Genomic DNA, 288,358 nt, shown 5'->3' on the forward strand with positions numbered 1-288,358 from the left:
CTAGAACCTAAGAAAACATCACTATAGGTCCCTTTCTTTCCTATAAGAGTAGAAATGCGTAGAAAAAGGATCAGTCATCAGTGTTCCTTTCCAATGTCTAATTTAATGTATGCCACCTCCATGTACTTGTTCCCAAAGTTTTCAAAAACAGTGAGTGCAACATGATGCCAAGGTCAGTGGTTTACAAAATACGGTTTCCCCTGATTAGCATCACCACCGTACCTGGACACTTGGAAATGCAAATTCTGGGGCCTGACCCCCAGACCAACTAACTGAATCTGAAACTCTGGGGAGGTGGGGTCCCAGCAAGGTTTTAACAAGCCCTTCAGGTGATGCCCATATCTACTGACCTTAGAAAACACTATCAGAGGGACTTTGTCTCTCCCTTTTGCAGGCCTCCTTATCTGGCCTTAGTGATAATGGACTACGTTCTTTACTAATTAGTATCTAAACGGGAATTTATACCAGAGAGCTAACAATCGGATTCTCTTCTCAAACACAGAACGTATCATCAGCTCTTCAACAGAATTGGGGAAATATTTCTTGGCTTAGATATTTTGTGTTTGCCAATAACACTCTGATTTGACATCAATACTATGTTCCCTGGATCTTGCTTGTGGTATAAGGTGCTTATCCCTTTGGGGACTGCTATGGTCTGCTTCAGTGGCGATCCATAAATTCAATGGGATTCTTTTCACAGTTTGATTTCTCATTGAGTGGAGCTCCCAGTTTGTCCTTGCACTGCCCATGTAAAATATAAACATTTAAACAGTGGAATAAGTTATTGAGGGACATTTTTGGTTACTACTCTGGGCAATTTTCAGGAATGCTCTCTGAAGGCACTATTCACCATTTTTTTCTGACAGTATGTCTCTAGTGTATTATTCATAAATATTTGATTCACTTGCAGGCTAGGAATCTCCTAGTAGATGATATAAGATGCCATGTTTTTGTACCAACCAGTTGGATCATCCCTCATAGAAACTAGCGTACACCCTTCCAGTGATACAGTGTAGTCAGCTCCAACTCAATATACCACAAAGCCCCGTGGCAGACAGGCAAGGCTTGTTGATTCAGGTAGGGTTAGTTTTGTTATGACAGTTGAAGTTATGCATCATTATGCATTTCCTGTCTAGTTTTAAGAGTGAGTCCATACTTACTCACCTAAGTAACTTTACGGCCTGACAATTTGCAGGTAAGTAGTTCATCAATGTATACTTTTCTGCTGTAAAGGACAAGCATCAGCCATGTATTTATATCAGGTCTATACGACAGGGTCTACCTATACCCAGTTATTTTGGCTGCGACTAATACTCAGTTGAGTCACTCCAAGAAAAAACATTGAAATAGAACGTAAGAATCCATTTTCCAATGTCTTAGCTAGGATGTCACATTTATTGCATCATTCAAAAACTTGTGCGAAAATTCCTTTCAACTGTGAACTTGGGGTCTAGGAGTCCCCGTTGATATAGAGTTCATGAAGCCAGCCTTTGAGAACTGAATTATGTTCCAGGTGTTGATCATAGAGCTGAAGGGACACTGTGAGGAAGCATCCCCTGGGACCACTTGGAGGTGAGATGGGTTTGGCAGTACCCCAGACACACACTTGGGGGCAGGTGCTTCGAAGTCTGAGGATGCTGACCGTGGATGACTGCTGTGTATGATATTCCTTTCAAGTGAGCACCGTGTAGACAGTCTTCTCATGAGAATTTAGCTCCCACACAGCTCCTGGCATTCAGATAAAACTTCATTCCTTGGAAACTTCTGGGCCTCGACTTTACTCGTGTATGTTCTCCAAGCTTAGGGCTCCCAGCATTCAGGCTTTCCTCCATGCTTTTCCTTTATTCCCAGACTACTTTGGCATCCTATATAAACTCCTTTTTTGCCCCTTTATACAAAACTCTCTTCTCTCCTTTTGTCTCTTTTTGGACAATAAGGTGGATCCTGTTTATTTGTTCAAACTTGAACCCCAATTATTACTAACAACAAAACTGCCTCCTCCACTCCACTAGAGGGCAGTGAAAGCTCAATCTTCCTAAAGACCATTGCTTGGTATCCTGTGGCTAGTCATGGGGCTCTCAGGTGGCTTTAAGCAGATGTCTTGGGTTTTAAAATGGGTGAGGAAGAGGGTGTTCAGAAGTAAGAACCATATGCAATATAAACTTCCGTTTTATTTGGAGAAATACTTTATTCCTGAAATCTAGCCAATAGGCTTTTCTACTTCAACCAGTGTATGAATAAAGGAAGCTATGGATGGCCTGAGTGTGCTATGAAAGGATTTTGAGTACATTGTATGAAAACTTCAGCCAGTGTGCTACTTAGAAACTGGCTGGAGCACCTTCCCAGACCACAGTCACTTCTAAAAGACGCGCTCTCTGTGACAACACTGGCTGCTGAGCTGTCGCGTGTGTAACAAACGGTCCCTTGACTCCAGGCTGACCAGTCAACAGTGATCTCTGTGGCCTGACTTGAAAAGATGACTCAGGCCTGTCCAATTCCTGCTTCTGTAAACTTAAATTTGGAATAAGAAACACATTAAATATTTTCCAGTTACTCGTCAGAGTTTAAGGTGAAAGTTATGATACAGAGGAAAGGCCCAGGGAAGCCATGATGGGCAAACAGAAGTTCCAAGGACGGGGGAGATAGGGATGCAGCTGATGTGGTGTCGAGAAGCAGATGGAATCTGGGGAGGGAGGAGAAAACAGGAGAAATGGGTGATCGGAGTTTCCCATGGGTTTCCACTTCCTGTATATGCATATCTTTATATAACAAGACATGTACTCTCAACCAGTTTTGATTTTAAGAATTCAGCTGCATTTTGATGTATTTGAAATAGTCGCTTGAGCCTTTTTTGGGTCTTTCTATACCAGGTTCCTCTTGTTCCTCATATATTCACAACCTTACCAGAGCCCTTCCCTCAATAATTAGAGCTAAAATATTTTGAAGTCCCCTTTCTTACTGCTGCCGACAGTACCACCTTCCCAGCATTCTGATGATGGATGGCCATTGCCGAATCGTCTTTCTGTAGAAATCTGAAAGACTCTTTTTGCCAGAGAGATAGAGAATTTGGTTGATTTTTTCCAAGATGATCCCCTTAACTGGTGATTCCCCTACTGGGAATCTCTTAGTTCCTTTTCCTCTTTGCTTCTGGCTCCTGGAATGGTCTTCGTTGCTTTTTTTTTTTTTTTTTTAATATTGAAATTGTTTTAATTGAAATATATTTGACGTATAACATTGTGTAAATATAAGGTATACAGTGTGTCAATTTGATGCATTTATATATTATAATATGTCTTCTATAGTGACAATTTACGCTTCTATTGTATTACATAATTATCAGGTCTTTTTAGTGATTAGAATAATTAAGATCTAGGGGTCTTCTCTTTAAGGCTGGCTTTCTCTGAGAAGTCCATCAGCAATCTGTCTTTTCAGGTCTTTCCTGAACTAGCCAAGTGTTATAGGCTCTTGTTTCACCCCCACTTATTTCCAGAGGAAGAGAGATTAACTTATTGTTCCTGCAAGTTCAAGATTAACACGATATACCCTCTTCCTTAACTTTGAATATACTAGCAAAGCTCCGGATAGAATCTTCCCCTGGACATTCTTTTTATTTGTCACCTGTGCCCTTCAAACGACTTTGACCTCCTGTAAGGAGAAACCATAGACCGTCTGTACTCAGATGTATGTCATAACTTCTCCATATCCTTTATCCTAGGAGCCTGGCCCACAAGAGTCAATCTTCCTCTATGAATAGAGATCTTACTAGAGATCTTAAAGTAAAATACCATTGTAATTCACCACACGATTCTATTCTTCTTGGCCCTGATTATATTGTATCTGTCATATCTGCCTTTTAGGATTCCTTTCATTGAACACCGGGATAGAGTCATATGTTGTGTATTTGGCCCCTTTTATTTTGTCCAGATTCACCCTATAGAATCAGCGGTATGAGATGAAAAATAGGGTTCTAACTGCTGGAGTGTGCCACGGTGAAAATATGAGGACACTCATATTGAGATACAGAATAGTTTATATGATAAGCAAAGCTTCAAGTCAGGAGTCAATGGAGAAAGGGCCAGTAATTTGAAATAAATTAATTTGAATTTAGAGAAGCAAATGATCTTTGGACCAAATGCCAATCTGCAGTATGGGATTTCCTTCTTATTTTATAAGAATGCTACCTGCACTATTTTAATAGCTCCTTAAATGATTTATCGCATTCACTTTCTTGTCCCATGATCCCCTTACCACCACAATGTGATGTTTTTTTACCAAAATAGAGAGGACATCAAGTCAGTTCCATTTTTAGAAACCTGCAGGGGCTTTCCATTGTTAAGCAAGACCATCACACACATCTAAGGTCATTTTAAGCGTCTAGATTGATCCATCCTCTAGATTGTGTCCACTAGTTCTTTTTAAAATGCAAACCTCGCCTTATACTAACAACTTAAGTTAACCCTTTAATGACTGCCAGCACCTACTGAGTAGTGAAGCTGAGGCCAATATGAGTGAGTAAACTGTTCACAACTGATACCGCCTGAGGGTCCCCTAACAAAGAAGTTTGGCCATGTCTCTGTTTTTCATGATGACCCTTTGTCTGGAATATTTTTCCTTTTCTCTTTGGATAATTTCTTTTCATTCCTCAATACCTAGGATGGTATTGACTCCACACTATGTTTTCTTTATTACTTTGATGTGCCAAAATGATGTGTATCTCCCTCCCCAAAATTGAAATTTTGAAATTTCTTATCTTTGTGTCCCCAGCAGAGCTTTGTGTCCAGCGTATTATATGCTTCACTGAAGGACTTGTGCTGGAGACAGAGAGAAAAGAGAGTGTTTAGCTGTCAGCCCTTTCAGAGATTAACTCAGCTGCAGAAAGCCACCTTGGCCAAAGTCATGTCTCTTTCAGGGTTCCTCATTCAATGAATATTTAATAAAGGGCATAGAGGTCTGGCTATTTGCTTCAATTTGGGACAACTCTAAAGGCCAGTCTAGCTTTAGAGCCTCCTGTAGAATTGCCCAAGCTTGTTGTTGGACATGCAATGCTCCTTGACTTTTCTCTCAACCTTATCCGTCTTCCTTGCCCTCCCTTTCTCAGGTGTTGATATCAAGGCGCTGCCTCATGATCTATAGGAAACATTTCATCTCAGACTCTACTTACTGAGGAATTCACCTGGAGCTGGTGTCGGGAGTGATCTAAGGAAGCAGGAAATACCTAGGATCATTTGCCATCTGACTAGTAATAGAACCCCAACACTGGTAGTTGGTGGGCACAGATAGCCTCTGGCACAAAGTTATAGTCTAATATCTTTTAAAACTTCCACCAGTGTGAATTGGAATGGTATACTAGTATAGTCGTAGACGGAAATAAATGCATTAGCTGGTGCATTTTGTCAATAGTTCGAGAAATATGGGGAAAACAGATAATTATAAGGTCAGTGAAACTGAATGGCTCTTTCTAAGTTTAATTGACTCTCTAGAAAATGATAACAAGCTGAGAGTGATTAATCACTAATTGAAAGCTAATACGAAAGTCAGAGGGCCATTTTGGTAGCATACATAAAAGCTCTCATTTCCTGTAGAAGAAAGACAGAGAACACTGAAAGCCAGACTAGAGCCTTAATCATTAGAATAAGTGAGCTAAAGGAAAGTTTCAACTCTCAAACAGAGAAGGTCTGCTATGAAGTTCAGAGCCTAATTGGGAAATAATGGCATCCTAACATTGCGATAGGAACATCGGCATTAATGCTCCGATGAAATATTGGATCCCTACATCCATCTAGTATCTTGGAGTCAATATAAGTGACCCACCACTCCCTATCAAACGCTCGATCTCCCCACTTTCTTCAAGACAATGCAGTGTCTCTTCTACAACAGACATTTGCCCCTTCTCTTAGCTGTACCCCCACCTTCCCTTTTAGCCACTGTGTCTGTTACTAGTGTTAAGTAGCAGAATAGCCCAGAAAGGGACCTTTGAGCCTGAGAAAAAAGGAGAGTATATCCTAAAGAAGCTTCAAGATCTAGAAGCTAGAGAGTACACATGGGAAGTGGGTTTTTGGAGTGTTTGATCAAGGGAGCTAGAAGATGAAGACTGATAAGGGAGAGTTTATGATTTGGGAACATTTTCCCAAGATATTGGATTTAACACTATGAAAAAAACCCCAGAAAGATGGTGCAAACTCTCTATTAGGATGGCTCCCGGACACATGACAAAACTTCTGTACTAAATGAAGTTGATTGTTAGAATTGCCACAGGAACTGGTGTAAGAAGGGTTTAAAATATTCGGGGAAGTGGGTTGGAAAAATGGAAATACTATGCACAACTTCAAGACCCTACAGGTGATTACCAATGCCTGGGTGATAGACATTTTACCATGATCATGGAGTAATCTAGTAAGGAAGGCACCAGGGACGCAGAAACTTAGTGGCAGTTCTCGCATGACTGTAGGAAAGCCTGATACACAGCCAGGGTCACTTTCAGAAATGGGAATGATGAAACCCCAAACACAGAAACCAGGTAGTAGCACTTCAATATCAGAAGCCACAGAAGATGCAATTATTATGAGTGACAAGATCAGAGGGTCAGACATGGGCCCTGACCCGCAGAGAGTTGTGGAGATGGTCAATAGAACATGGAGTCCCTAAGGGAGAAACAGATGGTTCTACTACTCAATTTATGCATAACCAGAAGGTGAAGGTTGTCCCAGTAAAAGCAATGATCCCTTGCTGTATTACATTTTTATTGCTCTTGTAAAGAATTAACACAAACGTAGAGGTTTAAAACAACACAAATTCATTATTTCACAGTTCTGTAGGTCTGAACTCTGGGTATAGCGAGGCTCAGCTAGGTCTTTTGCTCAGAGTCTCACAAGACCCAAATCAAGAGATTGACAGGTCTGCATTCCTTTCTAGAGGCTCTGGGGATCTGTTTCCAAGCTCGTTCAGGTCATTGGCCAAATCCAGTCGTTCGTGGTTATGGGACTGAGGTTGTCATTTGTTTGCTGACTGTCAGCTGGGATCACTCGTAGCTCCTTAAGGCCTCTCTCTTATTCCTTCACGTGGGTTCCTACACCTCAGAGCCAGCGGCAGTTCATTGAATCCTTATTCCATTCGGAATCTCTTACACTCCCCTTTTTCTGCATCTTTCTTTCCTTCTTCATACACATCTCTGTGACTCTGTCTGAGGATATTCTCTGCTTGAAGGGGCTCCTGTGATTACATTGGGGGTGCCCAGATAATCCAAGATAACCTCCTGATTTTGAAGTCCAGCTCCATAACTTAATTACATTGGTAATGTCCCTTTTGCCATTGAACATAACACATTCACAAGTTCTAGGAGTTAGGATGTAGAACTTGGGGGTTCATTCTATTTTTCACACTTGCCCAATTTCTATATCCAAACCAATTTTCAGACCCGATCCTATTGACTGAAGAAGGGGTGGTTCCCAGAAGGAAACATCTTGCAGTACCTTGACAAATGAACATGGTAAAGATTTTCCCCATCTGTTCCCAAAGGTAACTATGGCTATTTACTCCAGTGACTGTGCACTGGGAAAAGGGCAATGCTCATACACTTGGACATATCAATCATGGTCCTCCTAGTTGAGTGTGGGCCTATGGGGTCAGGGCATGAATGGAGTTCTGGCCAACATCTAGCCCACAGTGGATCTATTGAGAACATAGATACATAGGTGGTTATTTTCTCACTCTCTGAATGTATAATTGGGATAGATGTACATCAAGTCCTGGTCCTGTGGGGTACGAGCTATCATAGTAGGAAAGGCCAAGGAGAACCCTCTGAAATTTTCCCTCTCCAAGACTATAAATAAAAAATAACATATCTCTAGGCAAAGGGTGGCTACAGAGCCTCAGCCAACAGCTCAAAAATTGTTTGATAAGTAACAAGCACAAATTTCCACATATCATTAAATCAGAACAGGGTGATGCACTGTAGGTTAAAAAAGTAGGAGTAGCTCTCTTAGAGCACTGGAAAATCCTGTGGAAGGTACTGCTGAAGCTCCAGCTTCCCTGTGTGTAGAACCCACAGGATGCCCTAATAACCAGCCTGCACCCAAAATCTCAGTGTCTACCTCCCAGACAAACCAACCTGCTACATACATTCTAGCTACTCAGCCAATGCTGTTGACGTGCACATAACTCAGATTCCTTCGTAATGTGGTGCTAGAATGCTCTGCACTGAGCGTTATGCTCTACCCCTCAAGATGCATTCCTCCTAGATCAGTTTAAACAATCAGGGCTAGTCCCCTGGGCTGACTAGAGGCCAGCGCTTTTACTACCTTCACAATGTATTCTGAATCCAGTCACTTCTGATCTTCACCACTATCACCCTTCTCCAAGCCACAGTTTTTTATCTGTATTTCTGCCCTATCCTCTGATCTTTGCTTCTGCATTTGCCTTTATAATTGATTCTCTGCAAGCAGAGCGATCTTTTTTTCAAAATGTAAATCAGATCACACCACTCTTCTCTTCAAAATCATTCAATACCTCCCTTAGAACAAAAACAGCATCCTTACCAAAGCCTATAAGACACTTCATGATCTGTCTTACTTGCTAACTTTCTAGTTCAGTTCCTTACATTCTCTATTTTTTTTTACTCTGTTCTAGCCACTTTGCCTTCCACAGAGTTTCTTGAACATGCCAAGCTCATTCCTGGCTCAGAGCTTTGGATTTGTTCTTCTCTCTGTATAGAAACAGATTTCCTCAGATATTCACATGGTTTCCTCCTTCAGTTCACTCAGGTGTTTGCCTAAAAGTCATGTCCTCAGAGATTCCTTTTCCCACCCAACCTGAAATTCCCCCTTTAGAATAAACGTGTTCTTTCTTCTCTCTGACTCTACTCTGTTTCTGTTCGTAGAAGTTGTCAAAATCTGACATTATATGTTTTTGATAATTTGTGTACTTTTGGTTTCCCCAACTGGAATATAAACTCTGCGAGGAGAAGGGTTTCATTTAGTTTAATGCTATAGTATTTAAAAACACCCAGAACAGTGCTTGGCAACATTAGATGGGCTCCCTAAGTATTTGTTAAGGAAATAAGCTGTCAGCAAGCGGTCCAAATTTGGTCAATGACACATGAGGGGAACTATATTACCTGTCTTCTGAGGAAGGTTCATCATTCCTAAGATAGACCCATAGGAAGAGACAAGAGTCTCTCTTCTTCCCCTAGATGCTGTTAAAAACGTGAGACTGTCCACAGTAGCTAAATTGTGGAAGGAGCTGAGATGCCCTTCAACAGATGACTGAATTAAGAAGATGTGGTCCATATATACAATGGAACATTACTCAGCCATCAGAAAGAACGATTACCCAACATTTGCAGCAACATGGACGGGACTGGAGGAGATAATGCTAAGTGAAATAAGTCAAGCAGAGAAAGACAATTACCATATGGTTTCACTCATTTATGGAACATAAGAAATAGCAGGGAGATCGGTAGGAGAAGGAAGGGAAGAATGAAGGGGGAGTAAACAGAAGGGAGAATGAACCACGAGAGACTATGGACTCTGGGAAACAAACTGAGGGCTTCAGAGGGGAGGGGGGTGGGGGACTGGGATAGGCCGGTGATGGGTATTAAGGAGGGCACGTATTGCATGGAGCACTCGGTGTTATACGCAAACAATGAATCATGGAGCACTACATCAAAAACTAAGGATGTACTGTATGGTGACTAACATAACATAATAAAAAATTATTATTCAAAAAAAAAAACAAAAAACGTGAGACTGAGACTTGCCTCAGGTATCTTTGAATCAGCCCAATGAAGAAACCTATGCAACGACCAAAGGATGTGAAAAAATAAAAAGAACTTGGGTCCTTAGTAATCTCAGTGAACTGCTGACTTAACTCTATTGAAGCCATCCATCCCTGCTAGGGGTGTGTAATTGCATAACTGCTTATGCCGTGTTCTTAAGGATAGCATTCCATTCATGATTTCACTTCTCACAGCCAAGAGTTATCTAGCTGATACATGCACATTTTCTAGCCCTTCCTACAACACGATTCCATACACCTGACTCTTCAGATACATTAAGACTCCAGCTGTCCAGCTAACTGCTCATCTTTGCTTTTGCTCAGCTATTTTTCCAATCCCTGGCTTCTACACATGTAAAATTCTACTCAGCCTTAACACTTCCTCTTATATGGTCTAACTCAAAAGTTTCCTTCCCTTTTATGCTTTCCCTCACTGATGCATTACAATCACTCTGCAATAACCTTATAACTCATAGCTTAATTTCTTCCTGGTTCCTGTTAATTCAAGCTTCATGCTACAATTATTTCTCTCCATTCTTACCTTCATTCATTCAGTTAGCCATTGATACATTCACCAATTTTTATCAAGCATTTATGGCCAGACTTCAGCTGTATATCAGTAAATAAAACATGCAAAATTTCTGCTCTAATAGAGCCTATATTCTTGGTGAGGATGAGAATATTAATTTAATAATAAATTAATTAAATAGTACATCATAGAATACATAGTTCGAGGAAAAATAACACAACAGTGGGGTGGATATGTAATAACAGGGTACATATGGGGAGGTTCCAATTTTCGAAAGGGATAATTCATAGAAGTGGTTCAGGGGGGAATTTCAGCTCATTTGCAAGGTGACACAGGAGCAAAAACTTAAATGAGTTGAAGCAGTGAGCCATCTACCTAGGACAGAAGTACCCTCATGAGTTTGAGAAATACCAAGAAACCTTTATGCCAAGAGCAAAATGAGTACAGTAGTAAAATAAAGAACATATCTTCAGCACCTCACCCTGTCCCGAGAACCCAGCACAGTCACTCAACTACTGAACTTTTGGTAAGTGATTGCTGAAAGGGTATTTTGTTTTGTATCAGCTAGTTGCTTTCATTGATTGAATTAAAGATCATTTGCATCACGAATTAAAACAGCCTTCATTTAACTTTAATAGCATGTAGTATGGGTCAGATTTTTTTTAGCTTCTTTCTTTCTTTCTTTCTTTCTTTCTTTCTTTCTTTCTTTCTTTCTTTCTTCTTTCTTTCTTTCTTTCTTTCTTCTTTCTTTCTTTCTTTCTTCTTTCTTTTTTTAACCATTCAGGGAAATTTCCTAAGATAATTACAGGCCCAGTGTTTAGACATGCATACTTTAGTATTAATTTATCCAACCTCAGCATTAGCCCCAGATGTCAGATGCATCATCTTGAGGCTAGCAGATAACACAATCATACTTAGAGGTAACATAAGCCAAGTTGCAAGATGAGTGATCCAAAGAGATACTCCCTTTGCTGATGCTTTGAATTTTGCCCTTGTTCTGGACTGACACGCTGCTGTTCATATTAAAGATTTAGTCCACTCCAGGTCCATGGTAACATTAGTCATCAAGCGTGCACTTTGGTATAAGCCCGTGTCAGCTTCTACTGAGTCACCATATCATGGTCATTGCTCTTGTCCACTCTGTTCCAATAGCATCACTCTAGGCATCTGGCCAAGAACTAGATTATCTTTTATCATTGCCTCAGAGAGCCCTTTATCATTCCCATTGCCTATTGTGAGGAGTGGAACAGAGCTACCTGCCAAGATATGTCTCCAGGACTATTCCATTCCACCCAAGACAATCCAGGCCTAGGTGATTAAGACTGCATCATTAGTCTGGGCATCTGTACTTAAGCATCATTTCCTGTAGGTCAGGGTCATCTCAATCCATCAAGGATAGTCTAATCATATTTTGGCCCAAAGTGTTTGGATCCTTTTTCATGGTTTTCTATGAATATGTATATACCTCATATGGATATTACACTCCCCCCCCTTTTTTTTTCAGGAAAAATGGCTGCATGATTGCTTTACATCCTTATAATTATGAAATAATTCAAGAAAATCTTCTCAAAACCAAAATCTGTTTCGAGGTATTTTGTTCTCACCAAGCTAAACAGAGAAGCTAGACACATTTAAATGGCAGCCACTCTAGTTAAATCACTCTAATTAAAAAGGTTTCTTTTGTATATTTCCCATTTCTATATATATTCTAATTAAAAGTGTTTAAAAACTAATTCATAGAAAATATGTGTTGATTACCGTAATTGGTAAGCTTGTCAAGAAGAAAACAGAAAAATATATATTTGAAAGAAGTTGTATGACTGATTATATTTGTAAGAAGTTGTATGCATTATTATGAAGAAACTAAATCATAACCATATTTAAGATTGTTATGTCTATAAAGTTAAGCTCAGAAGTGCCACTTGTGATTGTCAGGGCCCCAGGACAGGACTGGCCAATAAAACTTCGTGTTAAAGTCACTCTGTCTGGGGCGCCTGGGTGGCTCAGTCGTTGGGAGTCTGCCTTCGGCTTAGGGCGTGATCCTGGCATTCTGGGATTGAGCCCCACATTGGGCTCATATGCTGGGAGCCTGCTTCTTCCTCTCCCACTCTTCCTGCCTGTGTTCCCTCTCTTGCTGGCTGTCTTTCTTTCTGTCAAATGGATAAATAAAATCTTAAAAAAAAAAGTCACTCTGTCTGGATAAGCATACTGGTTTTATCTTCAGATACATTATGCTGGTTGCAGGAAAGTTTATCACAATGAGATATAAATTCTATAGCTTGTTTTAACTTTTTAGCCAAACTCTCTAAATATAGATGACTGATAAATCTAGATATAGACATAGATGATATGCTGAGATATATGCGCATATATATTTGTGCATTCTCTCAACATTTATTGAATACTTAACTATAGGCTAGATGGCGTTCTAAGGTACAGGGGTTGTGTTTGTGAACAAGACAAAGCCCATTCCCTCACAGAGCTTCTATTCTACTCAGAAAGAGAGACAATCAATGTATAAACAAATAATGTAAAAATGATGAATGGGAAGGATGTTACTTAGTTAAGATGGTCAGAGAAGTACTGTAAGGAGGTAACACTTGAATTCAGACCTAAATGTTGAAAAGGATTCAGTCATGTGGATGATTCCAGAAAGAATGATTTCAAAATGGAAAAAGTGATACAGAATGCAGTTATAGGTAATCATTGCATTGAGGAAGCTTCGAATGCTTTCAAATTCTTTAAGTAAATATACAGAGTCATATTTAACCTTAGCTCCATCTTTCAAGAAAAATGTATCCTCGGTTATGATTATAAAATTCTGCATAGAACCTATCGCTGTCACTTTCCACTGTGGTTTCGTAGCAGCTACTATTTTGGATGTTCGGATGATCCAACTGCTACCCTCCATGGCCTCCACAGACCATGTGACACAGCTCTGGCCAACAGAATATCCAAAAAAAAAAAAAAGAAAGAAAGAAAAAAAGAAAAAAAGCAAACTGAATGGGGCTTCCTAGAAGCCTTTTGCTTTTCTGAGTAAATGGCTTTTCCTCTTCCTCATTTGCAGTTATAGATATCTATGAGATGAGGAATATGAAAAAAAGCCAAGTGAATCCTAGAGACTCTGGATCCTACCAAGCTGAGGAACCATCACCATTAGTGGTCAATGTCCAGAATTCATATTATGTGTAAACAAATAAATCTTATTCAAACTATTATTATTTGCATGTTCTCTTACTTTGAGCTGAAGCATTCCTAACTGATAATAAGCACATATTGTGCTCTGACCTTGATCATATTCTTGATTTCTTCTATTTATTCTTCCTTGCCATGGCCTCACTTCAATCAAACAATTTCTTCTTCAGTGACGGGGAACTAAAATCTTGGAGAAAATATTTAACTTCATGCTTTTTATGCATACTCAGATTTGATGCTTTATTCTGTTTTGTTATCCATGATTTTAAAAACTGTACTTGTTAAAACACTTCTTTTGTGTTTATTTCTACAAAGAAAAAATAAGCATCATGATTATTTTGGATGTATTTTTTAATAGATGTAGCATTGATTAATGCTTAGAACTGAAACATACAAATTATCATCTTTCAAAATTTTATGGATTATAAAATCAGAGCTGGGAAAACCCTTCTCTAGAGTTCATGAAGTGATGCTTTAGATAGGGTTTCTCATGTCTCTTGAGACGATTCTGCTTTCACACAAATTGTTCAAGAAAGATGACTGAGTCTAGAAAGGGAAGAAGGAGGTGAGTCATTCTTTCTATCTCTTGCTTTAGTGTTCCCAAAGCATTGACTTTCTTATATTTTTTTATATTTACATTTGAAAATAAAGCCAAATAACCAATTACGTTAACACACATTCACTTTATCTGTTAAATTATTTTTGAAAGATTTGAAAAAATTCCCAGTTTTATCAAATTTAATTATTTTATATGTCTTCTACTTGGAAATTATTGTTAATAAAGGTTACTAAAACCAAATATTTTAAACATATTTCTGTATTCTAAGCTTGTTAGATAAAGTAAGAGGAGACCCAATGGTGAGAGCCTAATGCATTGGTGAGTAGAAATCCTAAGGTCAGCCTCTTTATTTTTTTTTTTTTAAGCAACCTCAGACAAATGGCTTCACCCTTTTAAACTTGTGTTAAACATGATCATTTGATTTGTCTTCTACCACATATACTCACTCAATTAATTATTTATTTTGAATTTAGAGGAACACAGTGCCAGCTGCTATAGAAAAAAATTAGAGATATATATTTGTACATATTTATTTATTTTATATTTATATGTATCGTCACTTCTTTTGGGCATTTTACAATCTAGTTGAGTGAATAAGTAAGTATATGAAAGACAGTCTATGCTATGTTTCCTGAGTGGTACTTACCAAAATAACTATAGGAAATCATAAAGATCTCTTCCAGATAGGGGATCAGGAAAAATTTCACGGAAGAGTTATGTTTTGAGCTTTAGCCTTGATGTTTTTGAGAGCCTTGGGAGCATGGATTCTAGAGTAAGACTTTTTCTGTTCAATTCAGCTCATTTGGAATGTATGCCTATTTATTTGCCCACATAACGATACCTATTTTGTAGGGCTGATGAATGATTTGAAGAATTTCATATATGGAAAGTCTTAGAACAGTGTGCTTTATGTTGTAGGTGCTTAAAAATGTTAACTATCATTTTAGCAGGAGGAGAGGTATGAGAGGTATGGTGAGCATTCTAAACAAAAGAAACTATGAGAGTAGATATCATTAGGAAGACTCAGTTGACCTATTGTGTTAGTTTCCTAGGGCAGCTGCAATTCATTTCACAAACTAGGTGGCTTATAATAAGAAACACTTATTTTTTTCATAGTCCTGGAGGCCATAAGTCTGATATCAAGGTGTCAGTAGGGTCACATTCCAACCACAGGCTTTAGGGGAAAATCCTTCCTTCCTTCTTCCAGGTTCTGGTGGCTCCTGGTGTTTCCTGGCTTATGTAACTCCAATCTCCACCTCCATCTTCACATGACTTTCTCCCATGTCTTCTCCCTGTCTCTTCTCTTAATGGGACACTTGTTGTTGGATTTAGGGCCACTCTAATCCAGGATGACCTTATCTTGAGATCCTTAATTACATATGCAAAGACCCCTTTTCCAAATAATTTCGCTTTCACAGATTCCAAGTAGACATATATTTTAGGGGGTCACCATTCAGCCAAATATACCTATTTATAGAAATTTGAAAATACATACAGGGGAGTTTTAGGATAGAGTTAGAAAAATAAGAAGTAGATTTCAATAACTGGACACAAGGTTAATAATTTTATAGACATTAGAAGTCTATTGAAAACTTGAGGGACAAGGTGAGGGCTGCAATTTGGAAAGATTAATCTGGTGGCAGAGTGCAAAATTTGCTGAATAGCGAAGAAATGTATGTAAGGAAGCTCACAGTGAAGTTAAAACTTGGTCCACGATCATGATGCTGGAAATTAGAGAAATATCTTGAGGCAAAAATTGGTTTTGAGTGGTTAATATGGGAAAACGGAAGGGATCCTCTCAGATTTAAGTGTTAGTTATTCAGAGAATGCTGGCAGCATTTTCAGAAGTAGGATTAAGCCTAGAGAGGGAGCTATGGTGAGGAGAAAGTGATTCACATTTTTGCGGGGCATATTGAATTTGTGTTGGGGATTCAGGACTCTAACCCAGAAAAGAATGACTTGAGATAGAGATTTGAGAGTCATATTATAATTATGATTCATGAAACGATGAGATTAGATAACGTTCCTCAGAAAGTTTATAGCCAAAGGCTTTGAGAGACTTGTTCAGAGGTAGTCCTTAAAATGCCATATATGGTAATGTTATTTGGGAACCTGGCTGACAAAAGAGAGAAATGGTAATTTAAGTCTTACTCAACCATTCTGCCAAAACTTATCCATAGAAGATAAGACAAATATAACAACTTGCCTCCCTATTCCATCTTTATTAGGCAAATGGCCTAACTTCAATCAGCTTTGTTTCTGGGCTATAATGACTCCAGTGACTATGGTATCTGGTCATCTCAGCAAAGGCTCAGCAAAAGCATCCTGTCAACATTTTGGGTCATTTCAATCCATCATCTTGATAAAGGTCAAGACTGGCCAAAAAAAAAAAAAAAATGTTTTTCTGTTCTCTCCACCAACATACTTGCTTTCTCTTTCTTGCAGATCGAAAATATTGATTTGCTATACTAATATGACAGCTGATATAAACTTTAGAACATCTTTCAGTATTAATAGCATGGGGATATGCTTTGCCAATGGAGTATTACTTCTTTTATTAAAGAAAATCCACTCTTCTATTTACTACATTGTTGTCAAGAGCTGTATCAGAGATTTTAAAAAGTATATAATCTATATAGAGGAAAGACATCAGTAAATAATAAAAAACAAATAAATAATATTTAGTACATTACTAACTAAAATAATGTCATTGCGTTGGCAGAAGAGGGGACAAGAAAGTTGAAGGAAGTCTGACAAAAAGAGATAGAGATGCAAGAAAATCTGCAGGATGGACCCTTAGCAGGCGCATAGGCACAAAGGACTGTCTCCACATCAGCGTTTCTCAAATTGTGATTTTTTTTTAGGCCGCTAGGGCTTGATAAAAAAGTAGATATCTGGACCCTAATTCTGAGGATTGTTATTCTTTTTCTGAGGAATTCCTATGTGCTCGGCCACTGTGGACACATTACTCTAAAAACCCTTTAGGAGAAGCCAGTGAGGAAAGAACCCTTGGCTAGCCAACGGCCAGGAGTGGCCTGAAATAGGCAGTTAGAGCCCGGCTGCCTCTCCTGCCCTCAGGTCACTCTCCACTGAGGAGTGGCTCCGCCTGACCGGAAGCAGAATCTCCTCTCAAGCTGCAGTCACCCCTAAAAAAGGTTAAATGAGCTTTACCTGCAAAGCCAACCAACGGACCCTAGTAAGGCTCTCCAATCCCCCACGGCTCAGCTGAAGTCTGAAACTCCCCCAGTCGATGAAATTCTTTAACCCTTGCAGAGCACGAAGAAAGAGGCAACTGCTTCAAACGCACGTCTTCTTGGTGGGCAGCCAACTGCTGTCGAAGCATGAATTAGATTGTGTGTTGTGTGAAATAAAGAAAAATAAGCTTATATTTTGATAGAGGGGATTAGTACAGAGACCCGGAGGACAACAGATGACTAACTTCGTATAATAGGGAAAAAATGGGCATTCGAGAGAGACATGGGTTCCACTTTAGAATTATATGATGTAGAAAAGATGTTGATTCTTCCGCACTCTCTGGTTCCCATCCTATGAAGTGGAGATTTTCATCACCACTATCAGGCTTGATGCAAGGCTTAAATGCAACAGTGTCATCCTGGCATACTCTACGTGTCTAATAAAAAATATTTCTTTTTTCTTTCCTGGATTTGAGAAATGTTTTGTCCTTAAAAGGGGACCAATGATGCAGATTACTATGTAATCACACTTTAAAGTCTCCACATTTTGCTCAGGATGTGCCATGCAAATGCAACATGGCAAACGGCAGGTGGAGAGGAGGTGACTGAGGCGTTATAACCTACTCCCACGCACGAGCGTCACGACCTGGTTCTTGTGTGTCACCCAGCAGGACATATGGGATAGCCAATTTTAGAATGAAGGTCCTGACTCAAACATTTAACTTTTTTTTTTTTAAATTTATTTTTAAGTAGGCTCCCTGCCCAGAGTGAGGTTCGAACTCATGACCCTGAGATCAAGAGTCACGTGCTCTACCGACTGAGCCAGCCAGGTGCCCCCTGACTCAAGCATTTTAAAGCCTAGTCTCGCCATTTTTTTTTTTTTTAATTCCTGTCCCACTAACTTTTTGATCCTTTGACTTTTAAATCATGCTTCTCATCTAGGATATCAGACCAGGTGACTTTTTCTATACCAGGTTCACTGAATTCCTTGTCCCCTTCCCTCAGTTTTACAACTACTATCTCCATTCTCATGGTTAGAGGAGGTGTATTGATTTCAAATGGAATGCTTTACAAACCAAAGTTCCCACAATTCTGTGAAAAATGGAATCTTTTTTTTTTTTTTTTAAGATTTTATTTATTTATTTGACAGAAAGAGAGACAGCCAGCGAGAGAGGGAACACACGCAGGGGGAGTGGGAGAGGAAGAAGCAGGCTCCCAGCAGAGCAGGGAGCCTGATGCGGGGCTCGATCCTAGGATCCTGGGATCACACTCTGAGCCGGAGGCAGACACTTAACGACTGAGCCACCCAGGCGCCCCTGAAAAATGGAATCTTGACAACAAATGAGTTGGGGTTTTTTCCCTTAGATTTTGAAAGCCTGAACTATTTGTCTCACATGTTTTATGATTTACTTTTAATAAGGCTGGGTTTATGGGAAGAAAGTTTTGATCCAGAGGTATCTCCATAAACTGGTTGAGATGCCCAGCTTTTGCCTTTGCCCCCAGCCAAATGCAGTATTTGAAATAAAATGTTTTAACCACTGGCGGTCATTAAATCCAATAAAAGTTTTAAAAGGGTTTAGTTGTTTGTGAATATAATACATCAAAATGTCCAAAATATATTTAAGAGTGTTTTCTCGAGTTGTTCTTGTATGTAGTTGGCCATAATTTAAAATGAATTTAATGGTCAACCACTGGACAACTTAGCTATAAAGAAGAAGGCATAGTGCCGTGAGAGTTTATAATAGGGAACCCTGATCTACTTGTGGGAGTTTTATAAGCCCTCTCAAGAAAGTGTTGATTGAATGGAAATCTGAAATATGGGTCAACTCATATATGGGGTTGGGAGTTTCTGTAGAGAAAAAGGAACGTGGATCTAGTCCTGAGGTGGGAAGGGACATAGTACATGCTAATTGATCTGACAGAAGTCAGACAGAGGAATAATAACAGCGTTGGCCAGGAAAAGATAGGCAAGAAGAACCAGCATTTGCAGCCTTGTAAGGCACAATATACATTGTGATCTTTCTCTTAAGAGCAAGGGGAAGCCACTGAAAGGTTTTAAGCAGGAAGTAGATGTGATCATATTTTTACATAAAAAAATGCTACCCTATGGTACTGAAAGAAGATTGATTGGAAAGGCAAAAGGAAATAGAGAGAGACTAGGCAGGGAATCTTTGCAGGGTCCATGAGGTAGCATCAAGGGTAGAGGTGAGGGGAGTCCTGAGTGAGATTATAGGGGTAGTGAAAAGATTCATGCTTTGGACGCTGAGAAGTGAGTGACTTTAAGATACATTTATAATATAATTTGACTTGAAAATTTATTGGAGGAGTGCGAGATAGAGATTTCAATGATAACACTCGAGTTTGGCTGCTAGCTTGCTCATCGGATGGATGGATGGATGGATGGATGGATGGATGGATGGATGGATGGATTGACAGACAGATGGATGGATAAGGGCTTTGACTCTGGTATACACATGAGGATATATAGCTCAATGATACATAGGTAGATAGGTTTTGCATTTGGGTAGTATTAATCCAAACTTGCTAGGAGAAAGAAACATAGTATAAGTTTGTTTAGGTGAACTTTGTACCCTAGGATCAGGAATCCTCTCTTCTGGGGCGCCTGGGTGACACAGCGGTTAGGCATCTGCCTTCGGCTCAGGGCGTGATCCCGGCGTTATGGGATCGAGCCCCACATCAGGCTCCTCCGCTACGAGCTTGCTTCTTCCTCTCCCACTCCCCCTGCTTGTGTTCCCTCTCTCTCTGGCTGTCTCTATCTCTGTCGAATAAATAAATAAAATCTTTAAAAAAAAAAAAAAAGGAATCCTCTCTTCTGGTCATGAGGAGCTGACATTCACTTCAGCAACTGCAAGATGATATAAAAATTATAATATGGTTAAATCATATGTGTCTGCCTGTTGTGGTTCTTACCAACCACAATATCTATGACCAGCTGTTCCTTTTACCCATCAGTCTCAACCAAATACATTCAAAGTTCAAACCAACACTATCAGTGAGGCAGGATAAGAAAATGATTAGCATATGGATTTTAGGACACGTGTTATTGATGTACAAATCCCTGTTTTGACATTAGGACCTTGGACAATTTATATACTTCTTTGTATGGCAGTTTTCTGTCAAAACTTTTAAAAATAGTATAATGAAACTCACTTCATTGAGTTGTTGAGAGAAATAAATGAGCTAATACACGTAAAGTGCTTAAGAAAATGCCTTACATTAATGCTACTGGCCTCTACTCTTCTACTCAGTGTTGTGGTGACCATATTAACAGTCTTATACATGATATTAAGATCTAGACCATAGAGGTATTTTCTTAGAATATATCCAGCTACACTAAGCAGGGCTGAAGGAGGACAAAGTGTCAGAGTAGAAATTATGATTTCCATTTTTGGCATATTTATTTTTAGCCAACTGTGAGGTATCCAAGTGAATATTTTGAGACATCTGTGAGGTATATTGTTTGGCATTTGGAGGAGATCTGGGAAAGAGATAGAAATTAATGATAACAATACAGAGGGAAAAGGAAACCACCAATGTGGACGAACTCACTCCTGGGAGAAGTAAGCAGTGATGTTGCACTTTGAGTTTCCTAGGAAACAGGCTCTATAGTGACAATTAGCTGATTGGCAGTTTATTAGAGAGAACTCTTAGGATCAAAAAAGTATGAAAGAAAAAGAGTCCAGAATGGACATTGTGAGAAATTGGACTACGACGAAATATAAAAGGTCTCAGGTCACATCACAGGGATGCTAAAACCAGAACAGAATTTCAGAATTGTCCAAAAGTAAGGAAAGTTTTCAGGCCTTTGTAGTCCTGTGTTGGTCAGTCATTAAATGAAGTCTCTTCCAACACCTGAGGGCTCTCCATGCATCCCTCACAGCTGGGACATTGGGGCTATCATGCTGGATTTGGAAAGCAAGTGACAGCATCTACGACAAGTGAAAGAAAAAGGTGTTAAGACCAACCCCTGATGATTTCCAACTTTTAAAAATCCAGGAGGTAAAGATAATCCAGGAAAGTAGAATTAGAAAGGAGGGTAGACCAGATAAGTAATCTGTCATTAGTAAATATATTTCAGTGAACAGTGAACAAAACAATTTCTACCTTCAAAAAATTCACACTCTAGGGCAGTATTCCCCCAAATGTGGTATGGACCCGAGGAATTAGAATCAGTAGTGCACTTCTACTTTTCTTTTTCTCCCTCAAAATAGATCTTATTTTTTTTAACAGAAAAATTGGGAAGATCATATAGAAAAATCCCTTTATACCCCTCATATATTTTCCCCTATTGTTAATATCTTACATTAATACAGTATGTTTGTTACAACAGATGAACCAATGTTGACACACTATATTAACTTTAAAGTCTATACTTCATCAGATTCCTTTAATTTCTTCCTCAAGTCTTTTATCTGTTCCAGAATCCTGCATTAAACATAATTGTTACATCTCCTTAGCCACCTCTTGGCTATGAATGGTCCTCAGATTTTCTCTTTCAATGACTTTTACAATTTTGAGGAACACTGGTAAAGTCCCATAAACTATATACAGTATGAAGTACTATATACAATGCACTGACAATGGCACACTTGAAATTTATCTGATGTTGTTCTCACAAATAAACTGAGGTTACAGGTTTAGGAGAAGACAATGAAAGAGAGTGATTTCAATTTACATCACATATCAAGGATACATACTGTCAACGTGACTTAATGACTGTTGATGTTGACCTTGATCACCTGGCTAAGGTAGTTTTACCAGCTCTCTTCATAAAATTACTTTTCCCCCTTTTCCATGCTGTACTCATTGGAAGGAAGTTACTATGCTCACACCAATGTAAACACATACCGCCATTAGGCCAGAGTATCTACATAAGTTATTTGGAATTTTTATGCATGGAAGATTTGTCTGTTCTCTCTTGTTTTAATACTTTATTCAATCATTTATTTATATCAGTGTAAACTCGTGGATATTTATTTTATACTCTGGGTCATAATCTAATGCTCCTTTATGATGTTTGTTCGAAGTATCTCAGCGTGGTCTTTGGGACCTCTTTCAGTTGTCTTCCATGTCCCTTTGATACTCTCATCAAAGTGGGTTTTATTGTTGGTTCTTTTTTAACATTTTCTTACTTTCTGGCACTATGAGATGCTCTGAGGTTACCTTTTTTGCCCCAGGCGAAGAAGCCACCAGTTCTCTGAGGAGCCATGTTTCCTTTTATTGGAGAATAGCATCAGACACCAAGATCTCTGTGCTAGGTGTGCTCGTTGCTTCCAGGGCGTCATTTCTTTTAGGTACACTCAGGCTGACAGAACAAGAAAATATATGTTTATGTGAACCTGTGTGTATACACATATCCGTAAGTATTTTAAGTATTTTAATATGTATTTAAAATTATTAAGCTAAATAAACAAGCTGATTATGAGTTCTTACTATTATCTCTAACTCTATTCCATCACCACATGAATCATTCTAGTCTCTTCACCTTGCTTACCTGTAAATTTCTACTCCAATAGTGAGAATCGTGGCTCCTACCATCCACCATCCATTTATTTAATTGTTCAACTCAAATAAACATATGTAGTGGTATCAGAATTGTTAACGTGTACCCCCTCCACACGCATGTTTGGAACAAGCTTCTCAGCTGCTTCTTGTACAGATCAGACTGTTAGCCACGTTGAATAAATAATTTCTGAATCTAATTATATGCACTTTTTTCTTCCTTTATAAGATTAAAAATTGTCTTCTTAAAAGGATCATAATTTTGCATTTTTTTGTATTTTAAATATTTAATACTAAGCATTAAAATTAAATGTAGTCTATATTAACTTTAACTTTGAAACCAATCAATAATAAAAGGGAGGTAAATAGCCATAGCAACAATCACAATAATAATTTTTTTCTGCATTTCATCTCTTTTTGTTAATAACAAGTAATAGATTTCTCATTTTGAGTGTAATTAGGTGATATTATCCACCTCTGCAGAATCTCCTTATTAATAGAAGTAAATGTAATTCATTAGGAAATATAAAAAAGTGAGCAGTTCACTGCCTAATGGAAGAAATACTTGAGTCAATCTTCAGGATTTAGCTAGCAGTGACCTACATAAACTAGCTTAAGGGGAAAAACAGGCTGAGGTGGTTTAGATTAGGGCTGGCCCATGGGAACCCAAGGGAAGAAGCAGGCAAATGCTGACCTGAGGGACTTGAATGCCATGTTGATTTTTGTTCTCACATCTCTGTTCTTCTCTGTGTACGTTCTTTACTTTTCTCTCTCACCTGTCTGGTTCATATGTTTCATAAAAGATGGTTATTATATGCTTCCTGAACTTATGCTTTAGTGGTTCAGCCATCCAAAACAACAATCTCTTCCACGTGCACATTCTCAGTCAGGAACTGAGTGGCCTCTAATTGAATCCACCAAGGCTGTAAGCAACAGGGGTGTACTGAACAACATGGATGCCAAAGCTATCCCTGTGAAGGAACCAGGGTAGAGAAATGATGGCTGTGACTGGGCAGTATTTCCAAAAGTGTCCTCTACAAAGCTTAATAAGACATTGAACATGGAATTGTGTTCATCAATAAAGTAACACCTCTACCTGAATCGAAATGATTTGCTGATTTCTTCTTTCTGAAGGTTAATAGGTCTATTGCTTGAACCACTTCTCTGGTATATTATTTTGCCCAATATCTTTTTTTTAATGTTTTTTATTATATTTTCTGTAACAAATTCATTCATTCTTGATTAGTCATATCCAAGGTCACCCTCTCCACAGTCACTGAGTTGCTATTCCCAAACATCTATCTGGGAGTGAGAATTGTTGCTCTCAGAGTTCCCATAAACTAAAAAATTGCCCAGTGTGATTCCTCATTATGTGCCTTATCCCAAAGGATAAACTCCCCAGCCTTCCCATGCTTCTCAAAGCTCACATTTTCTACTCCCGGAATACTTACTGATCATAAAGTTGCCATTATGCTAATACCTTGCAGATTCAGAGAGCCCAACTAAACTCAGTGAGTATCTAAAAAGAATGAAATAAAGGTCAACACAGACACAGCACAATACCTATGCAAATACGCCTTTAGAATTACTTTTCCCACTCGAGGCAATGTTTCGTAATTGAATCCCTCAAGTGAGAGAAGAATTAACCTGAGTGGTTTACAAGTTAAAGTATACCCTTTAAGAGTTACTGCAATGTGAGGAACACATATACTTTTCCACAAGATGATTTAAAAAAAAAAAAAAAAACCACACAACAACTATCAAAAGAGTGGAAACTTACCTTCCTATCTCCCACTTGACTTAAAAAAGAATTGAGTGCTATAGAAGTTATATAATGTGTTCTTATATGCCTAAAAAAAAAGACATCTCTTCACTTTTCACCACCATTCCTTTCTTTAATTTCTGGAGTTTACCCAGTTTCCAGTCAAGTAAGACAGCATACTTACTAACAGACAACACAGCTGCATTGTTAAACCGTAAATGCCCGGTTTCTTGATGGCAGGTACGCAGTGCACAGTAATACATTCATAAAGAGCATGTTGGCTCTAGAAGGTTTTATTGCTGAGTCTTCAAGTCGCTAACATTTTTTGAGCCCATGGATACCGTTAAGACTTGTCCATTTAATGTCAATTAATCAATTAATTTGACTATTTTTAAGGACAGTGCTCTCTAAGGATGATGCTCTCTCGAAATTAACACTAGGCTAATACATAAATATATGTTCACTAAAGCTGGAACAACTTAAAACCAACTAGACACTTCCTGGAGAGGGAGGGAGAAAGAAAGATAAAGGGTGGGGAGGATGGGATTAGACAATTTCATTTCTGAAATAACAGCAGGTAAAAATCTGGATAGTGGCACATGGAGTATGTTGCTTACATCCATTTTTAAGTCTGAGTACAGTGAACCAAATGGATGGACAGTTTTGCTGGCAGCAAATACAGAGGCCTCAAGGCAACAAGTATAATTTAAATAGAAGGTACTAGGGGAACATAGTAATAATTAAACATGGGCACTAGCCTTAAGAATGTTACAATGATACCAAAAGTAATGTCAACTTCTTTAATACTAGTTAAATTGAGCGAATTTTACATTTTTTTAAAATATGGGGACCAAAATATGATGTATGCATTGGCACCGACAACCATGACAAGAGAAAAATTTAAGACTAGCATATTAAGAAAAATAAAGATTAAAATGTATTTCTAACTGTATTTATAGGGTTCCTGAGCATTAACGAAAGGGAAGGTGATGAAAAGTGGGGGAATCTCTATTTTTGGTATATATGAATTCATTATGTAATTCCTGCAGCACTGAAATTTTAAAATTTGCATATAGTGTCACTTGCCAGAAGCAGATATTTTATGCATAACCACAGATGGAAGCTGTTAGCTGGAGTTTTGTCTTTAGTTTATCATCATTAGATATTAATTGGAATGGATCAGTGCCTACCTGCAGGCTTTTACAAGAAGAAGAAAAGGGTAAAGTTAATCAGTTCACAGATCACAGTTCAACCGGGTATAAGGAGAACATCACAAGTCATGGGAAATATTCGGCATATACTCAAAATTAAATTGGCTATACTTGATTAATTGCATAGTGTTTAAAAAGAAAATCTGATGCTCTGAGAACCCAAATCAGGAATATGGAAGAGATGAGAGTTCACCATCCTCTTGTACTGGTTCTGGAATAATCCTGGTGAAAACCTACCAAAATGGAGTCAAGAGAGAACATTGGCCCAACATTTCAAAAATAAGCTCCTTCCTTCTGAATTTTAGCAATCTTGGGAATGCTTGTAATAATGAAATTCACAAATATCCTTTATTAAGGTGCTGTTCACATTACAGTATATAATAGGTGTATTCGTTTTATTACCAAGACAGAGAACATAATCTTATTTTAAAGACTGCTCTATGTCTCAGTTTTTATCTTCAGAGTGTTCGGCATTCCATTTATTATCTTATATTTAAACCACTGCAGTGTAATGGAAAGGAGATTTAAGGACAAAAAAAATTAAAAAAGAAAGAAAGTTAGGACACAACTAGTGGGGAAGGAGGACGTATTACTATTTTTTGTCTCCTGGTTTTATATACTATCGTGGAGAGATTTGCTGCAGGAAGTCTGCATTCTGACCTCATAGTTTCTTCACTCTGCACTATTCAGATGTTAAATTCTGTACTTCACATGGTTCTTAGGAGGATCAAATAAGACCATAAACTCTGAAGCGCCACTCATCCTACACATTAAAAATCATTTCTCAAGCCTTCTGTGAGAGTGGGAGAAGAGAGGGAAGAGAAAAATATATTCAGAATGAAGAGATGTGTTCCAGAAAGGAGAAGTGACATAAAGAAGAGAAGCCTCACACAGCCTTCGTCATCAAATTGCCATTTTCTGCAATTGCTTTCTTTGTTCTTCTTCTGGCAAAGTTTGGCATTGGTGGTCCAAACTCCATTTATTCATCTCCTTGAAGGTGGGTGTGGGTAAATGTAGTTCTTAAGGAGAGAAGGGGCAGAGAAGTGCGATTGACATATGTAGGCAGTCCCTCTGGTAAAATCTGGCAAATGGAAAGTTTTGACAATTCTCTACGCCTCTCAAATACCAGTTCCTTGGTAGAGTAATAGTCCTTTTTATACGGTAAAATTGATAGTCATGCAGTAGTTTCCCAAGCTTAAGTTTTTGAACATTGGCTTTATTAAAGGAACCAAGGAGTATCAAGTGTGTTCTTAGTATTTCTAGTCAGTGAGTGAGAAAGAGAGACTAAAGAAGTTTAGTACTATCTTTCCCCGAAGAATTTGCAATTTTTTAGGAAATAAGACATGCAAACGATAACAAAGTGAATGTCGCATAAAGCTATATATGTTATTTTCCAAGCACCATAGTATATGGTAGCAGCTAGGAAACACCATTGGAAATCAGAAAGGAAAGGGTAAAGTAAGGCAACGTGCTCTGTAGTAGCTTACAACTTTTAAAGCAGGGGAGGAAATTAGAAATGATCTATGCAAACCCTTGTTTTTGCACAAAGAGACTCTAAGCTTATAATGTGCTTTAGTTAGACGTGAAGCCGGAACTGGAACACCAATTTTCAGTACCCTAGGCACCTTTTATTAAGCAAAACTTCACCTTGGCAGGGAAGGATGGGCATGGTTCAGGAGATGACCAGAGGAACCAGTATTTCAGGCCATCAATTGAATAAACTACCAAATGAACAGTTTTAGGATCCGATTCTATTGTATTGTATCAATGGCTCTGTCACACAAGTAGCTTTACTGGTTTTGAGGATTTATTATATAAACAAATAACTTTAACAACAAATAAATATCTACTGGATTAAAAACATGTAGATAATTTACCCATGCAAAGAAACCTATTTTATACTTTTGTCTTTTACAAGTCTAGAAGAGTAGATGACAGAAACATTAGCCTTTCAATCCATTTTTTTTAAGATTTCATTTATTTATTTGAGAGAGAGATAGAGCACAAAAAAGGGAGAGGGAGAAGCAGGCTCCCCATTGGGCTGGGAGCCTGATGTGGGGCTCGATCTGAGGACTCTGGGATCATGAGCTGACCCGAAGGCAGATGCTCAACCAACTGAGCCACCCAGGTGCCCCCAATCAATATTTTTGGCTGAGAAACAATGATTGTGAGTTACAGTAGTCCCTCCTTTACCATGGTTTCACTTTGTGCTGTTTGAGTCACCTGGGTCAGTGAGGTCCTGAAGCCCATGAACTTCCTGACGTAGCGTCAGAAGGTCACCACTAGCCTAACGCTAGGTTAACAATGGTTACATCATTCACCTCATCTAATCTCCTCATGCAGGCATTTTATCATCTCACATCATCACAAGAAGCGTGAATACAGTACAATAAGATATTTTTAGAGAGAGACCACATTCACATAACTTATTACAGTATACTGTTACAATTGCTCTATTAGTGGTTTATTATTCATTATTATTGTTAATCTCTGTGCCTAGTTTGTAAATAAAACTTTATCATAAGGATGTATATTTAGGACAAACCATAGTATAGATAGGGTTCCGTACTATCTGCGGTTTTAGGCACCCAGGGGGGGCTTGGATGACGAGAGACTACTGAGTGTGCTTGGAGAGTGACTTTCCAATGCTCAGACCACCACGAATTCATTGTGCAACCTTGATACCGTCATCTGAGAAGGAGAGGTAGAAAATCTCAAATTCCCTTCCTAAGGCATCATTCCAAATTTATAAAGGAAAATCGGTTTGAGTGATGGAGAAACATCATTTGTGAACTGGTGTTTGAAGAAAGGGCAGTGTAATAAAGTCTTAAATGCTTTATATCTACTTGCAAACTAGTTTTTTCCTTTGATTTCTAATTGTTTAAATTCTTACCATGATTTTGATCCCGTTTTCATTAATTTTCTATTGATTCAGAAAACATTAATCTCGCACATACTCTGCATCAAACACAGTGCTAGGTGCTGGAAATAAGGAGATGAGAGGCAGCCCTTTCCCGAAATAAAGACATAATTAAGGTATGAGAAATAAGGCATCTTTTAGGATCTGTTATATCCCAGGCACGTAAGTAGTTTAAATGCTATTTAAGTCAATTCTCATAAAAATCTATAAATTATTATCCATTTATAAGAGAGGAACTGAAACCATATGTGGTCTAGAGTAAAACAAAAAATTAGACAAAAGAATGTAGGACATATAATACAAGTAGAAAATGACTTTATATTTTAAAAAAGCATCTTTGAAATGGTCGTCTTTATTCTCCCGTCTTATGTTGAATTTAAACTTATGAAATGTACAAATGCAATTTAAACTTAAAAAAAATTCTCTGAAAATGGTTTACATACTGAAACATTTGCATTTAAATAAATTATCTGAAAATAAATAAGTGCATTTTACTTAGTCCCCCAAATGTTTTTGGAAAGACTTCTGCATGGGGCACTGAGTAAGCTTTTACAGTGCAGTGGATAAATGTAAACGATTCATTTATATATTTAAAAAACACAAAGGAAAACAGAATTACTGCGAGTTTAATTAGCACACAAGCTGTTTAGCCTTTGGTTCTGTGTTCTGACTGGCAAACTCTTAGTCATCCTTAAAGACTTATCTCAAATGCCCCACCTATTCGATTGTCAACACATTTTATTATGAGTCATATTGCTCTGCTAGATTTGAAACAAACAAGATGAAGAGATAAGGTCCTTGACCTCAAGACGTTACCGATCTATTAACAAAAACCATATCAAAGAAATACTTGAGATATAATGCAAAAGTTGCTTAGTCTATGTACCAGTCAGAGGAAAAAAGCCACTTTTGGTTATCCAAATATGAGATTTAATACAAGGAAATAGAAGCTTAAAATTTTATTGGGAGGATGCTCCCCTTCGAAGGACTTCTGCAGAGAGCTTGGTTAGCAAAGGCTTGCAGCTGCCAGCCCTGTCAGGCTCTGTTTCAGTAGCAAGCCTCCCACCCCAACCCGGACCGTGGTCAGGCCACGCCCGGAGCAGCCACAGCCGATGATTGAACCAAGAGTGGCTATAAAACTGAGCCATTTTAACAGAATGGAAAACAACCTTTTTTTTTTTTTAAAAAAAGATTTTCTTTATTTATTTGAGAGAGAGAGCATGGCGGGGGGGGGGGGGCGGTGGTGCAGGGGGCGAGGCAGACTCCCTGCTGAGCAGGCATCCAGATGCAGGACCGCACCTGGGACTCCAGGATCATGACCTGAGCTGAAGGCAGACGTTTCACCAACTGAGCCACCCAGGGGCCCGTAAAACAGTTGTAATGGTCAGTAATCCCTCCGGATCTCCCTGTGGGATTAGCTAAAACTGTTTCAGGTCTGCCTGGAAGTTTGGCTTCCTTTTTGCCCCCTGTAGGGCTCCCTCTCTCGGCCTCGCACTGTGGACCCTTGATAAACATCTTGCATGCCAAATAGGGTCTCAGAGTCTTATTCTGGAAAACCCCTACCTGGATAAAAGTACCGGGGGAATCCGAAGTCAGAAAAGTTCCCGTGGAAGATCTCAGTGGGCAACACCAAAGCCTGCTTTCTCTGTCTTCAACTTCCCATTGAAAGGGTTCTGACCAAAGTTATTAATGACTTCCTTGTGGCTAAAACCAGTGCGCTTCTGTTCTCTATATAACCTATAGGAATGGACTCCCTGTGCTCAAACTCCTTTATCCCTTGTCTGGTTGGTAAACACAAACTCCGTCTCAAATCCCAACTACGGCACTGATTTCACTGTGAGACTCAGGGCACGATAGTCAGTCTCTCTGTACCTCAGTCTCTCTGGTCTGTAAAATGCTGCTAACTGCTGTATCTATTTCACAAGGCTGCTGTGATGATTAAATGTTTAGAATAGTGCCTGCCACATAATCATTCCTGTATCTGTGCCTTCCATGGGTCTCCTTTTATGTGATTTTATCTGTGTCTCCTTCTACCTCTCTGACAGTTCCTCCTGAGTCTATTCCCGTTTTGCCCCCAATCCCTTCTTAAACCGTGATGCTATCTTGACTCCTTTTTTTTTGTATTCAGGAACATTTGAGGAAGAAAACTGTGAAACAATTATAATAAAAAGTTGGAGAAATATTTTAGCACAACTTCCAATAAATATTTTAATCTTCCCAATTTTTGTTTGCTCATGTGCAGCTAACAAAACACACGTAGCAAAATCTCTGGGTATAGATGGTATGGTCTGTGCTTGTCTTGCTCCGACAGTCTTTCATGGCACCTGTGCAAAAAAAAATAGTTATTTACTAAAGGATTAGAGGAATGTAAATTATAGTTTAAAAAGAGGTAATAGGGACACCTGGGTGGCTCAGTCGGTCAAGTGTCTGTCTTCTGCTCAGGTCATGATCCCAGAGCCCTAGGATCATGTCCCACCTGGGGCTCCTTGCTCAGCGGGGAGCCTGCTTCTCCCTCTGCCTGCTACTCCCCCTGCTTGTGCTCTCTTTCTCTCTCTCTGACAAATAAATAAACAAAATCTTTAAAGAAATTAAAAAAAATAAAAATAAAAAGGTAGTAAATAGCTTAGAAAAAAACGTTTTCACTGGAATTCAATTTAAAAAAAAAAAAGCTTGCTAAACCCTTAAAAATTAGTCACTTGCAAAATTCCATCATGTCACACAGTGAGTCTCTGAATACTTGAGGAAGCCATCAATTAACAGTATTACTAAGATAATGAATTTGAATATAATTTTATTTATTGAAAATCACTATCAGGTTAATCTTTACGTGATGATTTCAATGAAAAGCAGTGTTGCGAGCATCCACTTCATGTGTCTTTGACCTTTATAGTATGGACTCGAGCCATGGAATTTCTTTCTTTGTCCCAAACTTGATAGTTCTAAAGTCAAGGTTTTGCTTCAATACACATATAACACTTTGAGGGTAAAATATTATCATCTTGGAAATCATTTTATAATTTTAATTGCATATATTATTACTCAGTTTAGACTGGAGTGTTCCATCTTAATTTAATTTCTGAATTTCAGATGACTGCCACGATAATAAGGACGCGGGGAAGGAGAATTGTGGGCAGTCCCAAGGTTACAGGATTTCAAGTTTCTGTTTAGCTGGTTCCCTATGTTTGATGAAATCAGCTCTCGATACTGCTCATTTTTGGGTGCCTCTGATCTACAAAGTGGAGGGATTTAGACATATTTAGAAGTCGGTTTTATTTTGTGTACCGAAAAGCAGGGTGGTATTGCTAAAGGGAAGCAGTAACAGGAAGATAACAGCATTTCATCTTTTGTGTCATTTTGGTAAGTATTGTTCTAGAACCCAAAGTTTGCTTCATTCTAAAAAGTGATAATTATAATTCATTCCTCATGCATACACTTAACACTTAAATTTACTAATGATACAGTACATCACATTCCAAGTTGAATTCCACAGTTCTCTTGTTTGAGTGCATAAGACTGCAAGTAATTTTTGAGTGTCCAATCAATCACTTTACGTATATTTATACTTCCCTCACCATATAGAGTCTTTTGAGAATAAACCTTAGATCATAAACAAAACAAAAATCACAGAGGCTGTGACCGAAAATGCAAAGTGAAATGGGGAGTTGAGAAATTATTTGGTGAATCCAATCCCCATAAATATACAGATAGTAATCAACCTACCCTCTTGCCCTCTGACCCTTCACCACCCTCCTCCCAGCCTCGCCCCAAACTATCTCATCGCCACATTCATTCTTCTTGTGTGATAATAATGCATTGATATCTACTAAGCTCTTAGACTGTAATAAAAACGTCTGTGTAAAAATACTCGGCATGTTTTGTTTCGTCTAATCCTTTGAATAACCCTGGTAGGTAGTATTTTACAACTGGAAAGCACTTTCAGAGATTTGAAGTATCTGAATTAAGGGCACGGAGGTACTAAACAGCAGAGCTAGGATTCAACTTGGGTGGGTGTCTGTTTCATCTTTCAGGGGTTGACCATCAACCTATAAGGCAACCCTGAAGACTCAGAACTCAAACCAAACAAGTTAGATCAAATATCTAACTCAAAACTTCACAGCCTTAAAGAATGCATAGTTTCCTTCTATCGAGCACTTGGAGGCATCATCCGTATGAGCGTGGTTAATTGTAGCCCAAATTATATTCATGTCACTGGTGATTTTGCTAAATATTTTTAAGTACCAAAATAATTTCTCATTGCACAATTATATTACATCAGATAGCAAGAAAAATCTTTGGCTTACCTTTGGGATATAGTGCATGTTTCATCTCAATCTTGTATCTTTAAATTTCATCACATCTCCAAAGTATATAATAAAGTTTATTCTGAGAAAAAAAACTCATATACCTCAGATGTGGTCAAGACTCACGTGTGTGTGTGTGTGTGCATATGTGTACATACACACACATACACTGCATGCATGTAATGTGCACATTTATGAACCTATGTATTGCATATGTACATATGGATCATATTTCCTCTAAGAAATATTTTTAATCAAAAGAGCATTAAAAAAATTAAAAATTAGAAAGTCAATACCATCTACCACAGTCCTGGGCATTGAAATAGAGGAAAATAAATTCTAAAAAATGAAATTAAAAGAAAGATGTTGTCACCATGAATTTAAGTGAACATCACTTGTCTCTATCTGCAGATATCAAGTGATACTTTTTTGTTTTGCATTTATAGTGAAGCAGAATAATTACCAAAACTCTTGTAAGTGTACACAGTAAAGAAATTTTGGTTGCAAAAGAATCCTCTCATTTTATATTTGGCTTTTACAATCTCATGGTATTTTAATTCTGATTGTCAGTCTGGATATTCTCCTTAAAAAAGAAAAGAAAATGAAAATCTTAGCACCTCATAATAAATTACTGAAAAGTGATTTCTCTTTTCTTTTTTGCTTTAAAGACTATTGTGCTCAAAAAGGTTTTCATGTAAACAGGAAAAATTGACTCCTTTCTCTCTCTCTTACTCCCTCCCTACATTCCTTTTAATAATACTAGCTTGTTTGCCGTGAACCAACACTGTCCCCAATAACGTCCTTGGTTTGGGCACCAGGGCGTTGTGGAGTGAAGGAACACGTGTCATTGCGCTTCCTACCGTCCTTGACAACACTGCTTCCTGAGCTCTGGGGTCAGCTTTTAGTTGGAAGTGGAATTGATTCAATACTACTTTCAGTTATTACGAGATCATAGATTATTTCTGCTACAGCAAAGTTGTTGGTTTGGTTTGGTTTGGCCTTGAAGGCAAATGGGGACAAAGCTTCTCAATGCCGATGATTCATTTTGGGACATTTGGGCATAACTTACAAAAACCGAGCTCCTCAAGCCGCTCCATATGGCAAGGGAGCGGTGGCATCCTCCCCCTTAACGACCACTGTTTGTTACGGCCAAGAACCAAATAGTGTCCCCTAGATGGAATACAATGTGTTCTTTATAAGACATTTAATGTTGGGAGGGCTTTCTTAGGAGCGACTCTGTCCGGAGAAAATCAGGAAGCTTCGCTAGGAAGAAGGCAGGGCGGGAGGTGACGGGCACTTGCCTTCCAGTCTGAAACAGAGTCATTTCTGCACGTCGTAGGAACATGAAGACAATTGGCAGTCCTTTTGAAGAAAATGCCAGGGCTCCAGTAAGAGGAGGCTTGCCGAAAAAGATTAAGGTGCAATAAAGAGATACGTGATGGCTCTTGCAGAACTTTGTACTGTGACTCATCGGCAACCTTTTGCAAAATTTAATGTGGCAAAAGTACTGCATTATTATGATGTACCATGTGGTATCCCGATTTGTCATCTTCGCCTGACATATCTTTTATTGAGGGGTACAAGAAGAAACCCCACATTGGCTGAGGAAAAATTTTCTACTTACATCCCACACGGAGATTTAAAAATATATTCCTAGAATTTGGCATTTACAGGAACATGTTTCACTTTAGTCGTTCTGAAAGGAGATAGCTTTTTTACCCTTTGAGTGTTAAAATCTCTAACCCTAATACATCACCACTAGAGGGCCATTGAAACTCACCTTAATTTGGTAAATGGGGGGTTGCAGGGAGCGGTAAACAAGCATTTGAATTTACTCTGCATCTTTATCTTCCGATAGTGTGGACGGGTTTGTTATTTAAAATTATATTTTGACTTCTTTGCCTTGTCATTTTATTTATTGTTTTGGAATTCCATAAAATATCATGTTCTTTTTTTTTTTTTTTTTCAAGTACTGAGTCAGGTCTAAATTAGAATCTTTTCTACCAGAGATAAAATTATTACATTGGAAGACTATTGCATCCCAAGCCCCATAATTTTCCCATATATTTATTTAAATTATTTTACAACATAGTTGTTATGATGACATTTGGTGTGTGAAGTTCAACAGGAAAAATATAAAAATGTGCGCAGTGTCACAGTGCTTGGAGAAAGGCATCACATTCTTCTCTGCGTAAGGGGTGCAGTAATTTCCACAGCATAACTCTATAGTTGAGAATGCTGTGAAGTTCTTTTGGCATGAGACTAATGTAAACTTTATACAGACAAATATAAACAGATCTCAAGCAAAATGTCTGTTTAAAGTGATGAGTAGTAAGTGTCTTCATACATTTATTATTCCACTAGTTCTAATTCTAATACAGCTCACTTTGAAAAACATAAGCATGGCATTTCTGTTTTTGTGGACTAATAGTTATTAATAATACTGTACAGAGATGAATGATAAATAATTCTCTAATGTAAACTTTGCAACTAAACTCAGTGTTTCAACATTGGGAAATATCATTCCTTTTTCTTGAGCATAACTAATATGTCAGACATGACTCTGACATGAAAGACCCAGATTACTGTCTGGGTTCTATCAAATTCTACTTGGTTTGATTTTCACCTGAATACCTGGGTCAAGTAAAGTAATAGTAGCCTGACTTGTGGGCATGCTTAAAGTGAATAAATGGAATGAGGAAAGAAATATCTACTGCTGTATATATTTTTTTCTTGCAGTTTTCTTCTTTGATTTCTGCAAGGATTAATTATACATTATCCCATCATCCTTTACCCTTATTTCAGTGTTACTGCCACTTTGCAGAAGGTTATTTGTTTATCTGCTAGCTCCTCCTATAGACCCATGAGCCTCTAAAAGGAGCAGACAGTATGTTATTAATCTCTCAATCTCTGTAGCCACCTATGGTACGGTCTCTAACTAGGTAATATTAATTAGACTTCTTTCAGTGACGGTAAACTTGAGACTAATGCTATAGACTATTTTTCCTCCCAGTGTCCTGGAAGGATGCCTGTTTTCAAGTCACCCAGAAATGTCCCTTCTCAGGTGGAGAGCAGACCACCTATCCATCAGCTGCTGGCGGTCCCAGCCCCAGTAATGGCGGGGCAGGGCTGCTTCTGGCTGAGGGCAGGTATGTCTTTCCTACTGCCTTTCTTCACCCTGATTACTAAAGAAAACTTAAAGGGCCTTACATTGGACTCAGGAGCTCCCACTTGTGTATAGATATTTGCTATTCTTAGCACATGGTTTATAACCTAAATCCAAAAACACAGCTAATTTGTAGTAACCTTATGATGTGTAATGTGCTCTTGTGTCGCACAGAACACGTCCTAATTTCTCTTCACTATGTCGTAATAGTGAAGTTAATAGGAACTAACGCTTACTGAGAGGTGCTGTGTGTCAGGAGCTCTTGGAAGCCCTTTATGCATGCTTTCACTCATTTAATACCTTGCTAAAATGGGGCAAGATGCCCATTATTTACCTGGAAACTCGAGGTGTGTGTATGTCCTTGTCTAGCGTTAGGGACAGAGTGAATATAAAGCACCCGTCACCATTAGACTTCCTACTGGCGACCGTTTCCCTTTTCCATTAATAAAACTCTTCTCGTTCAGTGACGACTTCCAACATTCGCTGCTTCGACCACTGTGCGAGCACTTGCATCGAGCTAGGAACTCCGCTGGCTGTTTTATGGGAAGCATCTCAGTTCAATTTTACCATAACCCCGTGTGGTTGCTAGCATTTTCTCCATTTAATTCTCTGGGAAAGTGAGGCAGAAAAAGATGACATCATGTGGCTATTGAAAATAATCATATTGGGATTAAAATCCAGAAGCAATCTGATACAGAAGACTGTTGTGTTCCTCACTTCTGCGTGACATTGGTTCCTAAATCCAGAAAGACACAGTTTACCACTGATTGTGACTTCTCATTTTTGGTGTGCTTCCATAAGTGACTTCTGGACCAGGTTTCTATACTAACTTTTCACTTAGATTCTATCGCATTATTACTTTGTCACTCTGTTTTATGGCAATGTAAAAGAATTCTTTCTTTCTCCCAAATAAGATGATCAGACTTGGTTGGGAGGGCAGGACACATTAGGGTTCCTCCCTCTGCATTGGCTGCCTCGTCTGCCGTGTGTAGTCAAGTGTATTCTCTCTTCCTCATAAGGCTATGAGAATAAAATGAAAAACAAAACAAAACAAAAAAACTTGAAAAGTTAGGAAATAATGCCAAATAATTATGACCAGGTAATATCAGGTTAAAATGATGAGATTTAGAATACCTTTAAGTCTTATTCACAGAAAGTCCACAGTCTCTATCATGATGGTCATAATATTTTTAATGTGGGGTTGCTGTTGCAATACAACTAAAAAATCAATCCTGTTAATGATCTATGAATTAAGATAGATTTTACATGATGATGGTTTTTAATTGAGAATGTTTCTTTAACGGAATTAAGACCTGTATAAACTATGTTGACTTCCAAGCAGTTCTTTGAAAAACATGAGCTTTCTCTGAGTCACTCTGATAAAAAAGCAAGTAGCCCTTATAAACCATTGTATACAATTTGATTTAGAATAGCCACTTAAATTTAGTACATAAAAAGAACTGAACATTGTACATATATATTAGGTCATATACATATTTGTTATGGTCCTAATTATTATGTATGAGAATTTGAATATTGGCCTTTCATGTGTTATGTAAAATAAGAATGCTTCTGGTCTGTTGTTCAACGTTGGTTGTCTTGGAATGTTACAAGATTATTTTGTGAAATGTAATTTGTGTAAAAAGGCAACTTATTTGTGGGCCACATGCATCCAGGAAAAAGTAAAAGCAGTGAAGCATTAGGGTTAAGAGTGAGAATTCTGATCTCAAAACCCAGATGTTTCAAATCCCAGCTCTGTCACTTAAGACTCCTCTTGCAATGAGAAAATTACTTAAACTCGGTCTGCCTCAATTGCCTTATTTTAAAAATGAAGGGCTCCTGTGTAGCTCAGTCAGTTAAGTGTCTGCTTTCAGCTCAGGTCATGATCCCAGGGTCCTGGGATCGAGTCCTGCATTGGGCTCCCTGCTCAGCGCTGAGTCTGCTTCTCCCTCTATTCTTCCCCCCTTGCTCGTGATCTCTGTCTCACTCTCTCTCTCAAATAAATAAATAAATAAAATCTTTAAATGAAAATAATAACTATACTTATCATAGTTACTTTATTAAAACTTTTTTTATACTTTGAGATCATTGTAGATTTACACATAGTTGCAAGAAATAATACACAGAGATCTCATGTACTCTCTACTCAGTTTTCTCCAACGGGAACACCTTATAAAACCTAGTACAGAAGTTCCCCTTGTCCACGGTTTCACTTCCCACAGTTTCAGCTACCCACTGCCAACCTCAGTCCAGAAGTGGATGACCGTCCTTCTGATACAGCCTCAGAAGGTCAGTCATAGCCTAACGCTACGTCACAATGCCTGTGTCACTCACCTTGCTTCATCTCGTCCCCTCGGCATTTTATCATCTCGCATCATCACAAGAGGAAGAGTGAGTACAGTACAATAAGGTATTTTAAGAGAGACCATATTTACCTAATTTGTATTATAGCATATCATTATAATATTTCTATTTCATTATTAGTGCTTGTTGTTCACCACTTACGGAGCCTAAACCATAAATGGAACTTTATCATAGGTAGGTATGCATAGGAAAAAACTGAAGTACGTACAGAGTTCCGTCCTATCTGAGGTTCCAGGCACCCCCTGTGGATAGGGGGGACTACTGTATACTCTCACAACCAGGATATTGTACAGCGAAGATGCAGAATATTCTCATCGGGGTCCCTCATGTTACACTTGTATATCCACATTCATTCGCCTCCCACCTACGCACCTTTCTTGATCCCTGCCGATCACTAGACTGTTCCTCATTTCTGTAATTTTCTCATTTCAAAAATGGTACGTAAATAAAATCGTGCAGTATGTTACTTTTGGGGATTGATATTTCTTTTTTTTTTTTTTTAAGATTTTATTTATTTATTTGACAGAGATAGAGACAGCCAGCGAGAGAGGGAACACAAGCAGGGGGAGTGGGAGAGGAAGAAGCAGGCTCATAGCGGAGGAGCCTGATGTGGGGCTCGATCCCAGAACGCCGGGATCACGCCCTGAGCTGAAGGCAGACGCTTAACCGCCGTGCCACCCAGGCGCCCCATGGGATTGATATTTCTTTTTCCCCACTCAACATAATTCCCTGGCAATCTGGGTAGCTGGTAGTACTTACTAGTTTTCATTGTTTAGTAGCATTCTCTGGTACAGGTACACTACAGTTTAACCATTACACCCATTGAAAGATGTCTGCATCATTCATAATCCATTTTGAGATCCATGTGTTTTTCTATTTCCTTTGAGAGTTCCTTTATGATCCATGGATTAATTAGAAATGTGTTGTTTGCTTTCAAAGAATTTAGAAGCTTCCCTATTTTCTTTAGGTTGTTAATTTCTTTGACGCCATTGTGTTTGAAAGATGCATTCTGTAAGATTTCAGCTTTTCATGTTTGGTGAGGATTGTTCTGTGGCTCAGTATACGGTCTATCTTGGTGTATTGGGCAGGCACTTGAAAAGATGAGCTCCCTACTTCCTGCTTATGTGTAAGTCCAACTCTGGATATCAAAAATAAAACATTAATATATCCTGTCAAAACTTCTCAATTTATTTTATTTCCTCTAATTTCAGTGGTTGGATGGTAGAAAAAGAATTAAAACGCCCAGAAAATAAAGACACATAAACACACACCATAGGTATAAATCTATACATATATGTATATATGGCAGACATTATTAGCTAAGAAATTCAAGTCACAAACTCACTTCCTTCAACAGCTATTTATAAAGTGTCAGTCCATTAGCTGGGCGAATGAGACAGGCATTAATCAAAGAGTCCTGGTAGTGAGTGTAGAAAGCTGAGGTATATCCTCAGATGGATGGGAACTCAGTTCCAAGAAAACCTGCAACAGAGAAATCTCCCTTCGTTGAGGAAATATCTGAAGAATATGGAAGAGACACATTCTGGTGTAAGTAACTTTACAAGGAGAAATTTGTTTCATTTCGAGCTGGTTCTCAGAGTGGGCACAAAATATGTTATCATACGGGACAATAAGGTGACTTCAAGGGGAGACGAAGAGACCACTTTGATAACAAAGCATTAAAACCCTTTTTGGGGTTTATTTCAGCTGCTGCTGGCCTGATTCCCTCACATAAATCTCCAGTAAGCACTTCCTTCCTGTTTCTCCAGTTTGGCCAAGTGTTTGCTCACATCCTTATGGAGAGCTTTTTCTCCAGAGCACTCTTCAGAGGGCTTTAATATCTCATGAGTATTTCCTCTGTATTCTTCTTTTATTAACTCCCTTCTTCTTCAGAAATTGAAAAAGGTCGAGTGTTTCTAAATTTTATGAAGTTCATGTGATTTGTTTCCTGGGTGTGTGTGTATGTGTGTTGGTGGAGTGATGTTTATCACAGAAGACAAAACAACCGTGTTGTATATGGTATGTTTATTGGAAGGGGGATAGGAAATATGATGAGAAGTTATAATCAGAAGAGAAGAAAAGAAATGAGCACAAATATAGATCATTAAATTCAACCTCTGCTGTTCTCATATTTCTCTTTCCACAATCTGTTCTCACTATCTTTTCTCACCAAGAATGTATTAGATATATTCATAAGTCTTCCTCAAGCAGTGTTTTCTTGAAATGTTCTTCCTTTCAAAAACCAGAATGATTTATCTTGGTTTAAGACCTTTGATGTCAAATTGCAGCTTTCCTTGAAAGGTGAAAGGAGTTTTCTTCTCAACTTCCATCTTTGCTTGTTTACAACATCTCAAGACATTTGTTTGGATTTGAAACTTTACAGGCTTAGTCTTATGAGAGATATTATTTTTTTATTTGTTCCACATTCTATCTCTACCGCTCCTCCCCCAACACCCCCATTTAGATCGAGTAAATTAAATTGGCTCAGTTATTTTTGACTTATGAGACAGCAAAAAACATATTCTTCCTCCTCTTAAAAATCTCTCGAAGCTTTATTTGTACTGGTTTAACTCAAAAGTAGATTTAAACTTCACACTCGGCAGTATTGTAAGAGGAAAGAAAAGTGAAGCCAAATTAAAAAAAAAAAAAACTACGAAAAACTTATACAATCTAAAGCTTCAAACACGACAAGCATTTTGTTCTGATTTTTTGTTATCCAAATACACTATGTATATTTTCATGTAAAAGTACAGGTACACTAGGAGACTATTATAACTGCACTTATTTTGATTGAATAAAATAATCATTGACTATCTGCCACATAGAATATGCCCCCAAACCAGAAGAAAAAAATAGAGATGAGTAAGCTTCAGTCCGTGCTACCAAAAGCCTCTCAAACTGGAGTACAGGGTTGTAACAGTACACGGCGTGGGTATGAACAACAGGGCGTGGCGGCTCAGAGGAGAAACGGGTCGTCATCAGCCCGAAATTCCACCACAGCCATCGTATTCCAAGCAGCCCTCGTGGACAGTTCGGACCGAAGCAATCACCTCCTGATTCAGCACGCTCATTGCACTCGGATTTCCCTTTACTCCATTTGTCCAAGTGCTCAGATTGTTTTTTGTTTTTTGTTTTTTAATGTAGATGTAATCATATCACTCCCTTGCCTCAAACTCTGTCGTTGTTTCTGGTCCAGACTCCTCGCTCTACCTCCCAAGTTCCCACAGGATCCACCACCTGCCACCCTCGCCTTCCGTTCCTAAATCACGCTAAGTCCCTTCCTGCCTTTGATTCTACGCCCTTGCTTCTCCCTGAACCTGGAATCTTTTCTCCAAACACTTGCCTTGACTTGCTGCTTCACATAATTCGCATCATAGGTCAAACACACATACGATGTGCGGAGAACAGCGCCTGGCCGCAGAAATATTATACACAGGCTTTGCTGCCGGTGTCACCAAGGCTCACGGAAACCTCTCATCATTTTGTTTTAATCAGACTTTACTTGGTGTTATCTCATTTACACTTCATAATATATAACACATGAGCTCTTAAAATTATTATTATTATTATTATTTGTCTGCTTGTTATCTATCTCCCCTTATTAGTTTCTAATCTCCATGGGGCGAAGATTCTGTCAGTTTTGCTTTTAGTTGTATTTCTTAGACCTAGAACACTGCCTGGTATATTGTGGTCACTTAACAAAACTACGCCACGCCAAATTTTTGAATAAAAAAATTACGAAAGCTTTATTATTTCAGCTCATTTAAAAATAAGGAGTCCTCCTCATACAAAGAGCTTGTGTATGCTGCTTTTGTTTTGGGTCTAAAACTATTTTTGTGTTGGGAGTGGGAATGGATGGTAGAGATAGATTTGAGGGCACAGATGATGCGATGTCGCTGTGAAAACCCCTGCTGACTCACAGATTCTATCCCAATGTCCTTCCCAGTCCCCAGTCCCCAGTCTACCACTAGGGTTATATATCTCTGGGAACTGAAAATTTGGGGAGAGTTTAGTTTAATTCTCTTCTTCCCAGCTTTATTGAGATACAAAAAATTGTACATATTAAACATGACAGTTTGGTGTTTTGATAAAAGTATTCTTTGTGTAACGATTACCACAACCAAGCTAATTAACATATCACTTCACATAGTTAACAATTTTGTTTTGTGGTGAGAACACCTAAGATCGCCTCATAGCTGTCAAGTGCACAGTACATTGTTATTAACTGCAGTCATCGTGCTTTACATTCACTCTCTAGAACTTACTCATTTTATTTATTTTATTATTTTTTAGAACTTACTCCTTCTATAACAGAGTTAGTGCCCCTAGTCAGCATCTCTCCATTTCCCCCACCCCTACCGTCCTTGGCAACTACTAGTCTCTGTTTAACCAAGTTCCACATTCTGTATTTCACATAGAAGCGGTATTACGCAGTATCTGTCTATCTGTGTCTAGCTTATTCACTTAGCATCACATTTTCTTTATCTAGTCATCCATTGCTCGTTTCCATATCTTGGCTGTTGTGAATAATACTTCAGTGAATACAAGAGTGTAGGGATCCTTTTGAGATACTGATTTCATTTCCTTTGCATATATACCCAGAAGTGGCGTTGGAGGATCAGATGGTTGCTGCATTTTTAATTTGTCGAGGGAAATCCATCCTGTTTTCCAGAGTGGCTCTACTAATTTACATTTTTTTTGACAGTGTTCGCTTTTCTCCACATCCTCACCAACACTTGTTATCTTTTCATTTGGACAATAATCATTCTAACAGATGGAAGGCGTAGAGGTTTTGATTTGCCTTCCGCCGATGATTAATGATGTCGAGCACCTTCTCATATACCTGCTGGCCATTGGTAAGTTGCCCATCTTTTAATTGGGTTATTTGCTTTGCTGTTATTGAATTGAGTTCCTTATGTATTTTTATGTTATTAGATATATGGTTTGAAAATATTTTCTCCTATTCTGTATATTGCCTTTTCTTTTTCTTTTAATTTCTTTGGCTGTGTAGAAACTTCTTGGTTTTATATAGTCCTACTTGAAATTTTTGCTTTCATTGCCTATGCATTTGGTGCCATATTCAAAAAAATCTTTGTCAATACCAATGTCAAGAAGTTTATTTCCTGTATTTTCTTCTAAGAGTTTTACAGTTTAAGGTCTAATATTCAAGTCTTTAATTCTTTCGAGTTTATTTTTGTGTGTGGTGAAAGATAAGAGTTCAATTTCATTCTTTTGTATGTGAATATCATGTTTTCCCAGCACCATTTATTGAAAAAAACCTCTTTTCCCAAGTGTGTATTCTTGGCACTCTTGTGAAAGGTTAATTAAACATATATACTTGGGTTTGTTTCTGGGCTATTTTCTTCCATTCGTCTGTGAATCTATTTTTACGACTGTCCCATTTTATTTTGATTACTATAGCTTCTTAATGTAGTTTAAAATCAGGAAGGTGTGATACCTCCAGCTTTATTGTTCTTTCTCAAGATTACTTTGGCCATTTCAGGGTCTTTCGTGGTTCCATACAAAATTGTAGGATTTAGTTTTACTATTTCTATGAAAAATGCGGTTGGAATTTGATAGGGATTGTATTAAATCTGTAGATCACTTTAGGGTGTATGAACACCTTAACAATATTAACTCTTCCAATCCATAAGCATGGACTGTCTTTCCATTTATTTGTATCTTCTTCAATTTATTTCATCAGTGTCTTATAGTTTTCAGTGTACAGACCCTTTACCTTCTTGGTTTAATTCATCCTTAAGTATTTTATTTTTATTTGATGATATTGTAAATAGGATTGTTTTCTTAACTTCTCTTTCTGATAGATCATTGTTAGTGTATGAAAACAACTGATTTTTGTATGTTGATTCTACATCCTTCAACTCTACTGAATTTGCTTATTAGCTCAAGCCATTTTTTGGTGGAGTCCTTAGGATTTTCTGTATAAGATTGTGTCATCAGCAAACAGACAATTTTTCTTTTTCCTTTCCAATTTGGATGTCTTTGATTTGTTTTTCTTGCCTAATTCCTCTGGCTAGGACTTCCAGGACTGTGTTGAATAGAAGCAACATCTTAGTCTTGTTCCTGATCTTGCAGAAAAATCTGTCAGCTTGTCACTGTCGAGTATGATCTTAGCTGTTGATTTGCCCATACACGGTCTTTAGTATGTTAGGTACATTCCTTCCATGCTCATTTGTTGAGAGTTTTTACCAAGAACTGATGTTGAATTTTGTCAAATGCATTTTCTGCATTTACAGAGATGATCATATGCTTTTTCATTCAATTAATGTGGTATATCAAGTTTATTATTTGAAAATATTGAATCATCCTTGCACATGATCACATGATCATGTGATATGAACATTTAATGTTCTCTTGATTTTGATTTGCTCGTATTTTATTGAAAATTTTTGCTTCTTTGTTTATTACGGATATTGGCTTATAATTTTCTTTACCGATAGCATCCTTATCTGGTTTTGGCATCAGGATAATTCTGACCAGCTCACATGAGTTTGGAAGTGTTCATTCTTCTTTGATTTTTTGGAAGAATTTGAGAAGGATTGACATTAACTATTATTTCAATGTTTGGTAGAACTAATCAGTGAATCTATCTGGTCCTAGGCTCTTGTTTTGGGGAGTTTTTCATTAGTAATTCAATCTCCTTACTCATTATTGATCTGTTCAGTCTTTCTACCTCTTTATGATTCATGATTTAGTCTTATTAAGTTGTATGTTGGAATTTATCCATTTCTTCTAAGTTATCCAATTAATTTGTGGATAATGGTTCATGGTAGTCTTTTCTGAACTTGAGTAGTTTGCAGTAAAAGCCACAATGTTATTTCCAGTCCCTAGAACTGTGATAAAATAATTTGCTGTTGTTTAAACCATGAGCCTGTATATATGATATGATGATAGCCCAAGTATGTTAATATAATTCTAAAGGCTATTTTGCTGGGTATAGATTTCTGGGTGGAAAGATTTTTTTTCTTTTTTTCTTCAGCACTTTAATCGTGTTTTGATGTTTCTTTGCCTCTATAATTTTATAGTTTCTGATGAGGAATCATCAGTCATTCAAATTGTTGCTGCTCTGTATATAATGTTACAATTTTCAATGGCTACTTTGAAAAATTTCTCTTTTTAAAAATTTTTGAGGAACCTTCATACTATTTTCCACAGTAGCTGTGCAAATTTACATTCCTACCAATAGTGCATGAGGGTTCCTGTTTCTCTACATCTTCACCAACAATTATTTCTTGTCTTTTTTATTTTAGCCATTCTGATAAGTATGAGGTGATAGCTCCATGTAGTTTGGATTTGCATTTCCCTGTTGATGAGTGATGTTGAGCATCTTTTCATGTGTCTGTTGGCCATCCGTCTGTCTTTGGGAAAATATCTACTTAGGTCCTCTGCTGACTTTTTTTGGGGGGGGGGAGCTATTTAAATTCAAGTTAGTTAACATATAGAGTATTATTAGTTTCAGGGGTAGAATTTAGTGATTCATCAGTTGCATATAACACCCAGTGCTCATTACACCAAGAGCCCACCTTAACGTCCATCACCCAATTATGCCTTCCCCCCACCCACCTTCCCTCCAGCAACCCTCAGTTGGTTTCCCTCCAGCAATCTTCAGTTCACTCATATGTGGAATTTAAGAAATGAACATAGGGGAAAGGAAACCAAAGCACTGAGCATGGGGGGAGACATGGGGCTTCATCTCAAAACTCTGAGACCACTACCTGAGCTGAAACCAAGAGCCGGTCACTTAACCAACTGTGCCACCCAGGCACCCCAGTTGTTGACTACTTTTAGATTACAGTGTGAATATTATATTGTGGATTCTGTTATATTTTTGCAAAGAGTACTTATTTTTTGTTTGTTTGTTTGTTTTGGTAGGCAATTGACTTGGTATGATTCAAACTGTAAACTATTTTTGGGGAAACAGCTCAATTTTTAGTCAGTTCTTTTATCTTAAGTTGGAATTTGTTCTTATATTTGTTAAAAGTCAACTAGAGGTTTTTGCAGTTTGTTTATGTAATTCTGGGCTCTCTCTTTCTGCCTATCTAATTTTCAAATCTTATCCTTTCACCCCCTACTTTCCAGCAGGCCAGTTTGTCTGAACTACGTCCTTCAATCCAGAGAGACTATGGTTTTAATTGGAATTTTAGCTGTCCTGTTTGACACTCATTTCATGAAACTTGACTAACCTCAGGCTAAAAACCACTAGAACAAGAAATTCACTTTTCTTCCAAGTTTTGACTCTCCACAATCTTCTGTCAGGATTTTTTATTTCGATTTTTTGTTTTATTTATTTTTTTTAAGATTTTATTTATTTACTTGAGAGAGTGCGCAAGAGTGAGAGAGAACACAGAGGGAGAGAGAGAGCAGAGAGAAGCAGACTCTCCACTGAGCAGAGACCCCAACATGGGGCTCAATCTCAGGACCCTGGGATCATGGCCTGAGCCGAAGCAGACACTTACCGACTGAGCCATCCAGGTGCCCCTTGATTTTTTTATTTTAGTTTGTTTATTTGTTTGTTTTTTTTCCCCCAGTGTTTATAGTAATCTTTGAGACCACTGATTCAGTAGAATCTTACTCTGCCATACCAGAAATATAAATCCACTCCCCCATTTTTACATATTCCCACCACTATTTGAACATTTCATACGTTTCTGCCATGGTAAGATGTTCCGTGCTTGTCTCGTACTTTCTTTGTCCCAGATCCTAAATCAAACATTTCTCCAAAGAATGCTAGTTCTTTTAAGTGGGGAATGGTATTTAGTAGCCAAGATTTGGGAGCTAGATGTGCTCATGGCTATTGGAGTATCACTGATCCCAGGCCTTTTCAGTGGACATAGATAGAATATATATATATATATTCTCTCTCTCTCTCTCTCTCTCTCTCTCTCTCTCTCTATATATATATATATATATATATATAAAAGAATCATGACTTCACTTTGATACTCGACACCTGTTATGGTCTGAAGTGTATGTTTGTCAAATTTATATGTTGAAGTTCTATTTCCCAGTACTTTGGAATAAGACTGTATTTGGAGATAAGGCTTTTAAAAAGAGAATTAAGCAAAATGAGGTCATATGGGTCGCCCTAACTCAATCTACTGAGGTCCTTAGAAGAAGAGGAAATTAAGACATAGATATGCCACAGACTGACGGGTGCCCATGATGTGAGGACACGATGAAAAGGCAGCTATCTGCAAGCCAAGGAAGGAAACCTCAGAACAAAACAAATCTGCCTACATCTTAACCTTGATCTTGACTTTCTAGCCTCTGGAACTGTGAGAAAATAAATTTGTATTGGTACGACATCCATAGCCTTATTGTTGTTATGGCAGCCCTAGCAGACTAATATAACAAAAGGAATTCTAGCCTAACACGACGGGGTTTATTCTAGTTTTCACTCCATCGAATTCGTTCCTTCCTTCTCTGACATCTCTGACAAAGATGGCTAACATCATCTTTGCTTGTTTGTTTGCTCATTTATTTATTTATCTCATCAAGCCACCCGTATGTAACTTCTACTTCCACTTCCACCTCCTCTTTTGCACAAATGACCTCCTATCTCTGCTTGGGCTCTGTCACTGTGCCCTGACACATAGCCCCACGTGGGCATAGTCAAACTCCTACTCAGACCATGACGGTCCAGTCCACATGGATACCCTCCTCACCATGCTGAGACTCTCACACTCAACACCCAGCAGCCCTCATCTGGGGAGGCCTTCTGAAGTCACCTGGGCTCTGACATCCCATTGTAGGCCACCGAGAGTCTCCTCAGTATACCCCTTCCATCACTAGCTTAGACATCAACCATGCTCTGCCCCACTTAATGTCTTTAAACATTAATTTTTCTGGAGGAAAGCAGAACAGGTAGAGAAGGAAAAGAATAAGAGAAATTGATACCTTTTCCTTTAAATGATACTCAACTGAACTGCTTTTTATTAGCATTCACAGTTCCAAACAAAGTTCTATATTTTATACAAAAAAAAAGGTAGCTTGGCATTTTGTGATAAAAGGAAAACAAGTGTGGTTTTATTAAATTAAAATATAGCAATTTAAGGAAGTCTAATAAAATATTGCTCAGCAGGTGTCAGTCAGGGGCTATAAAATAACATTCAGAGCCTATACTTAACAGATTGTATCAAGGATAGTGTACATAGGACCAGACAGAATCTTCAAACAGTAGTGCTTTGCTTCTCCTTATTTTCTTATATAAAACCTTTCTCTTATTCAGTCAGAAATACCCACATTGCTTAGCAGAGAAGTAGAATTATTATAGTAGGGATGAAAAAATGAATAGTCAATACTCTTTGATTTCTAAAATATGCTTTTGAGACTCAAGAGATGGCCTGAGGAAAGAACATAAATTTTGTATCATAACAATACCATTGGAAGGAAATGAGAAGGAAGATGTAACCACCTCACTCCTTATTCCTGGAAGATGATCAGCTGGGCTAGGAGGTTAGGGATTGGAGTGAGCCGTGAGAGTGACACATAATGTTACAGAATGCCAGAGCAGGGGCCAGGTGGAGAGGAGCAAAGTAGCATCAGCACCGCTTGGTGCTATGAGGGGCTGTGCTGCAAACGCAGAGGTGCTAAGCCAGGGCCTGTAGAGGTATTGTTACCAGAAGTCACATGGGCTGTTGGGCTCTTTCTGTCCTCTTTCTAGGTGTGGGTCTTCTACTGAAAACTGCCTTGGGGAATGCTCAACAGATGGACATCCTTCTATGCCTGAGATTTTGCCAAACTTCTTCGAACTGCCCCGTAGAGACAGTCTATTATATTTTCAATCAGCTAGGGCAAAAGCTTCAAAAATCAGTGGGTTGAAATCTTGATGCAGAGAGCTGTTGGGGGAATAGAAAGTAAAGCCTCAGGGTTTGCTCTTGACTTGAACTGTATAATGTTAAAGTCCACCTCTAACCCACACTAATTCTCTCACATCCTGGTAGAAGTCTAAGATATGTTATTTTGAATATCTCTATCTATCCATCTTTAAACCAGTCACTTTAGCCTTCTTGAATATTACAATTTCTGTATTTATAAAGTGAAAGTAATAATATCTACCTACAGGGGCAATTGTTAGGAATAAATGAAATAACCTTTGTAGCCAACCTGGCGTACAGCTAGTCCTTAATAAAGACTAATATTTTTATTATGAAAAAAATTAGAGTGATTCATACTATCTCGAAAGTGACCCTATTCAAAAGGCAATTAATAGCTAAGGCCATACTTTTCTACGACCATCCTTAGAACATTTATATTGAATTCATTCTTTATTCATTCATTTATTCATCAGATATTTACCATGACTGCGTGCCGGACACTGTGGAATCAAGTCAAACAAGATTCCGGTGCTATGGGTGTTACAATATAGCAGCAGAACTGACATAAAACAATGAATCAGCAATCATTTTAATTACAGCTGTGAAAAGTGTTGCAAAAGAGATAGACAAGGCTTTCAGCATCCTGCCTGGGCCCTTGCTTCATTCCCTCTCATGGCCTTTAACTTTTCTTTAAGGAGTTTGACTCCCTGGCTGAAGAGCATAGATGGAAAGACTCTACGTGGAGACAACAGAAGGAAGCAGTTGAATCCAGGTTTCCACTTGTCTCTGGCAAGGTGAGAGCATTTTAGCAGAGCCATCATACACCTTGCGATCAGACCTGACGCTAACTGCATGTGTGTCCACAGTCAATGTCTTGTGGCACCACATGACGCAGCCAGGCCTGATTAGAGTCCTGCCCCAGTTAGTGAGGTGTGACAAAACGGTGATAGTGGCCGCGGTGCCACTGAGGTCTGGGCGAGTGTGTAAGGCAGCGAGATATAATAAGACGTATTTGGAATGCCACTAAGGGTAAGACTTGTATCTAGTTCATTTTTCTTAAATTACAGGTCACATTTATAGACCTGATAGGAAAAATAAATACATACACGATGAAGGCAATTTCTATGAGTGAGAGATTTGCTTTACTGGAAGGCGCCGAGGAGATAGTTCGTGGGGACCAGGCTACTGCTGTAACTTTCTTTGACATGAAGGAAGACGCATGTTAAATATGGAGTCGTTTGTTTTGTTTTTTATCATTGAACAGCCTTGTTATGTTTCCGGCAGAGGTCACCTTCGAGTACATACTGTCAAACAGAAAGTCTAGGAAGCACGCATGTTGATACGGGGCGGACGCTCTTCCACTGGCTCGGCGTAGTACTTGACCCGCTGACTCAGATAACGTTCTTGCTGACAGGCCTGCAGGAGACACATATTGCATCACACACACCAAAGTGTCAAAAGTGTAACTGCCCCACACTTAGGCACGACATTCTAAGCTTCACACTTGGGTTCACCGGGTTCTCTTTTTACCACGGTGTTCCACGTTCCACAGGGTTCCTCCTCCAGCTATAGGTTCCGGAGACAGGGACTCAGCATAGTGACAAACAAGGACATCAGGAGTCAGAAGGACTAACCTGGTGATCTAGAACAGCTTTCCACCAGCTGTGTGCCTTTGGGAAAGTGACTGCAACCCTTGTATCTATGGTTTCCTCCACTGTAAAATGAGAACAATACAGGTCTCACAGGGCTGGGGTGTAAGTGACTTTTTCTACATGCACCTGCTTTGTTGAAAGAAAGTAACAAGCACTTCTTTTTCCATATCCCAAAGTTCTTTCCCCTGTATTCTTGCACATAATACGTTAGCAGCGCTTTCAGAAAGTCAGTCTGAAATATAATTGCCTATTTTAATAAATAGCAATTTTGTAATAATTTTTCCCTTTGCTTCTGAATGCTCATCTTGATGGCTTGGCTTGCTTTTTAATTGTGTGGATGTCTGTTAAGGTGAGGGAAGAGCATTTCGCTTTTGAAAATGAAACTCAGTTCTTTCCAAGCTATTCAGCAGTTTAAAAATCCATTTCAGTATTCACTAAGCAAAATAAGAAGAATCAAATGCTTCCGGCACTTCATTAGGGTGCCACAGAATCAAGCTCGCAGAATGACAGTTGGTTTAGAGCCATTTTGGCACTAAGGTCTTACCATAGATTTTAGATTATAAGAAGCAGCAAAGTTGACAGCATGCGGAAGTATTTATTCATTATCATTTCTAGCAGAAAATTTGGGTTATTTATTTATAAGACACAGAATATGAACTGCTTAGTTTACTGCTAACCTTAAAGTCCTAATGTGTAATAATTACACAGACTTGAAAGAGTTAAAGGTATAAATTCATCTTCTTAAATTACTGTATTTATGAAGTGAGGAGTATGGTGAAAGTTCACTATGATTTTACTTAAAATATCAATTTTGCTAGACCTGGGTTAAGATAACTTTTAAAGAAATAGCAATTCAATCATTTGTAGGTATTTTTATGTATATAAAGTGCTTAGTAGTTGATATTAATAATTTTTTATTATACTCTAAAAAGAGAAACATAAATGTTCCCTCAAATAATACATTTTATACTCACTAAGGATAAGGATATATGTTGTATTTCAGTAAACTTCTACAAGCAATCAAAGACAGGATGTTCTTAAAAATGAAAGCATAATTATGATTGCTGGATATTATTATATTCAAGTTTTTCTGAGAAAGGGAAAAATGAAATGTCAGTTATACGACTTGATATGTTTTATTTTAATATTAAAGAAAAGAGAAAAATAAAAGATAAATGTCAATGATACTCCGAATTTCCAGATAGGGTTTATAAAAAGATCAAATCTGTTTGTAAAATTCCTTATTAATATTTATCTTATTCAATAATATGTTTAAGGAAACAAGATACTCCGATGTAAAATAATTAAATCACTCTAGGAATATTTGTATTAAGAATTTTACTCCTTTTGTCCACTTATTGTGCTGTGCTCATTGAATATTTATTTTCTTTGTGCAGAAGAGGTTAAGGGGATCGAGTTCCAAAGGGTTTGAATTAGAAGTAATCCAGGGGCTACCATTGGGACAAAATGTTACTTGGAACATTAGGAGAAGAGTCATTACCATAAATAAATTATCTCCGATCTGGGTATCAAGTTCAATTCCTGTGATGAAACAGATGGTTTTTCCAACTTGCCACACTGTCCTTCCTTTTTATTTCTTTTCAGCTCCAAGAATGTGTTTGATTTGTGGAGAATCTAGGAGCAAAGACATTTATACAAAATTGTTTGCAGTACCTTAGTTGCTAAAAGCCTGACAGAAACCATTTGCTAGGGAAGAAAAGAATCTTCAAAGTAACCAGTAATCTCGGTTTTGTTCAAACACTCCAACTTCTCTGGACTGTGTAAAATATTGAAAAGAAGCAAGAAAAAAAAAAAAGAAAGAAAGAAAGAAAAGAAAAGAAAAAGAAAAAAGAAAGAAAGAAAGAAAAAAGACAACTATGCATGGCAGATACCAAAATACACTTCATATTTCATTTCAACTTAAATCTCCTAATCTGATGTGGAAATTTTCTTCTGTTCCATATTTTTTCCTGAACATTAAATACTAGTACATTAAGGTTAAAAACAGAGAATGTTAGGCTCCTGTCCTAAAACCAGTATTTGTATATACACAGCTAAGTAAAATTTTAAAATTTATAATGTGGTCTCCTCTATGGCTCAACTAATTTAAAAAAACGCATGTATAAAAACATATTGAGCATCTACTCTTTATAAGATACTGCATTTTAGTTCATAAAGTATGATACCTTAAAAGAAAAGCATTTTTACCCCCTCAGGAGGTAAGAATCTATTTCAAGGAGAAGATGAGACATAAGTTCATGCAGAATTAAAAAGAATGTAATAGGTAAAACACACATAGCACAAAGATTTGCATGATTGAATTGATAATTACTCTGAGCCCAAGGAGCAGCCCCCAGGCTCCCGAGTATTTCAATCAGGCCTGAGTGTTTAACCCTGTTTAGCAATCAAGCTAAGCGCCTCAGTCACATTCCCATTTGTCCTAGTCTAAACAAGGGATCCTGCCTCTTGCCCCGTATTCCCAGGGACCTCTCCAGATTGGAGCTCAATCTTTCATAAAGAGAAGGAAAAGCCCTTCTCTTAAACCCATACCACTCTATCCTTTTGAACTCTAAATCTGTAATCAGTGAGCTTCTTTAAATGCTTAGTCTCTTTCCTGATTGTTCCCTTCACATCTGTGTTTTTATTGAAACTGAGCTGTCCCCTGAGGAAACTGCTTCTCTTCAAATGGAATCAAAGCTGTTTTTCTTTTCTTGCTCATAGCATGTTCCGCAGGGCCAGTAAGGGAAGTGGACATCCTCCTTGCTCTACACTGACAGTTTCCAAACATAACAACGTCTTCCTCTGCAAACACCTTGCTCCTCTCAAGCACCGACTGTCAGGTCACACCTCCCCCTCCGTCCGCTCAGTGCTTTGTCTCCCAATCTCTTGCCGAGCCCTCCAGTCCTTCAGGCTTTCGCTTTCATCCATTGACCCACTGCGTAGTTATTCCCACCTGTCTTCACTTCCTGCTCTGTCGGGCAGGGACTGGACACTCCACGGTGACAGGATGGCAGCAATAGCTCATTTTACCGAGGACTTGCTGAGCGACAGGCACGCTGTTCAAACCGTTTTCCATACTTGGCATTTACTCACCACAACCTCATAAGATATGGTCTATTATTACTGCATTTCACAAATAAAGTAACCCAAGGTGATGAATGAATGAATGAATGAATGAATGAAGTAATGCGTTCATGTGCGTCTGTACATACGTAGGTACGTGTTTTTGCATGTGACCCTCACTTCCCTTACCTGCCTCCCTCTCACCATGGCTCTGCGCATGCACAAGCCTGACATTGGAGTAGCCCGGCCATGTGAATCCTCACTGTACCCCAACAGGTGAGCATTGCTGGGGTAAATAATACAACTAGTCAGACTGATTTCACTTTCAATTCATTTTCTCAAGTGGGCAATCAAGACTGATGACAAGCCTACTCTGTTTTTCTTCAGGGCTCACTTCCCACTCTGCAAGACAACTATGTCATCTCTCACCCCTCCCTCCCCACACTTCTCTCGCACCTAATTACTTCACTTCAAACATCACTTAGAAGTAAGATGCCATCCAGAAAGGAAAACTCCCTTATGTGCATTCACATAAATCTATCGAGATACCTGTCCTCGGGACCTCTCCTGACAATGATGGACCCTTTATTTACTTTTTATCACAGGCTGGACTTTGCACTTCTGAGTCGAATCCCAGCCCCTGTCAGCTTCTCAAAGATTTTACTCCCTTCTCCCTCTGGAATCATTAACATTTCATTAAATTGAAAATACCATTAATTGTAGGCGGCACCGTTGTTTTATGTACACTTATTCTCTCTAGTTGTGGTAACATAGACATAACTAGAACTGACCATTTTAACCTTGTTAAGCGCGGTTCAGTAGTGTTGGGTACATTCACACTGTTTTGCAACCACCACCAGCCTCCATCTTTAGAACTACTTTCATCTCTCTAGACTGAAACAATAACTCTCCATTCTTCCTTTCCTGCTGACCCTGGCAACCACCATTCTCCCTTCAGTCTTTATGGATTTGACAATATAAGTACTTCATTTAAGTGAAATCATGCAATATTTGCCCTTTTGTGATTGGCTTGTTTCATTTAGGGTAATGTCTCCTAGGTTCATCCACATCGTAGTATGTGTCAAAATGTCCTTCCTTTTTAAAGACTGAATATATTTCATTGCAAGTTTGGACCGCATTTTCTTTATTCATTCATTTTTGATGGATACTTGGGTTGATTCCACCTTTGATTACTATAAATAATGCTGCTATGAATGTGGGTGTACAAATACCTGTGCAAATCTCTGTTTTCGGTTCTTTTGGGAACATACCCAGAAGTGGAATTGCTGGACCATATAGTAATTCCATGTTTAATTTTTTGAGGAACAACCATGTCATTTTCCACCTCACCTGCACCACTTTATGTATCTGCCAATACATGGCATTCTGATCTCTGTATAGCCTTGCCAACACTTGCTGTTTTCTTCTCTTTTTAATAATTGCCTATGTGTAATTTTTTTAAAAGAAAAAAAATATATCCTATGATAAGAAATCTAATTAGAAAACCTCCAAATGCTGAGACATCAAAGGCCTTCATCTTTAATGTAAGGACATGTGACAAGAAAGGCCCACTAGGTAGAAAGGGACAGTAATGGCATGAAACAATCTCCAACTTTACATAGAATGGAAAGAAGGAGACAGTGGAAACAAGAAAACAAAACACTAGCTTAGACCTGAACACAAGCCAGTCCTCAAGCAGGTTACCAGTCTGAAATCAAGCTGTCAGCGAGATTCAAAGACCACATGTGGAAAATTTAGCTTGAAGAAGATTTTGGTGAAAATTGTGTCAAGATGACTCACAGATGCTAATATAAATCCTTTATACTTCAATTAATGGATTATAAGATGTCCCAAGCTCAAAATGATTAAAATGTAATAAAACCTGTATTTTAGAATTAAAGAAATGTGGTATTTATATTTAAATTAACATGGAATGCATATTTATATTAAAATCATTCCCAGTTAACATAAAAACATATTGAATGTCCTCCACCTTAAAAAATAATAAACCTGAACCTCTATTTCCCTCAGTTATCAGCCAATTTTTTTATCACCTCTGTTGATAAATTTCTTCAGAAGTAATATTGCCAAGGCTATATTACCATTACCATTCACTCTTTATTTCATCTTGTTTTCTTTCTTTTTTAATAACATAAATAATATATAGGTCCATATCCATTGTATAAGGTGCAGACGGTATATAAAGATACAGTGTTCAAGTATCCTCCAATGCCTTCTTCCAGTTTCTCTTCTATACATACACATTTTCTATATATATGTATATAATGTATATTATATACATATATTATATATAGATATTATAGATTATATGTAAATATATAATATATATCTCAGATATGTGTATATATACATATATATACTTTTTATTTTACATATTATCATCTTTTTATTTGTTCACTTAAGAATATGTCTTGAGCAACTATCGACATCAATACCTTTCAATCTACTGCTGTGTTTTTGACCACCTGGTTTTACAGCATAGATAAACATTTCCACTATTGACAGAAATTTAAGTCATTTTCAATTTTCATGATTTCAATGCTGCCAAGAACAAATTCCTAGAAGTAGAATTGCTGGCTCTAAATGGTATGTGCATTTTATATTTGACAGACATCAGTAAATGGCTCTACAAAAAAAATAATACTTTCATGATTTGCGCTCTGAACAAAAGCTCGATAGACTACTTACTCATCTACCACATCACTAACATGGCTCTTGTTAAGATCCCGTCTCTGCAAGTTGCCAAATCCACAAGTACTATCCTAGTCTCCTTTTCCTTAGTACCTCTGCCATCTTTACTACAGCTGATTGCTTCCTCCCCGCTGAAACAACTCAGGGCTAGATTTCTAACAAAGTATGTGGAGAAAACCCAGCAAAAGTGTTCCCCGAATTCCCTTTCAGCTCTAGCCAGGACTGGATTTCATGGCCACTTTTGCTGCAAGAAAGACTGGAAAATTGGGTAACAGGATTTCTGTGTTGGTTTAGATGAATTACAATCCATATCTTTTTATGTCTTTACTTAAATGGATGTGGAACACTTAATTAAGGTAACTGAAATAATTTTACCAACCAGTGGCTATCGATGAGGGGTCAATATTGTAACGTAAGCAGAGGAAAATTATATAAAATTGCCAAATGATATAATATTGTGCATGTGTTATAAAAGTTACGCTGATTTAATGCTTGGAAGCCTGGGTTTGGTCTTCGTTCGGTCAGTAAGCTTCTGAGATTTTCATCTGTTAAACGAAGCTGACTGTGCCTACTTTGAACACTTCTCAAGGGTGCTGCAAGAATAAAAATTGATGTGAAGTCACTTTCAAACACTAAAGTATCATACGAATTGGCTTTTATTACCAATATTTTAACTTTTGTTTTGTTGATGGAGAACACAAGTATTGTACATAAGCAAAAACAAGTGTCTTCCTAGCATACTCATTTCCTCAAATCTGGATTTCTTCCGAAATAAAGAAGCTACATTTTAATTTGATCTTTGTAAACCCTAAGTGTCATTGCTCTCTCCTACATGTGCCGTTGTCTTTTCTTCTACGTGGCTTAAGTAGAAAAAAATGAGAGAGAGAGAAAAAAAAAGCACAGGTAGGGATCTTTAACCTCTCATTTATTTATCTTTTATTTTGACAGAAAAGTCCCCTCGATTAAAAAAAAAAAAAAAAAAGGTCAGTTCCGAGGTTACGGAGTAAGAAGAAAGTTCCAAGGTTATTCCTGGCCCCAGCAACAAGCCAGAAAAGGAGAGACACGGAAGAACTGAAAAGAGAAAGAGTACAGCCTGCTTCCTGTGTCCTTCGTGATGAGTGAATGGTGACTGTAGGGAGCCAGGACATACTGCGAGTCACCTGGGAAGGTTAGAGAAGCAGAAGTCCAGACTCTTCATGCAACCACACTCCCAAGTTTCTGTGAGAGTTTTGAGCAAACAGCTCTCTGCATCAGCAGATGTCTACTTATAGTATTGTTTTTGTATTTGCAGAACATTTTTCTATTATTAAAGAGTTGCTAGAATACAAGGTCACTTTCATGGTGAGGGTTAAGAGGGGCAAATGACAGGGGTCTCAGTCATCCGCAGAAACTTTGAGAAATATGCAGAGAGAGTAGGGCAAGTACAGACGGCTTGATTATTTACTGGGTTCAGAGCCTGTCAACAGGAACTCAGGTGACTTGGAAAAAATTCTTTCTGCTGCGGGATGTTGAAAACCGCTGATAAAAAGCAAATGGATTCCAGTGATGGTGTTGCTTGCTACATAAATGATCGCTGGTGAGACTAGACCCAGATGCCGAAGAAAATCAGTGAAGAAATCAAGTTTCATCTTAAAGAATCAGCCTTATCCTTGTTAGCGATTATGTTTCACACAAATTCAAAAGATCTAACATACGCAGACAAAAATGGGTTTCAGTGGGTCAGTCTTTTAACCCTTCTAGACAGGCATGAGGTATTATTGGTATTTTAGTTCGGGAAGATTATATTTATAATTTGGAGGAAGATGACTACTATAGAGGTAGATATCTTCCCCACGATGATACTCCAACCTATATACCTGTTGATCCACTCAGATCCATGTTGCTCACACCCATAGCTGATATTTTATGTCACTCGTTGAATTGATCCCCCTCCACCGCTTTTCCCATCCCACCCCCCTGACCCATAAGAATGGGTCCCAAGATTGAGTCAGACCTGTGAATACTGTATATTGGAGAATCCACTTGCCATCATTGCAATTAGCATCTGCTAAACAAGTTGCTAGGCTGCAAACATTGCCAATCAAGATTTTGATAAGTTCCATGAAGGCGGGGTTAAGTCCTGTCTTGTTAGCCACATTATTCCCTCCTGCAACATATCAGCTGCTTAATGAATGATGGAAAGAATGCATCACACTGACAGCAAACATGATGCGTTTCTGATGACCTTTTCCGCCCACATATGTGTGTGAGAGATGGATTCAGTATCATTTGTATATTACACATCAGGAACAGTCTTGGTTAAATAGGATTACATGGCTTACTCAGAGAACACAGCTGACAAGTAAAACATTGTTTCTGTGGAGGAATGTGCTTTTAACAATTGGTCTGCAAATGAACTTTTAGAACACAAACCATCTGTATGTTGGGGCCTGTCTTTAAATGTATTTATTGAGTCATTTTTTCCCCATTTCAAATTTTTTGCCTCACAGGAGGTGTCTTAACATGTTGCTTTGAGCTTTTCCTTTCCTCTTGTTCCTTTTTCCCTTTAAAAATGAATCCTCTGAAGGTCTTGGCCACGTGTCAATGCTGTATTCACAAGGATTAAGGATCAGCAGGGCTGCCGCGCAACAATCCAGAAATTGAGTACATCCTGTGGATTGGCAGCACGTTGCCTGCTATTGTGAGGGACGCACTGGTGTTCCAGTAAAGGCATGTTAAATTTAGCAGCTGTCTTGTATTTGTCACTGGGGACGGGGTGGAGGCGGTTGGCTGTAATCGAGATTCATTTGTGAGTTTTATTTGAAAGTTTACTTTAAAAGATTCATCTAACAGGAACATGTTCCACATATTCTCAGTTTCTATAAATTGTGATAACTTTGTAACAACAATGTGTACACACACACACACACACACACACACACACACACACACACAGGGACGCACATGCATGTACAGTACAACCGGTATTCTCGATGGTTAACGTATCCTTTGTTGTAAATATTCTGTTTAATTCCATGTAAACTCTCAGGCCACTCGAAGAGGACCTATGGAGGCCATCAGTCTGGTTATTTTCGTTCATAATCTGGGTCTGTTTATAACAGAAATGTATCATTTTGGAAGGAAGTGGAAGAAGGTAGCAAAGGAACTAGCAGTGAATCATGTGTTGTGGGGATATGCGGAGTGTTGGTTTTTTATGTTGTTTTTGGTTTTGTTTTTCCTAATAGACATTCACGCAGATGGATAATGACAGCAAAACTCATCTATTCTATATTCTTTCCTCATCCCGTCCATAGTCTAATTAAGTTAACTATGACAGAATCAGGGAAACTTCAAAATGGAAGAAGTCTTGGAAATCATCTGGATCAAGCACCTATTTTACAACAAAGAACATCCGAGGTACAAAGAAAGGATGAACAAAGTAGAATGAGGCAATGGTGGTATAAGTGAGACTGGGACGCTTGACTTCCAGTCTAGTGCTTATTTTACTACCTTACGTTAATTTTTCGTTATACTCATAGGCATCTAGCTCTGAGACTTGAGTCCTTATACTCTTTCTATTCTATCTACTCTATCTGTTCTACCGATGCATAGGGAGTATTTCCAGAATTGGAATTAATATAATGTAATGTAATGTAATGTAATGTAATGTAACATAATAAATCCCTTGCCAAGTTTCCAAAGACGTGGAAAAAGATTTCAACACAGAACATAATCCTCTTAGTGTTTAACCCTTTGGCATTCAATCCTATATACAGAGTGAGGAAGGACAGACAGCATGGTAAAAAGGGAAGTGCAAACCCATAGCTCTAACAAACAAGCCAAGTATTAAGCCTGCGTTCTACTCTGTGCACAATAGAGTTGAAAAGGTATTTATGAAACATAATAATAGAAACTTCTGCTTTAGTCTAATCCTCAGCTCTTTTGATAGGGTACTGGAGAAGTCTAATGTGAATGACCTCCACCTTTAGGTTTGAAATGGGGAAGTGAATGGGCAAAGCTGGTGGTGTGGAGTTAATGCCCTCCACACATGTAAATGTCACAAATCTAATTTATCTACTAATAAAAATCATTTAGAATAATAGCTCCTCTCTTAAAATACATCTGATTCTAAAGAAGTCTTTTCATTGATTAAACATTTCTCTCTTTGGGGTAAAATTTTTAAACCACATAATCCACCTGCAATGAGATAAAATAATCAGTATTCAAATAAATGCAAAAAACATGTGCTAATTATGAAGTCCTGAGAACCAAAGAGGAATAAGGGACACCCCTTGTCCCTGTGAGACACACGCACGTGATTTTCCTGTCCCATCTGTCGTATCTGAAGTACTATTTACTTTGGATTTGTCTTTGAATCTATTCTAAAAGTAACTCACTTTTTAAAAAAACTTAGTTTAATTCTAACCAATAATGCCTCTCAAGTCATGGGTTTCAAGTGCACATTTTATTTTTTCTGTCATATATTAAAACACACACACACAACTATTTATATAAAATAGAACATTAATGGATGCCTCTTCTGGACTCACTCATATACCACAAGCTGCACAGATAGTGTTTAGGGAAACATGCTTTGTGAGGCACAAACCTATGAACAAATGCTGTGTTTCCTTTATTACACAACATCATTGAAAGAAACGCTTTCTAATTGGTATAGTAACATCATTCAGGGGGACAAAGAAAAACATTACCACATCAATTATATGCGTGAAGTGTAAGATGTAAATTCAAACACTTCTAAACGAAAAAAGAATGTATTTTTAGAATCGGTGAGATAAGGTGATGGAAAAATGCATGGGCCAGTTATAGTAATATCGCCAAAAAGGAAATTAATTCTTTCAAAAGCTAGCATTTCAATTTTAAAGAAAAGTAGAAAGAAGAAAAAATAAGTTTAAAATGGGAAATACGTAGTACAGGGAAATCCTACATGATATCTTGAACTGAGGAATTTGAAAAGGCAAGAGAGCAGCTAGAGAGTACTAGGTATGGATACGAATGTTCCAGAATGTTGGAAAGTTGAAAAGGAAGTTTTATATAGGACCTTGTAGGCTTGGATCCAAGAGCCAGTGATGAAAATCGTTGACTGTATCACTACTGACACTAGCCCTTTAGAATTGCTGAAGTTTGTCCTATAATTTATTCAACTGGGGATCTGCGGGGCTCTGGCTACATTTCTAGCAAAGGGAGAAAAAAATGTTCTTGCTCTGAAAATGAGTTTAAGCTTTTTTTTTGTAGCTGATTTCATTTTATTATTATTATTTCTAATGGTTGAAGTATTTATGTCAATGACATCAAAGTTACGTAGAACAGTTAGGTCTGAATATGGTCCCAGATTATGAAATATCTAAGGAAAAATATTCAAGAGATCACCCATCATCCTTAAAATTCTATAGCTGAGTCAAACCCTTGTATAAATAACCACGTCACCCAGAGAAATTCTTTGTTGTTGTTGTGTTGTTTTTGTATTTGCATTTTAAGATTTTCCATTTAAAAAAATAATTTAGATGGTGAAAACAGAAAATACAAAGTGTTTTCCCTAGCTGAGAATACCAGCAGTCCTTAAGCTAGTGAACATTAGAAAAGCCAAACACTTTTAAAGTAATTTTTTGTAAAACTAACTAAATCAGAAGTTCAACGATCATAGCTATAAAAATAGATTCTTGTTGCAGTCTTAAACTTGAGTCAAGCCATTATTATTAGTTCCTAAGTCCAATACATTTATATAAAGGTCTAATTTATTTTACAGAATTGCAATTCGGAATCATCCTTACTTCCATGTAGAAAAATACTTAGCAATTGTTTTGAAAGGAAAATGTGATATGATGAAATTCAATAACCACGTGGGTTGTGATACTGAAATACATACCATTCTGACTTTCAAAGACTGTATGGCCTATCTTTCATTCATGTTACTCTGTCTAAGAAAGTGTTAATTATGTGATGCATGAAGACATTTAAAAAGATTTGCTCGTTTGGCACTTGCCATAAGTGGCATTAGTAAATTGTTGTTTGTTAATCTGGGCTACTTCCCACCGCTAGGATGCATATTATTCCAGCTGAGGTAGGACTTGATTTGGTTGAAAAAAGGTCATAAAAGATATACCGTTAGAATCACAAAGCATAAATACGAAATACCAAGTGAAACGTAATTGATTTGAAAATTTCTCTTATAAAAATAATTTAGAATAATCTTAACAAAATCAATAGCATAAACTATGGGAAGAAAAATCATTTAAGAGAAGGTTATTTATTTATTTTTTCTTATGTTCAAGATTATTTAATGATGATTTCTTTTAATCAGATTTTTTTCTCTGATTCATAAAGATAAATCTAAGGGTGAAATCCTTGGATTATGAAAGAGATTGTTAAAAGAACATTTAGATTTCAACTACTTGAGTATTAAAAGATCAAGACTAAATAGTTACTACTTTTTGTCTGGTTAGTGGCAAAAATGTTCATCTGGTTAGTCTTTGGTCAACTTGGTCTTCATCTTTATTATGCATCATAATTAAGTCATTTTGGTCTCAGTCTTAGGAAAATAACATTGATTTTGTACACTTCACAGTCATAAGAAGGCCCCCTTTCTCCTTGATACATCCATGTTCACTGATGCATTTTTAATTTTATTATTTATTTATTTATTTATTTATTTATTTATTTTAGTTTGTGATCTGTTTTCTTCCTCACTGTGGCATGGAATAATGCATTATATTTCTAATATGTGTTTACAAGATTGTGGTTGATTTTCACTCATATGCAAAAGGCAGTATAAATGGAGCTAAATAGGACTGGGAAGAAGTAAGCTGTTGAAAGCATATAGTCACAAGAATTTGTATGCAAGACTGTTTCATTTATCCCCATCAATTTGCAGTGCAAATAAGAACGTGCAACCCAGTTAACCGTACCATGAATATTCATGCCAGATTGTCTGTATTTAGAATCCAAAGAACTATGAGCATGTTTTCACATAATGTTGTATTAACATATGTTTGTCTATATAATTTTATTTTTCTTTGAATAAAAATAAAATAAATAAGTGAATACATTACCAGACTGCAAGATAGGAAGAGTAACAGGCCTTTGGCAGAGGGTCTGTAGTTGTCAAACCTGGATGATGATCAGAATCACCTCCAAAGCATTAAAAATAAGAACTCCTACTTGAACCCAGTGCGGGGTAACTACGGACAGTAGTGATTTTTCTGCTGCAGCTGCCTCTTCCCAGCATGTGTAAAATAGCCCCCAAATTCTGAGAAGGTAAACGATGCTCCCTTTTCTCCATCAGCAAAACTGCTTTCGGGTTCCGGAATCTCACCATCCTTGTTGATTTCTCTTGACTGGTAAGTCACAGCGTCGGAACACGATTGTCCCAGCAGGTTGTCCACGCTAAGCGGGTAAGAGGCACACGTGCCGTGATGGAGAGCACTCACGGCTGATATACTGCTAATATTTGAGCAACTTTCCAAATTTTATATGTGAAGAAAAAGGCATAACTTTGTTTTATATAAACTCTGCACATTTTAAACTCCGTCTACGATGATCCTTTAATTGGCTTCATGAAAATGTTAAATGTTTCAAGTTACCGAGAAAAATAACAGTCCAGGGATATTCATCAGAAAATAAGATTAAGTATGAGGACTCTTGGAAATCAGTGATATGGAAATCATAATATGATTAAACTGAGTGGAAGCATTACAAGTGAAAAGAATCAGATGCAAAAGTTGTCATTCTTTATTTACGTAACAGCTAGAAAAAAGTGAAATGTGTGACTCACATCAGAGCAATAGTTTCCAGGGACTGTGGTAGAAGCAGAGGATTCACAACCAAGGGCCACGAGGGGATGTTTTTGAGGGTGATGGAAATATTCTGTATTGTGATTGTTGTGGTGGTCAGATGATTATACACAGCTGTCGAAACTAATTGGAAGGCACACCAAATATGGTGAATTTTGGTAAATGTTCAATGTATGTAAAATCTATCTCAGTACACCTGACTTGAAAAACAAAAAGAATGACTCAGAGAAGGAAAAAAAGGTGAATTGCTGTGGAACCACATTCATAACACACAGTTGTACATTTCTCTACTGTTAGCCAACGCATTCGAAGAGGTCACCAGCAGGGATACAAAGCTGCGGCAGGGTCGGGAATTGGAGATGATTCCTGTATGTGTCACAGTTTAAGATCGAGTCCAAGTCTTGAACAGAACTTCATCTGGAGGACTGTGGTAAGAATAAACATGTTGGATTGCATTCTAGAACAATTCGTGGATAGCTGTGGAACTCAATGGCTCCTGTTCCTGGGGCTCAGTCAGTGAGAGCTGCTGTTTCACTGACCTCCTGGCCGTCCTATATTAAAATAAAACGTAGGGGGTAGTAATGAAAGCAGGGATGCCTCACGAAGCATTTTTGATGTGTTAGCTATTTATGGCATATATTGGAGTTGACATCTTCAGCATTTCTCAGCCTAGATTTTTCTCATCTATAAAATTAGGGCACTAAAATCCACCTTGCAGAGTCGTCTAGTAAGTGGCATCATGCGCGTGGAAACATTTTGTCGATGGTAATCTGAAAGCTGCCCTTAATGGGAGTCCTGGAGGCATGACACTATGTTCCACATTAGTAACGGCCAGATGATTGCGCTAGTTTTCAATACTGTTAAGGTGCTGAAAAGAATCTAGTGAATCATAAAAATGAGTCAAGAGATGGAGAAGAGGCTCTATTGAAGAAAGGTTAAAGTGGTGGGAGAGAGTTGATCTGAAAGGAAAAAGTAACTGGAATCAGGCGCATCGATGTTTTCATGCGAGAGTGGAGGTCAGCTGTTAGTCATCACCCGAGTCATCAACCACATGGAGGAGGCACACATTTACAAATTACAGAAAACACTAGAGAGTTCCAGCAAGCCTCGAAACTTCTTGAATCAATGGCAACTGCATCCCGGAACAACCTTCAAGAGGAAGTTTACTTTCTGGGAAGTTAGAGAAACTATCAGTGAAATGATTCTGAATTCACGTTCACAGCGCCTGGGTATGCCAGGTCACTTGACGAGGTGGCATCTACCTGTCTGCATTGCCAGGGAGCTCAGACGTTATGTTTATTTACTAAAGGTAACTACGCAGGGCTGGCTGAGGGCTCAAGCTCGGCCCCATTTTTCAAGGTTATTTCCCTGGTCTGGTGTGTGGACTACTTCAGTCCGAATCACTCAACTAACTTGTTACAAATCACAAATATCTGGACACCACCATGCCAGCAATATTTAGATTCTTTTGAGAATTGGACACAGAATCTAAATTTAATAAGTACCCAAGGTGATTCTGATGCACAACCAAGACTGAGAACTGCTGTTTTAAACAAATAACCTAAAATCTGAGTCACTGCTCTATTCCTATGCAATTCCATGTGTTAAGCTTGTGTCATATTTTCCAGAGTTCCCTAGTTCTTACCTGCTTTAATTAGTCTCTATAATATTTTAATTGGTAATTAATATTTTCAACCATCTTTATAAGCAATTATTAAATTTTGCTTATTTGTCATTTGGCTTTTTACTTGTCCAGTTATCAGGGAGCAAACATATAATCTCTCTCCGCATCCCACCAGCTGACACACATGCCCTTTTCTATACGTATCACAGCTGCTTGGCCTTTCTAAAGGCAATGGGAAAAAAGGGCATTGGTAAAAATAAATATTTAAAAACTGCATGAGAAAATCAGTAAAAGGACATTCAGCTATTTTTTTCTTAAGTAAGATTACAGGTAGGACATAGGGGATTTTTATGGCAGTGGAAATTTCCTAAATGATACTGTAATGGTGGACACATATCATTATGCATTTGTTAAAAACTCATAGAATATACTACCCAAAGAGTGAACCCTAATATAAATTATGAACTTTAGTTAATAATAATGTATCAACATTTGCTCATCAATTGTAACAAATGTACCCCACTAATCAAGATAATGGATAAGGGGCGCCAGGACAGCTCAGTTGGTTAAGCGGCTGCCTTCGAAGCCCTCAGGTCATGATCTCAGGGTCCTGGGACTGAGCCCTACATCAGTCTCCCTGCTCGGTGGGGAGCCTGCTTCTCCCTCTCCCTCTGCCTGCTGCTCCCCCTGCTTGTGCTCTCTCTCTGTCAAATAAATAAATAAAGTTAAAAAAAAAAGATAATGGGAAAAAGAGGAACTGGGTGGAGAGAAGAGATACAGGTATCCCCTGCTTTTCTATACTTGGCTTTTATGAAAGACTTACATTAGTGCTTGTTTTCACTAATTGAAAGAAATCTGAAGAGGATATTACCTTTTATTTTAAAAAAGCAAAGAATGAAAATAGTATTCCCTGTTTGTTTTGCAATGAGCCATTATAGAGAGACGGCACACACCCTGGACGGTGAGTGTGGCTCCTTCCCTCGGAGCCACACTCGGATCTCGGCATCAAGCCACCGTAGGTTTAAAGCGTCTGCGAGCATCTGTGCTTTATCTCGATTTATTTTGTCCACCCATTAGTGAGATGTGTGCTTCGATACCAGAAAAGCCTAAGAGAGGTTATTTTCTGGATCTGGGAATGCTCCAAAATTTTTCCCATATACATTAAAGGTAATCGCTTCTTCGCTTTACATCATTTTGGCTTACAAAGGTCATAGGAACGCTCGACTTTGAGATAGTGGGGGAAATCTGTATCTGATCACCGTACAGTTTGCCCCGTGTCCTCCTTTCCTCTCATATAGATCCAAGAAGAATTGATTTTTCAATCTGTTCAGTTTTTTCCTTGTTGTTAGAACTGGCAATTTCTAAGCTCCTTATATATGGAGCCAGAAACTGGAAGTGTGAGTTGCATATTTTTGCTAACATAATTCTAAGACTAATTTACAAAAATAATTGAAATAAAAAAAATAGAAGCCCTGTGGGTTTGTGACAAAAATTATGACTCTTATTTTTAGGTTCAAATATACTATCTTGTTTAAAATTTTAGTCTGCATTAATACACATTTTTTTCTTTGATATCAAAAAGCCAAGAATTAAAAAAATAAAATTTGGTTGAAATAAATATCTCAGGCTTAAATGAATGCATACGTCTATTAAAAGAAAACATCAAGCCAAAGGGAATGAGACCATCCTCTTCTCTAAGACTCATGAGAAAATAAGGCTTGGTGATTTTTACTTCTGATTTAATATATTTGTGAAAAGGAGACCCATAAAAATGGTTGTCGATGGAAGGTATTCTAGAAAGCTGGGTTCTGGTGACACACCAGTGCTGTTGTTGTTACATTCTGCCTGTTCTATCGGTGCCTTGAGATCCATTCTGTAACATTTAGGCTGACTTTTGCGGAAAGTTTCCCCTCACTCTGTGCATTATGTTTCCCACTTCTCTTTTATATTCTATCATTACACCCACACATAGTTTCCTCCAAATCCCTGCTCCTGTGGAGCTTATTTTCTGGAGGGAGAAGACTGGCATCGAATAACATCAAATGGAGAAGGAATCTAGACCACATAATAGAGTCAAATAGTGGAAAGTGCAACGGACTAGAAGCAAGCAAAGGGATAGATAGTGTGTGTGAGTGGGTAGTCAGTTCTGAAAGGGGTTCAGTAATGCCTCATTTAAATGACATTTGAGAAAAGACCTAAAATATGTGAGGGAGCAAGCCCTGCAGATCTATATGTGGGGGAGAGAGTTCTAGACTAGGGGAAGATAAAGTCCTAAGACCTTAAGGCTATGGTATGATGTTCCAGGAAGAGCTGGAATGGAGCCGTGAAGGGCAGAGTGGAATGAAGTAAGAGAGGTAGTAGGGAGGATTTACTGAGCGGCCAAGTTTGCAGTAGAGGTTACCCACAGGTAAGGATTATAGCCAAAACTGAAAGCACTGGAAATAAAGAAGAAAGAAAATATATGTTACTTATTACGTAATTCTAGATACCAGAAATACTTGTGGGCACTTCTTTTCCTGCTAGATTCTTATGTCGTTTGAATATAGGTACTTACTCCTATACATGCTTAATTCTTGTAACAATTAGTATATTTGCTTGCAAAGAATAAGCACCACATGCAAATTCTGTTGAGTAAATGAATGCCTGATTGGGTGAACTGACTGAATGAGATGTAAATACATAAAAACACAAACAGACCGTCTTAAGCAGAGTGGGAATCTGCTGGCTTGCTTGGTTGAGAATTCTAGGATCTGAGCTGGCTTCTGACACTGTAAGAGCACCAGGGCCTCTCCTTCTCCTACCATCTCTGTTGTCTTCCCTGTGTTAGCATTATTTAGTCTTTATGTAGTAAAAGTTCACTGTAAATAGCTCTAACCTACATAATTTTGGATGCAATACTACAAAGAAATTAGGGAGAAAGAGAGAAAGAGAAGAAATTGATTCTCCCTTCCATCAGTTAAGACAGTCTTGAGCATGATTCACATTGTCCCGATCTGGGTGAACTAATCATGACAGCCAGGGAGAAGGGGTACACTGATTGGCTAATTGGTCAACTAGAATCTACTTCTAGAGCTAATTCCCCAAGAAAATTCCATTCCAATTTTATGACAAGAAAGAATAAATCTAGAGCAATAAAAGCAGATGTTTACTAAAAAGTAGAATTATCTTAAATCTGTAGATCTCAATTTTATCTCCCATGCAGGGCCAGATACTGTGAAGTCACAAATGCCAGGCTGGTCTTCCAAAGTAGTTTTAACATGAATTCTACTCATAGGTCAGCATAGCCCAGTGGTTAATAGAAAGCGATTATCATTAATAATATAATAATATGCATAAAGATAATAGTTTAAAATAACACTTGGAATAGTTTTTTTTTTTTTCCAATTTCAGGAGCAAGTATATAATCTATTAAAGAATGTAGTTTTTAGGATTTGACTGTAGCCCTGTCTCCTCTGGATTATTCTGCCCATTTTATATGATCTGTTTTTGGACTTCCGAGTAACATTTAATTAAAATCTTAATTTGTTATTGATACCTTAGGGGATGGATTATGCCCTATGTTTTATCTTTCCGTTGTTGGGCTAAAAAGTACCCCAAAATTCAGTGGCTTAAATAACAAACACTGATTATCTCACTGTACATGTCTGTCAAAAACCTGAGTTTGCCCTTGCTGGGGACCTCGGGCTCAGCTCAGGCTTTCCTATGGTTCAAGGTCTCTCAGGCTGCAATCTAGATGTTGGCTGGGGCTGTGATCGGTCATCTCAACACAAGCTGTGGGAGGAATTTGCATCCAAACTTATTCACAGGGCTGTTGGCAGACCTCAGGTCCTAAACTGACCATAGACATCAGTTCCTTGCCCACTGCCTTGCAACAGAGCAGCTCACAACATGGTAGCTGGCTTTCCCCAGAGGGAGGTCTCTGAGAGAAAGTGAGTAAGAGATGGTGCCTAAGATGGAAGCCAGAATCTCTTTGTCGCTTAGTCTTGGAAGTATTGTCCCATGGCTTTCACACTCTTCTAGTTGTGAGAATCTCACAAGGTTCAACCTGCATTCAAGAGACAGGGACTAACAGAGACATGAATACGAGGAAGCAGGAACCATTGCTGGCTACCTCAAGGCTTCCTACCACAATCTGGGCGTCTCCTCTATCTACAAAGTCATGAAGAGAAGGAGGTCCCCAACAGATAATTGTTAACTGACAAGTACTTCTTTAAAATTAATGATCTCTCCAAAGAGAAAAGAAGTATTTTATAAGAATTTAGTCTTTCCAACAATTTAATTTTAGGAAAAGGCATACTTACCTTCAAAAGAGTTTTTGGATTATTTAGTATATTAGGACATTGACATATTTTGACATATCTCCAGGGAGTAAAGTATAATCTGGATGCATGACAAGCAAAATTAGGTGATACTTCCTTTTAACAAGATTATGCTAATAGGATTTTGTTCTTTGAAGATGAATACTCTGATTTGAAATGCTTTAGTATATTTGTTCTTCTCTTTAGGTTTATTTTATCCTTAAATTTTCTAACTTTCGTAAAGCTTACACAAATATCATTGGCATTTACTTTGAGATTCTCTAGAATTCCTGGAAAATACACTCTCTGAATTTTTACTTTACATTAGAAGTATAATCTGTAGAGAAAAAATGGCTCAGTGTATACAAAATTAGAACTAGCCCGAGTATATTCTCAAATAATAAATTTCTCAATTTGCTAGATAATGAAAAAGGTCATGAGACCAGACTGTTTCTTTTTCTGATTTATTTTCCTGCTTCAATGTTCAGCAAGATTGAGAAGAAAAAACACAAGCTTTGGTGCAAGGAGTTGATAAATACTGATTTTAAGTGTGATGTTGGGCAGTAACTCTGAGTCCCTATGTGTAAATCAGAAATAAACACGGCTTACATAGTTGTAAAACCTGGATGAGATAAGACATATAAAATGCTTTGTAAATTGTCAAATAATATAGAAATAGAATGTATTACTACTAGGCAACCAAAAGACATGAAAACATAGATGGAAAATGCTCTCTAATGCCTTGATACTGCCTTTAATAAAGTAGGATTTCTGGGTTGTAATACCAATTTTTACCATTTATTAAACGCCTTCCCTCTATCAATTTCTGTGATAAACATAGGAAATATAAAGATGAAAAACACACAAGCATTGAAAGTTTATGGATGAAAATTGTAGTACAACTAGACATTTAATAAAATTGGGGAAAGTGTCAACAGCCTAATACTAGATTGATTCATTAAGTCTTTAGTTAATAATCGTACCCAAATCTTGTTGTAGGCAAATATAACCTCTTCCCCAATCAATTCTGAGGGTAATGACCTGAGAAAGAATGTCTTTAAATTGCTTCATTTTGTAGGTTTCATTGCCGGATGTAATAAATGTTTTCAGATGCAGTAGCAATTTTACTTGAAACTCTTTGGGAATTCTCTGTAGACATGTGAATTTGTGGCTATTGAGGGTATTGAAATTTTGACTCCATATTGACTTAAAATTATTTCTTCCCAACTGTGCTCAACAAAAGACAGTATTTCCTCACTCATTAAACACCTGACTTTTGTAGTTGTTTGAATGGATGCTTCCTCAAGGAGAAAATACTAACCTAACCATTTACCTAAAAAATAACAATGAATCCATTATAAAAGTTGATCTTCATATCTATCAACCTATATTATTCTGGGCAACAACCTATTAAATCAAAATGGTTTACCTAAACTAACCTCTATTTCTTTCTCATAGTGTGTGAGGCCTGTAGTTTTTCTGTGGCTCTGCTGTAGGTCTGTGGGTTGACTGGAGGTCTGCCCCGCTTGACGTTTTTTTCCTTTCAATCTAAGCTGAAGGAACAGCTTCTATCTGGGATATTCTATTCTTGTGGCAGAAGGCAAAGCAAAAGGAAGACCAAGCTGAACTAATCCATTTAGATTAAAGCTTTTGTTCATTCATGGCATGTTGTCATATCCACTCAAAAGCCATTGACCAAAGTAAGTCACACAGACAAAGTTGATACATCAGGGTGGAAAAGAAAGAATGTATTTTCACAAGAATAAAATCTACAACAGACCTCTATAGTAGAGAGAGCAGACATTGTGTTCTTATTTAAAGATATACACTTGAAATGTATCACTTAAGGGTCAGTATGACTTTGTGGTTGAGAACATGAGAAGTGAGTCAAACAGATTTAAACCTGATTCCTGGCTGTGCCACTTACTAGCTGTTTAGTCTTTGGCATTGGCCTCTTCATCTGTAAAATGGGAATAATAATCCATATTTCAGAATAATTATCAATATGTGAGAAGATAAAGTTTATGAAGAACCCAGCACTGTCTAAAATATAGCAGTCACCTTGTAAATGCCACCTTTACTTTAACTGAGATAAACTTCCTAAGTCACTTGGCGAGTAAGTGGGAAGAGCTATAATAAAATAGAACTGATGTTTCAGCCTCGTGTTCTTTCAGAGTGCTTACGTGTCTCCATGTTAAGTGGCCCTTCTCAAATAATAGTTTACTCATAAGTCTGAGTCTGATCAGTACTAAATGGGGATTTCAAAAGCATTATGCAAAAATAGTTCTAAGGAGGTATGAGAAATTTGTATTGGAGTACACCTTATTTCATAAAACATGGATAAACAAGAATGTTCTGTTACAGTTACAGCTGGTTTTTTTGAGAAAGTAATTATATACCCCCACAACATCATGAATCACTTGATAAATTGCCATATTATTTCTTTTAAGTAAACTGGTTTTAAGACAAGTAAACCACTTGACAGCTTTTCTTCTCTTTCCCTAACTGGTAAGCCTTTATTAGTATTCTGATCAACTCCCTGGAGACTTGCCTAAGCACACTAGATGTTTTCCTTTTTTGAATTTGAACATTGAATAAATTTGTCTTTTACCTTGACTTTCATTAAATAAATGTGATTTTATTGAAAAAGGGGTGTTTTTAAGTAACCGAGTCATGTTTCTCATGAAAAATAATTTTATAATATAAATTACACAAATCATTTACCTAGCGTTACATTATTAATTTTTTTTTAAGATTTTATTTATTCACTTGACAGAGACAGAGACAGCCAGCGAGAGAGGGAACACAAGCAGGGGGAGTGGGAGAGGAAGAAGCAGGCTCATAGCGGAGGAGCCTGATGTGGGGCTCGATCCCATAATGCTGGGATCACGCCCTGAGCCGAAGGCAGACGCTTAACCACTGTGCCACCCAGGCGCCCCACATTATTACTTTTTTATATAACAGAGGATAAATACACTGATTTGCAGGCAAATTCAATGGCACAAAGCCCAAACAAAGGTATAATTAAAACAAAATCCAATAAATTGTTAGAAAAAAACTAGTATGAATAATGCTTACTGTAATTAAAGAGCTTTATCAGGTTATAAAATCATTTTCGAAATCAATAACTTTCTGATTTAGGATGAATGTCTGAAATGCCAAAGGAATCAAGTAAAGAATAACAGAATGCAGAAGCTTTTTATTTTTCGGTGACATGGAGCGAATTCACAGGGCTGCTGCTGGTCAGCATGGTGCCGCTGCATGAGTTAGCTAGAGCCTTCCGTCCCATAGAGGCACTGCAAGGCACACAGCCTGGCGACCAGAGAGGTCACCGTATTTCTATCTCAGTCTCCCTCTTGGGCACATGCTGTGGTGTGGGATACAAACTGTGCGCATGGACGGGGTGCCCCAAATGCTCAAAAGCACGGTATTGATGCGGTAAATAATCATTGTCTGGTCTTGAGCAAATCTTGACAATTTTCAGTCATTCCAAATTATAATCCTAACAGTTTAAATTTAAAGTCATCAGAGATGATGTTTATTCTAGGCATGACATTACTTAGCCAGTAAATAAACACAAATAAGGAGTGGAAATAGTTTTTTGTTTGTTTTTTGTTTTGCTTTGTTTTGTTTTTGTTTTAATGCTCGTGGCCATAAGAACCCTATTTGGAACTCATAAGTTGTTTAAGTTTAATGGGTTGAACTTACATATTTAGGGAAGTCATAGATGATTTATATTTGTTAAGCCCTTATTTTAGCCAAACACTGTTTGAGGCGTTTTACGTGAATTAAAAATTTTCCTCAGATTAAGGTAGGTATTCCTGTTGTTGCAGTTTTCCGGATATGCAGCGTAGGGAAAGGAAGCACGTGAGTTGCCCAAGAGAACATGCCTAATAAAAGAGAAGGATTCTATAGATATTTAAAGGACAATTTAAAAAGTTGACCTTGATTTCCCTTCATGTGACTAGGAAGATCTTTTAAGGGACGTAGCCCATTATTTATATTAAAGCTTCCACAAATGCAATTGCTTATTATTAGTCCATCATCCATTCAGTCATTCATTTATTTAAAATATATTTATTAAGCACCTACTATGTGCCAGTCACTGTTCTAGACACCGAGGATAGAACTACAACTCCCTGAACCTCATATAGCTTAGTAGGAAAGGAATGTCGTTACAGGAGCTGCTGCTCCTTCTCTTCCTCCGCCTCCTTTTTCCTCTTCCTCCTCTTCTTCTCCTTCTCCCTCTTCTTCATCTTCTTCTTCTCCTGCTGCTGCTGCTGTTTCTGCTGCTTCTGCTCATTTGCTTCTTTTTGGTACATTTAATGTTCTCTATGTAGTTATTTATATGCCTGGAAAGCATATTTCCTTAGGTCATTTAACTTTCTATAAAATACTGCAGGGTTAGAAAATGTGAAACGAATGTTATTTTCATACTGATGCACTGGGCTTTTTATCCACTCACCTTGTATTATGTCTGATCCTGTGGAGTCTTTCAAATCTTGACTTGGAAGTTCACTTTGTATGCTACCGTGATTGGTAAAAATCAACACACTGTAACGCTAGGCAAAATGGATATTGACATAAAAGAGAAATGTTTTAAAGGAACAATTTAAATTCCTGTGATGCCATGCAGTTTCCCATAGTTTTACCTTCTGAATGAATGCATAGGTTGGTGAGACAAAAGAGTGGGTGATTTTTTGGTGGACAGAATCCCGACAGCTTCAAACATTGAGAACATGAATGCAAAATGGGAAGTGAACAACAATAGTAAAAGATATTTACTGAACATCTAAAACGGCATTCTTATTACAAACAGCTCATGAATTGTATATCATGAGTGAGGAATAGAGCCATTAGCAACTAACCTGACCAGTATTTAAAGTTTACTAAAAGTTTTGTTTCTATTACCTCCTGTCAACCTGTCCTCAGTAAAACTGCAAAGGGTAGAACATTACAAGCAATGGGGGGAAAAAGGATTAAGGCTCATCAGTAGGATTGTACTGAGAAGTGGGAGAAGAAAGAAGCAACAATCAAAATCATGACTACCTGGAAGACAGCTTGGAATCATTAGGTGTAGAAGAAAACAACTTTTCATAGCTCAGTGACTCCTGCGGGCGTTATCATCTGACATTCTAAGATGGTAAGTTCAAATGACCCATTGTGCACTCTGTCTACATATTCAAGAAAGTGAGTATTGTAAACTTCTAATATCAACACAGATGTAACCAATGTTCTGTGACATTAGTTTAACATTATTTAATATAGATTATAAAATGAAAGTTAGGCTTTTTAAAAATGAAAAACAGATCTGGGAGTTTTATATTTCATGCCTTGATAATAATTTAACACACATTTCTTTCTCTTTTTTTTTAAGATTTTTATTTGAAGGAGAGAGAGAGCATGAGCCAGGGGAGCGGCAGGGAGAGAGAGAATCCCAAGCAGACTCCCTGCCCAGTGTGGAGCCCACTCTGGGCTCAATTCCATAAACCCAAGATCATGACTCGAGCCAAAACCAAAAGTTGGTCCCTCAACCAACTGAGCCACCCACTTGCCCCATTAACATGCATTTCTAAAAGTATGACTCTCTCTCTAGGGGCACCTGTGTGGCTCAGATGGTTAAGCGTCTGCCTTGGCTCAGGTCCTGATCTCCAGGTCCTGGGATAAAGCCCCATGTCGGGCCCCCAGTTCAGTGGGGAGTCTGCTTCTCCCCCTCCCTCTGCCTTTCCCCTTGCTTGTGCTCTCTCTGTCTCTCAAATGAATAAATAAAATCTTTAAAAAAATAAAAATAAATAAAAGTATGACTCTCTGCCAAGGCTAACAATGCCCTCAGACGGCAGCTGCTTTCATGTTAATGTAAGTTCATTATACTTTGATAAATTGGTAACGTAATTCCTGATTGGAGAAGAGAAAACAATATCGTGTAGACAGCAGACTATTATATGCTCATTCAAACAAATGGACAATATTGGGTATCTTACAGACCTGTTTGATATCCTAAGTGGATAACCAAAGTTTTTGAGATGAGACCACTGGTTATCATTTAACCAATCAAAACCAGTATCAAATATTAACATTCAGAAAGAGAACTATGGTATAAGATAATTAGATAGGATTTTTTATATATCAGAGTTCAGTGAACATCTACTAAATATAAATGTGATTTAAAGGTGTTTGGAATATAGACAAATGTCAAACTATTCTATATTTTATCCCACAATGTATTTTCTCAGGGTAAAGACTTTGTAATACTAGTATGTGAATTTAAAACTTTTTACAGTCAGAGTCTCCTTACCCAACAATAAACAAATGGATGAAAACTTTGAACATTAAAATTGTTAGTACCTGATTTTACATGTATTTTACATTGGATTATTACTGTGAAATGTCTGGTTTGGATTTTTAATACTTGATGTGGCTACTTATAATCACACACACACACACACACACCCTTCATCACTAGCACACTACATGTCTACCTTGCCATTTTATTCTATTATTAAACATGTTATTTTGGAACAATTACTTGGACATTTGAATAAAGACAGAAAATGAGTATTTGATCCCATTGGAGACATTAGCACTGTATATAGCTAAGAAACAATGTAATTATAATTACCCAAAAGATTCTTAAGCATATAAATACATAGCATTACCATTTTTATAACTATCCTATTATTAAAAATATATAGGGCTATTTTTGCAAAAAGTGTATCTGTGGGTACTTCCTCTTTGTTTCATGAATTGTCACTTCTTAAAAAAGAGGATGAAAATTCAACAATGTTTTAATCATTCGTTATGCTAACCAAAATGTTAAAGATATTTCTATTTAGTGGTAAATTTTGCTTGAAGAATTGGCAAAACTTGCATTTTCTAAAAATATTTTAGAGATTTGCCAATATATATAATGATACCTGGAGGCAATATAAACATAATAATACTAACTCCATAATAGACAAGGTAGTCTTTTCAACAATTATGTAGGAATAAACATATAAACCATGCTACCTTGTTCAAAGTTAGCATTTCCTAACAAAGGCTTTTTTGATTATTAATAAGTTGGGTTTGTACTTTACCTTAACCTTTACACAAGAACTGGCTCTATTATTAGTTACAGTTAATGAAAAGCCGACATCATTCCCACGTGCCTCCCATACTTCTCTAACTGGATTGTCCCTTACGTTCTTTAATTAGGTAGTTCCTTGAATTTCCGTCACTAAAGGCATTTCTTTGGATTGAGGAATTATTTGAAGCCTTCCGTTAAAACCAACAAAAGTCCAATCAAATTCCAGGAAGTATTTTAGAAACATAGAAGCTCATGTAAAAAATATATATGAAAAGCAAAATTGAGTTAGAACAGCTAATACAATTTTTTAAAAAAAGATAAATGAAGTTGGAAGGATTCATCTGATTTCAGGCTTACCATAAGGCTACAGTAATCAAGACAGTGTGGTATTGGCCTAATAGCCAAATGGATCAATGCAGCAGAAGATAGAGTACTGAATTTATATGGTCATAATAGAAAGTTATTCATAATTTATATGGTCAATTTAACTTCTTGGAAATCTGTATGCAAATAAGTAAACCCTAACTCTTACTTCATAACACATAAAATGAAACTGAAGATATAGCATAGGCTTAAATCTAGGAGATAAAACTACAAAACTTCTAGAAGGAACAAGAAAAAAATATTTGTGACCTTGGGCTAGGCAAAGATTTCTTAGATAGAACACAAAAAGCTAAACCATAAGGGAAAAAATAGATAAATGTGATTTCATCAAAATTAAATCTTCTGCTCTTGGAAAGTACTGCTAAGAGAATAAAGAGGCAAGCCACAGACCCTGAGAAAATATTTGCAAAAAAATAGCCTATCTCCTATATATGGTAAAAAAAAAAAAAAAAAAAAAAAAGTGACTCTGAAAAATATAGGGACTTTTAAATTTATTTTTTCTTTATTATTGAGGTATTGTTGCCATAAAATGTTATATTAGTTTCAGGTGTGCAACATGGTGACTCCACAATTGTGTGCATTGTGCAATAGTGAGTGTAGTTACCATCTGTCCCCATACAATGTTATTGCAGCACTATTGACTATATTCCCCATGCTGTGCTTTTATCTCTGTAACTAATTTATTTTATAACTGGACATTTGTACCTTTTGATCCCTTCACCTACCTCCCCAACCACCTCCTCTCTGGCAACCACCAGTGTGTTCTCTGAATTTGAGAGTTTGTTTGGTTTTTATTGTTGTTTGTTTCGTTTTTTAGATTCCACATGTAAGTGAAATCATATGGCATTTGTCGTTCTCTGACTTATTTCACTTAGCACGATACCCTCTAGGTCCATCCAGATTGTCACAAATGACCAGATTGAATTCTTTTTTTATGGCTGAGTAATATGCCCCATCTCCTTTATGTAGCCATCTATTGATGAACACATGGGCTGCTTCCATATCCTGGCTATTGTAAATAATGCTGCAATGAGCATAGGGTATGCCTGTCTTTTCAAATTAGTGTTTTCATTTTCTTTGGGTAAATATCCAATAGTTGGATCATTGGATCATAGGGTATTTCTATTTTTAATTTTTTGAGAAACCTTCATATAATTTTCCACAGTGGCTGCTCCAGTTAACATTCCCACCAACAGGGCATGAGGATTCCCTTTTCTCCAAGTCCTCACTACCACTTGTTATTTCTTGTCTTTTTAATGTTAGTCATTCGAGGGGCACCTGAGTGTCTTAGTCAGTTAAGCATCTGCCTTTGGCTCAGGTCATGATCCGGGGGTCCTGGGATTGAGAGCCCCACATCCAGCTCCTTGCTCAGTGGGGAGTCTCTTTCTCCCTCTCCCTCTGCTCCTCCCCCTGCTCATGCTCTCTATCTATCAAATAAATAAATAAAATACTAAAAAAAAATAGTAGCCATTCTGACTAATGTGGTTTTGATTTGCATTTTTCTGATGACTAGTGATTTGAGCATCTTTTCACGTGTCTGTTGGACATTTGTATACATTCTTTGAAAAAAAAAGTCTACTTAGGTCCTATGCCCATATTTTAATCTGATTGTTTATTTTTTTGGTGTTTAGTTGTATAAGTTCTTTATATATTTTGGATATTAGCCCTTTATCAGATATATCATTTGCAAATATCTGTTCCCATTCAGGAGGTTGCCTTTTTGTTTTGTTGATTGTTTCCTTTGCTCTGCAAAAGAAAATATAGTAAGTTTTAAATTTTGACAATAAGAAGACAAAAAATACAACTGAAAATGGGCAGAAATATATCAACAGGCAATTCCTCAGAGAAGATATATGGATTGTAAATGGCAAGAAAAGATGGTCAATATCACTAGTCATTAGTAAAATAAGAATAGATAAAAGCACAAAGAGAGACTCTTACGTGCACATTTGAAAGGCTGGAACAAATGACCAAGCAAGCAAACTGTGTGACAATAACAAGGGTTGGGAAGGACGTGGGGCAACTAGATGCTCATACATTACTAAAGGAAATCCAAAATGACACAGCCAGTTTATATATAAACTGCCAAAGAGCAGTTTGGCAATTCCTTGTGAAGGTATAAACATACTTAAAATGTAGCCCAATTCAGGGGTTTATCCAAGAGAAATACATTCACACAAGTACTTGCATTAATGTTCACAGCAAGTTGGTTTTCCTAACAGCCAAATACAAGAAGGGACACCAAATTCCATTCCTTGATAATGGCTAAATAAATAATGGTACATCTATACAATGGAATACCATTTAGCAATGAGAAGGAGTGAATACTGACATAGTCAACAAAATGGATGAATGCTAAAAACATCATGCTAAGTCAAACACGAAAATTTATATATAACATGATTCCATTATAAGATGCTGAGAAACGATGAAACTACAGGGATGGAAAACAGATTAATGGTTGCCAGGGGCTGAAGTGGGGAGAGGGGGTGACTGAACAGGAACCCACAGAAACTTTTCAGGGTCATGGACATTTTATATTTTGATTTGGTGACAGTTGAACAATTATATGCGACTGTCAAAATTCATCCAACTGTATACTTTAAAAGGTTGACTTTTATCATATGTGTGATATACCTTAATAACCCAGATTAATAAAGAGAGAAAATAAATCTTCCCATCTGATTCTATTTCACCCCCCATATTGTATTACTCCCCAAACATTGGGGATCTATGAGACTGGTGTTTCTCAGAGCAGTAGAGGCAGACACCAACTTGAGTACAATATAGGACACATTTGAAAGGGGAAAATATGTTCCATGTAACAAAATAACTATAAATACATCAAAAACGTAGATAAAGAAACTATTCTCAAGACATGATAAGAGGTCAAGAAGTCACTAATCCTAAAATGAGGTGGGAAAACGTTCAATATCGCACAAAGTTAGGGTACTGGGAAATTGATTGTGTGATAAAACTGCAGGTCATCCGGTCAAGATTAAACTGAAAGTTATAAAAAAAAACAACAGTAGTAAGTAGACAAAATACGCAATCATTGTTTTTTGTTTGTTGTTGTTGTCTTTTGTTTTTTTACCTGCTAGCTCTCACCAAGCAGAAGTAAAGGTTTGGGAGACAGTGGATCACACAAAAGTATGACTTGATGTGAAAGGTGGGTCCAGAAGTACTTGGAGGTGGGAACTCAGTTGCCTCAAAGAAGTTCCGCTTTGCCAGGAAAGAGCACAGGTATATGCAGGCACATGGGGGAAGCACTCACTGACTTCAGTTCACATTTTCATGCTTTCTTACGTAGTCATTACTACAGGTGCACGTTAAAGTAAAAACTCACTGTAGAGGACCTATTAATTTAGATGCAGCGTGTTGCGTCCTGGTTTCGATTTCAAATCCACTTGTTCACGGCTTAACTAAGTTGCTTTGACCTAAGGGTGAATTTGCTTACACTGGAGGCCATCTCAGGACGACGTCATCAAAATTGTTGTGCTACAGAGTGCTTACGAATGTGAACAAATACAGGAGCGACGATGACATAATGGGCATTTAAACTTTAAATGCCATGAATTTGTGAGGGCTTAACCAAGAGTGTTCAATCTGGATAAAGCTACTCTTTGCTGATCTAAGTAGCTCTCCGAAGACCTTGGCACATTGGCTCTCTCTATGGCAAGGCTACTCTTTGCCGGCAGTGATGCAAACCACGCAGCAGCCCCATGAAGGAGATTATCTTGCCGCCATCATTAGTGCCTTCGTTCCGCTAGCACCCTGCTCTAGCAACAAGGGATTTTCGATTCATGCTGGCAGCTGGATGGATGTCAGCTCTTGGTTAGCTAAGCCAACCCTTCTGCAAACCAATTCAGGGAAAGGTACACCCCAACTAAATTTGAAGTTTATTTCTTTCATCTTCCCTTTTCCTGGGATAATAGTGTAATTGATCTATCATTGGTTTGGAGTATGTTCTATCTTTCTCAGCTTATTAAGAGACATTATCTTGTATACGATTGGCTTGTGAGATATTATTTTTATGAATTATAATTCCAGCAGTCAACCTATGTTAAATAAATTATTGGCAAAGACAATCTCAGTCCCTGAGCACAACTTGCTGCAAATAAGACACAGTGTATCTATCTGTATTTCTGTAGCTATGTATCTGTAGAAAAAGGTATATAATACCGCAGTTTTAATGTAAACTGCTACATTTCAGGAGTTATTGTTATTCCATAACGTCTAAGGTTTGACTTTGTAAAAACAAACAACAGCAAAGAAAAACCTAGGATAATTATTGCCAAGGTATAAAGGACTATCTCATGTTTACAATATATTATCTGTTCTCACACTTCCTCAAGTATTATGTTAAAAAAATAAAGTTTCATGTATTGTATTTCAATAATTAGAAATATCTTGTGTGAGATAGACACCCCAATTAAATAATTGGATAATAATGTACTAAAATTTCATAGTCAGTATTAAATTCTGGATAACCTAGAATAAAGGTTGTTTTCCTTTCTCAATAAATCAGACTTTGAGTCATCTTATTAGTTTAGCTGACATATTTTCAACTAAAATATTTTTCAGTTGACTGTTCAGTTATTTTCAACAATTACTTTAGTAGCTCAGGACTTAACAGAAGCACATTAACTACTTGTTCCCATGAACATCTTCACATGCAGTATAGTTAATTTTAAAACAAACAAATAAAAATAACTGAGTTAGGTTTTTTTTAACTAAAATATTACATCAGGGCTGGGTTTCCAACGCTTTATATCAAGAAGTTGTATTTCTATTCTAAAACTGCTAAAAAAGAGTCGGGTTATAGGTAAAAGAAGTCCCATGAGCTCAGCTTTTTCAGTACTAAGATAAATCAATAAGCCCAGAATCAGGATCAGACCAGTATGCCAAGGTCAGAAATACTAAAACAAAGCTGGAATAGGGGAGAAAATAGCAAAAGTAGAAATAAGCTCCAAAGGTTTACTAAAAGGAGCAGGTAAAGCACAGCATGTTTAGTTTCAAACTGAACTTGGACTCCAATCTGACCCTGACTATAAAGTTAATTCCCGTATTTTCAGCCTGACTGCCTCCTAACTGAACTTTAATATATTTGATCTTTTCTTCTCGTCTCCTGCCCTCCTGTTCTCCTTCCTTCCTTTCTCCCTCCCCCCTTTCCTTCTTTCTTTCCTTCCTTCCTTCCTTCCTTCCTTCCTTCCTTCCTTCCTTCCTTCCGTTTTCTTTCTCCCTTTCTTTCTAAGCCTTATTCAACAATTGTTCAATGAACACTTACTGTGTGCTATGAAATTTACTAGATGTGTGTAAGTATTTATTTTCAGTTATTTTAATATTAATGATGCATAATTTTATTTAATATTTAAAATGTTACTTAGTGGGCCACCTGGGTGGCTCAGTAGGCTAAGCACCGACTCTTGGTTTTGGCTCAGGTCATGATCTCATGGGCCATGGGATTGAGCCCCGTGTGGGGCTCCCCTCTCAGCAGGGAGTCTGCGTGAAGATTCTGTCTCTTTGCCCCTCTCCCCACTATGCACGCAAGTGCATGCATTCTCTCTCTATCTCTCTAAAATAAATAAATAAAGCTTTAAAAAAAATAAAATGTTACTTAGTAACAAAGAACTCTTTTTCTCCTCTTTTCTTCCTTTCCTTCCCTCCCTCCCTTCCTTCCTTCCTTCCTTCCTTCCTTCCTTCCTTCCTTCCTTCCTTCCCTCTCTCTTTCCCACCTCAGTGCTATAAGAAACTAAAAACAAAACAAAACAAAAAAACCGAAGAGGCAATTTGTGCATACCACAAATTCTCCTGACACTAATAAGAGTCAAGGCTTTGAAGATCCAGGCTATTAAGGGCTTGATTCAGTTTTCATAGGTCTTGAAAGTTAATTTTGAGGGCTTTTAAGAAAAAGACTATAAGGGGCACCTGGGTAGCTTAGTCTGTTAAGCCTCCAACTTGATTTCAACTCAGGTTGTGATCTCAGGGGTGAGACTGAGCACCATGTTGGGCTCCTTGCTTAGCAGGGAGTCCGCTTAAGATTCTCTCTCTCTCCCTCTGCCCTTCCCCTGCCCACTTGCACTCTCTCTCTCTAAAAAAAAATTAAAAAGAGAAAGAAAAAGAATACAAAATTATGAGCTTAAAATGACATGTGCTACTTTGTGTCCCTTTATCTTTTGGTTGTTTACTTTTTGATCATCTTTTTCACATAAGAATGATTTTATGATATCATTATCTATAGCGATTCATTCCTATACGGAAGTTGGGCAAAGAGGACTTTTTTTATAATTGATAATTTAGAAAAGTTTCATCTCAATTCTGTTGACTGACCTGTGGGACCATGCTAGCAAGAATGTAACTATACATAGATATGCTGCAAACCCCATAAGTAAACTGTACTCCACCAAACTTCACTCCCCTTAACCAGATCTCCAAACTACCCTCCCTTCCCCCAGTGCCTCTCTACCCATGCTTCCCACCCCACTCCTACATCCCACACTAGAAGAGAATCTACCTAGAAGTCAGAAAGGAAAGGATGGCTGTCTAACTAATTGTGGTTAAATTCCCTTGTAAATTTTACCAAAACATATGACTTTCTGGTGAACAAATTGCTAGGGTCTTTCCAGAGATTGGAAGGGGCTTTTGCAAAAGTGGAGTTCTGAGGCTTAAACATGTATACCTGCCTTTGATGCTAGTACCAGCCCTTCCTATATCCCTCAGATACACATATTAACACACACATACCCTGGGATTAACTGGTGTGCTTTTTTTTTTTTTTTTTTTGCATTTGACATGAAATTCTATGAGTTTTAACACACGCATAGCTTCATGTAACTACTACCACAATCAGGATACATGATTGTTCCTTTACTCCATGATTTACATTAGATCCCGAGAACTTGCTCATCTGTAACTAGAAGTTTATCCCTTGGACCAATGTCTCCTCATCCCCAAGATCCCTACATCCTAGCCCCTGGCAACCACCCATCTACCCTTATATCTATGAGTTCAGCTTTTTTAGATTCCACATACAAATAACTGAAATCATACAGAATTTGTCTTATTTATTTATGTATTTGTTTATTTCACTTAGCATAATGCCCTCAAGTTTCATCCATGTCTTTGCAAATGGCGTATATGGATGCCCTCCATCAGGTGAAGGAGGTTCCACTTTATTTCCAGGGTGCTGAGTTTTTGGTTTTGGTTTTTATAACTGGATATTGAATTTTGTTAAATGCCTTCCTTGTGTCAGTTGATAAGATCATATTTTTTCCTTTAGTCTGTGAATAGGGTGAATTACATTGAATACTTTTTCACATATTGAACCAATCTTGTATTTTCAAGATAAATTGCTCTTGATTGTGGTGCATTATTCCTTTTATATGTTCCTGGGTTTGATGTTAGTGTTATGTTGAAAATTATTTGAATCTATGTTCACAAGGAATATTTGTCTGTGGTTGTCCGTTTTCATGCTATCTTTGTAGAGTTTTGATATCAAGATAATTCTGACCTCATAAAGTGAGTTGTATTGACTCTTATTCTATTATTTAGAAGAGATTATATAGCATTGGTGTTATTTCAGTAAAGCTATCTGGAGCTACAAACCATGTTTTTCAGAAGGTTTTGAATTATAAATTAAATTTATTTAATTATTTTGTAACTATTCAGCTTATCTCTTTCTTCATGGGTGAATTTTCACACCTTGAGACTTTCAAAGAATTGCCTTATTGGTTTTGTTGTATTTATGTGTTTAAGTTCTTCATATTTTTGTTTTTCATTAATTATCTGTAAGGTCTGTGGTGATATATTCCTCTTTCATTTCTACTATTGGTGGTTTGTGTCTTTTCCATCTTTTCTTTGTCAGTCTAGTTAAAAATTTATCAATTTTTTTGAATTTGGAAACAAATATATAGAATATATATTACAAAGAATATAAAATTTGCTATGTACTTTTACGGTGAATGCATATATTCATTATATATATTTGTATTTGTACAGATAGATATATGCACATTTAATATAGATAGTTTGTAGATGGATATGACTGGGGCAAAACATGAATAATTGGAATCTGATCCTTGTACTAATTTTGTAACTTTTCCTTAAATTTGAAATCATTATAAAGATAAAAAGTAACAAAATAAGTCAACAAGTAGAAACACTAAATATGGAAAAGCAAGAGGAGGGGAATCAGACTGCTATGCAATCACCGGAGCACTTTAGATTTTACGGAGGAACCGTAGAGGGTGGGATTGATTCAGCTCTGCTTTGTGACCCTTACGTCCAATGCTAGATGCTAATTAATATTAATTAAAGTCTACATAGAAAAATTTAAATTAAAAAATTAAACTGCTGAGTATATTTCCAAAAGAAGGGGAAGCCGACTGTGTGTTTTGCTTGTGTGAGACTCTGCAAGTCTCTTCTCGCTTTGTCGTGTTTGGCAGTTTGTCCGTCTGCCATTGCTTAGGTCAGTGAGGGTCAAGGCCACCATATCTACTTTCGGAAATGAAGGTGGGATATCTGGCCATAGTCCTTATTCTAATTCTACCATTCCACCATTCTAAATTGCATTCTAGCAAGGTGGTATCGTGTTATAATACCTTCAGTAAGGTACAGAGTTTGCCAGGTTCCCATGTCCTTACTTGAAATACGAAAAACATTTACCTAACTGACACTGGCCACTTTAATGCAGTTGAATGAATCTCTCTTTGCCTTTTCTCTGTCTCTGTTTGTCTCTATGCCTGTCTCTGACCCTCTCCCTCTCATCTCTCCCTGTATCTGCAATATGTTTACTATATACTATAGCATACATATGGATTATACAAATATTCTGTTTTCTTAAGGAATCAATCAGTGACTTCTATGATGCAACTATTACCTAGGTTGCTAAACATATAGTCTAACTATCTGTTTAATCATAACTCGATGTATCAATGAAAAGTGTTGCATTTTAAAAGTTCACCTGTGCACTAAAAGAGAAATGGGATGTTTGTTTTTAGCAAATATATTACCAACACCAATAATTTCTACTAGTTTCAAATATATAAGTTTTTTTTTAAATACCTGATTTAAAGGACTGTACTGTATCGACCAATTCTACTAAACATGTAATTTTGTTCAGATTCTTTCACATGCTCCCTACATAGAGCAACCCAATGTATTTACTGGAGAGCCTTCTCCTGAACTCAGAAATGACCTCAGGTACTATTCTACATTGATTATCAACCTATGTATACTGGTATGCATAAAAATTTAAACTCATAATGATTGACTTTGATTACCAAATATCGAAGTTCAATTTAGACAACACGAAAAGATACATGATCACACACTGAGAATACAGCAGCGGGGTTAATGTTAAAAGTAGTAAAAAGTGATGTGGGCACTGTCGCTGCTTATAGCTGTCGCTGGAGATTAACTTTTGTACGTGATCAAATTGGCCAAGATACAGAACATATGAGAGGAAGTCTAAATAACTCATTAAAAAAATCTCATTTGAAGCTTTTTTTTTCATAATAAATGCATATGTGTCTTGTCAAAAAAGAGACTAATTAGTTTTGAGCCATTGCTTTAAAGATATCAGGCCTCCTTTCAGGGGTGGGAGAAGAATGACGGTGAGAGTTTTCTCTTACATCTCATAGGCAAATAAATGTATTATAATGGTGAGGATTAATGTCTTCTTGTCATCGAAGCTCAGAAAATTAACCATGTCTATCTAGAAATCAATGAACTGGAATATTTTGGTAAGTGACACTGTATCCCACATGTGAATGTCCTTTATTTATAAAATAGGTGATGCCTTCCAAAAATTCATTTTTATGTTTAGGAAGCACTGACTTGTGCTCTTTAAAAATACTACTTGCATCAAGCTTAATGACAGTGACACTTCACATATGGAAGAATAAACAAAATATCTCAGCAGATTTTTCTTCCCCCTAATGCTATATAAGCAGTTTTTCCACTTGTTAAAAACTGTTTTGTCCTCCTAAAGTTTACTTGTCGGAAACAATAAAAAACAAAGAAGAATTCTATACTTTAAATTATGCTAGCCTTAGGCAAAATATATTTTAAAGCCTACTGCTTCCTTCTTTCCTATTTTTAAAGGTTACTGGCAATATGAAGATACATTAAAAAGCCACTTTAATAATATTGCAGAAATTGGAGTAGAAGATGCATAAGGCAGTAATGTGTATATTAAGTCAAATTTGTAAACCAAGGGAGATGTTATTTATTTTTTGCATAAACATTAATAATAAAGTATGTGTACGCTGTAAATAAAATAGTTTTATTTAAGACATGAACAGGGTATTTAATTTTAGCTGTAAGTCCTTTCTCAATAGAAGTTTGAACAGAAATTCAATAAAAATAAATTATCAATCAGTAGTATAATAACACTGAGAAAAAGATTCCATCTGGCAATATTCTGGTGAGCTTTATTGATTATCAAATTCAACTTTCTTAAAGGCCGTTTGGGAGTAACTTATGGGAACAGTACCTAATGAGTTATAAGAAATGGTCCATCAGTGCAAACTATGGTACAATTTGTGGGAATATCATATAGCAGTAACGATGAAAATTTAATACATCTGAGAAAAAGGCCTGTATTTTGTGGCAATTTAAGTTGTTTACTGGATTTATGAGAATATTTTTAGAAGAATACAACAATATTTTTACTTTTTATCATTATTTTAATGTATAATAATACAATAATAATTTCTCTTACTTTATTTAAAATAAACATACTAAGTCTATCTAATACAAAATATTGTATATTTTAAAATATATCTTACTTTTGAATAGTAACAGTAGTTGTCCTCTAAGTACATGGTTTTCCAATTTTTTTTCAGACATTATTAACATTGTCTAGAACTTAAAACCTACGCATGTTATAAATCATGATCCTATTTGGCTTTATAAAGTTATAATTTGACAATAAACTGATGTGACTCAGGAAACTGACAATTTACTTAATGTACCAGAGGAAAGATAATGGCACCCTGAGAACTAGTTTAATAGTGAAGGCCTCTGGGAAGGCTGAGAGCCATTTATCTTGTGTAGAAAATGCTGTGTGCTTCCATAGGGTAGCAACAGAGAGAGGCAGAAGTGGAGGAAGTGGAGAAATATATTGGATGTAAGAGCAACTGTGAGAGAGGGAAGGATCTTTAGAATGATATTCTTTTCTCCAGCAAAACCTAAATGTGCTCAGACTATGATCTTCAGGTTTCTGTATAATCAAAGAAAGAAGTCAACACACAGTTGAAAATGCCTGCTGACCACCCAGTGCCTTTGACAGCTCGGCCCTCATTATTTCATTCTCTGTTCCCAGGTGAGATCCTGGAAGTAAGGGAAGTTGAATGAAGTGAGCCCAGTACCTATAAACGAAGCCACTACAGGAGGTACGTTTCACTAGAGGTACAGGTGCTGTTGGGATCGAGACAGTGCATGGTATCAAGAGTAAAGCTAAGCAGAGGATAAACTCATAATCTTGATAAGCAAAAAACATAATCCCAGTGATACTGTAAGAAAAGAAAAAGTGCCTCACACAGATATAAGGACCTGGAATGCAAAGCTGGAAGACTGACTAAATCACACAAATAGGAGGGCAGCTTCAGAACATCCAAGAATTTCAACTTCTCTTTAAAAAATTGTGACCATGACATTTGGGCTTGTTTAAGGAGCCAGGAAAGATGTAAATTACACCAAAATTCTTTAACTTTGTCAGGCCTGAGATCTTCGTGTGTATAGGAATGTTTTGAAATGGGAACTTTCTCCAGGCTTAGTTCTTTCCCAGCATGGAAAGCAGCAGAACTGACTAGAGTGTCGGTATGAATCCCAAAGCACCTCAAGGTTGTTCTCAATCCCCTAGTCCATGGTCATAGAGATTGAATGCTGGTTTTATGGATAGTGTCCATTGACATAGTATTTGTTCTGGCTCTTTTCGGAAAGGGCTGACTGAGACATGGAGAGTTTTGGGAAAATAATAAAGAATAATCCCAATGACTGAGAAATAAGGCATTCTGGATGAAGAGTTTTCAGTGACCTTTTTTTCCCTTTTAATTCAAATTCAGCTTTGATCAAATAGAGAGAAAAGTTGGAAAAGTTGTGTTGACTACAGAAGACATAAAAGGAAATGAACATGGATAAACATCACACTGGTATAGTCTATAAAACTAAGCTGTAAGAGTTCTTGTGTTATTCGCGTATTCTAGGATTTAACTAAAACAGTCTCTCTGGCCATTGATCTGTGGGTGTCCAGGGTATATTTAGATGACAGAAGTTCCTAATGTTATTTTCCAAATCAAATGCGAACTGAAAACATGGGCTGTATTTTAAGTGCCTGGGCTGATAGAGAAGGAACATTTTTAAATAAACAGAAACATCTTTACAAGAACAAATGAAAGGTTGATAAGAGAGTAATTACACCACTTCAGTGAAGGCATTTGTTTACTTAAGAGTATGGTAGAAGACAGTTCTAACAAAATATATGCTTGGTTTATCTTGAAGTATTCAGGTTTACAAGTAAATGTTAGCAGTATTTCAATCTACTGGGATGTCTTTGCCCCAGGAGTGTGTATCACAGGTGTTTGTATACTATTAGCTAATAAATGTCATTAATATCTGGACCAGATAGTGTTCTAGGAACTGTGTAGATAGCAATGAACTAGTCAAAGTCCATTCTATTCAGAAAATCGAAATTCGCAGGTCTGATGGAAGACCATCAATAGTCAGTGTAGACTAAATTTTGGAACTTAGCCTTGTGTCCTGCCAGGGTGGTTTTTACCAGCTTGCCAGTCAATAGGATGACTCTCTTTGCTCTCTCTCTCCACTATGGCTTTACTTCTGAATATCTCTGAATCTTGCCCAGATGTTGAGGAACAGAGGACTTGCCTTACTGTTGGTCTTTGGATTATCAAAGTCAGTTGTAGGTGTGGTTATACGATCATAAAGTTCTCAGACTGAAAAATTTGGTTGAATGGGTCTGCCTCTGTTTTGCCAAAATTAGATGTGGGACGAGGTATCTACTCTTTGATTTGGATTTTAATGTATATATTATAAATTACTGAAGTTCTTGAAGAAAGCAGCCTAAATTCTTTGGCAAGAATTACAAGTCTGGCTCTGCATTAGCTGTTCTAGGATTATGGTGGTCCAAATGTATTATTCGGTGTCCCAGGACCACCCAAAGTAGTATCTGGTGTCTCAAAATTGGTTTTGATAGTCAATAGCCCTCACTACCACATGGGTTAATTTACCTTAACCAGAACTAAATACCTGCAAAAGCTGGTATAGGGATTTAAGAAGTGGACACCTGGGTCACAATGTGGTAAATAGATTTTCCTGCTGTTTGGGAAAATCTATTTTGATGGTTTAAAACCAAGGGTTGGGGAAAGCCATTACTGAGGCAGAAGTAAGTAGGGTTGTGGTGGATGGAAGGCTGGGAAATGACAAAAGACTAGACATTTCAGTAACCGTTTCTGATACAGTTATTGAGGAGCTCAGGATAGAGAGATGGAGCATGAGAGGGGTTGACAACATTCATGGAGCCCAAGAATCATTGAATATCCTTGAATGCTCTAGAGTTTTTAAACTGGGCTGCCGATATCAAGTTCATGCCTTGGTTAAGTAGGAATTTCTCCTATTAACTTTTAGGACACACTAGTACACTTTTCTTGGGCTAGGCAGCAACAATGGCACCTACCCAGATCAGGGCTTGATGAGAGATTAACCAAGTACATTCAAATGAAACTTCCATTCAGGAGATTATATATGCATCCAATCGTTACTCCTAAATTGGAGCAGGGACGATTTTCTCAGGAGGCACCTATAATCTCTCAGAGGGTGCCTCAGGAAATGTTTCTACCGTGTTCATAATTGAATTTTAGTGAGAAATAAAGTGACTACCTATTGATATAAGTGATATATTTTTAACTTTTAAGGACATATTATTGGAATAAAGGAACATGAAGAAATAATTTTTAAAAATTTAAATCTCATAATCATCCTTTTTAATTCAAGTTATGGGCTAGTGCGTTCTACCTTTGTAGCTAAATGAGGGATACATGTAGTATTTTGAGAAGCTGGGGTGTGAGCATAGTACGCTGGTGTTTACAGGAGAGCATAGTCCATAAAAAGCCTCCATTAGTGTGTTGCCTTCATTGCCCTGTAATTATCCATTTAAGTGTTTATTTGTTGTCCACTTTTCAACAACTGTAAGACATCTTGCAATTAAGGCACATATTTTAATATCTTAATCATTTTATGGACTAATATCAGCCTAGCTCCTTCCTATTCTCTTTCCTAAGTGGGCAATCAATACTTCTTATTAAACGCATCAGAGTGTGACTCAGCTTAACTTACTGGTACACGACCTGGTGAAACTTCACATGCCGATAGTTCACTCACACTGTAGAAAAATTTTCAGGTGAAAATAAGCAAGCTCTTCATTCTTAAATTTGACAAGGCAAACCTACGTATTTCAGGCAAATTTCATATGTAGTTATGTCTTTAAATGTTCTAATAAATGACACAGATGGAAAGAAACCAGTCACAGGAGCTACATATTGGAAGTCAAACGAGGTGCAGAAATGTTAAGGTCCAGCTTGAAAGAAGATGATGAGGTGTACGTAATGTACAGGATATGGTTAGATATGTAAATGAAGTGGGGTAATGAGTTATATTAAAGGAGAAGTAATTGGAGCACTATATAGAAGAATTGTAATGAGATGCCTAAGCCTTAGAAAAGTTAGATTTTAGGAAAGAAAACGGCAGCCAGACATAAGGAGCACATTTTGATCCTTGTCATCTTACGTAACCCCTGGGAAAGGCTCTTCCCACCCTCATAGCCCCAAGCATGCTCCCCGCTCTGCCCCCAGAAAATTACTTTATGATATTCTTGCTTTGGAAAATTGCTTATATTTCTGTAATAGCACCCCAGTAGAATAAGGTGATTTGGTCAAGAGGGGGCTGATGTGATTGAATTAATTAAAACTGCACTTTGACTAAGGTAATTCTGTGTGGATTTTTTTTTTTTTTTTTGCATTTAAATGACAAATGGATCCAAAGGTCATGGCCATTACCGAAAACAAAATAAAACAGCAAGCTCTATTCTATTGAGTCAAATTAATGCTGAGACTTTTATCTTAACAAAAAGTACTTTAAAAGATTCCAGTAGCAAAACTTATAATGATGAGACACGAATTAGTTCAATAGAGTATTTAAATCTAATTTATCAACTTTGAAACTGTAATATTTTTAATTTGGAAAATAAGCAAATTTACAGAGTAAGCACTGTTTCCAATTCTCTTTTTCAGCTAGCTTTAAGTAAATAAAAATAACATCCTTACATGTATAATAAATATATGTTTAATACTACATAAGGGAGGCAAAACTCTATCTCTGCCCATCTAAGGTTTTCAACTGGGACTCTTACACAAAAAGACGATTAACAAGAGAAAAACAAATGACTTATTAATCTGTCCAGTGCACATCGCGTGGCAGAAACCTAAACCAAAAGTAAGTTAAGTGGTAACTTAGAATCCCAGTTTATATAGCATCTTCAACAAAGAACAATACATTTGTAGAGGAATGACAGGACAGAGGAAAGCACGTGTAAGCTTCCAGGGGCAGCAAACTATGGCAAGGTAAATATATGGGGGGAAAGTGATGGAATAAGACTTGTTTTCAGACTCCCTTGGTGCCATCTCTGGGATGCTAGTCTGCAGCTAAAGGAGAGACCTGGGGAGATGTGTGCCTGGCTTTTAGGCAGAAAAGGGGGAGCTTTTTCTGCCTTTGCTGCTTCTGAATTGTCTTCAACTTAAAATGACTTTTATGTCAAAGAAGCATATTTTGGGGTGACATATTCTGGTTTCTTTCAACTAAGAAAAGAAGAAAAGACAACTAAAAAGAGGGAAATGAAAACCACATTCAATTTCAACAAAGAAAATCTCTGTTAAAACTTTGGCGTATATCTTTAACTTGATACAAGTTCATTTCCTGAATATTTGTAATATTAACTCCATTGCACTGCTCTATTGAATGAATCATATTCTTTGAAATGCTTGGAGGCAAAGGCTTTGGTGTCAGAAAGAAGTTCAAATCTTGAAGTAGTTATGTAGCTTCAGATTATGACTTGGTTTTGCGGCTGTTGTCATTTGCATGTTAGTTTATTTCCTGTGAGGCAGATCGAAATGCGTTTTTATTAAAAATTTGATTTGATATTGCAATTTTTCATTCTAGAATTTCCATTTGGTACTTTCATTATACTTTCTATTTTTCAGCTGAGATTTTCTGTCATTTCATTCATTATGAGTGTATTTCTTTAAATCTAGTTCAGCATAATCAAAATAAATGCTTTAAAGTCCTTGTCTGATAATTTCAACATCTGTAGCAACTTGGGGTTGTCTCCGTTGATTATTTTAGATCTTGAGAATGGGATACATTTTCTTGGTCACTAATATGTCAAGTAGTTTTAGATTGAACACTAATCATTTTAAATGTTATATTGTGGAGACTCTGGATCCTGTTAGATTATTTTCAAGACTGTTGAATTTTTTTTTTAAAGGAGAAAATTAATTTGGTTTGATTCAAGCTACAAACTGACTCTTGGGTGGCAGCTTAAGCCACAGTTCGGTTCTTCCTTCTCCCCAGGTCATAGCTAGGCTTTTTTTTTTTTTTTTTTCCGACTGCCTCATGCTTAGGTGGCTCAAGGTTTAGCCAAAGTGTTAGAAAGAATTTATACAAAGAATCTGGGGCATCTCCTCTCTGAATTTCTTTTTTTCCTTTACTCCCCAATGGATGTGTTTTTTCTGAAATCCTTTTCTTCTTCCAACCAGAAAGAATGACTTATCAGAGTTTTAGCCACAGCTGAGACAGCAGGACTTCCTACCCTTAGGCTAAACTTAGAAAACACACACACACACACACACACACACACACACACACACACAGAGAGAGAGAGAGAGAGAGAGAGAGAGAGAGAGAAAACTCACACTTTGTTTGTGTTTCCTCCTTCCAAGTGTCAAATCTCCTTTAGAATTTGCCTGATGTTCTTCGTTCACCAGAATCTTCAAGTATTTATTTTGATGTTTCTTTTCTCATCAGAGTTTATAACTATTATCTGTGATAGTGTCAGTTGGTTAAGAATTTGCTAGCCTATATAAAAAGATACATATCTTTTATCTGTCAGGGAGAGAGAGAGAGGTGGAGGGAGGGAGGGAGAGAGAGAGAGAGATCTGGGCTGGTTATTATGAATTGTATGTTGTTTAAAGACTGCTTTCCTAGAAAATGTATAATTGAAGATGCTAAGAGTATCAGATACTCAAAACCTATCAAGAAAATATATGCATTACTAAATACTCATTGGTGCCTTAGAGATCCCTAATGATACAGCAAACTCTAGAGAGGGGGAGAGAGGGAGAGAGAGAAGGAAAGAAAAAATACAGTGTTAAGCTATAGTGAGTGGCCACAGTTTGGTTTAAAAATCTGGTTCCTTGGGCACTGGAAAATGAACTGTTCCAGCAATTGCTGATAACTTGCCCAAAATGGTCCATGTGACAAACTGTAGCTAGCCGCCAAGATGGATATTGGAATGGTCAAGCTTCTTCTTAACTGTATTCAGCCTTTATGGTGGATCAGCAAATTCCATATGATTTCACCATGCTCCCCAGTTGCAAACACTGTGAAATGGGCCATCAGACCCCCTTCTGGTCTAACTCTCATTGGAGGAGTCCCAAATGTGATTTCCTTCTCTCAAAGGCAACTGGCCCAGGGGATCCGGCTGGCGCAGGCCCAGTCTGGCTAATTAATCCCTGAGGGAATCAGTGAAGCTCTGCTCTGGCTACTCTAAATATTTGAATGTCATCAGGAAAAGTCTTATTCTTTTTTCCCTTCTCTTTTACCTTTTCTTCTTAGATGACTTCATCCATTCCCACAACCCTGTTACCTCCATATGCTAATGACTACCAAATTTATATCAGTAACCCTCATTTCTCCCAAGAGTTCCAAATTGGAACACCCCACTGCCTAATTTACATCTATTTTAAATGTCTCACAGATATCTCAAATTTAACATGTCAAAAATCAAACTCTTAATTTCTACCTCCCTCCTCCTCAAACCTTCATCTTCTCCAAACTTTCTCTAATGAGTTGTTCAAGTCAAAGACCTAGACTAGTCTCATTCTAATTTTAAAAACTTCTAGAAATCTATAGGAAAAAAGACAACCCATTGGACAATGAGGAAAAGAATATGAACAGATAGTTCACAGAACAAATATATGGAAACATATCAAAATTTACTTATATTAAGAGAAACACGCTTATTTTAAGATATCACTTGTCACATATCCAGTGGAAAAATTTTCCAAAAATCTGAAAATTACCATGACTGTGAAGTCAGCACACAAATAATGGGGCATCTCTGAAGGAGGTAAATATCTGGAAGTATCTACCAAAATTACAGATGTGTTTGTCCTTTAACCCAGAAGTCCTACCTCATGTAATCTAAACAACAAATAGGGTATTCTCTCTCTCTCTCTTTTTTAAAGATTTTATTTATTTATTTGACAGAGAGATAGCGAGAGAGGGAACACAAGCAGGGGGAGTGGGAGAGGAAGAAGCAGGCTCCCAGCGGAGGAGCCTGATGCAGGGCTGGATCCCAGGACCCTGGGATCATGACCTGAGCCGAAGGCAGACGCTTAACGACTGAGCCACCCAGGTGCCCACAAATAGGTTATTCTAATATACAAACACAGTTGTTGTGTGTGGGTGCAGCTTTCTTCAGCACCTGATTAGAAACAATGTAAATATCCAGCATTAAGGATCTGGTTAAAGAAACGTTTATCTTTTATCCTGCAGAGAAAAACACAGTTAAACAATTAGAAAATTTCTAAGTACAGATGGAGAACATTTTTTAGGATATTTTTGTAAAGAGAAAGAAAAAAAAGAGTACATAACCATGTATATGTTATGCCCATATATAAGACAGGAAGGTGATATGTATAAATACATTTGCTTTTATTAACTTAAAAACTGAAAGAATAAATGAAAACTAATAAAAATGGTGAAATGAGGTGGAGGAACAGAGAGGGGAGTGAGGTTTCTTGGTATATATCTTTAAAACAATTTTGTCTTTCAGTCATAGGATACATTAACTGATCATAAACTTTACATAAATTAATAAAACTCAACAGAATAATAGAAAAAAAGTAGCAATACATCAGAATCCAGAAGAGCTCATCTAGGAATCATTTAACATTAGAAATCCAATCTCATCTAATTCTCAATATTAATGTTTTAGGGAGAAAATTTATATTATCATTGTCAAAGTTTCAAAAATAAAGAACGGTGTGTTAGAACTTGATATTCATTTTCAAAATACATCTCTTATCATTTTCTCTTCTATATTATCCCAAGATTTCACATAGTATGGTTTTCCAACTCCCATACATTAATAGTAAAACACCCAGTACTTGAATGAAAACCATACTTGTTGATTTAGCGAAGTTAGTACTGAAAAGTAACAGGTCATTAGTAGCTATGTATAAGAATCTCTGAATAGCCTCTGATTAGTCATTTTCTTAATAAATGCTTTGATTATATTAAGAGATGTAAAAGTGACTGACCATGTGTTAGAAATCTTAGAAATTATAGAACAGATGCTAAAGAACAGAAGATAGGTCTTATACAACAATGAATGACCCTGCATAAGAATAAATAGGAGGGCTTGTTAAAACACCAATTCCTGGCCTTGCCCTCAAAGATTCTGATTCAGTGGCCCTGGAGTGGGGCCTGCCATTTGTGTTTCTAATGTAGTGTCAGGTGATCTGCTGATGACTGTCAGAGAATATTTTGAGACGGACTGAACGAGATCATGGCACTAAGATAAAACTCTACAAAGATGAATAGAGGACATTGGGAAAAGAGAAGACGAATTACAAGTGATAGAGAAATTTATGGGGTGCCTTGGTGGTTCAGTCAGTGAAGCATCTGCCTTCCGCTCAGGTCATGATCTCAGGATCTGGGATGGAGCCCGTGTCAGGGTCCTCACTCAGCAGGGAGTCTGCTTCTCCCTCTCTCTCTGCCCCTCCCCTCTGCTCATGTGTGCTCTCTCTCTCTCTGATAAATAAAATCTTTAAAAAAAGATAGAGAAAATTGTTAACTGGGTGCAGATACCTCGGACTTCACGATCTATATTACAGCAACCCAAAGGTAGTTGGAGATCTCTTAAATTACCATGTACATTTTAACTTCCTGAATCTTGGCACATTATATACTTCTCCAGGTGATAGGACATTTTCTATCTGCCAAAATTATGAAAGACAATTTGAATGTGTCTTGAGTTTATTCTGTGGAGACTGGGGACTCATCAAAGAATTGTAAGTAGAAGAACACTACGTGTAGGAAAGAAAACTCTTCCCTCTGCCTTCCCAGGCTCTGACTGGCATAAGACAGATTGATAGAAGAAACACACACACATTTTATTTAATAATTTCACTTGCACATGAGAATCTTCAAAAGGAAAATGAAAACCCAAAGAAGCCTTTAGGCCCCTGAAGTTATATATCTGTTTGAACAACGGATGATAACGTTTGGAAATGTGACAAGTCAAAAGGACTTGAGCTAAAGGAAGTAAGTTGTGGGGCAGTGACTGGGAGATATATTGGGGTGGGGGGCAACCCATGAACTCTAAGGGTCATTTTAAAAGGTTTGTTTGTACAGGTCCATTCCAGTGTCAACTCCCAGTCTCTGGTGATAAACATGTTCTTCCCTTCCTGGTACAAGGAGGGCACCTTACTCATGGGAAATTTTATGACCTGCTTTTAGGTAGAGAAGAGGAGGTCAGAAAGCCCTTCCTGCATCTGCTGTTTCTCAAGTAGCTTCGGCTCAAAATAATCGACATGCCAAAGTAGTACATTTTGGAGTGGCGTGCTCTTGAACCCTTCACATGATAACACTGTATTTTATTTGGGTCAGTATGACAGCACTGTGGAAGACGGATTGCTAAATTTAAGTCAGAAAAGGCACTTAAAAATCACACATGATAGACCACACTTTAGTGGTCGATTAATTTTTAACAAATGTGTCAAGGTAATTTATTATGGAAAAAAATTATCGTTTCAGAAAATGAGGCTAGACCACTTTTTAGATTTCTGTGTGGTGAAAAAAAATGAGCCCAGACCCTGACTTAACACCACATACAGAAATTAACTTGAAGGAGACTATAGACCTAATATAAGACCCCAACCTATTAAATCTTTAAAAGAAAACATGGTAGAAAATATTTGTGCTATTTCGTAGGGCACCAATTTCTTAAACAGGACATTAAAAAGCACAAACTGTAAGAGAAGACATTAGATAAGATGGACTTTATTAAGATTAAAAGAGTGTAAGATTAAAAACTTACACTCTTCAGAAGATACAGTTAAAGTGAAAATGCATGACAGAGATTACAAAAAAATGTAAAAGTAAATAAAATACATATTTGACAGATGGTTTGCATCCAGAATATATTTTAAAGGAACCTCATACAACAAAACAAACAACTCATTTAAAACAGGGCAAATGATTTGAATAAGCACTTTACCAAGAAGATGTCTGAATGGCCAATAAGCTCCCGAAAAGATACTGAAGATCACTAGTCATCAGGGTTATGCAAACTGACACCACAATGAGATCTACTCCCCACCCATAAGAATTGCTACAGTCAAAACAAAAAAAAAGTTAACAAGGACACACGGGAGATAATGCAGAGCATTTAAAACTTGCATTCTTGGTAAAATACCAAGCATACAGCCACTTTGGAAAATAATTTGGTAGTTTCTTTTTTTCTTTTTTTTCTACTATGATATGTTTCTTTCAAAGTTAAACATAAACTTTCCATATGACTTAGGCACACTCTCGGTATTTTCCCAGCAGGAATGAAAACATATGCCCACATAAAGACTTGTATGCAAATGTTAATAGCAGGATTGTGAATGACAGCCAAAACTGGAAAAAAAAAAATCAGTCCTACAGCTGATAAATGAAGAAAATGTGCAAATAGCTATACTATGGAATACTTCTTTGTAATTGTATGGAGTTATAAGGGGTTTATCAAGGGAAAAAAAAATACAACCACACAAGCTAGTAAGACACAGCAAGCTTTACCGAGTGGCTTTTAGACAGGGTTGCCAGAGAAGAAAGTCCTTCACAGGAGGAGACTGTTCCTGAGGTTTACAACAAAGGGGCTACCATCCAGGAGGGGAGGAGTGCGAGGACCTATAAGGAACAGGGGGGTTAGAGAGGAGACTTATGTGTCTAGTGGATATGTTTCAGCACCACAGTGGGGTGTATCTAAATCAGTGATCAGTCACCTCTAAATGGCAATAGCAGCTCTGGTTTTTATAACCATAAGGCTCTATCTTAGTAATGATCAGCAGATACTCAGTGTAATTTCTCAAGGGATGGAAAGCAAGCAAATCCTAAATTCCTAAAAAATTTGTTTGTCTATTTTTGACACAATTGGATGTGTAAAATTTGAGTTTGGTGCCAGCAGACTACCGAGTTAATATATTTCAGGCTTCTGTGAAGAAACAAACTTAGGGTCCAGCAAACTTAGGGTCCATCTTTGGTTCATTTATATAATGGTAACAAGAAGGGGGAAATAGTAATACATTCAACATCAGGCACAAATCTCAGAAACATCATTATAAGTAAAATAAGTTAAATGCAAAAGAATATGTACCAGTTGATTCTGTTTACGTGAAATAATAGAAAAGATGAAACTAACAGCAGAAAACATAGCTGTGGTGCCCAAGTCCAGAAGGGGAGGACAGCCAGTAACGGAGAGAGAGAACTTTAGAGAGCGAGAGGGCTGATCTTCATGCTGATCATGGCGGTGCTTACACAATTGTATGGCGTCACCATACTCATAAACCTCCATTTAAGTAGAAGAGTCTTCTTGTTTGTAAATAAAGAAATAAAAATTATTAATGATGAAGTTGATTTTAAATAAGAATTATAACTCTAGCAGAAACATGAATTAAAATTCATTTTTGGTCATTTTCCTATTTTGACCTTTTCCCGTGGCAAGAATTGCTAGGCATAGGAGAGACAGATATTTTTATTGACTCGTGCCCCAAGAGAAAGCAGGTTCTTCAAAAGGGGGTGTGAGACAGGTAAGGTTCAAAAAGGTAGACGGGAAAAGTACTTTGATAGGTTATTTATAGGAAAGTTTCCCTCATTCAGGCCTGATAACAGGTACTCTGGGTAAGCAGCAAAACTAGTCATTTCTGGGGGGGTGCACATTGCGCTTTGATGGATCGCCTCTGAATGAGCAGCACAACATACCTCAGATTAAACAATGGATTAAGTGGGAAGTTGTACAACACCAGAAAGAAAGTTCTTAGTTTAAACCCACACCTGAACCTTATGATGGAACAGTTTACTTCTTATTGTTCCCCTCTGCATTTTGAGGCAGCTGGGAGGGGGGATGATACTGATCACTGATGCTTTTAAAATCCTTTGCATTGTCTTTGGAATGCAACCTTTAGTCCAATTTGCTTATTTAAGAAATTGGGTTCTATTAAAATTAGGAGGCTACATGTTTTTAAAAATCAAGAGCAACCGTGATCTCTTCTTACCCAGAAACTTTACCCACAGCTCCTTCTACGCACTCTCAGCTCTACTTTAACACAGAGTGAGCCTGGCTTAGGTTTTCCAAAATTTCTCTGGAGCACGAACTTGTTAAAATGTGTGGTTCAAGGAGCATCATCAGAGACAAACAAAATAAGACTTCATATAATCTGAGATAAGAACACAACTAGTAATTATGTTCCATAGGCTTACTGCATTTCTAATCCATTTTAGAAGTTATTCTAAAAGAACGGATAATTGTGTGCAGAACGAAGCAACTATGAAAACTTAAAAATATTTTTTGAAGGTATGTGGTACACAGAGTATTCAAAAAAGTATAAAATTTATTCTTTTAAAGGCTTACTCTTACATTGAAAAATTGAGTCTTATCTGAAAGGATATATTTCATATTATTTTGAATTTCTTCTTTCTCTACTGTGAATTAAAGATGGATAGTTCACCTTATTTCATGGTAGACATCTTAATTTCCATAAATGATAGATAATATAAACTATAAGGTCACTTTATATTTTGCTATTCATGAAGTCAGGAGATCTGGGTTCTCGTCTAGTTTTATATCATCTCAAGTTAGTCTCTTTAGCTCTGAAAACCAATGCCCTCATATCTAAAATGAGACAAATGATATCAGCTCTGTCTGCCTCATGGTGAGGTTATGAATATCAAGTGCCTTTGAGAGGGCTTTCAACGCTGTAAAGCCATCTATAAACAGCAGTGCTTAGCTCCAAAGTGCAATAACAGTAAACATACCATACCGGCTCATTTTTATTCATTCATGTATTCAATAATTCAATCCTTTTTCTTTTCCCCTACTAAATAAATACTGAGTATCTTCTGTGTCCCAGGGATTATCCTATGTGCTGGAGATGAAGACATGTAAAGGACACAGAGTTTATCCTTCAGGCACCCAAAGTCCATCTAGGGTGGGAGACAGACACCTAAGCAACTTATCAAAATGCAAAGTCATAATTGCCATACTAGACATAATAACAGAATGCTGAAAAAAAAAAAACAGGAGTCCAATAACTCTGCCCGAGAGAAATGTTTCATAACAAAAATAATTAGAGGTGAATTTTGGTAGATAGATGCAATTAGAACTTTGATTTTTGGTGAAAGAATATGGGTAAAAATTAAGACTCAGGTTAGAGTCTGAGGGTAGAAGGTCTGGGAAACCATTTGCACGGAGGTTTTGCATGAAGCATGTGTACTTTAGTCAAGATTGCTACAAAGACTCTAACCTGGGTAAATCAGTAACAGTCATCAATAACAGACCTCTGAATGGTTTAGATTAATGAATTCACATAATTTTATGCTTTTAGAAGATGATTGACAGCCAGCCCCACCCTAGCAGCCGTAGGAAATAGCACTCTGCGGCTACTGCAATGATAAACATATGTGTGGTTCATCAAGAGGGATTTTCATGCTTAATTGCAAAGGCTTACAAAAACCCCAACCAAATCTGAGAATTGATAGGGGTAAAGGGGTAAAGACCAAGTGTAAGTATAAGTATAAAGACCAAGTGTAAGTATAAAACTTCCTGAATGATGGAAGTGAAGGGATTTAGACCATGCCAAAATACACCTCTTTAGCATTTTGATTATTTTGAGTTGAATATGCTTGAGAAACAGCAGATGCAGGAAGGGCTCTCTGACCTAACTTTTTCAATCTAACAGCAGGTCATAAAATTTCCCATGAGAAAGGTGCCCTCTCTGTATCAGGAAGAGAAAAATAATCTTATCACCAGAGACTGGGAGTCAAATGGACCTGTGCAAACAAACTTACTAAAATAACCCCATCATTCATTAATTCTACCCCACCCCATATATTTCCTAGTCACTGAACCACAATTTACTGCCCCTCCCTCAAGCCCTTTTGTCTTGTCACATTCCCATGACTTATTGTTCTTTGTGTTAAAAGGTACACAAGTACAGACATTTGAGTTTTTTTGGGTCTTCATTTTCCCTCTGAAGACTTGTGTACACATAAAAACAAACAAACAAATTTTAAAATGTGTATGTTTTCTTTCCTATTAATCTGTCTTATGCCATTTTAATTCTTAGGCCAGCCACAGAAGCTAAGAAGGTAAATGCAAGTTTTCCTTCCCTCAGAGGAGTGTGGTCAGTAGTCTACAGACTTCCTGAAGTTGTCCAAATGCAGTAGACTATGGAAGTGCTTCGCAATCTACTCCTTCTTCCAGACTTAGACCAAAGTGGGGAAATAACGGTTTTATTTTCTGAGGTATTAGCATTTCTGAACTCAAATGTTCTCAGTTCTGAACGATCTTAACCAAGCAAAGTGATCTGAGCACTCATGTGTGATAAAGATCTTAGATTTTACTTTACAAGCAATGAGGACATTTGCAGAAAAAAAAAAGTGACAGCTAAATTAAGTTTTTGCTAATGCTTATTCTGGCAGCATCAAGGTCAAAAGATAGAAACGGGGGTGAGGCTGAAGTTGACGGGAGAAAGGGAGAACAGTTCAAAGTAGCTTACTGACTTTGAAGTGAGATCACCCGTGGAGGGAGGGGTGGAGATGTTGGTAAAAGAGTGATCTGATCATGAGAAAAGACTGTCCTTAGAAGTACTTCTAAACAGGATGTGATGAGACTGGAGTGGAGAAGGGTCAAGAGGAGGAGTTAAAGATTCTGGTTTTGGAATCTGAGCAGTTAACAGTACCATTAACTGAGATAGCCGTATAAACCCGGCGGGGGGAGGGGGGGTATGGCAGGGAAGATAGAGTCATTTGAATATGTTCGTTTTCAAGGCATTTGTGGGATATTCAAGTTCAGATGCCAACGTGATCGTTATAAATATGATTCTGACGCTCAAGAGAAAGATGTAACTGGAAATACGTATTTGCAAACGTCAGCTTTGTTCAGGGCGTGTAAAAAAATGGAATGATTTTAAAAAGACTATTTTAATTGATAGGGGACAGCGGTAACAGCTAGCCTGAAGATGAGACACCAACAGAGGATTCTGAAGAAGAAATTTACAGAAAAAAAGGAAAGTAGTGAGAGAATTAATAAAAAGAGAGTTTTAGGAAGGAGGAGAGGGGAAATGGGTGCAAATAAAGAACCGCATGTTCCAGTAATATTGGTAGATGAAAAAAATGAAAAAGATTTCCAAAGTACAAAAATCAAGGACACTGTTAACCTTAACATAATACTTTGGTATTGTAGTTGAAGCAATTCAAGTTTTAATTGGCTCCGTAGTCAATAGATGCTGAGAAAGAGTACAGAAGATGTGCATCCATGTTTCAGAAGGTTTACTTCCAAATTATAGAATAAAAAAGATGGTAGCTTGAAAGGGAAGTGGACTAAAGGGAAAAGGACTTTTGTAATTGATTAATCAATTATGAATTGATTTTATTTATGAAGGGGAGTATATTGGTGATAATATAAGACATCATGTCTGAATTCCAGATCCAATTTTTCTATTGCTGAACGAGGCAGTATGTAATAGTTAACAACATGATTTTAGAGTTAGGCATCTTGTGTTCAAATATCACTTAACTACTTTGTACCTTAATTCATTTATTTATACAGTGAAAAAAATGGTTATTCCTATCTCATAGGTTTGTTGTGGCTGGCACATCATGAGTATTTAATGTGTGTTAATTATTTCGTTATTAGATTATTATTGCAGATTTTTTTTTAGGTAAGCATAGAATACTTTTAAAGAATATACATGTGTTTATGAAGTAAGAATTGGGCTCCAAATCAATTCCTGGTCAAGATTTTATGCAAATGCCAATACTGTTCTCTTTCTGCATGAGAGAATTGCTTTTTCTACAATTAGTGAAAGCCTATTAGAACATAGAATTGTTAATCAAACCTTCTTTAGTGCCAGAAACAAGTTTTATCCATGTTAATACCAGAATATCACTGGGGATCGAGATCTTTTCTCAATGATACAGACATGCTCTAGGCATAGGGTACTTACCCTCAAGAAGAATGACTATTCCTCCAGTTTGAGGTCCTTGCATGAGTTTGCTGTCCCAAATCTAGTTACTCGGATATATTTTCATTTAAAATGGAAAAACTGTAGTAGATAATCAATTTAAAAAAAAGAGTAATGATGGCCCAAATCCCAGCATCCTTAATCAGGTACCTATAAAGTAGAGCATACTGGTTAAACATGGAGGTTCTATAATCAAACTTATTAGCTCAGATTTGGCTCTAACTACAGATAGAAAATGGTGTATGACAAGAGAGTTGAGTAGAAGATATTTTCTCAAGTAGTTTTAGGTGATCTGATACATATTTTCTTTCCCAGGGGCCTATCCTGATCCTACTTAGCACTGTTTTAAAGGCAAGTATATAATTTTAATTAGGAGAAGACACAAGACATATATTGCTATGGCTGTTGAAAGCAAGGTGAAACAGAGATAATAAGGTGATGTAGAAAAGACCTATTTCAATAAGAAAGAGAAGGGATAGAAGATGGAGAAGGAGAAAAAGTAGAGAAGGAGGAGAAGTGGGAAAGGGGGCTGAGGAGAAGCAAGTGGAGAGGAGGATGAGAATGAGAGAGCAGGGGAGAAGGAAAGCAGTGATGCCACCATATCACTGCCCAAAGACAGTGGCTACGTGAAGAACACATGTTCAAGCCTGCATTCCTAAGAACATATCCTAGCACCATAGTCCAAGTTAATGTGCCTGTTGACTCCAGTTTGTTCTCACTCACACACATACCCCTTTTTCTTGGTGATTGAGTGGGGGCCAAGAGAAACCTCAAATAACACACTGGGAATGAAGCAGCTATAAACAAAAGAGTAGTTCAATCTAAGTGGAAGGTAAAAATCTATAAAATGAAGAGAGATTAAAAATAACATAAAAAATATGGTATGGTATGGAAAGAAAGAAGGAGACTCCCTTCATAGTTAAAAGAAGAGAGTCTTGATGCATACATGAGTATTAAGAAGCTGACCTTTTCAGGCTCCAATCTCTGAAAAATGTGAGGCATCCTTCTCTACTGTGGGTGAAAGGGCCTGATTCACAAAAGATTCCTAACTGCAACAAACCTTGGAGAATCCCAGGGGTAGAGTGATGTAAAAGGATTGCTGACAGCATTGCAAAATGGGCTGAGATAATGGGAATCACAGGGCTCCTACATTTCTCACTAACTCTTCATTTCTTCAGAAGAAGAGAAGAAGCCCAACCATCTTTGGAAATTCAGTGCCTAGCATATTGCAGTGATGAAAGTAGAATGCATGTGAGAACATTTTGGAAATTATCACATTTTAGTATCAGTTCAGTTTCCATTATATTTTTAAACTACATCTGTATGTTTATAAACTGTCTCCAATTTTTAAAACAGGTATGAAGGAGCAATGGGAATGTTTTAAAAAAAAGAAATTGTTGGAAGTAATAAACTATTTTTATTATTACATTTTAAATTTTTTCTTATAAGTATAAAGTCCTTTTTATTAATTTAAACATGTAAGTGATGAACTAAATAACTCCATATGCTCATAAAATTATCCTGTGTGATATATTAAATGGTATATTATAATTTGCATATAATTAAAAACTTATTAAGTGACTGAACATCACACAGGAGAAAAATTCAAAATTTAAAAAAACAAAGAAAATTACATATTTTATTAGTAAATTTCCTCCACAGTGGCAAGCAGATATCAAAACACTCTTTTATTTATTTATTTTTTAAAGATTTATTTATTGGAGGGAGAGACACAGCACGCAAGTAGGGGTAGGGGCAAAGGGAGAGGGAGAGAATCCTCAAGCAGACTCTGAGCCGAGCGCAGAGCCCAATGCAGGGCTCGATATCATGATCCAGGGATCATGACCCGAGCTGAAATCAAGAGTTGGACGCTCAACCAACTGAGCCACCCAGGCGCCCCAGAACACTCACTTTTAGAGAAAGGGACTATGAATGAACACAAATTTCCTAAGTCCACATGAAACTTTTTCTAATTAATTATACCTGCAAATACATATTTCATGTGGCAGATTTTGTACATAGCTTTCCCCCAATCCCCAGGATAACACGGGAGGAGAAATTCTTTCACATGCTACAAGTCAGTTTCCTCCTTTTTCTGAGTGATTATTTTGGATGGGGGTGGGAAGTGAAGAGGAGTTAGCAGTGGCAAGGGACAGAAGTTGAAGAAGGGGTAGGAAAAAAATACCCCTCACCAACTAGTATTATGTTAAAATCAAGTTTCATTCTGCTCTGTCTCAATCCAGTTATGCTGTGTTATTGTGCCAGAAAGCATTAAACTAAAATAGGACTTTAATTATTTTCTTATTATTCACATCACTAAAAAATGTGCCAAGGCTGCTAATATTTAATTTAATAGTTTAAGTTCTGATAATTGATAACCTGTCCCCTTAATGAAAAGCATATTTTCAGCTGCTCTGGAAATGTCAAAGCCAAAAGCTAGAAGCAATCAGGATTGCAACTACTTTCCAAGCCAGAAATCCTTAAGGTCTTCATGTCCTTTCTCTATAGACTTTTTTTTTTTTTTTTGTCTTGTTTTAAGAAAAAGTGGAATGAACACTAACCTCTAATCTTGACAGAATTAGCATGGAAGCTAAGTTCCTGTTCTCTTCACTCCACTCTGTTTTTAAAGACAGAGTAGAGGGAAAAGAAACATATTCTCTCATTTTAAGCTATCGGGAAGGAAAAAAGCAAAAGTATTTTTTACCTGTTTAGGTTCTTTGGCCGGTCTAAAAATCAAATTAACATAAGACAGATTAAATAGAGAAAAACAAATTTAATTATGCACCATACAAGGGCTATATAAGAATACGAGACCCAAGGAGAAGTTGGACAATTGAGGCTTATACGCCATCTTTAGCTGAGGAATGGGAGAGGGGCTGGGGCTTCAAAAGGGAGGAGGGTGATTCATAGGGCAGTAAGAAGAGCAGACATTTGGTAATTAGATGTTTGCCCAGCCTTACATATAGGTCATTCAGATAAAAAAGTTATCCTGTGGTAATAGCTCTCCTTCTGAGCCAGGCCCTCTACCTAAATGATTTTAGGTAGTTTAAGGGAAAGGTAATAATTTTTCTTGAATCTTCTGGGTCTCGATTGCCTTCAGGTCAAAATAGTCTACATGCCAGTGATACATTTTGGGGAAACTTGTTGTGAACCCCTTCAAAATTCAAAAGTCAGTTATAATTAAGCTTGTAGCATAAAGTATGTGGAATACATCATTTCTCACAGAAAAAATTTTATTTGCTCCTTCAATTTGAAGTGCAATTTATTCTTGAGGTGCTGGATATGGTTTTATATAAAATGCTACCTATGATATTATGAAAATTAATAATAGGAAATCTTACTGAAATGGAATCAGGAGGTTTTGTCAGGGGGATCTCTGATGCCCGGTCACTTGTAGTCCAGTTGCAGACTGAACAAGAAGAGATGGACTTGACTTTTATACAGACTTGACCTTGCATGTGGATACCCAGCTGGAGGAAGAGATGCTTCCCTTACCTCCCCAGGCAACAGTTGAACCAATGAAAAGCCACCCTACCTCAAACCTCCTATTCTAACAGACTTTTAGTTTATGACAGCCTTCCCAATTTACCTCTTTCCTCCTTATGTTTGTCCTGGATTGCAAATCTTTTTATTCCTGAATAAACCACCGTTTGCTGGTGAAATAACTGGTAGTTTTTATTTTTAAGGTTAACAATATAGATTTTAGAAAATAATACTTTTGTGGTGCAATATTTAACACATTGTCTGAAATATTTTATTGATTAAGTAATGCAATCCCTGTTCCTGTTAGCGTTCTTTATGGTGAGAGGAAGAATAACTCTAGGTTACTTAGACTTGAAGTAAAGATTCATTAGAAGAGCGGATGGTAGTCTGGGTAGCATAGAAAAATCTCATTAATGGAAAACCAAGTGTCAGAAAGATATGAACTAGGACAGCTCTATGGGGTCAGGTAGCAGGAAATAAGGAAGAGTCTGCTTAAGTCACCATCCTCATCCCCATTTCTTTTTCTTTTTGTTCTGTTTCTTTTTTCTTTTTTTTAAAGATTTTATTTATTTATTTGACAGAGAGAGACAGCCAGCGAGAGAGGGAACACAAGCAGAGGGAGTGGGAGAGGAAGAACCAGGCTCCTAGCGGAGAAGCCTGATGTGGGGCTCGATCCCAGAACACCGGGATCACGCCCTGAGCCGAAGGCAGACGCTTAACGACTGCGCCACCCAGGTGCCCCTGTTTCTTTTTTCTTTTTAACCAAGCCTGTTTCATTTTGTTTGCAGTTATTTTCTTTGAAAATCATATTATTGGGGTGGAAAATTTTTTTACTCATCCTTTCTCAGTTCTTTAGCTGATCTGACAATCAAATTAACATAAAACAGAGTAATAGGAGAAAAACTTAATTTTGTATGTATGTGTGCCCCACATACATGAGAGGTTCGAAGGCAGAAAGGTAAAATGACGTATATGTGCCATTCTGAACTAAAGAATGAAATAGGTACCTGGAACTTCAAAAGAAGAAAGGGCACATCACAGGGCAAGAGGAAGATGAGCAGATGTTTGGGAATTAGATGTTTGCCCTGCCCTTCAGAAGAGTCACTCAGATAAAGTTTATCTCTGCTAATAAGTCTTATTCTGGAAAAGACCCCAATTTAGATTCTTCTAGGTAGTTAAGGGAGGGGGAAAATTTTTCTCTTGAGCTGAGAGGATCTTGATTACCTTCAGCTGAAATTAGTTCACATACCAAAGTAGCACATTTTGGGGAAACTTGTTCTGAATCCTTTCAATATCAATGAGGAATAAAAACATAATTTTTCAATTTGGTCTCTTCACATCATACTAAAAATATAATCTTATTCTAGTTTAAATTAAATTCCAGTTGAAAGCTATACCTGGGAGGGAAGAACAAAAGGCATAGACATGCTAGATAGTACTTCATACAAATAATGGATAGAAGGGAGTATAGGGGAGGAAAAATAATTTTCCCTCTACCCTTCTAGGTTCTTGGCTATGACTCCCCTGTAATTTTTAAAGACAGACTAAAAGGAGAAAAACAAACAGAACTTTAATAACATGTATACTTCCTGTACTTATGGGAGATATCCAAGAAAACTCAAAGTAGCTCAGCATCATCTTAAATAAGACTTTCATGGCCAATAGACACATGAAAAGATGCTCAACATCACTCATCAGCAGGGAAATACAAATCAAAACTACAATGAGATACCACCTCACACCTGTCAGAATGGATAAAAATAACAACTCAAGAAACAACAGGTGTTGGTGAGGATGCACAGAAAGGGGAACCCTCTTAACTGTCAGTGGGAATGCAAACTGATGCAGCCACTCTGGAAGACAGTATGGAGTTTCCTCCAAAAGCTAAAAATAGAACTACCCTACCACCCAGCAATTGCACTACTAGGTATTTACCCAAAGGACACAAAAATACTAATTCTAAGGGATACATGCACCCTGATGTTTATAGCAGCATTATCAACATTAGCCAAACTCTGGAGACAGCCCAAATGTCCATCAACTGATGACTGGAAAAGGAGTTGTGGTATCCCATTTCATATATAGAATAGTACTCAATCATGAAAGAGAATGTAACCTTGCCATTTTAAACAACATGGAGCCAGAGAGTAGTGCATTAAGCAAAATAAGTCAGAGAAAGAAAGATACATATGATCCCACTCATATGTAGAATTTAGGAAACAAAACAAATGAACATAGGGAGTAAAAAAAGAGGAAAACCAAGAAACTGACTCTTAACTATGGAGAACAAACTGAGGGTTGCAGAGGGGAGGTAGGCGGGGGATGGGTTAAACAGGTGATGGGGATTAAGGAAGGCACTCGTGATGAGCACTGGGTGTTGTATGTAAGTATTGAATTACCAAATTCTACACCTGAAACTAATATCCACTGTATGTTCACTAACTGGAATTTAAATAAAAACTTGAAGACAAATAAATAATTAAATACCATCTTCAGCTACTGACAAAAGAAAGATACTGAGGGTGCGGACTGTCAGTTGTGCTAAATTATCAGGCAAAGCAGAGTAAACAAGGTTATGATTGATATGCAGATTTAAGCCCCTGTCTTCTCCATTTAGGTTTCTAGGGATTTAATCCTATTTCCCTGCTGGTACAGAAAAGGAAACACAAATCACTCTTACAACTAGGTAAATTCTGTGTTTTCAGAAGGTTTCAGAAATTCTCCCACATCCGTTGTGCTAAAAAAAAAAAAAAAAGTTCAAATTAATCCTTATGCCAAAGAGGCATATTTTGGGATAGTATTTTCTGCTCCTTTTGAGGAGTAAACATTTCTAATTTTGTCTAAGAACAGAAAACTGTCAAACAGGATTTATCAGACAAATAAGAAATGAAGCACGATAACCACCTGTGTGTGGCGATTTTTTGAGAGAAATGTTCTGTCTTGCAAAAACATTCTTCTTTTTAGGTTTGGTACACAGGAGACAAATTAAAAACTTCCTTTGACACTTCTGACTAGTCAGTATCTGTGATAGTAATACAAGCTAAATAAAAGTAAGGGACTGCTATCTGGTTGCCGTACTCACATAATGCCTCCTAAAATACCGTTGACTCTAAAATATTTGAAGTTTATTATAAAGATAGTTAGAAAATTACATTTTTCTTTTCTGGTGAAATACATAAGTTCAAGCAATGTGCATTTTGAAGTGAGTTTATGTTAAAGTAATTTTATTTGTTTAGCACATAAGCAGATGTGCCTTCAATTGTGAGACTCTGGCTCTTCCTATAAAAGAGGTAATATGGAAAAGTGAAAAGTGAACACATCTTGGTGTTGGGAAATTTGGTTAAGACTCAGTTTTGCTCTGTAACCCTAAGCATTGAACCCATGTCTTTCTGCCTCCTAAAAATCTGAGTATCCTAACTCTCCATAAGATGTAATACACTTTATAACTGTGTCATACATTCTGATGATCACTCTGACAATTTCAAAGTGAAAATCCATTGGGGTATTAAAGCAATAGCAAGGGTTCTAAAGGACAAGAGCTAATTTCCCCTATAAGCCTGAACTTAACGGAAATAAAACAAGCACCATTTTTCAGTCACTTTGCAAACCTCTTGTACCTAAGCCCTCTCTTTCTTCTTCATAAAGCATTAGCATGTAAGGTTGCTCTCCTTCCTTTTTTCTGCTATGAGAAGTATCTTTGGGAATGAATGCTTAATGTTTTATGAGATAAGAAAAAATTTAAAATAGTAACATTGCTGACAAGAATTTTCAAATTAATAGGCTTGCTCAGGATGTTTTTATTAAGGAGTGATTAGCTGAAAAATCAAATTATATTTATGCCTATCCATCGGTCTCAATGCATATGCATAGTAAAATGATTTGGGAAAAGGAATAAACCAAAATATTGGCAAGCACTAGGATTTGTGGATTTTGACTTTCATCTTTACGCCTTTCTACATTTCCAGATTGCCTGTAAGTACTACTTTTATTAATAGTAAAGACTTCTACAAGACTAGAACCTGACATGTAAGAGAAAAAGAGTCTGGGTGTTTCTAGTGGAATGTTTTGATAAATTAGTAGGCCTTAAAATGCCCCCGAGGGTCTAAAACCCCATTCCTGGTTTTAGAAAGATGAATTTTTGAAAGGTCAAGACAGTAAGGGAATTCTTTCAAGCATAGAAGGAAATAATTTCTGTATAAGCAGATATAAAAATAAAAATCGGGTGAGTAGAAAACAAAGTTCTCTTCCTGTTATTGTATTTAGAATATATTTTGGTCTTTAGGTCATCTAATATTAGTATCTTCTGGTATTATTTGTTTGGTGATACAGTTTTATGATTTTCTCCAATTCGGCTCTATTTTTTTTTTTCCTGTGTAACTTCTTTTAAAGATAGAAAATTACATTAACATACTTGCAAAATAATGTTAGTTTAAAACCAGTAATGGAATAATTTTAAAGTACACACTAACTCTTCCACTGCCCTTGGAATTAGGCAAAATGTCTTCATATATCATACAAGGATTCATTGTAATTGATTCTTTAAAAATTCTTTTCAGATGGCAAGATGTGCCGTTTGGACAAACAAAAAGATCAAAGGTTTACAAAGTAACACAAGCTAGATTTTAGATCCAAGAATGCCAACTAATAAACTTCCAACAATTTTTTAAAAAACATATTCTAGACAATTGGTTCTTGCCATAGAGTCAGTTCTTTCTTCCCTCCCTCCTACCTCCCTTCCTCCCTTTCTTCCTTCCTTCCAAAATCAAGCAAAAAAAAAAGCTGAAGCAGCTGTGTCTCCATATGTAAAAGAGAGTCCTACTGTTGCTTGGGTTAAAATGGGGGCTGCCTTCCTGTCTCTCGGTTCCTGCTTTTCCTACCCATGCTGGAAATAAGGGGCCCAATGAGAAAATTCATTTTGTAAGCTAAGATTTATCACAGCTTCCTAGTGTTATACACATAGTTTGTGTTTTGTCTTTGGTGTGCGTGTGGTTGGGAAGCAGCAACTGAGAAAGGGAAGCAGCTAGTCAGGCTATAACCTTCACATTTGCCCCACTCGTTAGTTATTCTAAACTCTCCATGTCGTACTAATAGACTTCAAAAATGCTACTTGGTAAATTAGCAATACCTGATAGAACGGGGTCCATCAGCAAAATCTCATTCTGTTACTCTTACAGCAAATAAATTAATAAACAAATTAGTTAATTTAAGGGCAAATTCTCATTTCAGGGAGAGGTTTTTGCTGAAACTCTGTTAATTTGGCAATTAACAAACTGGGCAGACAATGACTTTCAGCTGAAATTGACAGGAATTTAAGTATATTTTAAAAAATGCAAAAACATTGGAACTAGTTTTCACCCTATGGAAAACACCTGGGGATGGGGTGGGATGTGCTCAAGTATCACTAAATTAAATATTATTATAATTTGAAACTTGGTCCCAAAGTAAAAAAAAAAAAAAAAAAAAAAAAAAAAATTAGAGCTGCCATGTAGGTGGGGCTCAACAAAAATGGGAATAATCCCAGTATTATTCTGTAAGAGCCCATTTATTGTCACTCCTTCCTGAGGACTGAGCCAGTGGCATTAGGCTTAATGTCCAGAAAGATCATGGACTTCATTTAGAAATAAGCTTTCTAATGTAAAGCTCCATGCTTTACATCAAATACCAGGGATGTACTGTATGGTGACTAACATAATATAATAAAAAAATATTATGATAAAAAAAGGAATTAAAAAATCAAAAAAATTTTAAATAAAATAAGATAAAATAAGATACATAAAGGAAGCTAAAAAAAGAAATAAGCTTTCTATTGCAATGTGAAATTTTAAATATTTAAATGATATAGAGGGTCTGTATAAAGCCCTTTTGGGGGGACCTCTGTAATTTGTAGCATTTGTGTAAATACTTATTAACAACCACCAACCCTCACTATTCCACCCTAAGAAACCAATTACACCAGCACCTTCTCGTTTCTTGGAAAACAAAAGTGTATTTGTTTTTTGTTTTTTAAGATTGGAATGGTTGGAGGACATGTTTCTTTTTCGTAAGGAGAACACTAAAAAGAAATTGTATTAAAAGTGGCGTTGATATGAGAACTACTTTTTTTAAATGGACTACTTAAGGGAAAAAAATTATTGATGCTCTTGTTTGAACACCAGTTTCACAAATGAGGGATAAAGATCCCATTTAATGGTATTCCTGGAGAAGTTTTATTATTCAAGCCCCCAAAGTCCAAATGCATGCCTAACATTAAGGGAAATGGTTGTTCTGTGTTTTCTGTGCATTCAAACGTCTCAATTATAATCAAACAGAAAGATGCACTAACTTTATCCATTTTTACTTAAAATTTCTCTTTCCATATTTTACATCCAGTAATCAGCATAGCATATGTTCAGAGAATACTGCAATAAATGATAAATGTCCACATTATATTCATGGGTTTTTTTTTGTTTTGTTTTGTTTTGTTTTTTCCCAATGAGATTTGATCCTATTTCTAGTTTTGACCAGTTACATCGGCCTGGTCATTTTTTATATGGATAATAGACTCTTACTGCCAAAAATATTAAATCAGTCTTTATTCCCGTGCAGGTTTATTCACTTCATAAAACCAGTATAAGCATTATTAGGAGACACCTTCAAAATTTTTCACATGAAAAGGTAAGTTTACTCTTGAACAGCCATGTGCTTGCTTACCATTTACAGAAATAATCTCAGTAAATTCTCTTGAGATTTTATTCACTTGAGAAAGGGCTTTTTAAAGGCTCTGCACTTTGAGGCAAAACAATTGGCATTGTCCATTAGGCCTAGATAAATGTTTGTACTTTATAGCAGTTTCCTAGCATTCTCTTTTGAAACAATGCCTCATCTCAAAAATCAACATCGTACTCAATGATGCTTCTATTTTTGTTTTCCTTGATCAGTACCAGGGGAAGAAGACTATAATGGGCCCTTCAGAAAGCCTGTTCAGGGTGACATGGAACCCAAGAGAAAGCTAATCATCTAACGATTTCAAGGCACTTTAAATTCTTGCCACCCAGTTCACTTCTGTAAACAATCGGTGCATGATGAGTGCCCAAAGGGCTGAAGCACTTGACTGCACATTCTGCTATATTTACAAGAATAAAGCTGTTCACATGTACGAACCATGTGAGTAGAGAATGGCCCCCTGCTTTTGCCACAGCTCAGCTCAAAAAACAAGAGAAATGAAGCAATGTAAAACAGGTTATAAATATGAGCATATGTGCTAGTTTGATTTTCTTTTAATATGAGATATCTAAAAGAAAAATATGCAACTGTGCTGAATAAGGACATATTTTGAAATACATATATAAATGCATACACACACACACACACACAAAATGGGGATTTGGAATTAATATTTAATTGGAAAGAAATGGGTATTAAAATCATTTCACTTTCATGAAAGCAGGTTCATACAGGGAAAATCACAAAGATTAAATAGGAAAGCACTGAAAATAAAATACATTTTTACCTAATAGCATGGTAACTTGGAGGCTGAAAATTCTTCAAATAAAAAGTTATTTATGCAAATTTTGTTTTCTTCCCTAAACTTTTATTAATATTTAAAACTTGCATTTGTTGGTTTTTCACTGATACAACATTTCAAAATAGAATTACCAGTTTCATAGTTTTCTTTTCCTTGAACCAAAATAAAATCCCTTAACAAAAAGTCTTTTGGTAGTGAATCACTAGCAATGAATAGCTCAAGGCCTTGGTTAAAGAACCTCAATAATACCAAAAAGCAGAAGAGGATATGAAAGGAAAGAAAATCTGGACTAAGTATGGTCTAAAAAATTAATTTAAGACATTCTTTTTTCCTCTTGCTTTTTCCAACAAAGTAATAACAGTTGGGAGTCTTTCACGCAGAATTGGCCTCAAGCATTCCATGAAATACGGAGAATTTAGAGACAGCGAATTGAAGCAGAAATTGTTTCAAAGACCTCAACCTACACTGTCTTCAATATGCAAGTAGAAGACTTTAAATATGGGATTAGGAAAGTCTGTTTTTTTGGGGGGGAGAGATGGAATCCCATGTAATTACTCAGACTTAGGACAGAAAATGCACTTTAGAATTATGAAATCTAAAATACTTCACCTTTTATTCCAAGGCAAAAATTGAACATATCATTGTGGTAAAAATCATATTATCATTAATGGAATCTCTATTAATGTGACCGTTAGTAATGGTCATTTTTTAATATGTATGTATTCATTTAAAAAATTACAATTTTTAATTTTACCATTCATCTGGACAAAGGAATTATATTAAAAGATACCATTTTATATTGTACTAAAGCTACATACTTTATATATAAATATATAAATATGAGTTACAAATAAATACAAATATAATATATTTACACTCCAAATCATGTATGACACCACACACATTATGTGTGTGCATATATATATTATATATGTACTATGCATGTGTGTGCATAAATACACACATTATACATGCTTATATATTATGTATGTTATGTATATATATATAGATTATATAAATCTATTATATATAGGGTTTACTAATAGATACCAACTTCTTTCAGATTAAGACACACAAAAATGATTTTTTCATATAATGGCACGACATAAAAGAAAGAACTAAGGCAATCATGAAAATCCATTAATAAGACTAGTCATAACTTAAGGTTAAAAGTAAGATGTCAAGAGCCTCAAACCTAGAATACATATATATCATTCTTTTAAAGGGTGTTCAGGATCTGTTATGCCCTACCATCTGTCCCTGGATCTAATTATTTCATTTTGCTTATATGTAAAGATGATGTAAAAATAATAAGTAAAAGTTTAGGATAGAACTAAGATTGTTATTAAATTATCAAATGTAAAATAATTTTTGCAGTCCACCAAATATTCATATTTCCAAAATTCCCAGTAATAATAATAGCAAACATGACATTTGTTATGTGTTGGGCATAAACTTATACTAACTTATTACTCACAATGACCTATGAGATTTTACAATTGACATCAATAAGTTTCCACCTGGGACACCTGGGTGGCTCAGTAGGTTAAGCACCTGCCTTGAGCTCAGGTCATGATCTCAGGGTCCTGGGATAGAGCCTGTATTGGGCTCCCTGCTCAGAGTGGAGTCTGCTTCTCTCTGTGCCCAACCCCCCTCCCCTGCTCGTGCTCTCGCTCTCTCAAATAAATAAATAAAATCTTTAAATAATAATAATAATTTCCACTCCTTTCAAACTTGATTGGCTCCTGCTGGGAGACATAGTATGGAGTGGAGTTTGTCATTATTGAGCAATGTCCACCCTCTTCCCAAGGAAAACAATTCCCAGGTGCTCCTCATTCATATTGACTTAATTTTCTTTAATTATAATTTTAAATAAATATGGTCACATGCTAGGTAGAAGGGAATAATATATAGGTATAAGCTCTTTATGTTGACAAGACCAATAACACTATAAAGCCAAAAAGGCTCTCAAGTTAAAACTGAGCAAATCAATTATCAAAGTTTTCTTGTTCCTTTTGTACAATGGATAGTTTTTTAAATCTAAAAATTACTGTTTTGACAGGTCCCAAAATGTAATAGGAAAAAATTTAAGTTATTACTTTATGAAAAATTCTTGAATGTTTTTTGAAACAAATAAAAATAGTACACACGAATGTTTTTGTGATAACAAATCACTTTCTTATTTTATTAAATAAATAAAGAAATGGCTATGTTGCACTGTATAAATGTCTTCCTATCAGGCTTAGAAGCCACCACTAGACTGAAACTACTTGGTGAGGTCCTTAATGACCCCAGATTGCTAATCCAATGGTCAGTTGTTAGTCCTGACCATATTTAACAATCAGCAGCATCTGTCACAGTTGATTACTGCCTTTCTTGAAATACATTTGTTACTTGGTTTTCAGCGTACTATACCCTTCTGGTTTTTCCTCCCATCTCTCCTGCTAGTCTTTTTCACTGTCCTTGGTTGATTTCTCCTGATTTTTTCTGACCTCTTATAGTTAGAGCTCTAGGGATTAGTCCCATCTATACTCTTTCCTATGTATACCCACAATTCAGAATTTTCTTCCATATTCATACCATCCTGTATAGCCTCAAGCCTTCTCTTATTTGAATAGTTGCAACAGTCTCCTGACTCATTCCTTCTTATCTTGACCTTTACTATTTATTTTGATGGTGCAGCCAGAGTGAGTTGTTTCCAAATATGCAACACTTTAATCCTCTGCTCAGAGTGCATCAATGGCTCCTATCACACTCAGAATGAAACCTAATCCTTATGATAGCCTCCAGATGCCCCCCCCCAATCTGTCCTACTGCTTTGACCTTACTTATTCTGCCCCAGCACATTGATTTCCTTGCTATTCCTTGAGCACAGCAGGTACCCTGCAGCTCTGCCTCTCCTCCTTAGATTGCCTCTGCCTGGATTGTTCTTTTCCCAGATGATCTTAAGGCTCACCCTGTTCTACTTTGTTTACTCTTATTAGTTCTTAGATTAAATATCACCTTCTTAATGAGGTCTTCGCTGACCACCCTCTTTTAAATTGTAACCACATAACCCCATGCATCTCCTCCCCAGGTCCTGCTTTCTTTTTTTTCACCATCACTGACCACCATTCTCCATCCCATGCATTTTAATTACTTACTATTTAGTGTTTGTCTTCCCTCACCAAAATGCACACTCCGTGAGGAAGGTATTTCCATGTGCTTAATTTCTCCTTTATCTCAAGTGCCTAACAGAGTGACCAGCATATTCTGATCAATAAATATTTTGGAAAATAGTGAATGCAAAATAATTCACTTTACTACAGTGTTAGGGATGGGCCAATTGTTGCTTCTCTCATTAGAACATGTTGAACTCATGGCAGCCATACGTATTCACTCAAATGGAATTCTCAAACTCACGAGAATAGATCTACAAACTTTTAAACAGGGGAAACACTAGCATACAGATTAATGGCATGGACTTTGGATTCTACAGACTAGGTTCAAATCCTGGTTCTGACACGTACTGGGTCTGGATCATCTGGCAGTTCACATAACCTCTCTAAGCCTCAATTTTCTCCAATGCAAAATGGATGTGAAAATCTCCTATTATTGCCGTGAGGGTTAAATGAGGCAAGTCATTTGACTATGTAATTATTTATTATTTAATCATAATTTTATGTTTAGTTTTAATATTATTATTGTAAGACCTCTATGACTGGGATCTTGTGTTCCTGGATGGAAACGGAGACTGTGATTACTTAATTTGGAGCAAGCCTGGCTGATCCAAGAGAAACTCAAACCTGTAATAGCCCAGTAGCTTCTCTAACCTTTTGAACAATCGTCCTCCACTGGAAAAGTGATGTTACACACTAATTGTAATTCTGTTCCTGCTAAGAGACCATGAGGTGGAAGGAGGCTTCAGATAGAAAGGATCATTTCAGTTTCATAATTGGATGTTCAGTCAGTGCAGTGACTTTTTCAATGAATGCTTCTGAAAACATGATGTCTAATACAGCTCCATGGACACGACTCTTAATTCATATTAATGTGTAAGAAATACTTAATTACCATGTCAAGTTTGAAAGAAACCTCAAGTTTACATTTGTTTTTCCTTTGCAATTGCTTTGTTGTTACTACCGATTGACATGGGTCTAAGGCTTAGCAAATAGAGCCTGGGGACTCTGTTTTTCTTTTCAGTTTTATTGATGTATAAGTCACAAATAAAAATTGTAACATATTTAAAGTATGCAATGTGATTATTTGATATACATTGTGAAAAGATTTCCCCCTTGAAGTTAACACACTCATCACCTCACATATTTGCTTTATGTGTGTGTGTGTGTGCGCGCGCGCGCACGAAAACAATTTCTACTCTCAGCAAATTTCCATTACACAATATAGTGTTACCAACTTAGTGGCCAAGGTATAAATTGGATCATCATCCTATTCATCTTATAACAAAGTTTGTACCCTATTGTTGGAGGAGGTCATCAAGAGGATATGACTGCTGGTTGACTCAAGAGCTAGACCGAGGCAACAGGAAGCCCCTACCCCCTCCCTTGTCCTTGGAATGGACATTCTGCTCACCATTCCCACGGTGGGAGCCATTTTCAAGGACATAGCCTTGAGGGAGCACATGTGTTGTTGAGACTACCTGGACAGTATATGTGACCAAACCCAATTAAAGCTTCTATATAAACTTTTAAGATTCTGGCAGGCAGCTGCAGAGATCGACTCATCTTACAGTCACCAAGACAAGCCTCAGATGTACGTGAAGTTCCTTTAGTCACTAGACCTGCCACCCACCAATCTGCAGTGGTCTGCCTCTTTGCCCTCTCCTTGCCCTCCATACATAGGGGCCATTTTCAGTTTTTGCCTGGACAACTTCTTGAGGCTGCAAACCACCTTTTGCTAGCCTCTACCTATTTCCCCCACTTCCCAGTCCCTGGCAAACACTTTTCTACTTTCTGTTTCTATGAGTTCAACTTTTTTTTTTTTTTTTTTAAAGATTCCACATTTAAGTGATGCCATGCATATATCTGTCTTTCTCTGTCTGGTTTATTTTTCTTACCAACATACCCTCCAGGTTAATTCATGAATTTCAAATGACAGAATTTCCTTTTTTTTTCAAGATTAAATAGTATTTCATATTTTTTTATCCTTTTTTCCAACCATGGACACTGAGGTTGTTTCCATACCTTGCTATTGTGAATAATGCTGCAATGGACATGGGAATACAGGTATCTCTTTGAGATAATAGTTTCATCGGAGATTCTGTTAAACGAAGACTTCCCTAACTTCTTTGTCTGTGCCTAAAAATATTGACCTTAAATTAAGCAGGATAACCACATTTATCAATTTATTTAATCAAGAATACCTGGATGTAGTACCGAAAGACAATATATTTCCATTTAAATAATTTTCTTCTGAAAACATCAATAATAGAAGATTGAACATAAAAATTACACAATGAAATATCACTGATTTGGAAACTTCCTTGACCCACCTATAGATCCTGAGAGATGGCATTATTGAAGCTGGAAATTCTATTTTCCTCTAATTTGATTTTATTAGTGAGTCATGCCTGAGACAGTCAGCATTTATGACACAAAATTAAACTATTATGAATAAACAACTCATCATCATTACCCAGCATATGGAAGAATTCAAAGTCAAAAATTTTACCAGAGTATTTTACAATATGCAATTCTTAAGTCATTTACTCCTCTAGAATTCACAAATTAATTCACTTTTTTTAAATCTCCCAAACAAAAATGGGCTTTTTTTTTTTAATTTCAATTTTCCTTTACTTCTAAAGCAAGATTTGGCTAACTTGCTATATTATTTCCCTCACCTCAGTTCAAAATGAGATGGTCCTCCTAATGAAATCACTCTCCCCCGCCCTTTTCCACCATTGGATCATACTTTACTGCAAGGGTGTACGGACTGTGGCCCTCATTTACTTATTGTAGTCTATGAATAAGTATTTCCATAACTTCAGTTGCCTTTCAATTCTATTTTCAGACACAGAATTTCTCAGTTCAGTTCTACTATAAGGCATTCATTGAACACTTATGTGCGAGGCACCGTATTACATACAGAGACAGCCAAAAGGAAATTTTATAAATCGTATATACATATTTATAACATCTTCATTGCCCATAGGATCTGAGGTATGTTACAAAATTCATATATAATATAAAAGGATAAAAGAAGCTTTTAAATTCTCTTTGAAGTAATATAAATATAAAAATGATTTTAGAAAATTGCAATAGGAAGCAGAAAAATACAACTAAAAAATTCATGATGCCCTTAAGATTTTTGGGATTACAGTTTTTCTAAATATTGGGGCCAAAACTGAAAAAAATTCCTTTAGTTATCTGTCTTGATAGAAAAAAAATATATATATAATATACTATACATATATATACATATATATGTATATATATATATATATCCATTTCCCTGAGGAGTTTTTTAACATTTGGAATTTTCAAACATACTAGATATTTGAGAATTATGGTTTGTTTTCAGGATGAGTGCCTGGAAGGTTAATATTCTGTTTTTTTAAATTTTTTTTATTCTGTGTTTCTAATTAAGAACATATCCATGAGCTTTAGTATTTGGTCCGACACTGAGTTAGATTAAGGGTGTTTTATAATAAAGGAATGATTGGTGGCCTCACTCATACCTCCTTGGAGGTGGGACTACGAAGATAACGAGCCCGCAGTGAAATGGGAGAAAAATGTAATTCAGTACAGCAGTACGTCAGTCCAACCACACCTGAAAAGAATACCTCCAAACTGGATTTATTTATTGAACAACCATCACCGAATACCTCCTATGTATCGGGCACAGAGGATGCAAAGATAAAATAAAACACTCCCTGCTTCCAGCAAACACAGCATTGTGCTCCCTTTTGAAAGCCTCTGCTCCCAACAGCTGTCCCAGGAATAACAGAACAGAGAAATATGACTCATAACGACTCCCACAAGGGGTGATTTTTCTCCTGCAACTTTTACAAAGAAAAGCAAAATCAAAAATCACGTGGACTGTCTTTACTCTATTTTAATTTAGAAAAACTGCCATAAACAATTTTTAAAATCATTATTGCTTGTCTACAATGATACTTATACAACTAAATCTCCTATTCATTACAGTACATCTCTGGCTCATGAAATCTGAAATTCGAGTGAATAGGGCTTGGAATGCCACTCCCAAAAGGTCACCGGCTGTTGATTTGATTGTTGAGTGCTTAAAGTAGTATGCATTATATATGTCCCACTAATAATAAAAACCTTTGATAAATGAAGCATTTCTTTATTCTTATGAACAAAGAATACTTTCCTCTGTAAGGAAAAATCTCATTAGTACTTCAAAGATCATAAGCTAGTAACTTGATCAAACTGTCCCCGGAAGATAAAGTGTCAAATATATAAATGCTATTCATCTGTGAACACCTTTGTTTTCTCCCTTTGAAAAAATAGATTCTCATAATTTTCTCTGACAGGGAATAAAAACAGAACACCGTGAAAAACACCATTCATTTAATGAGTTTTTTTCTTATTGGAAACCCCAGTGTCTCGGAGTTCTGCTGACGTTTGTGCCTTTTGATTTAATGGGGCAGCTTTGTCTTTGGGGCAGCTTGCTCTGACACAGAACCACTTTATATTTGCCTAATTAGAATTCAGAAGGCAATGAGAGGTTGGAGATCCCTTACACTGCTTGCCAAAATCTCCCTTTCATGGCTATAATTCAAATTCTTTAATTCAGTGAGAATTTTAGCTAGAATCTTCCAAATCAGACAAATCATGACATAGCAACCAAGAGCACACCGTTTTGAAACTTAAAGTGTTGGCCAATAATATATATATAACAATGTAATATATATATAACCATGTAAAATTGGCTGGAGGAAAAAAAATTCAAATAGATGTTCACTTGAACCTCTTACAGAGGATCAACTGAAGAATCACTAATGATAAAAATTGCCTAGTCTTTTAAAATAATTTGTAACAAAAGGCACATCTAAATCAGTATAGTCAAGGTCCCTGTTGGATGCCACTTTGTCTAAGGCTTTTATTTTTCTCACCCCCTCCACTGGTACTGTTCCTGGATCACACCCAAGACATCTGCTCAGCTGTGCTCTAGTCTTTAAATATGATGAGGCTGCGAATAGTGGGCCAGAATGCTTAGTGCTGGGACTGGGCTGTATAATAGAGTCCAGTCTGGCTTACCCTGCCCCTTCTGCTCATTTGCTAAGCAGATGGTCAGGATTAGGGGCACATCTGTGACCATGAAAGAAATGTGTTTTCAGTGCAACCCCAACTGGCCCAAATAGGGAATGAACCCCTGGTTCTTGCCTTGTTTAGCTCTTACTTTAACAAAACAAGATAATTGGTCCAGGTGCTAAGTCAATAAATTTAGGGAATACTAATTTTGCCCAAGAAGAAAATAATCAGGTTCAGGATGGTATTTTGTTGTGGCAATATTTATTCAGGTCAACATCTTACAAAGAAAAAGCTAAACATTTAAAAAGCAAAGGACAAAAGACAAGTGAGGTCATACAAAAAGGACTTAACTGCTTTAGGCAGTTATGTGGAATGGTGAAGAAAGGAGAGACGCTGTTTGGAAGTCTAGAGGAAGCTCCACACTGATATTAAATCTAGATAGTCACCATAACCATAATGTTGAAATTATCCTAAGGGCATACACATTATTCAATTTAATCCTCACAATATTCTCCAGAGGTGATATCTCTATCTACATTTTACTGGCTGAGGAATCTGGGATTCAGAGAAGTTGACTCTTTGAAGATAACAAGTATCTCCAAGATGAACATTGTTAAGAATTGAAGAGTATGAAACAAAGAGAGATAAAGTAAAGCCAGCAATTTAAAAAGAATAGTATTATTGAAGTGCCAACATTGTAAAAGAATTAAAGAAGAAAAGGCAAGAAAGTATGAGAGTATATTATAAAAGAAGAAGTTGCAGAAGATTTGAGGTGGGTGGGGGCGCCTGGGTGGCTCAGTCTGTTGAGTGTCTGCCTTCTGCTCAGGTCATGATCCCAGGGTCCCCCCTAAGCAGGGAGCCCACTTCTCTCTCTCCACCCCCCCCCCCCCGCTGCTCCTGCTCTCTCTCACATGCACTCTCTCCCTCACTCTCTCAAATAAATAAATAAAATCTTTAAAAAAAAAAAGATACGAGGTGGGTTTGGAACAGGTGGGCCTGTTCTGCCAAACATTTACATTTATTTACGTGTCTCTGCACAGGAGTGACATGTTGGTGTTGATGTCTATGGGTGAAAATGTGCAGGGCACCTTCTGCATGTAGGGAACATATGCTAAAGCAGCTGGTTCTGAAATTAGTGACAGTAAGGGTGGCATTTTGTTGTCTAACAATGATAAAAGCAACAAGAGGCAAAGCCTCAAGATGCTGGATAAGAATAGCCTGATTAAGAATCAAACTATTGTTGACATTTGGACAATATTTCAATCTGGGTAAAAGGTAGAAATGGATGTTCACACCAGAAATATTTATATACAGATTAAGCTAAAGATCCTAATAAATTTCATAATTTAGACTAAATTAATGTTATAGAGGTCTATGTAAATAATATGCATACCTATATATACATAACATTATTTTATCTATTATACCAGTTATATAATACATATACATAGCTATATGTACAATTAGCTATCTTATAAATGGAATAAATATACATGTAAAGTTAATAGTTATACGTCACTTATGTATAATTATTAACCATATTATAGTTATTCATTTATATAGTTTTACATGTTGTATATCATATATACTATTTATGATATGATTACCCATTGTAGTTTCTATGTTCTCTTTACCATCTTTTTAGGAGATCAAGAGGAAAATTATGATATTACTCGCCTTTAATTACTCAATGTAAATAGGACTGTATTATTACGCTATTACTCTCCATCTCTCCTACTACACAGATCCATGTGGTCTGGAATTCTGAGTATTTTTATGTCCTATTGATCTTCCATACCTAGCACTGAGGTGCAAATATTATTGAATCTGTAATTATAAAAAAAAAAAGACCCAACAATAAAATACCTAAAACTAAAGAATTGGAGAAGCATGATAACAAAATAGTGTCAATTCCTGCTTAACAGTTATTGAGAACTAATACACTAAGAATTGATTGGAAGAAACTTAGCATCAGCAAAGGGGAAAAAAATACTTAGAATAGCAAGTTGAAAGTTTGACATAAATTTTTAAACAACACAGTCCTTTTGATTACAATTAGGCCCTCACCTGACAGATGTTGAACTTGTGTGTAAAACATGTGTCATAGTAAGATTTTTTGAGATAAGGATCTAAAACTATATATCATAGTTTTGTCACATGGGTGACTGGGAATACTTTCCTAGCCTAGTCTATTCTTTCTGAAAAGTTGATTTGTTGAGAACTACCAGAATAGCAATGTTTTCATATTTGGAAGTCTGTGGCCCATAAATAAACCACATGTAGAAAGCTTAATTAACAGCTGCCCTGATAGACAATAGGATGAAAACCTTAAATACTGGATATTGAAGAACAAGCCAGATGAAGGCAAGAGGTCATTCAGCTATTATGACTTAATTTGACATGGCTAACTCAAATGTGATGTGCTTTACTATTGTTTCTTGGATCATTCTCAGTTTTCTTTGTCCACTTGTCATGTTATGTGATTCACAATACAAAATAGTTCCTAGCCCATTATTTTAATGATGGGAAAATATGTAATTTTTCTTTTGCTATTTACTTTATGAATCTTCCACAGGAACAACTCTGCTCTGACATCTTCAATTTTGTTACTCTTTTTTGACGCGTCTTTCATAAGATGACCCAATATTTTGTTCTTCAAGAAGATTTACTTTTCTGATATGAATTCAGCATTTTTCCTCATCATCAACTTGATAACTTTTCTTCTATACCTTTCTTCTTGTTTTTCGTCTTTAGCTCCAGGAAGAAAGACTTCTTTCAAAGCTAGTGTTTCATCTTATATTTGCATTCCATTTCTCCCTGATTTTCTGTAGATCTGAGTACCAACCATAAAACCCCCTCTTAGCACAAACTTTCTTCTACTGACTACAAATTTTGTTTCTGCTTCTCTTTTTCTCTCTTTGAACTCAATTCCCAAGAAGTGTACCATCTTTCTGTTATCTCTAAGTCTCGTCTTCTCTGTTCCTGCCTAGGGATTGGCTTTAGTGCAGAAGAAGGGTATAAGGAATTTACTAGATGGAGAAGACTAGCATAATACCATTTTGAGGGAATCCTCCCACCTGTTGTCCAGATGATTGCTGGAAACTTTGGTCTTTACATAATTGTCAGCCTGAATCTTTGAGACTCCTTATGCAACAATACTCTGATCTATCAACAACCAACTCAAAATCCCAAGTCTATGTCAAGAATGACTCCTATCGGGGTGCCTGGGTGGCTCAGCTGTTAAACGTCTGCCTTTGGCTCAGGTCATGATCCCAGGGTCCTGGGATCCAGCCCCGCATTGGGCTCCCTGCTGGGGGAGGGGGGGAGTGCTTCTCTCTCTCACACTCCCCTTGCTTGTGTTCCCTCTCTCGCTGTCTCTGTCTGTCAAATAAAGAAAGAAAATCTTAAAAAAAGAAAAAAAAGAATGACTCCTATCATTTCTGTGGCCCTAACCCACTCTAGTACCTAACAATTTTTCTGCATTCCTAACTTTTAACCAGCATATTGAATTCTCACACTCAAATTCAATTCATCTCAAAATGCTTTCGGTATTCCTACTAAATGCCAGGGACTGTGATAGGCCCTGAGAACACCAATCTAAAAAATTATCCATGTCTCTTCAAGGATTGATGCCTTTGTTTCTTCTCCATTCCCCCACTGCCTTAACTGCCCGCCAGCTGTCTTCCATCATCACCGCTCTTCTGAAATTGTTCTCTCGAAGGCTGCCAATGATTTCCTTGATCCAAAATTAAAGTTTTTTTTAAATTTCATATTCTGTTTGTTCTCTTGAAGGCTGCCAATGATTTCCTTGTTCCAAAATTAGTTTTTTTTTTAAATGTAATATTCTCTTTCTCCTTGAATTTCCTATTATTGGTCCTATTGAGCACCCATTTGCAACTCTGCTGCCTCATCTTGTCTATTACAATGTATTGGTTGTACTCCAACTTCTATAACTGCTTCATTTTATTTTCCATGTTATTATTTTACTGAACTGCCTGATCAAGTTTGCCTAATATTAAATCCTGATTTTCTCTTTTCACTTTGCATGGTCGCCCCAAAACAAACAACAACAACAAAAAATCTAACTTCAAAGACTTAAACTAACAAGAAACTGTATTTTATTCATCTTGTTTCATTCAGTCATTAAGTATCTTGTATTTATCTCTAAATCTGTTGTTTTACCTACACTTTGTACCTAAAAAGTGAGGAGGCAGAATAAATCTTTAAATAATGATGACCTTAAAAATTCTGTGCCAGTGTAATGAAAATCCAAGTTGTCTTTCAAGCTCCACATTTCAGTGTATGGTTGCTTGCTTACCTTCAGCATTTCTACCTCCACTAAAATGTTCTAGCACGACATGCTCTCAGTGTTAGCACATCCATAGTATAATGAATTGTTTTGCTCCTCTAACTCTGCCTCTTTTTCATATATCCACATGTTGTTAGTAATACCTTGAACATAGATCTGAATTCAAAAAGTAAATAAAATGGTAAGCCCAGGCTTTCTTCGAAACAGTGCCATTGTTCTAGTTATTTAGACCTAGGACCCTGGGATAATTTTTGAGTTTCCTCTTCTTTCCTTTCTAGATAAAAGGAGTTGCCAGATTCTCTTGGTTCACCTTTAACAATAAAAGCAATCATATATAATACCTGATATTGGAACATAGCTTGGAAGTTTACACTGCTTCCTCCCACAAATTATCTCATCAAATGGAGAGGAAATGCATATGTAAGGAAATAACAGTATTACTTTACATAATCTTGTGGGCTTGGCATAATTGCCCCATTTCCCATATGGTAAGCTGAAGTTGAGTTAGGTGATCCATAATTTAAGATTCACATTAACCCTAATATGCCATACAGCACTACTTCAGGATACACAGTGACTCTCAAACTTGTTTTTTCCTTCCCATATTTACTAATTATATATAGTTTTGGTCTTTTTATCTCCAGCCTACACTAGTAGAAGAGTTTATTTTGTATCACTACACCTGTGCTATTTATACTATTCATTCTGCTCATTGTTATCATTCTTTGTTATATTCACATTACATTTAAAATAGTTTTTTTCTGATTATAAAATGAATAGAAAGATTTTCAAATACCAGAAGATGTTTTATTTGTTGTCTTTTGGCATTTATTATTGTGGAATAAAAATTTGAGGCCCTTTTAAATTCTGTTTCTTTGAAGGGTCTTTTGATGTTTTTGTTTTTTCCCTAATTATTATGTTTGTATAGATTCATCTACATTGGCACGCGCTATGTCTAATCATTGGACTGTTTTTGCCTATGTTTTCAGTTACATGTTGTGTTTGTTCATATCATATTTATCTTCTCTCCTTCCCAAAGTCATGTAACAAATATATTTAAGCTCCCGCATTTGTTTCCATTTTGCTAATATTTTTTTATTTTCATTTGTGAAAAGGGGGATAAAAAAGGAAACAAGGCAAAACAATCTGAAAATTAATCAATTAAAATTTCACCTTAAAAAGTCAGAAAAAAATCGCAATAACCATAAAGTAAAAGAAATGACATAATGTGATTTTGAACAGAACTTAATGAAATAGAAAGAAAAAATGGAATAAAGAGCTTCAACAAAGCCAAAAGTTGGTTCACTGAAAAGATGAATAAGATCTCAAACCTTTGGCAAGACTAATAAAGACAAAGTCAACCTAAATTTTAGGAAAAAAGATAAATCTCTTGGGAGTGATTTAAATACTTCATTGGGGGGCGCTTGGGTGGCACAGCGGTTAAGCGTCTGCCTTTGGCTCAGGGCGTGATCCCGGTGTTCTGGGATCGAGCCCCACATCAGGCTCCTCCGCTGGGAGCCTGCTTCTTCCTCTCCCACTCCCCCTGCTTGTGTTCCCTCTCTCGCTGGCTGTTTCTATCTCTGTCAAATAAATAAATAAAATCTTAAAAAAAAATACTTCATTGGTTTTTACTAGCTAATGTCTATATTATTTCAATTTTCAGGAGGGTATCATTTAACACTTGTTTCTGTTTAATAAAATGTAAATATACTACAAGGTCTAAATTTTTTCTGCATTTAAAAATATATTTGAGACTAACAATATGGAAGCTAAATATTATAGAATAACATTTACCAAATAAAGAAAGAAAGAAAACTTATCTTTCAGTTTCTGCTCCTCAGACCTTTTAGGTTAAAAGTCTGGAGGAAAGTGTAGTAGTTTGGTTCATCCAGGATATACAAGGTTACAGCTCAACAAACCTTTGTTGAGTGTACCACATGTGTGGAACACTGGGAAGCCTTCTCTCTCAAGATCCTGAAGAGACTGGTGCCTGGTCAAGCTTCAGGAAAGATGTGAAAACAGATCTGTATACAAAGAAAGATCCATATGAGAATTCTATGAGTCAAAAAATGTAAGAACTACAGGAAGAGAAGACTTTATAAATGAAGATGGTGTGTGTGTGTGTATGTGTGTGTGTGTGTGTGTGTATGTGAAAATAGCCACTAGTGGCTATTTTTTTACCTCATCAACTATATATATAAAACTATACACCATATATATGTCATTAGTTACCCCTTTCTTCTGTGATGTCTTTGGTACACTTCCTAATGGATTTCATTCAATTAAATCTGGAACTTTCATGGGGAAACCTTTCTGGTAAATCTCTTATTTTCACCGTTGACAGGGGTGAACATAGTTGTTGGCATGCTTACTATTCATCACAACACATGAAATAGCATTTGCATGCATCATTAAAGAAGGGAGGTGAAAAATGTCTCACATTTATGAGCACCAAGGTCAGTTTTCAGTTGTCCTGGCACTAATGAAATTTGTAGCTTTTGAACAATACCACCTTCTGTACTGTCTTCATATCCTGCCCATACGAAGACCCTACTCTACAAAACAACAACACTGCATATTTATTTTACTGAGGGTTTATTATAATTTGTACTAACAAAAGGTGAAGAGCATATTAGATACTATGTAAGTAGACTGACTTTTGCTAAAGCTGCGATCCTTACTGCATGCGTCTGCATGTGTGTATGCGTGTGTCACATGGAGAGAAAGAGACAGAGAGAGGTTGAAAGAGACATGGTTGTAAAATGTGTTACCCCTAATTTATTAACATTCCAGAGCTTGGATGATAAATTTAAATGATATTTCAATGCTACTGAAGCACTAGCTCATTTACTACTGATTTTCTTTAAAAATTATACTTTTGCCATATTGAGTCAGAAATCACTAATTCCATGAAGGGGGGAAAGGAAAATAGATTTTGGGATGGTATATTCAATAGCTAATTCCATGAAGAGGGGGAAAGGAAAATAAAAGAGGGTTTGGGATGGTATATTCAAGGAACCCTAAAAATATGATGGTCCACCGTTCCCTTTATTTCGTGAACCATATGTTCTGCTTCCTATTTAGGGAAGATACAACACAGATGACATCTGGAAGGCTTTTACTGACCTTATTTTTTTTTTTAATCCCTGTCCTAAATAAAGCTAAGGTATTAGAAGTGATATAGAAATGTAAAAGCTACAAGCATGCTTTGTGACTAGCAGCAGTACTAAAATTTCAATGTAAAAGACATTGGTTTTATATTTCATATCCAATTTACTCAGCATAAATGAGTTTTGGAACCTGAGTGTTTTGCCGAGCTCAATTAAATAAGCTAGCAAATATAGACATTCATTTCTTAAGCCAAGACATTTTTTATTTGTAAAAAACAAAATAAAGGTAATGCTCATTTTAATCCCCCAAATCAAAAGCTAGGATATAACATAAGAATTCAGAAACAGAGGGGCGCCTGGGTGGCACAGCGGTTAAGTGTCTGCCTTCGGCTCAGGGCGTGATCCTGGCGTTATGGGATCGGGTCCCACATCAGACTCCTCCGCTATGAGCCTGCTTCTTCCTCTCCCACTCCCCCTGCTTGTGTTCCCTCTCTCGCTGGCTGTCTCTCTCTCTGTCAAATAAATAAATAAAATCTTAAAAAAAAAAAGAATTCAGAAACAGAAAAATATGTTTGATACTAAATTTGTCATAAATATTGCTTACTTGTTTAATGAACAGTTATTTCAATCAGAAAGCACACTGGATATCATGACATAAGCATCACCCAGATATGTGAGGTTGACTTTTAAATGCCTCCAGCTGTCTCTAATTAATACACATCCCTCACCTTGAAATTGAAAATAAGTATAGCATCAAGGGGTTTCATTAGTGTTAAGAAGTTTAAACATAGCATCATTAAATGGTGTCTGAGGAAAATCTAGTCTGAATGGCATTTATTTCAAAAAGTTAGGAAAACTGGGGGCACCTGGGTGGCTCAGTTGGTTGAGTGTCTGCCTTTGGTTCAGGTCATGATCCAAGGGTCCTGGGATCAAGTCCCATGCAGGGCTCCCTGCTCAGCAGGGGGGAGTCTGCTCTTCCCTCTCCTTCTCCCTCTGCCCCTTCTCTCTGCTTGTGTTCTCTCTCTCTCTCAAATAAATAAATAAAATCTTTTAAAAAAATAGGAAAACCAAATAGTTCTATATATTTCATCTCATCAAGAAGATATCACCATATATGGGGAACATCATAGAAGTTTTTATAATACATAAATCAAGATTCTTAGTGTCAGCTTCCTCCATAAACAAAAAGATTTTTATATAGCTAATTAATGTTCTAACATCAGTTTTATAATTAAAGTTAAGTTTAAGACAATCTAAATTAAAAATTTGCTTTAAATAATGTGTTGGAATATGGGTCCCCCCAAAACTTAAAAATAATATCCTATTTCACATTTAATATGGGTCACCGACTAATAAGTAAAATATGCTTCTGCCTCCGAGTGTACAGAATATTTCACAATTTTCAAAAGAACCGTGTTAATTTGGTGGCCACTAACTATATTGGATATTTAAATTTCAATTAATTAAAATTAAATAAAATTTTTAAATTCAGTCACTCAGTTCCTCACATTTCAAGTGGTCATTACACACATATGGCTAGGGGTTGCTGTATTGGACAGCACAGACACATTTGCATATGGCAAAAAGTTCAGTTGGATAAGGCGGCAAATTTTCAAGGGTAGGCACACAGAACTTTATGAAGTGTTAAAAATGGCAAGAGTTTTTTAAAAAAATGGCAGAATTATTTAGTTTGTAAAGAAGAAAGAGGCCTAACTTTATGATGGTTTTTGAATGAAAAAGGCAGGCAGCTGTTCTTCATATACTGGGTTGAGACAGGAGGAACTGATTTAGAATATAGTGAAGGGATTTAAGTAAAAAAGAAAAAGTGAGGGTTATTTAAAAAGTGAATGACTTACAGGAATCTTCCCTTTCATGGCTTTCTATGAGAAAGCCACATATCTAGTGAAATCTGAATATTTATCCTTGATAATCAAACCAAATGCCTGGGTCTTCTTTCTAAACTCAGAGAGATGGAGTCATTCAATCAATCAATATTTATTGGCTAGATACTCTGTATCAGGCACCATACAAGCGAGAAGGTATACAACAGGAGCACTGAACACAACTTATCCAACTCCTCCCCTGCTAATATTACATTCCAGGAATGAGGAAGATAAGGAATACATAAATAACTAAATAAAATAGTTTCAGGGAACAAAAGGGTCATGAAAAAGATAAAATAGCATAATATGGAGGAAGTGATGGTGGGTAGTACATGGATTTGAGAAGCCAAGGAAGGCTCCTCTGAAGAGTTGATATTTGTGTTGAGATTTCCATAAAGAGGAAGAGGTAATCAGATAATCTAGAGGAAGACTCCTACTCTGAGGAGAAGAAATGGGAAGTGCCAAATCCTTAAACCTCACATATTAAGGGAGAAAGAAGCTATTGCGTCCAGAGAATAATGAAGGATGGGATAACTTGAGATGAACTGGAGAACTACGCAGGGGCCACCTCATGTAAGGCCAGTGGAGTTTCTGATATGGAGTTTATGTAATTCTGGTTGCAATAGGAATCCAGAGGAAGATTTAACGAGATCATCCTGGCTCTTTTTGACAACTGGGATGTGAAGCCATGAGCAGAGGGGCAGTACAGTGAGAGCAGTCTGTAAAAGATACCATGGCTGGACTGCAGGTTTATCAACAGAGATGTCAATAAAATGTCAGATTTAATATGTTTTTGGTAGAATGGAATCCACTAATGGGTCGAAAAGAGAAATAAAAGATTATTCTTAGTGTTTAACCTGAGCAAAGGACAAAGGGATGGCCACTGGTGGGACTTACTGTATTAGCAGAGACTTGGTGGGGGGACATATTTGGGCAAAGTTTCCTTTGTGAAGTCTGAAATATCTTTTAGACATTAAAGCTGACACATGTAACAGACATATGGGTATAGGAACCTGTGAATCCAGGGAAGGTCCACAGAAAAAAATAAGTAATGATTAAGAAAATTTGAACACCTTTGTTAAACATCTTGACCTAATTGACATTATTAGAATATGACCGCAACAAATGCAAGATCCGTAAACTTTGTGCATGTTCCCCAAAGTAAACATCTGCTTGGCTATAAAATAAACCTAACTCAAGATTAAAATCTTATAAATTCTGGGGTGCCTGGGTGGCTCAGTTGGTTAAGCAACTGGCTGTTGGTTTCGGCTCAGGTCATGATCTCAGAGTCATGAGATCAAGTCCTAGGTCAGGCTCTGTGCTTAGTGCAGAAATCTGCTCAGGATTCTCTCTCTCCCCCTCCTCCTCCCCTTCTGCCCCTCCCCCACCTTTCCCCCCAACCAAATAAATAAATAAAATCTTTAGAAGAAAAATCTTACAAATTCTTATCTAAAACTATCATAGAATTAAGTTAGTAACCAATGAGAGTAAAGTATCTAGAAAATATACAAATATTTGGAAATTAAGTACACTCTTGTAAGTAAACCATGAATTTTTAAAAAATCACCAAGAAGTAGGAAAATATTTTCACTGAATAATTATGAAAACATAGCACATTAAAATTTAGTGGATACAGCAAAAGCATTTCTTAGAAATTTATACTTTTAAATGCCTGTATGAAGAAAAAAATTATTAAGGCAATAATTCTAGGTTTTTAAGACACAAGGAAAGGAAAAGTAAATTAAACCCAGAGTAAAAGGTATTAAAAAATAGTATAAGAGCAGAAAGCAATGAAATAAGAAAACAAACAAACAGAAAAACAGACAAAAATTTTAAAAAGACATAATTTGATTCTTTCTAAAGGTTAAAAAATTTTCCATATTTACCTACAAAAAAAAAAGAAAGGAAGACACAAATTACCAAACTGAAATAAAGATTGAAATTAATGAACTAAAACTATATTTGTTCATAGTTAATATAATTATTTCCAAAGAAACTCTATCTATCAAAATATTAACTAGAACTAATAAGAAAATTCAGAAAGTTCATTGCATACAAGGTAATATATAGAAATTAATTGTATTTCTATATGCTAATTGAAAACAATTAAATAAAATTAAAATATAAATATTTATTTGCAATAACTTCAAGAAAACTTAAGATAATCAGGAAGTAATTTAACAAATGCAGCAGATGACATGCAAGACCGCTACACTAAAAACTATAACATATTGCAAAGACAAATTGATACTAGAATTTCCCTTATCCTCAAACTGATGTATAAACTCCCGGCACCTTTGGTCCAAATTTCATCTGCCTTTGTTGTAGCTATTAACAAACTGATCCTAAAACTTACATGGGAATGCAAAAGATCTGTCATAAATAAAACAATCATTTAAGATAAAAAATTTGAAGGAATTGCGCTTCCTGATTTTAAGTCTTACTTTAATATTATGATTATGAAAATAGAATAGCTAAAGCTAGAAATATAGATGAGCGGACCAGAATGGAGAGTTTGAAGATATACTGATAACTTATACAGTCAGTTGATGTTCAACCAAAGCAACAAACAAGAAAATAAATCCTTTGAACAAATGGTGCACAAACTGTCTTTTGAGATAAAACAAAATACACTTAAACTCATACCTCATAGCATACACTACCATTAACTACAGGTGGTTCAAAGATCTAAATATAACGGTTAAAGCTACAAAAATTCTAGAAGAAATCATAGGAGAAAACTTTCACAAACTACACAAACTTGGGGTAGGTAAATATTTCTTTGGAAGGAATCATAAAGCACTAGTCACAAAAAAATGAAAATTTGAACTAGACCAAAATTTAAAATGTCTTATGAAAAGATTACATTAAAGACATGAGGGGCAAATTACATACAGGGAGGGAAAAATATATATATTTATATATATTTAATTTATATATATGTATATATGTATATATACTAAAATACATATATATGTATATTTATATATTTTTTCTCTCTCTTTATATAACTATATACAAAGACTGACAAAACATTTTTAATAGAAGATTTAACTGCTGTATAAAATAACTGAAGACTAATTAAATATGTGCCACCTTGAACAGGCATTTATTAGAGAATTGAAAAACGTATGTCCACAAAGACCTATTAGAGAATGTTAATAGTATCTTTATTCACAATAGCCAAACACTAGAAACAATGCAAATGTCTAACAATAGGAAAATGTATATGCAAACTGTAATGCATTCAGAACATGGACTACCTCTCAATATAAAAGGATTAAGCTATTGATACAACAGAGTAATAGACATCAAACTACTTTTGTCTGGCAAAAGGAAAGAAGCCAGACATAAGAGTATGTACTGTATGAGTCCATTTACATTAAGTTCAATCACGAGTACTACTAATTAACCTATTATAGCAACAGAGGGAATGCTGCTGACGGAGTTTTGGGATTGACCAGAAAGGGGCACAGGTGTAAGTTTCTGTTGGTGACTAGGGCTAATAGAACTATAAGACATGATAGGACTCATTGTAGACATCATGTCACTTGGGGATTATATACCTGGGGACAGCTGCCATGTCCTATAATGGAGAGACTGACACTTGAGCAAGCAGCAACTGAAGACTGCAGTGGGCGGGTCCTCACGATGCAAGCTTTGGTTTTACCCAGGCATCAGAACATCTGTGGTACCCAGGAGCAAGTAGGGATATAAGACTGATGCTGGAGATCTTGAGAAAGAATGGCTGAATCTTAATTTTTCATTACTTATTCACACAGAAAATGCATTTCTTTAGCAAGCATTTGGTGTTGAATTCCACATTCTTACATAAGGCTTTCTAATTCTGTCACTCTTTAAAAAGATTCATTGATAACTGAGCAAATGGTTTCCTTTTGAATACCGCCGTCAGCACATACTTCCATTAGCAGCATCTGTATGTATAAATTAATCACCTAGAACCACACAAAAGGAGGTTACTGTAAGTTTAAGCAGATGTGGTCTAGATTCGAATGATGGCCTGTTCAATGATGTTCTGAAACTTTTCTATAAAACTGCACAACATATCCTAATAATTATGTCTGACTTGTTCTTATAGCTGCATAAAAGAAATACATTGAATCAGTTAACTATTTTTTTCACAAATCTCATTAGGTAAGTATTTCATTCGTTCATCGTTTATTCATCCCACAAACATTTCTGAGCATTATGTGTCAGGCACCGTGCTAAACGCTGCGATAATCAGAAGCTAGTACATTCCGGTTGAGTTTTGTTACACAGTGAAAGCTGTGTTATGTTAAAAACAATTCAGGATAATAGAAATTCAAATCAATATAATGTATTACTGTATAGCTAAAATAACAGGAAATGCTTTCTGGGTTACTTATAGTCTGTGGGTCTCATCTTCAGAACTTCAGGGCTCCTGTTAATCCTTACATAGTAAATGCAAAAATAGTCAAGACATTATCTCCAGATAACTGCGGAAGCTGAAGCTTAATATTGGACAGGACACATTCTCTCAAGGAATGTTGGAGTCACTTGTCAAAGGATAATTTAATTTCTGTCTTTTGTAGGGAGGGTGGGGAACGAAACATTATATGCAAGTTTCTTATATATGCTAATAATTGTCCTAGACAATTTAAGATAATTACGTAACAAAAATCTTCACAATTCCCGATTCTTTATCCCTATTTTCATAGGAAACGGAGATTCAGACATACTGAGGGTTGTCTAATTTCATCTAGCTACTGCAAAGCCTTATCTACCTTCAGTAAGAGGCCATACGCTTTCATCTCATCTCATTCAGAAGCATTCTGAAGACTCTGTTAGAGTGATTCAAACAGAAATGATCACAGCATCTTTATGGGTATTTTGCTTTAGAGTTTGTAAAATGATTTTATATATACATATATATGTACGTATATAATTACGTAATTATATACGTATATATATGTTCCATATATATTCCAATATACTCCATATATTCTATTACATATATATATATATATATATATATATATATATATATATATATTCATAAAATGGCCCTTGTTCTTGGCATACACATTGATAAAAGCGTTTTGGAAAGAATGATGCACTAGAAAGATCCTTTTGATGCCTTCTCCGTGGGAGCTAGTTTTAATGTAATAGGTTTATTTCAGAGGCAGAAGAATGAAACACGGATTTAAAAGCTTTGTTAAGGAAACACCATTGTGCTACACTACCCAAAGTATTTTAGGGAGATATTCTGGACCACCTGATTATTTTTGAGAGCTAAATACAATAAGGGAATACTCTAGAAGTTTTCCAGGTATGTCATTTCTCTCCTACATTCAGCACGGTTAATTACAGTATCAACAGGGCGGTTTGGCTGCAACAGAGAGCCATGTGTTGGAAATGATGAATATGACAATGCTTCAAGTGCTTCATGACTTCATCCTAACATGCGGACTAAGTGATCCTAGGGGTAAAATATTCTAATTTCAAGGATATTACCTTTCTACCATATTTGGATTGAAAACAAAACCTTTTTATTCTGAAATAATGTTAAAGTCTACATGGAAGTTGTAAAAATAATATGGAGTTCCATGTGCCCTTTACCTACCTTTCCCCAATGATAATATCTTACATGGCCATAATGCAATCATCAAAATCAGGAGGTTGGTACAATACTACTAAGTAAACTACGGTATATATTTATATTTCAACTGTTTAGTTTTTAATTTTATTTCTATTAGCATATTTTATTTACTTATCGATGCTTTCTAAGGAAAAGTTTTAACTTATGCTTCTGTTGAGTTGTTGAAAGGTGTCAGTTTTTATATTTATAGTCACAGGTTAGGAATGGAATAGAAGACTTCTTTCTAGAGGACAGAAGAAAATTCTGTAAGTTATCCCAAAGGAAAAAAAAAAGACATCTTGTCTTCCTTTTTATGAGAATAGCTAATACAGAAACTTCTTTCTTTAGGGTTTGGCTCACCCTATTGAAAAGAATAGAAAGAAGGATAAAAATAGAATCTACACTGAATATAATGTAGTTTACAAAATAATACGTTATATTAAAATATAAAGTATGTGTCATATATTGTCATTAACAAATCAATTAAAGCTACGCAAGAATTTTTTGTGGAAATTGGGTTAGCTAAAAGTTGCTATAAAGGCTCAGCTTAGGCATTGAGGCTCAGGTTATTTCTTTATTTTAAGGGAACTTCATGAGGGGGCTTCTGGGAAGGTAAGTTTCTCTTGGTGATTTTTTTGTTGGCACATTTGGGGCAGAAAGTTTAACAACAAGCCAGAAGCTTGTTGTCATTGCAATTTAAATGTCCAGGATTAACTGTAAAGTCACCGTTTTATCATGATTTCCTTCTAAAATTCCCTTTTCTGTATTTTCAGCTTCTGTTTGATTTTAGTTTTGATTATTTTACTTTTGTATTTTTCAATAATATAAATTATTTCACTTGCAATATTTAAAGTATGCTATTATAAAACAAGCAGTCTAATCATTCCTATTGAAGCTTTACAGTTCGTAGCAATATAACCAATAAAATGTAGAACTTTCCATACATTAAGACATTTCCTGAGTTCTGGTATACAGCTAAGCGAAGGTCTATTTCTGGAAAGATAAGATCTATAAAAATCCATATTTTGGCATCACAGGCCTTGGGCCACATTGTAATAATTTTCATTAGAAAATTACTTAAATGTATTGGGAGTGGTAAGGTTAGATCTTTACAACTTGTTTGTTCATCAAAAAAAACTACTTTTTATTTTATTTTATGTATTTATTATTTATTTATCATTTATTTGCTTGTTTGTTTGTTTTAGAGAGAGGGAGGGGGGAAGAGGAGCAGAGGGAGAGGGAGAGAATCTTAAGAAGGCTCCATGGAGCCTGATGTGAGGCTCAAACTCACAATTCTGAGATCATGACCTGAGCCAAAATCAAGAGTTGGATGTTTAACCAACTGAGTCACCCAGGCATCCTCCCAAAAATTACTTTTTAATTTATTTACTCTGCATTACTTTAAATTTTATCCTAACTCAGAGAAAGCTGTTTATATTTCTAAATTAGAGAAAAATAACCTTTATAAAGAGTAGACTACATAGTAAGAATTACTCTAAGCATTTTACATAAATAATTTTAAAATTAAGTATTATTAGATCCTCCTTTTTTCAGAGAATTAAACTAAGACAAAAAGAGATTGATGAGAGAATTCCCATATTGCTCGGAAGAACTACCTGAAACCAACTATAGATTCAATACAATCCTTATCAAAATCCCAAAGGGGACTTTTCATAGAAATAGAAAACATAATCCTAAAATTCATATGGAATCACAAAAGACCTTGGCTAGGAAAGCAATCCTGAGAAAGAACAAAGCTGGAAGCATCACACTTCCTGATTTCAAACTATACTACGAAGCTATAGTAAGCAAAACAATATGGTACTTACATAAAAACAGGCAAGAGAAACAAAAGAATCAAAAGCTCAGAAAGAGATCTCCATGTATATAGTCAACTAATATTTCATGAGAGAACCAAGAATCTGCAATGGGAAAGAGATAGTCTCTTTGATAGATGGTGTTGGGAGGACTGGGTAAGCATATGCAGAAAAATGAAATTGGACGCCTATTTTACACCACTCACAAAAATTAACTCAAAATAGATTAAAGACTTAAACATGACTTGAAATTATAAAACTCTTATAGGAAAACATAGAAAGAAAGCTCCGGGACATTGGTCTTGACAACAGTTTTTTGGATGTGACAACAAAAGCACAAGCAACAAAAGCAAAAAGCAGTAAGTGGGGCTACATCAAGTTAAAAAGCTTCTCCATAGCAAAGGAAACAATCAATAATATGAAAAAGCAATCTATGAAATGTTAGACAATATTTGCAAACAATAGTTCTGATAAGGGGTCAATGTCTAAAATATACAAAGAACTCTACTAGTCAATAACAAAGAAACAACCTGATTTAAAAATGGGCAGATGGGGCACCTGGCTGGCTCAGTCAGTGGAGCATGCAACTCTTGATCTCTGGGTTATGGGTTCATGCACCACATTGGGTGTAGAGATTAGAAAAATAAATAAATATATAAATAAACACATAAACACATAAACACATAAATAAATAAATAAATAAATAAATAAATAAATAAATAAATGAAAAAACTAAAATAAAATAAACAAACTTTTAAAAACAGGCAGATGAATTAAATATACATTTTCCCCAAAAAATACACAAATGGCCAACAGGTAATGAAAAAGTGTTCGGCATCATTAATCACCAGGGAAATGAATATCAAAACCACAATGAGCTATCATCTCATATCTGTTACGATGCCCATCACCAAGAAGAGATAAGTGTTTGCCAGGATGTGGAGAAAAGGGAACACTTATGCAAGGCTGGTGGGAATATAAATTGGTGCAGCCACTATAGAAAATGGTATGAAGATTCCTCAAAAACTTTAAAAAAACAATACCATATGACCCAGTAATCCCACTTCTGTGTATATATTCAAATGAAACAAAACCAGAATCTTGAAAAAACATCTGCACTCTCATGTTCTTTGCACCATCATTCACTACAGTCAAGATATGGAGACAAGCTAACAGTTCAACAATGGATGAATGGATAAAGATGTGTTATTATGTATACAATACAACATTATTCAGACATGAGAAGGAAGGTGAGATGGATGGACTTTGAGGCCACTATGCTAAGTGAAATAAGAGGGAAAAAGACAAATACTATATGATCTCACTTATATGTGAAATCTAAAAGAGCTGAACTCATAGAAAGTAGAATTGTGATTACCAGGAATGAGGGATGGGGAAAATGCAAGATATTGGTCAAACTGTACAAACTTCCAGTTAGAGGATGAATAAGTCCTGGGGATCTAGTAATACAGCATTGTGAATATAAGCAACAGGACTATATTATATACTTGAAAGTCACTGAGAGAGTAGATCTTAAATGTCTTCACCTCAAAAAAGAAATGGAATTATGTGACATTATGGCAGTGTTAGCCAAAGCTACGATGGTAATCATATTATAATAGAGAAATGTATCAAATCAACACAAACTTATACAATGTTCTATGTCAATTATAACTCAGTAAGGCTACTAGATTTGTTTTCTAACTATACTAAAAATAATTAAATAAAAATTTATTAGATTAATATATCCATATGAATTGAATTATAATTTAAATCACACATACACAAAAAAATCAAAATGACAGACCTAGGTGTCATCCCAACTCTGTTATTTCTGCAAGTAATTCACTTACCACTAAGCTTTGACTTCCTCCTTTATATAATATAATGATACAAACCTCATAGGACTGCTTTGAGGATGAAAATTAGATGAATATAAAAAACATGCCTGACAATTAGTAGAGGTTGCATCTCATAATCATTACTTTCTAAAAGAATTTTATTATAATGGAAGCACATTACTGCTGGATTAAAAAGACATTTCCAAACTCACATGTGTAGAGAGGAACCACTCGTACAAAGGTAACATGAAAAATGAATATTAACTCATTCACCTGAGCTTCAACTTAGAATTCCAACTATTCGATCTCAAAGTTTTAAAATTTCCACTGTCTTTTAAGAACAATTTATTGCATTTATTCCCACTTCTCAACAAGACTAGGAGTTTTCACGTAGAACAGAATACATATTTCTAATCAGCCAATGCTAGCAGATTAAAATTCGCATTTAATCACCATAAAAAGTGCACATATTTTGAATTCAGCTTCAAATCCAGAAACGTGGAGAAATGGAAGGTATCCTGTTTTCTAATACTTTCTTCAAACATTCTTCCCTTTTATGGTGGATTCTGTATTATCCCTTTTAGATCTTAAATATTTTCACTTAGTTCATGATTTATGTCTTAACAGAAATATAAAGAGAGCTACATTTCAAGAAAATGATGTCCTGCTTATGGAAGAGAGTTCTCTATAAGAAAAACTGAGGCAGTTTTGTGCAAAGGGACAGCCCATGGGAACTTTTCTCTGTATTATAACTGGTAGAGAGACTGATTTTTTTTTTTTTTAATTTAGGGGAAGGCTTTACCTAGTAGACTCTATCAATCAGCCTGAAGAGAATTTAATTTATCTCTAAGTGGGATGAAAAATAAAAAGACTGCCTTCTCTATCCTCCCACATAATATTCAATATTCTAATAAGTAGTTCTAGAGCAGTATTTCAAACCTGGATTTTCTGCAACAAGAGCTTATGTCAGTGTGCTGTCAATGTCTAGGTTTTTTTTAAAAAAAGTTTGTAGGTTGGTTGCATAATATTTCATATTTTACTTTGTGCTCTCTCATCTAAAAGAGTTTCCATAATGTGTCCTTCTTCAGTTCATTGACGTTTTGTAATTTCAATCTTGAAGACCATTTATTCTCTTCTCATTTTTTTCAGTCATTACCATGTGTGGGTGCATGCAATGCATAGCTCTAGAATACAAATATTTATGAATCTTTATAGTAGTGAGCATTGTTATTTCTGTATTAGAGAAGAAGAAATGGTCATAATAATTTTGACTGAACTCGGTTGCTCAGTAAACCAAGGAGAGGACTGGACATAAAAATTTGAACATTTCCAAGACAGTATGGTTTGGTAGAATCATTGCTTAAATAAGAAGCCACATACAGGAATTTTATAAAGACAGTACAACCTCTGAAGAAGGTACAATTGGGAACAGCACTGGACTACGAGTTTAGAGAACAAGTTTTATTTCTGGCTGGCAGTACTTATGACTTTGGCCAAGTTACCTAACTATCCTGGGTCTGCATTATGTCATATGTGAAAGGATGGAGTTGAACTCATAGAACTTTATGAACATTTACAACACTGAAATTTATAATATTCTTTGGTTTAATGCTTCATTAATAGACACTTAAATTGCATAGTGCTTTAAGGGAAGAGAGAGAAAACTGAATGCTGACTTTTGCTATATATTGGTTGATTTGTTTTATTTTCATTGTCAGATAGATACTTAGAGAAAAGCACCTTATAACTTATTCAAGTTCACACGGCTAGTAAATTGAGGCACTGTAAGAGTATAAATCACGAACCAAGTGAAAATCAGAAATTCCAAATCAAGAATTGGTTCTCAGTCCCATTCTCCTTCTGCTAGACAGCGGTTACTCTCAATAGTTAATGCCTACGTTTGTTTTCCAATAGAAACTCAAATGCACTTAAATGTTTTCACCTACTTTATAGAGATGTATTTGAGTAGTCAGGAGTTAAAAGTACTTCCTCTTTACATATTACATTTCTTAAAGATTAGGAAAATATATGGTCATTAATTAGTAAATTTACATTGTCTTAAACTAGGTCAGCATTAAGACTTACTACATATCTCACTTAGAAGAATAATCTTTACATTTTAAGAAAGCTTAATAATAGAAATTGCATTAGGTTCTTGTTATGTACGGTTGCACAGCAGAATTTCCTAGTATTACTTCTTAGCAAGTTCCTCCGTATTCAGATAATATGGACAGTTCAATATCTAGATCTACTTTATAGGATTATTAGGTTTTTCAAATTTTGGCAAATTATGTCGTTGTTTTGAGCCTGAGAAAGTGGAGATTAAAAATAGCTTCTAGGGGCACCTGGGTGGCACAGCGGTTAAGCGTCTGCCTTCGGCTCAGGGCGTGATCCCGGCGTTATGGGATCGAGCCCCACATCAGGCTCTTCCGCTGTGAGCCTGCTTCTTCCTCTCCCACTCCCCCTGCTTGTGTTCCCTCTCTCGCTGGCTATCTCTATCTCTGTCGAATAAATAAATAAAATCTTTAAAAAAAAAAAAAACCTTAAAAAAATAGCTTCTAAAAAGAACATCAGGGGCACCTGGGTGGCTCAGATGATTGAGCATCTGCCTTTGGCTCAGGTCATGATCTCTAGGTCCTGGGATTGAGCCCCACTTCAGGCTCTCAGCTCAGCAGGGAGTCTGCTTCTCCCTCTGCCTCTCCCTCTGCTTGTGCTCTGTCTCTCTCTCTCTCTCAAATGAATAAATTTGAAAACATTATTTAAAAAGAACATCATTAGGGCACCTGAGGGGCCCAGTCAGTTAGGCATCTGACCCTTGGTTTCAGCTCAGGTCATGATTTTAGGGTCTTGAGATCAAGCCCTGTGTTGGGCGTCATGCTCAGCACCTGTCTGCTCCCAAGCTTCCTCTCCCTTCCCTGCTCAGATGCTCGTGCACGTGCAATCTCTCTCTTTCTCTCTCTCTCTCTCTCACACACACACACACACACAAATAAATAAATAAATAAATGAATAAATAAATAAATCTTTTAAAATGTAAAAAAAAATTAAAAAGAACATTATTTAGTTTTATTTTGTTCTCAGGGAAAAAAAAGAATTTATTGCCACTCTAGGTGTGAGGTTTTTTTTTTTTTTTTTTTTTTTAAGATTTTATTTATTTATTTGACAGAGATAGAGACAGCCAGCGAGAGAGGGAACACAAGCAGGGGGAGTGGGAGAGGAAGAAGCAGGCTCATAGCGGAGGAGCCCGACGTGGGGCTCGATCCCAGATCGCCGGGATCACGCCCTGAGCCGAAGGCAGATGTTTAACCGCTGTGCCGCCCAGGCGCCCCTAGGTGTGAGGTTTTTACATGATGTAAAGATGGTTTCCTTCAGGAATGTTCCTGATTAAGGTTACTTTGTTTGCATTGTGCCATCCCTTGTTTCTGTATTCCAAATCTTGTTAGGAAATCCCTTTTGGGCATGCCTCATGACCTGAAGCATTTAACATCCGTAACCTATTTTCTTAGAACTTGCTTTTCATTTTCTGTGCTGAGCAAGTCTGTGAGTTTGACCTTTGATTTATAAAAAATGCACGTCAAGGAAGTTGGAGCAAGGAGAATTACGGTGCCTTGTCATCTTTTATACATTGAAAAAAGGTTTTTAAGAACACTGTGAGCATGCATACAAGTGAACAAAATATATATTTGGGCTCCACAGCACATTTTCTTCCACTAGATATATTTATGGATTAGGTTACAGTCGATACCTTACGAATTTTGGGGGTTACCACAAAGACAGATAGTACCATTTTGCCTTCTTATTGTTTTTATACATTCTTCAAGTCATCTTTTTACTCAGAAGGCAAGAACAAGTAAGTAACTTTGTGCTATGTACTTCTAATATATTTAGTTTATTCTTCACGCTGAATACGTAAGTGTCGCATGGATGCATTTAAATCTGCTAGGTGAAAATAACTTCATGTCATTTTTAATAGTATATATGTTTTGTTCACTTGAAATATCCTAAGAAAGCATTCACTCAATCTGCCCAAATGTAACAAAATTTCTGGTCACTTATTTTCTTTCATATAAAAGTGACAACAACAAAAATTGAAGGGAAGTATAATTAAGTAGCCATATATCCTAGTTTTCTTTTTCTTTTTTTTTCTCCTACTTTTATTTTTCTGTATAAAGGCAGCATTCAAATTTCTCATTTGCATTTGGTGCAAAATTATTCACTTTACTTGGACTGTACTTAGTACTCCTTCTAAAGTAGCACTTGTGAAAACTACTTTTATAAATACAGACTTTAATTTTTAATTCATTCAACACATTTATTGTGTGTTTATTAATGCTGATCATTATCCTAGATGGTGGAGATACAATGTGGATTAGACTTGGTCTTGTCTTTAAGAAAATAAGCAATTAATTGAGGCTGATAATTTATTTGATGGAGGTGAGTACAGGGTGCTATAGGAGAACATAGGAGGCCCACCAATCTCATTTGAAAGTAATGGAGGAGGCAAAGGGGAGGAAATAGTATTTTATCTAAAACCTGGAGGTTGAGAAGGAATTAGCCAGATAAAGAAGAATTATATTGGGAGGAAAAAGCACTCTAAGGCTTTAAGAGTTTATTCAGATATACATCAATTCCTCTATCACACCTCAGTTGATAAATATCAAACTAGAATGTACCTTGGAGAGCATAGTCAACCCCTCATTTTATGGTTAAGACTCATGATCTTAATATGACTCACCTCAAGTAATAGAATAAATTAATCTCATAATTAGAGTTTTGACCCAAGAGTCTCGTGAACCTCTATTCCCCTGAAGTTTCCCCGTATGACTCCCCCAGCAATTTCTACAGTAACCTTTAGCAATTTAGATATAGAATAGGATTACCTAAAAGTTTATTTAAAATACATGGCATTTAAAGTCATAATTTAAAAATATTACTGGCCTTAATCAGTTTTCTAGATTGCTAGAAAAAATTTTTAAGTAAGTTTGTGAATTATTTTTCCATCTTAATAACTAGGTTGCATTGAACAAACCAAATGATTATATGATGATCAACCAATGTTACTGCCATATTACAATAGAAAATGTTCAATTATTCACAGTTTAATTTGGTCATGTCATAATGACAACCATGAAATGGAAATCTGTTTCAAAATTAAAGAAAGATGCAAAATATGTTTTGGTTTAATTGCTTAAATTAAATTTCAGTAAGGAACATATATGGAGGAGTCCAGGCTGAGGAAATGAGAGTATTAAGCAGTGATTATTTGAAAATGTGAAAATTATCTTACTATATTTTGAATAGTTGTCTATTTTGGGAATCAGGCTTATTCTTTCTCCAGAGAACAATATGACTTAGGACTATGATTTTTAAAATTTATAATATTTTAAAATACTAGAGGGGTGATTTCCAGGGGTCACAAAACATAATAATTTATTACCAGTGTCAAGAAAAAAGCTTTTATTACAAATAAGATTGTTGAGGTCACAGGCAGAAAAATGATAATGGATAGTTGAGCCATTCTATTAGAAGACAATTATTTCTGCTACATTTTTTTTTTTTTACTATGTACACATTCAAATTAAGTAAAAGGTCAACAGGTGGTTGGTTTTATTGACTCCTCCAACCACAGGTACTACAGATATAGTCAGGGTATTATATTGTAGAATTTCCCTAGACAACATATGTCTGTGAAAATTGAACACCAAGTATTAAATCAATAGAAAAGCTACCAGCTCTAAATGGAGACCAAAGAATCATTGAGTTATCACCCATAGAAGCAATCAAATGAACTATGTATCAAATAGTGAATTACATTAATTTGCTGCCAATCTTAATCGAATAAAGCAATGTGGCATTTCTTAGCTGATGGAAGAAAAAGAATATAAGTTCACTGGGCTTCCGATTACCCTACCACCCACCTAGAATTGTTGGTCAACTTGAAAACTGCTCTGCTTATGTTTCTTTATGGACTGCTTTTTCTTTTTTCTTTTTTAAAGTGCCTTTTGTTTTCTTTCATGTCTATATTTTTTCAAAGATTTTATTATGTACTTATTTTAGAGGGAGAGAGAGAGAGCATATGAGCTGGGAGAGAAGCAGAGGGGGAGGAAGAGAGAACCTGAAGCAGACTCAGTGCTGAGCTGAGTGCAGAGCCCAACATGGGGCTCAATCCCGACCGCAAGATCATGACCTGAGCTGAAACCACGAGTTGGATGCTTAATTGACTAAGCCAACCAGGTGCCTCTCTTTCACTTCCATATTGAGCAGAGCTGTGAAAAAGTAATGATTTACTCCAATAGCTAAAAAAGAGATTGATAGGGACCAATGGGTTACATTTTGGTCTGTAAAAGTTCTTATCGGGAAGCCTCATTCTTTGAGAACTGATGACATGAATTCCAACATAAAAACTTGAAAGACTTCTTAACTTCCACCTAGTATCCCAGAATTGTATGCACTTTAGCATCTGTCCCAGAGTTTTTCTTTCAATGAAATATTACTATTAGTTATTGTATTAAAATAAGATGGGATGTATTGTGTAGACAATTTGTACCTCCAGCTTTGGTCATGGTCTGATCTAGCAGTAGGAGATACATGTACAGAAAACAGAGTTTTTATTATAACTGTGTAAATCTGAAAGATGACCAGAGAAACTTCTCGAAGATAGAGGACAGTGAGATATATGTAACATCTCCTTTTCAAGGACAGGAGTGTTAGCTGTCTCAGAATTAGGCAGCAAGATACAGCTAACTCTTTCTAGTCTAGGTAAGATAGGAATTCTTTGTCCTATTGACCCTGCTGGGTAGCAATAAGTTCAGTTGTGGTCTCTGTTACACCCTAGGAAATGCACTAACATCACTTCGCCACCAATCAATGGAGCTAGTGAAAATGGGGAAACTTATACTTTTGAATTTTAGACAAAATAAGTGTGGGGATCAGAGGTTGAGCAGTCCTGCCCTACAACAGAGAAAAGTCTTGATGCCTTTGCTACAGTGATTTTCTTCAATCTTTCTCGATTTACAAATATATATATTTTTTTGGTTTGGTAACACATTTCTTTATTTTACAGTAAACGCTTACAGCAACAATGAATCTAAAGTAAACAAAAGTCTATGTCCAGTGAAATGCCTGCAGCATTTTAATTTCTCTAGAAAGTTGATGATAAACAGGTACCTTCCACAAAATGTTTGCTGATATTGACCACTTAACTATGGGAGCCACAGTGATATCCTTGAACACACGAAGACCAGAAAGTGCTGCAAAGTCTCAGCATCTACTTCAAAAATTAGGAGTTATTTTAAGAACCTGGACAACTTCAGTAAGTATGATTACAATTTACTCTGTAAAGTTTGATTTTGTATTTAGATCCAATTTCTGGCTTTTAATTCCAAGCTTTCTTGTGCACATATGGAACACGAAACAATAGCTCTGATACTAGTTCCATTAACAGAAGAATTTCAACAACACTTAAATAACACGAATTTTACATGTTATCAGATACTCTAAATAGAATAACAAAAAAATGAATTCTGATAAATGTGATATTGTTTCATCCAATTCATGTAATCTAAAAAAAGTTTTAGGAAATTTCTTAGATGAAAGGTGAAATATCTGATGTCTTGAATGCTAATATAAATTCAGTTAATGATCAAAATCAAATATGATTTTTTGAGGTGAGAGTGTGAATCCAATTTTTGCTGGAGCACATTGTGGGGGAAAAACCAGGTTCTTACTAATCAACAAAATTTAAGAAATAGAAATGTTCTCGGAATTGGTTGTGATCAACACCTGATTTTATAATAGTGCAGAAACTAGCTGCATTATTATAGCAATCCAAAAAGAAGATGAAGTGTCAAAATGTACAACTACTTTTATACAGACATCGGGAAAGTAACTTTTCCGAAACGAAGCAGATGTTGGGTACAAAAGACTACTTCAGCTTTGCAGTGTATGCTTTCTGAATTAGATTGCTTTCATCAATTTGATTTTAAACATATATGAGCTTTTGAAGTCTACTTTGTGAATCAACTTCATATACTATGATACTTTTTAAAATTTTTGGCATATCAGCCCTTTAAATTTTGTTTACATTTTGTTTAAAATTTCTTTGAAATCTTTCGTCAAAGTCTTAAATAAATAGAACCCCAATTGACTTTGGCTTTCGAAGCTTTTATTGAATCAAAGTTTTATTTAAAATAGAATGGAAAAACAGGAAAACATTAAAACTTATCCCCATGAAAGCAAGGGAGGAACTGCACAAATTGGATGATGAGAGTTTACGCAGTGTTTAAGATTTAGTTTCGTAATTGCGCTTTAGAATAGTTCCACTTGTACAAGTCTCTTTTGATTGCGTTCCTATTTTTAATTTGATAAATTTATATTCTATAAAGGAAGGAATGGAAATTAAGAAGCCTTACAATTTCACAGCACCTAAGTTTGGCAAACCAGTCAAAATACACAAAGAGATATTATTTGATGAATTTTATCTTGTGAAAATATTTGTCTAAGAAAGGTACTCAATGAGTCAAAAATACAGTACTTGTGAAAACTCATGGGTTAAAATGTTCACACTTTCAACTGAGAAAAAAAAAGTAAGAATTGAGAACTTTCACTTCACAGAACTTAACTCTGATCTTGCTAGACGGTTCAGCACCTGTGAAGTACTTTTATCTATTAAAATATTAGACTCTTTAGAGAGGGGTTAATGGAAGATGCCAATTTTGTTTCAGCTCTCAACTAGTCAGTGTAGATGGTATGGTCCCCCTATTCAGAATGGGCTGTATATTCAGAAGTCCAGAACACTCAAGCTTTTCCACAGGCATTAAATGCATATTATACTGGTGGACGTTACAGTGGGAGGCATTAAACAATCTACACTGACATTTTTTATTGTGAAGCATTTTTTTATTGCACATAGAAAAGTACACAAATTATAAGTGTACAGCTAAGTGAATTTTCACAAAGTGAATATGTCTGTGTAAGCAGCACCCAGACCGTAAACAGAACACAACCAATACCCTGGATGCCCCCCACACTCCCGTGTCACCTCTCACCTACTTCACTTCGCCCTCAGGGGAACCTATATCATCACTTCTAAAAACAGATATTTTTAATTCACATTATCATGTGCAGGTTTTTGAACTTTCTATGTATGAATGGAATCACACATGCTTTTTACATCTGATTTATTAAGTGTTATTTTCATGAGATTCATGCACATTGCCTTAAATATTGGTAATTTTTAATATTCTCACTTCTGTATATTATCCCACTGTAAAAGTAAACTATAGATCACTTACCTATATTACTCTTTTTTTAAAAAAAGATTTTATTTATTTATTTGACACAGAGAGACAGCTAGAGAGGGAACAATAGCAAGGGGAGTGTGAGAGGGAGAAGCACTCCCCCCTCCCCAGCAGGGAGCCCAATGTGGGCTCGATCCCAGGACCCTGGGATCATGACCTGAGCCGAAGCCACCCAGGTGCTCCACTTACCCATATTACTATTTTTGGATATTTGGGCTGTTTTTAGCTTGGAGCTATCATGTATAAACATTATGAATATTCTTTTATATGTCTTCTAGGAATTTATGCATTTTCCTAATGCAAACTTTCAAAACCTCATTTTATTTTTAAAATTTATTTTAAATAAATTAAATATTTTATTAAAACAATTTCTTCTTTTTTTTTCCCCAGAAGAATGACAGGGCAGTTAAATGCCTTGAGTAGATCAGAAAACATTTTGCACTTTTTACTGTAAGCTTCTACCATGAGTTTGTTTTTCCCACATCCACACATTCACTCATTTTATTTTCTGCTCAGACAAGGCATCCAGTAGCAGTCACCTTATAATTAAGAGGCCATTTGAGGAAAGTCCTCAATTTTCAATTAATTCTTAATCAAACTTCAATTGACTGCTTTCATAATCTTACAGAAAAGATACAATAATCAGTGTAAATCTCAACTGTAGTATGTTGGATTCTACCTCATTATAGACTTTGTTCTTTTGGAACAATGTGAGTTATAAATAAATAAATTAATCATATAAATAGGCTGTCCTAAATTTATTGACATTACTTTTTCTGCAAATGCCAAGAGAGCTTAGGTAGAAAAATTAAATTGTAGTTTCAAACCCTTTCTTAGAGAATCTTCAGGAAAAGTGGTTACACTTACATAAAATATATACCAATATAGATTGGATATTAAATTAAATTGGAATTAATTCATGACTGGGAGATTTTTTTTCTTTCATCTGAGAAGCAGGATAATTTATTGAAATGGAATCAGTTGTTTTGATGGTACACTTTAGCATTATCTATTTCAGTACATATTAGCTTTGCAAAATTTGAAATTACTTGATTGAAATCATATGAACTCCTTGGAAAAATCAAGACCTGTGGGGCACCTGGGCGGCTCAGTTGGTAAGTGTCTGCCTTCAGGACAGGTCATGATCCCGGGGTCCTGGGATAGAGCCCCGTATTGGGCTCCCTGCTCAGTGAGCCTGGCTCTCCCTCTCCCTCTGCCTGCTGCTCCCACTGCTTGTGCTCTCTCTCTCCCTTTCTGTGTCAAATAAGTAAATAAAATCTTAAGAAAAAAAGAAAGAGAGAAAAGAGAAAAATCAAGACCCGAGAAAGAAGTCTGTTTTCTCTAGATATTTCTGTGTTTAAGAGTCATGTTAGAAATGGAAATTAGCAAGAAACTACTAGTAATTGATTAAGTATAGGGGAAATTCAGCCAATTTAATATACTTAGCTATCATTTTATATGCCTGAGTCACTGTATACTTAGTGATATTATGTTTGTTTCTAAATGCGTAGTAAAATAATTTCAACCTCTATATGATTGAATAAATTTCAGTAAATTCAGATCTATTTAACCATTCCAATGTAAATACAAGTTATGAAACAAAATGGTGTTAGATAGAATATTAATTTCTTGATATTGGAACAAAAAATGATGCAGTTTCTCCAAACATTTTTTTAGAAAGAATTGAAAAAAAGGGGCGCCTGGGTGGCACAGCGGTTAAGCGTCTGCCTTCGGCTCAGGGCGTGATCCCAGCGTTACCTGATCAAGCCCCACATCAGGCTCCTCCGCTATGAGCCTATTTCTTCCTCTCCCACTCCCCCTGCTTGTGTTCCCTCTCTCACCGGCTGTCTCTATCTCTGTCGAATAAATAAATAAACTCTTTAAAAAAAAAAAAAGAATTGAAAAAAAAAACACAACCCCCAAAACTAACAAATCAAATCAAATAGATTTGGATCTGACTCAGGATAATAATAAAAAACAACAACAGCAGCAGCAAAAAAAAAAAAAAAAAAGGATAATAATCCGCAATGCTTATTGGGGGTGAATCATGTATGGGCTGGGCCTCGTGTTAGCCCTGCTTTTGCAATGACTTATTTCACCCCAGCAAAAACTGAGACATAGGGACGTTCGGTACCTGCACAGCGCTGCAGAGCTGTGAACGGGAGACCTGGAGCCGGAGCTAAGACTATCTAATTTCAATGTCTATTCTCTCAAACACTCTAATGGTTTTCACTGGAATCAAGAGGGATCTTTAATAAGAAATAATAGAGGGATTAAAGGCTTTCATAGCATGAATTTTTGTCTTTCTTAAGTGCTCCTTCATTTCATAAAGAGCTCACCATGCCGGGAGAGGTCCGTGAACGGATTGTCCTACATGAGAGCGGCAGACAAATTCCTCACATCTGCTAGGAGGTGACGCCGTGTGCAGCACCTCTGAGCGAGCTGTGAACACAGCCTAGCGCTGTTTCACTGTGCAGTTGGCTTCCCTGGCCCTACGGTAAATGATCTTTTAGAACTCAGTTGTTTTTCCTTTTTCCCAAGCACCTCTCATTTTTATTCCTAAAGCACATTTTTCACTGCCTTCTCACCACCCACATCAAGGTCAAATACCTCTCTTTCCCATTGCTGTGCTTTTGCTCCTGCCTACACCATTTCACTCATTCCTCCCACCTGCTTCCCTAATGTCTCCTTTCATTTTAAACAAGTGCATCTTCCACCTACCTGCATGAAGATCTGAAGATTCCTTTAGCGAATTCTAGCGGCTGGTATATAAATACATATATTTTTCTCAGGCAAACTTACTCTGAAAAATGGTAAGTTTTTTTTCCAGTAAAGTAAATGTCCAATACTCTGTATATACTCTTCTGAATGCAAGTAATTAAATGAATACACTTCCTTACTTACTGAGTCTTACCAATAAATTATGAAATTTTTTCATATGATTTGATATAATCATGATTTGAAAGTTTACCCTTATTTTTTAAAAATATTTTATTTATTTATTTGAGAGAGAGAGAGCCTGTGAGCAAAAGAGCACAAGCAGGGAGAACAGCAGAGGGAGAGGGAGAAGCAGACTCCCCACTGAGCAGGGAGCCTGATGCAGGGCCCTGAGATCATGACCTGAGCTGAAGACAGTCACTTAACTGACTGACACACTGATGCTCCCATGAAAGTTTATTATCCTTTATATTAAGAATAAAAATTCTGGGATGCCTAGGTGGCTCAGTCAGTTGAGTGTCTGCCTTTGGCTCAGGTTATGATCCCAGGGTCCTGAGATCAAGTTCTGTGTTGGGCTCCTTGCTCAGTGGGGAGCCTGCTTTTCCTTCTGCCTACTGCTCCCCCTGCTTGTGCTCTCTCTCTCTGTGTCTCTCTGACAAACAAATAAATAGAATCTTAAAAAACAAGAATAATAATTCTAGTACTATATTTTTATATTTGTAGGTCTCATGATAGCTTGTGATTTCTGCATTACCTTCTTGTTAGCCAGCAATTAAGAAACCTTGACTTTTATTCATTAAGCCATTTTATATTATTTTTGAATTCTAAAAAAAAGTTTTAATGCAAATAAAGATTTTCTATGCAACAGATTTTATAACTTTGGTCAATTCATTCAATAATGTTACTGGCACCTACAATGTGCCAGGCAATACTGTTCCCACAAGGAATACAGTGGTATGAAAGACATCAAAAGTGCCTATTCTTGGGAAGCCTACACTCTAATAGGTAAAAGAGACAGTAATAGAGTTAACAAAAAAAAAAAAAAAAAAACAAAGGAAGATATTTAGTATCTTAGAAATATTAAAGTTTTTTCAGTTAATGATCAGTGGCCCAACGAGATAAATAAAATGAGGGGAGCGGAGTGTAACAGTGGTAGGGTCAGATGCAAGTACCCTCATGCTTCATTTAATATGTAATACCTGCAATCACAGATTTTTAAGGACCTAACAAAGCACTGCTCTCTGTGATGCTGTCCTCCAGTATTACAGTGTGATCCATCCCGCGTTACTTACTTCAGAGACTGCGTGTGACCTTTCAGCACTGGAATGAGAGTGGGGAGAACGGGCTTTCATTTTCATGCACAAAACCTTAGGATGTAAAAAGAGTTTCTTATTCACAAAATGAGAGATTTGTACAAGTCAGGGTTTTTAACCAAGGGACCACAGACTCCTAAAGAGTTTTTGGGTAAAATTCATGGGAACTATGAAATTAAAGTAAGAAAAATTATCTTTATTTTCAAAACCTCTAAGTGAGATATTTAGCATTTCCTTCAATAAACTGATAATCATATCAGTACTACTTGAGAACTTTTCACCAACAGAAATCACAGGTCTTTTTGTATTATATTATAGTTGTTATGGATATCCCAAGTTATCATTTATTGCCATCACTACTGAGAAATTATAATTACTAGATACAAAGTATGATCATGTCATTAAATGCAATAAAGAAGCACAAACATCACTGCATCAAAATCTGCTTTAAACACCGTAATAAAATCATTTTAATATAATTTGTGTTCTTTCTAATCCTATTTTTTTGTGAAATAAAAGAACAGGATGTTATTAGATGATTCAGTGAAATGAAAATATATCAGTATAAAATAGAATATATATATGACTTTGTAGGAAGTGATATTTGAACTGAGAGCTACAGAATGAGGAGCAGTGAATCATATGAAGAGCAAAGGAGGAGACCCCAGTACAAGGGAACAGCAGAGACAAAAGTGTCCAACAGGAAAGAACTTGGTGAATGCTATGGAAGGACGGAAAAGACAATGACTGTGGGGAAGTCTAGAGTTGTGTGTTTGTTTCCAGCCATGCTCAGCTGCATGGGAGCATGAGCAAAATTGGTGGGTAGACGAATTTGAACCAGGGTTGCGATTTAACCAATAATTTGATGCATGAGGAGCGGTAAGGATATATCCCAGGTGTTGATAACAATGCCTACCAGGAAAATTAAGCAAAATAAGAACTATGAACATGTATAGAGGTAGAGAGATAGAAGAGGGTAGTGAGGATGAAGATAGTAGGACTAATGACGTATAGATTCTAGTGAGGTCTGAGGATTATTGGAGCTGGATATTAGAAAGAATGAGTCAAGAAGTCTACTTTAGTAGTACCAGCAAGAGATGACAGTTACTGTTGTCTTAATTCAAGCTGCTATAACAAATACCATACGCTGGGTGACTTAAACAATAGAAATTTATTTCTTACAGTTCTGGAGGCTGTAAGTGTGGGATCAGAGCTCCAGCAGCGTGGAGTTCTGGTGACAGTCCTCTTCCAGGACTGTAGATGCATGCCTTCCTGCTCTACCTTCACATAACAATGAAAGACATCATGCGTATTTCTTCTTCTAAAGGTACTAATCCCATTCATGATGGCTCCACTTTCATGACCTAATTTCATTGCAAAGGCCCCCACCTCCAAATACCCTCAAACTGGAGATTAGGGCTTCGACATATGAATGGGAGGACACTATGGAGATGCAAAGAAATATATAATTCAAGATACTCTAGCGCTGTGATTGCTAGGACACTGAAAAGGAAGCTCAGCACCGTTAGGATTTTTTCTTTCACCACTTCGTTCCTAACTCTTAGAACTGTGCCTAGCACAGAGGGAATGCTTAATAAATGTTAACAAATTAAATGAATGGATCATATGAATAAGCAAGATGTAGGATGACTACCAGGTTTCTGAATGGATGAAAATGTTAAATTAAGGAGGGGGGGGTGAAGGAAAGCTGTGTGGTTCTTTCTTAAATGTGAATATAAAGTCATTCATGTTATCATCATCATCTTCTAACAATAACAGTCTTTTCTGAGTATCTGTTCTAGTAGAAATAACATTATAGACAGTATAACAAAAAATATATGAGATATATGATCCCTTCTTTTCTAGGGATAAGAGCACGTGGAGGATTTAGTTGAAATTTAGGCAGGTATGGTAGAAAAAGGCAACAGATTTCTCCCCAGAAAAACCAAACACTTAAAGAAAATGCAGAAATGCTTCCAATGTTTCCACTGAAAACTGCTTTGAAATTTGAATCCCATTCCCAGATAATCAATCAAATGTCAACAAAATAATAACAGTTTTAGAATTCAAAGACTAAGAAAGTCTTCACTTTCTAAAAGGTATTATTTGAAGGTATACTTTAGCAAAGCCAAAAATAATTAATCAATTAATGATGAAAAGTCCCTGAGCGCACTTAAAGAAAAATCTCTGGATTATAGACTTACTAAAGTCTAAGAAGTCTACCCAATATTGTCCTTCTAACAAATATATTATTAAGCCATGGGTCAACTTAATGATTTGTTGAAGATAATTACTTCTTACCCTATACACAATTGAGAAACAGAAGAAAAGCAAAGCAAATTAGAAATACCAGGTAAAAGAGATAGTGATGCTAGAAAGTCATAATCCAAATAAGAAGTAAACAAAATATAACATTACTTTGAGCAAATTAATTAAATAAGGAAAAGATAGTGCATTTGGTTTTGATAAAGTTTTCCATTTGAGTAACACAAATGTACCAACGTGGATTTCTTTTCCTCTTCAAACCCATTCCCACTAGTTGGGCAGTTATGTAGGATTTCAATATTTTATACACTTGATATTGAAAAATCCATTTATTTTAATATTAAATGACCAACTTATCCTCAAGCGTAGAAGACTTACCCAACTAAATTGGAGGTTCTGTCTTATTCACTTCTGTATGAATATCACCAAGAGCAATGCCTGCCCTGACACACAATTGCAATTAGTAAATATTTCTTGTTATAATCATGGGACAGAACACATCTGTCATTCCCTTTGATAGATGTTGAAGGGAAATGTAAAGAAATAATTTGTTGCAAGTATTCCTTGGCAAAATGATAACAACCCTAACAAATATATCTAAAAGAAAATGAAGGAGCAGGACACATTCCCTGCCCTCATGGAAATCACAGCCCAATTAGAGACTATATATAAATATTTGAAAAATAATATATGGCAGTTTGAGAGAGGCTGAGGGGGCTGAGAAAGGAAGACACATGTGATAAACCTTAAAAATGCATAAGAATTCTCAAGGGGGCAGGAGATGGAACATGACAATGAAAATGGCACGTGAAGAGGCACATCACAGGAAAACAACACTCTTGATGTAGCGGAGGGCCAGACACAAGATAGGAGAGGAAAATGAAGACTAAGTAAGCAAAGAGAAGGAGTTTAAACCTTATGCTCTGTCCCTTTACACAGATACAGTTAAAACAAAAACAAACCTATGAACTTCATCATTAAAAGAAATGTTCTCTTGGAAGAAAGGCAACTTGGCAAACGAAGTGAAAAGTGGAATAAGAGTAAGAATATAAGAAAGATATTTAGACAGACGAACATGAAAAGAGGGATTACTTTCCTCAATATAGTGACTCGAGATGATTCTTCATATAGTAAGAGTTTTACTATAAACAGCAGCTTTTCTCTCTCCAGCAAAACACAAACTAAACACCGACACATGTATAAAAAAATACAAATTATTTAAGAAGGTTGCTTATGGGCCCCAACGGTTCTTGAAACTCAATTTTATTTCATGTGTTCTTCAACTTCTCTATAAATAAGGGGTTATAGTGCATCCATGCCTAATATCTGTCCTGCTAACTGCCCTTGTATTACAAATATATAAGCTATCACTAAAGCAAAAGAAAGAAAGAAGGAAGGAAAGAAAAAAAGGGAAGAAATAATGAACAAAAGACCCAACAGAAGAAGAAAAAAAATCAAATTGATTAATGTACCAGGAATTTCTGCACATTGCTATACTTAAGCATTTATTGGCAGAAAAGCAAATATGCATTTTGCTTGCTTTCATTTTCCCAAAGCACAACTTAATTAATGCTGTCATATAGCTTTTGGTAACAGATCATACTGTAACAGTCCTCCCACGCCACAAGATCAATGGAACCCTAGGAGCTACAACAGAAAGAAATTAGAACGTGCATCAAATTTGTGAAGCTCATGAAGAAAACACATTTGCCCTTCATGTATTTTTAAAGAGATTCTTGCTTCATTATATCTTGTAAATGGTTTCTCTGTTCAGCACAGCAGATAGAATTGAACTTCGGTGGTATTCCATTTTTCAGAAGAGAATGCCATTCAGTTTTAATAAAGATTTTAGTGGTGATGTTATTATGTTTAGGTGCCCAGTTAGTCTGTAGGGGCTTTGTAATATCTGAGAAAGAACCTGGCATATACAATTATTAATTGTCTTATTTTCTTTTTTCCTTACTCCTTAGCATTCAAGAATCAAGTCTTACTTCCAGCCTTAAAAGATTAACTTTCTCATCAGTTGTAGCTCATGCTCTGTTTTCAGTAGCATATTTAATTATGAATTAGAAAAAAATAAAAATAATAATTTAGAACAGTATTTAGGAATATGTATTCATTTAAATCAGTTTGCCTTTAGATCGTATAATTTTTAGATGAAAATACTAGTCTTGGAGTCAAGACATGTAAATAATTAATTTAACCCCAGGACCAAACTCCCAGTATTGGTAGAACTGAATTGTATTTAGAAGAAATACATTCTCCTAGAAGGAAACATAGGCAGTAATTTCTTTTATATCAGCCATAGAAACATTTTTCTAGATATGCCTCCTCAGGCAAGGGAAACAAAAGCAAAAATAAACTACTGGGACTACACCAAAATGAAAAGCTTTTGCTCTGCAAAGGAAACCATCAACAGAATGACAATGCAACCTACTGAATGAGAGAAGATATTTGCAAATGATATATCCAATAAGGGGTTAAAGAATTTACACAATTCAACACCAAGAACGCCCAAATAATTTGGTTTAAAAATTGGCAGAGGACCTGAATAGACAATTTCCCAAAGATGATATACAAATGGCCAACAAATGAAAAGATGCTCAACATCACTAATCATCAGGGAAGTACAAATCAAAACCACGATGAAATGTCACCTTCTACCTGTCAAAATGGCTGGAATAGAAAGACAAGAAATAACAAGTGTTAGCAACGTAGTGGAGAAAAAGGAACCCTCTTGCACTGCTGATGGGCATGCAAATTGGTGCAGACACTGTGGAAAACAATATGGAAATTCCCAAAAAAATTAAAAATAAAATTACCATATGACCCAGTAATTCCACTACTGGATATTACCCAAAGAAAATGAAAACACTAATTTGAAAAGATATATGCACCTTATGTGCATTATTACAATGGTCAATATATAAAAGCAACCCAAGAGACCATCAATAGATGGATGGATAAAGAAAATATGGCATATATATATATATATATATATTGAGATATATATATATATATATATATATATATATAGAACATACAGCATGGGAATATAGTCAAAAACGTGGTAATAACTTTGGTGACAGATGGTGACAGATGGTGACTGCACTTGTGGTGAGCTCTAAATACTATTTAGAATTGTTGAATCATTATTGTTTCACATGAAACTAATATGAACTGTATGTTCATATTAAGTATGTTCATTATAAAAAAATACTGTTTCATGCAAATTTAAAAAAACGAATCTTTCTCATTCCATATGTAGTTATTTATTGCACAACATATTCCTTCTGATTTCATACTTAGGTATTTATTATTTGCATTTCCAACACTAAGTCATTTCAACATGAAATAATTAGTTGAAAACTGAATAATTAATTCAAAAATCTATTTGTTCAATGTTGATTTTAATATTTTATAATATTAACAGTAAGTACTATGTAAAAAACAAATTTAACTTGTGGTTTAAATTTTTGGAATCTTTGAAAAAATATTGGGTCCAGGGGTGCCTGGGTAGCTCAGTCTGTTGCTCGATGGACTCTTGATTTTCGTTCAGGTAATGATCTCATGGGTCATGGGATTAAACCCAGGCTCTCCACTCAGCAGGGAGCCTGCTTAAGATTTTTCCCTCTCCCTCTCCCTCTGCCCCTCCCCCTGCACGCTCTCTCTCTAAGATTTAAATAAATCTTTAAAAAAATGTTGGGCCCAATATTCTTAGACTTATTGAAAAAGTTTTTGATTTAAAAAAATACTTGAAACAGTATATAATTTTTCATATCTAAAATTGTTGATATTTCAACAACTCTTCTGAAAAGATTTGATATGGTCTTATATCCATTGTTGCAAGATTTCTTGAATTGGTTGGATAATCTAGCATTACACAAATGTTCTTCCAAACATAGTTTAATATTTTGGAGTCACAAGAACAATTGCATTATATGCTGATTTTTTTTTTTACTGTTGTGATCACAGTCAGATTTGTAAACCCTGGTTTTCTTATTCAATGACTAATTTTAGCTAGCTATAGGATTTTCAATAATAGTTTTTACGACTTTGTATCTACATATTCTGCACAGACTATTAAACTAGTTTTAATTCATGCTGGCAGTATAATGTAGAAAGGAAAAGAGGTTCATTAACTTTTTTACTACCAATTTAAGATTTAGTTTCTTTATTTCCCTTCTATTCGAAGTAATGATGCACAACTTCGAGATGGTGTGCTAAAGTGATTTTGGTTATTTTGGAACAACATTGTAAGAATTTAATATCATCAATGCATTTATAATGTTTCTAGGATCTCTGCAACATTCATGAAAATATTGACTTTTTTTCTGTAGGGAGTTATAAAAGAATCATTATTAAAAATGATCAGAAAATTATGTGAAATTGATTAATACTAGTTATTATTAATTTTTTTAAAGATTTTATTTATTTATTTGACAGAGAGAGAGACAGCCAGCGAGAGAGAGAACACGAGAGGGGGAGTGGGAGAGGAAGAAGCAGGCTCCTAACAGAGGAGCCTGATGTGGGGCTTGATCCCAGAATGCTGGGATCACGCCCTGAGCCGAAGGCAGACGCTTAATGACTGTGCCACCCAGGCGCTCCAATACTAGTTATTATTAATTTAATATATGAAAATATTTTTGTCAGAGCAATAGGATTCAACTTTTTATAGGTGAGTGTGAATAGGAAAAATGATATCAATAATATAATGAAAAATTACATTGGTTAAGGCATTGTACAATTGCATTATCTATTACTTCTTTATTGCATGCAAAGAAAAATTGATACTCAAATATCCCAATTGCTAAATTCCTCTCTTTTCTGAAATTGTGTGAATACAATAGATAAAATCCTGATTCTTCTGAGTACAATAAAGAACATGAAGAAAACACTTTCTTTCTGCTAAATCTTTTTTCCACAATCATGATATATATATACATATATATGTATACACACACACATGAGATATACATATATACAGACATAGAAAACACAGCTTTTAATGATCTGAAATTATTTAATAGGTATATTTAAGAAATGTAATATATATAATATATAATATCATAATAATAAAATTTAATTAAAAATTTAATGACTATAAGTGTCCATTTTAGATTTTCCTAGGTTCACAAGATCTCTTCATATGATATGCTAACATTTCACTCAAAGACCAACAGGGATAGACTAAAAGAACTAGTTGCATAGCCATGGAGAAGAGATTGAATTACTTTTGGTAGGATTAGTGGGCTACCCAAAATCTTAGCAATAGGTCAAAATTTTAGCAGGTGAACTCTTTACCTCTTTAACTAATGTAATTTAGGTGGACTGCAATGATAGTATTGCTAGCATAGTCCCTTTTCACTGCACATGAGGCCTCTACTATCATTTTCTGTCAATTTAATTTGTGTTTTGTTAAAAACTCTTCCAAGCACATGCTCATGTGTGCGCGCGTGCACACACACACACACACACACACACCCCTATACATGTCAAAGATTTAGGTTAGGGATTAGCTATTCCCAAGTATTTCATATATACCAAAGAATTTTGCCATAACCTAGACTTTTGCTGGCATATAGTTAACACGGAAGTTGCATACAATAAAGGGTAGTTTGTAATAACATATAAAATGACATTTAATGGATGTCTGACTCTCAGTTCATGCCCAATCTCCACTGGAAATTCAGAGAGAAGTTTTTCCTAGAAAACCTTGGAAGAAATAAAGAAGAAAAGGCTGGAGATGGTATGAACATAAATTAGGATTTGTTGAACTGGATGGTCCATATTTATTTTACTAATGGGGGCAGCACTGACTAATGGCCTTTGAAAGTAAACACATACTGTATTCCAGGCACTTTAATCAATTCTTCACATGCATTACCTCTTTTAATCCTCACAGCAACCTCACAAGGCAATTATTATGATTATACACATTTTACAGTTGAGAATGTTGAGACAGAGCCAGTAAGTACCAGTCATTTACTGGCCTGGAAGTGCCATTCGTGGCACAGTCACGGCCTGGAAGTGCATTTGCATTCTCAAGAATAAATATTCAATAGAATGTGAATTTTACCTGTTGGTGTTGCACAAAGTGCACTCTACCAAGGTGACAGATCGTAAGATAAAGGAACTGGAGCTGAATCTGTGTAACCGAAGTGTTGAGTCTGTGTTCTTAAGTATTTCACCCACCCATGCTTGGAAATAGTGCTATTCTAGAAATCCAATTTTATTTTTTTCACTTAATTGTTTTTTATTCAAAATTGTATTGATCATATACAACCTATCAATGTCGGTATAAATCTACTAGTGTTGGTAAAAATTACTACAGTTTTTTTCTTTCCTAGTACAACCACCGTGATTATTGCTAAAGTATCTCAGGGTCTGTCTATTCAAGCACCAGTCCACTAGATTTATTCTAGTAAATTATAGCTCTTCCTCCATACTATTTTGGGCATCAATTTCATGAAAAAAATTAAATATTGGAAAAAATTACTGATTATGTTTCCCAGATTTTAGAAAGCTTACAAAACACTGTATAGATCCATAATTCATAGCTCATTGTACATGATTTTCATAATCAGTCATAATTTTGTGCAGCAGACTTTGGCCAGAAACAGCAATATCTTTTAAAAATACTATTTCTTGGGGCACCTGGAGGCTTAGTCGGTTAAGTGACTTGAGTGTTAATATGAAGGGATATTTGATTTGATTTCTGCTCAGGTCATGATCTCAGTCAGGGTCATGAGATTGAGCCCTGATTTGGGCTCCATGCTCACTTCCCTCAGGCCCCTCCCCACCCCTCCCCACCCCCTCCCCTCACACACGCTCGCTCTCTCTCTCTCTCTCTCTCTCAAATAAACAAATATATCTTTTTTAAAAATCTGTTTTTTCATGGAAAAGAAATTTAAGTGTAATTATTTTTACTTATGCCTTCTTTTCAAGGAATTCTACCTGCTAAGTTTTTGGGAGCTGATAAGATACATGATATCATAAGGACAAAATAAACAGAACTCTTTATGAAAAAAGATTCTAAAATAGTGTTCTAGAAAGCTGTTCTAGGAGGTTTCTGTTAACCATTTTTTTTCTGTGCTTGTTAATGTATTTAAAAAAAATTTTTTTGAGAGGAATCACTGACTATGGGGATAATTTCGCCTCCCTTTTCCATATATTGAGCCACAAGCTCTCACTAGACACTTCAAATTCCACAATAAAATCTTAATCATAACCTCAAATCTGGTTCATTAAGACATAAATATACAGTTACTTGAAAAACAAAGAATTGTTATGGTCTGCATACTTTCCAGAGAACATGTCACTATCTTGTTGAAACTCAACTTCTATCAATCATTTGAGAAAAAAAAATATTATAGGAAGATAACCTAAAAGACAAGTTCTTTCCAAAAACTGTGAAACATCATAATGTCGTTGTAATATTCTTGTTGAGAATGGCTTTGTTTGAAAAATACATTGGTAGCTTACAGTATCGTTAAAGTTCACTCTGATGTTTGTGAGATTTTAATGAATAAACATTAGCATGAGTTGGTTGATTCATATGTGCCATTCAGTTAGCCTAGAAGAGCATGACTTATTTATAAGACTGAAAATATCCCCATCATTATAGAGTATTATTTATCCATCACTGAAATTTGAAAAGGGAGCAATATCGGTTATCGATAGAGACTTGAATTTAAAAAGAAAAAATCGTAAGTACTAGAAGAATTACGAAGAAGGCAAATAAAAATTTAGGAAAGCCATTTTATTATTTGAAGCTGACATAAATAATATATCATTAATTTAGCTACTCATGACAATTGCTATAAATATCCATTCATATCAACAGCAACAGAAGTATATATGGGACAGATACTTCCAATTGCTCAATATTTACTGAATACTAGATATTCAGTAATGGATTGAATTTTTCTTGAGATGTCAATGTCTTGCTTTAAAAAAAAACAAAATTAGTTCTTGACTCCTTTGAAATAGGGGTGGTCATATGATATACTTCTGGATTAATAAGATATAAGGTGATTTATTCTAAGAAAGCACCACCTCTTCTTGCTTACTGCCCCTTCCTCCTGTATGCCTGTGGTTAAGCGCCATGCTTAGACTTGGAACAACCATTTTGTGCTCTTAAGGATGAAAGTTAGAAGATACAGGTAGCAGAGCAGCTCAAAACAGCCCTAACTGACATAGTACACAAAGGAGAACCAGAAAAGAGTAGAGTCCTGAGCAAATGATATCAACCTGGGCGGCAATATCAGCAGATTCTATCTTGCTGGATTGTGTAATACTGTGGAAAGCCTGATTCAGGGCCCTTGGTTCTTCCATATTACAAGTACACTTGAAAGATAGTGTACTTCTCCAGGACTTTTATTATGTCTAAAATCAAGAAATTAACCTCAATAATTTGTTTTCAACTGAGGAGATGGAAAATCAAAATTTTAAGGTTGTACTTTTATATTGCATATGTATTATGTTCTTATAGCTGCAAAGATAAATTATGCACGCTGAAGCTTGACAGCCTCTGTACAAGTTTGAATAGGAAGACATATTCAGTTGCCTGGTGACTATCAATAAAAAGCCACAAATATCCTATGGAAAAGTTATCATATTCTTTGAGGGGCATATCATGTTTGTAAATTTATCAAAAAGAAGATGTGGTTTATAGTAGTACATTGAACCATCATTCTAATCGATTAAGAGGCTCTTAAAGTTCTATCGTTTTGTGATTAATGATCAATATTACAATGCAGTTGGTAATGGAGCTCGAAAATCCTCGATTTCAAGCCCAAAGTTATTTCTTTTGTGTGGTGTATTTATATATTTATTTATAATAAATATAACAAACATAGGCCTTTATTTATAATTGGATTCAGAAAATAATGTGAATATGTGAAAATTTGGAAATTGTTCCTTGCAAATTTAAATAAGGATTTTCTTTGATTCTCATTGCTTCTTAAATTTTACAGACCTGCAATGGTATGTTTTTGTTTAAGAACTCAGAAGAAGACTAATATAAAAGTTGGGACCCTGGATTCTTTATTGCTATGACCTTGCATTTCTACATGAAAGTGCTTCTTTATGTGTTTTTCAATATACTCTCAAAATTTTATAGCCCAATCTAATAACTGTCACAGAAGTCTTAGAGGAAATATGGGCATATATAACCAGCAATCTGGAATAGTGGCTTTGATTTCAGATGAGCTTCAAAAACCCTTTAGTTCACATGTAGACATTCTGTAGTGCATGATGTGACTTCTCTCAGCTGCACAGTAAACATCCATGAAAACATACAAAAGACTAAAATGTTTTAAAAAACCCAGAAAATAACAGAGTAAGCTAAATGTGAGCAAACACTATTTGGTAAAGTCCGGAGATCCATTCCTACTTAGTGCATTGTCCATGGTAATGTGTTGAAAGATACAACCTTGGAATACTCATCATGCCTCCATCCTCTGAATTAGAACACTGCAGGGAACCATCTTTCTCCTTACCTCCCACCCCCTCCCTGAATAAAAAGAAAGAAAAAGAAAGAAAGAAAGAAAGAAAGAAAGAAAGAAAGAAAGAAAGAAAGAAAGAAAGAAAGAGAGAGAGAGAAAGAAAGAAAGAAAGAAAGAAAGAAAGAAAGAAAGAAAGAAAGAAAGAAAGAAAAAGAAAAAGAAAGAAAGAAGAGATTGAAAAGCATCCTAACCTCAGCACTGTCTTGTTGTCCTCCCCTCTAACTCCATGGCATATAAAATTGTCACTCATATTCCCAAATGCTCAAGGACTATTTTTGGAGACAGACTCTGTCCCTCCTCTCCATCCCCATTAGCTTTTTTTTTTTTTTTTTTCTGCCTCCATCCCTTCAATGATACAACACCCAGCAGGTGACATGGCAGGAAGTGGGAGATGATGTATAGGCGCACACTGTACTGTGTGAGGCTAAATTGCTGAAGAAAAAAACATTGTCGTCAGGAAAGACAGGAAGAGCACCAGAAGCACTATGTGCTTTGGGGTGGAGTGTTCCCTATCTTTATTCTTGTAGTGTAAGCCCTGACAGTTGGTTTTTCTTTTTTGTCAAAGTGCCTGACTTAAGCTTTATTGCTGAGGCATCCCCTTTAATAAATGTGTTGCCAGTCATACAACTATATGGATAAAGAACCACCTGCACCTGCTCCCAGACTCCTTTGCTTTAGAGATCTTTCTTGATTTTGCTAACTGACCATTTGGCCTTTCTTTTCTCTCTCTCTCTCTTCTGTGCTTTAAATTTCCCCTCTTATGTTTAAAATTCACCAATAAAGACTGATCCTGCAAAACTCTAGGCCCCCACCCTTGACCCCAATAAAAGCAGAACCACAGGCTTATGCACTCTCTCTTTCTATTTGAGACCTCAGTATGTGGCCCCAGGTGTGCTGTGTAATTTCCAGGATTTGTAAGTAATAAACCATGCCTCTTTTAAAGTTTCCTGGCAGTAATTGTTAAGGGCATCTTGCAACCATCATGAGAACCACAAGGGCCAGTCCAGTCACAAAACTGGTTATTGAGAGGCTGAGACAAGCACAGAACAATTCTATAGTAAAGGACACAGAATTTCCCAGGTCAGAGAGATTGAACCTCAGTCCAGCAGCCCCACTTCAATAAATCTCTACTGGATACCACAAAGTGAATTAGGATCCTTGTGTATCCACCTGGCTTCTTGGTCCAGACCTGAGTAGGGATGTGTATAGTAACCAAGAGCAAAACAAATACACAGTGAAGGGGATGCAAGTCTCAGATCCATCAAGGTATCTCAAAAAACTAAAAACAGAAATACCATACGATTCAGTAATTCTACTACTGGGTATTGAAAATGAAAACTCTAATCCAAAAACATAGATGCACCCCTATATTTATTAAAGCATTATTTATAATAGCCAAGAAATGGAAACAACTGAAGTGTCCATTGGTAGATGAATGGATAAAGAAAATAAAGAAGATATGTATATTATACATATACATAATGGAATATTACTCAGGATGAGTAAGGATGAGATCTTACCATCTATGACAACACGGATAGACCTAGAAGGTATTATACTAAGTGAAATAAGTCAGGGAGAGAAAGAAAAATACCATATGATTTCACTTATATGTGGAAACTTAAAAAAAAATGAATAAACAAAAACAGACTCCTAAATATGGAGAACAAATTGGTCATGGCCAGAGGGGAGGTGGGTGGGAGGGTGGGTGAAATAGATAAAGGATAGTACAAGGTACAAACTTCCAGTTATATAATAAATAAGTCATGTAGATGAGAAGTAGAGCATAGGGAATATAGTCTATAATATTGTAATAATGTTGTATGGTGACAGATGGTAACTATATGTATTGTGGTGAGCATTGAATAGAATTGTCCAATCAATATGTTGTATACCTGAAACTAATAGGACATTGTATACTGATTGTATTTCAATATTGTTTTTTAAGAAGGAGGAGGAGGGGGGAGGGGAGGAAAGAAAATCTCCATTCCACCAAACTCTATGCTCAGACTGTCATACCCTATTCAAGGGTAGCTGAATATTCAACGGACAAAGCAAACAAGCAAACAAATGAAATGAGGTCTTAGAAAAGGCAAGGATTGTCATGACAATTGAGAGTAAGAACTGAAGTTTGAAAATTTTTCTCCGAAAGAAAGAGGACGTTCAGACCATTGATTTAGAACATCAGGTGCATGTTTTTGGCAAGATTTGGAAAAGATTGGCATCTATAGAAAAGAAACATGAACGAAGCAGAGACAAGGCTGAAAGTTGGTCACTCAACAAATATTTATTGTGAGGTAGGAGATGTACAAAACTCCATTTCAAAAATTCCAGAATTATTTTTAAAAATAAGAATTTAAAGTATGTAACTGTTTTTAAAAAGCACAATTGATTGTACCGAAAGTCAGTTCTGAGGAATTGTAAACAGAACAGATGAAAATATAAAAGCAAGGAAAGAATATGGAAACTAAGAGTGGTTTTAACCTAAATAATGGGAAAGTAAAATCAAAAAATAAACAAAAATTCTCAACTAAACTAGAACAGATTAAAGAGAAACCATCTCTGTAGGAAAAGAAAAGGGGGGAAAAACACAAGTCTATGAAGGATAACCATAATTCCTAAAAACAGAAACAAAGCTCACATACACTAATAATTTCCTCTCTTAATTTCCAGGCTTTTGAAGAAAATACATCCCCTAAAGGCACATTCCAACTGTATTGGTTTCTAATCTAGAAGTCTTAACTCAGCATCCCATTGCCTGTTCTCATGAACAAGTGCTTAGTCATGGCTTGCTTTCATTTTACAAAGAGAACAGAGGGCATAAGGACCTAAAAGATAAGATTGACTAGTCAGCAGCAGGGCTGAGATGACATGCCTGATTTAGAATACCAGTTTAGAAATCTTTTCAAACATGCAATCCTTTCTTTCTTGTTTACTATAAATCTGTTCAGCAAGCACTTTTGCACATGGAATCTACTTCAATTCAGCTGATTTTTTTAAAATAAAAAGTTTAAATGAAGAAGAAGGAGAATAGCATTTAATAGGCAGTGGAGGAAGAAAAAAAGACTTAACTCTGCCCACCTCTGTTATTTTTTTATTCAGTGAGAGTTTTCCGTACAGGCAGCCTGAGTGTTGTTTTTATGCTCAGAAAATTTCAAGTGACATGTCTAATTTGTTTTAGCCCATGGATCATAAGAACTATTGGTTGAAAAAATGTGCTTGGCAGTGTACTTACTTCTGATTAATAAAGTCCTTAGAGTATGCACCATAAGATTTCTGTTATTCAATTTGAAAGAATTACTTTTAAAGAAATATTTCCGTACACTCCGCTCTGAACACCAGTGAACGATCTGAAACATTATACAAACTACAAACTGCCTACCACAGTTTCTTGTATGTAGTTAATGTTTAATAATCATGTATTTGATTTTCATTTTTATTTTAGTAGATGAAATGTTTTGTGACATACCCAATTCACTGTTTAAACAGTGACATCTTTTGGGGAAAACCTAGGGGAAACTAAGAAGAGTCTTTGAGAGATACTTTCTCCATATTCTAAAAGGATGCCTTCAACTCATTCACTGTTTTCCAGAAGCAGTGAAATAATGGACCATATTTTTGCTCTCTTAAATGTGTGAATAGTAACACATTGTAACAACTGTTATTTAATTTATTTTTCATCTCTTCCATCTAATGAAAATCATGGAGCTCCCACATAGGTGACTTGCCATAAAGTTTGTCTTTGTGAAAGCAATAGATGTTAGAATCTTAGAGGAAAAAAAAGCACTTTTATCTCTGGTAAGAATGAGAAGAAACTGTCATTTGTTTCATGATTTTTTTCATAAAAATTTCTGCTCTATTCAAAGCTTACTTTCTCATTCTAATAAAAGAGAATCAGCATGCATTGAACTGTATTAATAGCAATAGTAAGATATAAGGACAATTTGATATTTTTTTCTATTTGGTTCCTACTCCCTTATTCTTTACTTTAGTTTTTTCTTTGGTTTTTTTCTTTTTACAAAGAGGATTTTTGCTAAGTAAATAGAAAAGAGCAAGTGTTTAAAAATTATAGCCACTATTTCCACTGTATCGTGGTGGGTTTTTTTTTTTTTTTGAGTTTATCATAATACTTTGTTTTAATAACCCTGGACAACCAAAACCTTGAAAATAAAACATCTTTAAGAGTAAAGATGATACAAAACATTTCTTCCATGATAACTTAATTTTTTAAAAGTAGATTTTAGAAGAATAGCTATAGCACGATCCCATTTTATAAAATAGAAACTGCCCCCACATAACCAAACATGCATATGCGCTCGTTTGTATACACAGACATGTGATTATGCATATATGATCTACATAATCATAGGACAAATTCCGCGAATCACTTTTTACCCTTAACTTAAAAGCCAACATATTCACCCAGTTTTCCTCTAACCTGGTTCCTCACTTTTGTTTTCATTTGTTTGTTTCTCTACTCCTTCCAGTCCCCTAAACTTCAAGTTCAGCCAAAGATTCATTATTAAATCTATTCTCATTTCATCTACAATCACTTCCTTCGTGACTTCATCCATTCTTTGTCTTTAAATATACCTCTATGCTGATGACCCTTAGACTTATATTTGTATTCTGGATCTCTTCCCTGACTCCAAATTCATATCCAGCTGCTTACTTACATCTCCACTTAAATGATGTATCTCTAAGTTCACATGTCTAAAATTGAACTTCTGGTTCTTAAATCATCCCAAACTTGTTCTAATAATTCCCTATCTCACTTCATGACAACTCTGTCTTTCTGGTTCCTTATGGTTAACAATTTGGGGGAATCCTTGAATCTATTCTTTGTTCCATACCCCACATTTAAACTATTCGCAAATCCTGCTGGCCTTACCTTCAAATCATACTGAAAATCCAGTCACAGAAGTCCCTTATCATTATCTGTGATTTCCCTCCCTGACAGTTTTCCTGACCAGCAGTCAACCACAGTTTGGAAGCAGATGGTTGTCCTGATGAACCATCAGAAGGTCAATAGTGGCCTAATGCTATGCCACAATGCCTGCGTCATTTACCCCACTTCATCTCATCATGGAGGCATTTTATCATCTCACATCATCACAAGAAAGCTGAGTACAGTACAACAAAATATTTAGAGAGAGAGACCACATTCATATAACTTTTATTATACTGTATTGTCATAATTTTTCTATTTTATTACCAGTTGTTGTTGTTAATCTTTTACTGTGCCCAATTTATAAATTAAACTTCATTACAGGTGTTTTACATATAGGAAAAAAACCCCAGTATATATAGGGTTCAGTACTGTCCGGGTTTCAGGCATCCCTGGGTGTACTGGAATGCATCCCCCTGTGGATACAGGGGGAGGGGACTACTGTCCTAGGATTTCTAGGACTACACTAGTACAAACCTATTTCTGAATTATGGCAAGTCTTTGTTGTCTTCCTGAGTCATGTTTTTCCCCTTCAGTCTGTTAAACACAGCCAGCATGACCCTTTAAAGCCAGACTGAGATCATTTAACTCTTTCTTAAAAAATACTCCAGTATTTTTTTCATCTGCCTCAGAGCAAAAATTGAAGTACTTACTATGACATATATTCTTGCCCCCTCCCCATACCCGCCTGGTAATAGCATCATTTCCTTTTTATCTTTACTTCCAATTCATTCACACGAATCTTCTGTCTTCAAACCTTCCGGTCATGCTCTCAGTTCAGAGCCTTTGCTCTTGTTATTCCTTCTGCCTGGAATGTTCTTTCCCAGAGGTTGGCATGGTTTAACTTTCAATTCTTCTGTGAAGTTTTCCCAGCCATCCAACCTAAAATTTCAGTAGGGACTCCCCTAACACTTCCTATCCCCATCCTAATGTGACTTTTCTCCTCACCACTTATCATTATATTGTTTTCACTTAATTTTTTATGTATGCTTTTCCAGTCAAAATAAATTCATGAAGAAAGATAAATTTGTTGTTTTACACTTATGGATTCTGGGTCCTTACCACAGTTCCTGGCACATGGTAGATGTTTGGTGAATAATAATTATTCTCTCCAGGCAATAGATTGGAAAAAGTGAAGGTAGAGACTTTTAGTTCTTTTTTACATAATTTTAAAGAACAAGATAAGATCACGGGTAAATTTTACTTTCCTTTCCATATAGGCTTCAAAAGTAGTATAATGCAAAACTTCTTTGTGATAAAATTGGAAGTTCTAACAACATTTTCTCACTGCTTGATAATTTCAAAATTAAGGTTCTAAATACTTATTATACTTGTCAGATCATATTCTCATTGATCCTAAAATAGGAAGCGTTGCTAATTGCTTCCATAGCTAAAACCAATGACTTATTATTATACCTCAGGACAACTTGGCAAATGTGATGATTTATTTATACCAGGCTAAGGAAGTTTCAGGCTGGCTTTCACATCAGGCCCCTCTATAAGTGGAGATCCCATTAGAGGAGCAAAGCAGCAAAAGGCTGTATAGGAAGGAGCTCCAAAAAGAGCCACAGGATGGAAAAGCCAGGTGTACAATATTCAGAATTGTAGGTAAGTAAAATGAATATTCGAAGGAGGAAAATGATGACCATGGATAACAGGGCTTTGCTTGAATTGAAATTTCAGTGAAGGGCTTCTATATACAATTATGGGGATCTTAAAAAGCTATTTGGATCCCCAACTACAACTAGGACATGGTAGAAGCTGGCAACTTACAGAAATCAAATGTAAAGCAGTGACCAAGTCAGAAACCTAAATCTGAGTGATGCTCTTAAGAGTGGGGAGAGAGAAGACTCAGGCTCTGAAACAAGGCATTAAGGCTGTTGTCAGCAAAGGGGGATAAGCTTTGGCTCGTGCAGAAACCTAGTAGTCAGCACTGGGATGAACATCCCTAGCCCGTGACTAGGGATCTACTGTAGTAATGCAGCAGTCACTTATGGGGCACAGAACCTTGGGCTGCCTAGATTCTGAGGCAGAGACTGCACTGGTTCATTTATCCTGCCTCATGTCTACATTGTCCTGTGCCTTTGCAGGGTGGGGAAGACACGGGGTCAAAGAGAGCTAGTAGTGGTTTAACTTTTTTTTTAAGATTTTTTTCATTGTCACAAATTATTGTCATTCATTCATTCATTCATTCAACCAATAGTTATTTGATCAATGTGTCAGGCACTGACAATAGAACAACAAAGAGACAGATTCAGTCCTTGACCTCATGGAATTTTGCTTTAGTTATAAATTTTTTCTTTAATGTATTGTCCTATATGGGAGAAATGTTTAAAATATTCCTTTTAGTTTTTATGTCTTGCTTTATCTTGAAGCATTTTTGCATTTCAGTCTGAAATGAAATGGCCATTAGAGAAATTTCACAGTGGACTAAGGAACTGCCAAATGGTCAGTGGGCTCTTTTCTTTAGTTAATAAGTCGGGGATGATTCCCAACCCCAAATTGTCATAGATGCTCATATTTGGAAGGGATGCTAGATATTTTCTAGACCAACCTCCTTCTTTTATATATCTGCAGCCCAGGGAAGATATAACGCATGCCAAAATTTGTGTAAAAAATATCAGCTCAGCTGGGATTAGATTGGAAATCTGATATCACAGATGAATGCATTTTCTTCCGTGATTATACCCACTAAGCATCAAATTAAAGCCAAATTTTAGAGTGGATTTTATGTTTGCCAATCAGCACATACCTTGCCATCCCCTTCAAATTAGAGCATTCATGTTGTTTCTCTGGAAAAAAAATGGTTTTCATTTATCTGTCTGTATTTCTCTTCCTTGTAACACATAAAAGGGATTGCTGAAAAAAAATGAAACCACTGAAAGCCATTAAAAATAATAAAAAAAGTTATGCTCTAAATTTCAGCCTGTTAAATCAAAGTCTGTAAGTTAGTCTTTGAATATTTAAAAAAATGTTGACACTGTAAAAAGGAGTTTTTTTTTTAATCAAAAGACTGGATAAAAAAAATTGGGTAAAAATATCAACTGTGTTCACAGGTGCATCCCTTATCATCTTTTCTTCTTTGTCTTTACTAGTTAGAAACATTTATATACAAGAATAAGTTTTGAGAAAAACTGGTGTTGGGAAAGGGGAAGGGAGAGGCACGCACCTCTTTGCTTAACTGGTCATTGGTATAGTCCTCTGTTGGTTGTTGGCCTTCCCACTGATAACTAGCAACTTGCCATGGGTAGCTCTACACAGCAGCTGGACTAGCTCTTATTAGGACATATGAGGGTTCTTCTGATGTCACACTCCCCTGAGGCGGCCATCAGTCCCTCTCGCTACCTCATCCACCTGCTTTTATCTCCTTTTCCTTCACATTTCCACCCAGGAGAAACCAGTTCAACCTGAAGCTCAAGGGCAGTCTGGAGGAGGCACCAAAACTGTAACATATGCATATTAATGCTTTGCATCTCTTTCGAGATTTATGTTTTATACAACACCTTGATTGGTTGTTCCTCAAAATATTCCATTGCCCGTCATTCTGTGGAGGGAGATCCTCAGTACTACAAAATTCTGCCTCTAACCACTGGAGCAGAGTTGTCTTCGAGACTTATGTGGGCACCACCACAATCTAGTTTGAGCACTGAAGCCTACGGCCTCCAAATCAGCAGAGGCTACCGTTGATTCCATCAGAGAGAAGTATCCTCAGTGGTAGTCAATTATTAAAGTATTTATGCTGAGAACTCTTTAGGCTACCAGGAGAATTTCTCTGCAAACCTCTTTTAAGACTTTCAATGGACTGCTGAGCATGGGCAAAGATTAATCACATTATCACCTAAATGTTTGGGTTTCAAACTGACTATGCCTAGGACATCAAAACTGGCTTCTCCCCATTCTTTGCACTTTTATTATTCTCAACTACCAACCAAAATGCAAAGTCAGCTAGTCATCCACACTCTATCATGTGCAGACACTCTTCTATGTGGATACAGAGTACATGAAGCACACCTATCATACTAATAAGCTGTAGTTAGTGTATTAAGGAATCTCAAATCTATGAGTGCTTTTCTCTTACCTGTGTTCTATGGAGTTCATTTTGTTTTGTTTTGTTTTGTTTCTTAAAGGGAAGAGTCCATAATTCTCTGGTACTTTTTGCTTAATAAATGTGAGCTTCTCCCAGTTTTAAATTCCAATCTCATACCATATTCATAGCCTTACAACTCTCTTTTCTATCTTGGACAATTGTTAGGAGCATCAAGGAGTGAAAGGCAAAGAGACAAGTGTCTCTTTTTGCAACTTGTGTTTGTTGTCACTTTCCTTGCAAACGCTATGTTGTGGCTGGTATCCTCAATACATCAAGTATCCAAATTTTGCCTCTCATGTAAGGCCTGGTGTGAGATTTTCACACGACTTTCTGAGGTCTTTAACCACAGAACCCCCTAATGTGGGAGATAATCCTAATGCTACCTCTTTGGTTGCCTTAACTCACATCCCCAGTGGTACACCTCATGGCCTCACCTGTCTGCTGTCTTGGGGTTGGATACAAGCAAAACAGCAAAAGTCCACCTAACTTACGGCATGTCTACTCATGGAAAACATCCACATACCTGCCTCAACTATCGGTAAGATTGCAGATGGGTCCAATGCTATCTCTTCTTTCCTCTTGTGAAGTCAATGCCATCGTTAGGTAGGTACACTGACATAACAGCCGGAGGAGATATACAGTGGGAAATGGAACGTTGATACTTCTTTCTTGCAGACACCCCCTATTTCAACCCTTTATCATACTTGGTTTCAGGGGAGGGATGAATAAGAGCACCTACCTCTCTGTTCCCCAATCAGCTCTATAGATTCTTTATGGGATGGTTGTGTGTTATGGTACTGAGGGTAGGGTCAGTTTTGTTTCCTCTGAATAAACCTTGAAGGGACTTGTCTGCCTCTAGTTGTAGATTTCTTTACAGTTATAGTTCTTTAACAAGGGAAAAAATATATAGGAATATCTAATATCTCCTGTTTTCAACTGCAAACAAGTTGCCAACTCTAGCATGGCAATGAATCCCAATCAACATTTTTTATCAACTCAGTAATAGGCAGGCAAATAACAGATAATGAGACATATATGAAAATATAGTAAGGTTAGACTGAGAGGTTGTAAAAGCTTTCATTAAGAACACATTTAACTGAGATCCCAATAACCAGATGGGTCAATTTTATAGAGATCTGGGGGGAGGAAGGCATAGATAATTGTAAGTAGAGGAAATAACTATTGAGAAAGCAAAAACTTCCAAGACTGTGAATGAACCTAGAATATATGAAGAAGGGGAAAAAAAATCAACGTGACTGTAGCAAAGTTTCAGAGTAGGATGATGTGAAATTGGTTGAAAAGGTAGACAAAGAGAGGTAAAGGTGGCTTAAAATAGGCGTGTAGAGTTTACTTCATTGACTTGTGACATATTTTTAAGTAGAGGTAAAAAAATGGCTGATGGATTACATGTGGGTACAGATAGCAAGAGAAAAAGGGAAAAAAATTAGTCTTTGGGTTTTTTACTTCAACAGCTATAAGGATGATGGTACCACTTACCAAAATGACAAAGACTAGGGGAGGAATAGATTGTTTTTGCTGTTTGTATCAGTTTGCTAGGGCTGCCATGACAATTGGGTGGCTTAAACAAAAGAAATATATGTCTCACAGTTCTGGAGGCTGGAAGTCTGAGACCAAAATGTTAGCAAGGTTTGTTGCCCCTCTCCTTGGCTCGTAGATGGTCATCTTCTCCCTGTGTCTTCAGTCTTCCAACTGCACCTGTCTGTGACCAAGTTTCTTTTTTTTTCTTATAAGGACATCAGTCGTATGGGACTGGGGCACACCTTAACAATGATTTTAATTTAATTATCTCTTTAAAGACCCTATTTCCAAATGTAATTACATTTTGAGGTACCGGGGGTTAGGACTTCAACATATAAATTTTTAGGGGACATAATTCAGCCCATAACATAGTTGTTATTAGTATGTGTGTATTTGGTGGAAGGAAACGAAAGAAATCAAGAGCTCTGTTTTGAAAATTAGGATGTTTAAAAAGAGCTAAAGCAGTCATTGTAAATGGATACTCATTATATCATATACTATAAGTAGCACTCTTTCCTCTCCTTCCCCAAGTGCCACCTCACAATATAACCTCCTCTTTGTGAAAAATTTTTTATATGTGGTTTGTGCCAACAGTCAAATCTCATCTCCATGCCAATGCCTTCTTATGTTTTTGGTTCATACTTTTTTCTCTTCTGAGACCTGTGACTCCTGTCTCAACAGTTCCTCTCTCCACTGTAACAACTTCCATCACTTTGGGTGTGACCAACACCTATGGGGCAAAGCCTACCAATATAACAGTCTCCATACTCCTAAACATTTTGGATCCTCCTGGGAAATGCTACAAATATACAAAGATGAGTAATACCTGCTCTCTGCTCTCAAGAGGTTGGGTCTTGAGAAGAAAAGAAAGAAGTAAAAAATTGTATCACCCAATAAATTTGTAATTTTTTATGTATTCACTTACTCAACAAAGATTAAACAATAATAGCTTAACACTTTAAAAATATTTATTTATTTGAGAGAGAGAGAGATGAGAAAGTGCACACAGAGGAAGAAGCAGGCTACCCACTGAGCAGGGAGCCCAATGCGGGGCTCCATCCCAGGACTCTGGGATCATGACCCAAGGTGAAGGCAGACACTTAACCAACTGAGCCACCCAGCTGCCCCAATAGCTAATACTCTTGAGTGATATCATTGCTTAAATGCTTAACGAAAATTAACTCATTTTAATCCTCACAAAAACCCTATGAGGCAGGGCCTTTCATAATTTCTGTGTTACAACTTGACCGTAAGTAGTCTGGCTTCAGGGTCCATTCAATCACTATACCATGCTATCTTTTCTGTAAGCACAATTATGCAATGAATCTAAACTGACATTCTTGAAATGATTACTGATGTTGCATAGCATAAAGAAACAGCAACCGTGCTACCTAGTCACACCAGTGTAGGGTCCAGAGCAACTTCCTCACTAGCCTGACAATTTGGCAGTCAGCCATATCCTGCCAATAATATATCAGAGAGACAAAAAGGAGTTCAGGCATCACAAGGATAAGATTTTGCTAAAGGCGTCAGAATAACACGCAATAAACTTGACTGGAGCTTTAGTGAATCCACCACCTTCTCAAGAAGAGCTCTCTTTTATTATCATAGTCATGTCAGGATTTGCCCCGGAAGTGTTAATGCACCTGAGTCTGATGGAAAAGGGAACAGGATTGCTAGGAAGGAAAAGCCAGAAGAGGAATGGAGTCTGCCATTTCTGGTAATCTAACAGGTGCAACTTCAACACTCTCTTGCCTCCCAATTAAAATGGATCCCTCTTCTCTGCAAGGAAGAGAAATGCTCTGGCTCTATACTGCTGTATTCAGCAGCAGTACTTGAAGTTAAAACTAAATTTGGAAGCTCTTAAGAAAAAAAAATTGGACACAGGCCAAGGACAGTCACAAAGTGAATGAAAATCTTTTTGTAAATTTTGTTGATGATGGAAAATCTGGCACAGGAAATATGTCTGGCAGCAAAACTATCTTTTGTAACAAGGAATCAAATGTGCATGACAACATTTTTTGTTTTATAATGGATTATTTATGTCTTTACTGCTAATGCTTTCAGGAAATACATTTATTGAGAGATAATCACCTTTGTATCTCTACTCTAGGCACTCTGGGAATAGGAACGGATTTAGAGCTGAGGTATGCATTTGTGGTGGAATAGCTGTGGAGGAGAAGGCATGTGACTCACGCCTTGAAAGAGGAGGAATATCTGGCTAAGCGACAAAGTACATACTTTAAGAGTGGAAACAGCACGAACTAAGGCACTGAGAAAAGAATAAGTCAATACTAAGTACATGGAAGAGTCTGGTCTGATTCATCTAGAGAAAGTTCAGAGGAGGCTTGAGGAGTGTTGGGATACTGTGAAGTTTGTAGCATATAGTGGATGGTTAAGAACACCGGTTCTGAATCATATAACCTTGGATTTGGCTCAGCTTTGCAACATAGAAGCATTAAGACTCAAGCCAAGTTGCGATGCTTCTCACAATCTGTTTTCCAATTTTTTTTTTATTTTTTACTTTTTTAAAAGATTTTATTTATTTATTTGAGAGAGAGAGAGAGAGAGAGAGAGCAAACACATGTGAGTTGGGGGAGGGACAGAGGGACAGGGAGAGAATCTTAAGTAGGCTCCACTAGAACCTGGGGCTTGCTCTCACAAGCCTGAGATCATGACCTGAGCCGAAATCAAGAGTTGGATGCCTAACCAACTGAGCCACCCAGCCGCCCCTCAGTTTCCCCATTTTTTTTACCTCAATCAATTAAATGAGATAATGTAATTCATTTAGCACAATACCTAGGAAAATATTAGCTTTTATTGTTTTCATCCTCATTATTATTATTCTAAAATTAGCAAGAGCTGATATACAGGAAAGACTTGAGTAATGTATGAGACTGGATTTGATATTGTAGACAGGGCTAGATTCTTGAGTCGAATAAAGTGATAAATTCTGAATAAAGTGATAAGATTTCATCTGAGAGCACATTGAAGCTAAATTAGAAAAGAATAATATGAATATATGACTTTGGCTTCTCACCAGGGGTAGGAATCTTCATACAGATAGACTCCGTAATTAAAGATTGAAAAAACCCCTCTTGTTTTTTTAGAAGTGCTCTATAGAAAAGTACTAGGGATGTGACGTTCAACAGGATGACTATACCTAACACTGCTACATGATAGGAAAGTTGGTAAGAGAGTAGATCCTAAGAGTTCTCATCATCAGGAAATCATTTTGCCCCTTTATTATTTACTTCTTTCTTTTCTTTTTATTGTATTGAAATGAGAAAATGTATGTAGGCTGAACGTAATGTGGTAACAGTGTCACAATACATGTAAATCAAATCAGCATGCTGTATGCCTTAAGCTCATAAGTGATGTTATATATGTCAATTATTTCTCAATAAAACTGGAAAAAATTTTCCAATTTTTCAATAATCTAGATACTTCAATTGCTCCCCTTTTCCTTTTTCTGGCTGTTTGGGGCCATCTTATTCATTACACCACATTCAAAGGCACAAAGAAGGGGCTTGGGAAGGAGGTAGGACACAAATTAGATTTTTCTACTTGCCTGGAGAAGTGTAACACTATTGACCAACTCAGGACTTCTTTATGGCTCTCATTGTATCTTAATACTCCCTTTTTTCCCTGAAAGTATTTTATGGATTTCTCCCCCATGCTTTGGAGGAAGGGTCAATGAAGGAAATAACCACACAATGGATAATTGTGCAATTTCAGAGCACAACTCTCTGGTACATATTAAATATTTTGTATTTAATTAGTAGTTTAATAGATCAAATTGCATATTACTCTAATTATGCAAAGCTGTACTGAAAATAAATGATGCATATATCTCATTCTTTTTATAAGAACACTGCTAATTACTAGATAATGGTTTAATGATTTGCAACTGGGTTAACCACATACATGGCATATTTTCATATACCAGTTTTGTATCGATCCCAAGCAGTAAACAATCAAACAAGCTTTAAATGCATGTATTTAATACAGAACCATAATCTACACTAGTTGGAAAACAGGATTGTCTGATTACACTCACATTCAGTTAAAAAAAAAAATCCTGTTACTACCAGAGTAACCAAATTTTGCTTTAGCCAATTCAAATTTTCTTTGGATTTTTTCTTGTCTTAAATGTTGATTCCTTATTTGCAAAATGTGAAAAACAATCATATCATGAAATTATTTGAGAGTAGGAACTTAACACATCTTTTCTGATAGTTGTGAAAAAAAAATCAAACCTCTAGCCTAATTTAAGTGAATCTATTTGTCTTTGCATTGCTATACTGAAATATCAATCTAGCAGGATAGCAGATTAATTTTTTTCTTAGTAGTTCATTTATTTGTGCAAGATTTATATTCAAATCCATGCTGTTGGAGTCAGAGTCATTGTCAGGCTTATGGAAGACTTTCTTCAATATTCCTTGCAATCTTATTGGCGTCACATTTTGAGTACACGTTCCAGTTCTATCATTCAAAAATTTTATTGCATTTTGGTTTGCACAGATGGAGCAAAAAAAAAAAAAAAATAACTAAGACAGTGGTTGAAAAATAAAACATTTCTGTTTCTTCAAGAGATTTTAAAAGATTAGAGGAATACAAAAACCAGTAACGATTTTTCTTACCTTTCTCCACTCGGCAGCGTGACATTGGCCATTTACACTCCTAGATGGGATCAGTATAGAATGCGAGCATCTCTTTGAAATCAGATATTTCTGTGGCCTGTCAGATTCTAGGGAGGGTGAAAAAAAAAGAGCTGGCTGGGTGAAATGAACATAGTGAAGAATTATGGGAAATGTAGTAAGAAACAGTAACTCAATAGCAGGGATAAAAGTAAAGGGGAGAAAACCAATAACGTTTGAAATGTAGAGATCCTGATATTTGAACTGACTTTGCTGTCTCCTTGAAGTGCTCACCCAGGAGAGTCCAATACAGGAAACGCAGTAGACGGTAACATTACTACATGGAAGCCACTGTCACCAGGCTTCCGGACACAGCACCTTGGGAACTGGAGTTGAATATACTTCTGCATCAGTGTGGAATGTTTAAACAGCCTGGTATGAAATGAAAACTTCGTCAAGTACTGATTCGGCTCTGTCAGTCTTGCAAAGAGCAAATCGGAGGGCATTAAAACTCTGGTGGCCTCGGTTTCAAACTAAAAGTACGTTGTGTTTGGTTCATATACATACTTAAAGCCAACATGTTAAAACGGTGATACATCATGCAAATACCTGATTTCTGGCTTTTCCTTAGAAATTAGTATCATCTAAAAATATGCAGCCAGATTTCCTTGTTGCCACAACAGATTGAAAGAGAGGCAGAGACCTGAGCCAGGGAATGTATTTCCCACAGGACACATTGCTCTCTCTTGTGTCCCTGATACTATGACCAACTACGGACTGGGGTTCTCATCAACCTTATAGCTTATCTTATAGCTTATTTTTAGTACTAGAAACATTTTTCTTTTCTTCCTGTTACATTTTGTCACTTTCTTGGGTACCTACTAGGAATTTCAGTTTGGGACCCAGGTATTTTTTGGGGTCGCCATTGTCCACAGTCCATGATGAAGCTGCTCAGCCTGATGGGCATTTAATGTTCTTGAATTGTGTCACACGCATTCACCCCTGTCACGGTGCTACACAGTGCCATATAAGGGTGCAAAAGGCACCGTCCCTGCTCATAAGGATCCCAGAATATATGATGACAGAGAGATTCCACAGAATTTTGTGATAAGTGCTCTAACAGAGCGAGTGCATCAAATATTATCATAGAAAAACACAGGAGAGCAATATCAATTCATCCTCAGCTGGGACTTCGGGGAAGCTTTTGACAGAGAAGACAATGCCTGGACTACACTCTGAGGAACGTATGAAGCTTAGAAGATAAGCATTTAATAATTGTGAGAATAATAATAATGCTCACAATTCTTTGATACTCCTTTAAAAAAAATACTGCTTTTCCTTGTTATGGAAGAACTGGACCCTCTGGTCTCCCTTTACCCTCTCCATCCTCATCTTCAGGATAACATGGAGGTTCAGCACTCCTTCCACCTTTCCTCTGCTTCCCAAGAACCCTCAGAGCTCAAAGAGGCTCTATGGTCCTCCACTAATTTTAGTGTATTTCTTGTGTGGGTAAAATGTTCTTGTGTTGTGCAATATGGAACAATTTATAATTTGCATGAGTATATGTTTTCTGAGTTCTGAGCAAATGCTTTGAATAATTTGTTGTGTGTGTCTGTGTTTAGAGGATACAGAAATAAACAATGATGGGACATTTTCTGAACTCTAAGGATAATTTGAGATTTAAAAACACAGACATAGTAAAATCATTTCCTAACATACACAGTTATCATTAATTAAGATCTTCTACTATAGAAACAAATAGTATGCTTTCTCTTATATTCTATTTTTCTGAGCTAACTCAACAATGATTATTTATCTTTAGTATAAAGTACAGGACAGAATTAGTGCTTCTTAGTTTTTTTTGGTTTTAAGTGATCTATTTATAAATCACAAAAAAACTGGTAATTATAAAAATAATTGACAGAAGATGAATTGGCAACATTAGAATCAAAGTACAATGCATAGCCTGAGAAATAAGAGTGTTTCTTTTTAAGTTGAAGCAAACACTGTTTGTCAAAGTGTAGAGTCATTTATTATATTTGACCAAATATTGAATTACTTTTTTAAAAAATTTATTTATTTTTAGAGAGAGAGAGAGAAGTGGGGGAGGGGAGGTGTGGGCAGAGAGAGTGTGAACCCCAAGCAAACTCCCAGCAGAGCACAGATTCCCAATGAGGGGCTCAATCCCACCATGAGATCATGACCTGAGCTGAAATCAAGAGTTGGATGTTCAACCGGCTGAGCCCCCCAGGTGCCCCCCAAATATTGGATTATTAAATTCATTATCTGAAAAAGAATAGCATAATCTTTATATTATATTTATTCTTGAGTAATCAAATAGGATTAAAGAAATACATTTTTCAAGTCTCCAAAGACATATGTGAAGTTATGTGTATGTGTGTGCGTATACATATATATGTATATACACATATACATGTAATTTTGTGGGATTTGTAAACGATTTATTTATTTATTTGAGAGAGAGAGTATGTGCGTGCAAGCAGGGAGAGGGGCAGAGAGAGAGGGAGAGAATCTCAAACAGACTCCACGCTGCACAGAGCAGAACATGGGGCTTGATCTCAGCACCCTGAGATCATGACCTGAGCCGAAACTAAGAGCAGGATGCTCAGCCAACAGAGCCACCCAAGGAAAAAAACAAACCCTCAAATAAACTGTATGACTGCCTCCTTAAAAACAACCGCAAAACAAATAATAGTTTCCCCAGATTTCCCTGAATTTAGATATCTTTTTTTCCCTAAGATTTTATTTATATTTGACAGAGAGGGAGATAGCCAGAGAGAGGGGGAACACAAGCAGGGGGAGTGGGAGAGGAAGAAGCAGCCTCCCAGCAGAGGAGCCTGATGTGGGGCTCGATCCCAGGACCCTGGGATCACGCCCTGAGCCTAAGGCAGACACTTAACGACTGAGCCACCCAGGCACCCCTAAATTTAGATATCTTAATACTCTTTATTCTCCCTTTACATATTAGGAAAAGGTATCAAGTTATATCTCAAATTCAAAAATTCTGGATACTTAATCTCTAAACAATACTTATTTAAAATCCAGGCATTTTAAGCTATGCATTTATGTCTCATTTTCCCCATAATTTAACTTAATTTAATGGCAGTAATTAATGAAAATTGATGTACTCTTTGTGAGGCGCAAGAACAACTAATGTACTTGGTCCCAAATCATCATTTGAAAGCTATCAATCAATATATTGGAAGAAGCAGCCTTGGCTCTACCATTTTGAAGTGGGACCAAAAGTTAATGGGGGAAGATTGATTGCACTTTCCACTCAATGTTGGGCTGCTTTTTAAAATACAGTTCACAATTGGCACCCATAATTTTACAATTCAGAGAAAAACAGGAAATTCCATTTAGATTGCTGCCTACATTCTTCTGTTGTTCCAATTGAATTTCTTTGTATTGTTTTGTACTATTATCATGGTTACATTCTTGATCCCACAGTGTGGTGGAAGTGCACAACTTTTAAGGGTCTACTGTTAGAATATCAAACAGCCTTGGTTGTGAGACATTATTAGTTACTTGAATGAGCAGAGTTGTAGCTGAGGTTACAAGCAGGAATCTATTGTACAAGATAGTTATGGGCTATGAGAAACTGACTTGGTTTAAGAGACCAATTCCAGAAAACTTAGATGGGCTTCTCTGGGCTTATAACATAGTGCCCAGAGTTTCATATGAAGCTTATGTGGTGCTAGGGTATTCAATCACATGGGTAGGGTACAGAAGTGGGCAAATTAACACAGCAATGATTATCATCTTGTAATCAGCCTATACAAAACTAAACTCCAGCAGGTAGACTAGGAAAAGGTCATGGAAGTGAATGGCAAGACATAAACAGGGTACAGGGGAAACAGGCAAAGGAATGAGTTTCAAGGTATGTTTTTGCTTAGGAACAGATTACTCCTTTGACACATATTTATAGATGATTACTATGTGCCAAGTATCTGTGAGAACTGGGAGTGAAAAGTGAGTAAGACTCAGCCCCTGTTCTCAAGGATCTCATCATTGAATGAATTATTAAGGCACTTGCACACACATTGTACACACGTGTGTACAATGAAGTAAGTCACTAATAAATAAATGTACCAGAGATTATGAAAGTTTTGATAAGAGACAGCTAATTCATCCTGAGGTGTGTGAGGTAGGGAGATGAAAGGTGTTTCGGATGAGGAAACTGAATGAGCAGCCACTGAAGGTAGTATCTTCAGGGTGGCAGAAGTGAAAAACAGCACAAAGTGAAAATGTTTATCCAGAATTGAGGCTCGTGAAATAGGCAGATGTCAAGTCAGGAGGATTAGTTTTCCATTCATTGATATTTCCGTTTCTACCTTGTACATGATAGGAAGTCACTGAAAGGATTTAATTAGGGGAATTGTATAGGTAAAATTTTCATTTTACCTTGATTATGCCTGCAGCTGTGTAGACGATAGATAGGAAGGGTTAAGCCAGAGGCAGTTTGGAGGTTATTGTAATGGTTCTTTTGAGAAATGATGAGACCTGACCCATGAGAATGGATCTAGTTGAGTTAAGAATAGAGGAGGTAACAGATTTGAGATTTATTTAGGAAATAAAGGAGGAAGAAATAATTTGGCACGCAGAGATAATGCTGTGTGTTCAGCATATCCCGTTGCTTTTTTCCCCAGGCTTGTGGATAGACTACATTTTCTAGCCTTATTGCAGTTAAAGAGGACTTATCACTTTATACTGACCAGTGAAATATACTTAGAACTATTATTTGTTATCTCTGGTTCTCACTCATAAAAACTTTTGCAATCTTGCACTGATTCCTCTCACTCCTTTGGATGCATAGAGTTCTAAGGAGTGCTCCAAGACCCCAGCGGAGGGCATAACACTTGGCAGAAGGAGTCCGCATCCCTGAATGACTCTAGGAAAAAAAGCCTCACTACTGACCCATATTAGACTTTTTTGTATCTCCTCAGTCACTTGTTTGTTATAACAATGATTTATGGTACCTAAGTGAAAAAAAATGAACCAATATGAACATGTTTAAATGGGAAAGTATTTCAGTTTTGACAGGATGAATTTGAGGTGATTATGAAGTGATTACCAAGAAGGTGAAACCTTAAGTAGACAAGGTCATTCAGCAGAATGGTTGACTAAAGAAAATAGTAAATAAAGAATGAAATTCCGGAAGCACCAAAAGTTAGGAGTCACAAGTATAAGAAAAATAAGGAGCTGAAGCTGGAGACAGAGTCAAGGTTAAATCAGAAGGGATGTGACTTTCCCTTTCAAGGTGTTAGAACTTTACTTTTGAGATGATGGAAAGTCTCCAACTGATTTAATCAAGGGAGTGCTATGGTAAGATTCTCATTTCAGCTAGATTGCTCTTATAGCTCAGGAGATGACATGTGTGGGCCTGAAGTGTTAGAGAGGAGGTGAGAGGCTACCACAGTAGCCTCATGGTTAACATGAAGCTGTCTTTGAAACAAGTGAAGTTCCAAGGGAAGAAAATACATCTAATACAGAGAGTGATCAAAGGTGCCAAGTACAAGAGAAAGTTTTCATTTTTATAACATTGTGTTTGGCAATATGGCAGTCAACAGGGGTGTTAGCCATCTTGTGGTGAGAGTGAAGCCTGACTAGAAGTGGGGAGAGACTGCCAAGGTAGTCAGGCTTTGGTGGAAGGCAATGGAAGAAACTGGGTTGTAGCCAGAGACACGTATTTAGGGATAAGTGATTTTTATTGTTGATTTTTGTTTGGAAGGAAAAGATGCTAACATGTTTACATACTAAAGGGAAAAAGTCAGAAAAGAAAGAGAGAGAGCTTGATTACACAGGAAGAGGAGAAAAGTGAGGCAGTCAAGTCCCAGAGTAGGAGTGGCATTAAAGACCAAGTTGGTAGTGGAGTGCACTTGAATAGAACATGAGGAAAACATCATCAGAAACTAGAGGAAAAGAAGTGAGAGCTCCTGCATTAATGTCTACAGGTGTGGATGGCTAAAAGATGGGATGATTCATACTCTACTTCCCCTACCTTCTCTAGAAAAGATGAGCAAGCATATTGAACAAGGGAATGGGAAATGCATTTTTAGATGATCATTGAGAGCACTGGAACATTAAAACCAAAGACAAATAAAAATATCTATACATGGTAGTAGAAGTTATTTATTTTTTATCAAAAAACTTTGAGGCCAAAGACAATGACTGGTATGAAGTTTGCAAATCTTCATTATACTGAGTAGTTCAAGTATTAGATTTCAGTTTCTAAAACCAATTATTTTGCAGTAACTTTGGGCTTTAGAAAGCAGTGATATTTTATGATGAACGCTATAATTGCTGAGCTACCTTTTCTACTGACCATGAATATAAACATATTTACCATATAATTAAAAAATAATGGGGCAACTGGGTGGCTCAGTCAGTTAAGTGTCAGCCTTCGGTGCAGGTCCTGATCCCAGGTCCTGGGATCGAGCCCCACACTGGGCTCTCTGCTCCCCCTGCTTGTGCTTTCTCTCTATCTCTCTCTGTCAAAGAAGTAAATAAAATCTTACAAAAAAATTAAAATAGCATGAACTGTATAGTTACATGGGGCCCTTCACCCATCTTCACTTATGAAGCCCATCTGGGAACACAGGTAGACAGGAGTTCATTCCATCAGTAATTCTACTCACATATCATCCTAAAGCATGAGCATAAGACAAGAAAAAAAAAAAAAACACCTGAAATGGAAATCAAAGGGTATCTGCTCTTTCTTCATGGGAGCATTTTATGAAATGAAGATTGCCTATAAAATAAGCCACATATGGTGTTGATGACAAAATCAAAACTATTCTGGAAATGTCAGACACCACGACTTCTGACTTTTCCTTAAATACTTGGGTTGAGTTGGAAGTTTCTTCTCAGCACTGTCTTTTCAAACCAAACATGCCTCTGACATAGCACTCTACATAAGGGAATTAGTTTCCCTTACCTGCCTCCCCTAAAAAACTTAGTCCCTTGAGAATTGTGACTGTAGTTTGTTCAGTTACATTTCTAGAACTTTGAAGGCTGCTTAGTACATTGTAGGTAATCATTAACTGGTAATTGAATAATATATTGAAAATAAGTGAATTACTCAATACATAAGTGGGTGAATATTCTCATATTCAGAAAAGATAGAGATTTCTCTGGTTTCATTCCAGGCCTCACAGGTTAAGCTACAGTTTATTTCCTCAAAACAAAAATGAAACAAAAGAAAAACAAACTTTTCCATTGTTGGTAGTAAGAATATGCAGAACATGTACCTCATTTTTACATACAATAGCTGCTGTGATATCCTCTCTTACTTGTTTAGAGAAATGGCAAAAAAGCAAAATGTGTGCCATTACATTCAAGAGTAACACTTCTTTACACAGTACAATTAGTAAAAGACTGCTTTCTGGCCTAGTCTTCTATAGCTCAGGAAGAGAATGTTCAATTAACAGTTAAAGCCCTGCTACACTGCAGCAGGGATATAAACCACAGACTAGACAGTGCTCTTCTGTCGGCTTTTTGGGTATGCTAAGCAAAGAAGAAGCATGGAAACCGTTCTGCTGATTCTTAAGGGTTACCAAATCTCTACTTTGTGTTCATTTCTTAAGATTTTATTTTGAATTCATTTCGGTTTTGTGAGAAAAGATGAGAGAGTTGACTGAATAGTCATTTTATAGCCAAACCATTACACCTACAAATAAAATCACTTACTTCATGAAATGCATTGCTCATAATATTAATAAATAAAATATTACTTCCACTAATTGTTATTATTTTACACACTTGAAATCTTATTAAAATAAGTTCATATTGAATAACTTCTTACAAGATCAAATATTCAGAGGCTATATTCAAATTTGAGACTTACAAATTTTCCAAAAATGGTACTTTTAGCCCAATTGAAAAATGACTGATAATTTTAACACATTATTCAATGCACTGGTACTAATTTTGAATTGTTTTGGAATTATTTCTCTCTTCTCAAGTGAATTCATAGCATTAGTACTTCCAAATTCAACCTGTCACAAAAAGATGATTTAAGTGCAAAGAGCATTAGACATGTAGATATTAAAGGAGTTACACCGCTCTGTGATTTGAAGCAAGTCACCTAACCGCTCTGAGCTTTATTTTATTTTCCATCTGTGAAATTACCATATTATGAACGGTTTTATCTCTTTTGGAGAGTTTTTGTGATGATCAAAGGATATTCCTCAAATACTACTTACATAGAAAGTATTTTTAAATACTAGATGATTACATTTTCCCACATATTAGAAGTAATTTGGAACTACTTGATCAATTGCTTGCATGTTAGCCAGAATTTGTTTCCTTCCATTATGTTTTTGGGATTTTCTTCACAGTTGAAAACATCAATCAATAAATGTAATATATGAACACTCTCTGCTTTTGCTCCAAATTGGCTTATTCTCTTTTCCTTAAGTACTAATTATATTACGAGAGAATTAAAGAGAGAAAAGAGGCAGTTACGTACTTCTAACAGAGGCAGTTATGTACTTCTAACTGGCACTTCTAACTCTTCTAACAGGCTATTCTGGAGCTCAATTAGAATATTCCTGATTTCCTATTGGTTCTAAGAGTGGGAACTAAAATTTTTCTTTGAGATATACTCTTTATCCTAGTGAAAGGTGATTAATTAGATCTAAAATTATATCACGTCATTACTCATTTACTTGAAGAAGACCCGAGTCAGTAAAATAATTCAACTATGGGTGTTTCAGATTAGTACCTTTGTCATTTTACATGATGATGTTGATAGCTCACTTCACTGGTAGAAGGGTGACTCTCTGAAGAGATTACTCTCATGCAAACTTGTTTTGTTTTGGCTCTTGTATAAGAAGTGCTATAATGCTGGGCTTCAGGAGTAGAAGTTAGAGAATATACCAGAAGAGCACGGATTCTTTCAACATCCCTCAAATATGTGCTGACTATTGTTGGATAGGACAGAGTTCCTGTAACATAACATCCGCATGTAGGCTAAGGAGAAAAATTGTCAATAATGACTGCCCTGTGAATGGACGTGTCTAGTGGAGACATATCTGAAGTCAGGTTTTGAGTTGTCCTTTCTTGCAGTACAGTTAGACTTCACTATCTTCAAGCCTGGGGAAAGCTAAAAAAGGAAAGCTCCCCATATTAGTTTCTTGCGGTTGCTGTGTCAAATTACCACAACTGGGTGGCTTAAAACAACGGAAATGTATTTTCTCATAGTTCTGGAGGCTAGGCATTCTAAACCAGTATAACTGGGTCGAAATCAGTGTCAGCAAGAATGATCCCTCTGGAGGCTCTAGGGGGAAGGATCTATTCCCTGACCTTCCAGCTTCTGGCAGCTCGTGGCATTCCCTGGACTCCAATTTTCAAGGCCAGCATCCTCAAATCCCTTTCTGCTTTGTCTTCACATCACCTTCTCCTCCATGTGTTTGTCAAATCTCCATCTGCTTTCTCATAAAGACACTTATTATTGCATTTAGGACCCACCTGCATCATCTACAACGATCTCTCCGTCACACAATTCTTACTTTAATCACATCTGTAAAAACAAACAAACAAAGAAACCACCTTTATGTTTTCCTTATAAAGCAACATTTGCAGGTTCCAGGGATTAGTACTTAATTTCGTTGAGGGGGCATGATTCTGCCTATCATACTAGTACTCTTTCTATCTTTATAGTGGTAGCCAGAGTAATGCTGACCATTTAATTCAAATCTTCCAACATACTCTTCAAAAATGATGAAGTTAAGAAGAATAAATGGGGTAAAACCCACACTTACGGCATTACTAAGAGAAAGACAACACCCAGTCATCAAATTCCCTGTAAGCACAGAAAGCACTCTCCCACTTAAGGAGAGTCAGTGCAGCTTAAGAAAAACAGCACAGGAGACAGAAGAGGCTTGTCCCAAAGTTGACCTAAAATAGCCACCAAAAATTAAAGTCTATCTTACGTAAAAGAAAAAAAAATACTGAAAAGGAGTTATAGGAGATTAGAGTGCTTATTCTATTATGTCCCAAAGTTGACCTAAAATAGCCACCAAAAATTAAAGTCTATCTTACGTAAAAGAAAAAAAAAATACTGAAAAGGAGTTATAGGAGATTAGAGCGCTTATTTTGAAAGGGGACATAAAGACCGTATGTCTACATGCACAAAAAATGTGTACGTGACTTCATAGCAGCTTTATTTATAATTTTAAAATTTGCAGGTATTATAAATGTTTATGAACAGATGAATGGATAATCAAATAATGGTATATCCATACAAGGAAAAATTCAGCAATAAAAAGAAATGCCCTTCACCTAAATGTGATTCTGCTTCTTTGAAATTTATGCTCACATCTATCAACCTACGCCATGCCATTGCTCCACAGACAAAAAAACAAAGTGGGCGAAGAGAAACCAGGCCTATGATAAAATCAGAATTGACCTTCGTACTTGCTGCTCAATTGTGCTATTTGAATATTGCCAATACAGAGCTTTAAAGTTTACCACATTTTAAATTAACTATCTTTTAGGACATCATCTACTGTCATTCAGACCTTAATGGTTTTACTACCTGGTCATGACAGTTCTGTGTGCTTCTCTGGAATTGCTGTATTGTTCACCTAACAATGGTTCTAGTAGACTTCTCTTAGTAAGCTGTATTTTGAGTCTCGTCATTCTTGATGCTGTAGCATCCAAAAACCAATCACTTCTTTTTTTTTTTTTTTAAGATTTTATTTATTTATTCGACAGAGAGAGACAGCCAGCGAGAGAGGGAACACAAGCAGGGGGAGTGGGAGAGGAAGAAGCAGGCTCCCAGCGGAGGAGCCTGATGTGGGGCTCGATCCCATAACGCCGGGATCACGCCCTGAGCTGAAGGCAGACGCTTAACCGCTGTGCCACCCAGGCGCCCCCGAAACCAATCACTTCTATCACCTGCACTGCTACAGCTCTGATCCAAACCACTACTAGCCCTTACTTGCATAGTTGCAGTATTCTTCCCCTGCTTCTGAATTTGTTCCTCTATGATGTATCCTCCGATTTAAATTCAAGTCACGTTATGTTATTCTTTTTTTCAAAACTTTCCAATGACCACATCTCATTTGGAGAAAGAGCCAAAATCCTTACAGCAGTCTGCTATAAGGCCCTTAGATAATATGAAGGATCAGATTATCCAGTCACCTCATGTGGATCAGAGGTCTTTCTCAGTATCAACCTTTACTGATAATTTCAAAAATAAAAGTAATCATGAGGCACAGGCAAAGCAGAGAGATGTCTAGGATACAACTCCCCGTATCCTTTCCCACTGCATCAGGATTTGCTCTGGTGCAGAGTAACATATGAAATCTTGAAATAATATATGCACCTTATTACTTACTCAAAGGTTTCTGTTTGGGTAATGAAAATATCTCTATTTTATTCTCAGGTTCGTGATATTTTTCTTAGAACTATGTCCTATGAATCCATCAATTCTAAGTTTGTTTATCACATGCAATCCTAGATAGATCAGGCGTACCCAGCCGAGAGCATTCCATAAACAAGTATTCTCTGGCTAGCAAATACAGATAGCTTGTTTGCCAGAAAGGTTGTTATCAGCATGTGGACAATCATATGTGATTGGCTCATCTTTTTTTCTTTCCCTCAGGTGTTCCCTTTTAAGGATTGCAGGCCTGCTCCTTACCCAGTTTTTTCCCAGGCCCCCACCAGATTTGGCTTTCATTTTCTTGACAGCCTCATCTCCCACTTATCTTACCCTACTCCATTCCACGTCGGTCATTCCAGTCTCGTTTCTTGTCCTCAAAGATACCAAACTTCTGTTCTAGGACTTTCAGATTTGCTAATCTTTCCATCTGGTAGGTACCCTCAGATACCTGTACAGCTAGCTTTCTTTTTTTTTGGTTCAAGTTTGCTCACAAGTCTCTTTGCTCCAAACTTCCTATATGTATTAAAATCCCCTTTTCCCTCCAGTACTCCCTATACCCCTCTATTTTATTTCTCTCCATATCATCTATCATGACTTAATGTACAGATATTTTACTTATACATGGTTGTATTGCTCATCTCTCACCACTAGAATTAAGACCTGAGATTGATGGGTTGATTGATTGATATTTATTTTTTGCTATTTCATCCCCTGTTATATCCCCAGTATTTTGAATGATGTCTGGGACTAAGCAATGCCTCAGTTAAATGTTTGCTGGATGAATGAATGAATGAAATAAAATAAACATCACTTAACTTTATATTGTAACCCACAACAGCCATAACTTTTATCTAATTCTCCTCTCACATCTATGAATGAGAGAATGTCAAAATCATTTCACAGAGTAATTACATTATACAATATTATCTCCTTTGGTATGCATTCACTTGGACTTTTTTGCTCTCAAATGCTTCTTCCATTTAGTTAGCAGGTTATTTCTTTTTTTTTTCTATGAAAATCGTATATTTTCTTTCTACTTACTTTCCTTCCATTATAGTCCATTCATGTTGAGGCAAGACAACACTTGCTGCAATTTCTATAACCTAAGATACACCCAGGTTGTCCCTTGACCTTACTGGAACATTTTTCAAGCACTAAAGCCTGAATTAGGAGTCTCATCAGCTTATCTATTCCTAGCTTTTGATAATATGACATAAAAACTTTATATACCCGATGGAGACATCATGGAGAATGTCAGTTTCTTTCTCTAATTTTGTTCCTCAAAGATCTATTGATCCCAGAGTTCATGATTCATTAAGTTATTGAGCCAATTATATAACCAAGACTACTATGAAGTACCCTACATATACCAGACATTTTACGATATCCTGGAATTCACAGCTGGAAAAAGTATGGTCCTCTCCACCATTTTATACAGATATTATACTCATAAATATACCATTGCAATTCAGTTTAAGTGCTATATTTACAATATTTATAGAACTGCTAGGAGAGCTCAGAGGAAGAAGAACCTGTTTTGCTTGGGCTGATTATTTCTGTTTAGTTGTTTAGAGCAAATTAGAAGTAGTAGGTGGAGTCCCTCTTACATGTTGCTTCATTTATATTTTTCTAATTTCCATGTGGGCACAGAAAGATGGATATATCTCTCATGGTTATTCTGTGAGAACATGGTGTTTGTAGCCTACCTAGCATGCTTTATAACACGAAAAAAGGGGCCCATATTGAATTTCGTCTTCTAAAAATTAATGATAGCAATGTGCAATTAGTCGCATTGTGAGCATTAAATAAAAGTATATGATTGGAATATGAAACATAATGTCTGGCCAGGAATGGTGGCTTGAAAAACCCGTGCAGTACTGTAAATTACTGCCCAGGCTTTGGAATCAGATAGTCCTAGTTCAAAATCATGCTCTACCACTTATTAGCTGCGTAATCTTGAGTAGGTTGTTCCATCTCTCTGTGCCTAAATTTCTTCATGTATAAAATTAGGATGATAACCATACCCAGTTCATAAAAATGCTTGAAGAGTAAATATGATCATTACATGTAAATCACCAAGAAAAATGCTTGACATATAGTAGCAAAGAATAACATTACCCTTTATTATTCTTCTCCTTCTTTACTACACTTATTTTAAGGAGTGTTATGAAAATAATGTTCAAAGACAATGCTACCTAACAATTCAGAGTGAATAGGCTGCTACTATGTACAGATACTCTTGTTTTTGGCTTATAAACACCTTTACTGACTAATGCTTAATCTTCCCACCTCATCCATATGTGTTTGCCTTTTTATTTTCATTTCACCTCCTGCCATATAATTTGACTCAGCATTACGTTCATTCTGTAATTTGTGTGTGTGTGTGCTTTCCTGTCTGCTTATTGGGTTGTCTGTGAACAAACATCAATTAACACTTCTATAAATGTAAACACTGAAATTGTTTAAAAAGCTGAAAAATGCCCCAAATAAAGAGCTTGATACTACCACATATTTTCATTAAAACAGATATATTCTATTTGAAATTTTATTTACAACATTAAATCATTATTGTTTAGTACTTTGTTCTATTTCTACTTTTTGAACAACTGCATAAGCATAGGCTTGATGTATGTCCAACATTACCTAATCCTGTCTCCTTCTTACTACTACTGAGATAGCTTAATAGGAACTCAGAAAAAAACCAAGGGCATCCTAACAAATACTCCTTAGGTAAATAGAAGGTGGCCTTTGGGATGTTTAAATAATTTCGTACTTTTATTGAGGTGAAGTATAAAATAATGATGGAAATAATTTTATGGGCAGCAGTAAATGTTCAATCTGGCTAGAAAACGTTCATCTCAAACTTATTTAGAATTATCTCACAGGAAAATCCTTGTCTTCCTAGAATAATTGCTAAGTGCCATCCGTTCACTGTATTTTCTGGTTTGCCCTGGTTATCAGGAATCTCAAAAGCAACACAGCAAGTGTGTTGACTTTGAAAAAATTGTATTCATATTTATTCATTCCTTGTGGTTTTTAAAATTATTTATTTAAATTCAATAAGCCAACATATGGTACATCATTAGTTTTTGATGTAATGTTCAATGATTCATTAGTTGCGTATAATATATCCAGTGTTTATCACATCACATGCCCTCCTTAATGCCCATCACCCAGTTACCCCATCCCCTCACCCACTTCCCTTTCCGCAACGCTCAGTTTGTTTCCCAGAGTCAAGAGTCTCTCATGGTTTGTCTCCCTTTCTGATTTCTTCCCATTCAGTTTTCCCTCCCTTTCCCTATTGTCCTCTGCACTATTTCTTTTATTCCACATATGAGTGAAGCCATATGATAACTGTCTTTCTCTGATTGACTTATTTCACTTAGTATAATACCTTCCAGTTCCATCCATGTCAATGTGAATGGTAGGCATTCATCCTTTCTGATGGCTGAGTAATATTCCATTGCATATATGGACCATATCTTCTTTATCCACACATCTGTTGAAGGACATCTCAGCTCCTTCCACAGTTTAGCTATTGTGGACACTGCTGCTAAGAACATTGGGGTGCATATGGTCCTTCTTTTCACTACACCTGTATCTTTGGGGTAAATACCCAGTAGTGCAATTGCTGGGTCATAGGATAACCTTATACCTGTGATTTTTTAAAGTACAATTTATTTTTATATTAACCTTATTGTTATACGTTGTTATAAAGTCACTCGATTCTTTAGCGAGGGAAAGGATTAGTATATTCAGTACATTAACAACATCTTCAAGATCTGGAAAACCTAGCAAATAAAGACAGTTAAGTCTCTTTTCCCACATCAATAAACTAATAGCTCCTGTTGATAATAATGAAAATTACAGGTAAGATAATGGAACCATATTTGTAAACCACAATAATACAAAATTTCTTCACACTCCCATATTAAGCTGTTGATTGGTAATTACATTTTGAAAGGAGAATTAGACTGAGGTCTATAGAACAAATTCCTCTGGCATGCATGGTCTCAGAATGAAAAATGATATACTGATAATGCTTTCCTCTTGACATATATGAAAATTCCTGTGAGTTTCTTTTTCACTTCAATTATTTACTTTAAGAGGAGTCCAACATTATCTTTCTAGGAATAAGAATACCCCACCAGTGGAGCATGAATCAGTGTCAATCACTGACATGAAAGTTCTACTATATCCAATAATGTCGGCGAGAGCCGTGCTAAACCACATAGAGGTACCTATAACTGGAATCCAACTGATAACCAAATCCCCCCAAACAGTCACATGAGCTCTCCTTTCTCAGTATCCCCCTTTCATACATCTGTCATCAGAAGTAAAGCAAAGCAAGAAACTAGAAGAGAACATGTGCAACTCTTAAGGCAATCAAAGTGTGCTGATATATCTACCTACACATTTGCCAAATTATAAAGAAAAAATCCAATTTAAAAATAAAAATAAGACAGAATCTTTACAGAGGAAAACATGTGAATATGGAAGATGAAATGTGAATATCAAATAAACTATGGTCAACATCATCCAAATTATTTTTTTTCATTTAAATTCCAGTAATTAACATATAATGTATTATTGGTTTCAGAGGTAGAGGTCAGCGATACATCAATCTTATATAATACCCAGTGTTCATTCCATCACATACCCTCCCTAAATTTTTTAAAAATGAGATGTCTATAAGTTTTTATTCAGGTTATCAAAATTGAAAATATCACAAAGAATTAGAACATCCTCATACATTGTTTATGGCCACATGAATTTCTACATTTGGGGGAAGATACTTTTTTTTTTAAGATTTTATTTATTTATTTGACAGAGATAGAGACAGCCAGCGAGAGAGGGAACACAAGCAGGGGGAGTGGGAGAGGAAGAAGCAGGCTCATAGAGGAGGAGCCTGATGTGGGGCCCGATCCCATAACGCTGGGATCACGGCCTGAGCCGAAGGCAGACGCTCAACCGCTGTGCCACCCAGGTGCCCCAGGAAGATACTTTTTAATCTCTTTAAAAACAGAAGGGATATATTTTTACTCCACAATCCCAAATCTGGGGATCAGTGATGCAATGTAAAAGTATCAATACATTGTATACATAAACAAGAATGCTTACTGCAACATTGTTTATATAATGAAGAATAAAATTCAAAGACTAGATGGCTAATGTGCTTTTTGAAAATCAGTGCCATTCTCCATTCTTCTTACTTGTTTAGTGACCTGGGAGGCTGATCTGTGAGAATTGCATCGGGGATTTCTTACATTCTGACACTCTTCCACTCAGATTTAGATAGTGAGGGGAAGTAAGAGAAGGGTGTAAGCCTGGAGTTTTATTCCCCAGCTGCATTCCCTGCTAGGTTTGGTTAAGTCCCTCAACCAAAGGCCACAACTCCTATCAAGAATTAATCTTCTGGACGCTCTCTCTGACTTCTAGTATCTACTCCCTTCTCTTGTCCATTCTGGATTGGGGGAGGGGGGGTTGGTGTTAGTGGTTCCTTGGTGTTACTAGCCCTTTGTTGTTGTTTGTTTTTGTTGTTGTTATCATTTTTCCTAACTGCTTTTTAAATAGTCACTTTATTAAATTATCTTCAGCTTGAATATGCCATTTGGTTCCAACTGGGATACTGACTGATGCATCTATCAATAAAAGAATGGTTCAGTAAATTCACATTGCTATACCCAGAAAGTGCATTAGATCTACATGTTTTGGCTTAGAAGAATATGTGTAAAATAGAGTGAGAAACCCAATTTAATAGCAAAATATGCCAATAACAAAAAGAAAAGACAAGACACTAAGAAAAGATACACGTAACACAAATAACTGAATGTATATTAGTATCCAAATTAACACAAGAAATCTCACAAATCAATTAGAAAAGACAAAAACCTCAGCTTTAAAAATATGTGGCAAATAATATGAATGAATAATTTGCATAAGACAAATCAATAAACTAATATATGATATACATACATGACAAACACAAAATGTTCTATTTTACTTATAATCTGAGAAATATAAATTAAAAGAAATGCCATTTCACATACACTAGATTTCTAATATGAATTGTTTTAATATGTTGGAGATGATCCAGAGCAAAGGTAGTACCAATAAGTAGAGAAATGTATAACATATATTTGACAAGTATGCGCATATGCTTTGATGTAGTAATTTCACACCTAGATATAGTCTCTCAAGTAGGAGTCAGCAAATTTAGCCTGCATCAAAATCAGCTGAAGATCATGCTAAAACACAGATTGCTGTCCCTACCACCAGAGTTTCTAATTTGGTAGGGCTGGGGTGGGTCCTAAGAATTTCCATTTCTAAGAAGTTCTCAACTGATGCTGCTGGTCTAAGGCCCACACTCTGAGAATGACTCCTGTAGCGAAACTCTTATCCATGCACACAGTAAGATATGTAAAAGACTGTCCATTGCAGCACTGTTTCCAGTAGTAAAAATTGGAAACAAACTTTAAGCTCATTTACAGAATAGATGTATAATTTGGAGTATACTTATATCATGAAATACATAATTTGGAGGATACTTATACAACTAAACAAAAACTACCTGTATAAATATCAGTTAAACTAACACAATATTGAGTAAAAAAAACTATTTGCAGAAGGATAAATTCAGTATGTTACTTATATACATTTTTATAACAGGTAAAACAAACAATTTGTTATTTGTGGCTAAACATTTATACGTGTAATTATTTTTAAAAAATGTGTGGGAATGGAAATTCTAGATATAAAATAGTGATAAACTCTGAGAAAGGAGAAAATAGGATTTCGGAGAAATAGACCATGAGATTCAGCTGAATCTGTAAAATACTGTATCTTAAGCTGAGTTGAAGAGCTACATGGGCATTCATTATATTAGTCACCACAACGTTTTATGCATGAAGTCTTTTTTTTTTCAATTACATTTAATTAGTTAACGTACAGTACAATATTGGTTTCTGGAGTAGAATTCAGTGATTGATCACTTACATACAACAACTGGGGCTCATCACAAGTGCCCTCTTTGATACCCATCACCCATGTAGCCCATCCCCCACCCACCTTCCTCCATCAACCCTCAGTTTGTTCTCTGTTGTTCAGAGTCTCATGATTTGTTTCCTTCTCTCCTTTTCTTCCCCCCTTCCCATATGTCCATCTGTTTTCTCTCTTTTTTCTCCATCTGTTTTCTTTCTTAAATTCTGCATATGAGAGAGATTATATGGCTTTTGTCTTTCTCTGACTTATTTCACTAAGCATAATATGCTCTAGCTCCATTCATGTTGAAAATGACAAGATTTCATCTTTTTTTTTTGATGGCTGAGTAATATCCCTGTGTGTGTGTGTGTGTGTGTGTGTATCACATCTTCCCCCCCCCCCCCCCCATTCTTCAGTCAGTGGACATTTGGGCTCTCTCCATAGTTTGGCTATTGTTGATAATGCTGCTATAAACATCAGCGTGCATGTACCCTTTGAATTTACATTTTTGTAACCTTTGAGTAAATACCTAGTAGTGTAATTGCTAGATCCTAGGGTAGTTCTATTTTTAACTGTTTGAGGAACCTTCATACTGTTCTTCAGAGTGGCTGCACCAGTTGCACTCCCACCAACAAGACAAGAGGGTTCCCCTTTCTCTGCATCCTTGCCAATACCTGTTGTTTCTCATGTTAATTTTAACCATTCTGACTGGTATGAGGTGGTATCTCATCGTGGTTTTGATTTGTATTTCCCTGATGCCGAGTGATGATGAACATTTTTTCATGTTCTGTTAGCCATCTGTATGTTTTCTTTGGAAAAGTGTCTGTTCATGTCTTCTGCCCATTTCTTGACTGGATTATTTCTTTTTTGGGTGTTGAGTTTGATAAGTTCTTTATAAATTTTGGATACTAACTCTTTATCAGATTTATTGTTTGCAAATATCTTCTCCATTCCGTAGGCTGCCTTTTAGTTTTGTTGATTGTTTCCTTCACTATGCAGAAGCTTTTTATCTTGATGAAGTCCCAATAGTTCATTTTTGCTTTTGTTTCCCTTGCCTCTGGTGATGTGTCTACTAAGAAGTTGGTACAGCTCAGTCAAAGAGATTTCTGCCTGGGTTCACTTCTAGGATTTTGATGGTTTCCTATCTCATATTTAGGCCTTTCATACATTTTTAATCTTTTTGTTTGTGGCATAAGGAAGTGGACTAGTTTCACTCTTCTGCATGTTGCTATCCAGTTTTCCCAAAGCCATTTGTTGAAGAGACTGTCTTTTTTTCCATTGAATATTCTTTCCTGCTTTGTTGAAGATTAGTTGACCATATAGTTGTGGGTCTATTCCTGGGTTCTCTATTCTGTTCCATTGATCTGTATGTCTGTTTTCGTGCCAGTACCATACTATCTTGATGACTACAGCTTTGTAATATATCTTGAAATCTGGAATTGTGATGCCTCCAATTTTGTTTTTCTTTTTCAGAATTGCTTTGGCTATTTTGGGGTCTTTTGTGGTTCTACACAAATTTTAGGATTATTTGTTCTAACTTTGTAAGAAATGCTGGTGGTATTTTGATAAGGATTGCATTAAATGTGTAGATTGCTTTGGGTAGTATAGACATTCTAAAAATGTTTGTTCTTCCAATCCATAAGCATGAATGCTTTTCCATTTCTTTGTGTCCTTCAATTTCTTTCGTAAGTGTTCTATAGTCTTCAGTTTTGGACTGTACTAGAGTACAGATTTACCTCTTTAGTTAGGTTTATTCCTAGATATCTTCTTGTTTTTAGTGCAGTTGCAAATGGAATCAATTCCTTGATTTCTTTTTCTGCTGCTTCATTATTGATGTATAGAAATGCAACAGGCATTGATTTTATATCCTGCAACTTTGCTGAATTCATGTATGAGTTCTAGCAATTTTTTGGTGCAGTCTTTTGGGTTTTCTACATAGAGTATCATATCATCTGCAAATAGCGAAAGCTTGATTTCTTCCTTACCAATTTGGATGCCTTTTATTAACTTTTGTTGTCTGGCTGCTGAGGCTAAGACTTCCTGTACTATGTTAAATAGTAAAGGTGAGAGTGGACATCCTTATCTGGCTCCTGATGGTAGGGGAAAGGCTCTCAGTTTTTCCCCATTGGGGATATTAGCTGTAGGTCTTTTATATATGGCCTTCATGATGTTGAGGCATGTTCCATCTATCCCTGCTTTGTTGAGCGTTTTTATCAAGAAGGGATGCTGTATTTTATCAAGTGCTTTCTCTATGCACGAGGTTTTTTTTTTTTTTTAAGCTTTTATTTATTTATTTGACAGAGAGACAGCCAGTGAGAGAGGGAACACAAGCAGGGGGAGTGGGAGAGGAAGAAGCAGGCTCCCAGTGGAGGAGCCTGATGTGGGGCTCGATCCCAGAACGCCGGGATCACGCCTTGAGCTGATGGCAGATGCTTAACAACTGCGCTACCCAGGCGCCCCTATGCACGAAATTTTTAAGTAAAAACCAGTTATGGGGTAACATGCATTTTGTCATATTTGTGCCGCTGCCCTCCACTGGCTTATAGAAATACAGATATGTAGGTATGTAGAAATAGAATTGACTTTTATATATTGAAATTGCGTCCTGTAACCTTGTTGCATTTAATTATTAGTTCTGGGAAGCTTGAGTTTTTTTGTTTTTGTTTTTTGTTTTGTTTTTTCAGATTCTTTGGGATGTTCTACATAGACAAGCAGTTTATCTGTGAACGAAATGGTTTTATTTCTTAATATGTAATCTATGTCTTTTTCTTTTTCTCTCTCTCTCTCTTTCCCACCCTCCCTCCCTTTCTTCCTTCCTTCACTTCTCGTTTTTTGTTTTTTTGTTTTTCTGGGTTTTTTTGCCGTATCGAATTGGCTAGAACTTCTGGTGTGATATTGAGTAAGAACGGTGAGAGGGGGAGTTCTTGTCTTGTTCATGATCTTCAGGGGTGGGGATGGGAGACAGAAAGCATTCCATCTCTCACCATAAAAAATCTTATCTGCAGGTTTTTAAGATTTCCTTATTAGGCTAGGAAACTGCCCTTTTCCTAGTTTGCTGAGAGTTCCTAATCACAAATTTGTCAAATGCTATTTCTATACATATTGGGATGATCATGTAGTTTTTATTATTTAGTTGTTAATATGGTGACTTACACTGGTTGATTTTCAAATGTCGAGCAATAATTTCCTTGGGCTGCTATAATAAATTACCACAAATGGAGTTGCTTGATACCACAAAAATGCTTGTGCAGCTCTAGAGGGTGGAAGTCCAAAACTGAAGTGTCAGCAGAGCTATTCTCTCTGTGAAGGCCCTAGGAAAGATCCTTGCCTGCCTTTTCCTAGCTTAATTGTGGCTACCCAGCAATCCCTGGTATTGCTTGACTTATACCAAGTTGCAGCACTCCAATTTCTGCCTCTGTCTCCACATGTGCATCTTCCCTCTGTGTGTTTGTATCTCTGCCTGGCCTTCTTATAAGGTACCAGTCATTGGATTTAGGGCCCACCCTAATCCAGTATGACCTTATCTAAATTTAATTAATTATATCTGCAAAGACTCTGTTCCTAAATAAAGTCACATTCTGAAGTTCCATGTGAACAGGAATTTTAAGGACATGCTATTCAACCTGATGAACCTTCCATTTCTGACATAAACCCAAGTTAGCTATGGTATATTTTCTTTTTTATGTAATGCTAAATTCTATTTGCTAATACTTTTGCTGGGGATTTTTGCATCTGTGATCATTAGAGATCACAGATTTCTTTTTTAATAATATCAGTGTCTTGTTTATAATTAAGGTAATTCTACCTAATTATTATTAAGATAAAAAATTCTTGTTTTATTATTAAGGTAATTTATTATTAAGATAATTCTATAAAACAATAATTTCATTATTAAGGTAATTACCTTAATAATTATTAAGGTAATTGAATCAATATTAAGAAGTTCTACTCTTTGAAGGACGCTGTTAAGATTAAAAGACAAGCCAATGACTAGAAAAAAATTTCAAAACATGTATATGATAAGAGACTTCTATTTAGAATATGCAATGACCTTTCAAAATTCAATAGGAAGAAAGCAACGCATTAAGAAATGGGCGAAAAGCTTTGGGCAAACACTTCACTAGAGAAATGAAGATAGTGAACACACGAAATTATGCTCAACATAATTATTCATTGTGCAAATTAAAATTAGAACCACAATGAGACAACTCTGTACATCTATTGGAATAGCTAAAATTAAAGACTTACATTAAATATTGGCAAAGATAAAGAATGGATAGAACTCTCATACATTGTAAATGAGTGTGTGAAATTGTATAGTCCCTTTGGAAAATGGGCTGACATTTTCTTAAAAAGTTAAATATTCACCTACTTATGACCCAGACATTTGAAATGTCAGTATTTAAACAAGAGAAATAAAAGCATATGTCCATTCAAAGACTTGTATGTGAATATTTATAGTGGTTTTATTTATAGTAGCCAAAACTGGAAAAAGAACAAATATCTACCAAGAGTTGAATGGATAAACAAATTGTGTTATATTCATACAATGGAATATGAATTAGAAATAAAACAGCTGAACTCTCAATACATGCTAACACAATGACAAGTATCAAAAACCTTATGTTAAGTGAAAGAAGCCATACAGGAAGTAGTAATATAATGCCTGACTTTATATAAAATAGAAAATGCAGGTATTGTCTGGAGATGCGAGAGAAATCTGGAGAGGGGTAGAAAGAAGAAATTACAAGAAGTCTCAGGAAACTTCTGGGTATGATGGATATGTTGTCTTTTTTGATTATGATAATGATATCACCGGTGTATACAGATGTCAAAATTTATCAAATTGTACCATTTAATATATGCAATTTATTATATGTCAATTATGAACTACTAAGTAAATGTAGCAAGGTCATAGGATAAAAGTTCAATATATGTAAGTCAATTTTAGATTTATGTACGTAAGTATAGCTTTCTATAAGCCAGTTAAGGGCAGTGACACAAATATGGCAAAATACACATGAATCTGTCATTTATTTTTACTTATGAAATATTTTATTAGTGAAATAAATCTATCCTTTGGAGTCACAGAGTTCTGCTTCTAAGTGTAAAGGTCTTTAAAATGGGTACTTTACCTTTTAAGGTGAGTCCATCTTTGTTTTGATTATCTCATATATAATTCTGGGATTTGTGAATTAATTGGTGTACAATCTTTTGACAACCACAAGGAATTAAGTTTAGTATTGTATGTTGTTCTTTTTGGAAACTATGTACAAAATGAAGGGGCTGGGACTAAGGATAAAACTGGAAGAAAAGCCATGCTATAGGAGTGGCAGTTTTTTTCAGTGAAACCTTGAGGAAGGTTATGGAAGACAAGAGAAAGAACTGACTTTCGATGATGCTCTACTCATGGGCCCACATGCTTCCTCTGCCCACTCTGCCAACTATTCATGTTCTATTAATGTCTGTAAGGAAGGAAGGTTGATGAGAAATGGAAAGAAAAGAAAAGAAAAGAAAAGGAGCTGACTGGTTGTGCTTTCATGTAAATTTTTTTACATGGAGATATAAAATCTTACCAGGTTAGCAAGAGGGGTGGATTGTTTATTCCAGTCTTCTTATACTCTAGGGCCATTCACCCAAAGTGATCCAAGCCTGATTCGGAGCCTGGGACTAATAACACCTGAAAGGCAAAAAAAACATGTGATAAGGAATCGAACAGAAAAACAACGTGCCTGTTACTGTTAAATGTATGAATGATTTTGCTTGCTATTGCTTTAATAAAAACTAGGGAAGAGATATTTGGAAATTTTCTAATGAAGAGGTAACAACTGAAAATAATGGTACAGTATCTAGTTACAATAATTCAAGAGGGAAATGATGCATTTATTTAATATACACATTTGTAGTTTTATTTTTGGTGTTTGTAAAAAAATAAAAATAGAGGTTTCGGTACATTCACTCTAAGCATCGGCTTATCTGAACATTATTTTACATATAAAAGCTTTATATCTTCAATTTCAACTTTTTTCCTCAAATGTTCTCAGAAACCTTTGAATCTGGGGAGTAATAAATGTACATACCCTTGCATCTCTACCAGGGTGTCTGACTTGCAGGATTTGCACATGTAGCTATTGTAAAATAAGTGAAATAACAACGAATATGTAGATGAATTAATGACTCTAATGTCTTAATTCTTTTAATACTGTTTTTAAGGTCTCTTTAAAGGTGTTACAAATTTAGTGCAAGAAAGTTGGCATTATTAGTTTAGCCACAGTTGAGCTACCCAATTGTGGCAAATCCTCTTTGTTAATTACAAAACAGAATTTATTTTAAGAAAGAAGCACAAAGATTTATTTATTAAGCACAAAGTTATTCAGTTTTCATATTTCTTTTGCCAGATAGAGCCCTTAAAATGTTCATTTAGAAGTTATCTATTTTGAAGGATAGTTAACCAGTGGTTATTGTACACTGAACAAAAGCATTTTATTTTAATATTGTATAATGCACCTTGCAACAATTGTTCCTTAAAGTCACCATGCCCACATGTAGTTAATAATAGGTTTGGCAGATGGCCAATATCATCTCTGTTCATTCTTGAAAATATCTGTAAGAAACCACTGCATCTGATTTAAGGGGACCTTATTTTCCACGTAAGATACTTGGTTTGCAAATCTACTTCCTGTAAGAGACTGACAGCTACATAAATGAATAAGGGGTTGCAGTGTTAACAATAAGGTATGGTGTGGACTGTGGGAAATTGAGTAATGCATGCCTCTTCTAAAAGTGAAACCATTAATGGGCTTTAGCAGATAGTTATTAGAGCTCCTGGATATTCGTGAAAAATCTTAAATCTTAATATTTTTAATGTTAAATCTCAAAGCTTTGAAATGTTGGCAATTAACTAAAATTATTTTATAATCTCTGCAAGCCAAACAAAAGATAATTATAGATTATATTCAACTCAAGTGCTGTCAGGGTCCTACTTATGTAAGAAAATTTCTATATAGATTAGGTCTTAGTTCACAATTTCAGATTTTTTTTTTAAATTTATGTCCTCACCAGTAGCTTAATAGTTCCCTTAGATAAAGCAACAGATTTATTTGAAGGAGCCAAAATTTTCAAAACTAAAGGAATTTCAGCAATAACATAATTCATGTATCAAGTAAGGGAGCAACATCATATATAAAAATTGTCAGATAAATTGAGTGAGTTCTTTAAGGTCATAAGTTAGGTGAAAACAGACGTGGAAGGACTTGATATCTTATCTTTTAGGTCAGAGTTCTTTCCATTATCTCACGGAATCACTTATTTCTTGGCAACATACACATGGAGATATTATAACAAAAATGTAAGATTAGAACAAGAAGCTAAGTATGAGTTCTTAGTCACATCTACCATTTCAAATTTGTTGTTGGTAGAATCTCAGCGTAGGGGAGAATTATGAATTTAAGAACAATAATAAAGAATATTTCTAATGAAAGTCGTTCATTTTCTTAATCATCTTGGCTGTGTAGGGATCCAATGCAGTAAACACATGAAAGGACACATAATCTGCTATAGAAATGTAAAGGATTGTTATAATAATAATAATAATAATAATAATAATAATAATAATAATACAAATATACCACTAAAACTACTCAAACCAACACTACTGTAATGCAAAGATGTGGAAAATTAAAATTCATGACATAAATGGGAGGAAGTCCTCAATAATCTACAAATAAGAAATCTTTCCAAAATTATTGAATACTAATGAGCTCTTTGTTTTCCTTTTATTTAATTACTCTCGAGGCTTTTTATTCCATATAGTTTTGGGGTTTGTCTGGGGGGGGGTGCAGGAAGGGGTTGTTTTCTGTTGCTTCCTTCCTTCACTGGTTTCCATTAAATTTATTTCAGTTAGCAATTTTTCCATTTCGGTGTAACACATATCTGTTTTAAATCCTACTAATAAGAACAGAGAACACTAGCTTTCTGTCTCAAATTAAATCAACTTTTAATTTTGTTTAATGGATAATTCTAACATGTCTCCATGAAATGCATTTAGCAAAAAGATTTAAAGTGATGAGTTGTTGGTTGTCTTGTATTTTTTGAGTCAATGTGTCATTAGAGGCAATCATCTTGCAATATGCCTTCAAGAGTTGAGTTTTATGCATTCTTATTTCCATCCGGATTAACAGAGCACTGGAGACTTAATCCAAATACAAGATCCTAATATAGGAAAGAAAGCAAGCTCTTTAGGTGTGAAGACACTGAAAGATTTTTGGTTTTTCATTAGTGAAATACGTAAGCATTTGATGATATTTTTTAAAAAGCACAGGACATCTAGTGTGCATTGAGTATAAAGAAAGAATGTCTCTTTGAAAAAAGACACTTGTTTTCAATTTCAATGTTATGAAGAAAATTTAGGACATCAAAAGTACAAAAGTCTGGAGCGCCTGGGTGGCTTAGTCAGTTGAGTGTCGGACTCTTGATTTCCACTCCAGTTGTGATCTCAGGGTCACTGGGTGTGAGCCCCAAGAGTCCCATGAGCCCCCTGTCTGGCTCTGCGCTCAGCGGGGAGTCTGCTTCTCTCCTCCTCCCTCTCCCTCTGCCACTTGCACTGCACACTAGCACTCTTTCTCTCTCTTTCTCTAAAATAGATAAATAAATAAATAAATAAATAAATAAATAAATAAATAAAATCTTAAAAAAAAGTAGAAAGGTCTTCCTACTGGGCTTTATTTCATTTCAATCCAAGAAGACCACTTTGTTCACTTTACTTACAGATGTCTGAGGAAAGAATATTTAGAATTTGTTTGCAAACACTTCCCTTGAGTATTATTTTCTCAAGCTGGCCTTATAAAAATACACAGATTTTTTTCCTTCTTCTATTTCAAAGCAGGTGATGTTCAGAAGAAAGTTCTTTAGCATTTCTTAACAGTCTTGCTCTAATTTTGTCTTTCACAATTCAAACACAATTAATAGGCCTAAATTCCATTATTAAAATATTTATCCTCAGTTCTGAAGGATGGAGATGTTTCACGAGATTTTTTTAAATAATTATATTGGGTATTTAGTGCAGTTAGTTTTACGTAAATGTGGCTTTAATTAGTGTAATTATATAAATCATAGCAGAGCATATTAGAGCTACTTGGATTAACAAGCTAATTGTAATTTATTACTTCTCAAGATTTATTTCCTGGCAATCAAGCCAAACAATACACCTTACAATGAACATTCAACAGTTCTTTGTTCAATATAGTTCAGTTGTTCTTTTTTTTTTAAATGTTCTCGACTCTATGGCAATGGACTTTCCCCTTTTGCTTTGAATAAAAAGATTAATGATAATTATTTTTAAGTGAAAGGTAGTGGGTCTCACTACACTTAGCACTTAATAAGACAGTATATTCCTGAGTCACCAATTAAAAATGATTAGTATATCATCATGCAAAACGAGAATAAATTTACCAGGTTGCATGAAATGGCCATTAACTATATAAGTGATGTATTCTACCAAAAATCCCAGGAGGAGGGTAATTACTAAACCAAATAGAATTTGAAGCCAATATTTAATTATTCATGATAATCGGTCCTGTACAGAACTTTCTGACTCAATGGCATATGAAAGCCTTTCATAAAAAAAGAAAACATACCTATTACAGTATTTTTTTGAGATAGTCAAATAAAAAATAACAATATCCAGGAGGGAATTAAAAAATTTGCATACACCCAACAAAGCTTGATATCTGCCCTTGCCCTTGTACAAGTTTTGATGGCATTTCTATCTTATTTCTCATAACATATATTGGTCTTTATGACCAGAGAAATATACCTGGGTTTTGATCCAAATACTATTTTAGCAAAAGATAAAGAACAGAGTTGAATTATTCCCCAGTTGACTCTTTCTTCATCTTTTTATTAATTTTTTGGTTTATATCATACTTGTAATACCAACGTTAAAAATGGCAACAGTCTGCTGCTCAAAGTCCTGTGAAAAGCTGACATCAGCACCTCCGTCTAGTGATCATAGGAACATTACCACATCTACCTGGATTAACCAATATATAATAGCTAAGAGCCATTTCCCATTTACACAGAAACTACTTAAAAACAAAAAAATTATCAAGCAAAGAAATAGCTAGAGTCATTAGAATCCCGTGTTGTTAAGTCTCTTGTGTAAACTAATCTGCAAAGATTTACCCTCTTTATTCCTTTTTTATACACCAGGAGATGGCTTTCGTCCATTCCCATCTATAACTCTACTGTGATGTCAAGAATGTCAATAATACTGTTGACAGACAAGAGCAGATTAGCTATAGCCACCAGAGGCTGAGGACATTTGGTCACTAATATATTCCTTTTGTTACAAATGTCTTTGTTGTAGGTAATTCATCCCCTCCTTTTGAGGTTAAAGACAAATAAAGGTTTTCCTGATTAGAGCATGGCCTTCTACACGGCATCCAGAAATCCAAGTTATCTTCCACATTATGACTCTGCCTTCATTTAAGGCCCCAGTATGCTCTGCTTTCAGCCAATGAATAGAACCAAGATTCTCAAATCAGTGTTTGTCAGAATCACCCAGAGGATATGTTAAATAAAAGATTATTCAGTCCACCTTGAAGAATTTCTGATTCAACAGACTGGGGTGAAGGATTTGCATTTTTAACAATGTCCCTGGTATGCTGCCCTTCATCTGGGTACCCCACTTTGAAAATCACTTAAGTGGAGAATAAACACAGTGGTCACACTTGAAAGGATTTTATGCAACAGGACTGGAAACAGCACGTAACATTTCTACTCATCCCATTAAATATTGCTCTAGCAAAAGGTCTCATCTATCTGAAAGGGAAGCTGGGAAATGTGGTTTAATTTTATGTCTAGTGAGAAGAAATGGATTTTTATAAGTACTGAGCTATTTCTGCCACAGGTGACAATTGGTTCATATTGTTATTTTTGCTTTCCACAGGCAATAATGAAACTATTATCTATCTATCTATCTATCTATCTATCTATCTATCTATCTATCTATCTATCTACATATTTGGATTTAATTCTTTTTTATCCAGTCTATAACCAAAAAGGAGTCATAAAGGAAAAAGTAGTATAACTTAAGAGAAAATTTTTAAACAAAAAACCCCAAACTATCTTCATTACCTTTGAAATGTATTCTCAATTTCTAATAAAACGTATCAAATTCCAAAAATTTGAAGGAGTGTCATACTAAAGATACCTTAGAAAAATGCAAAACAAAGTGTGTTCAAGGTTGTCCATAAAGCATGATTTACAGATGTAAAGGTCTGAAAAAAAAGCAAAGCCTATCAGTCAGGGGACTGGTTGTATAAATTATGGTAAAGAAAGAAATGTAGGTAAAAAATTCCTTCTGAAAATCTCTATTGGGCTAACTCTTTTGTATAACTCCTAGAAGCTTTGAATTAAAGATTCTCTAGAAAAGGTGAGGAGCCAATGGAAGTAACTGCCCAGTCACATGATAGCATAATGATGAGACATGCACCTTAGCTCCTTGTACTCCTCTGAGCAGATTCGTAAATGGTGTTTAACTACTTTCCACGGTACATGTGAGCTGGTGATGTTGATTTACAGTCGCTAAAACTGAAGTGTGTAACGAGAATGCCAAGTATTTCACAATATGTAATCTTTTAAGGACATCAGATGTTTAGATCAGCTCAACTATTACATTCTCCTCTTGAGAGCCACAGAATATTAGGATTTTTCTGAACTAAAATTTGCAAAAAGATTTGCTCATATGATTATCTTTGCCTATTTGCATGGTGGACTGTCCTCCGGCATTACTACTTTTCTGTTAAGTTCTTGTATTTCTACTAATTTTGGTCTATGTGAGTCAAAGACATACCATTCACACTGGAAAGGTCTCTGGCAATTCTTTCTCTCTTGTGACTTTTACCCCTTATTATTACGAAATATTAATCACAATCATCTTTATGTTTTGCCTTGACTACATTTTGCCTAGGATAACTACTGTAATCATTGTCTGATTTCATTTTGTTCATGTTTGCCTTATGTAATATTGCATGATTTTTTTTCCATTTATAGTTTATGTGTTCTTCCTAAATAGCATTTTGTTTAGTTTTGTTTTGTAATTGGAACTAAGAGGCTTTAGTTTAATTGGAAAAGCTTATTACATTGGCATTTTTATTATAATCAGTATGATTGTGTAGGCTTAGGTCCATCACCTTGTTCTGTAATAGGCAGTGTGAGTATGAACCACCTAGATTCAAATCCTATCTACAACACCTACTAGTGTGTGATCTTGAGCTAGTAAGTAAAACTGTACATCTCAGTACCACTTGTAAAAAAGAAAATAGTAACAACATTAGAATTCTGCATTTCCATCTGATGAGCTCTTTGACTACATTCTGCAGGCTTTTAACAAATGGTTCTCTCATAATTCAGTCTTAAATACTTATTTTTTCAGTAATCAGAGTTATCGAGAATTTTTTAAGTAATCAATTATATGAATTAATTCTATTTTTTGAGGTTGGTTTCTAATTTTATTATGTTATAGTTGATGGATGTCACTTTTGTAAAGGACCTTATTCATTTGTGAGAATTTCATATATTTTTAATACTTACACTTTGTCACTTCCATTTTTTTTTTTTTGAGAGAGAGAGAGAGCATGCATGTGTGTGTGCAGGCATGCAAGCAGGGGAGGGCAGGGGCAGAAGGAGAGGGAGAGAGAGAAGCTTAAGCAGGCTCTATGCTCAGTGCAGAGCCTGACACGGGGATCGATCTCATGATTGTGAGATCACGACCTGAGCTGAAATCCAGAGTCGGATGCTTAACCGACCGAGCCACCCAGGCACCCCTGTGAGTTCCTTTTGATAAAAATTTTTAAAGTTTAATGATTATAAATCATCAGCGTTATATGTTTAGATAGGAAATGTCAAGCTACAAAGTAGGAGAATATATTATCAAATCTAGTAACTTATGACATCAAGTATAGTCAGAATAATTCTTATTGCAGCGCCTCACCAGCAAGTGAAAAATTGCACACGATAGTGTTTTGATGACTTAGAGTAACTCCAGACCTTCTAGAAGCATAAATCTGTCCTTCTAAGCCAAGGGAGGATAAGAATATCCCTGTACTTGTCTAACCTAGTTTCTAACTTAACATCTAGTTACATCCAGTTTAGCAGAGATCACCTCACACTGGTCAAGAGCACTTGATGATGTGCCCTTGTACAGAATGTATACTGCAAGATACAACACAATAAACTCAGGAAAGAACCAGGCTAGTACAGTCAAGTGTGGGTACATTCCCTAAATCCCTGGGTATCTCTAGAATCCCTGCTAACCTTTGACCAGAAAAAGTGTTTATCCTAAACGTGTTCACCGTGAGTGAAATGCAGAGTTGTGCAGGAAGCATACTAAAAGAAGGCTTTTTCTTTATAAATAATGTTTTAATTCTTTACAGGAAAAAATAGTAATTTATTATTGTTTTAATTGTATTTGTATCATGTAAAATTAATATTATGTAAAATTCATAACATAAAGGTTAAATCTCTACTCTTTAGCAGCTCTAATAATTTTCTAATAATTTTTATTTAAGAATTACATCATTTTACTCTCCTCAAAAACAGTTTCTATAGAATTCTGTGTATCCTTATAAGACTGATGAATATAATGAAGTAATTAAGAGTTTGATTCCTGGAAATGGACTACCTCCATCTGAATCAAGGCTTCTCTATGTAATAGCTGTGTGATTTTAAGCAAAAATTAATCTGTAAAATAGCAGTCATAATAGTACCTGCATCATTAGGTAATTTTGTATATCAAGTAATATTTTCTACATTAAGTCCTAAGCACATACTCTGGCACAAAAGAAGCACTCAGTGAAGGTTAGGGATTATGACATAATAGATACGGGAGGAGTAATCAGGCAAACATTAAAAAAATATATTGTGATTATTCATGTCCAGCAACAGCAAACTTATCTTTGTGTCTAGTCCTATTTGAAACATTAAGAAACTTTTCATTCATGTGTCAGAATTATGTTTCTGTTTTAAGTTGCTAATAGTATTTGTAAAGATTATAAGTGGCCAAGACTTCACTTCATTAGGCACCTGAAGAAAAACTGATGGTCTCTTAGCAACTAGGCTGATGAGATCTCTAAGAAGCAGCATTTAATCTGTTCTGTTCTCAAATCTCCTTTCTCATTACTGAAACAATACAGATATAATTAAAGCCTTTGCCTGGGATTCAAAATGATATAAAAAACTAGAATGACTGCAAATTGTCCTTTGATAGGGTGACCTGCTCTTAGTGAGCACATTGTCTATACATCTGGGCAGAGGCATGATGATATGATTTTTCCCCATAGCCTGGTATATTAAAACTGTAAATTTATAGAATATGTTTTTGTGCTTAGTTCCAGAGCACTGAAAAAAGGAAAATGACTGAAGTTTTCTTGGAGGAGGCTTAGGTATGTGAAGCAAAACTTTCTTAGAATACTTGATCCTTAAAAAAAAAAAAAAAAAAAAGATTGGGAGAATCAGAATAGAGGAGTGCAATTTTCTGGGACTAGAAAATTACATATTAAATAAATCAATAAATTGAATTGAAGTGCTCCTTTTTAATTCAGTATGAAAACTTATTATGAGAAAGAAAAGCTAATATTCCAAAAACAATAACGGCTCAGTTTTGCAATAAAAAGTCATGTTCAACCATCTCATTCTCTGTATTTTTAAAAAAATAGTTGATGAGGGAATGAAAATTAGGATGCTTTTTGTTCTTTTCATTTCAAAATTCTAAGCAGGCATTAATCAAATAAACCTATATTTATTTTACTTCCAGTATCCATTAAAATATGTGAGGAGCCTGAGCTTACAATGGGACCTAAGGGAAGCAGTTACTACAGCAGGTTTTTGAATAAGTGCCAGCTGAGCACTCTGCCTTTTCCGAGTGCAACTACTCTTTGAATTAAATTATTTCCACCATAATTTAGCAGCATGAGCATTTAGAAAAAATGTTCCCTAAAATAACTGTTATTATGTACATCTATAGAAATGGTGAGTCAAGATATGAAGACAAGGTTTTACTGAGGTTTGATGTTTGAAGTATTAAGATTTAGAAGAGTCATAGAGGGAATAACAATTAAACTCAACGAGTACAGAAAGTCCGTGTGTGTTTGTGTGTGTGTGTGGCTGATTTTCCCATAGGTAATGCCAAACAATGTGGAGCCTATGGAATTCCATTAATTTTTGGAAAATTTTTGACAACAATATCTTAAAACTTGGAAAAAGTATCAGTGAGATTCGTATTGCTTTCTTCCTTAAGTTTCAGTCCATACTAGAAAATTCAACCAGTTTTTCTACTTGTATCCTTTTTTTCTTTAAATATTTGTTGAGAATATATTTTAGTTTCCTGCTTCTCGGTAAAATGTTGTCACAGAAATATTACCACTTAGATAGGATACTAGATATCTTAGTTTAGATAGTCTTCATGACTATCTTTCTGATGTCTACAATTTTAAAAATTTAGATCTAAGATAACCAAATGTTTTATGAAGTTCATGGAGCTGTGACAAGGTCTATTAATAGTTTACAGATATTTTTAAGCGTCACTACATTTTGGGAAATTGATGACAGGAAGTCTTTGAAGTATCCAAATACTCTGATCTGCATCATTGGTCACCTTGGTTTTCAACAAACAGATCAGACACAATGAATTTAATTGGAAAAAAATTGTACAAAACTCAAGATTTTTTAACTAATAAGTACACGTGCGGGTATAAATGGATAGGCTGGTGAGAATATGATTTTAGTGTATTATCTATTTTCCCCTTCAAGTTATTTTTCTGGATTTCCTTATTCCTTTGCATGGAATTAACACTCTTTAGTCCTCAACTAAAGCCTTGGGTCAAGACTTGCCAGATCTTAAATAATCTTCAGTAGTACCTTTCATTTCATCGACCTCCTACATTTACCCACCTAGATTAAGCCTTTCCTTTATATCAGTAGTTCTCAAACTATGGTGTCCTTAGAATCCCTGGAGAGCTTGTTAAAACACTGGTTGCTAGACTCTATCCTCAGTGTCTGATTCAGTAGGTCTGAAGTAGGGATGGAGGATTTACATTTCCAGTAAATTCCCAGATGATGATGATGATGATGCTTGTTCAGGAGTCAGATTTTGAGGGGCGCCTGGGTGGCTCAGTCGTTAAGCGTCTGCCTTCGGCTCAGGGTGTGATCCTGGCATTCTGGGATCGAGCCCCATGTCAGGCTTCTCCACTAGGAGCCTGCTTCTTCCTCTCTCCTACTCCCCTCCTTGTGTTCCCTCTCTCGCTGGCTGTCTCTCTAAGAAAGAGTCAGATTTTGAGAATCATTGCTTTTATAAACATAGCCATTATTATAGTTTGGCCTTTGTCATCTTGCAATGATTACCTTTTTTCCTTGACTCCCATGATTACTCCCACCCCCAAGTGACTTGCTCTGCAGAATTGAGCTGCATGGAATTTTTTTTCCCCAGCCACCACTTCATAATACTGTACATACTATTCCCATCCTCAATTAGTTATCTTTAGTGATTCCTTAATTTTCAATTATTCAGAAAATATTTCCTGAATGTCTAGTATGTACTAGCTATTGATCTAGACAGTGAAAATATGATGGTAAACAAAAGAGACAAAATTCTGTTTTTATTGAGCTTACATGTTAATTGAGAGGTAAAAAATAAACCATATTAAAGAACTTCAACATATAGAGTGTTAGTGATGGGGCTAATGAGAGCATGAGAGAAATGTTGGAAAGGGTTTGAACTCTTAGATAAAATGACCAGGGAAGGAGACACTGATACCTGAGTAAAAGCTGGGGAAAAAAAAAAAAAAGAATTAGTATTTTCACTTTCTTTGGGTAAATCCAGCAATCGCACTACTAGGTATTTACCCAAAGAATACAAAAATACTAATTCAAAAGGATACATGCACCCTAATGTTTATAGTAGCATTACCTACAATAGCCAAATTATGGAAACAGCCCAAGTGTCCATCAACGAATGAATGAATAAAAATTATGTGGTATATTTATATATATATGTTACTCAGCCATAAAAAAGAATAAAATCTTCCCATTTGCAACAATATGGATGGAGCCAGAGTATTATGCTAAGTGACATAAATCAGTCAGAGAAAGACAAATGCCATATGATTTAACTCATATGCTCATATGTGGAATTTAAGAAACAAAATAAATGAGAAAAGGAAAAAAAAAGAGACAGGGAAACAAACCAGGAAATAGACTCTTAACTATAGAGAACAAACTGACAGCTGCCAGAGGGGAGGTGGGTGGGGGATGGGTGAAATAGGTGATGGGGATTAAGGAGTGCACTTGTGGTGAGCACCGGGTATTATGTGGAACTGTTGAATCGCTGTATTGTACACCTGAAACTAATGTCATGCTGTATGTAAACTAACTGAAATTTAAATAAAACCTTAAAAAAAACTGGAAAAAAAGAGAAAATTAACAATACTGAAGGATAAGCAAGTGAAAAGGCCCTGAGGCAGAAGCATGTTTAATGTTCCTAGAAGAGCAAGGAGGCCAGTATACAGAAAATGAAGAGAAAGTTTTTATAAAACAACTCCCAAGTCTGGCATTTAACTTTATCCAGTCTTATCACTCTATATCAATACTGCTAATTAACACTTTGCTCATGCCCAAAGACTCCATAAGCACTCTCATCAAGATTTTATTATTGTCCTTCTCCTTGCCTATTATATACTTTTCTCTTTCCCTAAGCAATCTGTACACTGTCAAGTGAAATACTATGGCTGATGAAAACTATGCCATTTTCTTTATAATAAATTCACTTTTCTCTGAATGTCTTACAGCACCATTTCTTTCTATCTCTCTTCCTTCCTCCCTCCCTTTCTTTTCTTTTCTTTTTTTCTCTTTCTTTCTTTCTCTCTCACACATACACACAAACATCTTTATATAAGCATAATGTATTTATAATTTTCTCTCACCAGATCTAAAATTATAGGCTGAGAAATGGGGAGCTATCTTAATAGCATTCTGTATCCTATAGCAACCAGAGCGCCTTACAATAAGTCAATTTTTTAAATGGATTTAGTTGTATTTGTCTGTAGGATTGAAAGCTCAAGTAAAGTGAGTGATACAGTCTTTCGTTTGACAAACACATATTGAATTCTTACTAAATATTACCACTGAGGATAGAGAGGAGGGCCCAGTCCCCAGTGACAAAAAGATGATAGTCTTGTATAGAAGACCAACTCACAGATGTGCAAGTATACTACAGTCTAGTGGGTGCCTAGTTAGAGAAAGACACAGGGGTGTATTCTGGGTCCACCTAGAAGCAGATGCTAAGATAGGATCAAGTGTGCAGATTTTCTTAGGGGAAATGCCTGTGAAAGAATAGAGGGAGGAAGTGGAGAAGTTTGCGAAGCAGTCAGTCATGATAGAAGTCTTACCCTGAGTGGAGAGATAGAATGCAGAGTGGGTGAAGTTTCCAGGACTGCTGTGTCATCTGAGGAAGGTCCAGCAAACCAGAGGAGTCACTAAAGCAAGCAAGAATCTGAAGAGTACGATGTCTCCCAGGATGGGTTTGCCTGAGTCTTACCACACTCAGACATTGACTAGACATGACCGATGAGGGTTGTCACCTTGGCATGCAGCCATGGATTTCAGAGCACAGCAGCTGGCTTCTTGGTCAAGGATGGTCTTTGTAGTGGGAGACTGCCAGACACAGCCACAGGGCTGCTATTTGGTGGGAGCACACTGGATTCAGAATTTAACTGAATTGAGAGCACTTTTCAGAGTAATCTATACTTGAGTCCAGCCATAAATCTGTATCAAGAGTTAGTTCCCTGAAGAGAAGAGGGAAGAATAAACCAGGAGGGCACTGAGGCATGAGGTGCTCCTTGGGTTCAGAAAACCACATAGAGGAGGTGGCTTGAGCATAGAGTACAAAGGGCACGTGGTGAGGAGGGAAATGAGAATGGCAATGTGGCACTGGGCAGAGCATCATGAGTCACACAAAAAGCAGATGGGTTTTGTCTTGAAGGAGAATTGTCAGAGAGGGGCTTTAACCAGGCCGAGTGTAAGACTGCCTGCCTACTGTAATGTTATTAAAGAGCAAAGAGTAGGGGCCCCTGGGTGGCTCAGTAGGTTAAGCATCTGCCTTTGGCTCAGGTCATGATCCCATCAGGCTCCCTGCTCAGCAGGGGGTCTGTTTCTCCCTCTCCTTCTGCCTCTCCCCCCCCCCCAACTTGTGCTCTCTCAAATAAATAAATAAAATCATTGAAAAAAAAAAAGAGCGAAGAGTAATCCTGCTCTCATTTCAGCAACAGCCAGGTTTTCAATTTACATTAAACAATAGGTTTGAAAAAGGTAAATTGATTTTTTAATACTTTTCTTTTTAGTTTTTGATGGATTTAAAGTTATTTTGGGGGCGCCTGGGTGGCGCAGTCGTTAAGCGTCTGCCTTCGGCTCAGGGTGTGATCCCGGCGTTCTGGGATCGAGCCCCACATCAGGCTCCTCCGCTGGAAGCCTGCTTCTTCCTCTCCCACTTCCCCTGCTTGTGTTCCCTCTCTCGCTGGCTGTCTCTCTCTGTTAAATAAATAAATAAAATCTTTAAAAAAAAATAAAGTTATTTTGAAAGAATTAATATCCAATCCCTGGAAAAAACTAGACTTTAAAATTCAAGGCTCCTAAAAGAAGGCATTTAGAAATAGGGGGTTGGGATTCTTTTGTATTACATGCTGTTTTGTTAAAATGTTATAAAAATAAAAATTTTATAAATTTTATAAAATTTTCTGAAGTGTTTTGGGGAGGTATAAGGAAACTGATGTGCTTGGGCAAGGGCTTAATCTAGCAGAGATACTGAGCAGGAGTATTTGTGCACCTGTTTGGCATCCTCTGCCACTTCTCAGAGAACTTCCAACACTTTGAGTCTTGCTATTACAGAAATATCAAAGTTTGATATTTACCATCAATAAACACAATAGGATATATTTGATCCTGCTACGGTTCCCTGAAGTTTTCTATAATTCTGGCAACTACCATTAGATAGTACTATAAATGGTTCTGGGAATGGTACTCAAGAATTATTTACCGCGTGTTATTAATTAAGACACAAGAGATTATTCACACAATCCAAAATCTTAATTTGTTCTTTCTAATAAAATGTTTTATTAAAATAAATATGTCCCATGATTCTCATCACTAGCTGTGGATTCATAAACTCAGTAATTGGCCAGACAGGTTAATGAAAAAGATACAGCAATATTTTGAATAAACCAAAGGCAAAATTATTTCTACTCACAACATACATACATACAAACATTGATAAAATTAGCCACACAAAAAATAGTTTTGTACTGCATTTGAGTGATTGCAGAGCAATGATTCTGAACTGAGGGAGAGGTGAGATTTTATACCTATCTCTGGAGACATCTGGCAATATCTGGAGCCATATTAGGTTGTTACCTTAAAGGGGGTCACTGCTTACACCTGGTTGGTAGAGGCAAGATGCTGCTAATGCTGCTACAATGGACAGGATAGCTCTCATCTCCCAGGAAAGAAGGATCGAACCTGAAATGTCAGTGACTTCCAGCTCGGGAAGTTCTGTGGTGGAGTGTCCAATCAATAAGTCCTTACTGCATGTCATCAAGTCCTGACCTGAGAAACAAACATAACCAGTGTAGGATGGTACACAGAAGATTCAGACAAGCACAATCCCTGAATGAGAGATCTGCCTTCATTCCACACGATACACACATTTTATTTATTTATTTTTATTTTTTTTACCTGACATAGGCTCTATGACTAAGAAAACATTTGCCTAGTTTTTAGCTTTAGTGACAGAGGATTAAGGGCACTGTAGAAGAAAGTTCACTTGTATTTCTGGGGAGAATGTGGCTGTATAGGGCATTCTATCATCCCAAATGGACAACAGTTTAGGCCTCCACTGTGTGTCCTAGACACTTAGTGACAGTCCTCATTATACGTGAAACAATTAAGTGACCCTGTTTTATTAAATACTTACTACAATCCATACACACACACACACACAGAAGTGTCTATGATATATAATATACATGCATTATATATAATTATAAATAATATGTACATAAATTATATATAATTTATATATATATAATTTATATATTTAATATATTAATATACATATAAAGTTGTATGTGTACAAATGAAATGTATATAATATATATAATGTATTTATATATATAACCTATTTTACTAATGAATAAACTGAGGAAGAGTGGTTTATTCGTGTGCGCAAGTGAGGAGGTCGGTTTATGAGCTGTATATCCTTGAAGCATTATCATTTGAGCTGGCTTTTCCCCCTTCTGACTGTGGTTGCAGTTTTCTGTTTTTTAATTTTGAAGCCATTTTCTTGATATATCTTTATTTCAGTGAACCCATGCCACCTTTAAATAAGATCCTGAATTATCTTCTAGTCACCAAATCTAATTACCTTTCCTCAATTTTCATCTTTCTGAGGTTCCTGATTCATTTGTTACTACTGAGACTCTCCCCAGTGACATGACAGCTGTCTGGTTCTATTAGTCTTTCTACCTGACCCATCAGCCTTTATTGCTTCCTTATTTTCTGTTATGACTATTTTTACACTCCTCCAAATTTGGCTATCTTCTATGATTTTGTTCTTTTTTTTTTTTAAAGATTTTATTTATTTATTCGACAGAGATAGAGACAGCCAGCGAGAGAGGGAGCACAAGCAGGGGGAGTGGGAGAGGAAGAAGCAGGCTCCCAGCGGAGGAGCCTGATGTGGGGCTCGATCCCACAATGCCGGGATCACGCCCTGAGCCGAAGGCAGACGCTTAACCGCTGTGCCACCCAGGCGCCCCCCTGCTGTGACATCTTAACTTCATTTCTCACTTCAATGCAGATAACAAAGAAGTCAATTTTTATATAGCAGATATGACAATATACAAGTGTTTGCTGAATAAAACTTATACAAGTGGTTTCTGAATAAAAGGTAAATACTATTATAAGTAACAAAAAGAACTAAGGAATAAAAACTAGAGAAGATTTAACCTTTATGAGTGGACTAAAGCATATTTATTAAAGGAATCTGTGATGGTGAATTTTATGTGTCAACTTGTCTAGGCTACAGTGCCCAGATATTTGCTCAAAGACCAATCTAGATATCTCTCTGAAGATTTTTTTTAAAAACAAAATTAACATTTAAATCAGAAGACTTTGGGCAAAGTAGATTGTCCTCCATGGTATGGACGGGCCTCATCCTATCAGTTGAAAGTCTTAAGAGAAAACAGATTGAGGTTTCCTGAGGGAGAGGAAATTCTGACTCCAGCCTGCCTTCAGACTCAAGCTGTGACATCAACTCTTCCTTGGGTCTCTAGCTGCCAGCTTGCCCTGCAGATTCTGCACTTGGCAGCCCCCACAAAACTCTCTCTTTTTCTGTACACACACACACACACACACACACACACACACACACACCTTATTGGTTCTGTTTCTCTGGAGAACCCTAACAGATATAGAATGGTTGCAAAAGTTAGTAACAACCCCAAGATTATCTTCCAGGCCATTGAAGAAGTTTCAAGTAGTGTTAGGTGTTCAGCAATGTCAAATGCTACAGAGAGCTCTGTATTTGCAACAGAAAAGAGACCAGTGAGTAATGACTTTTCATCAATGGTAACTTAATCAAGAGGAGTTCCAGGGGCATGTTGGGACAAAGCTGTAAAGAGTTAAAAGAGTAGGGGAACATGAGGACTGGAAGCATTAGATAGCCCTTTCAAGACATTTTATGATGTTGGAGATTACTGTCTGTATCTCCACTTTCCATTCTCACTGCCAGTCCCTGGGTTAAAGCCCTTACCTGTTGGTAGTCTATCATCCCACAACAGTTTTGTTTTAAATAACAGCTTTATCAATATTTACTTCACATACCATCAAATTCCTTTTGTTCACGTGCACAAGTTAATGGACTCACAGACCTGTGCAACCACCCCTAATTCATCACACTTCTGCTGAATCTCACTGTCCTATCTATCTGCTCATTGCCTCCCTTTTTATCTTCTTGAAGTACAGAATAATCAGGTCTCCGCTTATCCAAAAACCTGTCACAGTCTCTGTTTACTCAATTACCCATTATTTTGGTCTGGCTTCAAGGCCTCCAGACTTTGGCCCCTTTCACATACTCTCCAGAAAGCTACAGGAATTTTTTTTTTTTTTTTTTTAATTTCTGAGCAGCCGCTTTGGCACATGCTGTCCCCTAATCTGGAACTCTCTACTCCCAATAATCCAGCATCATATATAATTTCTAGTCATCGTTCAAACTTATCTCATATGTCATGAACCTCAAAGTATCTCCCCTTTACTTCATAACTGATTATGTAAAGGTCAGTTTGGCTGTGCATAACGGAAATCATGGAAAACGGTGTTTTACGAAGATAGGGGGTTACACTTTTTCATAAAAAGTCCAGATTTGGACAGTCTCTAGGGTGGGAATGGTAACTTTCGGTGATGGGAGACCCAGGCCGTTTCTAGCTTCACGTTTCACTAAAATGAGGGTGTTACCCATGTCCCCATAGACAAAATTAGACTCACAGAAGATGCGTCCTAAGCAGCAAAATGGAGAAAAGAAGACAAAGTCACATTCTAGTGCTCTTAAAAAAAAAAATAACTGAAAGCTTCCAACTTTGACTTCCAACTCATTGATCATCATGTATTCAGGCAAGTGACACCACCTAGCTGAATGGATGCTGGGAAATGTAAGCTGCATTCTTGGAAGTCAGTGTTCTAAAAAGGGACTTTGGGGGGCGCCTGGGTGGCTCAGTCATTAAACTTCTGCCTTCGGCTCAGGGCGTGATCCCAGGGTCCTGCTCAGCGGGAAACCTGCTTCTCCCTCTCGCACTCCGCCTGCTTGTGTTCCCTCTCTTGTATCTCTGTATCTCTGTCAAATAAATAAAATCTTAAAAAAATAAAAAATAAAAAGAGACTTTGGAAATTGGAGCAGGCAACTTGAAGTCTCTGTCACAACTGTAATCTAAGCTCTTTGAAACTTTTGGCCTAATATTGCAACTATTTGGGTAATAACTTTGGATAATAATCTCATTCCTATTTAGGTCATAAATTCTTAAAGAAGGCCAATATTTGACCTCTGTATTCACTGCGGTATTCAACATGTTTGTTTGTTTTCACATAAAAGTGTGTTGGTGTTTAGATGATAAATTGTAACTTACTCCCTTCTGAATTCAGAATCAATTATAATAGAGACATAGGAGTAATACAGAGATAACTGGTAAAGCTGGATTGGGGTATGAAACCACAGATTAGATCTAAGGCCCTATTTGTTTTCCTATAACATATCTCACAAATTCATGTCAGGCAAAGAAATCACACAACTACAGCTTTATACAATTAGATCTTGCTCTATTGCTTCTTGCATCGAAGGTGGAAATAAAGAGGTCTTAAGCTCTTTAACAGACACTAGTTCAAGAGATGGGTTCAGAGAATGAAAGAGAGTGAGAGTGAGCGCCATGAGTAATGAATTCTTAGCACTCCTTTTACGAATTCCACCAGCTAGACAAGTTACTGATCTTTCTATGGTATGGGGTACAGGCAAGACCCAGAAGTGTTCTGTCAATAGTTTTACGCCTGGGTAGCAGAATGAAACTCTACCAAAGCCATAAGAATAGGTAATTAGTGTTTCTCTCAACGAAGTGTGTAGTACACGCTTATTACAGACATCGTCCTGAGAATTTCAATACTTTCATGTCTAATGGCTTCATACACATCATGCAGTAATTATAATAGGAGCTCAGGGTCATATGGATTATCATCTCCCACTTCAGGCCTGATAATCATCTTTAAGTGATTTCTTAAAGAAATAAGGAAAGTGAAGAGTTAATGGCTTGTTTATATATTATAACTTATCGAGAACTTGTTAAAGCAAATCAAACATTGTTTGCATAGTAAACACATTTTTTTCTTCTGTATTTCATTGTTACTAATAGAGTCTTTGATCACAAATGACCAAGTCACAAAATGTTGAAATTTATGGAAGGTGTAGGAGACATGTCACACATTAGGTGATAGAATTAATCAGTTCTTTCTGAACACATTTTTAAACCCTCTAGTCCAGTTCTTATCTGACTATATTATTGTTTGCTCTTTAAAATTTTGTCTTGACTGCTGGACTGCAAGTTTCTTGAGTGAAGAAACTGGGTCTTAATTATTCTTGGAGTTCCCAGAACTTAGACCTTTTCCCAGCACAAGGCATATTTATTATAAGACTAATGAATACTCCATTTTTTGAGATGAAGAAAAAACATATCCCCAATGTGGGAAGCTGGTAGTTTCTATCTACTTGTCTATTTGTGGACAAGAATAATGAATATAGAAATAAGAAAATCATTTTGTGCCCAAATACATTTTGTTTTGAATTTATTTAGGCCTTAGAGCGTATAAGTGAGTGAGAGAAGGAATTTGAGAGCAAAATACAAATTCCTAAAGCGTCAAGAAATATGTTATAGTAAGTACTGCACTAAAATCATGGGGGCTAGTAGAGGTGGACACCTACACATATCCAAGAGAGTAGTACAACCATACATTTTAACACAGACTCTTGCATTTGACTAATTCCAAGAAATTCCATTACTCTAAGTCACTCTGAGCATGTAATGGATATTGTTGATTCAACATTTCGTTCTTGAGGTTTTTCTCTGAATCAGTTCTTGGTGTTGAGTATATCATGCTGAAAAAGGCAAGCTTTCATGGAGATTATGCTTAGTAATGGCAGTGAACATGCACACATACAGAAAGACCTGAGAGATACCAAACAAAAAACCAAACAAAAACCCTGTTACTTTACAACAAAGCTTTCTTCCCTGCAGAATCTATTTTTTATATGAGGGTTTATATGCAAACTTTAGAAAATTAATTCTCTCACAATTCATTAAATCCTACCAAACCTACATACACATTGTCTATGAAATAGATTATGGCTGTATTATAAACCATAAATCATCATATTCCTGCCCCTAATGAGATAGCACAAGAATAGATGGGATATTTATATGGATTTTTTTCCCTTGATTTCCTAGGTACATCATGAGTTGGAATTGTTCAAATCAGCCCTTACTTGATTAGTCTTTCTTAGTTCTTGGGTCAATTCTGAGCAGGACAAAAGGAAATTAGTAACCTCTGTTAAACCAGAGGATATGGCATAGAATTAGTTTTTCTTCAATGAAACCAACATCTTGGGTAACTTCTAGTTACCTATGGAGTTTCCCATTTAGCTTTCCACTTAACATCATATCCTCTCTCACTCTTCTTCTCTCTCCTTCCTTCCATCACCAACAGAGTGGACACATCTATGTGACTATTTTTTTTCTTCATTTTTAAAAATCTGATCCTTCAATGATATGCTAGAAACAGAACCCTGTCTTAAAATTCCTTAACCAGAAAAAAACTATCACCTCCAGCAACTGAGTCCTATTTCCCATTATCCAGTCCTATTTCCCATTATCCAGTCGTGTCCTTCTTAAAAAACCACCACTGACTTTTGAATATTAGCTCAAATCTGAAAACCAACTAATACTGGCTGATAAATACTTTTTTCATGTACCAAAACCTGTTTAGACCAGGTCTTAACTTTCATCCCTTTGGACACTGCTCACTGTCATAACAACCTACCCTTAGGCAAGCCAATGATAGCATGGCACATTTTCTTTTCAGATACTGCACAAACTCAAATAATTACACAAAGAAAGATAAAAATAGTCACGCTGGTGCAAAATATGTTTACTGACACTGACTAGCAAAGAACAAGACTCAGTTGTTATTCATCCTTTTCAGACACACTGCTTGAGTTAAGCAAATTTCAACTAGTTCTGTAGCATTAGTCAGACCTCAAAGCTTAAAATTTTGCATTGTTTAATATTTTCCATTACTGTGAAGGTAAACATAGTCATTAATCCAAAATCTTGGCAACAGCAATGTTTTGTGTGTTACCACCAAGACTGTGGTAAATACATGAGTGCATAGGAAATTTTGATGTACAGTGTTTGGGAGAATGGATAAATAATGTTCTTGAAACATAGTTGAGTGGATGTTTATTCTGTAAATCACCATAACCATTTAAATAAGAGGCTTAGAATGATGTTAAAATAATTTTGAAATAGTCCAAAGTATCTTCAAATATAATTTAAATTTATTTTCCAGCAATCATAAGAATCAAATCATCTTCTCCAGTAAAACAGTATTTTCTCCACCAAAGAAAATGAAGTAATGTTATAGAGTCATTTTTTAAGAGGGACATATTTGAGAGTAAGCCAAATATCTAAGCCAATACTTGTTTTTAAAAGTAAAAGAAACAGAAAGAAAGAAAGAAAGAAAGAAAGAAAGAAAGAAAGAAAGAAAGAAAGAAAGAAAGAGAGAGAAAAAGTTTGGGTGCTTTCTTATAAGCTTCAGTTTTATAAGACATGTACTCTAGAAGAAAAAGTAAAACCTAATAATATATAATTCCATTTACTGAATTTTCTATTATTGACATTTTTAAACATGTGTTTGGAGGAATATATATATATATATATATATATTTTTTGTGATGTTGAGTTATAAAATATATGTCATATCTATACTTCATTTCCTTTCTTGTTGCTGTGCAAAGATTTATTCAGGATGACCACTAAAGTGAGCCAATGGATGGTTGCCTAATAAACACAGAAAACAGAAACAATTTCAGGATAACTTTTTAATGTGTCAGGTTGTCTGGGTCCATAAACTGAAGAATGAGAAAGGGTCCCCAGTCCTAATTCCAAATAAAATGTCTAAAAAACTTTGAATCTCCCTAATGGAATCTTATACGGCTAATTTCCTTCTGATGAAACTGAATTGGCACATATATGACCAAACTTCTTCAGTAAGAGACGAAGCATTTTCCCCAGTCATGTCTTTCTCCATTTTTAATTTGTTTATAAATTTCAGAGATAGAAAAGAGAGCCAATTGTGTAGAATATGATGGAGAAATTGTGGCTTCAGCCTGAGTCATCTAAGTTTCCTGGCTTTTTGATATAATTTAGATTATATTTTCCATTGAGGAGGATAATGAATTTTGGGAACCCTTAAAAATATTCGTGTAGGGTAAGTTGTATTACATGGAAAAGATTTGAGAAAATAGAATTTGATATAATTATTATATAAGATTCATGTGGTTCTTTCAAAAACAATGTATATATGAAGTGGTCATCATAGTGTCATGCTTCCCAATCAACTAAAAATATACAAAATGCTGATGATTGAAGACAAAGAACAAAGAGAAAGGAATGATAAAGAACCACTTACCTCCTTTCCTCATTGATTGATAATCTGGATTTTCTGTCTTTTTAGTAAGAGCTCAGGTAGAAGGTGTGAGACTGTGAGACCACATGTAAATAATTTTTTCACTCTGACGTCCTTCTGGTCTTATTTATAAAATGAGGATTGTGTCTATGTTTCTAAGATCCCTTCCCATGTAACACTGAGTTACCATGGTATATCCCTGCAGTCTCCATAGGAAATATAATCCCTATGAAATTAGCAGAAGCAAGTAAGATTGATTTTTCAAACATGTGGAAGATTAACACTTTAAAGGAAAGATTAACTCCTGGCAAAATTTCGCCAGAATTAAAACACTCTAACAGGAGAAGGAACTGATATAAAGGAAGAATCTAATGGAGGATACCCTGATAAAGCTACTAGAACATATAGAATAGAAAGCATAGAAGGAGCTATTTATTGTAATATGAGTCTTGAATACATGGATGGAGAGTTTATCATATGTCAAGAAATGTGAAATACAGAACATCTGAGAATAAGACATAAACTGGCTTGTGTACCAAATATGAAAAATATAATTATCATTTTGAACCCAGTCCATTCCAGCACAACAGTCAAGTGCTGAGAACTGAGAATCAATACCTAAAGAATGTTCAGGGAAGAATATTAGATGTATGTTCTAAACATGGGCAACATTCACACAAAAAGAAAGGAAAAAGGCATTTTGACATATATAATATTTTTTAAAAGACAGTATCTCCACAAAAGTCTATTTGAAGATGCTGTCCAGTCAAATAAATAATAAATCAAAATTAAACACACATGAATCATTAGGTCAAAGAATGAAATGACTAGGAGAGAGTTCTGAATCCAGGTAATCATATCATTAAATCCTAATAATTACAGTAACTGGCAGCAAAAGAAAATGGAAGTACTTTAATTTTAGAAATAAAAACCAATACATTAAAATATAATAGAGAAGCAAAAATATCATAAAGTGTGCAAAATATTGGAAGACTTGGCCAGACAGGGAAGGGTATAATAGTCCTTCATGTTTCCCGGCAGGGAATCAAAGGATATTGTTTAACTTCTATAGCTGATAACCAAAAATGAAAGTTTAGACAATATAATCTAAAGATATATAGATGTAATCACTCTTAGAAAAAACAATGAATAGACTATACTCCTTCTAAATTAGCAAAGATACAAACAAAAGAATAACAAAAATAACCAAAATAAAGGATATATGTATTATAAAAGAAAACAAAAAAAAAATGTTTATACTTAAATGCCGGAAGCAAAACAAAAAAATCTAAGGCAGTAAATGGAAATTTCACCAAACCAAGTGGGTACATCCTGAAAACTTCTAAAGGGAATAAAATAAGCTGTAAATTAATAATAATCAGATCAACCTTATATTTTTCATCAATAAAACTAGATGACAAAAAATAAAACACCTTCAAAATTTGGAGAAAAATAATTTTTAATCTAGAATTCTATATTCTTGTAGTAATTATATAATTACTGAAAAAAATTCACTCCCTCATAGTAATAGGATTATACATCTCTGTCAACTGACCTGTGATTTGCCTGTGCATACACTGTCATGGCACTGACGACAGATTTTGACCAGGTGACGTACTTTGGTAAGTGGGATGTGAATGGACATGGTATTTGCCAGATTTGAGTTGGAAGCTTTAAATGTTGTTGCATGATTTGGTTTGACATGACCCTGCATCCCTGCCTTCAACTGTGAGAATGTGCATCCTAGACGGGCTATTCTGTCAGCATGGGACTGGGGATGAGGAGAAATGGAGCCGTGCTGAGCTCCTGAGCCACGCTGAGCTATGCTGAGTCAAACAGAGTTGAAGCTGATCCACAGCCATCATGCAATGTGAGCCAGAAATAAACATGTGCTATTGTAAATCACTGAGATTTGGAGACTGTTTATTACCACAGCAAAGCTGAAAATACAGCCATAAAAAAGGCTTTTACCCCTTGAGGAGGGAATTTATTGTATTCTCAACATTCATTCCCACTTTATCTAAAGTTAACACAGAGATTTTCATTTGGGAACTACTCCTCCAAAATCCATTCAAATAATTTGGGTGATTCTATGCACAATTCCTAACTCCATGAGAGGGGTACGCCTGTCATGAAGCATTCAACATGCCCCTCCCATTTGGCCAACCTGATTGAATTGGAAATCTGTACTTGACCCCTTCCAGCCATGACAAGCATGTTTGGTAGCTTTATGTAGTGGTATGGTTACTAATGTAGAAAAATGCTTTCTCTGGACTTAAGCTTAGACAGATAGAAGTCCACATATTTCAAGAGCGTTTATGAGAAGATAGACTGTCTTAACATGAAAGTAAAATTAAGACATGGAGAGAGACTGAGCTGTGATGACATTAGTAAGAACTTGAATACATCTATTGTATTCCTAGGTGTTTACTAAACCAGTAAATCTCCTTTTATGATTTAGCCAGTACGTTAGATTATTTTTTACTCATAACCAAAATAACGTGTATTACTATAGCTCCTATTCACATCTTTTTTTTTAATTTGATGAATTACTCAAGTAAGTGAATCAAGAAAGAGAAGATCTTGAATTTGAGAAACAGCATAAAACTCAATGAAACAGTAGGGAAACAGATGTGCATTTTGTAAAGTAACTGGTCACAGAATGGGAAAAACAACTGCCTTCAAGAAAGTTCCAAGAAGGATTTCTTCAAAAATGTATCTCAAACAACAGAAAAAATTACTAAGAAACTGGAAGAGTAAACAATGTCTATGAGTGATTGATTGTTTTCCCAGTAAGAGAAAAGAAAGGCAGTTAAAAATATCCAACTCTACTATAAATAAATATACAGGAAAGTCACCATTTGTAGTTGATGCAAACTAGAAATACATTATTTTGAGAAGTTGATGGAATACAGGAGAGGAGGATCTATCTATTTTGGCATAAGTTAAATGTGTCATCAACATTAACACAATTTTAAGGTAAAATTGACAGAAGTCTAGAAATAGAAAACTCTTCCATTAAGTAAATAAATATTGCAAATATTTGAGAAATTGAGAAATAGGAGTTAAGTTTAAATTCTCAAAGGCTGGCAGACAGTGAATAGGTAAGATCATAAAGGAAAGATATGTCAGTAAAAATAAAGCAATATCTAAATCTATCATCTGCAGGTATGAAGGCACTTCTCAGAATAAATAAACTTGGAAATAAAATGACTGCTTTCTTACAAAAAAGCCGGAGAATGAAGAGGGTTAGGAAGGACAGGGTAAATTTACTTTTCATCACACATAATTTTCTACAAACATATACACCTGGATTTCCCACACATTTTTGTGTATCATTTTCCTTGTTAGTAAATAGCTAACTCAGCAATTAAAAAAAAGTTTTAATTAAAATGAAATAAAATTTTGAACTACATGCAAAATGCAAGAATTCACACTAGAAAGCAATCTAATATGAAAATACACAAGAACGAAAGCACAACCTGAACTCTAAAAATTTTTAGTAAGAAAACAAACACCCAATTACAAAAATAGACAAAAATTTTGGAGAGACACTTTGCCAAAGACGTACAGATGATAAGTATTAAGCACATGAAAAAAATGCTCAACATCAGTCGTCATTAGGGAAATTAAAAGTAAAGCCACAATGAAATACCACTACAAATCTATTAGAAGGTCTAAAATTAAAATGATTTACCATATCAAATATGGTAGATACTGTGCAGTAGCTAGAACACTTACAGCCTTCTGATGAGAATATAATGTTGCAAACATCTTAGAAAACAGTTTGACAGTTTCTTAGAAAGTTAAACACACACCTGGGGCACCTGGGTGGCTCAGTCAGTTAAGCCACTGACTCAGTTTCCGCTCAGGTTGTGATCTCCCGGATCGTGAGACTGAGCCCTCTGCCAGGTTCTGTGTTCAGCAAGGAGTCTGCTTGAAGATTCTCTCCCTCTGCCCTTTCCCCCACTCTCTCTCAAATAAATAAACCTTTAAAAAAAAAAGTTAAACATACATCTGTCATAACCTGGCCATTCCATTCTTAGATATCCAAGTGGGGGTACAGGGGAAGCATATGCCCACACAAATGACTTTTACAATAATATTCTCAGCAGTTTCAAGCTTTATATGTAATGGTCAAAAACTGGAAACAGGACTCCCAGAACTACAATCTGAGGAGCTCCTTGAACCTGCTCTTCAGTGAAATAACCATAACAGCAAGCATTTTTCTAAAAAGACATATTTAGAAAAATGTTGCTATGGCCAATGTCAGAGAAATTATTGCCACACTTCTGGGATTTTCATGGTTTCAGATCTCATATTTAGGTCTTTAATTCATTATGAGTCTATTTTTGTGTATGCTATAAGAAACCAGGGAAGAGGTAGGTGGGAGGATGGGTGAAATAGGTGAAGTGGATTAAGAGTATGCTTATCATCATGAGCACTGAGTAATGTATCACTATATTATACACCTGAAACTAATATAGCATTGTATTTAATTATACTGAAAAATAACTAAGACGAAACAACAAAAAATATTTAAAAAATAAAAATAAAACCAAAAAACAAAACCCAGTCCTTTAAAGTCACTGGAAACTGTCCTAAGGATATACAACAAGTGAAGAATATTTATTTAATAAAATCTACTAAATGCCAATAAGAACAGAGGGCCTATGACAATTAACCCACAACCTGCTCCCTCTTTCCCCACCCCCACCTCAACATGACAGAAGCTCCACCCTAGTCAAGTGTGGCCAAGATAATGGGGCTTTATCTTGCCCCAGATCTGTATAAGATACTCTAGTATCTCCTCAGGAAGAGAAGACTGTAAGCATTTCTCATCCTGCCAAGTTTTGTCTTACAGCAGCTAAATTCCAAACAAGTCCAGTCAAGAGGTAGAGGACTCCCTTTCTCCACTGAGCTCTCATTCATTGGGTGGAAGCTTTACCTAGGAAAGGCATACATTAATAAATATAGTCTTTGCCTCAGCTTATTCATGGGGCAGAGGTTTCATGCTGTCAGCCAAGAAAATCAGAGGCTATCCTTCTCACCCAGCACTTTGTTCATAAAGCAAAGGAGTCACTTCAAGACAAATGGCCCACTGTCTTCTCTCCCATACCTTTGGAAATGACTGAAATTTTGTCCATGGAGAAAGGAGGGCCATAAGACCGGGGAGCTTCAAAACACTCAGGTGAACAAACTTTAGTGAGAGTAGAGTGTGGGAAATTTAAAGCCTAAAAAGGCACTTTTAAAAACAATGGGAGTTTGGAGGGCAAGCGATTAAGAGCCTGGTAGTTCTAAAAGAGCAAGAAGGTCAAATACAGGCCAGTTTATCAGAAGGAACCAGGGGAAGAAACAGCTAACAATATCCCTGCTAGTTTCAGAACAAACCTCAAAGACTGGCTTCAGAAATTACCACCCCGCACCCCTGCAAAGAGACCTGTTAATTGACTCAGACTGTGGAGCAATTTATACCCAATGGCATAACCAAGAACAATAGAGCAATAAGCCAGCAATTAGGGGAGCCTAACAGCTGGGTGTAATGCCAAGCAAGGCAGACAGCTTGACAGGAAGAACAAAAGAAGAGTCAAAGAGAGCTCTGCTGAAAATCTGTCATTTGTGGATGATTGGACAAATGGCCAAACCCTGCACCCTCTGAGGTGTGACATCAGGGGTTTCATGCTGCAGGGCAACAGACTTCACAAAAATAGTCTATACAAATCACTAACCAAATAAACAAACAATAGCAAGAAAGTCCTGAACAAGGGTGATGATGAGCACCCAGAGTTACTACCATATATTATCTAAATGGCCAGTTTTCAATAAAACATTAAGAGATATGCAAAGAAACAGGAAAGTGTGATCCATACTGAAAAAAAATAAAAAGATAGAAAGAAAAGAAAAAAAAGAAAAGAAAAAAAAAAAGAAAAGAAAAAAGAAAGAAAGTAACAGTCTGTGAGAGGGCCAGGTGTCTACTTAAGCAGACAAAATCTTCAAATCAACTATTATAAATATTCTGAAAAAACTAAAGGAAGATGGTTGTGATCCCTTTTTAAGTGTATACATATATCAAAATGTGTCAAAGTTTATACCTTAAGTCTGTATAGTTTTTAGGCAAATTCTTAATAAAGCTCTCTAAAAAAGTTGGACAAAAGAGAAAGCTAACAAAAGAATGTAGGGGTCATAATTCAATAGTTTTATCATAAAAGCATTTAACTCAGGAGATGTCTTTAAAAGCTACCCTCCCATAATATGTACTCCATTGTTGCACTATAAAAATTATTGATTTAAAAAAAATAGAGAGGATTAACACTAAAGCATAGAATTAATGCTGCAGGTAGACAAAAACATTTTGAAGTTCTCTATCCATCCTTACACTCCTCTGCAATTTGAGGGTTGTTCTAAATGCAGAATGGTTTGATTACTTGAACATCTGCAGAGATAGTTTGTTCCTTCTCAGACTAGTGTTTATCAAACTGCATAAGAATTACTGTGCTTATTTTATGTACAAAATAAAATTATGTATATGGGATGTATGACCAACTTAGGAGGTTTCAAGTGTAATCTGGTTAAGGTGTGATTTCTTTGCTTTACAAGCACGAATGCAATCAAAGTCAAAGCCAAAGGCATTAAATCAGACAAAGAGTTACTTTATCACAATGGGTATACAATCAGGATTACAAGAGTATAGTAAAGTTATCACCAAATATATGGAAAATAATAGCAAGAAATACAAAGAAGTAGCAGAAAAAATCTAGTAGAAGCTTGAAACTTTTTCTGTCCTTCATGGTTATTTAAATCTTAAGGAGTGGTCAGATAAATCCAAATGTGTAGTAAAGTAAATAAATGATATAAACCCTATTTTCAAATGCTGATTTTTGTTTGTAGTACACTTAGGAATATAAAATACTTTATATTTATTAGTCACTTAAGAAGTATAATTTGACATTAACCACCTTGATTTTGGAGATATGTTTGACTCTATTCTGGAGATAGCCTTTTGTGTTAATTTATTAGCACTTGCGTTTGCAATCATTAGCACTGGGTTTTGGAATGAAGATTACATCAGACTATAACTATTGCTGCCTAACAAACCCCTCTAACCCTCAGTTACATAAAAAAAAAAAAAGGCATTTCATTATTTTTCAGTAATCTGTAAATGGGTTGCTGGTTCTGATATTTCATCTAGACCCATGTACGTCACTTCATTCAGATGGAGGGTTAGCTGGGACTGGACTATGCAGGAAGGCTTTACTTTTTAGTTGAGGTATCTTAGTTCTTCTGCATGTAGCCTTCCCTCCTACGGATTCTTGACTAGCTTCTGAAATGGTATTCTCAGGGCAGTTCAAAGTGGCCACTGAAACACTCTCAAGACCCAGGCTTAGGAGTCATTTTCTATTGGTCAAAGCAAGTCACAAGGTTAGCCCATGTTCAAGCATATGAAGTTAGGCAGGGACAAGGGCCTCAAGATTCTTAGAGATCCTTCTGGCAAACAGAGACAGAAAATGAGCCATCAATTTAAATCTCTCAGAGGACTTAACAAAAATCATATTGCCACGACCTTGATTAGATTTTTGTCCCCCAGCCTCATTTTATGTTGAAGACTTTTTACTGCTAGGCAGAACAATGCTTCTAACACAACATGCTCTCGACCTCCCATATTGTTTTAAATTCTAATCGTAAATCATTTCCTTCTTTAGCTCATCTTTTCTTCCAATACCTTATCATTCTTAGCTAAAAGAAACCAATCTGCACTCTCAATACTCTGCCTACGAATGCCCTTAATCGGTTCCTGTTTGTTACGTGTATCTTCCACTTTCAATATTTGTGTTAACTGTTCCACTGCTACATCACATTCATTGCCCTTTCTCTCACTTCCAATAGACCCTTTGCCATTTTTCCTGTCTTTGCTTATAGATTTCTCACAGCTTTTCCAAGTTGTACCTACCACGCAGGTTCAAGGTCAGTGGCACAGTTATTTTTAAGGTTATGTTATGGTAGCTACCAACTTTTAGGTACTGGTTTCTGTACTTGTTAACTATTGGTACAAAACAAATCGCACCATGACTCAGTGGTTTAAACCAAAAATATGTATCATTTCTCCTCATCCTGTAGGTTGGCAGGTGATTCCCCTACTGTTTTACTTGGCAACATTTAATGGCTTCTGGAGCACGAACTGGGCTATTTGGGAAGGAAAATAAGTTTTTTTTTTTTTTTTTTACCCCTCTGAGTTCTTGATGAGGACCTGGTAATAAGAGATTAACAAGATTAGCAAGAGAAAATAAACAGAATTTTATTAACATGCGTGCCTCATATATACATGGGAGATAACAGGGAAAAAATGACTTATTCAAAGAAGTGTCTTAGAGTTCAGACTTAAACAGGGGGAAAAGAGGTATAGACCTCTTAGGGAGAGTAAATGACTGTGAGTAGGCCCTTAAAAGAACAGATGAGAGATATGATAGTTTGTGACAGTTTGTCTGGGTGTGGTGTAGACTTAGGTCTTTTTTCCTATAATAAGAGACCATCTTTCCTGGTTGGCAAACTCTCAGGGAGGGAATTTATGACACTGATCTTCTTTTGGAGGATCTGTTTTTAGGCAAATACAGGGAGTTCGTAGAAAGCCTCTCCCTGTGTTTGCTGTTTTTCAAGTGCCCATAGTTCAAAATAATCAAAATGCCAAAGTGGCATGTTTGAGGATGGTGTATTTTGCTACCCTGAGCCATAAGGTACCATATGGCCTCACTCACCTATCCAAAAGTTGGTGCTATGCCCCTTTTGTGACAACATAGTTCGCAAGTTGTCTCTTACCTTTCAGTGGGCCAGACCACCTTTCTTATATAATGGTCGTGGAGTAGCAATTTAACAGAGTAAAGGCAAATACTGGAAAGCCTCTTGAGGCCATAGCTTCTGAACACACACAATATAATTTCCAGTACATTTTATTGTTTAAAGATGTCACAAAGCCAGCCAAGATTCAAGACACTGAAGAATTAAACTTCCTCTCTTCATGCTAGCTGCTATAAAGAATTGGTGGCCTTATTTACTGGAGCACAAAGATTAATAAAGTCACAAAGATGTCTGGAAACACTGCATTCTCACCGATATTAATTTAAAAACACAAATACTAAAGAGAAAGAATAATCACAATTTTTATCTCCAGCTTTTACAGAAATAAAAATAAAGAGTAAACTTCAGAAGAAGAAAACATCTAGTCCCTCCACATTATATTTTTCTTTATTTTTTCTGTGAATGACTTGACTCAATATTTTGGTTTTAATTTTCTTGAACAACTTAGGTGTTCCAAGGATGGAAACTGTCATAATAAAAGTTTCCTGGCATGAAGAATTCTACTTTTCATAATAAAACTAGGGGAGAACAAAAAACACAGATTCTTTATAAACAGCTTCCTTTGGTACTGCTGAAACACAGGATGGATGACTTGGAGGTGTCACAAAAATTATTTGGTCTATATACTTGTAGTTAAATACACATAGAATTAAAATCAATTTAACATTCTATCATATTCAGTGTTGGAAAGTAGTCTCATGTCTCCTCTGCATATAGAGTCATCATTTTTCATATTCTAGCTTAGAGTAAGTTGCGTTTTTGCAATTTGGCTTTGTTTATTCAATATTATGCTTGTGAAGTTTATACACATTGACATGAATGGCATTAGTTAATTTGTTTAACTGTTTTAAAGTTCCCATCTTGCATAATATATTTCAAATGACTTATCCATTTCTGTATTGATAGTATTTCAAAATGTGTCATTATAATAAACCCTGTTATAAATACTCTGTTTATATCTCCTTCTTTACATTTGCAAAATTTTGTCAAGGAGTGGAAATGCTGAGTTGTGGGATAGGAACATATTCAAGTATCCTAGATATTGCCAAATTCCTCTCTCAATGATTGTGACACATTACATTCTTACCCACCCAAAGTGTATAGCTGTTCCAGGAGGTCCACATCACCTCCCAATACTTGAAGTGCTGGATATTTTAACTTTCTTAATTTAAATGTGTGAACTAATGTCTCATGGTTTTTAATGGGAATTTCCCTTATAACCATTGGTCTTGGGTTGTTTGCCTTTTTCTTATCAATTTATAATTCTTTATATGGTCTGCTTGCCATTTCATTGTCAGTCATGTATGTTACATTAGTCTCTTAGGCTGTGACTTGAATTTTAATATTGGTCTGAAGTAATTCTAAGCAGGTGGCCTATGGATCACACTTTGAGAAAAAATATTCATAGCTTGAGTGAAAGATAATGTCTTCAAAATATTAAGATTCATCTGGAAATCAAATAACAGAGCTATAATATAAATTTCTTCTCTGTAATCCAGTCATCCTCATAAAAGTATATTTATGATATAGTAACAATAAATGATTGACTTGTTCATAATGTTACATCTTGAGGGGTATTATACTCCTATGCCCAGTCAGAAATATTTGCGTAGACTGAAAAGTCCTCACTATTTTCAAGGTATTCTTAATGTAAATAAAGAATACTGATTTAAACTCATTCATATATTGAACAATCATTGATTTCTGCATGTCTGGCACCATACTCATAACTCAGGATAAAGAGTGAAGAGGATATACAACTTGCTCACTAGCAACTTTTTGGCTGGAAGGAAAAAAACCCCTAAAATATGAGTACTTTGAGTATAGTTTGTACAGTGCAAGTACTGTTACTGAAGACAAAATAGGACCACTTGCATAAAATTTTGAGGTCAACTAATGTTAATGGGAGATGGTACCTAAGCTAAGCCTTAAAAACTAAAGTGACATCAGTTGGTCAAGCGTTTCAAAATCACCCGATTATCTCTATCTCTTGTGACTCTTTTACAAATATAAGATTTAAAGGTATCACTAGGGATCTACTGAATCCAAATCTTTGAGGTTGGGTACCTGTAATATGTATTTTTGAAACTTCCCAGGTGATTTTAAAAATCAGCTATTTTGTTGGAACCATTAAGCTAGACCAATGAGAGGTAAAAGTCATTCTTATTATAGAAACAGGAGAGGGAAGATGTGAAAGTATGATTAACCTGAGCATGTTTTGAGGATTGTAAGTAGATCAGGATGGCTGTCATGAAGTGTGTGATTGGGAACACGGTAGAAGAAAAGCCTAAGAGGTAAGCACAAACCAAATGGGCAATACAATTAGTAAAGAACATGACATATAATAGGTGCTCAATAAATATTTCCCAAATGATGAATAAATCAATAAATAGATGAGTCATTATGACTTTATATGCCTTGCTCAGTGTTACATGTTTATCTTGAAGTTTATGAGGAACCAATGACAGACTTCAAGGAGGGAAGTGGAAATCAACATTATATTAACACAAATGAAATATTGCAAAATGACAAAAAAAGCCCATATCTTGTTTTAGTTTCTTGAAGACTCTCTGGAGCTATGACCAGCATTCATAACTGATGGTTTTCTTAATTCTCATTAATCTTCTATTGAAACTATTTAAACTTGGTACAACTGCTAATCAAATTTCACTAAACCCATTGACAGAAGAAACAGCTCAAACCTGACACAGAAAGGACTGGCTGTCTTATTTTCCACCTGTTATGAGAAATATGACATGTACCACAGGGGGAAAACAGTCATCATAATTTTCTGTCATTGTAATGAATAATTTAAACATATAAATGATACTCTGAATATTTTATTTTATAATGGAGCATATCATTTCTTTTGGTTTTGACAGCAGGCCTTTTTACCCCCAAATTCAATTTTTGAAATGCTGCACCTTGAAAGAGCACTTAGCTGATTACAAAAATAGAAAGAAAAAAAAAATCCTCCTAGCCCTCCATGAATAGAAAGTAGAAAAAGAAAATAGGAAGGAAAAACAGATGAGGGGAAAGAAGAGATGAAAAGTGGGAACCACAGTCACCATGAACTTTAATTAATGCACTTTTCAATGTGCCTGCAGAGCTCTGGTGTGAGGGGGCAGCTTAGAGGCCAAGGTATGTGATTTAGTCATTTGGAGTGACTCCCTTCTCTTGGGATTGATGCCACTTTAAAGATAAATCACTTTAACTATGCCAGAGAAAGCAGTCTCAGAGAGCAGATGCCCAGGAGTATGAAATTAACTCAGGACCCAAGTAAGTGAAGGATTAGGGGAATTTTGTCCTGCAAACCAAACAGGATTGGGTCCAGAATAGAAGACACCGTGGTCATCAAATCTCAAGCTAGCTGTTACCTGGAAAATATGCGTTACCATTTAGTATTAACACTCTATCTTTAAGATGAATCTCAAATTTCTTATTGCAATATTAAAGGCCTTTCTCAATCTGCCTTTAGGCTCTCTCCTTCAGATGTTTCCTCATCTTTTGCCTCTATACATTCTCAGCTACAACACATGATCTGCCTCTAGTTGTTACATCTTTTTATATGTTCTTCCCTTGGCTTGGGGAACATTTTTAAAAATTCTCTTTCATATTGGGATAACAGTTACTTGTTTTTCAAATTTATCTGTCTTCATTTACACTAAGATGGGTTGTATGCTTTTCTGCATGTTCTCATAGTTCTCAGTGCTCTTTGCAGGTCAATTTATTCAATCTAATTAAAGAGCTCAAAAATAAAGATACTCCACTTAATTCTAAACTTGGGATCATCAGTCCAATACCTTTAGAAGGCTGGAGGGGGATACAACTAGCAGAGGACCAGGTATAATAGAGAATAGCAGAGTTATAGATTTAGATGTGGCATATCCTTCACAAAAAATTTTGTTTTTTAAAGATTTTATTTATTTATGAAATAGACAGCAGGGGGAGGAGCAGAGGAAGAGGGACACGCAGACTCCTCACTGAGCACGGAGCCCAATCTGGGGCTCAATCTCAGGACCTTGAGACCATGACCTGAACTGAAACCAAGAGTTAGACACTTAACCGACTGAGCCACCCAGGCACCCCCACAAAAGAACTTTAATACTCTGCTTTTCTTATAACTTTCCTTGACAAACAAAGTACAATCGTAAGTCTAATGTAAGTTCTTTTATAGCTACTACTTTCTTGAGATCACATATCATATGCTTCTTTGTGTTTTCATTTTACAGCATAAAACTGTCACAAAAGTGGGATTGATAAATATGAACAATGAGAAAACAAATGACTGAATGAATGGATGGGATTATTCCTGATCTCCAGGAGTCCCAACTTTCTTGGTTCTACTTATAGATACTTAAGTTAGTTGATAGACTGAGAAGTGCTACAGAGAAATGAAAGTATGTGAGGATGACTTTTAAATATTTAGTATCAGATAGATACAAGGTTAGGACCTTGAATACACAAGTTGCACATCTTGAAGTTCTTAACAAGAACTAGCCTTTAAAAAAAATAATTTCTAGCCCTAAAAAATAAAATGCTAGGTTTCTAGCAATGACACAATTAGTATTTGTTACAACAGTTTCTTTTTATCTTTCTTCACTTATTAAGTTATAATTTTTAAAAGTAATTCTAGCAAAGTCAGGATACTACTCATATTTCATATCTCATATCCTCAAAAGTCAGCATTTTGGAAGGAAGAATCAATTTGCTGTTAACTTTTTATCCAACTCCTCTGTATCCAACTTTATTTTGAAGATTTTTAAAATAATTATTGTAAATAGAAAACTGTAACTAAAAATTTTAAAAAGTATTAAATTCGAACTGGGTACTATTGCCTGATGAAGATTCTGAGCTGATCTTTGTTCTCATCATAAAGGACAATTAGCAAATATTAAGGAGGTATTAACTACATATTCCAAAAGTAAAAAATAAATAAATAAATACAAGGACTATTTATGAGGTCAAAAGGATTAAGAGAGTAGAAAATTGAATATTCCTCATTACGTCAGTCAATGTTATTTAATGTCATGTCTTTTGTTACAACTCAAATAATTTCAGATACAACCAGGGGTATGCATTCCACATTTTGCAACTATAGTATAGGGCTACATGAAAACCACTGATCTAGCATTACTAAATTAGGCTCCTGGACTCAATTTCAATGTGTGTGTGTGGAGGTTTCTCCACACTGACAAGGAACTCTTGGACACTAGCTGTGTGTCCTGCAATTCAACTCAATTCTGACACTATTTACCTGGAGATAGCATAACATTCCACAGATTAAGGGTTCAGTCCTACAAGACTACACACTCTCCTTACCCTGCTCAAGATACCAATCTCAAATTCAGGTTGCTGTACTTTCTGACCAAGTGGCTATAAATCAAAGTTTCCCATGACATCCTTGTCAGGTTTTATTAGTTTGCTAGACAGAACAGTTCACAGAACTCAGAGAAACATTTTACTTACCAGATTACCATTTTATTATAAAAGGATATGAGTCAGAAACAGCCAGATGGAAGAGCTGCACAGGGCAGAATATTGGGAGAGTGTACAAAACTTTGATGCCCTCTCCAGGTGTGCCACCCTCCCAGCACCTCCCTGTGTTTACCAACCCAGAAAGCCCTCTGAACCTGGTGCTCTTGGGTTTTTACAGGGGCTTAACTGCATAGTCATGATTGGTTAAATCACTGGACATTGGCAATTGCTTAAACTCTCTCCTCTCCCAGGAGATAGTGGTGGAAAACTAGAAGTTCCAACCTTCTAGTCCTGTGGTTAGTTCTCCTAGCTACCAGCCCCCATCCTGCCTCCTTTTCAAAAGTCACCTCATTAACATAGCAAAAGATACTTTGATTGCTCTCAACACTTAGGCTATTCCAAGGGTTTTGGGAACTGTGGTGAAGACCAAATATGAATGAGAAATAAATATATTTTGGTCATCTAAATGACCATATATGTATTTCTTATAAATCACAATATCTTAATGACATTTACCCTTTGTAAAAGTTTTATTATGCTGGCTCTTAGTTTCTCTTTTCTGAGAAAGGTGCCTTACTGCTTAGACAGAGAGTAGCATAACTGGGGTGCAGGGTCCAAGAGCTCCAAGGGTCCCAAACAGACCAGGTTTGACCAACTCACCACTGACAAATTCCAAGGTCAGCAATAAATGGTGGTGAAATAAGAAAGGAATTTATTTCAGTGAGACCAATACCAGAAAGACAGCAGACTAATGTTTCAAAGACTGTCTCCGAAGTGCTGAAAATACTAGATTTGTATAGGGAAAATGTGGAGCAAAAGTCAGTGGGGTACTGCAACTGGGCAGTAAAGGTCAGGTAAATCATTGTCTTGGGATCAGCCACATGGAGTATGGGAAGAACTTAATCAATTAGGAAGTACATACTGAGGTCAAAATCCAGTGAGTTGAAGTCATCTTTCATTGAGATGTTATCTCCTTCTGAGTGGCCATGCACACACCAGAAACAGATAGGATTAATTAAGTACCCGTGTCACTGATAAGAAAGGAGAAGGGATCTAGCAGAGGATTTATACCTCCCTTATATTCCCTTGATTGTCTCATAATGTGGCTAAAATTTAGGTTTTTTTTTTTTTTCATTATTTTAACTTTTTTCCCCCCCTTTAGAGAGGGAGGGGGAGAGAGAGAGAGAGAGTCTTAAACAGGCTCCATGCCCAGTGTGGAGCCCAATGTGGGGCTCAATCTCACAACCCTGAGATCTTAACTTGAGCCCAAATCAAGAGTTGGATTCTCAACTAAGCCACCCAGGCACCCCTTAACTTACTTTGTTTTGGAAACTATACAGGTGGTCTTCCTTAAGCAAACATTTTGCTGAAAGCACATTATGCATTTGCCTGTCCATTAGTCCATGATCACCTTAGCCATTTCCAGGGCCAGGAAACTGAATTAATTCAAGGACTTGGTGAAATAAACAAAGCAGATCATTAGTTCTACTGTGAGTTGTACTAATTAGCTCTCCTAGAATGAATTATTTATGAAGGTAATAGATTCCAAAGGAATGGGGTTGATTTACCCAGAATATACTTCCCTCAGACTACTTACTTCCTTTTGGTTATTTGATGGAAACTGGCTATTCATGCTCATTTTAACCAGGTTTCAGAGGTAAGAAAATATTGTAGGTAGAGGGAGAAGGGAGTAAATAGGATTAAGCTTGAAGAAAAGCTGGATAGACACATGGTCTTGTAAGAGGGAGAAAAGCTGCCACCAAGATGTGGCATTAATTTGTTTACTCACATCAATTTGCCATTAGCTGACAACAAAACTACCACAGCAGAACGTGACATGGTCCTACATTTCTAGGTGTTTGATAGACACAGAAGATTTGAGCAGATTTCAGCTCTGTCATTTAGTCCTATTTATACAGCCACCACATACACATTGCTGTGATGGCAGCAAGCACTTTATGTTATAGATTTTTTTTCATACAAAGCTCTGTACACAATAGATTTTTAATAAAGATGTATCATTAGTAATGCAGAGCAGACTTCTAGGCAAGACTGTGAGTTTAGCTTATGAACAGAATATTTCAACTCTGCCATCTGCTAATTCCTCCACTATTCTCACAAAATACAATTTTTAGGATTTCCATGTATATCATGAAATATTTCATTTGATTGCCACAACTTACCATGCCACTTTCAAAAGGCTTTGTGATGTTTCCCTCAAGGTATTCCACTGGCAAAATGATTAAGTATTCTTGTAGTACTCATTCTCATTACCTGAAAATTTGGGTAAAATCCGGGGAGAAGTTTCAAACTTGAATTATAGAATACAACCTAACCTTAAACAATTGAAGAGGAAATAAGAGGCATAAAAGATTTTTAAAAATTGTCTCTTAAATATAAACCCACATCACTATTTCCTTTAAAAAGGATGGTTTCATAATTTTCTTAAAATATTCCCTCACTTTCACTACATGTGGGATATTTCAGTCTAAAGCTATATTTTGGATAGAGTAATTTTCTACACATAAAGGTAAAATAATTTTATAAGTTGTCTAAGATCATACCAAAAACGCAATTCACCAAGACAGCGGACTGATAAAATGTATCTGATGCAAAAGCCTTTTTCTTGGGGCACTTGGGTAGCTTAGCCAGTTGGACGTCTGACTTTTGATTTCAGCTCAGGTCATGATCTCAGGGTCCTGGGATCAAGCCCTGCTTCAGGATCTGTACTCAGCACGGAGTCTGTTTGTCCTTCTCCCTCTGCCCCTCCCCCCACTTGTATGCTCTATCTCAATCTTTACCACAGAAGTTCAAGAGAACTGAGATTCCATCTTGAATGCTAAAATGTTAAGACCATAGCTTATAGTTCTATAATTTAAATAACATTAAAAGAGCTCAAAGCCTTATAATTACCCACAATAACTATTTTAGCAGTTTATCTCCAAATCTCTCAAAGTTTCCTATTCATTCTTTTTAGCATCATGTGTCATGTCTGGATGATAGAAACAAGGTAAATTCAGAGACTGGGAATATTTTTCCAAAGTATATCTTTATTCACTCCTTATAAGCAAAAAGCATGGTCCAGTTACTCCTTGTATTGCAGTTAGGAGTGTGTGTGTGTGTGTGTGTGTGTGTGTGTATTCGAGTACAAGTATGCATCTCTCTGTTTTGTTGTTCCTAAGGGGAAACATTTCTTCTCTGGGATTTTTGCTTGTAGGTGTCTATAGTATTTTCAAGACGTTTGGCTTTACTCATCTTTAAACTGTCTATCCTCATCTCTTGGGAAATGAAGTTTGGGGTGCAAAGCATAATGATTTTTTTGACAATAACTGATTACTAGGTAAGGTAAAATGAATGTGAATGAAAGCTAATGTTATTTAGACTACTGGAAGTATTTTCGGATTTCCTTTCATGTTTTAATATGTGAATAAATATGAATAAATTCTTGATAAATGTATGCTCAAAGACTTTCAGGAAGCTTTATTTCTTTCATTATCAAAGGTGCCGATATAACAGCTTCAGTGAGCCTCTTCCCTAAAAGTAACTTTCAGGCAGCAAGTTGCTTCTCCTTCTCTGTGTTATACCACTGAACAAATTCTTTAAAAAGAGTATATTCTAAAAACATTCTCTAAAAACAATTTTAAAAAGCAATTTCTCCATATTTTTAACATTTATATTTCACATTGGATTTCAGCAGCAAGAATAATTGGAAAACGTCTACTAGAAAAAATTTATCAACCTCAAAAACTTAGTTTGATTTGAGTAAAATGCCACAGATGTTGACAATGAGTTATTACCAAAGAATATTTTTCTTTTTCAAATTTTTATTTAAATCCTAGTTAGTTACGTACAGTGTAAAATCATTTTCAGGAGTAGAATTTAGTGATTCATCACTTACAGATAACACCCAGTGCTCAACATGACAGATGCCAAAGATAAGGGTCAATTTCTACCCAACATTTCAAGAAAGCTCAAGTTATGTAATTCCATGGGCCTCACAGATATGATTTTGCTTTCAATATTCACAGATTTTGTCCTTGAATATTGATTTGCCATTATAATTGTGGCTGATTTTCTGATCATTGTTCCTTTTCTAGATTTGATAGGTTGACCTTGTATGGGGACTAGAGCTTGTTTAAATGAGGTAAGAGTCACTTCTGAACAAGGACTCATGCCTCAAAATAATGCATATGTATGATAGAAGTAAGACATGAAGTACTTCAGAGCTAGAATAACACAATTGATATTTGGATACTTTGATACTTATTTAATTTATAGATAATCTAGCACATAAATCCACATGAAATTTATCATCACATTATCTCTCCTTTATAACAGTTCAAGTGTTTTTATAGTAATGAATTAAAAGATGTATATTTCTCCCTGTATTTTAATGTTATTTGGGCTTTTTCTAATCAAACACTAGAGACCTGCAGGGAATCATCTTAAAATAAGCATAGACCCATTGTTGAGCTCACATCACATCTTCCTAACTACCTTCTCCCATATTGGGCCCCTCTGCATTCATATTTTTAAAATGCCACCTGACATAGATACAACATAAATGTCTTCTTATTTGTGGCATTTGTTTTATTAATTTTCTGTATCTTTCAGATTTTCCAATGGTAGGGTGAATAAATAACACATGTTCTACTTACTTTCAGCCAACTGTAAGACGAGTGGTGCTGGAGATGAAAGCACTTTGCAATCTGTGAAGAGTTAAAAAAAATGTTAGTCGCCATTATAAGGGTCATGATGGTGAAGACGATGATAATTGCTCTAACACATTTTCTTTCTATTTTATCTTACACAGCTGAATATGCAATTAAAGTTATTAAAGCTGTGTTGATGTTGATTAGTTGCCTATAGCAATGTAGTAAATCAGTGGAACTCTGAATTTTGATAGTGACTTTCATTTAAATTATGTGAACATTGGTAAGTTCCTTATCTGCATTTGAATATTCTTTGTTACACCTAGACAAAGTTAAAAAAGAAAGAAAACACCATTTTATTAGATCTCAAGATAGTGTGTGACTCATTTTAATTTTGAACTTTTTTTTTTTTTTTTAAATCCTAGAGTGTTTCTGGCTAACTGGGAGGCTAGAGGCCCTCTATTAAAGATCATTATTTGTATGAATGAAAAAGCTAACACTTGTATTAATTTTTTATTCTATCTTAATTCTTATCCTCAGAAGCTCAGGTACCAATTTTTAAACGTGCTTTTCATACTCTAGTTTATGAGAATTTTCTAAGCTACCTAAAGTTTATTCTCAATGAAAGAAAGTAAAATCTTTTCCTCTATCCATTTCATGCATTCCCCAGTTATCTTTCCAAATAAATAACCATAATTCCTTTATGAAATCAAATGGTAATCATAGCTATTCTATAATGATGCAGTGATTCAATTGTGACAATCCACTTTCACCCCCTTCAATGCTACCCTACTTGATATAATGCAATATGAAGAAGAGTCCGAATATGTGTATTTCACAGTGAAATAATTTATTTCTAATTTAAAAACACTAAGAGGATTATTATTAAAACTCATATTTTAAATGTATGAATTTATATTAGGTAACAAATAAAACTCTATTAAGGGAGATGAAGTGAAGTCAAAATAGTAAGACAGCGTCAAAGTTAGATTACTCAACCTGCAATTAGCTCCAAAAAGTGAGTAAGATTTTTTTTAAACCTAAATTAAATAACTAGTGATTCAGTTCACATCATAATTGTTACTGCCTAAAAGTTTGGAAAAAAGTTAAAAGAACTTGTCCTTACTTTGCAATCCTATAATTCCCTTCTTTTAAATATATTTTTATTCCATAACTATATGGTCAATTAATCTTTGACAAGGCAGGAAAGAATATCCAATGGGAAAAAGACAATGTCTTTAACAAATGGTGTTGGGAAAACTGGACAACAACATACAAAAGAATGAAACTGACCACCTTCTTACACCATACACAAAAATAAATTCAAAATGGATGAAAGACCTAAATGTGCAATAGGAAACCATAAAAATCCTAGAGAACACAGGTAGTAACCTCTTCAACATCAGCTGTAGTGACTTCTTTCTAGATATGTCTCTGGACGCAAGGGAAACAAAAGCAAAAAAAAAACTATCAAGACTTCATCAATATAAAAAGCTTCTGCATAGTGAAGGAAATAATCAACAAAACTAAATGCAATCTACAGAATGAGAGAAGATATTTGCAAATGACATACCTGATAAAGGGTTTGTATCCAATATATGTAAAGAACTCAAAAACTTAACATCCAAAAGCCAAATAATCCAATTAAAAATGGGCAGAAGACATAAACAGACATTTTCCCAAAGAAGATACGCAGATGGCCAATAGGCACATGAAAAGATGTTCAACATCACTCATTATCAGGGAAATACAAATCAAAACTACAATGAGATATCCCCTCACACCTGTCAGAATGGCTAAAATCATCAACACAAGAAATGCTAGGTGCTGGCGAGGATGCAGAGAAAGGGGAATACTTTTGCACTGTTGGTGGGAATACAAACTGGTGGCAGTCACTGTGGAAAACAGTATGTGGATTCCTCAAAAAGTTAAAAATAGAGCTACCCTTTATCCAGTAATTGCACTACTAGGTATTTACCCAAAGAATACAAAAATACTAATTCAAAGGGCTATACATACCTTGATGTTTACAGAAGCATTGTCTATAATAGCTGAATTATGGAAACAGCCCAAATGTCCTTCAACTGATGAACAGATAGAGAAGATGTGGTACATATATGGCATATATATAAATGGAATATCACTCAGCCATAAGAAAGAATGAAACTTTGCCATTTGCAATGACATGGATGCAGTTAGAGAGTATTATGTTAAGTGAAATAAGTCAGAAAGAGATAAATACCATATGATTTCACTCATATGTGGAATTTAAGAAACAAAACAAATGAGCAAAGGGAAAGAAAGTAGAGAGAGAAAGACAAACCAAGGAACAGACTCTTAACTATAGAGAACAAACTGGTGGTTACCAGAGGGGAGGTTAACGGGGGCATGGGGGAAATAGGTGGTGGGGACTGAGGAGTGTACTTGTCATGATGAGCACCAGTTGATGTATGGAATTGTTAAATCACTAAATTGTATACCTGAAACTAATAAAATACTGTATGTTAACTAACTGGAATTAAAATAAAGACTTCAAAAATAAAAGTAATAAATACATATATTTTAATCTAATTAAGATATTTTAATAGATAAAAATTAGAGATATAACAGATTTAAATATGTTACTATATTTTCATACTTGCATCTCATCTTAAATAACTAAATACATCTAATAGCAAAACCTCTACCACCATCTCATTGTTTTGCCTCCCCAGAAACATTGTCCAGTGTCAGCCTGTACCCTTTTTGTGCATGTTTTTATGGTCTACCCATTGACGATCATGTCGTTTAGTGTGCTTTACATTAGTGATTTTTTATATTGTACAGAGCACTCCATTCTCTAAGTTCCCCATAATCATAAGTAAAATCACAATAAAGTCAAATAATATGTTTAGCTAGCTCTATTCATAGAAAATGTCTTTTAAAAAGCTCCTTTCTGTCACCTTTTCATCGAAAATATATTTAAGAACAAGAAACAAGAAAGGTTAATATAAACATTCACCATTTGTGGTCCTCAACTGTAGCCAAACCTATAGCATTCACAATCTAGTAAGCAAGTAGTCCTTGGCTCTCTTCTTAAGCAACTTATGTTGACAGAGGAATGCATTAGTGTGAGAAATCATTAGGATCTGATAGAATACATGTAACCAAGGCAGTGACTTGGGATCGTTAAATTCATTTCTTTATTTTCTGAACTAGTAAAATGAGTGTATGGGGAGATGTAGATCCGAAACCTGCTTCATTCAATTTCATTATATAACTGAAAAAAGGAAGCAGGGAAATGAGCTTACCAATTACAAATTGGTGCAATCCAAATGTTCTTTGGAAGTCAATTATTTGGAATTTGACAGATATGTTCCCATAGATACAATGTTATACACAATGATTATTATCCATTCAGCACAGGAAGGTCTAGTGGATTCATATAATGAGTACAAGGTTTAGAACTCTATTCAAATTAAAAACTGCTGCCAGAAAACCAATGCTTACATGAGGAAATGCCATATGATAGAAAATTTGGGTTTCCAGGTATATTTATATCCCTGTGGCAATGAGACAGTAAGTTCTGTCCACAGCCTCCATCTCTACCAACTGCCAGGAGTAAGATATCTAATACTGGTGTTGTTTGACAGCACTTGGGGTCCAGGATTTAGTGGGTAACTCAAGAGTCAGAAGCTGGGGCGGTCAACTCTTTGATGGAAGAGTACCTGAGGAAAAATATCAGGGAAGGAAACTCCAAGAGAAAAGGCCTAAGGAATTATGGGATCAGGGACCCCTGATACCATGTGCCTCCATCTTGAAATAGCTTACCAGTCACCTCCTTTCTCTCATGCTACTTGCTTTAGACATTGGCTTAATGTTCACTATTTCACTCTTCTTTCTGACAAGTGCTTCCCATTATCTCCTCCATTGCAGGAAATCACTCAGATTTTATGGCCTATTTTCAGAGTTGAATTTAAGGGACCATTTGGCCAAATCTCCATGAATGAAAGACCTCAAATTTTGACTCCTACTTTTATCACCAAATAAGTCTATGTATATAGTCATGAGGATGCATTTAAAATATTTTATCATATTTATAATATTGTCTTGTACTTCATTGGTTCTTAATATAGTTGGATCTCAAATATGTGTTTGAAGACTGATTTTCTTCCAAACTCTGAGAAAGCATGCCAACACTCAACCATTCCTAAAGACACAAAAGAACTGCTCATTTGAACTTTCTTTTTGTAGTAATACTCCTATTATTTTATTTTTTTAAAAGGGCACCAAGATACAAACACCTGGCATGAATGCCACTGCTTCTCCTCCTGCAACTGAGAAAGACACCCCTAATTGATGAGGATGTTCTTTTTTGTTGAGATGACACAGTGATCTCCAACCTTTCTAAACATAACATTTCAAGGAGTCACTAAAGATTTACTAGTTAGCAAGTGAGATGAACTGTATGTCTGACCTCTAACTTAGATCCCATAGGAAAATTCAAATTATAGTGATTTTCTAAAATGAGTCTCTGAGTATACAAAAGACTCAAGATTTAATTACCTCTGAGAAAAGGGAGAAAAAGAGACTGCCTCACTAAGGATCGGATGGGCTGAATATGAAGGCATGCAGGATGTAGAATAATGTTGGGACAATATGAGCGAATTGAGAAAAATAGCATAAGGAACTGAAGATGCTACCCTGAAAACTTAGAGGTGGAAAGAGAAGCTTTGAAAATGTGGTTGGTTTTTTTTTAAAGTTTATTTCTATTCTCCCTTATATCCTCTCTCCCACATCATTCCTGTTCTTCCCAAAGTAAGATCCTTCTGGATCAGCCCTGTATAATGTTTTAATGTTAGAGTTGATATGAAGGTAGGGGCTACTTAGAAGTAATTGATAGAGAAGGAAAACAAAATCTCCAAAAGCAATAGTGAAGAGAGAAGTATAATGATTACAATCTTAGGAGAAATTTCTCATAAATAGTTGTTCACACATAAATGACATGTAGATGGTGATGTAGTGTGTTGGAGTACAGTAGAAACAGTACAGTATCCTTTATTCCAATAAATTTCCTAATTAAGGTCCACTATGTGTATTTGTCTTCCTGTCCTTAAAAGATGAAGGAGAGATAACACTGGGACCATGCAGCATGGTGCTTGGTAGCAGGTGATCTTCTTAGGGGATTAGATATTCCCCCAACACAGAAGGTTTTTACTGTTGCCACAGGAATCTGCAAAGTGCTCATTGTATCTATGAGCATTAAAATTCCTGACTGTTTCCACAATTGAGAATATAGGACATACCACAATAGACCAATAAGTGAAGAAAAATTTTTTTCAAATGCTACTATTATTTCAAAAGGAAATTAAAATAATTGCACAACAAACACAGGGTACTAGGTGCTGTAGTAGATATACCCCAAGTGATAGATGCATAACACAAATGAAGTTTATTTGTGGGTGGCCTTCCACATGGTCGTTCAGGAACTCTGGTTTGTTCCATCTTGTATAATTTCTGTGGTCAACATATGGATCCCAAGGTCACTTTGTAGGTCATCTCATTTAACTTTCCAGAAGGGGAAACAACTGCATAGGTTGACTGTGGAGGTCTTGGTAGTCGAAACCTAGAAGTGGCTCTCATTCCTTCTGCTGTATTCCTTTGGCCTGGATTTAGTCACATGAGCTCGACTAAGCACAAGGTGTACTGAGAAATGCAATCTGTCTGTGTGTCCAGAAATAAATGAAAATGGATTTGGGCGAGCACATAACCTTCTCTTCCACAACCTATTATAGGCGTACTGTGTGCTATGAACTGTGCTAGAGAGCCTCCGTGTGTTTCTCATGTAGTCCTCAAAACAACGAAAATGGATATTATCTTCATTTTATAGATGTGGGAAATTCAAGATTATTTGGACTGGATGAGGACTTTCCATATAGAAAGCATCAGAGCTAGAATTTCAGTAAATGGTTCCCAAAGGCCAGTCCATGGACAGCTGCAATAAAATTATTTAGAGAGGATGTTTAAATATAGCTTGATGGGAATAAACCCTGGAGATTCTTATTCAGTAGCTTTGGGTTAAAGCCCAGTAATATATATTTTTAAAAGCTCCCTAGGTGGTTCTATATATGGCCAGAATTGGGACCAGCTGCTCTAAGTTTTCTTGAAATCAAGCACTGAATGGACACTACAGGAGCATGAAAATTAGCTGTAATCAATTGCTCTCACAGGACATAAACAACAACATCAGACCATTCCCTCTTTCTATCAATCTTTCATTAAACATGAAGAGAAAGCATTGAAGCATTCAATAGCTTCTCAGGACAAACTGGTAACATGATGATGATGTTTGAATGGTGGTATTTGTCCATATGGAAATGAATTGAAGGATATACTAATTCCAAGTGACATTAATCACTGAGCAGACATGAAATAATAAGTTTGGTAACGACAACCAGATCATTCCTCAGCTGGGTGGCATTTGAATTGGTATCCTAAAAAGCTCCCACTGTTTTGGTTCCAAAGCTGTCTCTATCTTAAAACACTGTGAACATTAGCGTTACTGGAAATGATAATGGTTAGACAAAATTTTCCTAATTTGTCCAAACTAAAAGTGTACACTATACTTTGCCATCTTCCCCTAAATGGTGGCTGTTCTGAAAATCATGGAGAAATGCAGAAACTTAACTAAAGGACATTTACTGTTTTGAGCTCTTTGATTCTAGTGTAAGCTACCACTGTTAACCTTCAGAACATATCTGAATTCTTAATCTAACGTTGTTCTGTGTCAGTTCAGATAATAACGCATCATTTTTTAGGACACATTCTTTGCGACACTTTTGCAGCAGTAGCTGGAAACATAAAAGATGCATCCAATAGTTTGAAGGTGGGGATTTTACTGACTATATATATATATATGATATGTACACATATATATTCTAAATTGCCAAACATGAATACACTAGTGGAGAACATACACACATTGAGATTACCAGTAATTACTTAAATCCAAATTTATGGGGCTATAAAACACCAGAATAAGACTAATTTACATAGTTCCCTCCATTTAATTTCAAAAGGGTTCAGGAAACTTTGATGCTTTCTAAAGCACTCACTCAGTCACACAACATTTGCACATTTGGACAATACTTAATACAAGCCATTATTTGAAATTACATATCGTTCACTTAATAAAAAGGTAAAATCTGTTATTCTCTTTGTCTTTTAAAAATTATTTCCATGTGTTGTAATTTAGCATGGTATAATTTGTTTGGAAAATTAAAGTAATAAAACCTTAGTTTGCTGTGTGTCTGAATGGTGGCAATGATTGTCTCAGTGGGTGGCTGCAAATGTGGGGAGAAGTCATTGTCAAGATATGCAGACAGAATAAATACTATTTACTAAGGGCTAATGTATAAGAACTAATAATAGACATATTGTTGCATGAAAAAATTACCTCCCTAGGAGAACTTGAACAGTTAGCTTCAGTGCAGTTAGCATGCATATGTTTTCCTTCTAAACCACTAAAATAATCTTTTGGAGAAAAAAAAGGAATCCAGAGCAGTCTTCTCTTTGTCATCTTTTTGTGCTGTATTATCTGGGATTCTGTGGTAGCCTATGAAGTTAATAGTAATTAATGATGATTATAATCATTGGATTATTAATATTTTAGAAGCATGATAAAATGATTATTGTAATCATGTGAAGCACCATGAACACATGTAATTGTGATAATGCTGGCTATTACTTTAGTAATTTAGGAAATGAGTGTGTAATAAGAGATCAGTGAGGGACAATTTCAAAATGAGTGTGTGTATATTCGTGTAAGAGGAAAATTATTAAAACACAAAGCTAATCAGCTGGACAAGAAACTTTCTAGAAATGTTCATTCTCAGACTTTCTGCAGAGTCTTGAATTATCCCAAAGCAAGATCCCCTGAAAAGAGCAAAATTTTGAAAAGATCTCTTGGGTCTATAAAGTTCCAATCGCCAAAGCACAGAAACCTTCTGCTAAGATCTAAGAGCTCTCTTGCTGAGATTTGAAAATACCAATGTGCATCAAAAAGAAAGACGTCTTGATCCAGGTAGATCCCATCTAACTTTTTTCTGTGGTGAATTTTTTCAAAACTACAAATGATTTGTCTGTGCTTTATAAGAACTTGGTCACGACTGGTAATCTTGATTCTATTCAATGGTAAATATATGGAAATGTCAGACTTCTCTAATAAGCACCTTTTGTTGAATTTTTAAACTAATTCCACAACAGCCCTATGAGATCAATAATACTATTAAGCCCATTTACTAAAGAGGCAAAAGAGACAGAGAGATATTAAGTTGCTTGTCTGAGGATGCACAGTTCCCTAGCACCAAAGTTATCAAACCCAGGCAGGCGGACTCCAGAATTCAAGACTGAGGCCTCTTCTCTATTCCTACCCAAAGGCTTACAATTTAGTTGAGGAGATAGAACATAAATACAAAAACTGCATTTTCTGAGTTGTAAGTAGGTGTTCCTTTTTAAATTCAGACAAACAAGTGGCCAGATCTCTTTCTTTGCATATATATTGACTGAGGTAAAATTCAATGAAATACTTAGCTCATGCAACTGGATTTCAAAGGACTGATTAGTACCTTTCTTATGCTAAAATTCATCTGTCCACTCTTTCAAAGCACATAGTGAAATCTGAGGTTCTATTTTCATAATTTTCCTTTTATATAAATTCACTATTATTCTCTTCGTACAATAAAACAAGCTACATTCTTTGTAAAATACATTAATCATCTGTAATTTGTTCATATGAATTTAGTATTTTCTATTCATTTGCTAATAGTTTGCCTGTGTAATATAATATCACAAGTTTCAATGAGTGGAATAAGAATATTCCTTCTTCTTCTAATGTTTATTTTTTTATATAGAAAAAGTCATACAGGAGGAGCATAAGACCCAAATGCCCTCAAGAATAAAATAAACAAATAAAATTTTTATTAAAAAGATTATTGAAGAAATAATGACATGTAAAAAACTTCAAGTTGCATTAAAATAGAAGAACATAAAAGATAATGGGAATATTCAATAAATATTTTTTATAGATTAAAAAAATGATTTGAAGAATATTAAAATCAAAGTAAAGGTAAAATAATACAGAAAATATTCCAATAGTCATCAGGTTAAATCTCAGAAATGGGTTTGCTTTACAACTTAAAAATGAGGAAAAATCTATTTTAACTGTATTTTCTTTTAAATTAAAATTAATTTGAAGACAAAAATCAGAAACATAGAACATACAGAAAATATTGGCAATGAGAACACTACATATTGGTATTAAAGGAATGTGAATAAAGCCATATATTTGAAGTTAAGGTCATAACTTGAACATTTTCAATTATTTAGGAAGGATGAGAATAAGTAAATTAAGCCAAATTTGTTGTATGTGAGAATTATCTGTGGAGATCAGTTATATAAAATGAAAAATCCACAGAAAGAAATCTGATTATTTACATTTTGTATCAGGGCAGAGGGATCAATCTCTTAAAAATTCTCTTGAAATTCTAACGTAGGTCATCTTCGGACCACTTTGAAAAACAGTAACCAAACATTAAACTCAAGATTCTGTTTTCCAAATGGAAAGGGGAAAATGTAGCTTTAGGCAAAGCTTTTTAAATACTCAGTTGGCACAAGCATCCAACACAGCACAATTAAACCTTACTTCTATTACTAGGAGGTAGAACAACAAAACTATATCTTTGGGGTAAATACCCAGTAGTGCAAGGCTGGATCATAGGGTAGCTCAATTTTTAACTTTTTAAGGGACCTCCACACTGTTTTCCAGAGTGGCTGTACCAACTTGCATTCCCACCAACAATGTAGGAGGGATCCCCTTTCTCCACATCCTCTCCAACAATTGTTGTTTCTTGCCTTGTCAATTTTTGCCATTCTAACTGGCGTAAGGTGGTGTCTTAGTGTGGTTTTGATTTGAATTTCCCTGATGGCTAATGATTTTGAACGTTTTTTCATGTGTCTGTTAGCCATTTGTATGTCATCATTGGAAAAGTGTCTGTTCATATCTTCTGCCCATTTTATGATTTGTTTATTTGTTTCTCGTGTATTGAGTTTGAGAAGTTCTTTGTAGATCTTGGATACCAGTCTTTTATCTGTAGTATCATTTGCAAATATATTCTCCCATTCCGACTTTACATCAATAAATAAATAAATAAATAAATAAATAAATAAATAAATAAAATTAAAAAAAGAACAACAAAACTATATAAGAGGAAGAGTAAATCTTTTACTTTCGTCTCTACACATTCTTTGATCTTGAGCTCTGCCTTGGAATTTAATTCACAGACAGGAAGTTGTTCAGGAAAATCGCTAATGCCAAAGTTTCTGTCTGTTGTTCTTTGAACCAAGACTCTCTGAAGGAGTGTGCCTCAATAGGGTGGCAAGCCAGAACCCCAGAAAACTGGAGCCCAATACTCTGCATTCTTCTATAGCAGATATACCCACAGGTCTTTAAGAAGTTGCCGTTATATTTGACTTTAAATTATTCAGTACTTTCTGTAACTGTCAATAGTACCCAAAGAAATTTTGCCTTAGGAAGAAAGGAGCTTGTTCTCGTGTTTGGTTTTTTTTTTGTTTTTTGGTTTCTTTCTTTCTTTCCTTCTTTCTTTCTTTTTTTTTTTAATCAAAAGACAACCAAGAAATGGATGAATTGTGTGGAATATGAATTGCATTACAATAAAACTATTTGGAAAAAGAGAGAACCAAGATGCCTGGAATAACTCACATATCCAATTACAAGGAAGTCTGAATAACTAACAACTAAGGAGCAATATATAGGAGCAAATATTTCCCTAATACCCATGCGAATACTGGAAAGAATGTCAGGCTTGCTACAATATTAAGTGAGAGACTTCACGAATTCTTTTACCTAAATACTAAAAGGAACGATAACTCTAGAATGCTAGAGAATTTGAAGATACAATGATTATGCTTGGATAACCATCAAAAGTTTAAACTTTTTATGATATTTAAATTTTGTAATACCACTTGACTGATAAACTCTTCTTGGACCACAATACATATTTTGGTTCATGGGTTTCTAGAGGAGAAAACAGCTCATATAAAAGGGATAACATTTGCATAACATTAGCATAACACTAATAGTGAGTAAATCAATAGGAAAAATTATTAATTAAATTCTGGTTTTTACTTTCTATATATTCGCCTAAGTATGTGAGCAGAATATGAACTGACCACATTGTCAGGCAGTTAGGTACTAAAATTATTTTTAGGTTGAAAATTTTTTCTTGAGTTTCAAGAAAAATTATTGCAGAAATCAGAATATGAGTAAACATAATGAAACAATGGAGAAAAATCAGCAATCTTAAATCTTTTGCAGAACTCTGTAGAGAATGAACAAATGAATGAATTAATAAATTAAAGAAAAATTAGCAATTTCAAAATATACATATTTTTTCTTTTGTGGAATTTGTGTCCTACTTTATCAATTATAGCTTAGAATATAAATAAATTCAGGATTTATATATGACTGAAAATTAAGGAGATAGTCATAAGTCACCCTTTCAAAAGAGGGGGTAAAAAGCTATGTAAGTTCTATATATTTGAAGAGAGTAGAAAACTGGGATCTTTTTGTCAGACAAACAAGTACTTTTTAGTGGCTATGTCCTCTTTTTAAAATAACAATTATGCTGGCCATTATAGTTCTCAGATAGAAAGAACAGATTTTCTTCTTATTTCCCTTGTACTTTTTAACTTGCTTTGATTATTTCCCTTCTACTTTTTAACTTGCTTTGATTACCACTATTTAGTTAAGGTTTCTGCAGAGAAATTATTCTTAAAATATTTATTTTTTTCTTATAAATAAGAAAAACTTATTTTCTTATTTCTTGTAAATAAGAAAACTTCCAGCTCTGCAAGTTTTATCCCTGAATGGACTGAAGCACGTATAAGAAAATTAATGAGCACCAAGAGAAACTTATATGAGACATTAAAAAAATTAACCCCATATCACGGGTGTCCGACAGACCTAGTACCCTGAGTTGTATTAATTTAAGGCCTTATTGTGAAATCAATATTTCTAAGACATAAGCAGAAGAGAGCATGGTCCAGAGAGCATTACTCCACTTAAAACTTAGTAATATTTAAAGATGACAGTGGCAAGATTTTAATTAGGACCATTATTTGTTAGTTTAAAAATTTTCAAATATATATATATATATAATTTTAAAAATTCTTTCATCTTAAAGCAAATAAAGCTTGTTCTCCTTTCCATAAGATGTTAATGAGATATTGACAAATGCTTGGTATTTTTAACATAATTAACAGTAGGTTATTTTGGATCTTTCAAGCTACTTTGCAATGTGCTTTTTGTTTTTTAATCTCTTTATAATTGGGACTAGTAGAATAGTTCAAAAATATAAAATTAAAATTGCTAAATTTTGATGGATTTTTGAGACGTCCTATTGCCCAATGTCATAACTCTCCCAGTAAATTTAGTATGTCGTATTTGTACCAAAATGACAATGAGAGTTCTGTGGTTGTAAAACTTAAGTAAGACATCTATCTTTATCACCTTAAGTTAGAGAACATAATCAGAATCTGAAAAAAAAAAAGTTAAGCTGGATCAAACTATTAAATAGTTTTTGTTTTTGTTTTTTGCCTTGGAGGTAATTTATATACATAATTTGATCAAGTAGGATGAGTAGACCACGGATCAGAGAGTTAGGATCCCTGGAGTCTTGGCCTATTCAATACAATTATGACCTGTTTCCACATCTATAAAAAGAAGGTATTGGACACAGTCCTTAATGATCCTTTCCCGCCAGATTTCATGGTTCATTATTACAACCAAAATATACATTCCCTGTGGAGATTTTCATTTCCCTACATTACAGAAATCACATAGCTCTTGGGTATTCATGTTATTAGAATCATGACACATATCCTGCTTACTTTTAACTAGAAAACCTCTGGAGAATGTAGAATAGCTGTCTTCTAATCCAATTTGATAAACGTTTATCAAATATTTATACACTGAGAAGGAACTGCAATGGTAGAACTACAAAAACACAAAATTCCAGGCCAGTGCTGGGAGACACCATATTACATGGTGAGGTTGTTATGTGTTGCACTGGCCATAACACAAGTGAAAAAGGAGTGCTCTCTTTTGCCTCAGGAGGCCCGAAAGGAAGGTGTTGTGGAGGAATTGGCCTTGTGGCAAGACTTAGATTGTTTGAATTTCAAAATAAAAGATTTTTGAGCAGTATAAAGAGGAATGGAACAGAAGAAGCAACAGATTTACAGATGAATAGTTGTAAAGTCACAGAGGTCAGATTATGGGGCACTGTAAATCATACTATGTTATAAACCAACTTGCTAGTTTTCCTAATCTAAGAGTCTCATTTTCAGTGGAATATGCCCCACTCTTGTTCTCCTTTAGGATTGGGGGTCCCTGGTCTAGCCACAATCTTCTCAGGCCCCACTGTAACCAACAATACAACTTTCAAGAAAAAAAAAATGTAACTTCAATGATTAAAGAATTATTCATATCAAAATTAATTAATTGCACTTAAAGGACTCTACCTTGGTCCATCTGCCTTCTGTGACATTCTAGTGTGACTGGTTGGATTTCTCCAAGAAAGAACTAAAATATTCTTCACCTTTGGTTCTCTGTTTATTCACCTAATAAATATTCAGACAGAACAATGACTTGTCAGACTTGTTTTAGCCAATAGACATACAATGATGATAAAAAAAAAAAAAAGCAGACACTCTTAACTAAAGTGAACAAACCAATGGTTATCAGAGAGGGGAGCTGGGTGGGGTGGTGGATTAAATAGGTGATGGGATTAAGGAGTGCTGTTGGTGTGATGAGTACCTGGTGCTGTAGGAAGTGTTAAGTTACTATATTGTACACCTGAAACTAATATAACACTGTATGTTAACTGACTGGAATTAAAATAAAAACTTAAAAAAAAAAAGACCGGTGATAGTTTATATTCTAGTTGGGGGAAATAGCAGATAAATTATAGATAAAGAAGTTAGTTTCAACTAAGTACTCTGAAATACATAGAACAGGGTAACAAGATGGAGAAAAACTAGAATGAATTAGGGGGCACAAATGTGGGAAGACTTAAATAATGAGAAGGAGGAAGTTGTAAAAATATTGAAGGAAGGACTTCCTAGATGTGACTACATGTCTAACTGACCTGCCTCACTCTCCTCTTAACCAGGCTAACTGCTACCCCATTCAAGGCTCAGTGCAGATGTCATTTCTCTGGGGAAATTTGTCTGATGAAAAAGATTGGATTAAGTGCCCAATCTCTGCCTCAAAGTTAGCGCTTACTCCCAGTGAATTGCAATTTTCTGTTTCCTTGCCTATCACCCCACTGGATATACTGAAAATAGATAGACATCCTGTCTTCATCATGGTGTGTCACCTACATGTAGTAAGTACACTGATGAAGAATGACTAATGTACAAATGGCAAACTCTGGCATTCTATAAAAGTTGCATCTTGACTTATCTCTTGAGGCACTGACAATTAATGTCTGATCTCCTGAAATACAGGGCTTAATGTCTAGGCCAAAGTTTGTGGCAAATTCTTGAATATGACCTTTCTTTCACATAAGCTTCATTTCTCCTTTTTTAAAAAAAAAATATATATATAAACTATCAATAAGGGCTTTCTGATTTGATGATGTTTTAGAGACAGAAAACTGGAAAAGAAAAAAAGAAAAAGTTAGGTTGCAATTACATTTAACTTAAAAGCAGCCAAAAATAATGAGTTTCCAGGTCCTTTCCAAAGATTTAGAGTAAAAACAATCCCTTGATCTGCAAAGCCAGAAAAGTGGCTTAAATCCTTAGAGTAGTTCCCTGCATGCAGTTTCCTCACAACTGTATTTGTTTATATTTGTTTAAAACATAGAAGTAATCTTAGAAATTATCACACTGCTACATTGCAATATAACATTTAATACAGATGAGAACTTACCCTGCGCTTTTACTTTAAAGTATAACCTTTTTGTGTATTAATTACACCATTATCATTCACTTCTCAGAGCACTGTTTTACAGAAAAAAATCACCAAAGTATACCTTTTAAAGCAATGTTACATGGTTGATTGATGCATGTAACTTTTCACAAGCATGTATGTCTGAAAATGTATGTAAATTTGTATGCATGCCTCAGTGGTCTGGGTTCCGTGGTGCTCCCTAGAACTCACAGTAAGAATTTGCAATTCATGGATTTCCTAACTCTCAGAACAAATACGAGAAATTAGTATATCCTAAATATGTACTTACTTCAAAAGCCTATTTCTTAAATTTTCTGGGAATATAAATTTCAAACCAGAGATTACTCATTAAGTACCTTCTACTTTCTGTTATTAAGATAATTTATTATTGCCTTACAAATTATAATTTATAATTATTCTCACCTACCCTGTTTCGAAGGGGTAAGAGTTTTTGTTGTTTACTAGCTCCTTAGCAAAGTCTCTTCCTGGATAACAAAAGATAGCTCAAACATGACATGCCAAAAATCAAAACTTTGATTTTTTTTCTTCAAAAACTACTTCTCCACAGAGTCCTCCAACTATTCTCCTACTTGTTACATTCAAAATCTTTGGACTCATCTTTGTTGCTCTATCTCTTGCTCATATCCCACATTTAATCCATCAATAAATGCTGGTAGCTCTAATTTCAAAATGTATCCCAAATCTTTACCATTATTACTGTCAGATAAAGCTTTAACTATTACACTCTACCTACATTGTTCTACCTTTTTCCACCCTTGTCTTCCTAACACCTACCCCTGCGCAAAGCAGTGGGAGTAGGCATTTAAAATCATGAGTCAGATCATGTCACTCAAGGCTCTCCAAGGTTTTCCCATCTCATTCAGACTAAAATTAAAAGAATTTTCCATGGTAAGTAACACCCTCATATGCTGTCTCAGTGCACCTCTCTTATCTCCTACCTATTCCTCTTTCTTTCTTACCCCATCCACCTCAGACAAACTGAGCCCTTTACTAGTCCTTAGGCATGACATGCAGTCCCCTGCCTTCAGACTTTATATACACTATTTCTTCTTCACAGAACATTTTTTCTTTCAGATATCTCCATAGCCCTCTCTGTAATTTATCTAGGTCTCTGCTTAGATAGCAGTGTCCTTCTCAGGGAGAGCTTTCCTAATTCACCCTTTCTAACATAGCCACTCATTCTCTTCACCCAGTCTACCTTATTTTATATTTTTTTAACCTGATTTTATATCATATAATTGATCATTTTTAAGACTAGCCTTTACCACTGGAATGTAAGCTCTGTGAAATAAGACTTCATTTTGCTCAGGGTAGCTGGAGGTGTGTTTCTTAGTCAGGGTAATGAAGGTAGTGTTTCCCTGCAGGGCAAATGTTGGGCAGCTTTAGGTAGCACCTCGCCCCGTATAAGAAGAGGTTTACCTAAACTTGGGGTTCTTCAGCTGTACCCCACTGTGCGCACAGCATCCACCTGAGCTATTCCTCGTCATCCCCGTGGGATGAGAGAATATGGAGCTCTTGTTGCCTGATGTGTCATAAGTTGTAACATCCTTTCTCTCTGACTCAAGATTCTGTAAGCACCCATGTAACTGTGGAAGGCTAACTTACTAGTGAATAAGTAGGGCGAAATCTCAGATCCTTACAGATCTCAACACCTGGGATCTGGCATTCAACACTAATGCTATGTAATCCATAATCCTCAATTTACACTGTCATGTAATTTACAGTGTAGGACCCAGAAAAAATGCTTCTCCATACCTCTTGCCCTATGTTCTTGAGAAAAAGACAACTGTCTCCCAGTGCTGTGAAGATGTGTGGGTTTTGTTGCTCCCTTTATCAGTGATAGACATTGCCTTGGAATGCAGGGAAAATTTGAGTGATGGAAATTTTAAGGTAGAGAACAATTAGCTAATTCATAATTAATCAGATTAACTCATAAAATTCTTCTCAGATTACATGAATGCAATATATTTTTGCATAAAGTATCATTTTACAGTAGTGTTGATTATTCTTGCTTCTTTCTCTTTTAATTTACAGACCTGGAGGTACTCAAGAATTAATGTGATGCTCTCAGTAATTGTACCTGATACCTGAGGACTATTTTGCAATATTTAAACAACTCATATTATTCTTAAAATAGAACATATATTGTTCCAGATACAACATGCATGGAACATAATACCTATAATTTGAACACGTTTTTAGATCTAAATGTTGCTTTATGAGGCAGTAAAAATTGTTCATATAAGTGATAGCAGTTTGTGTGATACAATTAACATTTCAAAATAATTTATTTTATGCAATTTCATTTCAATGTTTAAAAATAGTATGTAAAATTTGTGGTTCATATCCAAGTTTTCTTTAAAAGTTTTATTCATAATTTCAGTTGCCTCTACTTCAGTAGTCCAAAGTTTCTCTAAATTAATTTAAAAATTATCAAAGAACTACAAAGAGTCAAGAAAGGTTAATTTGGCATTATTATCAAAAGAACACAAATTATGTGGAAATTGGTAGCAAGAATATAATTATTGATTTTATTATAAAGAGACAAGAAAATGAATGTCATAGAATAAATGTATAATAACTTATGAATTATCTATCTATAAGTCAAACATCACTGGCTCAAACACACAACACCAAAATATATGTAAGAATAATTAAGGAGGGCATGTGACGTGATGAGCACTGGATGTCATATACAACTAATGAATCACTGAACACCACATCAAAAACTAATGTGTACTATATGTTGGCTAATTGAATTAAAATAAATAAAAAAGAATAAATTCAATTACATTTTATATTTTTCTGATTTTAAGTCATATAAAAACAATTGATCACATATTTCTTGAATTTTATTATGAAGGTATATTTTTCAAAGTAATTTAATTTATAAATTTTAGACATTAGAAATTTGGAATCTGGGGCTCCAGTTTTACCCTGCCCCTTGTGTAATAATTGTCAGGAATGAAACTGAATGCTTTATTTGGAGTATCCAGCTCACAGCAGGTGTTTGACGTATTTCCATTGAATAAATAAGTGAATGGTGACACCTGACCATTCAGCAGTTTCTCACAATGGTATATACTTTTAGCAATTTATCTTTTTATGTTTAATATTTTCCACATTCACTACCAGTCCTTTTTTCTATAATTTGCTTAATCCAAACTTCTAATTTTTAAGAAAAGATAATTTGTGTAGCTATAGAGTTACTAGGTTACAATATTTCCCTCTTTAAAGCTCTATAGACATTATTTTTCTCAAGAAATTTACAGTTTTACTGAAGTCTCTTACTAACCTGATTTTAGTTCCTTGGGGGATAATTTATTTTCTTTGCTTGGATACTTTCAGAATTCTTTCCTTATTTTTGAAATTTAAAATTTTCAGACACGTTTCAAGGTAGATACTCCTTTTATTCATTTGTCCTAAAAAACATGTTAAGGCTTTTAGTTTCCAGACCCAGAATCTTTCTTTTTTTCCCCCCTAATGTTCTGAAAAGCTTTCTTCTGAAAAATGTTTGATTATTGCCTCTATTAGCTTTGTTCTGTTTTCTTCTACAGAAATATTTATTAATGTATAATAATTTATTTATGGTGAAAGAGGTAATGCAAATTATTTGAGGAATTAATCATTTTATATCCTCATTGAATTCCATACCAGTAATGTTATATTTATAGGTTAAAAAATAACATTACAGTAAAATTCAAATAAATGAAATGTATGATAAATGTGTAATAAAATGAAATGTATACCAGAAAGCTCAAGATAGAATATATTTACCTGTTCAGACTTGTGTTCCATAATCCATGACATTTTGATTATTTTAGTCCCTAGACCCATTGCTATTGCAGATTACTCAACTGAGCATTACATGCATGCTTCCTGTCCATTGACACACACCTTTATGACCTTGTTTCCCACATGCCCTCAGCAGATCCTCCACTCCACCAGGAGTGGAGGGTCTATAGTCCTACAGCATTACACACTCTTTTCTCTATTAAATGCCATTTCTCCCAAAGTTTCCAATGCGATAAAGTGTACCTTATGTACCTTTTGCTGTTTGAAAATGTCTCCCATTACTGAAGCTGCAAAGATCATTCCCTCTTTCATCTTCCACACAACAGAATATTGCAACAAGCCCTGATAAATATGCACTGTCATAAAAGTCACAATTGTGTGGGTGCACACCAGTTGTTTCCCTTTAACCAGAGTAGAGATGAACAAACAGGTGGAAGTAATGACTCTGCTGGGCAGTGGCATCACAATGAGCCCTTTTCAGCATCATGGTTCAATCCTGACTTAATCGTTACCCATTCCAACCTCATCCCTTTAATGTGGTCTGCTTGTTGTATTATCAATTGTACAAACACCTCTTGGGTGTGAGGGATACTGCTGCCTATGCTGTCACTTCTCTCATATTTTACTTTATGTCCCAGTTCCTATATGCTACTCTCAAAATTTCCTGTTACCTTCCACAGTGCTGTTAAACAGAACCTTGTATTTTGTTTGGCAGTTTTTAATCACTCGTTGCTGTTCCACACACTGCCATCTTTCTGCAGCCTTGGCACTTGCATCCTTATAGACCCTGGTCATGGCTGAGCATGAAGGGCTACTTGTCCTTAATTCTTTGGACAATCCCAGGAGATAGTACATCCTATTTCTCCAAAAGAAAGGAAATTTCTCTCCTGCAATCCACCCCAGCCTTACCTCCACCACGCCTCCTCTCTCACTTTTCCCCTCCCATATCTTCATATTTACATTCTCCCTCTGTTTATTGTATTGGAGCACTTATCCTAACATATGCTTTTCTTTTCCATCTGCTCCTTAGGCAAAGGTAGAGCTACAAATTCTACTCTAAGTCTCTGGTGTTAGGCTTACTTTGGAAACATCCTATGCTGTGCTTAAAGTCTTCTGAAATTTTCCTCCACCTAGGAAACATTAACATGTACTCCACGGTGGTTTGGGAAGCTTGGATTAAAAGAGGATGCTGCTGTAAGACCCCAATTTTTCAGAAAGTCTTTGAACTTTAAAAGGAATCTATTTCTGAGTTTTATTTCATTATACAACTTGGTTTTCTCCCTGAAAATTAGCATTAGTCTTTAAAACCATGATGGACAGAAACAAAATAAATAGTAAACAAGCATGCTAGCTCATATTAAAAGTTTTGGTGCCAAAAGAGGGAGAGATATAAATTCAACTCTGGAGAAGGTTGTTCTCCTATGTTGTTAAAATCATTTTAATGTAGCTTTTAGTTATAAAGCTGCAAACATTCTTTTGAAATGGCAGTGTTTGTAAAAATGTGGCACTAAGGAGCTAATCCATTCTTGGCAACATAAAAGAGGAAACAATTTTCTTTGTAGTCAGAGGTATGTCTCTGCAGATTATGTTCCCCAGTTTAAAAAAATGTGTTTTTTAAAATTAAAATTCAGATTTTATTTTTCTGGAAAATTATGCTTTTACTTGTAGAATCCTGTGTGTAGATACATGAGTTCTTATTTAAGTAGTTGCTTAGATCATGAGGTGAAAATTGAAAACTGCAGAGAGGATGTTAGGCATGATCCTCACCTCATCTTGACAGAAGGACACTAAATGAGACTGGAATACTGTGTTTGGCAGTGTTCAACCTCACTGGACTAGACTACTGATGTTCTCTGCATGTTATTATTTTTTGCATACACTGTTGTCTAATTCAACACTTCTTCTCAATACTCTTTTCTCTTTACTGTGATTTCCCATTTTCTCCAACTAGAGATGGTCATATGGCACATTTAGGAGCAATAGGACAGAAGCAGAGGCGTGCTGGGTAGGTCTTCTGGAGATGTGTTTGCTCTCCTAATAGAAGAAACAGAGGTCTCCATTCCCCACATCTTCCTGCTTTAAATGTAGATGTGTTTCTGTATCTGAGATAGCTATTAAGGTACTATGAAAAAGCAACTAAAAAAATCACAGAAATGATGAGCTTCACGTTATTGGGCCATTGACACATTAACAACATCCTCTTACTTCCTGATACTATATTATGTAAGAAGTATTAAACTTCACTCTCATTCGTGGACAATGAGATTTCTCTGCATGATAATGAGTATAACTCTGTCAAATATTCTAAGACACTGTGTACTTTGCATAAAAGTTAAGATGGGTATTAGACTTTATTCTGGAAAAATATTCTGGAAAAGCTTTATTTTGCATTTTTCTCTCTGAGTCTTGTGGCCCTTACCTCTGGAAACAAAAGATGAAGAATCTTTGGTGCATCCTCCATGGTAAAAGAGCTGGTCTCTGGTCCACAAGAGCAGGTGAGAGACTCAGAAGAGTATTACCCATAGGAGATGCTGAGAATGAGTCTGTATTCTTTGATTGTAACCCCCTATAGCAATGGGGAATTTTCCTGAGTGCTCTCCTTCTCTTCCCTTATCCATTATTCCTGAAGATTTAGGAAAGTATCATTGAATGTTGATTCTGAAGTTAATTGGACCATGAAGAGATAAGGAAGCCATTTCCATGCTTGATTTCAAATGCTAAAGGGGCTACAGTTGATTCCTTAGTCCACAGTACTCACAGCAGACGATAGTTGTATGTATATGAATGGCAGTCTCATTAGTTTTAGAGGCAATGACATGTAGTCTTATAGGAAAGTTCAGAGGAGAATGGTTTATGGGGAATGTTCCTGAGGACATGCGACAGAACATTCTGAGGAACTCTCAGAAGCAACTGGTGACACTGAGACATGCTCAGCATGGCGAAGACCCTACATCATCATACACTGGTTGCTCAAGGAAATGCAATTAAAACATAACATCAAGAGTTAGTAAGTCTAAAATTTAGTAAGCCTAGAAAACAACTGAGTTACATGAGTTTATATTAATATAAAATATTTTACTTACTTGCAAAAACAAAACAACATATTCTACTTTTCCTTTTTTAGCATTAGATGTGATGCTGTGACTTCCAGTCTATTCATTCTGGGGAAAGAAAAGAATTACTTAACTGAAGAGTGCTGACCTGGCCTACAAAGTCCAACACCCAGAGAATTTCTTCTCTCTGTCTTGATTTTACAATACTTTGTGAAACCAGAGTCTTATACATAGCAGATAATGAAACATTATCTTAACATTATTATTATTATTATTATTATTATTGACATTATTTTAAGTTTGTCAGGATACTTACTGAAGAGAGATGTCCAAAATTATGCAAATGGAGTGGTTTGAAACAATACTGCTTATGTAGTATAACAAGCTAAAATGTCTCCAATTCATTGATTGGTTTGATTCTTCTTCTTCTTTTTTTTTTTTTTTTTACTTAGGGACATTTTTTTTAGTGATGAAGGTGGATTGATGGTTTATACTATATCACTGGTGTTTTAATTAACATCACTAATAAAAAGAATCAGGGAACTCATTGTCTTGAAGGTCATACCAGTGTATTCAACTACCTAACTTTATTTCATTGCTACAATTTTGTCAAAGATAATAAAAAATATTTACCTTCTGTCTTGTAGTTGTTGGTAAAGAATGATCAAAAATGAAAGAAAATAAATTAATTGCTCATGTCATTAAGATAAAAAAATGAATTAATTCTCATATCTAGATCTTTACCATTGTTCTGAAGAAATATTTTCTTCAGTAAAGAAAATTTGAAAACTGTGACCATGACCTTTTCCAACAAAGCATATTTGTGTAAAGTAAATCAAGTTTTAAAATTCCTGCTCCCCTCCATTTCCTTACAAATATGCCTAGAAAAGACATATATTCAAACAACTGCTTTTATGAAATCTATCATTTTGTCATCTAATTGACAGCCTGACAAGGGCAAGAGGCAAATCTTTGGATAAAAGGTAGTCTAGGGAATGATGAAGTAACTTGCAATGCCTCTCAAGTTTGCCAGATGAGAGACTGTGCGACTAGCATTTCCTCCACCTTGACTGTCATATATTTGGCCCCATGTGACCACTTATTCATGTTTTTTTCCTAATTTATACAAGTCACATTGATAAAATTAAAGGCTATTGAAAATATGTTTCAATGGTAACAATAATAACTATAATTTTTAACACTTTCTATGCTGGACATTGTGCTTAATATTTCACCTGTTTTATCTCATTACACTATCCCCCACATACATACACAAAAGCATAAAAACAAAACAATGGTAACAAAAACACTTTACAATCTAATATTGGATATCAGGAAATTTCTTATTCTCCACAAAGTGGTTAAGTACATTTCCAACTTTTCTCAGCTAGTATGTTGCAGAGCCAGGACTTAAAGCCCACAAATCTAACTCCAGAGAACTTCTCTGAACCCCTCATTTGACCATCAAGGGATTGAGTAATAGGTTTATCTTCATAGAAAATATCCTTATAAACACAGCAATCGATGATCAATAATGTTGCAAAAGCCCTATATTCTTCTTCTAACTATTACAAAGCCCTATATTCTTCTTCTAACAGTTGGTTGGAAACCTTGGGGGCTTTCTGGGTGAAATCTGAAACTGGCCCCCAGACAGGGAGGGCAAGGAGGGACTAAAGAAAGAGGCAGACCACTCCAGGTTTGTAAGTGGCGGGTGTAATAAGAGAACCTAAATACTCAAGAATTCTCTTGAATGTCTGCAAGATGACTAAATTTCCCCACCTGCCCACTAGAATCTTAAAAGTTTGTAAAGAAGTCTTAACTGATTTTAGTTACATATCTCTAAAAGATAGCCTCAATAACACGTGGCTCTCTCAAGGCTGCATCCTTGAAGATAGCTCCCACTGAGGGAATGGTGAACAGAACATACATTTCCAGGAACACGGAAGGGGGTGAGGAGCCTCCCATTGCCTGGGTCCAGCTTGTCATGGGTCAACTGGTGGTCACATCCTTTTCATGACCCCCAACAAAAAGCATCGATCAAATTGTAACTATTAACATATTATAAAATACATTGCTCACATATTAAGTAGAACCTATTATTTCAGTATGTCAATTGATAAGGAATATTTTACATTTGGCTTCATTTTTGCAACCTAAAATTTAATTGACCTTTATCCCCATCTCTTCTAATTATGAGTTTTACTTCCTTGGGTAATTCTTAAGGAGAATTTGGAAGAAGCTTCTAGCAACATGCATTACCTGCTTATGTTTTTGTTTGTTTTGTTTTTTGTTTGTCTTTTTTTATTCTTTGCCCAGAGTGTTGGGCAGGTTTAAGTTGAACAACTTCTAGTAGTTTTTCTTAAATATTTGAATAATTAATTTTTGATAATATCATTAAATTATCAAAAAAGAAATAAAAAACAGTGTTTAGGCCCATTTTCTTTCCCATAATAATACAGACTATATTTTAAGGAAACGTTTAAGAGCTACCTTGGCTTTCATAGACTGACTATTGCAGCTTACTTCTAATTGACCAGTTGTCATGTTGCGGTACTGTTTTCATTATGAACAATGTCGTAACTTTAATAACCACCAATGATTTGGAGTTATTACAAATATCCCTCATTATCTTGAACATTTTCATCAGACTGCAGGCTAACAGTTCAGATTTCTGCTTTTAATAATTAATCCATTTTTCAATTGAAAATACAGTTTTTAAAAAGTTAGCACTTGAAAGCATATAAGCAGAATGTCATTTAGAGTATGATTGTTAATTATTAGCTGTCTACCATCAATTCCCTGTTCCTCAGTGAAGCCTAATTTCTTTTAGGTACAATCCAGACACCTACCATTCCACTAGTAAACTCGATGCTGATGAAAACTGCTTGCCTCTACTTTACTCACCATCCTAAGGAGTAAGCCCATGAGCTGAGCTTGGAATCAGGTTGCAAAAAAACTTAAACCGAGAGCCTTAGCCAGCTTCTGAGGATCTCTACAAACTGCCCTCAGTTTCTCTATATCTCCAATTGGGCTTCTGACATAATCTTCCAGTCTAATAACTTTTTTTCTGCAAATATACCATACATGTCTATTTCTGTGTTTTGTCTGTGCTCCTTACTACTGATAGATTTTTGCTTAAAATGTGGTTTTTCTCCCTCCATCACTGTGTATGCTAATACAATTCATTCTTCTTTTAACCTCCAAAATTTCTACCTGATTTCTCAATCTCATGATACTCTCTTATGTCTTTGAACTTCTATAGCATTTGCGTTTGTAGCTTTGGGTGCTGAATTATATACTAGTGTCCTTGGGCACTAGATAATACTCTGTTCTGCAATGTTATAAGGGTATTTACTGAGGCCACATTTCTCAATGAATTTATAGAGACAAAGGCCTCTTTCAGCAACCAGGATATTGTGGCTGATATAAAATAGCTGTTCAAATTGTTAACTTGAAAATTACAATATGTTTTTGGTCATTTCTGAAAATCTGTAGAGAGGTATTTTAATTACTTAACTTTTATAGCTAATACTTTTTGGAAGTTCAATATGCCAAGTTTTTCTGGTCCACAAAGAAAGGTGCCAAAAAAAAAAGGCTGAATCCTGTATATAATGCATTTAAATCAGTCTGTTTTAATTTTTTAACCTGAAAATGTACAAATACCTAAGTCAATTCATGAACATTATTCATGTTATGTGACAAGTAGGTAATGTCATTAGACTCAGAAAAAAGCCAAGATTATTCTGTAGTCTTTTGATTCAATGAACTAGACTTTGGATTTGTGATATCTAGATATCTAGATAGATAGATAGATAGATATGTGTATATACACACACACACACATGCTTATGCACAAGTTCAATGAATAACAGCAATAATAAAAGGGATGGGAAGAAATTAGGAATAAATTATTATCATAACGTACTTGTACTACCTGTGAAGTGGTATAGTGTTACTTAAAAATGGACCTAGGTTAATTGTAAATGTGTATCACAAAACTCACATAAAATGCCATAGACAGTTTGAATAAGCCTATAGCTACTAAAGAAATTGAGGCAACAATTAACACAAAATAGAAAGCACTGAGCCTAGATGTGTTCACTGGTGAATTGTACCAAACATTTAAGAAAAAACTGGACCAATTCTCTGCAGTTTCTTCCAGAAGATAGAAGCAGATGGAATACTTGCTATCTCATTCTATGAAACCCACATTAACATAATACTAAAACCAGAAAAAGATATTACAAGAAAAGAAAACTATGGATCAACATTGCTCATGACATAGATGTAAAAATCTTCAACAAAATATTAGTAAATTGAATCTAACAATGTATAAAAATAATCATACACCATAACCGGATGAGATTTATCACAGATATACAAGCTGGTTCAACATCTGAAAATCAATTAATATAATCCACCACATAAGCTAAAGAAGAGAAATCACATGATCTTATCAAAAGATGCAGAGAAAGTATTTGACAAAATACAGCCATTTGTGATAAAAATTCTCAGCAAACTAGGAATACAGGGGAATTTCCTCAACTTACTAAAGAGCATCTACGGGACACTTACAGCTAACATCATACTTAATGGTAAGAAACTCTACATTTTCTTGCTAAGATCAGGAACAATTCAAGAATGTCCCCTCTTGTCACAGTTTTTCAATATTGTACTGGAAGTGCTTATGCAATAAGAAAAGGAAATAGAAAGTATACGGATTGGAAAGGAAGAAATAAAAGTGTCTTTGTTCACAGATGATATGATCTTCTATGTAAAAAATCTAAAAGAATTGACAAAAACAAACAAACTAACTCTTGGAACTAAATAATTATAACACCGCTGCAGAACACAAAGTTAATATTCAAGAGTCAATCACTTTCCTATATACCAACAAAGAACAAATGAAATTTAAAACTAAAAACACATTTCCATTTACACATTAGTGCCCCTAAAGTTAAATACTTAGAAATAAATTTGATAAAATATCCACAAGACATATTTAAAAACTATAAAACTCTGGGGAAAGAAACCAAAGAACTAAGTAGAAAGAAATCCCATGCTCATGAATAGGAAGACTCAATATTGTAAAAATGCCAGTTCTTAACTGACTACAAATGCAGCCTCAAATAAAACATCACCAAGCAATCATGGATATTGACAAACTGAATCTAAAATTTATGTGGAAAGGCAAAAGACCCAGAATAGCCAATTCAATATTTGAGGTGAATAAATTCTATTCACTACCCAAATTCAAGATTTTGCCATAATTAATAATATAAGCTACAGTATTAAAGACAATGTGATATTGGTGAAAGAATAGACAAATAGATCAATAAAACAGAATAGAGAGCCCAGAAATAGATCCTGATAAATATAGTCAGCTGGTCTTTGACATAGGAGGAAAGGCAATACAATGGAGAAATGATAGTCTTTTTAACAAATGGTACTGAAACGACTGGATATCCACATGCAAAAAGTGGATCTAGATGCAGGCCTTACACCCTTCGCAAAAATTAACTCAAAGTGACTCATCAAAGGTAACATAGATGAAAACCTAGCGACCTTGGGCATGATGATGCCTTTTTGGTTACAACACCATAGGCATGATCCATGAAAGAAAACAATTGTAAAGCTGAACTTCATTGAAATATAAAATGTCTTCTCTGCAAAAGACATTGTGAAGAGACAGAGGAGAAAACAAGCCACAGACTGGCATAAAATATTTGCAAAAGACATATATGATAAAAGACTGTTATCCAAAATATATAACTTAAAATGCAACAATAAGAAAATTGAACAAACTGATTAGAAAATAGGCAAAATACCTGAACAGATATCTCACCAAAGACATACAGGTGGCAGAGAAGATACACGGATGGGAAGACGGTCAATATCCTATGTCATTAGGGAATTGCAAAATTAAAACAATAAGATACCACTATACACTTATTAAAATGGCCAAAATCCAGAACATTGGCAATACCAATGCTGGTAAGGTTGTGGAGCAAAAGGAACCCTCATTCATTGCTGGTGGGAGTGCAAACGGTACAGTCACTTTGGAACACAGTTGGGTGGTTTCTTAAAAAACTAAATGTACTCTTACCCTATGATCCAGAAGTTTCATTTCCTGATATTTACCCAAAAGAGTTGAAAACTTATGTCCACATAAAACTTGCACATGGATGTTTACAGTAACTTTATTCATAATTGCCAACACTTAGAAGTAACCCAGATGGAACGGATAAATAAACTGTGGTATATCCAAACAATGTAGTAGTATTTAATGGTAAAAAGAAATAAGCTATCAAGCTATGAAAAGATATAAACTTAAATGTATACTACTAAGTGAAAGAATCTGAAAAGTCTACATACTGTATAAGCTCATCTATGTGACAACTGAAAAAGACAAAACTGTGGAGACAGTAAAAAGATGAGTGGTTTCTAGGGGTTGAAGAGAGGGATGAACTGGTAGACTACAGAAAAATTTTAGGGTGGTGAAACTATTCTGTATGATACCACACATGTCATTAAACATTTCTTAATATTTACAGAATGTACAACATCAAGAGTGAAGCTCATGTAAACCATGGACTTCAGATGATAAGAACGTCCAGCAATTGTAATACAAGTACACTCTGATAGTGAGGGAGTTTTTCAGGGCCAGGGGTATGTAGGAACTCTCTGCACACTCCACTCAATTTTTCTGTGAAGCTAAAACTGCTCTAAAAAGTAAAGTCTGTTAAAAATAGTGAATTTCATCAAAACCACAATGAGATATAACCTCACACTTGTCAAAATGGCTAAAATCAACAACACAAGAAACAACAGGTGTTGGCAAGGATGTAGAAAAAAGGAACCCTTGTGCCTTGCTGGTGGGAGTGCAAACTGGTGCAGCCACTCTGGAAAACAGTATGGAAGTTCCTCCAAAAGTTAAAAATAGAGCTACTCAATGATACAGCAATCACACTATGGGTATTTACCCAAAGAATGCAAAAACACTAATTCAAAGGGATACATGCACCCCTGTGTTTATAGCAGCATTATTTACAATAATCAAGATATGGAAACAGGCCAAGTGTCTATCAATAGATGAATCGATAAAGAATATGTGAGATACACACACACATACACGCACACACACAATGGAATATTAGTCAGCCATAAAAAGAATGAAATCTTGCCATTTACAACAACATGGATGGAGCTACAGAGTACAATGCTAAACAAATTAGTCAGAGAAAGATAAATACATGTAATTTCAGTTGTATGTGGAATTTAAGAAACAAAACTGGAAAAGAAAAAAAAAGAGAGAAAGAGAGACAAATCAAGAAACAGACTTAATTATAGAAAACAAACTGATGGTTACCAGAGGAAAGGGGTAGGGGAATTGGGAGTAAAAAATAAATAAATAGGTGATGGAGATTAAGGAGTGCACTTGTCATAATGAGAACTGGGTGATATATGGAATTGTTGAATTGCCAAATCGTACACCTGAAACTAATATAACAATGTATGTTGACTAAATGGAATTAAAATGAAAACTTAAAAAATCCAAAAATAGTGAATTTCAAATGTTCTCTTTGTCTCATGTTTCTTTTCCTCAGGACTATCTTATTAAGGAATTTATATTTATAAATATATAATAAATATTATATATATGCTGATATATTAGTCACCAATAAACTTTAGATGACTTCATGATCTGAATTAGCCTTTTCAATTCATTTAATGTGCTTCTCAATTAACAGAACCCAATAATAGGTGGTTACATATACGGTCCCAAATATATTTATTTTAAGTCTAAACGTTACTTTGGGGTTTAAAATTTTTCTAGGATATAGACTTTCTTTCTTCTTTTTATTTATTTTTTAGAATTGAATATTGTTTGGAAATATATTGTTTCAGTGATATAGCCTCAGGATGTTAAAAGGACACAGATGTGGCAGTTGAAATGAAAACTGAATGAAAATGGAATTCAAGGGCTTAGGTTTATTTCTTAGTTGTGATCTTCACTATATATGTAAACTTGGGAAAGCCCTTAATTTCCTTAGATTTAATTTCTTCATTTCTATAGTAGAAATAAGGAAGTTCATCTTGCATCTTTACTATGATAATCACTGTGATAATTAAGTGTGCATCCTTAGTGAGAGAGAGCAGGAGAGGGAATGGAGAAAGGAGCCAAGTCTAGTGACTGATAAACAGTCAATATTCAAAAATGGTTACTATACATTGAGCTCTTACTATATGGCAGGCACTGCTAAATATTTTGTGAATTTAAATCACAATGCCAACATGAATGACTTTTTAAAAATTATTTTAATTTTTTTATTATATTTACACCTGGTTTCTGGTGTAAAGTTCGATGATTCATTAGTTGCATGATAAAGACATTTTATCCCCATTTTATGTATAAGAAAATGGAGGTTTGAAAAATTTTAGCAATTTTTCCAAGGTCACATGGCTAGAAATCAAATTAGTGCTCAAAATCATGTCAGTCTGATTAACCAGCATACCAACCTGCCTGGGATGTCCTAGCATTGATTGATGGATGGGAATACATTTATATTGGCAAGCAGTAAAATGTTATTATTTACTCCTCTTCCATTACAGTCTGACTGAAATGACAGAAACAGAGTGAAAATCAAAATGGAATGGTATATGGGATGTGTTGTGAATATGAGGTGAACAGCAACAGAAATGGCAAACAAAAAAAAAAAGAATTTATCTGGTCAAGGGAAAAGAAACATGAATGGCAACCATGGAGGTTCTGCCCATAGCTTCATCTTTTTTTTTTTTTTCCTTTTCTGTATTTTTTCCCTCAACATGCATTAAAGAATGAGAAAGAGCTGAAAAACATTAAACATTTCTTAGCAGAAATTACTGAGGAAAGTGGTTGCCTAGCAGCAAAAATATAGTGTTTTGACATTATCGCGAGGGTTGGATGAAACATTAAAATAGTTCATTTAAAAAAGCTGAGGGTTGCTTTGGAAATGTAAGGACATCTGGTCTTTTTTTAGAAGTTTTTTGTAAGAGGCTTTGTATTAGTTTTACATGCTGTGTAACAAATTACCAAAAATTTACCAGCTTAAAACAAACTCATTTTATTATTTTACAGTGTCCATAGGTCAGAAGTCTGGGCACAGCTCAGTGGGGTCCTCTGCTCAGGGTCTGTCAAGGTGTCAGCTGATCTGTGCTCCTATCAGGAGGCTGGACTAGGAAGGATCAGGCTCCAAGCTTGGAGGTTTGGGCAGAACTCATTACCCTGACACTGTAAAATTCCTGGCAGCTTACTTCTTCAGAACCACAGAGAAATCTCTCCCATTTGGAATCTCTGCCTTCAAGGAAAGTCTGGGCTTGCTTTTATAGGACTTACCTGATTAGGTGAGGCCCACCTAGGATAACTTCTTTGATTATTCCAAGACAACCGGTTAAAGACCATAATTATATTTGAAAAACCCCTTCACCTTTGCAATATAACATAACATAACTATAGGAGTGATAGCCAAGTAACTTGGCATATTCTATTGGTTAAAAGCAGATCACAGTTTCCACCAACCCTCCGGGGGCAGGTACTAGGTTTCAAAAATCATCGAGAACAGTCTATGGTTTGCCCACTGTGGGCACAATCTGCTAGCTCCATCTTTATCATCCTTAATCACCAGTGAAACAAGTGGTAAAAGAGCAACATTAAAATTGTTTCTCATTTTAATTGATCAGCATTTTTTTACTAGACAAATTGTCTTTATAGTAATTTTTTAAAATAATTATCCATGAATTGCATAAAAATAACTTCTTAATTCTTAAAGTAACTGTGAATTACCCATGATATATGTAACCAGGAAAAAAGCAATGATTCTTAAAAAACAAACAAAATAACCCCCCAAAAAAACAGATGTAAGAAGTTTCTAAAACCAACAATAAAGTAAAGCTATTTTGCTCATTTTGATAGACATTTTACCTCTAATCAAACCATGTTATTAAGAAAAGAGCTTATTAGATTTTCCAGTGTGTTTTATGTGTCAGGATATGAAAAGAAAATTAATGCATGAGTACAAACTAGAAATACATTTATACAAAAACAACAAAAATATCAACTTTCACGGTGATCTAAATTATTTTCAAGTGATAATATGTTGATCTTAACAAGATGATTTTATCCAAATGTGCCACATAAATGTTTTTCATGTTGCATTAATTTTTGGACACAAACTATTCTATTTAAAGTAGATTTTTCCTTATAGATGAATCTTGGATAGTTTGATAAATTAGGTTCATTTGAATAGATACAAGTGTCAAATTTTCCCTACGGTTTTAAATGGGATAAAGTGCACTTAAGAAAAAAAAATCACAGAAACTGGTTGAATCAGTATAATTGCTTTACTTCAATTCATGTTTTATTTACCATACAACTTCTTTCTGGCTTCTAGATATCTTTGCTTTAGTTGAAAAAAAAAATGAGTAATGAAAAGTATAATTAGACTTTGAATTTTTCACAAATTACTTCAATTTTTTAAAAAAATCATCTAACTCAGATGACTTACATGCATTAAAATCCTAGTGTATGTTGATTATAGAAATGTACTACCATGAGCAAATCCAACCTGAGTCCTATAGCTTCCTGAGATTATCTTTCTCTTATAAATAAATAGAGTTGCCTTAGCATTCTCTGTGGGAAGTCAATATCATTTTCAACATTTTGAGGTTAATCAATGACAGTACTTACTTTTTCTTGGTTTTTACCTGTTACCTCTTGTTCTGATCTGCTACTTCACTCCTCAATTCTCATTCTCTGCCTCTCCTTTTTAAAAATTTTATTTGTATTTCTATCAAAGTTATTTATGCACATAGTTTAATGAGGCAAAGCATTTTACAAGATAGTTATATTAAAAATAGGAGTACACTCAAATCCAATTATTTCTCTCCCATGACAACTTTCAAGACTCCTAGCTTATACTTTTGATATTTATCTATATATCAGTTGAAGGCATCTGTCCAATACAGAAGATATCACTGTATTCCAACAAGCAGGAATTCTAGAGGGAAGGCTCTAAACATAAATTAAGGACTAGTAGGTAAGGGAAGTGTAATTCTTCCATTTAAAAATCAACTTATTGTTGACTGCCAGAATTGATTCCTTTTTACATGTGTTCTCACTACCTACTGACTAGAACTCTTACAAAATTGTTGCATTGCATTCTAGTCAATTTTATCATCTGCTTTCCCATTTAGACCACGAGGTCCTTAAGTGCCCTTGACATTCATATTAAAGCTGAATTTTTTAAGAGAATATCTGCTATACAGTAAGTTACTAAAAAATACTTAACCAAATCAAATTTTAACACTTTTTGGATGTCTACCTGGAATATATTACATGCTTACTTAGTATTGTGTAGATTCTTTGGAGACCTATAATTCTTTAGGTTTCAAGAGTCATGAAGCACTCCTGGAGAGTCACCACACTCAAGTACCTTCCCTGTCTTATTGCCAGAACTCTGGGATCCTAATGTTACCTTTTCAAGTTTATACACTGCAAAGGGAAATACACAAAATAAAACAATGATCATCCTTATTTCATAAAATCCCTTACCAGCAGCATAAAACTCAGAGAAAGACATACCACCCAAGAGGAGAAGGGTAATTGAAGAAAACTAAAGATGTTGCCATGCTTCCGTGCAAGTATTTTAATGCCAATTTTAAGGTATCATGGAATCTCTGGCAACCAGTAGTCTGTTTTACCACTGGCAATTTCAGAACAGATCCAGACAGGATTCTAGTCTACCTTTAACGTTTTTCACAAAATAGTTTCATAGTAAGCCAGTAGACATTCTAAAATATGGACAATTACATTTGTAAGAGAGAATATCTACCATGTGCAAAGCACCATTCAAACATTTTAAACATATTATTTCTAATCCTTTTAAAAATGGATACAGAGACTATATTAGGACTGGCTACAAGTAACAGAAGGCAACTTGATCTAGGTCAAGAAAACTGGAGGGGTAACTATAAGGATACAGGGGTGGGTAACAGAGTCCAAGGATAGACATATAAGAAGAAGTAGGAAAAACTGAAACCAGAAACTTGACATTTGTCAGAAATTTATGTTTCTTCTTTTATCTTGTTTTTCCCTGTACTCTGCTTGGCTTTTATTTGTAAGCCTAGTCAACACTAAGGACCTGAGGTGCTGGTGCAGGTCAGTTTAGGAATTCTCCAGTGTAAGCTGGCAATGGCACGTATTAGAATAATACATTTTATAATTGACTATAAAATCTTATTGGCCTTGATGTCCAAACAAAAGTCAGAGAAAATAATTTATGGTATAGAAATATCAGTATAGGAGATCATCAATATTGCAATTTAGAGCACCATTCAATAATTAGCACAACTTCAGAGGAAAACATTTATTATTGTTATTATTATACTCAATATGGCTGTAGATGTTCAGCCAAATTCAACCATGTTTTTTTCTTTTCCCCTGGCTGTAAAAATAATAGATTGTAGCCATTGTAAATTTAGTCTAGATCTTGCATTTAATTTGTCCCCTGAAGGCCTAAATGGAAAAAGAAATGGCCATTTTCAATGCCATTTCTTGAGTTTGTGATATTTTTGCTCTTTCTAATTTGCAGAACAATCATAGTTATTGCATCTCTTATTATTCCATTTGTGTTAGAGCACACAGAATCCTCTGGGCACTATTGTTTGTAATTTGAAAGCTCTATTGCATTATGTTAGAGACTATTTTAAATAGTATTAATTATAAAATTAAGTGATATATCATTTCATGAAGTCAAATAAAGGTATTGTAGAATATCATTATGGGGACAATATGTGTCTTCAAAAAATAATATATGGATAAGTTGAAGAATATACTTTTCAAAAGTTTTGAGTGATTTTAGAGTTGGTATTTGCAGAACAGATACTTACTATGGAAGCCATATTTTACGGCCCTAAATGTTTGCAACTCATAAAAAGTATTTGTAATTCATAAAAATATACATTCTAAAGTAATCATAATATAAATGAATTTAGGATTTGTCAATCAAATATTCTGACTACTTTCATTATGTATCAATATATATTCTATTTTGATGGGACAAACTATTTAATGTTGCTCACTCTTTAACCAAGCAATAATTTATTAAATATCTGCTATGTGTTTCATGTAATGAGAAGTTAAACAAATGTGAGATATAAATTTTCTTCACAATGTATCCAGTGAAGTCAGAAAAAGAAATGTCTTTAAAATACATATGTAACAAAAACTTCAGGAGATACTGAGTAAAAACCTTAGAAATAGAAGGAAGTGATTCCTTCTCACTGAAGCATATTAGAGAAGGAAAGTGTAACTATGTTTTTAAGTATCCATTTTACATATGAGAAAAGTGGATTTCAGATTGCACAAAGAATCAATCTTCCAAGATTCAATCACACAGATACAGAGTCTGAAATTAAAACCCATGTCACTCGACTTTTACTTCATATTTCCTGTCATTTGCTGCCTTAAAAAACTCTTCCGTGAGGAAATACAATTAACAGAGCATTAAGGAATGAGAAGTCATTTTACTGTGAACAAAGAGGGGCGATGGAAAGAACAGAATGAAGAGCATGTGGATATAAATGAAAGGTACTAAATTTAAAGAAATGAAGAGGGCAGAAGATGTTTAAATTATGATTGGCCTTTAAACCATTCCAGATACAAACTTCATGGTGAATTGTAGGTAAAACAAGAAAAAATATCGAAGAGATAGACATGTTAGGAAAGTAATTTCAGCATCATTAAGAAGTAATCAATGGGTAAGGAAGAAATGAGACACAGAAATCAGATAGCCTGTTCTTGTTTTGAGTCCAGGTTAGAAATGAAACAACTAGGAAGATAGATGGATTAAAGAGATAATCAAGATCAAATCAACCCAATGGGTAAGTGAGGGAAGGGATAAAATGGAACGTGAAAAGAGAAGGACAAAATGAATAGTTTTGTTTATTTATAAACTATAAAGTTGATAGATTTATTTTATACTACATTCATCCAGTGTTTATTTGTACTTGGTATTAAGGGTACTAGAACATTAAAAATTTAAATGTAAGAAAATTGTTTACTATAGCTTTACAAGGTAAAGAATGCATCAACTACTTCAGATTGTTTTTGTGAAGACCAGCGGAAAATATTCTGGTTTTGTTTATTCTTTTACTGCTTCATCCACCCAAATTTGGGGGGCATTTGTTTTATATTAAGCTGTATGGTAGGTAATGTGTGTTCAATAGTAAGCATAGTAGACATAGTGGTTGTCTTCAAAAGCTTACAGTTAGTGAGTGAAACAGATATTCAAAGAATTAAATGAGCAAAGAAGTAAACGCTGGGAAGAAGGAGGAAATGATTCTGTAAGATTTTTTTTTTTAGAGAAAGTTAAGCTAGTCCAGTAAGAGTAAACCTTTAGGAACAGATTCATGATGAAAAATCTGAAGATGATAAGGATTTATTTGGGTGAAGTAAGAGGAAAGAGTACCTCAGGCAAAACATTTCTTCCGTTCATTTTCAGTGGTTGTACTGTACCATTGCAATGGTGAACTGTTGGTGACTAGCGCTGTCTATGCTTAGTTACCTTTGGCATATCCCTGAAAATATGTTAGTCATTTTGACTTGAATTTGCCATTAATTAACAGTGAAAAATAAAAGGAAGAAGTACAAAATAAGTAAAACTGAATAATTTATAATTACTTTTTCAAAAGCCCTGTTTAAAAACACAAACGTGTGCTTGCATAAATACACACACAGAGACACACACACACACAACACACACACACACACACAAAGAAACCATGCTATAACAATAAAGCTATAAATATGATAGTTTTCACTTAATATGCTTTTTTTTATTTTAAATTATAATAAAGGTTAATCGTGTTAAACATGTACTTTTCTATATGTTATTGCAAGCATGATTAATCAGATATAACTATTATTTATACTTAGTTCTTCTGGATACTGGAACAAAATTATGAATTTGAAAACAGCAGTTACTTTTTTCCCATTTCTTAGGTGAAGTTTTAATTCACTCAAACCAACTAGGCTAAATCAATTTTTTTTAATGTAAAGCATGAATCATCTGGTAAAGTAAATTTCAAAATTGACTTGAAAAGCTTTTCCAGATAGAATAAAAGTGATAGATGTGAAAATGCATAATATTCTTCCTTGCTTTTAAATATGCCTACTCAGATGGAATCATCAAATTTTACACCTGAAAGAGAGCTGTGATCATTTAATCAAATCTCCACATTTTACAGATGAGCAGTCTTTTCCATTTTTAAAAAATGCTCCCCCTCCATTCTTTTATGGACTTTAGTTTCCATCAAAGGACTAATTAATGATGTGGAAGAAACTCATATTTACCTTTTATTTTGAAGAAACATATTATTATTCTTTAACATTCAAAATACCTAAAAACTCTAATAGAACAGGAAGAATGTTCCAGTAACCTAAAACCACCCTCTCATTTTATACTTTCAGTTTCTTTTTTATCCAAGACAGTGAGAGAGGGAAAACAGAATCAGGTCATTGTCCAAAAGTTCTCATTTCTTCCTTATCGGAAGATGAAAAATCAATAATTGAAGCTAAACATAGATTCAGATGGGTGGAACTGACAAGATAAGTGTTGTTCTGCTGAAGAAAGTGGCAAGAATCATCTTATTCTGATGTTTAGTTAATAAAATTCCACATTTCACAACTCTATACTCACTACAAATCAAGCTTAATAATGGCTCTTCAATAAAATCTGAATTTCTAACATAGACTTTGAGTGCCTTCACCAATTCTTTTCTCAGCTTAACCTAATTGTTCTCTTTTCTCACTTGCAACTGATTATCCACAGCCCCAAAAAGCTGCCTAGAGGATGCAGAAACAAACAAACAAACACATGGAGCTAATAATTTCCTTAACTTCTTTAAAATTATAATAAAAACAATCCCCTTAACTTAATGAAACTTACAGCATCTTACAAAAAACAGTCTATGTGTAGTGAATATAAGCTACTTGAACCCTTACTGATATTCACCCAAACTTCTATATTTATATGTAAGGAATGAAGAAGACTGCAGGCATCCTATTTTTTTTATTGTTTCTTTTGCCTTCCCAGAATTTATTCCTAATATTCCTTCCCCCAAATCTCCAGTTCTGTTCAGATATCTACTCTTCATGAACTGACCAGAGCCATAGAGAAAGACTCCTTCATCTCCAACCAAAGTGTAAGTCTTTTTGGTCTAAAGACAATCATCTCATTTCCCTCACCAGCTCTTGGTTTACAAAAGAGCACGCTACCCAATTTTCACCAATGTGAACTGAGGAAAAATTTGCTGGGGTAGAGGGGTTGTTTAGACAAGTTTTCCTCCCTGCTAAAAGATAGCCTAAGAAGTAATTGAGTCACTTCTTTTCTGGGCATTATCATAGAAGAAACTTCTGCCTCTATCTTGCTCCCAGCCTAAAGAAGGAAGACAGCAGGTCTGAGAGATAGTAATCACATATTTTACATAATCATCAAATTTCTCAAATAAACAACTTATACCCTAATTTATCTCTGGGTTTCTATTATGTGAGATAATATAGTCCCCGTTGTTTAAGCAAGTTTCAGTAAAGTTTTCATTTCTTGAAGCAGAGATTATCCTAAGTGAGGTAGATTGGATAATTATTATTTAGCTAGAGTTAAAGAATTTCACTTAAAATTCTCCATGTTTGTTTGGCCTTCTCAAATTATTCTTTTATATGAAGAAATAGATTTTCATTAATATCACTTACATAGTGCATTGCAATCTTAAGAAAAATACAGTGTAGGACTGCTTCCTGTTTGGTGCACTGATTCATCTACCCATGCACTTGGTGCTTGGCAAAAAACATAAAGCAAAAAATAGGTTATTCAAAGCCTGAATGCATTATTTGGAGAGGAAAAAGCTGTTCGTAAAGTTCTTTTACAACAATATTTTGATGATATGCGAAGTAGAAACATATGGATTATATTTCCCATAAGTCAGTGTTTGAACTAATGAAAATGATTAGAAAATACTTTTACCAAAAAACAGATACCCCCCAAAATCACTGAAGATATCCCCAGCTTTTTTTCTAAGTTTAATCAATTCACTCTAAAATTTTAAGGAGTTAGAAATAACTAAATCAAGGTCACAAATGTG

This window comes from Ursus arctos, unplaced genomic scaffold (genome assembly GCF_023065955.2).
Source record: "Ursus arctos isolate Adak ecotype North America unplaced genomic scaffold, UrsArc2.0 scaffold_21, whole genome shotgun sequence".
Taxonomy (NCBI): domain Eukaryota; kingdom Metazoa; phylum Chordata; class Mammalia; order Carnivora; family Ursidae; genus Ursus; species Ursus arctos.